A 288,358-nucleotide genomic window follows, 5' to 3' on the forward strand; every position below is an offset into this window, starting at 1 on the left:
TCAGTGTGAGTGTCTACTTTATACTCCTCATCCAACACCACGACTACCCACAGTGAGTATTCTGGTCCCCTGCACCCTGCCCTCCCAAATATCCCACCAAAACCCCAGAGACCGGGGCCTTCCCTACCTGCGGAGGGACTGACACCTTGCTGCTCCACACCATCTGCCTCGGTACTCCTTTCAGCAGCGGCGGTACTCCCATTACCGCAACCCGCAGGTGGCGTCACAAACTTCTCCCCTGTAAATAATCCCCTTTCAAGGATCGGAGTGTTTGCCGAGCCCGGGTCAGGACCTATGAGCCACGACCACCCCGGACCTGAGCACCCCGGTCTGCGCCGGGGCAGTACAAAAGCACCAGATATTACGCCGAGTCAGCACAGCGGAAATTTGCGGCTCAGATTCTATAGCTAAATATATATAAAAAAAGACTGACCCGCACATACAACAGGTGTGAACAGGTGCTAGCTAAAAACATTATAACGACAAAACATATACAGCTGCACTCTAGAATGCTAAGAATGAATAAGGGAACTCTGGTATTGCATTACTGCTAGAGGAATATATGAGAAAAGAGATATTTTGCTTATGTATTGGCCAATGCATGTGAGCCCGGTACCCCGACAAGGTGATCTCTTATAAACCAGGACCCTAACTTGAAATTCCTCTAGCTGGGTTAAAAACCTACGTGTCTGGGCAGAAAGGATCCTGCTATCAAAGAGGATGGACACAATGTTAGCATTTTAGAGTGCAGATGTATGTATTTTTGTATCTATAGCTAAATACACATGAAATTCTCATCTCCATTCATATACATCAGAGATTTTTCTCCAGGATATTTCCGTGCACAGCAAAAAGGAAAATCACAGCTGAATTAAGAGGCCTGTCACATGTATCAGTCAGAATCGTCCAGGACTCGACCTTTGACACTATAATGGTGCCAATCCTTTTTACATCTACCAATTCATCAAGACTAGCATTGTTCATTCAAAACTATGATTCTTTCATAAAAAAACAAGCTCTTATAGCTACAGTCATGGCCAAAAGTGTTGGCACCCTTAAAATTGTTCCAGAAAATGAAGTATTTATCCCAGAAAATTATCGCAATTACGTTTTATTATACAAATGTTTATTTCTTTTGTGTGTATTGGAAACACAAAAAAGGTAAAAAAAAAAGGCTAATTGGACTTAATTTACCACACAAAACCTCAAAATGGGACAGGCAAAATTGTTGCTATCGTTACAAAATTGTGGGTAAACAACTTTTTTTCAAGCATGTGATGCTTGTTTAAACTCACTTGTGGCAAATAACAGGTGTAGGCAATATGAAAATCACAACTGAAACCAGATAAAAAGGGGAGAAGTTGACTCAAACTTTGCATTGTGTCTGTATGTGCCACACTAAGGATGGAGAACGAAAAAAAAGAAGAGAACTGTATGAGGGCTTGAAAACCAAAATTGTTGCAAAATATCAATGTAATGTTCAGTGCAAAGGAGGATCCATGGGACAATGCACCGGACTCCCCCAGGGAGACTACCAGGAGCGAACCCCTATACAGGGGCTGTCTGGCGGCCACCCCAGAGGGCCTAAATGCACAGCAGCCGGGACACGACAGGAATACGGGTTAACATCCTTAAGATGTCTGTGCAGGATAGGGAGGCTTGTCCAAGGGTAGATGTAGGCTGAAGGAAATCAGGACGGATGAGCGGAACCGGGTACAGGTGAGGACTGGTAACAGACGGAGTCCGGGATCAGCGAGGGTGCAGACTGATGATACCGGGTGGAGTCCAGAACCGGCGACGGGTATAGGCTGACGGAAGGTGATGGGATCCACAGCAGATCATCACCGGCGAATCTCCTGGAAGACCGGTGGTCTGGACACACACAGGCTGGCAATCGGGATCTGTGGGCAGAGACAGGGTTAACCTGGGTACGTGACACAGGGACCTGAACACCTAGCATAAGAGACAAGGATACTAGTACACATTGAACAGGCACCGCCGGCATGGAAAAGGAAGTCTTATATACTCTGGACCTGTTATCAGGCATATCCTGTTTCAGAGACGCTGGCCCTTTAAGAAAAGGTGAGGGAGCGCTCCCGCACCCGAGTACGCATGTGCGAGGCCTGGGAGCCGGAGATCAGTGCAGGAGGAGGAGACGCAGGAGAGCTGGAGGCAGAGTCCCGGGCTGCAGCGAGACGGCGGGGACGAGGAGCAGGGAGTACGGAGGAGGCTGAGGAGGGGGAGCGGGAGCAGCAGCCGCGGTCAGAGCGCATGGGGACTGGGTCGGTGAGTGAAGAGCGGTGCTGTGACGAGAGGCACCAAGGCCCCGGGAGCGTGACAATCAACAATATCAAAGTTACAAGTCTATCTCTAGAGATCTTGATGTTCCTTTGCCCCCATGGTGCACAACATAATGAAGAAGTTTACAATCCATGGCACTGAAGCTAATCTCCCTGGACGTGGATGGTAGACAAAAATTAATGAAAGATTGCAGGGCAGGATAGTCTGGATTGTGGATAATCAACCCCAATTAAGCAGCAAAAAAAATCAAGCTGTCCTGCAGGCTCAGGGTGCATCAGTGTCAATGCAAACTATCTGTTGACATTTGAATGAAATTAGTCACTCCCCCACCTTATTACCCTAAACAATATCATTGTGCCTCAACCTCTTGCATGTTTTTTTTTTAGATTTGTTTCTCTAGGGTGACATACAAACAAACAAAATAAATTCCACCATATTTTATAAGCCAATTTTAGGTAACATTATTCTTGCAGCAGATAGCTACCATGCCAAACTGACTATAAACTTGATACTGTATAGAGAATATATTAGTGCTAAGTGGGTATGTTCTATCCCCAAATTATATAACAAAGAATGCCAAAATATCTCCACAAGACTGAGAGGTTATAAAAATGAAGCTCTCAATAATGCCATGCAGAAGGTTGAGAAATTATCATGGAGATCTTTACTACACAAATCAGGTTTTTTGCAATACTGACGACAAAACAATGTTGTCAGGACATTAGCTGTGTGCACACGTTGGATTCTTAGATGCATTTTTGAGTGCAAATTTGTCACAACTGAAAGAAATCCTGATGCCAGCAAAGTCAATGAAAATCCTGAAGTGTCATGCACACGTTGCTTATTTGTCACTTACAGATTTAGTACAGAAAATAATCTGCAGCATGTCAAGTCTTTCAGCAGTTTTGCAGCATTTTTCACCCATTGACTTTAATGGGCAGTTAAAAACGCAGGAGAAAATCTCATGCAAAAAATGCGGCAAAAAAACGCAATGTGTGCACACAGCTTTACACCTAAAAACAAAAGTCATTTTCAGTGCTACATATTTTCTTTTCCCTGTTAATACTGGAATGTTTGCAAGTACATAATTCATACCTCCCAACAGTCCCGGATACAGCGGGACAGCCCCAATTTTTATACTCCAGTCCCGTTCTCACGCCCGGGAGCTCTGTAATCCCGCAGCTGCCACGCCCCCACACTTTGCCGACCACGCCCCCTCCGGATACAGGCCACAATCTCTGGATGCCTTCCATGGCATCTATGCTGCTGGGCACGCCCATTTACTGTCGTCCACGCCCCCTCTGAATGCTGGACACATACACTCCTCGGGATGCCTTCCTTGTCCCCTCCTGCTGCTCGCTCTATGCTGGCCACGCCCCCTTTGCCTGCCTCTTCTGCCCAGGATCTCCACAGCGGCTGCTTCGTTTGTTCTGCAACTGAGGTAAGAGCAGCAGCAGGGAGAGAGCAGTGTGCCTACAGGAGGGGAGAGCAGTGTGAGTGCAGGAGGACAGTGCAGAGTGAGTGCAGGAGGGGGGAGCAGTGTGCCTGCAGGAGGACAGTGCAGAGTGAGTGCAGGAGGGGGGAGCAGTGTGCATGCAGGACAGTGCAGAGTGAGTGCAGGAGGGGGGAGCAGTGTGCCTACAGGAGGGGGGAGCAGTGTGAGTGCAGGAGGACAGTGCAGAGTGAGTGCAGGAGGGGGGAGCAGTGTGAGTGCAGGAGGACAGTGCAGAGTGAGTGCAGGAGGGGGGAGCAGTGTGCCTACAGGAGGGGGGAGCAGTGTGAGTGCAGGAGGACAGTGCAGAGTGAGTGCAGGAGGGGGGAGCAGTGTGCCTGCAGGAGGACAGTGCAGAGTGAGTGCAGGAGGACAGTGCAGAGTGAGTGCAGGAGGGGGAAGCAGTGTGCCTGCAGGAGGACAGTGCAGAGTGAGTGCAGGAGGGGGGATCAGTGTGCCTGCAGGAGGACAGTGCAGAGTGAGTGCAGGAGGGGGGAGCAGTGCGCCTGCAGGAGGACAGTGCAGAGTGAGTGCAGGAGGAGGGAGCAGTGTGCCTGCAGGAGGACAGTGCAGAGTGAGTGTAGGAGGGGGGAGCAGGGGAGAGTTCAGCACTTGTGTCTTCTAAGGTCCCCCTGTACCTGCAATAGAAAAAGCAGAAACAGAGGGGACTCAGAAAGCAGCCAGAGGAGCCCTCAGTGCCCCCAGTGCTGCCATCCTGTGCCCTCAGTGCTGCCATCCTGTGCCCTCAGTGCCCCCCAGTGCTGCCATCCTGTGCCCCCAGCGCCCCCCCCAGTGCTGTCAGCCAGTGCGCTCAGCACCCTCCCTCCAGTACTGCCAGCCTGTGCCCTCAGCGCCCCACCGCAGTGCTGCCAGCCTGTGCCCTCAGCGCCCCCCCGCAGTGCTGCCAGCTTATGCCCTCAGCACCCTCCAGTGCTGCTAGCTTGGGCCCTCAGCGTCTTCCAGCGCTGCCAGCCTGTGCCCTAAGCATCCCTAGGGCCAGTATGTATGCCCCACAGGCCACCACTGTCAGTATGTAGGCTCCACAGGCCCTAGTAATGTGTATGCCCACCCACTGACCCCAGTAATGTTTATGCCCCCAGTAATGTGTATGCCCCCCCAAAGACCCCAGTAATGTGTATGCCCACCCCACTGACCCCAGTAATGTGTATGCCCCCCCCACTGACCCCAGTAATGTGTATGCCACCCGAGTAACATGGATGCCCCCCCCAGTAATGTGTATACCCTCTGGTGACCCCAGTAACATATATGCCCCACCCAGTGCTGTCTATGCCCCCTGTGCTGTATGTGCCCCCAGCCATCACGCAGTGTGGCCTGCACAGTCACATACCCTAGAGGAGCTGGACGAAGACAAGCGGGGGAGGTGAGTAAGGCTGCTGCAGGCTTCCCCATATTAATACCTCTAATGTGTCTGTGTGTGTGATGTGTGTATGACTGTGTGTAGATTTACGTCTGTTTATGTGAATTTTGTGAATTTTTCTTCAAATATATGTGTGTACTAGCTGTACTATCGTCGGTCGGTCTCGCTCTCTCTCTGTCTGTCGGTCTCCCCCCTCTCTCATACTCACATGCTGAGTGAGAGCTGTCTCACTGCAACCAATTACAGCCGCCGGTGGGCAGGTCTATATTGTGGAGTAAAATAAATAAATAATTAAAAAGAACAACAGTCCCCCCCAATTTTGATACCAGCCAGGGTAAAGCCACACGGCTGAAGGCTGGAATTCTCAGGATAGGGAGCTCCACGTTATGGGGAGCCGCCAGCCTAACAATATCAGCCAGCAGCCGCGTGGAATTGCTGAATCCATTAGATTCGCCGGTCCCGGGACTCTACCCAGCTCATCCCGAATTGACCTGGTGCGATGGCAATCGGGGTAATAAGGAGTTAATGGCAGCCCATAGCTGCCACTAGGTCCTAGGTTAATCATGGCAGGCGTCTCCCCGAGATACCTTCCATGATTAACCTGTAAGTTAAAGAAAATAAACACACACACCTGAAAAAATCCTTTATTTGGAGTAAAAGACAAAAAAATCCACCCTCTTTCACCACTTTATTAATCCCCAAATACCCCTCCAGGTCCGACGTAATCCACATGAGGTTCCGCGACGCATCCAGCTCTGCTACATGAAGTTGACAGGAGCGGTCACAGACCAGACCATTCTCTATCAGCTCCACGCAGCAACTGAAGTGAGCCACACGATCAGCAATGACGTCACTCAGGTTACCTGCGGCCACCGCTGGATCCTCCAACTGATACAGCAAGTTGCCCGAGTGACTGAAGTGAGCAGCGCGATCAGCGATGACATCACAGGTGAGTTACGGTCTCAGATGGAGGACTCCAGCTGGCCGCGGGTAACCTGAGTGACGTCACCGCTGATCGCGCTGCTCACTTCAGTCACTCAGGGGATTTGCGGTCACCGATGAGTCCTTCACGGGTGACCGCTAACCAGGACGCGACAGACAGAGCCGCGGGGTGACAATGAAGTCGGGTGAAGTTCACCCGAGTTCATTCTCATCGCGCGACTCTGTCTGTGTCTGCTGTCAGTGGGCATGTAGCAGAGCTGAATTGACGGGGGAACGCACTGTCAAAAGTGCATCCAAAACGCATCCAAAACGCATGCAAAACACATGGAAAATGCATCCAAAATGCATGCGTTTTGGATGCATTTTTTTTTTTACAAACACAGTGTTTACATTTGTCCAGTCTGCCAGAGGGTGCGTTCTTTTCCGCACTGTGCACATACCAAGCTGAGGTCACACTGGAATATCACATGTGATGCGATATGCTAATAACCCTCGGCTCCTGCTGTGCTGTGAGCGTGAGCCATTACACTGTGATCTGATCCTGCAATCGGATCACAGCTGAGGAGGAGAGGGAGGGATTAAGGATGTCAGGCATTCAGTTGGGATGAGCCCTGGGCCACGCTGTCTTTTTAAAGGCGACTGGATCAGCGGACGAAAGCACCCACTGACCCCCGTGTCTCCACAATTGGAACAGTAAGTCGCCCGTATTCACTAATTCCTCCCATTAACCAAAAGCACAGTATTACAGATATTTTATCTAAAAGAGCGGTTCTGTCATGAAGTCTGCAGTTTTGTACATGGAGCAGATTTAGGGAAAAGATCTGCTTTAAAACAGAATTTTGTGGTCTAAAATATTCTAGTTTAAAAGTAACACGGCCAAGTTTGCATTTATATTTTAATTTACTACTTAGAAATAAATCTATGTACATTTTTTTAATTATTGTTTCTAAAATAATGATTGTCACTGCTGACTGGGTGTGGTTAGAGGCGTGGTCATGGGCATGGCCTAAAAATTTGTCGTGGCGCACGCCGCGCGCCGCAAACTTTGTCCCTCTTTCCATTCTTTCAAAGTTGGGAGGCATGATTATATGCCTAATTTAAAATGCGCAAGATGTGTGGTAAGGGCCGGGGAAGTGGACGTGCTGCAGATGGTACATGCAGAGGCCGAGGCCCAGGTGAAACTGAGACAGCTGCAGTCACAAAACAAACACGCTCATCCATGAGATCTATCTTCCTGCCCGACTTTTCAGGGGGTTGCGGGACACCACTCTTGAAGCCAGAATAGTATGAACAGGTGGTTGGTTGGATGGCAGATAATTGTTCCAGTATGTTTCCCAGCACCACCCTTTATTCCACACAGTGCAGTTTCACTAGCTAAGAGTCAGGACCACATAATCTTCACCCTGATCCTACTTCCACCCACCATGGTGAGTACCAGGAGAAACTCTTTACATTTCCATTTATTGACTCTGGCCTCTCGCCCTGCCCGTTTCAAAAGGGACATGAGATCATGTATAGTGATGCCCAATTGTTTGAGCAGCCACACAGTCAGATAAACCAAGTGGGGAATGGCAATTATTGTGTCAAGAGGTAGATAATGATGAGTGAAATACGATGCCAACAAGTGATGGTAAGACAACGTCAGGAGGACCAGAGTGCGGAGGTGGAAAACAAAGTGGGGAAGTCACTGACCCAACCTGGCAAGGTACCATTCAGAGCAAGGATCCGCAGCACTGCAGCAGGCAGGAAGGGGCAGTGGGATGGACAGAGGGAAAAGGTGCGCAACTGTTCCCCATAGAACCCACACCCTGCATATTCCCAGGCCAAGGGTTAGGTGTTCTCCAGTCTGGTGCTTTTTTTAAAGAAAGTGTGGATGATAATAGAACAGTCATTTTCAACCTGTGCCTAACCAAGATCAGCAGGGGCCTGATCACTACCAGCATGGTCAGGCAAATGCTGTATGTGTGTGCGATCTGATGTGTGATTGTGTGTGCGATCTGATGTGGGAGTGTGTGATCTGATGTGGCAACGTGTGTAATCTGATGTATGTGGATGTGCGATCTGCTGCGTGTGGGTATGCGATCTGCTGCGTGTGGGTGTGCCATCTGATGTGTATGGGTGTGCGATCTGATTTCTGTGAGTGTGCGATCTGATGTGTGTGGGTGTGCGATCTGATGTGTCTGTGTGTGATCTGATGTGTGTGTGTGTGAGATCTGATGTGTGTGGGTGGGCGTTCCACTTCAGGTCCTGCCATTCGACTGGTGAATCTTCTTTCTTTCTTGAGGGGTCTTCTTTCTTCTCTCTTTTGGGGGTTTTTGCTTTCTATAGTGAAGTGTCTAACAGTATTCTTTAACTTTTTTAGCTGCATAGACACTTCAATATTGAACCGCTAGTAGGGCTTATTTTCGGGGTAGGGCTTATATTTAAGGCTTATGCCAAAATGCCGAAAACTCCTGCTAGGGCTTATTTTTGGGGTAGGTCTTATGTTCATGGAAACACTATAATATAGGTAATATAAAATGGCAATATTGATTTTTTATAAGCAGCCTATGCACAAAGGGACCTAGGCAAACTAGAGTGGAAAGTAAATATGAATATAAAAAGAGTTATCCACAGAGACTGGAGAGTGCTAAATAAGAAAATTTGCAAAAATAATTATGACAAAGAATGCTTGTTAGGCCGGGGCCACATGGGGACTAATACCATCCTCGCATGACACTCGGCTCACGCTGGCAGCACAGCAGCAGCCGAGTGTCATATGAGTGTCACTGCGACTGAGGTCCGATCATGCCATTGGACCTCAGCTGCGGGGGGCGGGCCGGCTCTGAGGAGGGTCGGACTAGCGTGGAGGAGGGGCGGGCCGGCGCTGCGGAGGGGAGGGAGGGATTTATCTCCCTCTCTCCTCCGTAGCCGACTATTGCCATTCTCGCCCTGCACTCGCGGTACACCGGTGTACTACGAGTGCAGTGCGATCTTTCTCCCGCCCCATAGACTTGAATGGGTGCGAGAGAAAGAGACTCGCATTATAATCGCAGCATGCTGTGATTGTTTTCTCGGTCCTATTGGGGCTGAGAAAATAATTGCTCATGGGTGCTGGCACATAGGCTAATACACTCCCTGACAGAAGTTCTGTCCCTTATCCATGTTATGGATCTGGTCTTCAGCCTCCTGATAATCAAGGCTTTGGTCGCAGGGTGGAATTTTGGCATGTTATCAGAGGTCAAGTTGCAGTTCAAGTGAAGGTCTGGGGGTGATGGGTTTCTTTTTATACACACCCACTAATTAACCAATCATTAAGTGAGCACAGGTGAGGATGTAAACTAAGATTGGGTGCATTATATGACAAGGCGACAAAACTTTTGTCTTGCCAAAATCTGACCTTTCTGTGTTCATTAAATGATCAATATTTCAGCTTTGCAACAACTTTATTTTCATAACCTAAACCAAATTTGGGAGGGTTTTAGCTTTCAAAAGAGTAATTTATGAAACCAATGGATTAATTTAAAGTCAGCTTTTATTTACATAACATGGATAAGCGACAGAAATTCTGTCAGGGAGTGTATTGGTCTGAGTGGAATGCAATGTTTTATCGCATTCCACTTGGTTTGATTTTCATGTCGTGTGTCTTAGGCCTTAATGCATGTTAGTAATGCCCCTAGATTACAACCTTAAGGCTATGTGCGCACTGGGAAATAGAATTTTCTTGTGAAAATTCCGCATGCTCTCAAAGATTACCGCACCCGCGGTAAAAAAATGCGGGAAACCGCACCCGAAAACCGCATGCGGTTTGCCGCGGTTTGCTGCGGTTTTACCGCGGTATTATTTGCGGTATTGCCGCGGTTTTGCCGCGTGCGGGTTGGGATGTGCTTTATTGCATTCAATGCAATAAAGCACATTGAAAAAAAAAAAAAAAAGTCATTTAATTCTGAGATAGTAGATAGACAGAAGAATAGATAGAGGGATAGATAGATAGACAGACAGAGGGATAGATAGAGGACAGATCGCTGCATTTCCCACGGTCGGCAGTGAGTTCACATTACCGGCCGTGGGAAATGACCGGTAATTACCTCTGCTGTCTGCTGCATTCAGCCTATGTCTGTGACAGTCACGGCTGGATGGAAGCAGCGCAGGACGTCGGAGCTGTGGATTATGCCGGAGCTTTGTTTGGGGGGGTTAATAAAATGGTGAACGAGGCTTGTTTGTTTTATTTAAAATAAAGGATTTTTCGGTGTCTGTGTTTTTTTCACTTTACTTACGGGTTGATCATGTCAGCTGTCACATAGACGCTGCCATGATCAAGCCTGGAGTTAATGGCGGTGGTCCCCCACCATCATTAACCCCTTGTATTACCTTGCTACCACTGCTACACGATGGCAAGAAGAGCCGAGGACACTCCGGTAGTGCCGCATATTGCATGCGACAGTGCCGGGGCAGCTGCGGCTGATATTCTCGGCTGCGGGAGGGGGAGTGAGGCGGGGGACATTACCCCTGCCCCTCGCCCTCCCCAGCCTGAGAATACCGGGCCGCCGCAGTGTGCTTACCTCGGCTGGACGGTGAATATGCAGCGGAGCCCACGTTCTTTTTTTTCTATATTTCCGTTTTCTTTCTATGTGTGTTCTATGTGTCTGTGTCTGTGATCTATGTCTGTGATGTCTGTGTGTGTGTGTGATCTGTGTGTGTGTTTACTCTCTGCACGGCTTCCTCTTCCTGTAATGACATCACTTCCCTGCAAAACCGCAGACAACCGATGCACATTACCGGAGGTAAACCGCGAAATACTGCAGGGAATAACGCAGGAAAACGCAGTGAACCGCACAGAATTTGCTGCCTGCGTTATTCCCTGTGGGATTTCATGATTAACATTGAGTCAATGGAGTGAAATCCCGCAGCGATGTGCGGAAAAGAAGTGACATGCACTTGTTTTTGCTGCGGGATTCCCGCAGCAAAACATGCAGCTGTCAAATTCCGCCCAGTGCGCACAGGATTTTTTTTCTCCATAGGATTTGCTGGTGATTCACTGCAGAGATGTTATGAACATTTTCTGCAGCGAAACATGCAGCAAATCCGCGGAAAATCCGCGGCAAAATCCGGTAAGTGCGCACATAGCCTAAGTGCTCAAGACCAGTTGCAAAAAGCAAGAAAAGCTTACATGGTGGAATAGAATGCAAGAACCCTGCAGTTTGAGGACAAAGCAGAAGAAAGGGGGGGGGGGTGTCTTGGAGAGAAGGGGTAGAGAGCAGGGTAAAAGAAGATCATCTGAATTTTTTTATGTTGTTCCAATACACACAAAGAAAATAAATAGCTGTATAACAAAACATGTAGTTGCAATAATTTTCTGGGAGAAATACTTCATTTTCTGGAACAATTTCAGGGTGGCCAACACTTTTGGCCATGACTGTGTGTCAATGGAAAAGTAAAAGAAAATATGGCTAATGCAAGAAAGGGAGAAAAGAACGAAAGAGCAAAAATGCAAAATCAGCCATTTATGGTGTTATTACATAACAATGGCTTTAGAAGCAGTTGATTAAAGGGACCTGTCACCAGATTTTTACCTATTAAACTAAAAGAATCACCTTCTGCAGATCCTGGCTGCATTCTATGAAGGTGCACCTTGGCCCTGACTCCCCTTCCAGACCCCAAAAATAACATTAGGAAACTTGGCCCTTAGGTATGCTAATTACCTGTGTTGGCCAGATGGGCGTACTCATTTTCTGCTCCTTTCCCCCTCCTGCCGCTGATCGCCGTCCTCCTTTCTTGATTGACGGGATGACGTCCTTTGTCATCCTCCTCGTCGCATTTTCAAATCTCGCGCCTGTGCAGTTAGGACAGCTCGTGTAGGTGCAGTTCACTCTGCCATATCACGGGCAGAGCAGAAAACAACTGCCCTCGCTCGCACTGGTGAGTTAAATGCACAGGCTCGAGATTATGGGCGGGTACGAGAATGGTGCTGGTGAGGTCATGCATAACGCCGACCTTACCAGCGCCATGCTCGTCCCCGCCCATAATCCCGCGCCTGCGCATTTAGCTCACCGGCGCGAGCGAGGGCAGCTGTTTTCTGCTCTGCCACGATATGGTAGAGCGAACTTCACCTGCACGAGCTGACCTAACTGCACAGGCGCGAGATTTGAAAATGCGACGAGGAGGATGACAAAGGACGTCATCCCGTCAATCAAGAAAGGAGGACGGCGATCAGCGGCAGGAGGGGGGAAAGGAGCAGAAAATGAGCCCGCCCATCTGGCCAACACAGGTAATTAGCATACCTAAGGGCCAAGTTTCCTAAAGTTATTTTTAGGGTCTAGAAGGGAAGTCAGGGCCAAGGTGCACCTTCATAGAATGCAGCCCAGGAGCTGTAGAAGGTGATTCTTTTAGTTTAATAGGTAAAAATCTGGTGACAGGTCCCTTTAACATTGCATGCTGTAATTTTGTCCATAATCTATTGACACAGTGCCTTGAAAAAGTATTTATACCCAAGAAACGTTTCCTCAGTTTTTCATGTTGCATTCTTCATCTTAAATGTGTTTTATTGAGATTTTAGGTGATTTACCAACACTAAGAAGTAAGTATTTGTGAAATGTAAAGGAAATAATACATGTTTTTTTAAATGGTATCTTGGACCAGTGGACTCACTTCCTCCTTGTCTGGTTCGCCAGGCGTAGCACACGTTCATTTAAAGTAGAAAACTAAACAGAGCTATAAATAGGCAGATCAAGTAAAACCTTCTAGGGTTAGGCATGCCTTAATGCACACAAGGGAAGTAAAGTAAAATAAGATATAACTCAAAACTACTACACCAGACCCGCCTGGTTCTTGTACAAACCTGAGGTCCCAGTTTCACAGTCCCTAAAGATCTCTGCGCAGACTGAAATGACCCTAAGTGGATGACTAAGATGACCACGTGCACCTTGCTTCATATGCGATCATCGAGGGTGTCATGTACCTCTTTAAGCATCCGGGGGAAGGTGCATAATAAAAAATAATGTAAAGCAAAAGTAACAATCTGCCAGGAAAAACACTTGGCAGAAAGGCTGTAATTTCAAGCAGTGTCTACTTCAGAAATATCACCAGTGGGAAATGCAAGCCTGAGGAAGCTTTAAAAATGTACACCTGCTGGGTAATAGGGCAGGCTGAAATACAGCATGGAAGCACCTGTTGGCAGAAAGGCAATGAACACAAACACAGATGATCAGAACCTGGGCAGTGACCGAACCTGACTGTGGCTCAGTGGTGAGGGAAATGGATCAGAGCACAGAGGAGTGCCACTGCCGAATCAAATCCGAGGAATGGCAATCAGAAACTGTTAAGAGGTGAAACGAAAAGGTGCTGGGAAGGAAAACAAACTGACTCACTGCAGGAATTAAACTGGTGTTTATCCAATAAGAGAAATCCCTTAGCTGAAGGGCTGACACTCCTAAACACAAGTCCACCTAAAAGTATAGCCAGCAAGGAAGTGCAGTGAAAGGTGAGCATATGAAAGCCAAGCCAGAATGTGATAGGGCAGAACTAAAATGGGAAAATAAGAAATACCTGGAGAGGAGAGAACCAAGAGAGAACAGAGACAATTATAACCTCAGCATTTGGACAGGGGAAAGTCAATAGCTTAACAGACAGAGGAACTGAACAGGGAGCAACAGGTTACTGATCAGCTTCCTAACCAAGCCATGACAGATGGTTTCTCTTCTCATGGTTTGACTAAATCCTAACCTACGAACATGCTGAGAAAAAACAGAGGGCTTATGTTGTTTGACCCTTTTGATGCCTCTCAAGTAATTAAACATGAAAGTATTTTAAAGGGAACCTGTCAGGTCCCTTATGCCTTCTAACCTACAAGCAGGGTGCTGTGTGGCCTAGAAACCCCTTCCTACCCATCCCTGTGTTGTAATATTGTGTAATATGAATTAATAAAAAAACTTTTATAACTTACGTGTTCCCCATGTAAATGAGCAGAGGGTCTTGTGCTGCCCCCATGGAAGCAGCCGAGCTGCTCGGATCCGGGTTCGCTGTGGCTCGAGGGTCCCCGGACCCGGGGTTGTGGGGAAACTCAAATGAAGGTGTAGTATGTACAGGGGAATTTCGATATAGTTCGTGACGCCACACGTGGTGTACAATAATTGGGAGTACCACCGCTGCCTTTGGGAGTACCCGGGGTGATGAAGTGGGGCAGCAAGGTGTCGTAACCCTCCACGGGTAGGGGGGATGCTCCGGGACTGTGTGGGATGCCGTGGGATGCAGTGGTCACTCTCGAACTCACTCAGTCCATAAGCAGATGCTGACAACCGGGTAAACCAATTCTCTGGGTACTGCCGCCGCTGAGGGGAGCTCGTCCGGGTCATGTCCCCTACAGTGTTGCCTGGTGATCCATGACCTGCCTCCTGGCACTAAGTTTAACTTCAATGTGGTGGCCCAGTAGTCTGAAACTTTCCGGGCCCCACTCCCCACTATGGCTAAGTGTGGGAGCTTTCTCCCAGGGCTCACGCTTGGGATTTTCTGGACCGTTTTGGGATGGAAAGTCATATACCCCTCGTTGCGCTAATGCCCTGATTCTGGAGCGGGTGGGAACAGATCATAAAGGCTCCGTTCTCCTCAGGTGAATTGTCGGGTTGCCTGAAGCTTCTCCCCGACCTGGGTCCGTGTACCCCGTCGTGCCTTCGGACCCGGACCGGTGACAGTGCTAGGCTGCTGACCGTCCTCCTCGACAGGTCCAGGCACCTTGCCACAATTCCCTGCGACCTGGGGTCTGACTCCTCTAGGTCCAGACCACCGTCTGCAACCTAGACAGCTTATCTTGGGAGCCACTACTCCCAACCTCCTCTGAGCTCCTCACAGCTCGAGGGGTTCCTCACTCCTCAGTCACTAACCACTAACTGACTACACTCCTCACCTCCCCTCCCTGACCACCCAAGGTGGGCAACTCTATTCCACTCAAGCCATCCACTGGTGTGCCTGGTGGGTGTGGTGAAGGGTGTATCTAGGATTTGATTTGCTGTTGGAGGCAACACTATTTAGATAGGGACCCAGAACCAAGAGGTAGGTGGAATACTGCACAGAAGGATAGGTTGTGCAATATCCTGTGACAACCTGATAGTCCAGGGGCGTCACAGTCTGGTCCCCTGTGCGTCGCTTCGCCCTGTGGGTGTTTGCATGCTTTCCATGGTATAACACCCATGTGAGCGTGATACCATGGATTTATATGAGCAATGTCACCGTCAGCTCTGGGAGATCCCCCGCGTGAGCACTTCTCATTCGCGCACCCTTCTTATCTGGGTGTTTACTTGCCGGCTTTAGACACACTCTGCGCATGGTCGGAACCGCAGGAGTCCTCTGATCATGCGCAGTGCGCTTGTGAAACTGACAAGCAAACACCCAGATAAGAAGGCTGCGGGAATGGCAAGCGCGCACGCGCGGGATCTCCTGGAGTTGACTGTGATATCGCTCATGTAAATCTATGGTATCACGCCCACAGGAGCGTGATACCACGGAAAGCATGCAAACACCCACACATGCAAACACCCACATGGCGAAGCGACACCCAAGGGACTAGACCCTCTGCTTATTTACATAGGGAACACGTAAGTTATAAAACTTTTTTTATACATTCAAATTACACAATATTACAACACAGGGATGGGTAGGAAGGGATTTCTAGGCCACACATCACCATATTTGTAGGTTAGAACGCATATGGCTCGACAGGTTCCCTTTAAGTGCCCTTTCACACTGCATTCTTCTTCACGTCCAGTGGTCCAGTTGAGGCTTACGTCTGAACCCCCTCCCCCCACAAAGGAGGATTTGGACATATGCGTCGATGGGGCCATTGAATATAATGATACAGATGGAGTCACCGTGGGGTCTGTTGTGCACCATTTCGGATGTATATGCTTACTGAAGATGGACAACCAGGCATATGCATCTAGGTGTCCACCTGCAGTAGGGGAATATTCCTGAAAATGGTGCACTACAAACCACATGGTGACTCCATCTGAACGATTATAATCAATGACCTTGTTTGCGAATACATCTGAAACCAGTTTTGCGTGGGAATTTGGAAGTAAACCCCAATGGGACCACTGAGTGTGTATGTCGCGGGCAGAGGAGGGGACGCCGCGCTCTCCCACTGCTCGGGTCCGGCTGCCGCTGCGGCCTGCTGCTGCTCGGTGGCTCGAGCGATGGGCCGGATCCCGGGGACTCGAGCGGCGCTCCTCGCCCGTGAGTGAAAGGGGATTGGTTTTTGGGATAGTTTATTGTCCGTGACGCCACCCACGGTTGTGGTGATTGTATGGACACCACTGCTGCTCTGTATGGGGATCCCGGGAGCGGTGACAGGGAGCAGCAAAGTTGTTGGTTCTCCCCTCCGTGGGTAGGGGGTGGTTGTCCCGGGGCCCAGTGATGAGGTGGGTGATGAGGGATGGTGGGGCCTGTGCAGGGCTTGGTGGGGTGCAGGGACGCGGGGGCAGCGCTGTGCCTCACGGCACTGTGGTACTCACTCAGCCTGAGACGGGGACACAGTTCTCGGTAAAACACACGGCTGGAAAGACGGTTCCCACGGGCAGCTGCTGTTGCTTTTCCCCAGTAGTTGACGGTGACGGTCCCTTTTCCTGCACCTAAGATGATGTTGGTAGCGATGGGTTCCCACCGGTAACCCGCTCCCCGGCTTGGATATGGGCCGGAGGAGCCCCTCTTTGCCCGCAGGCGCTGGCCCTGAGAAACTGGTGCCTTGGCGGTGGCGGTGTCTCTAACGGTTGCCTTCAATCGGTACTTGGTTGTTGGGAGACCCAGAGGTCCCCTTCACTGACGGATTTGGCAAATTCACGGCGACTTCTAGCCTTGCCGGGATCCGAAAGGCCCCTGCCAATGGTGCTGGCTTCTCTTCGTATACCGCTCCGGTACCGCCGGGCCACCACCCGTCCACGGTCCTTTCGGCAACCTCCAAGCAGCCTCTCCTGCAGACGGTCACCGCCGTCTGCTAACCTTGCTGTTCTCAGTCCGGGGCACACACCCGGACCAACTTCAGGCTTCCTTAACTGTCACTGTCTCTTCCACCTTACTCCTCTCACTTGCTCCTTTTCCACTTCACTTCTACTTCACTCACTCTTCTCTCCTTCACTTCCCTAACTGTTCTGCCTGGTTTTCCCGCCTCCAGGGCTGTGAACTCCTCGGTGGGCGGAGCCAACCGCCTGGCCCACCCCCTGGTGTGGACATCAGCCCCTGGAGGAAGGCAACAAGGATTTTTGTGTAGCTTTGGTGTACCTATCTGGGGTGTATGGTGTGGTGGTGTTATGACCTGTGACCCCTGGCTTGCCCAGAGCGTCACATGTACTTCTATCATTTCTTCTAATTTTCCACCTAAAGAACATTCTCTAGCCTCAAAAGCACTCCTCTAGAAAGACTTTTCTTTGACTCAGTTTATCTTATATCTGGTCATCCAGGGTCTTAAATGAACTGTTGGACTCCATTCTTGTTTCTATTCGTGACTAAAATGAAAATAAGATGGCTAAGAATTTGTGGCATTTTATCCTTCAAACTGTCTTAGATGCCTCTCTGTCCTCATCAGCCTTTTCTTATACAAGAGCCATGGGTTGAGATTGCTATGTCTTTGTTTCATATCTTCCAGAGGCTTAATGGTCTAATACTCCTCCAGAGCTGACCCAAGTGTTTTTCAAATATATTTTCCAGTTCCACGTCTCCAAGCTTAAATAATGACAGACGATGGCATGCAATTTGTTTCCAGGTTCTGGAGTGTGATCTATAAAAATTGTAACACCACCTTTAGACAAAGTAATGAGAAAACTAAGAGAATCAATCTGTTCATTGATCAATAACTACATATTTTCACCAGTTCCCAATATGAAGAATCTGTTAGCAGGTTTTTGCTATGTAATCTATGAGCCATATAATGTAGGAGCATAGACCCTGTTTACATTGATATGTCACTTAATAGGCTGTATTTTTCTGTTTCCACACAATCACATTTTTTTTTGAGCAGGAGATTATCACTACAGGACATCTGGCCATGTGTCTCCTGGTCCAAGAACGCCCCCACCACTGCTTAGTAGCTCGCTCTCTCTCACTATACTATGTACACAGAAAATTGTGATGTGAGAACACTGAACTCTGCTAGATCTGCAAAAGAGAAAACTGTGACTCCATTAAATGCTGCACTCAGTAAACTAAGTGATACATCGCTGGAATGAGTATATCTGTTTCTACATCATACTGATGTCAGATTACATGGCAAAAACCCCTGATAGATTCCCTTTAATATAATTGGTCAGATTTGCTTTGTTGGACCAAATTAACTCGCAACAATTTAATCGTTATTTATCCTTTTTTTCGCAGTGTATGTTGAAAAACCTTGTCTTCCTCTGCCAATTACTTCTAAAAGTCAACTTCCAGCTTTAAACAGCACCTCTAAGGACATTCATAACATCTGGAGTGAGGTGCGGTTGATTTTGGCTGCAGCAACAGCTAAAGAGAAGAAGAGTGTTGACAGACACCACTGACCTGTTCCCAACATCTCTTGTCTTTCCTCCAAAAACATCCATTTGAAGACTTGTTGCAAGAAGCTGGCTCCTAAATCCATTGGTCCATTACAAATTATTCAGCAGATTAATCCGGTCACTTTCCTTCTGAGGCTACCTCCCATGTTACACATTCCAATACTTTTAATGTCTCCTTACTACATTTCTTTGGGCATAGTTTAATAGCATGTTTAAACAGACAGACGGTAATGGCTGCCTATCAGTAATGGTTGGTGGCCGCCATTTAGTCTATGTAAACATATTCCTATACAGTCAGTGTACAACGGAGATCAAAATTAGAGAACAATGTATGACCACTTGTTTTTTTTCCAGAAATAATGTAATCTACATTGATCAGTGTGACGCCCTAGCCTATCAGGTCGTCACAGGACATTGTGCAATCTCCCCTTCTACATGGTGTCCATCTCCTCCTTGGTTACAGGTCCCTGGCCTTTGGTGTTGCTAAGAACGAGCCACTCAAAAATCCTAGAGACACTCTGCACCACACCCACCAGACACACCAATGGGTAGCCTGAAGGGAATAGGGCTGCCCACTTGGGGGGTTGGTTGGGAGGGTCAGGAGTGTAAGGAGTAGTCAGTCAAGTGGTGACTCTCAAGAGGAGAGGTCACAAGTCGTTGGAGGAGGATAGGAGCTGGGGTCCTTAGTTACTAGGTGGCAGACATTAGTCTGGGCCTGGTAGGAGCTGGAACCCCGGTCGCAGGGGATCGTGTCAAGGGGCACAGAACTGCCGAGCAGGGCAGCCGGCAGCCTTGAGCCATCTCCGGGCAGGGGCCAGGGCACGGTGGGGTACGTGGACCCTAGGCCAGGAAGTAGCTTCAAGCGTCCTGGTAATTAACCCGACGAGGGCGAAGACTTCATGATTCGTCCTCCACCCGCTCCAAAATCGGGGTATTAGCACAACGAAGGGTATAGGACTTTCCCAATAGACAGTCCAGAAAATCCCAAGCGTGAACCATGGGAGCAAGCTCACTCCGTTATGAGTCGGGTGAGCAGGACCCGACTAATTTCACACTACAGGGGCCAACCAGTAAAGAAAGTGGTAAGGAAAAGGTCACAGGCGAAAAAGCAACACCATCGGGCACGGGATCCCAACGTGCTCCCTCCTTGCTACATAGGTGCGAAGAATTCTAGTTTACAAGTTGTTGGTGTCAGCGTTATTGGACTGAGTGAGTACGCAGTGACCCTTTCCTCCCCAACGGCGCTCCCCTATCTCCACCACCAAGCCCCGGGGCATTCTCCCCCAACCCACGGAGGGGTTAAACACCTAGCTGCCATACCATCGCCACCGGTCGCTCTTCACCGCAGTGGTGATACTACACTTTACCACGCACCGTGGGTGGCGTCACAAACTCTAATAACAAAACCCCTTGTAAATACCCCCCTTTTATTTCGGGTGTCCGCACGGCCCTTTCCGGGTCTGGAGATCCCTCTAGCCACCGGGGATCCGGATCTGAGCAGCATCCCGGCTGCTAGTGCTGAGGCGGTACAATCAGCATTTGAAGTTTTTTTTTGTAATGCCACTATAAGGCTATGTGCCCACGGGACTCTGTTCCCGTGGATTTTGCTGCGGAAAACCTGCGGATTTATCTGGATTTTCTAGATAAATCCGCAGGCTTTAGCAAGTACAGACACTCCCAATGTTATCCTGAGGGACATGGGGAGTGTCTGTGTCCATGCTGCGGTATGTGCGGCTACGGAATATGCTGCGGATGTTCTGCAGCCACATATAACTGCATGTCAATTATTCCTGCGGAAATACCTGCGGAAATCCTGGCCCTCCACTATGGAGATACAGGGCGGGACTTCGGCAGGTAAGTCGCACGAATGTCCGCAGGTTTACCGCAGCTATTTCGCTGGAATCCCGCAGCTATGTATAGCTTCGGATTCCGGGGAGCTGCTGCGGGAAACCTGCGGACGTACCTGCGGATATATCCGCAGGTACAAACTACCGTGGGCACATAGCCTAACAGTTGTTTAGTAAAGATCCAAAGTTTACCATGAAACCTTTGTTTTGCCCAAAACGTGATTATCATAATTAGAGAACAGCAATGACTATAGCACAGAGAAAGATTATGAGTAAATTTTCTGAAGGTAACAACAGTCACCAATCAGTAGGACATGTACAGGCCTTTGCTTTGAATGACTTCAGCACATTTGCGGCCACACAACATCACTAGTCTCTCACACTGCTCTGGTGTGATTTTGGTCCACTCTTCTTCCAGTCTCTTCCACAGTTCTTTGACTGTTGTTTGATTCATGGCCATAACTTTGTCACCAAGGATTTTCCAGAGGTTTTATATTGGGTTTAGATCAGGACCCTGGGCTAGCCATTAATTTGTTTCAATGTTTTCTGTATCAAGGAACTGCTTTACTTGTTTTGCTGTGTGACAGGGGACATTGTCCTCCATGAAAATTGCTGGCTGATTTGAGTGATGAATGCAAGTAAGGAACCACGTGTTGCAGAAGAAGGTTCTGATACACATTTGCATTCACTCTGCCATTTAGCTGTATGAGAGATCCAACTCCTGCTGCAGAAAACATTCCCCAAACCATGACACTTCTTCCACCACCTTTGACTAACTTCTTTACACATTTTGGGTTCAGTCTTTCCCCAGTTTATCTATGATCATAAGGTTTCCCATCAGACCCAAATAAATTAAATTTGCTGTCATAACTAAAATGAACTGTGAACCACTTCTCCTTTGTCCACAAAACATGCTCCTGACCAAAGGTGAGTCTAGCCTTTTGATTCTTTCCGCTAATGAGAGGTTGGGTCACTGCAGAGTGGGCTTTCAGTCCAAATGCTCTTAAACGTCGTGACACTGTATGACGAGACGAATCCTTACCCTGTTCAGTGCTGAACTGATGACCAATTCCAGCTGTAGTCTTGAAACAATTATCCTGTTCTCTCTTGCATTTGTCTTTTGAGGGCAACCAGCCTTCTTGGAGAACATTAAAGAGTTTTTGAAATTGTAAAGACACAATATTCTCGAAATGACAGACTTGAAACGACCAACTTCTCTTGCTGTGGCTGATAGAGTTACCCCTTTAGCCTTCATCTGGACAACCTGCTGCCAGAGCATTTCAGTTTCTTTGGAACAGCACACCATTTTTGCAAAGTCAGTGCAACGTGGAAAGTTCGGCTGCCAGTTAAATAGGGTTTATCAGATCATTAAGGAAATTAAGGAAATTAGCACCAGGTGCCAGATTAACACCAATAACTTGCAGGTATCTGAAAGTGTTCTCTAATTTTCGGGAGTGTTCTTTTTCATTTATCTCATTTACATTTTTATTATGTGCTTTTGAAAAAATTCAATTAATGAAATAAGCTTAAATACTGCTAGTTTACTCATGTTAAGATAGAATCACATAGGACTACACAATGACCTTAACATTTAGGAAATTGTGTGTTGTTAGCTAATTTTGATATTCAGTGTATGACCAGTGTAGATACAGAATAAATATTCACAGCCAGTAACTTACTGCTGACATTTTCTTTGATTGCAGTCTTTTTTCACTTAATTTTGTTGCCCCCTCACAGGAGCAGAATGGTTGCAGTCCCAGAAGTTGCGATTGTGACCGGGGGTGCAGGGGGCCCATCGACTCCAGGGCGTGCTTCACCTGGAAGTGCATCCGAGGGCGCACAGCTAGCTGAATTACATTACAGCACAGAGACCCGTTGGGTCCCTGCGCTGCAATAAAAGCTGACATGAAATCAGAAAACCTTTCCTGTTTTAGGTCAATTAGGATTACCAAAATTATTTATATTTGCCAAATGCCAGAATAATGAGAGAGTGAGAATGGTTGAAGTCATTTTTATTAGTTTCTGCAAAGTCAAAGTTAACATACATTTCATTAGTATGAGAGGACTTAGCAAAAGACCACAGCGCTCTGAACCCTGATCATGTGCACAGGCAGCTGCGATCTCCTGCAGTCTCCTGTGGTGAAGACTCGAGGCCCCGCAGGTCCTAATCGTGTGCACGTACCCTAAGAGTACTATGCCTTTAAACAATATGGGACAGCCCATGTGAGGATGTTAATGTCTTTGGAAGCTTCTGATAGGTTTATTGGCAAGATCTGAGTTAATTAGAGACACACCTGTGGATATTTTAATGCACACGTGAAACACACTGCCTATTTGTGTAACATCATGGGAAAGTCAAAAGAAATCAGCCAAGATCTCAGAAAGAGAATTGTGGACTTGCACAAGTCTGGTTCATCCTTAGGTACAATTTCCTGAAGGTGCGTCATTCATCTGTACAAACAATTATACGCAAGTACAACAAGATGGGAATGTCCAGCCATAATACTGCTCAGGAAGGAGACGAGTTCTGTGTACCAGAGATTAATGTGCTTTGGACAGATATGTAGATCTCAACCCAAGAACAAAAGCAAAAGACCTTATGAAGATGCTGGCGGCAGCTGGTAAGATTTTTTATCATTATCCACAGTGAAACGGGTATTGTATCTGGGCTGAAAGGCTACTCTGCCAGGAAGAAGTCATTACTCCAAAAGAAACATAAAAAAGACAGATTAATGTTTGCAAACACAGGAACAAAGACCTTAATTTTTGGAGACAGGTCCTGTGGCCTGATGAAACTAAAATTGAACTGTTTGGCCATAATGACTTTCGTTACATTTGGAGTAAAAAGAGAGAAGCTTTGATGCCTAAGAACACCATCCCAACTGTGAAATACAGGGGGTGGGGGGAGTTGGGTTTACAGCATCATGTGTGGGGTTGTTTTGCTGCGGGATGGACTGGGGCACTTCACAAAATAGATGGCATAATGAGGAAAGAAAATTATGTGGCAATACTGAAAAAAACATCTCAAGACATGTTTTGGAGTGGCCATCATAAAGCACTGATCTCAATCCTCTTTGAAAATTTATGGGAAAGCTGGAAAGGCAGCTGCGAGCAAGGTGACCTACAATATGGCTCAGTTACACCAGTTCTGTCAGGAGGAATGGGCCCAAATTCCTACCAACTATTGCGGCGAGAAGCTTGTGGAAGGATAGCTAAAAGGGTTGACCCAAGTCATACAGTTTAAGGGCAATGGTACCAAATAATAATGAAATGTGTGTAAACTTTTGACTTTGCAGAAAGTAAGAAAAATGCTTCAAAACTTTCTCTCATTCTATCTTTTGGGAATTATAAACAATTTTGGTTCCTAATTAACCTAAAATGAGAAAGGTTTATTCTGATTTCATGTCAGATAGTGAGAAAAACATGGATATGTGTCTTTTTAGATAATCTATGTAAACTTCTGGTTTTAACTGTATAAAAGGATGGATAACATATATAACAAGATGGGGAACATATATACCAGGATAAGGACATATCTACTAGAGTGGGGGACATATATACCAGGATGGGGAACATATATAACAGGATAAGGACACATATATCAGGATGGGGGACATACAGTGGGCACGGAAAGTATTCAGACCCCTTTAAATTTATTTTTCACTGTTTGTTTCATTGCAGCCATTTGGTAAATTCAAAAAAGTTAATTTTATTTCTCATTAATGTACACTCTGCACCACATCTTGACAGAAAGAAAACAGAAATTTAGAAATGTTTGCAAATTTATTAAACAAAAAAACTGAAATATCACATAATTATAAGTATTCAGACCCTTTGCTCAGTATTGAGTAGAAGCACCCTTTTGAGCTATTACAGCCATGAGTCTTCTTGGGAAATGATGCAAAAAGTTTTCCACATCTGGATTTGGGGATTCTCTGCCATTCTTCCTTGCAGATCCTCTCCAGTTCCATCAGGTTGGATGGTGAACGTTGGTGGACAGCCATTTTCAGGTCTCTCCAGAGATGCTCAATTGGGTTTAGGTCAGGGCTCTGGCTGGGCCAGTCAAGAATGGTCACATAAAATGGTTATTTTAGCTGTGTGCTTAGCGTCATTGTCTTGTTGGAAGGTGAACCTTTGGCCAAGTCTGAAGTCCAGAGCATTGTGTAAGACATTTTCTTCCAGGATATCTCTGTATGGCCGCATTCATGTTTCCTTCAAATGCAACCAGCTGTCCTGTCCCTGCAGCTGAAAAACACTCCCATAGCATGATGGTGCCACCCCCATTTTTCACTGTTGGGCAGTGCCTGGTTATCTCCACACATACCACTTAGAATTATCATCAGAAAGTTCTATCTTCGTATCATCAGACCAGAGAATCTTTTTTTTTTTTTAAATTCTTTATTTATACAGCAGACCCTTACAAACCATAAAGCAGTCCGTTGGCAAAATAGGCAAAAACAGATGAACAGAGATCAGGAGAATACATCTCAATACAAAATCACAAGCATCAGAGCCAACCCCACAAATTGTCGAACAGGTCCGTTCTTTTTCAATTTTTATCATAGATAAGAAAGAGAAGTACCAAAAAGGAGGCAAGAGTGCCTAAAGATCATTCAGACCTCTCTCAACAAGGAAGAGTTCCCACCAGCTGAGAGAAAAGAAAGGGGGAGGGATGTATAGAAAGAGTGGAAGGGGGGGGGATAGGGCAGAGCGGGGGAAGGTGAGAAAGAAGGAAGGGATAGGGAAAGGAGGGAAAGAAAGGGGGAAAAAGATGGGAGAAGAGGAGAAGAAGGGGAGAGAATGTGAAGAGGAGAGAGAGAATAGAAAGAGATGAGAAGAAAAAAAAAAAATAAAAAATAAGGAGGGAGGGGAGGGTTTGCCAGGGGGGAAAGGCCAATGACGGAGGCGAATTCGCTCCACCTACGCATCACGCAGAAGGAGGTCGTATTCATTGGAGAGCTTAAATTGCATCCAGGGAAGCCAGATCTCGTGGAAGCGCCCAAACCGATCATACAAGGAGGAGGTCAGTTCCTCCATCTGCAGAAGCTCATTGACCCTAGAGGCCCAGAGGGACAGAGCAGGGGGGGCGGCCGACTTCCACTTCAAGGGGATGCATGACCTGGCCGCCATCACCAGGAAGTGCAGAAGCGACTTTTGTATGCAGAGACAGACATCTCAGTCAGTTGGAGAAGGAACAACTCCGGACCCAAGGTCTGTGATGTTCCAGTCACATGTTTAATCACCTCCCCCACTCCGCTCCAGAACCCTCGGAGGGCCGGACACAACCAGAATATGTGTACAAAGTCCCCCTCCGCCGTCCCACATCTCCAACAGCAAGGGTCTACACCTGGAAACATCTTGTGTACTCTGGTTGGGACCCTATACCACCTCGACAGAAGTTTATAATTGGATTCCTGAAGTCTGGAGCTTATGGAGGTCTTGTGGGCGAGCGCCAAAATTTTATTCCTTTGCGTGTCTGTCAGGGAAAGACCCAAGTCATGTTCCCAGCGTACGAGGAATGTGGGGGGGGGGGGTCGCCAGGGTCCGTCAACATCCTGTACACCAGGGAAAGAGAGTGCCGTAACACTCCCTCCCGGGTACACAGCACTTCAAACTCCGTGGGGCGAGCTGTGTACTGTGAGTGGTCAGGGAGAGAACTGATGTAATGTCTAAGTTGCATAGACCTCCAGGTTCCCAACTGCCTCGGTGTCTCGCATGCTGTGAGTGCCCCGAGCGAGGGCCAGCCCCCGTCAGTTATTAGGTGACACGCCCTGAAGCGTCCCTCCTCTATCCAGCGGCGAAAGACGGGATCCGTCAGACTCGGGTAGAAGTCAGGGGAACCAATTATGGGTGAGAGAGGAGAGGGGACTGGGAGTAACAATCAGCGGACCTGTCCCAGGGAGCAGCACTCCAGGGTGGCGCCGATTGTAGGGTGATGCCTCAAGTTAGCGGGAAGAGGGCTCGATATCCACGGGGCTGCGTTAAGACTGATCGTAGAGAAACTTTGTTCCAGTGCCACCCAGGGTTTCGTCTTGGCGTGGCGACACCAGTCGATAACCCTGACCATGTTTGAGGCCCAGCTGTACACCTTCAAGTCAGGGATTCCCATCCCCCCCCTCCTCTTAGGTCTGCACAGTAAGGAGCGGGAGATTCGAGCTGGCTTGTTGTCCCAGATGAACTTGGTTTGTAGGGCGGCCAGTTCCTTAAAAAAGGAGCTGGGAATCCGTATTGGAAGAGCCTGGAGAAGGTAAAGGATGCGAGGGAGGACATTCATTTTAAAGATATCACATCTACCGAACCAGGTAAACCAGCCTTTCGCCCATCTCGTGCAATCCTCTCTGATAGTCCCAAGGAGGGGGAGAAAGTTTAGTTTGAAAAGCGAGTTAGAATCCGCCGCCAGCCGAACCCCCAAGTAACCAAGAGACCCGGATGCCCATTTAAAGCTAAATGATGATTGAAATGAGGCAACCATGCCCGGAGGCAGGTTCACATTCAGGGCTTCAGACTTGGCCATGTTTATTTTGAAATTGGATAGGCAAGAATAAATCTCGAATTCCCGGAGCAGATTGGGCAGGGAGACCAAGGGATTCGTGAGGAAAAATAAGAGGTCATCTGCGTAGGCTGCAATTTTGAATTCGTGAACCGTTGTGCGAGGACCCGTGATGTCACGATTTCTTCTAATATGGCACAATAGGGGCTCCAGGGTCAAGACAAATATCAAAGGAGACAGGGGGCAACCCTGCCTGGTCCCGTTAGTTATCGGGAACCTGTCGGAAAGAAGGCCATTCACCCTGACCGCTGCGGTAGGACCACTGTAGAGAGAGCCAATGCAGTTCAACATAGACCTTCCTAACCCAGTCGCTCTCAAGGCCTCCGTCATGAAAACCCAATTAACACGATCGAAGGCCTTTTCGGCGTCTGTGGAAAGAAGCATCAACGGCAACTTTTCCATACGGGCTTTATGAATCAGGTTTAGCACCTTGGTCGTGTTGTCCCTGGCCTCTCTCCCTCCCAGAAACCCAACCTGGTCCGAGTGAATAAGGCCTCCCATCAAAGGAGAAAGCCTGTCCGCCAGGATCTTCGCAAAAAGCTTTAAGTCAATGTTCAACAGGGAGATGGGTCGATAACTTGCGCACTGAGAAGGGTCCTTGCCCTCTTTAGGGATGACGACTATGGTAGCCGACAAAGTGTCTTTAGGGATGGGGGACGAGCCACTCATTGCAACGTTATTGAAGGCCTGAAGGAAGGGAGTATTTAGCATTGATCCCAACTTTTTGTAATAGGCTAGGGGGAGGCCGTCGGGGCCCGGGGCCTTTCCCGTTGGGGAGTTTTTGATAGCCTCGAGTAATTCTAATTCTGTAATAGGTCTCTCCAATCCTTCTGCATCCTCCGCGCGGAGCCCTTGCATTCCTGAATTACTAATATATTCCCTAATCCGCAGGCGTAAGTCGGCTTGGGCTGAATTGGTTTTATCTCCATCAATAGAGTAGAGGGAGGCGTAGAAGTTACCAACGGCCGTGGCAATATCCCTGGGCAGAGTCACCACCCTCCCACCCGGGTTCTGGATCCGCTGGACATAACCCCGCGTTCTTTGTAAGCGTAGCGCTCCGGCCAGGGTTCTGCCGCTCTTATTTCCGAACTCATAAAAATGTCTCCTGCATTTAACCATGGCACCCTTTGCCTTATGAGTCAATAGGGTGCGCAGCTCTTCCCTTTTTTGGGTCAGTCGAGATCTGGACGCTGGGTCACAGGATCTCTTATGGAGGGCCTCTACTTGATGAATTTCGGAAAGAAGAGCCGCTACCTTCGCTGGCCGTTCTTTTTTCAGACGCGAGCCATGCTTGATAAAAAGCCCCCGCACGACGCATTTGTGGGCTTCCCAGACCACATTTGGCGACACCTCCCCAGCTGTATTTTGCCCAAAGTATTCCGACAAAGCCGATTGGATCTCATCCATAACTATCGGGTCATTTAGTAGTGAGTTGTTCAAGATCCATTGGCACTGCCTGTCGACGGGATGGTCCAGGGCAGCGAGGTCGTAATCAACGCATGGTCAGAGAAATAGATGCTTTCAATTGTCGCTGCACGCAGGGCATGGAGGTCCCTATGACGGACGAAGATGTGATCGAGACGGGAGTAACTATCATGAACAGGAGAATAGAATGAATAGTCCTTGTCTGCAGGATGGAGAAGCCTCCAGGTATCTATCAGCTGAAATTCGCGCAGTCCCCGTTTGATACGCTGTGTTGCCCTTTGTGGTAAACAAGAAGCTCCCCCAGAATTGTCAATGTTAGGGTTTAAGGTGAAATTAAAGTCCCCTCCTAACACTAAAGTGCCTTCAGCAAAGTCGTCTATTATGTCCAAGAAGCGTAGAAACGTTGTGCACTGGCCTGTGTTTGGCAGGTATATGGCCGCAAATGTGTATAATTGGGAGGCGATACGCCCCTTCACCAGTAGAAGTCTCCCCTCCCCTTCAACCTTTGACTCCAGTGTCTCCCATTGTAGTGAACCTGCTATTAGTATACTGGTTCCCCTGGATCTGGGGTCGGGAGAGGGGGAGTGAAACACAACCGGGTACCTTTTGTCCGAAAGCTTATAAGGTTTCTCCAGGCTGTAGTGGGTCTCCTGCAAGAAAGCAACCTGTATGCTGCTCCTCCATAGGAGGTTCAGAAGAATTGAGCGCTTCCCGGGATCGTGCAATCCCCTCACATTCAGTGAGCCAATACGCAACTCAGAACACGTCTCCTTCATCACTGGCCAACCTTAGCCCCCGGGAGGAAGGGCTGGGGAAAAAAAAAAAAAAAAAAGGAGAAAAGAGAAGAGGGAGGGTGGGAGCAAGAGGGGGTGGTAGGGAGGAAGGGAGGAAAGGGAAAGAAAGAAATGAAGAAAGAGAGAAGAGGGGAGATAGGGGGGGAAAATGAAGAGTAGCTTTAGATAAAGGGAGAGTGAGCAGAGGTTTAGGGAGAGGATAGAAGGAGAGAGGGTGTCCACCCTGCTAGAGGGAGAGACGAGAACTAACAAGGAATCAGGGAACAGTTACAAACAGAGGTACAACCAAGACAAGGGAATAAGAGAGAAAAAAAAAGGGAAAAGAGAGTACACAGGGTATAGAAGCTCACGCAAAGCTCGCAGACCTAGGAACCAGCCGCGGGTCCACAGGGAAGATAGGAAAGCGGGTACGAGTATGGAGTCACGGAGGAGTCAAAGTCCGGGCCCAACTGTAGAGAAGCCGGACTTTATATCCCAGCACTCCAGCTGGGGCTAGGAAACGTTCCCCCCCACCGGCCGCGCGCGACACAACGAATATTACTTATGAGAGAAACGACCTTAAACTTTAAACCCTAAGGCACCTAGAAGGTAAACAATATACATATGTCATCATACAATGCTGTAGAAATATCAAGGGGCTCAATGATCAAGCGGGATCAGCCCCGCTCATCCGACGAGGAAGAAGGACCACCCCCCCCACCCCTCTCCCTCCGCCTCACAGGGGTCGGGGGGTCCCAGGCGAGCCAATCCGTAACCGACATCTCGTCAATCCCCAGGAATGTGAACAGTCCCGGTAGATCTGGGGGTCTCCTCAACAGATAGACAGCAGTTCCTCTGCGGGCTATAAGATGGAAGGGATGTCCCCAGCGGTAGGTGGCGCCCGCTTCTTTGATTCGGAGTAATAGCGGGTGGAGTAGCCTCCTCATATAAAGGGTACGACTGGAGACGTCTGGGAACAATGATACGAGTGCGCCGTCCATCTCTATTGGGCCGTGTGCCCATGCCCCTTGAAGGATCCGCTCCTTATCTCCATAATAATGGAGACGGCATAGGACGTCTCTGGTGTTGGAGGATGCCCTGGTGTTAGGGCGGGCCACCCTGTGGATCCTGTCGAAGAGTTAGGTTGCGTCCGGGGGTCTGCCTGTGACAATATTAAAGATAGCCAGAGCATTGGAGCGCAGGAGTTCAGGCGACCAGTCCTCCGGAATGCCTTTCAGTCTGACATTGTTTCTCCTGCTTCTGTTTTGTTGGTCATCCAGAAGCAGGGACATGTCTCTAATACGTGTGTTGGAAGCTTCCCAGCCTTTCTCCAGGCGCTCCAGCCTGCCCTCCATTGATCCCTGGGCCTGCTCAGAGGCCGTGATCCTGTCCTCCAGAACCCCCATCTCCTCCCTCACTGAGGACAGTGATGACAGCTGGGCCTGTTCTATTCTAGACGCCACTTCATCCAGATCCTTTTTGCTGGGGAGGGCGACGATAAGCTCCCTCAGGGCCTGGATATCCAGCATGTCAGAGGGGGAGGCCAGGGGGGCACCCATGTTCCCAGAGTCACCTTCTCTCAGGCTGAGGGCGCCAGAGGGCCCGGCGGCAGCCTGAGGCTCCCATGTGAGGGTACCTCCCGGGGTCTGCTCTCCATCTTTTCTCTGTGGGGGCCCCGCTAGTTTGGACGTGGCTGGGCTCCCTCCATGAGCAGCAGTGCCTCCAGCCGCCTCCTCCCCCCTCTCCCCTTCACTTAGCTGGAGCTGCAGCCGCGCTGCCTGCGGGGGCCTCCCCTCCACCACGCTCCCTGTTCCAGCCGACGCCATCTTGCTTCTGCTGGCGCTGTGGGGTGCCGCTGCCGGGGGGGGAGAGGAATCGTGCCAAACCTCCGGAGGATCCTCTGTCAGATGCCGGATCGTGTGCTGCAGGTGGCCGTTTCTTTGGGGGCATTGTATCTGCGCGCGGCCGGAGGAGAAGAGAGTGTAAAGCTCTGGGCCCGGGAGCTCCGGCAATGAGCGTCTTCACTCCTCCATGTCCAGGACACGCCCCCAGACCAGAGAATCTTATTTCTCATTGTCTGGGAGGCCTTCATGTGTTTTTTTTGCAAACTCTATGTGGGCTTTCATATGTCTTGCACTGATGAGGGGCTTCCGTTGGGCCACTATGCCATAAAGGCCCGACTGGTGGAGGACTGCAGTGATAGTTGACTACATCTCTGGAGCTCAGCCACAGTGATCTAGGGGTTCTTCTTTACCTCTCTCACCAAGGCTCTTCTCCCATGATTGCTCAGTTTGGCTGGATGGCCAGGTCTAGGAAGAGTTCTGGTGGTCCCAAACTTCTTCCATTTAAGGGTTTTTATAACTGTTCTCTTAGGAACCCTGAGTGCTGCAGAAATTCTTTTGTAACCTTGGTTAGATCTGTGGTTTGCTACAATTCTGTCTCTGAGCTCCTTGGGCAGTTCCTTTGACCTCATGATTCTCATTTGGTCTGACATGCACTGTGAGTTGTGAGGTCTTATATAGACAGGTCTGTGCCTTTCCAAATCAAGTCCTATCAGTTTAATTAAACATAGCTGGACTCCAATGAAGGAGTAGAACCATTTTAAGCAAGATCACAAGGAAATGGACAGCATGTGACTTAAATATGAGTGTCTGAGCAAAGGATCTTAATACTTATGACCATGTGATATTTCAGTTATTCTTGTTTAATAAATTTGCAAAAAGTCTATATTTCTGTTTTTTTCTGTCAAGATGAGGTGCAGAGTGTACATTAATGAGAAAAAAATATATACTTTTTTTATTTACCAAATGGCTGCAATGAAACAAAAAGGGAAAAATTTAAAGGGGTCTGAATACTTTCCGTACCCACTGTATATACCAGAATGGGGAACATATATACCAGGACAGCGCCTAGGATGGGAGACATATATATCAGGATGGGGAACATATATACCAGGATGGGGACATATTTACTAGGATGGGGCCTAGAATTGGGGACATATATATGTCACACAGAGATTTTTACAAACTTTGCTGACTGATATGGCGGGGCCGGGTTCTGTTCAGACTACAAATTTTGACACTCCGCCCATTGACTTCTCTGGTGTCTGGGATCAACAGAGGCAGACTCTGGTGTTAACCTGCAGAGTGGTAATTCATAGGCAGGCTAGCAAGTATTAAGTCTCTGCTAGTATACTTGTTAGTCTCCTTTGATCACATGTTGTAGGGAAGCCAATCACATCTGCTCCCCTCCTATATAAAATTTGCTGGCTAGAATCTTCCACCTCGGCTATCTCCTGTCTCCCATTCATCACCGCAGGCATCCTCCTATACCTGTGAAAGAAAGGGCTAGGCTTGAGCTCCCGGCTAATGCCGCCTGGACTCTGGGTCTTAATCGGCATGGATTGGGTCCTTAGGTCTCACTCAGGAACGTTGGGGCTCTGTACCTTGACCGGTGTGGATTGAGTCCTCAGGTCTCACTCATGGACATCAAGGCTTTGTACCTTGGCTGGCATAGTCTAGGTCTGTAGGTCTCACTAAGGAGCATCTGGGCTCTGTATCTTGACCGGTATGGCTTGAGTCCTCATTTCCCCTATGCGGCCCTTATATAGTAATAATGTTCCCCAACTCTTGCCCCATATAGTAATAATTTCCCTCAATTCTGGTAACATATAGTAATAATGTCCCCCATATTGTAATAAGGTAAGGTCCTCCAATTCTTGCTCTATACAGTAGTAATGTCCCACCATTCTGGCCATATAAACTAACCCCCTACCTTGCTCTTATATAGGACAACTCTATCCCTATTTTTGCTTACATTGTGCCCCTGCAGTGTGCTGCAATAGTGCTCCACCAGAAATAAAAAAAAAACCAAAAAACAATTTCTCACTTCTCTCCATAAAGCTCAATATTCCTCCTTCTCCCAGCTGGCTCCTGACCCACACTCACTTTACAGACACAAGCCTCTGGCCTATAACAGGCCCACAGTGACAGAGAACATTGGAATCATGTCACAGATGGCATAATGATCTACTGCCGGGTCAGGTCACAGTAGGGTCAGAGATAGTTAAGTGTAGTGACTAGCCCATAGTGGGAATGGCTAGAATACAGGGAAAGTGATGCTTTTTCGCAGAACATCAGATAGGACCCAGTGTGGGAGTTGAGCAGACTTAAGGTCTAGTTTGTTGACAAACAGCATGAAATAGCGGTCCCTGCAGCAAGAGGAGACTGGAGCAAGAGATAGTGTGATCTGGAATATAGAGTAAGAAAGAGGTGACTGGAACACGGAGTGATCCAACAGAGTTGGATCAGTGAACTGACCGAGAGAAAAAGTGACTGGGTGAGATGGGGCCTTAACTCCTTTCTGACTTATGATGTACTCGTACATCATGGTTGCGAAGGGGTTCCCATCTAATGATGTGTGCGGAACATCATAGTGATCGCATTGGCACAAACGCTGTGCCCATATAAGTGCTGCCAGGATTGCGGGTTACCTGACAGCTGAGCCACGGCTCTCATAGCCATGGATGATCCCCATATTGTCTCTGGCTTTTAAACCCCCTAAATGCTGAGATCAATAGCGATTGCATTATTTTGGGGTTGGGAGAGAGAGTGCGCTCCCTCTCCCAAGTGATCGAAACCTTCGCTATGTGATCATTGGATCCGGATCTTTGTCATAGCAAACTGATGACCTCTGGGTCACCAAGCTACGGCAAGCTTGGCAGGGTATCAGAGGCTTCTGTCAGTATACAGTAAACCTGACAGCTAATCCATTGCAATACTAGTGCACTGCAATAGATTATACCAGCAATCAATGTAATAAAAGTTAATGTCCCAAAAAGGATTAAATAAAAAAGTAGAAAAAAATGTTTTGTAAAAATATTTTTTTAAAAATCACAGATTTGATATCACCGCGTCTGGAATGACCGATCTATAAAACTATAAAACTGTAACACCGGTTTACTCCTTCAGTGAACATTGTAGTAAAAAAAACTATGCTTTTTCATCATATCAGCCAAAAAAGGGGAATAAAACACCATCAAAAAGTCACATGTAAATAAAAGTGATATTGCTGAAAACATCAACATATGCCATAAAAAACATGCCACCATACAGCTCCATCAGCAGAGAATTAAAAAAGCTATAGCTCTCAGAATACAGCAACGCAAAAATAATTTTTCCTATGAAAAATGTTTGTGCTGTAAAAGCGGCAAAATATAAAATATATAAATGCGGTATCGCTGCAATCTTACTGACCCAAGTAATAAAGCTGTCTTATCTTTGTTACAACATGGTAAATGGCGTAAAAAACACACAACAAAAAAACTCTCCAGAATTGCGGTTTCTTCTTGATCCTGTCTTACAAAAAGCGGAATAGCGATCAAAAAACAGTATGTGGTCCAAAATGGAACCAATAAAAACTCCTACTTATTCAGCAAAAAACAAGTCCTCGCATGACTCTGTTAGCAGAAAAATAAAAAACTAGCTTTCAAAATTCAGTGATGCAAGAAACCTATATTTTGTAAAAAAGTGTTTTTATTGTGATAATAGCCAAGCCTTAAAAAAACTATATATATCTGGTATCTCTGTTATCGTACTGACCTGAGGAATGAAGCCATTCTATCACTGATACTGTAAGGTGAATGGCGTAAAAAATAGTAATAAAGCCAATCATTCAATTGCTATTGGTTTGTTCATTCTGCCTCCAAAAGATCGAGTAAGGGGGTGGCTCATATTTATCCTGCTCTGTAGGCTGAGTGCTTACACCAGGGTTTCCGTTTAAATCTCTGAAAAACATGATTCAGACAAAATTCAAAACTTGAAATTCACTGTAATGAGGCAAATGGGAGTCACTTTGAACTCTTAGAAAGGCTTATTTGCAATTTTTAATTCTGCAAGATTCACACTGCAGTTGACTCCAAGGGTATACTCCAAAGACCAAATTGTTATTACAACCATAGATGAATTTCCACATATGTGTAATTTCCAACATGAGGCCACTTAAGAGAGTTTCTGCTGTTCTGGCACTTAAGGGCTCTGCAAATGGAGTCCGCAAACTAATCTAGGAAAATCTGTGCTTCATAAATCAAACGGCGCTTCTTCCCACCCGAGGCCCTGCAGTGCGGCCAAACACTACTGTACAGTTACATGGTATGTATTGCCACGATCAGGAGAAATTGTGTAGCGCATTATGAGGCTGTTTTTTACTTATTCCCCTTGTGAAATATGGAAATCTGGGGTTGAAACAACATTTTAGTGATAATAAATAAGAAAAATGTATTTTGTTTCACTGCCCAATAGTATAACTTTTTGTGACATACCTGTGGTTTCAATATACTCACTGCACCCCTAGATGAGTTCATAAAGGAGTGTAGTTTGTAAAATGGGGTCACTTGTGGGGGTCTGCATTTCTGGCATGTCAGGGGCTCTGCCAGTGTGATGTGGCACCCCAAAACCATTACAACTAAATCGGAACTCCAATATGGTGCCACTTCACTTCTGAATTTTTTTTTTTTTAAATTCTTTATTTAACTGAAGAACATGGAAACACATCAAGCAAGTTCAGTAGCATTACATTTCGCATCCATTGTATATTATCTCCTTTCTGGCTACCTGTAACATATGATAAATACAACACTTTGACTCCTCCATGTTTACCCGGGAGTTTTCAAATATAAAGATACTGAGGTGAGTTAAGAAAAAAGAAAAGAGAGAAACAAGTAAGGCAGAAGAGATTAGACCAGAAATGAGTAGGTGGGCACGAAATCTGTTTCGGGAGATCCAAAGACGAAACACCGAGTCGGAAAGACCCGGCGAGAAGCCCGGGGCACCGATAACCGGGGAAAGGGGAGAGGGTAAAGGCATTAGGGCCCTCCGGACCGCCCCCTGGGAGCAGCAAGATAACGTAGTGCCGATCATAGGATGGGATTTGAGTTCTCTACCCACAGGGGAAAGCGCCTAGGGGAGCCCCGCCAATGGCATTTCAGTGAAGCTCTGCTCCACCTGCACCCACGGTTTGGCTTTGGAGTGCCGACACCAGTCCACCACCCTGGCTACGTGAGTGGCAATGTAGTAAGTCCTGAGGTCTGGAAGACCCAGCCCCCCCGGGCTCTAGGTCTACATAACAGCGACCGCGCCAATCTCGCAGGCTTGTTTGCCCATAGGAACTTCATTTGTATGGATGCCACTTCTTTAAAGAAGGACTTTGGGATCCCGATGGGCAAGGTCTGAAGGAGGTATAACAGTCTCGGGAAGATGCTCATCTTAAAGATCGCGGACCGTCCGAACCACGTGAAAGTGCCTTCTGACCAAGTTTTACAGTCCTCTTTAATTTTTTGGAGAAGAGGGGTAAAGTTCAACGGGAATAAGGAGCTCACATCGGCCGACAATTTGAGTCCCAAGTATCGCAAGTACTGAGGGGCCCACTGAATATCAGAGGCTCCCCGTAGCCGCGAAACTACCTCCCCAGGGAGGTTGACGCCTAGTGCCTCCGATTTAGACAAGTTGATCTTAAAGTTAGAGAGTAGGGAGTAACGATTAAATTCCTGCATTAGCGCCGGGAGTGAATGGACAAGGTCAGTGATAAAAAATAATAAATCATCTGCAAAGGCTGCCAATTTGTGTGTCACGCCCCCGATCTCCGGTCCCTTAATGCTCGTCTTTTTCCATATGTGACGCAGCAGGGGCTCTAATGTGAGTATGAATATCACGGGGGAAAGTGGGCAGCCCTGCCGAATGCCATTGGCGATTGGAAATCCCTCTGAGAGCACTCCATTAACTCGAATGCGTGCCGACGGTGCACTGTATAGAGATCCTATCCAACTTAGCAGGTTTCCCCCCAGACCCAAGGAAGCGAGGACCCCGTCCAGAAACATCCAACCGACCCGGTTGAACGCCTTCTCGGCATCCGTCGATAACAACATAAGAGATCCGCCGTCTGTCTTGACCCTATGAATCAGGTTGATGGCCCTCGTGGTGTTATCCCTAGCCTCCCTACCCAACATGAACCCGGCCTGGTCAGAATGGACTATACCCCCTAGCAGGGGGGACAGCCGATCGGCCCGAATCTTGGCAAACAACTTTAGGTCCACATTGAGCAGGGAGATCAGGCGATAGTTGGCACAGCTGGTGGGATCCCTCCCCTCCTTAGGAATAACCACTATGTTGGCCGATAGGGCGTCCCTAGGTAAAGGTAGGTATGGACACGATGGGATGTTGTTGAAAACTGCTAGGAAGTGGGGGGACAAAATAGAACCTAGTTTCTTGTAGTAGGACACCGGGAGCCCATCCGGCCCCGGCGCCTTACCCGAAGGGGAGTTCTTTAGGACCGCGGCGAGTTCCGTCTCAGAAATCGGTGCCTCCAGTGACTCTATATCTTCCAATTTAAGCCTCGGGAGTCCTGAAGATCTTATATAGTCCTGAATTCTTTCCCTAGCTGTCTTCTTATCGTCCTCTGACAGATTGTCGTCAATCGAATATAGGGCAGAGTAAAAGTCCCTAAATGCGGAAGCAATGTCGGTCGGGAGAGAGGCTCTCTCCCCGGACTGCTTCTGTATGTCTGGTATGAACCCCTTCATCCTTTGAATCCACAACACCCTTGCCAGTGTCCTGCTATTTTTGTTTCCATACTCGTAGAAGTGCCTCCGGCATCTTGTTAATGAGGCTTTAGCTTTGTTGGAGAGTAGCGATTTCAGCTTTTCTCTTTTTTGAAAGAGGAGGGTTTTGGTCCCGTCATCTAACCGGTCTTTGTGAATCCTCTCCAGCGTGTGAATGTCGGCTAATAGTAGCTCGATTTCCTCGTTTCTCTCCCGCTTCAACTAAGCTCCATGCTTAATAAATAAGCCTCTCACTACACATTTATGAGCTTCCCACGTTACCGCGGGGGAGGTGTCTCCCCCGCCGCAAAGGTTGAAATACTCCTTTACCGCCTCCTGTATTTCCTGCATAGTCCCCTGGTCTCCCAGCAAGGAAGTATTCAGTGTCCACTGGCCTTGTTTGACTAACGGGCGCGTCAGGGAAACATTCAAGATTATTAAGGCGTGGTCGGAGAACACTATTTCATCTATTTCAGTGTCCAACAGACAATATATATATATGATAAAGAAGTGGTCAAGCCTTGAATACGAATCATGGACAGCGGAGAAGAAGTAGTAGTCTCTATCTGCCGGATGCTGCACCCTCCACGTGTCTACTAGCTGGTATTCGTGTAACCCCCATTTAATCCGACTATGGGCGGCCCTGGACATATTAGCTACTCCCCTTGAGGTGTCTACCTATGGATCCATTACAAAGTTAAAGTCCCCACCCAATATCAACGTGCCCTCTGAAAACTCGTCCAGGATGTTCAGATACTTTAGCAGAGCAGAGCATTGTCCCGCGTTAGGAAGGTAAAGGGCCGCGAAGGTGAAGACCTGGGACTGGACACGACCCTTTATCATGATCATTCTCCCTTCCCTGTCTGTGTGGGTCTCTATCAACTCCCATGTCAGAGAGCTCGCAACCAGAATGCTAGTCCCCCTGGATCGTGGATCAGGTGATGGCGAATGGTAGACCATTGAGTATCTCCGGTCAGACAGCTTATATGGTTTTTCTTGACAATAATGGGTTTCTTGTAGAAAGATTACCTGGATTCGCCTTCTCCATAGCAGATTCAAGAGGATTGAGCGTTTCTCTGGGCTGTGTAGGCCCTTGATGTTCAGGGACCCCACTCTAAGATCAGGTTTGGACATCAGCTTCATGACTTCAACAAGGACCTACCGGAAAACGACAAGGACAGGACACACAGACACACCACGAGGAAGGTTCTGAGAGGGGGGGAGGAAGAGAGAGGGGGGATTGGAGAAGTTTAGGAAGGGTTAAGAGGAAGAAAAGATAGAAAGAGGAAGGAGAAAGAAGAAAAAAGAAACGAAGATAAGCTGCTCACAAAGAGCTTGCAGACCTATGGACCCGCCCTAGGCCAACTAGGGCACTATCAACGAAAAAGGTTATGAACACCCGTATGAAGCCCACCCGCCCACCCTCCCCACGATAAACTGACTATCACCCCTGTAAACCCACAGGAGGCGATACTTATTATGAACTCTAACAGCCTCTCCTCCGCCGCCACCTTCAAACCATAAAGTCCACCTCCACACCCCCCCCCCCACACGATGGACCGGAAACCCTAGCAAATGCAAATGAGCACCATACACCAGTTCATCAATCAAAGGACGGAATCTTATGGACTGTTCAGCCACTACCACCACTTGGCGTGAATCCTGTATCCTTTCCCCTCCTCTGTATCTGGGGACTCATAGACTCCCAGGATAGCCAGTCTGGAATGGAGAGGTCGGGCAGATCCAGAAATTTGTATAGGTCCAGAAGCTCCACCGGATGTCTCAATAGAAAAGTAGACGACCCCTTACGGACAATGAGTTGGAACGGTTGGCCCCAGCGATACGAGGCATTTACTTCCTTGATTTTAACCAGAAGTGGATGGAGCTGGCGCCTCATGTAGAGTGTGCGGCTGGAGACATCAGAGAAAAACTTAATAACCGCACCGTCCAACTTTACCGGCTCGAACTCCCAGGCCCTCCTCAGGATCTGCTCCTTGTCCGTAAAATAATGCAAATGACAAAGAACGTCTCTTGCTGTGGATGAGTTGGCCCCTTGGTTGGCCCTGGCAACTCTGTGTACTCTGTCACATAGAAACGTGGCATCCAATGGTCTATTAGTGACCGTGTTGAATATTTCTTGTACCTTGGTACAGAGCGACTCAGTGGACCAGTCCTCTGGAATACCCTTTAACCTTATATTGTTGTGACGCCCTCTGTTCTCTTGATCGTCCATCAGCAATTCCATATACTTAAACCGATTATTATAGGCCGCACATTCTTTCTCCAGCCGTATGACTCTGCTTTCCATAGAATCTTGGGCATGTTCAGTGGCCGTGATCCTGTCTCCTCTCTCACAGCAGTGATGGCTTGTTGATGGGATTGCTCTATTCTGCAAACCAGTGCATCCAGGTCACTTTTACTTGGAAGGGCCAGGATTAACTCTCTCAATGCTTGCATATCTGGTGCACTATAAGCAGAGCTCGTATGTGAGGGGGAGAGAGCTGAGCTGCCCAGGGGAGGCCCCCCCACAGGGAGGAAGATAGCTGGAATGTCTCTGCCTGGGGATCCCTCTGGTGAGGGCAGGGCACAGCTCTCCTCTACAGGGCTTGAGCTAACCAAGTGCTGTGGGTCTGTCAGTGCCCCCACGTTCTGGCCCCCCCCCCCCCCGCTTCTCCGGGTCTCCTCACCTTCCTCCTTGTGGTGCTGTGCGCCTCTCATGGTGTCCCCGCTGTGGAGCTTTTCAGCTGGACTGTGTCTCCTCACCGGCTGGGTCCCCTTCTCTGCTGCCGCTCGTGTCCCTGCATCCTCCTGGGGCCGCACGCCGGCAGCCGCCGACTTCTGCAGTGTCCCAGTCTATGGGGATTCTCCTCCAGCAGGCCGCGGCGCGGGAGGCGGCGTCATCTTGCCACTGCTGCCCGCTTTCTTCAGCTCCGGTGACGGCCCACCAAAAAAATGCTCTATCCTTTCTCCTGGACGCACGGCTCCAGCCACCGCGGTGAGTGCTCCCTGGGGTTTCCTTTTAGGCGGCATTAGTTCGCGGAGAGGCTGCAGAATTGCCAATGTCGGGTGGTGGCTGCAGGAGCTCGGCTAGAATGCCTCCTCACACCGCCATATCCAAGCCACGCCCCCCCCCACTTCTGAATTTTGACCACATATGGGGTATCAGTGTCCTTAGAAAAATTCAATTTACTGTTCAATTTGTCTTGTTACCCTTGTGCAAATGACAAATATGGGACAAAAGCAACATGTTGGCCAGGAAAATGTATTTTTTTTTATTTTCACGGCTTAACAATATAAAATTCATTGATGCACCTGCTTGTTCAAGGTGCTCTCCACACATCTAGATAAATTCCTGGAGGTGGTTTAGTTTGCAAAATGGGGTCATGTGTGGGGGGTTTCCACTGTTTAGACACATCAGGTCTCTCCAAATGCAGCATGGCGTACGCTAACGATTACAGACAACTTTGCGTTCCAAAAGTCAAATGACGCTCCTTGCCTTTTCGAGACCTGCCGTGCTCCCAAACAGTAGTTTGCAGCACATGTGGGGTATTGGCATACTCAGAGAGATTGTACATAAAGTTTTATGATGCATTTTCTCCTGTTATAATTGTGAAAATTAAAACTTTGGGGTAAAAGCAACATGTTTGTGGGTAAAAGATATTGTTTTATTTTCATGGCCCAACATAAAATTATGTGAAGCACCTGGGATTTCAAGGTTATCACAACACAACTGGATGAAAAAAAAAATGAGAAATTGCTCTAATCTTTTAACCCTTGTAACTTCCTAACAAAAAGTATATGTTTTAAAAATTGTGCTGATGTAAAGTAGAAATTTGGTAAAATGTTATTAATTAACCATTTTGTGGGGCTTAACTCTCTGGTTTAACAGATTAAAAATTCAGTTTGAAAATTGCCAATTTTTCCATATTTTACAAATAAACGCAAAAGTCTCAGCCTAAATTTACCACTAACGTGAAGTACAATATGTCATGAAAAGACTCAGAATTTGGGATCCGTTGAAGCATTTGAGAGTTATTACTTGATAAAGTGATACTGGTCAGAACTGAAATAATGGCCTGGTCGGGAAGGTGAAAACCAGGCTGGGGGGTGAAAAGGTTAAATAGGACAATCAGTAGTAAGGCCCTGGGTAGTTTAGAACTCTTGAAGGCAATGGGCCCGGACAGCAAGGCTGTGGAGTGGGTAACCCAAACCTCCAACTCTGACTCCGACTCCTCAATTTCCCTGATTCTGACTCCAACTCCGACTCCATTCAGTTGAAAACACAAGTTTACATACACTATCTATAAAGACACATCTCCATGTTTTTCTCACTATCTGACATGAAATCAGAATAAACCTTTCCCGTTTTAGGTCTATTAGGATTACCAAAATTTTACCAAATGCCAGAATAGAGAGAATGTTTTCAGGCATTTTTATTACTTTCTGAAAACTCAAATGTTTCCATACATTTCATTAGTATTTGTAACATTGCCCATAAACTGTATGACTTGGGTCAAATGTTTTGGGTATTCTTCCACAAGCTTCTCACAATAGTTGGTAGGAATTTGGGCCCATTTCTCCTTACAGAACTGATGTAACTGAGCCATGTTTGTAGGTTGCCTTGCTCACACCAGCCTTTTCAGCTTTGCCCAAAAATTTTCAATAGGATTGAGAGCAGGACTTTGTGATGGCCGCTCCAAAACATTGACTTTGTTACCCTTAAGCCACTTTGTAACCAGTTTGGCAACATGCTTTGGATCATTGGCCATTTGGAAGACCCATTACCGCCCAAGCTTTAATTTCCTGTATGATGTCTTGAGATGTTGCTTCGGTTGCCACATAATCTTCTTTCCTAATGATGCCATCTATTTTGGGAAGTTCACCAGTCCCTCTTGCAGCAAAACAACCCCACAACATGATGCGGCCACCGCCGTGTTTCACAGTCGGGATGGTGTTCTTAGGCTTCAAAGCTTCTCCCTTTTTCCTCCAACTGTAACACTGATAATCATGGCCAAACAGTTCAATTTTAGTTTTGTCAGACCACAGGACATGTCTTAAAAAATTAAGGTCTTTGTTTCTGTGTGTATTTGCAAACATTATTCTGTTTTTTTATGCTTCTTTTGGAGTTATGGCCTCTTCCTGGCAGAGTGGCCTTTCAGCCCATGTTGATACAGTACTCGTTTCACTGTGGATAATGCCACAATCTTTCCTGCTTCTGCCAGCATCTTCACAAGGTCTTTTGATTTTGTTCTTGGGTTGATTTGCACATGACTGACCAAAGCACGTTCATCTCTGGTACACAGAACCAGTCTCCTTCCTGAGCAGTATGATGGCTGGACACTCCCATCTTGTTTTTACTTGCATATAATTCTTTGTACAAATGAACGAGGCACCTTCAGGTATCTGGAAATTGCACTCAAGGATGAACCAGACTTGTACAAGTCCACTATTCTCTTCCTGAGATCTTGGCTGATTTCTTTTGACTTTCCCATGATGCTACACAAAGAAGCAGTGTGTTTCAGGTGTGCATAAAATACATCCACAGGTGTGTCTCTTATTAACCCATATGTTGCCAATAAACCTATCAGAAGCTTCCAAAGACATGATATCATCATATGGGCTGTCCCATATTGTTTAAAGGCATAGTACTCTTAGCATATGTAAACTTTTGACTTTGCAGAAAGTAATAAAAATGCCTAAAAACATTCTCTTTCATTATTCTGGCATTTGGCAAATATACATAATTTTGGTAATCATACTGGTCCTAAAACTGGAAAGGTTTGTTCTGATTTCATGTAAGATAGTGAGAAAAACATGCAGATGTGTTTTTTTAGATAGTGTATGTAAACTTCTGGTTTCAGCTATACATGACTCTTGTTTGTGATAATTTACTGTAGTAAAATGGAAACATCATTACTTATATCATGAAGGTGAAGTGCAGTACAGATTTATCTCAACTAAAAGCATAGATTATTTGATCAGGAGTAGAACAGACATTTATATGACATTTCATAACTTTCCCAAATTCTTATGAAAAAATATTCCTCACAAACTGCATTGAACCACTGTACCCAATTTATTATATATTTTAGGAGTCGGAGTCCATTTTTATACCAACTCCAACTCCACCAAAATGGACACCAAGTCTGACTCCACGACTCTGACTCCACTGCCCTGCCGGACAGAATAGAAAGTGAAACAAGATGGTGCTCTGAGTTGAAGTTCCATAGGAGTCAGTAAGCATGAAGCTAGAGTCTGGCCATATTAGCAACCCATCTCCTTTATGAGGAGAACAAGTCGTGGAACCGCAGTAGAGAAAGATGATTCTCACAATCTGTACTGTGATGTTGAGCTGGGTGGTGGTGAAATGAACAGGACTAGTGAGGACAGGAACAATTGGAATGGAAGGAGTGGAGGGACTGTTTGTGGAGATACTTTGTGTTGAAGAAGAAATGTACGAGAAGACATGTGCCCAATATCTCCTGTGTACAGATGTTATGAAGTTAAGGGGGCTTTACACGAAATTGGTGACGCACATCCGGCCGCATTAGCGATGCCGTTGCGTGTGACACCGATGAGCGATTTTGCATCGTTGCAAAAACGTGCAAAATCGCTCATCGGTGACATGGGGGTCCATTCTCAAAAATCGTTACTGCAGCAGTAACGAGGTTGTTCCTCGTTCCTGCGGCAGCACACATCGCTCCGTGTGACACAGCAGGAACGAGGAACCTCTCCTTACCTGCCTCCCAGCCACTATGCGGAAGGAAGGAGGTGGGCAGGATGTCACGTCCCGCTCAGCTCCGCCCCTCCGCTGCTATTGGGTGGCCGCTCAGTGACGTCGCTGTGACGCCGCACGGACCGTCCCCTTAGAAAGGAGGCGGTTTGCCGGTCACAGCGATGTCGCCGGGCAGGTAAGTATGTGTGACGGGTCTGGGCGATGTTGTGCGGCACGGGCAGCGATTTGCCCGTGTCGCGCAACAGATGGGGGCGGGTACCCACACTAGCGATATCGGGACCGATATCGCAGTGTGTAAAGCCCGCTTTACTGTTAAGTCAAAAACTGGTTTTAAAGAACTGGTGGTCTCCTTTCATGAACTGGTTACCCTCTGGTCTGCCAAAGTTTACAGCAGCATGCGGCCTGCAAGGGCATACTGCCCTTGTAGGCAGAGCACTCACACCCAGCCAAGAACCAATCTTTTATGTAGTGTGTCATGGTGCAGAAGATGCAGACCTCACCCACAACTACAGCTCTGCGCTATGCTACAGCTGTTGTGGGCCTCTGTTGAGTCAGAGGCATGTGGCTGTAGAGTAAGTGAGGGGCAAGAAACCAGCAATACTCTCTGCCGTGCTATAGATTTTAATTGGAGGTGAGTCTGAAAAAGCCTCTCCAGTTGAAAATAATACTGTTACTGATGAGTCTCCCTCACCAATGGGCCCAGTTACAACCCCTGCGACTGTGATCATTATGCCCTTGCCTATTTGCCTATGATGACTTCCCTACACTGAAGATGGTAGTTTATCAGCAGGAGCAGGACGCTAACTAGTTTATTGCATCCCACATTCCAAACCTTGGGTAGTGCATGCTGTGGGTTAACAGAAGGAACCGTTTATACCAAAGGTCTCAAACACGCGGCCCACGGGCCCCATGCGGCCCCCAAGGCTGCTTGTTGCGGCCCGCAGACCCCGTGACGATTGCAGCTCTATGCCCGGGCCCGGTACCAGCAGGACTTTACTACAGTGCATCATTTGCGGTGCCGCGCAGAGCAGCTGTCTGCGTTATACTCATGGCTGCTGCCCGCCAATGAGATGCAAGGAAGTGACATCCCTGTATGACGTCACTTCCTTGCATCTCATTGGCCGGCGGTAGCCATTGGTATAACGCAGATAGCTCCTCTGCACAGCATCGCAAATGATTCCACTGTAGTAAAGTCCAGCCGGCGCCGGCCCCGGGCATAGAGCTGCGATTGTCATGAGCCACAACAAGCAGGTACATGCTCACGATCAGGACCCGCAGCATCCTTAGGAGACCGCAGCTGCCCGTGCCCGTGATCAGGGTTCGGAGCGCTGCGGTCTCATCCCTGTGTCCTCCCAGGGAGGGCATGCGACTCTGCAGCATAAATTCGCAAGCTTCGGCCTCTGCAAGCAGCACCGCAGGTTAGTTTTCACTGCTGGCCGCACAAGCATAGTGGGCATGGGATTTTTAGAAATCTCATCCACTCTGCTTGTACTGTACATCGCAGCGTTTTGGTCACAGCTAAAACATGCTGCACCCAAAATGCTGCAAACACTGATTGTGGGCACACAGGGAACGGAGGAAAGGTGAGAATTTGTTTTTTGCAGGATGGGCACAATACTACTAGGCAAAATACCACAAGGATAGGTACAATATTACTGGACACAATACTACAGGGCATAATACTACAAGGATGGGCACAATACTACTGGGTACAATATTACAAGGATGGGCACAATACCACAAGGATGAGAACAATACTACAGGGCACAAGGATGGGCACAATACTACTGGGCACAATATTACAAGGATGGGCACAATACTACTGGGCCCAATATTACAAGGATGGGCACAATACCACAAGGATGAGCACAATGCTATAGGGCACAAGGATGGGCACAATACTACAGGGCACAAGGATGGGCACAATACTACAAGGATGGGTACAATATTATAAAGATGAGCACAACACCACAAGGATGAGCACAAAACTACAGGGCACAATACGACAAGGATGGGCATAATACTACTGGGCACAATACCACAAGGATGAGCACAATACTACTGGGCACAATACTACAAGGATGAGCACAATACTACTGAGCACAATACTACAAGGATGAGAACAATACTACAAGGATGGGCACAATACTACTGAGCACAATACTACAAGGATGAGAACAATACTACAAGGATGGGCACAATATTACTGGGCACAATACTACAAGGATGAGCACAATACTACTGGGAACAATACCACAAGGATGAGCACAATACTACTGGGCACAATAATACAAGGATGAGCACAATAATACTTGAAAAAACCACATAGAACTATATATATATATATATATATATATATATATATATATATATAAAAAGACCATAGGAGCCAATTCAGATGATATACGCACACACAGAATGTGGCAAACCCCCCTAATAAAGATGGCTGCAGCCCAGGTGCACGATGCTGATGATACAACCACTCAAACCTCCACACTAAAGGGAAGGGGTGGTTGTTTAGCATAGGACATACACATTAATAAGGCTTGCATTGGGAGCCCGTCATATAGATGAGTGAGATGCACAGTGTCTGAACTGTAACCTATAAATGACGCCAGAAACCTAGGTCAGGTTAGCACTATATGAGTGCAAATGATGAGCACAATACTACTGGGCACAATACCACAAGGATGAGCACAATGCTACTGGGCACAATACCACAAGAATGAGCACAATACTACTGGGCACAATAGTACACAAATGAGCACAATACTACAAAGATGGGCACAATACTACTGGGCAGAATACTACAAGGATGAGCACAATACTACTGGGCACAATACTAAAAGGATGAGCACAATACTACTGGGCACAATACTACAAATATGAGCACAGTACTACTGAGCACAATACTACAAGGATGGGCACAATACTACAGGGCACAATACTACAAGGATGGACCCAATACTACTAGGCACAATACCACAAGGAAGGGCACAATACTACTGGGCACAATACTACAAGGATGATCACAATACTACTGGGAAGAATACTACAAGGATGATCACAATACTACTGGGCACAATACTACAAGGATGATCACAATACTACTGGGCACAATACTACAAGGATGGGCACAATACTACAGGGCACAATACTACAAGGATGGACCCAATACTACTAGGCACAATACCACAAGGAAGGGCACAATACTACTGGGCACAATACTACAAGGATGATCACAATACTACTGGGAAGAATACTACAAGGATGATCACAATACTACTGGGCAGAATACTACAAGGATGATCACAATACTACTGGGCACAATACTACAAGGATGATCACAATACTACTGGGAACAATACTACAAGGATGGGCACAATACTACTGGGCAGAATACTACAAGGATGATCACAATACAACTGGGCAGAATACTACAAGGATGAGCACCTTACTACAGGGCACACAGATGGGGACATTACTACAAGATGTTAGCTTAGATTACTATATGATGCTACTAATTTTAAAACAATATTACAAGAAGGTGATAAAATTCAAAATAAAGCATGATTTTTTTTGCCATTAAAAATGCTTTTTTATATATATATATAAACTTAACTAAACAAAAAAAGTGCAGGTTTGTTATAATAAACAAGCAAAAATGTTCAAAAAAGTGATCCAAAGATGTATAGAAAAAAAACATGAATTCATTAAAAAGGTCACTTTGTCCTGCAAAGAATGCGGCCCCTCTCAATTTTTTTTTTATATGCGGCTCATACACCCAGCTGCGTTTGAGACCCCTGGTTTATACAGTGATTTATAATAATGATTATACTGCACTATCATAATTTTTCTTTTGAAAAGGAGGTATGCTTTATAAGTATGAAAATTGAGGTATGCTTTACAGTTTAATTTGGTCTTTAGTGTGCAGAATTTAAATTGCATGAATACTTTCAAGTAGTTGTAACTATCTTTATTTTTTTTTTGCTATGCTGGATGATTGATTTGTATTTTTAATGATACTGCTTTTGGGGTACATAGTTGTATCTTTGTTTTTTGTCTTAACATTTTTGTTTTGGGGAGGGAGATAGGAGGTGGAATAATTCTGCTATTGTGTTTTGGGGTTTTTTTACGCAGTGTTTCACTATGTAGTATAAATGACATTTTTTATGACACTGAAGAAATAAAAACAACAATTGTGCTTTTCTGCTTTGTGTATATTTACATTAGATCTGCAATGACCTACAGAATCCACCAGAGGTCTCTCCACACAAAAAAAAAATAAATTATTTAAAATATGACTATTTATCCAGAGCAATAAAGAGGGTTCCTATTAAAGTGTGATGAAAGACCTGTATTCAAGTGTATAGTACATGCAACAGTGTTAAGTGAAAAAGGCAACCCTCAGAGGACAGATGCCGCATAACATGTCCCTAGCCAGCTGTAATAGTAGTGTACTGGTTCTCCAGGAAGAGTCTACCTCTTAGTACTAGACTTGCTGTGATGAGAGGTGCAAAGGTTTAACATGTAACACTAGAAAGAGAAAGCCTTTGTCTTTTTTGCTTGATCATTGTGGTATCTAAGGTCAACAAGCAGGTTCAGATAACAGATGAGAGGCAGCAGATCCTGTCTTCTTCATTCTGGAACTGTCACTGGTGATGGTTCCGCTGCTTCAAAATGGGTAATTCTGTGAAGAAAGGGAAGGTTGTCATTGCCAATGAGAACCAGGTGAAGAGCTTGCGCCTCTACAAAGCAGGTAAGATGATGTGTTAGTAATCAGATTTGGTTCGAATAGATAGATCCTCTATATTTTCTGTGATTAAATTGCTATTAACATCATGTGCCTTTGAAGTTGTAGCAGAACCAACCCAATAGCAGAGGGTAAAGCCCATTTCTAGAATATAAATGCATTTTACGGCTTGTTTGTGATTATCATTATGTTTGGGAATAGTCTTATAAGGTTTATATTTATGGTATTGTTAACCTTTCTATATGTGCCGACTGTTTTTTGTGAACAATAGATGACATTATGTAACACATTACTCGGTTTTACAGGGTGCTTATCATTAACATGTATTATTAGCCCTTAGGTTTAAAGAAACCATTGTTCCATGTACATGTGCTGTACACATACACATGAAGAAATAATGGTACATTGTAAAAACATGAGTAACATTTTCCCCAAACTAATGTTCCTTTCCTATCCAGTTGTTGTTTGCCTGTGTATATGCTCATTTGAATATAATACTAAAATATTTTAAAAACAAACAAAACATTGCTCTGTTGGAAAGATCAAACTCAAGCTTTAGCCTCCTCACAGAATGCATGATGATTTATCCTCAGATTTACTAATAATTGATTGAATCCATTTTATTCTTCAGTCGCCAAAGGTTTCCAGTGTCAGATAAAGCAAAATAACCACCCACCATTATTGAGACACCACTAAGCTTCACTGTAGGCAGGATATTCTTTTCAGTATTTGCTTTCTTCTTCTTCCTCCAGATTCATAGGCCCCAAATTTTCAAGCTTTGTTTCATCGCTAGATATACAGACAGATGGATAGAGATAGATGGATGGATAGATAGAGACAGATATAATAGATAAATAGATAGATACTATAGATAGAGACATACAGTGGCATACAAAAGTCTGGGCATAATTACTGTTAATGTGGACAGTTAAACAAGTTGAAAATGAAAGGATCTATAAAAGGCATAGAGTTAAAGATTACACATTTCCTTTGTACTTTAGGCATTTTTTTTTATTAGATCTTGCATTTTAAAATTAACAAAAGTGGAAAATAGGCTGATGCAAAACTTTGGGCACCCTGCATGGTTAGTACTTTTTGCTCCCCTTTGGCAAGTATCACAGCTTGTAACGTTTTTTGTAGCCAGGCAGGAGTCTTTCAATTATTGTCTGAGATTTTCATCCATTCTTCCTTGGACAAGTTTTCCAGTTCTGTGAGATTCCTGGGTCGTCTTGCATGCACTGCTCTTTTGAGGTCTACCCACAGTTTTCAATGATTGTCAGATGAGGGGACTGTGAGGGCCATTGTAAAAGCTTCAGATTGCGACTTTTGAGGTAGTCTATTGTGGATTTTGACATGTGTTTAGGATAATTATCCATTTCTGGAAGTCATTGTCTTTTCAACTTCAGCTTTTTTACAAATGGTGTTATGCTTGTGTGACGCTCCTGCGGTAACCAGGTGTCACAAAACAAGGTAACATCACTGTAACAGCTCAGGTTCTCCATAACTTTGCCTGTTAGTACACACACCAGCACACCAGGACACTTAGGCTATGTGCGCACTTACCGGATTTTGCCGCGGATTTTTCGCGGATTTGCTGCATGTTTCGCTGCAGAAAATGTTCATAACATCTCTGCAGTGAATCACCAGCAAATCCTATGGAGAAAAAAAATCCTGTGCGGACTGGGCGGAATTTGACAGCTGCATGTTTAGCTGCGGGAATCCCGCAGCAAAAACAAGTGCATGTCACTTCTTTTCCGCACATCGCTGCGGGATTTCACTCCATTGACTCCAATGTAATCGTGAAATCCCGCAGGGAATAATGCAGGCAGCAAATTCTGTGCGGTTCACTGCGTTTTCCTGCGTTATTCCCTGCGGTATTTCGCGGTTTACCTCCGGTAATGTACATCGCCTGTCTGCGGTTTTGCAGGGAAGTGATGTCATTACAGGAAGAGGAAGCGGAGGAGAGAGTAAACACACACAGATCACACACACACAGACATCACAGACACATAGAACACAGACACAGACATATAGAACACACATAGAAAGCAAACGGACATATAGAAAACAAAGAACGTGGGCTCCGCTGCATATTTACCGTCCAGCCGAGGTAAGCACACAGCGGCGGCCCGGTATTCTCAGGCTGGGGAGGGAGAGGGGCAGGGTTAATGTCCCCCGCCTCACTCCCCCTCCGGCAGCCGAGAATATCAGCCGCAGCTGCCCCGTCACTGTCGCATGCATTATGCGGCAGCACCGGGAGTGTCCTCGGCTCTTCCTGCCGCCGTGTAGCAGTGGCGGTCAGGGTAATATAACAAGGGGTTAATGGCAGTGGATCACCGCCATTAACCCCAGGCTTGATCATGGCAGCGTCTATGTGACAGCTGACATGATCAACCCGTAAGTAAAGTGAAAAAACACAGACACCGAAAAATCCTTTATTTTAAATAAAACCAACAAGCCTCGTTCACCCTTTTATTAACCCCCCCCAAGCAAAGCTCCGACATAATCCACAGCTCCGGCTCCGGCGTCCTGCACTGCTGACATCCAGCCGCGACTGTCACAGACACAGGCTGAATGCAGCAGACAGCAGAGGTAATTACCGGTCATTTCCCACGGCCGGTAATGTGAACTCACTGCCGACCGTGGGAAATGCAGCGATCTGTCCTCTATCTATCCCTCTATCTATTCTTCTGTCTATCTACTATCTCAGGATTAAATGACTTTTTTTTTTTTTTTTTCTTCAATGTGCTTTATTGCATTGAATGCAATAAAGCACATCCCAACCCGCACGCGGCAAAACCGCGGCAATACCGCGAATAATACCGCGGTAAAACCGCAGCAAACCGCGGCAAACCGCATGCGGTTTTCGGGTGCGGTTTCCCGCGGTTTTTTACAGCGGGTGCGGTAATCTTTGAGAGCATGCGGAATTTTCTCAAGAAAATTCCATTTCCCAGTGCGCACATAGCCTTAGGTCGGCTTTGCACACTACGACATCGCAGGTGCGATGTCGGTGGGGTCAAATCGAAAGTGACGCACATCCGGCGTCACTTGCGATGTCGTATGTGTAAATCCTAGATAATACGATGAACGAGCGCAAAAGCGTCGTTATCGTATCATCGTTGCAGGTGCCGACATTTCCATAATGCCGGTGCCGCGACAGGTACGATGTTGTTCCTCGTTCCTGCGGTAGCACACATCGCTGTGTGTGAAGCCGCAGGAGCGAGGAACATCTCCTTACCTGCCGCCACCGGCTATGGAAGGAAGGAGGTGGGTGGGATGTTTACATCCTCCTCATCTCCGCCCCTCCGCCGCTATTGGCTGCCTGCCGTGGGACGTCGCTATGACGCCGCACGACCCGCCCCCTTAGGAAGGAGGCAGGTCGCCGGCCAGAGCGACGGTCGCAGGGCAGGTGAGTGCATGTGAAGCTGGCGTAGCGATAATTTTCGCTACGCCAGCTATCACAAGATATCGTACCTGCGACTGGGGCGGGGACTGTCGCGTGCGACATCGCAGCATTGACTTGCGATGTCGCAATGTGCAAAGCCCGCCTTACACTTAGAACCAGGTTACAGGGCTGGGCACTGTTAGCGAACAGGCAGCCACCTGGGGGAGGAGCGAGTGGCCTGGGGGGGTGTGGGTAGACAGCAGAACGAGAGTAGGAAAAGAGGAGAGAAGAAGGAGGGTGGTTGAAAGGAGTCGGTAGTGAGCAGTCGTAAGGAAGAGAGAGAGTTGACAGAACAGGTGTCAAGACAGACAAAGGAATCTTGAGACACGGAGAAAGAGGAAGGAAACTGGAAAGAAAAGTGAGGAGTAAGAAAGCCGGCGGAGTAGTAGAAAAGACACTGCCAGGACCTGAGGAGAAACATCAGCTCCAGGGACAGTGAAATCCTGTGGGGGTGGAAATCCAGAGCTCCCAGTACTTTGCACACACGGGATGCAGATCCCAGAACAGACCAGGACTTCAAGCCATCTGTTAACTCTGCCAAGCGGGTGGGTTTCTAGGACTCATCTGCACCCACTAACGTCCGAGGCATCAGCAGCAAAGGGAGTACCGAGACATATTCCTTTAAATAGTCCAAGCTGCCCGAGGCAGGATCCAGACACCAGACGGACCTCCGGGTGCTTCAAGCCAGGGAGGACCCTCACACACACATGAGTACATTGGTGGGCAAGTGGCACCAGGTCGGCTGGCACAGTGACACAGGACTCGGGCACACCTGGGATCCAGCACGTCCCCAGGGTGCGAACCCAGCTGTGAGTAAAGCGACCAAACTGCATTCCCCTGTCTGGACTGAGTTATTTCCCTGCGCTTCCACGTTAACCTTTACCTACCCCTGGGGAAAAGCCCTACTCGCGGAGGGCTTCACCATCCACGCTGCCCCATCCATCATCCCCAGAGAGGAGCTGCAGCGGCGGCCATACCTTCCCTGGCCGTGCACCGCGGGTGGCATAGTCGGACTATATTTTTATTATTTTCCTTTTATTTAAAACTGATCGATGGTGCCCCCGGATCCGGGACCCCTCGAGCCACGGACCGCCTGGATCCAAGCAGCTCGGCTGCCCCGGGGCGCGACACTTGCATCAAGAATTTGTTGAAATTTCATTGAACTTATTCTTGCCTCTACTCATTAAATGTTTCCTGTGCCATTGGCTGCAACACAACCCCAAAACATGATTGATCCACCCCATGCTTAATGGTTGGCGATATGTTTTTCTCTTTCTCCCCACATACCTTTAATCATTGTAGCCAAAAAGTTCTATTTTAACCTTATCAGTCCACCGAACTTGTTTTCAAAATTCATCAGGCTTATTTAGATGTTATTTTGCATACTTCTAATGCTGAATTTTATGGTGAAGACGCAGGAGAGGTTTTCTTCTGATGACTCTTTCATGATGGCCATATTTGTTTGTGGCGCCCCGGAATACATCAGGGTGCCACAGGGAACTGCATCCTTACCCAGGGTGCAGGGCCCACCCCCTTGGTTCAAGGTACCCAAGAAACCGACGTCACTCGCATCTGCACCACAAAACCCAATCACCTCACATCAGACACTGCCAGACACACCAGGGGGGGTTGGACTTACTGGAAAATGGTCCAGCCACTTGGCGGGAAGTGGGCAGACTGTGAGAGGGAAGGAAGAAGAGAATTAGGCTCCAGAAAGAGAGGAGCTGGGAGAGAGAGCTCCTGGTGAGCTAGGGAAAATTGGTTTGGTCGCAAGCAGTGATTCGGGTCCAGAGGAGACGGGGAGCGGTAGCAGGGACATTGGACAATGGTGTGACGGACATAGTCTTGGAGGATTATTGGCACCAGAAGGGCCCAACAGAACTGACCGGTATCGAGCACGATGTGCTACAGGACCCTAGGTCAGGAGCCGATTAAACGTCCTGACAATTCACCTGAAAGGGAGAGGATCTTCAAGGACTTCCCTAGACGCTCAGAGGTTGAGGGCATCAGCACAATGAGGGGGACAGGGGTGTTTCCAGACACAGTAACCCACTGAAGTCCCAAGTGCCAGCCCCCAAGAGCACGGCTACACTACACATAGTGAGCAGGGCCCCCAACAGCTTCAAGCCACGGGGACCACCAACGGACAATAAATTGTGCACGGAGGCAGGCTCCGAATCACTAAGTGACACCGGTGGGACCGGGTACTTGGATGGGCTCCCGACAGCGGCAGCTGTACACAGAGACTTTGGTTTACCTACAGTGTGTGCGTCTCCTTTCTGAACCTCATCCAGCACCATGACTACCCGCAGTGAGTACCCTGGTCCCTGCACCCTGTCCTCCCAAATCTACCAATCCTCTGAGGCCGGGGCCTTCTCTACCTGTGGAGGGATTGACACCTTGCTGCTTCACAAGATCTGCCCTAGCACTACTTCCAGCAGCGGCGGTACTCCCATTACCGCAACCCGCAGGTGGCATCACAAACTTCTCCCCTGTAAATATCCCCTTTCACGGATCAAAGTGTCCGCCAAGCCGGGTCCGGACCCCTCGAGCCACAACGATCCTGGATCCGAGCAGCCCGACTAACACCGGGGTGGCACATGTGCAGGTGTCTCTGAAAAGTAGAACAATGTACCCATGTACCACAACTTCAGTGTCTGCTTAATCTTCCTGAAGGCCTTTTGAAGTCAAGCAGCTTTCTGATTTGCCTCTCTAGTAGGGCTGATCGAATCCGCCAAATTCCGAGACCGGCGGATCCCTGCCGGATTGAAAAAAGAATCCGGATTCGCTCCGGATTCCGGTGCCCATTTAAGTCTATGGGGACCAAAATCTGGAGATTAAAAACATGTGTGGAGGGGATAGGGGGGTACGAGCGCATGTGGTATACTCACTTGAGGCTGTGTCATGGCAGCAAACTACTTCCGGGTCACGCTTTTCCCTTCCGGAGCTGATAATTCAATATTCATTGTTTTTGCGCGTGTAATTGGTTGCAGCTATATGCGCCCCCACCCTGAGTGGCAGCGTGTTAGCTGACTGCAACCAATCACAGGCAGCAGGACGGCCGGTGTGCGGGGAAAGCAGTGCAAGTGTCTGCGGGTTAGTATGGTGAACGTGCATGTCTTTCAGAAACACATACATGTTCCTGTCAGAAGTGTGCGGCTGTGCCGGTGATGCGCTGTCAGACTCGTATAAGTCTGACATGACATCATCCGGCACAGCCTATGCTCTCTGAGCATGACCTTGCATGTACACAGAAACACATCTACGCTCCTGTCAGAAGTGTGCGGCTGTGTCGGTGATGCGGCTTTTTATTATTATTTAAATAAATAATGAAAGAAAAAAACGACGTGCGGTCCCCCCTAATTTTCATCCCCAGCCATGATAATGCCGACTGGGGGCTGGTATTCCAGCCCGCAGCCTCACAGTATTGCCGCATCTATTAGATGTGACAATCCCGGTGCAATACCGACTCTTCTCGATTGGCCTGGAGTGGTAGCCATCGGGGTAATAAGGGGTTAATAGCAGTGCACAGCTGCTACTAAGCCCTAGGTTAGTAATGGCACAGGTGTATGAAATACCTGCATCACACTAACCAGTAAGTGAATGTAAATAAACACAGACAGAGAGAAAAATCCTTTATTTGGAATATTTGGAATAAAGTACAAAACACACACCCTCCTTCACCTCTTTATTAACCCCCAACACCCTGCAGGTCCGGCGTAATCCACACAGGGTCCCACGCCGCTTCAGCTCTTCTACATAGCCAGCGGCCATAGAGCATGACCGCAGGCTGTGCAGACAATGACAGCAACGATGACTGCACGGCAGGCAGATACTGTCACAGTCTGGGGGTGCGTCCGCCTGCAACCAATAACAGACGAGAGGAAGGCCGGTGGGCGGGGAAAACACGGAAAGCTGTGTATATATGATGCACAGTACAGGAAGTGAATGCGCGCCCCGGAAGCAGTGTGCCGCCATGACACCAAGTCTTGGTAAGTATGAAATGCTGTTTTATTTCTCTTTTTCTTTATTTTTCAATTATTTTCCCCTGTGCAGGATCCGGATCATGCACCCGGAATTCCAGAAATCTTTGGATCAGGACTTTTACAGTTCGGATCCGCACAGTCCTACTCTCTAGCAATCCCAAGAGCCGCTCTCACAGAAATTTTGCTGTAACAAAAGCTGAAGTTGGAAAGAGAATAGCTTCTACAAATGGATAATGATCCTTAACATACTTCAAAATCCACAATAGACTACCTCAAAAGGCGCAAGCTGAAGGTTTACAATGGCCCTCACACAGGGCCAGATTAAGGTTGGTGGGGGCCCCTGGGCAGAAAATCTGGTGGGGGCCCCATAACGTTAACATTTTAAGCCATAACAGTAGAGCACGAACTGTAGCATTTAGATATAAATCCACTGAGCATGGATCGTATCCTGTTCTGCCACATTCAGATTTACACTTATACACAGAAAATAAAGTTACTCACATTTTTTTATTGATCCCAATGTTAAGACAGCCAAGTAATAGTAAAAATACAGAAAGGGAAAGTTCTCACTGGCAGCAATGGTTGCTGAAAATCACAATGTGCTCTCTATTGTATTGTCTCCGGAGTAGTACATAGCAGCTGATGTCTGTACACGGTATGCCATACACAGTATCAGAGGTGGATCTAGGTTTTCCTGTCCATGGAGCAGGAGTTCAGTTTGGCGCCCCCTTCTATACACGGCTTATGCGGTTTAAGTAGTTGTCATGTGACCGCTCATACGCCATTTTCACACGTGCCGATGAGCTGCTCTTCCTAATTCTCTCGATGTTCAGTGAAATACTACAGCCCATAAAGAGAAGCAGGAAGAGAAGCTAATTGTGACTCAAAGTATTAAAATGACCTGCAAGTGGTCATGTGACCACTTCTAAAATTAGCAAGCAGAGCCGAATCCTTACATTGAGTATATTACAGGTTGTTGGATTGGGCATGCTACGGGGCTTACTTTTATTATTAAAGGGGTTGTCCAGCTCGACAAGGAAAATTTGTAGTTATATGACTGCAGACTTCTGAATTCTCACAGCTTGCGGACTGCACACTGTCATGATTTTCCCGTGCCATGAGCAAGTAGTCATGGGACTGCAAGTATGCGATTTGCTTACTTCCGGCCACATTCAAATTAGACGTCTGCAGCCTCACTCAATAGTTACATGCCCTCAAGCTCTCACTGCTGGCATCGGAGAGTCCTGACAGTGTGCAGTGTGCACAATGAGGATTCAGAAGTCTGCAGTAACATAGAAACTTTCATCACAAACCTGGACAACCCCTTTAATGCTACTAACATAATGTAGAAACCCTTGCGGTCATGTAATTTTACAAATCATGGCTTGCTACATGTGTACAGGATCAGAATCAGTAAAATGTACATAAATACACTGTGTGCAGAATTATTAGACAAATGAGTATTTTGCTCACATGATACTTTTATACATGTTGTCCTACTCCAAGCTGTATAGGCTGAGAGCCAACTACCAATTAAGTAAATCCGGTGATGTGCATCTCTGTAATGAGTAGGGGTGCGGTGTAATGACATCAACACCCTATATAAGGTGTGCTTAATTATTAGGCAACTTCTTTTTCCTTTGGCAGAATGGGTCAAAAGAGAGATGTGACGGGCTCTGAAAAGTCCAAAACTGTGCGATGTCTTGCAGAGGGATGCAGCAGTCTTGAAATTGCCAAACTTTTGAAGCGTGATCACCGAACAATCAAGCGTTTCATGGCAAATAGCCAACAGGGTCGCAAGGAGTGTGTTGGGCAAAAAAGGCGCAAAATAACTGCCCATAAACTGAGAAAAATCAAGCATGAAGCTGCCAAGATGCCATTTGCCACCAGTTTGGCCATATTTCAGAGCTGCAACATTACTAGAGTATCAAAAAGCACAAGGTGTGCCATACTCAGGGACATGGCCAAGGTAAGGAAGGCAGAAAACCACCACCTCTGACCAAGAAACATAAGATAAAACCTCAAGACTGGGCCAAGAAATATCTGAAGACTGATGTTTCAAAGGTTTTATGGACTGATGAAATGAGTGTGACTCTTGATAGACCAGATGGATGGGCCGAGGCTGGATCAGTAAAGGGCAGAGAGCTCCACTCCGACTCAGACGCCAGCAAGGTGGAGGTGGGCACTGGTATGGGCTGGGATCAGCAAAGATCAACTTGTGGGACCTTTTCTGGTTGAGGATGGAGTGAAGCTCAACTCCCAGACCTACTGCCAGTTTCTGGAAGACAACTTCTTCAAGCAGTGGTACAGGAAGAAGTCGGTATCGTTCAAGAAAAACATGATTTTCATGCAGGACAATGCTCCATCACATTAATCCAACTACTCCACAGCGTGGCTGGCCAGTAAAGGTCTAAAAGATGAAAAAATAATGACATGGCCCCCTTGTTCACCTGATCTGAACCCCATAGAGAACCTGTGGTCCCTCATAAAATGTGAGATCTACAGGGAGGGAAAACAGTCCACCTCTGGGAGCAGTGTCTGGAGGCTGTGGTGGCTGCTGCACGCAATGTTGATCGTAAACAGATCAAGCACTGACAGAATCTATGGATGGTCGGCTGCTGAGTGTCATCAGAAAGAAAGGGGGCGATATTGGGCACTCATTTTTTGGGGTTTTGTTTTTGCATGTCAGAAATGTTTATTTCTAAATTTTGTGCAGTTATATTGGTTTACCTGGTGAAAATAAACAAGTGAGATGGGAATATATTTGCTTTTTATTAAGTTGCCTAATAATTCTGCACAGTAATAGTTACCTGCACAGACAGATATCCTCCTAAGATAGCCAAATCTAAAAAAAACCCACTCCAACTTCCAAAAATATTAAGATTTGATATTTATGAGTCTTTTGGGCTAATTGAGAACATAGTTGTTGATCAATAATAAAAAAAATCCTCTAAAATATAAAATGCCTAATAATTCTGCACACGGTGTACAGCACCAGAACCAAAAGTAATACCAAAATACATCACTAGCACCCTCATCAGTAAACGAATATATCACCAGAACCACCAATACATGACTACAGTACCAAATTTACTACAACAATATATTGTAATGTCACATCCCCATATACATTTGTATCACATGAATTAACAACTCCCAGTATGTCCTTAACAATTGTAAGAAAATGCTGGGAATTGTTATCAGTATTCATCAGACTTTGGACCATACAGGAACCACAGTTCTGATGAGGAGAAGCATTGAGTGTCACACACATACAGTCACATCCAGGTACCTTCTAGGTGACATCTTCCCTGATCGGAGTCATCCTATTCTTTCTTCTCCATCTTGTCCAGACGTCATGATGACTATTCACATCCACAGCTCCTCTCTGCAGACCTCCCGGGCCTTCTGCAGCACATCTCGACATTATGCCCTTAAAATAAATAGCAGAATGATTATAATGCTCCTAAATATAAATATATGACCTACGCTGTGCGCCTGAATAAATAATTGCCCCTCACTGTGCTCCCTGCACAAAATGACCCACACAATGTCATTCTTATGGTACATGGCCTCTTCTTTCAGTACTGGGCCCCCTCTTCACACCGTCCTCTACATTGTGTACCCACTATACTTCCAAATGTCTATACTGTGCCCCCTCCTCACACTCCCCCTCCTGAGCTGTGCCCTCACAATGTCCCCCATGCAATCCCCTCTCTATACTGCCCTCACCCTCAGTACCAAAATCACTGAAAGTGCAACTCAATCTCACATTCCCCCTCTTCAGCATACTGTGCCCTCCATACTGTGCCCTCACACTGGCCACCATGCTGCCCCTTCTCTATACTGCCTACCTCCTTCACTATACAGTCACTATACCGCACCTCAGTCTCACATTCCCCCTCCTCAGCATACTGTGCCCTCCATACTGTGCCCTCACACTGGCCACCATGCTGCCCCTTCTCTATACTGCCTACCTCCTTCACTATACAGTCACTATACCGCACCTCAGTCTCACATTCCCCCTCCTCAGCATACTGTGCCCTCACACTGGCTACCATGCTGCCCCTTCTCTATACTGCACCTCAGTCTCATATTCCCCTCCTCAGCATACTGTGCCCTCACACTGGCCACCATGCTGCCCCTTCTCTATACTGCCTACCTCCTTCACTATACAGTCACTATACCGCACCTCGGTCTCACATTCCCCCTCCTCAGCATACTGTGCCTCCATACTGTGCCCTCACACTGGCCACCATGCCGCCCCTTCTCTATACTGCCTACCTCCTTCACTATACAGTCACTATACTGTACCTCCGTCTCACATTCCCCCTCCTCAGCATACTGTGCCCTCCATACTGTGCCCTCACACTGGCCACCATGCTGACCCTTCTCTATACTGCCTACCTCCTTCACTATACAGTCACTATACCGCACCTCAGTCTCACATTCCCCCTCCTCAGCATACTGTGCCTCCATACTGTGCCCTCACACTGGCCACCATGCCGCCCCTTCTCTATACTGCCTACCTCCTTCACTATACAGTCACTATACTGTACCTCCGTCTCACATTCCCCCTCCTCAGCATACTGTGCCCTCCATACTGTGCCCTCACACTGGCCACCATGCTGACCCTTCTCTATACTGCCTACCTCCTTCACTATACAGTCACTATACCGCACCTCAGTCTCACATTCCCCCTCCTCAGCATACTGTGCCCTCCATACTGTGCCCTCACACTGGCCACCATGCTGACCCTTCTCTATACTGCCTACCTCCTTCACTATCCAGTCACTATACTGCACCTCAGTCTCACATTCCCCCAGCTCAGCATACTGTGTCCTCACACTGGCCACCATGCTGCTTCTCTATACTGCTTATGTTCCCCACTACCCAGGCTCTATACTATGCCCCTCACACTTTTCTCCACCAATACTCTCCACTTACAATTTTCTCCCACCATACTGCTGCCTCACACTTTTTAATGGTGCCCCCCTGATTGCCGTGCAGGGGAACATATGCCGCATGCCCCCCAAAGGTACGCCCCTGTACAGTGTACAGGAGAATACATGACTGGTACACAATATACTGTGATACAGACATCAGAGGTTATACAATATACACATTATTATATACCATCTGATGTGTGTACACAGTGTATCACACTACTCTCTCTGTACGCTGGATGTGGTATACCATGTGCACAGATATACAATCCCCTGCACTGATCACACCTGGGCCTACAGGACAGGATGTAACATATTCTATATGTAATATGGGCCATATAGTGTAATGTGTGCTGCAGGCTCAGATGTGATCAGTAGAAAACAAAACTGAATATTCCAGTCCATCCTAGTCATTAAAGACATAGAGTGTCACCAAATATAAACTGAAGAAACCTATATTGACCTCCATATATATAAAAATTATGCTCACTTATGAACAGACAATATTGTAAGATTTTGAAAAATTTATTCATATATTACAAAGGGATACAAAAAAGTGCAACACAAAGTGCAATGTGCATAAAACCAAGTGCTGACAGTCAGGGCAGCATGTCAGAATAAAACAGACCACAAAAATCAGGAAGCCTTGCAGGGCATGAGTATAACAGATAGTGTATATAGTTAAATTTCATATAATGTAAGCATGATAATACACACCCAGTTATAATGATAATAAGGCAGCAAATGGGCAACCTAGACAGACACGTACAGTGGTCACAGAGGACCTAACACAAGGCAGGAGTATATAGAAAATTTATAAGATCCAAGTTCATATATAGTAGGCAAGATAATGAACGGCTGAATACATCATGATTAAACTCCACACTTGACCTGAAATAGACATGCTTGTCAGAGAGCTACCAATAGATAAAGGCACATGCAATGAATGATGCAGTAGCCCATCAGAACCATTCATTCGTATGGCCAGCAAGATCATCCATAGTGTAACAAGGGTTAAACCGGGGAGGTATAATAGCCCACCAGGAAAAACGTAGTAGCCTGCCTGACACGCCGCCCTGCACCTCAGACGCGTTTCGCCACCAGCTTCATCGGTGAGGTCTGATTTTTGTGGTCTGTTTTATTCTGACATGCTGCCCTGACTGTCAGCACTTGGTTTTATGCACATTGCACTTTGTGTTGCACTTTTTTGTATCCCTTTGTAATATATGAATAAATTTTTCAAAATCTTACAATATTGTCTGTTCATAAGTGAGCATAATTTTTATATATATGGAGGTCAATATAGGTTTCTTCAGATGTGATCAGTGCAGGATTCTGTGTGTAGTGATGTCTCTGCTGGAGATCAGTGTGTGTTATTGCAGGGGAGGGATGAGGCCGATGACCCGGCACTGACAGCCCGACCTGGTCTGCAGCAGTTCAGACTCCTGCAATAACTCACACTGATAGCAGAGTGGCCGCTGACACTATGGAATCCCGTCTGAGTTATCAGCGGCGTCTGCTCCCTCCTCACTGCAGTCTCCTGCCCGGCCGGCACCATGATTAATGACCTCATACTTACCGGGATCCACTGAGACCTCCGGTCCTCCCACAAGCTCCTCTACGGCAGGAAGAAACAGCAGCGCGGTGACGTCATCCTGGCAGACGCAGCCCACACAGCGTGCAGTGGGCGTGTCTGCAGCACAGTGATGGCCGGGATTGAAATACCTTAAAGGTACAGTGCGGTCTTGAACCACTGCGACATTAATAAAATGGCGGACACACAGATGGTGGTGGGGGCCCCCTCAGAGGCTCTTGTGGTGGGGGCCCCTGGGCTGAAGCCCCGTCTGCCCCGCCTATAATCCGGCCCTGCCCTCACAGGCCACTGATCTGAACATCATTGAAAATCTGTAGCTAAACCTCAAATGCATGTAAGACGACCCAGGTATGTCACGGAACTGGAAGACTTTTCCAAAGAAGAATGGATGAAAATCCCTCAAACAAGAATTGAAAGACTCTTAGCTGTCTACAAAAAGCATTTACAAGCTGTAGTACTTCCTAAAGGCGATGCAACTAAGTACTAACCATTTAACCTTTTAATTTTTTTTTTTTATAATGGCCTAGAAATGTATCTTAAATCAAACCAACAAAAAAACATTGCACCTAAAAATTTCATTTAATTACAATATATTAAAAAACTCCTTTAAAAATATGTACACACAATGACATCAAATGTCAGGGATATGGACATCTGATTGAACAATCAATACATATATTAATTTATATTGTCCTTTTAGTCAATAATTGCAACAAAATAGTATTATCTCTATAAGGTGCACAGAAACAACAATGGTCTAAAAACCAGAAACCTAAGTAGGACTTACAGTGGGTGTGGAAAGTATTCAGACCCCTTTAAATTTTTCACTCTTTGTTTCATTGCAGCCAATTAGTAAATTCAAAACAGTTTATTTTTTTCTCATTAATGTACACTCTGACCCCATCTTGACAGAAGAAAAACTGAATTGTACACATTTTTGCAAATGTATTAAATAAGAAAAACTGAAATATCTTATGGTCATAAGTATTCAGACCCTTTGCTCAGTATTGAGTAGAAGCACCCTTTTGAGCTAGTACAGCCATTAGTCTTTTTGGGAATGATACAACAAGTTTTTCACACCTGGATTTGGGGATCCTCTGTCATTCCTCCTTTCAGATCTTCGCCATTTCCGTCAGGTTGGATGGTGAACGTTGGTGGACAGCCATTTTCAAGTCTCTCCAGAGATGTTCAATTAGGTTTCGGTCAGGGCTCTGGCTGGGCCAGTAAAGAATGGTCACAGAGTTGTCCTGAAGCCACTCCTTTGTTATTGTAGCTGTGTGCTTAGGGCCATTGTCTTGTTGGAAGGTGAACCTTCGGCCAAGTCTGAGGTCAAGAGCACTCTGGAAGAAGTTTTCTTTCAGGATATCTCTGTACTTGGCCGCATGCATCTTTCCTTCAGTTGCAACCAGTCGTCATGTCCATGCAGCTAAAAAACACCCCCATAGCATGATGCTACCACCACCATGTTTCACTGTTGGGATTGTATTGGGCAGGGGATGAGCAGTGCCTGGTTTTCTCCACACATACCGCTTAGAATTATCACCAAAAAGTTATATCTTCGTCTCACCAGACGAGAGAATCTTATTTCTCATAGTCTGGGAGTCCTTCATGTGTTTTTTGGCAAACTCTATGCAGGCTTTCATATGTCTTGCCCTAAGGAGAGGCTTCCGTCGGACCACTCTGCCATAAAGGTCAGACTGGTGGAGGGCTGCAGTGATAGTTGACTTTGGACAACTTTCTCCATCTCCCTAGTACATTTCTGGAGCTCAGCCACAGTGATCTTGAGGTTCTTCTTTCCCTCTCTCACCAAGGCTCTTCTCCCATGATTGCTCAGTTTGGCTGGACAGTGAGGTCTAGGAAGAGTTCTGGTGGTCCCAAACTTCTTCCATTTAAGGATTATGGAGGCCACTGTGCTCTTAGGAACCTTGAGTACTGCAGAAATTCTTTTGTAACCTAGGCCAGATCTGTGCCTTGCCACAATTCTGTCTCTGAGCTCCTTGGGCAGTTCCTTTGACCTTATGATACTCATTCGCTCTGATATGCACTGTGAGCTGTGACGTCTGTGCCTTTCCAAATCAAGTCTTATCGGTTTAATTCAAACACAGCTGGACTCCAATGCAGGAGTAGAACCATCTCAAGGAGGATCACAAGGAAATGGACAGCATGTGACTTAAATATGAGTGTCTGAGCAAAGGGTCTGAATACTTATGACCATGTGATATTTCAGTTTTTCTTGTTTACAAAATTTGCAAAAATTTCTACATTTCTGTTTTTTTTTTCTGTCAAGATGGTTTGCAGAGTGTACATTAATGAGAAAAAAAAGTGAACTTTTTTTGATTTACCAGATCGCTGCAATGAAACAAAGAGTGAAAAATTTAAAAGGGTTTGAATACTTTCCGCACCCACTCTATGTGGCCCAATATAGAATTTTATCAGATGTGCAATCTAATTCAGAGAACTTACATGAGAAAGTGAGGTCAGTCACACCTGTCCGTCCCTGCCTCCCCAACACACGTTTAGTTAGTACATCCTCATGTAATATATGTATTGATTGTTCAATGAGCTGTCCATATCCCTGATATTTAATGTCATTGTGTGTGTATATATTTTTATATGAGTTTTTTTAATAGTCTAGTAAAATGAAATTTTTAGGCCCAATACTTATATGCTATTTTAAAAATGAAAATGGGAAAGCTGAAAATAAAATTATTATTTTTAGCTAAAATAAAAAGGAATTTTGTCATCTTAACATTATGCCTTTAAGATATCATTTCATCTTCATTATTTAAATAAATAATTTAAAACAATATTGTGAGGTCCCTCACATTTTTCATAACCAGCCAAAGTACAGCAGACAACTGGGGCTTGTATTACTAGGGTGGGAAGGCCTATGGTTATTGGGCTCTTTCCAACCTAAAAATAGCAGCTCGCAGTCGCCACAGAAGTGGCACATCCATTAGATGTGCTAATTCTGGTGCTTTATCTGACTATTCTCAATTGCCCTGGTGCGGTGGCTATTGGGTTAAAACTTATGGGGTTGATGGCAGCTGTGAATTGACAGCCGGCATAAAGCCCCGATGTTAGTAATGAATAGGCGTCTATCAGACACCCTTATTACTAACCCAGTAGATGTAAAGAGAAAAAAACACACAAAAATTATTTTATTTTCTTTAAAAAACATCCCCTCGACTTTAAACCTCATTCACCAATTTATAAAATAAAACATTATAAGCTGTAACGATCCGACGTAATCCAACGAATCTAAAGTAGTCAACAAAAGCTAACCTCAAATACTTTAAAAAGATAGAATTAAAGAAATAAAGACAGGACACAGTCCCTCGTTCACCAATTTATTCTCAAAAGAACTTCTACACAGCTTCAACGTAGTCCACATGGAGGTGCCACAATGTTCCCCAACTCATTTGCCCAGCATATGAAGAATGTTCAGAGAACAAACCCCTTAGACTGTAACAGCAGCTATTGCTGCTGGGTCTCACATTGCGCTTGGCAAGAACCAGCTGTTGAGCCGAGCACTGGCATCATAAGGTTACCACAGTCACACAGACGGGAGCACGAGAGCCAGTGGCAGTGACGAGCGGTGACATCATAAGGTTACCGTAGCACACAGAAGCTGGATCACAAGGAGAGTACAGCGAGAGACAGCAGCAATGCACTACATCTTTTACACATAAAACCTGTCATTTTAGTATCATACGTTTTTTTTCCGGTATATGTCACAGGGATGCCATTCATGTACTGTATGCATTTCATCTTTGCTGCCTAAAAACAGACATGTCTCCTTGTGGATCACATGGACATACACGTGGTTTACAGGGACACATGGTCTATGTGAAAACACAGAGGTGCGAAGAACCCCATTGATTTTAATTGGTATGACAGTGGTCGTGTTTACGGTACCTGTGAAAACGGACACCACATGTACTAGAAACATGGACATGTGAAAAAGGTCTTATACGTAGGGGAGTGAGGTGGAACACGGAGGATATAGAGGCAGAGTGCCTCCTTTCTCCTCTTCCTTCTACATAGAATCTTATAAAAAACCTTCCTAAAAATGTAACATTCTTTCCTCACTGAATACTGATTTTACTCATTAATTGAGAATTTTGTGCATGAATGATGAGTCCTGATAGAGAAAGAAGCAGATTTCTATGACAAGATATATTACATATTACAAAGATTCTTATTTTATGTGTATTATTGATTTCTGAAAAATGACAGTTACTCTTTAAACCCTTATTGCTTTATGATATCATATACCGTATATACATACATATCTATTATGAGCACAGGTCACTAAGTTCTCTGTGACAGATATATCTATCATGCTGATCACACAGTACAGTATCTGTACCAATGTGATCAAATGCAAGAGTCCAACTGATATGTGCAGCCAGGCTACTGCTGTAACTCTTAAGGCTGCTTTACGCGCAGTGCCATTGCTAGCGATGTCGCTGGTGAAAGCACCCGCCCCCGTCGGTTGTGTGTCACACATACTTACCTGCCTAAGGGTGCGGTTCGTTCGGCATTACAGTGGCGTCACTAAGCAACCGCCCAATAGAAGCGGAGGGGCGGAGATGAGCGGGCCGAACATCCCGCCCACTTCCTTCCTTCCTCATTGTGGGCGGCCGCAGGTATGGTGATGTTCGTCGTTCCTGCGGTGTCACACATAGCGATGTGTGCTGCCGCAGGAACGACGACCAACTTGCGTCCTGCAACAGCAACAACATTTGGGATTAGAATGACATGTCAACGATCAACGATTAGGTGAGTAATTTAGATAGTTAACGGTCGTTCGTGCGTTTCACACACAACGACGTCGCTAACAAGAACGGATGTGCGTCACAAATTCTGTGACCCCAACGACATCTTGTTGGCGATATCGTTGCGTGTAAAGCCCCCTTTAGGACCATCATTTTCATTAATTGTATCAGTTTAATCCCTCACATGGTGCCATCATATGGGTATAATTGTGAAATGAACTCCGTAGGGAAACATGACCATACATTAAAGGAAGAGGCTATAAGTTAGTTTGTTTAGGCCTTTTGGTGTTTTTCGACTCCATCCGGAATATCCACTGGTATTCCTTCCCTAATAACCTACCATTACAAGTCTCCCTTTCTGTGACTCTGATGATTTGAATAGCCCTAAAACTAATGGTTTTCTTGTCACCATGGTGGAAGTCCCTGACATGTTGGGCAATGAGGGTATCCCTCTTGTGTTTGTTGACACCTAGATGTTCCACAAACCATCTTCTAAACTCATGTATCATCTTGCCTATGTAATCGCTAGGGCACGGGCATGTTGCTAACTAACAACTCCTGTGGTTTTGCAGTTTGCAAAGTCTCTCATTTAGTATCCCCTTCACATTGAGGCACTTGTACAGTACTTGGATGAACAAATCCAGCTTCAAATTTTGCAGTTATCACACCTAAAGGTGCCAAGAGGTTTCCTGTAAAGCCACATGCCTGTTTGAGTCAGTTGGGAGGTAGGGTGGAACAATTTCACAAAGGTGCAGGTTTGCTAGAACAAATCTTCAGTGTTTACAAACAATGCCGGAGACCCTGCCTTCCTAGCTATCAAAAGTACCAATCATTCTCATTGGGCCTCTTCTGTTATTTAATCTATTCTTTGGTACAAAGAGGGACTCCCTATCTTTTTCTGAAGCACATGAAAACGCATCCTGTAGGATGAAAAATCTTGATTCCTACATCAGTTTCTCCTCATCCTCAAATATTGTCCCCTAAGTATGAATTTTTTAAGGGGCATTGGGTGGAAACTGTCCAAATTTAAAGAAGTTTTCTGACATAAACTCCAAAATTTATTTTAAGCTAATCTGTGCTGTATTGTCATTTAAATCACCCCTACATTATTTTTTTTTTTGTTTTCTAACTTTTGTTCCTCTTGAATTATCACTTTATTCTCTGCAGCCACTTTATTTACATGCAGCTCAACCAAACTTGACTTTTTCCTTTCCTTGGTTGCCAAACCACACAGTCAGAGCTGGCACCCCCTGGCCTCACTGTCCAGCCCCGCCCTCTGCACACTCATTGGCTGTCAGTATTCTGCTTACCACTGATGGCTCCAGCATTGGAAATACAGACAATAGAACAAATCTCCATAACACCATTTTAGAAATATTGGTGAAAGGGTACCACTTCAAGGTCCCTTATGAACCAGCACAAACTCCATATTAAACATTGAAAAACAGGAGGAGAAGGGAGTTTTTGAATGCAAAGATATTTTATTATAGACAAAGGAGGGGTTTTGGCAAGGACATTAAAAACAGGTATGAAGGGCAGGAAAAACGGCACAAAAATATGAGTATCTTCACAAAAATGTATGCGTGATGGCATCAAGCATGGTATTAAAATGCAGACAACCAGTGGTCCCTCATGTCATTATGTAAGATGAAATATCAAACTATAAAGTGCTACAGTGCAAGTGAAGATCTGGTGGAATTACAGTCTTATAAAGATATTGACAAGGGGAGCAACATAGTGATCTGGGTTACTGAGAAATATGAGCGAGAAGCCCTAAGACAACTTAGGGACAAGGAAAGTTACTCTCGGCTCTCACATAGCCCTTTGGCTACCTTTTTAAAAGACCTAACACGGATTCTGGAGACGGCGCTTGAGGCGGGTATCATTAACAAAAAAATGTTTGATGGGCTTCTCAACAAATCCTCCAAAATACCAACATTATATTTTTTACCAAAAATACACAAAGCTGCCGTCAATCCACCGGGCCGTCCGATAGTGTCCGGCATAGAGGGGTTGTGTGAACCGATAGGTTTCAATAGCTGGTCAATGAAATGACATATCGTTGAGACACTCCCCTCTTATGTCAAGGATACTACGAATGTCCTCAATAGGATTGACGGTATTTTTGTGGAGGAGGATGTCTTGATTGTAACAGCTGACGTTGAGAGCCTGTATACAAGCATCAGACATGAGGATGGTCTGGCGGCAGTTCGCTTCTTCCTTGGGATGGACCGTCGGTTTGGCAAGATGGGGGATTTAGTTCTTGAGCTGCTCCACTTTGCCCTCACACACAATTTTTTTCTTTTCAAGGACCAATTTTATCTCCAGAGGCACGACACTGCGATGGGTGAGGCATGAGCGCCCTTGTACACCAACCTCTTCCTGGGCTTCTGGGAGAGGTTGGTTTTTGGTGACGAGGGTGCGGGTGCCAGCGCCCATGTGCAGTGCTGGCTGAGATATATTGATGACATGTTGTTCTTTTGGAAGGGCACGGTGGGGCAGCTCGAGAACTTTATGGGCTATTTAAATCGTAACGATTTCAATATAAATCTTACATATAAGCATAGCAGCAGTTGCGTTGACTTCCTGGACATCAAGATTGACGTGGGTTTTGACCGCATCATACAGACAGATGTCCATCGGAAGAGCACCTCAGTCAACACTCTGCTGCATGCTTCATCAGCCCATACCCCTCTACTATTCATGCCATACCGACTGGCGAATTCCTAAGGATGAGGAGGATCTGTTCGTCGGACCATTCTTTTGAAACACAGGCCTCTGACCTCAAGCGTCGATTCCGGGACCGTGGTTATAGCAATCGGGTCATTAAGAGGGGCTATGTGAGGGCCAAGAAGACACCTACATCTCGGCTTCTCTCTTACTCTCCTAGGACTGAGCCCTTTGAGCCTGAACTGGGATTTATCGGAACGTTCAATCATGAGTGTGGCACCTTGAGGGACATGTTGGCTAAACATTGGCCCATTCTATTATCAGATCCCATACTTTTGGGACTCCTGACTGATGCCCCACTCATGACTGCACGACGTTCCCGGAATCTAAGGGATATGTTGGTTAACAGCCATTACGTCCCCCCGTCCAGAACCCCTTCAGCTCTAGAGGTCCACTTTTTGGATGTTTTAAGTGTGGCCACTGTTTGGCTTGCAAAAATCTTGTTCGGACAAAGTCTTTTACCTCCGCAGATGGCCAGAGATCATATGACATCAGACGCTATATCACATGTGCTACCACACATGTGGTATACTACGCCACATGCCCATGCTCCCTGATCTACCTGAGACTCACCTCCCGTGAACTTCGAGTTAGGAATAGGATCAGGGAGCATGTGCATGATATTGAGGCAGCCAGAACAGTAGAGGACATAACACTCCTGAAGACTCTACCCCGACACTTTAGGACGCGTCACAATTGTGACTCGTCCTTATTAGTGATTCGGGGTTTGACGCAGTGAGTGGTGGATCCAGGGGGGGGTGGACTTAAAGAAAAAATTGGCTCAATGCAAACCGAGGTGGATCAGTACCTTTGACACCCTAGTTATTAGGGGTCTGAACGAGACCATCTCCTTCACATCTTTCTTATAAATTATTTCGTCATCACCATCTTTTAATGCATTTCTGGTGCATTTTTAACCTTTTTTGTTCTTTTTTTTACCTTCCTGGTTGTTTTTATCCATCTCTTATTTGTATGTATATGGCTGCCCCTTGTCATCTTATACATGGTTCTTGATTCTTCCGCTTCTTCTACATTTAGATTTGGACCCCTATTGTGCGGTAACCCCTCATGTACGGACATTCCTCCAAACTACTGATGAACTTTCATGAATGGACATATACCCTGTGAACATTATGAAGATGTGCCCTGAATATTACATCAAGGACCCATACATATCTGGATCCATTGGAAATACCTGTCGCTATGGCCTCTTATTTATATTTACTGTTTTCTTTCTTATACTTACACTTCTTGGGCCCTTCTCTTTTCAGGTTAATTTTACACCTATCTTTATACTGTGTCATCCTCTACACGCATGCGCGGTCTGCTTGGCCCCATCGCCGGCTGTTTGGCCATTCCCATGCGCATGCGCTGCCATCTGCCGTCACCAAAAGGGATAACACAAGCAGAACTGATTCAGTGTCCGCAGAAGTAGTCTTCGGCGGTCTATTTAAATACTCCTTGAGTCGGCTGATGGATACTTCTTCCCTCCCTGATGAAGCTGTGTGTCAGGGTGCACTTGCCCCCTTCAGGCGAAACACGTGTCGATGAGCTGGGGGGTATTTCCTGTACCTTGGGCACGAACGCGGCATTGGTGATTCCATCCTATCTTTATCTAACAGGTATTTACTATTTGTGATGCTTCTGACCTCCTTTAGGACAGGCTCTTATGCCTTTTTGTACATAGGATAGCCTATGCAGAAAACTGCTCATGTATGTAATTTGATGAATTTGTATTGATGACTTGATCTTCACTTGCACTGTAGCACTTTATAGTTTGATATTTCATCTTACATAATGACATGAGGGACCACTGGTTCTCTGCATTTTAATACCATGCTTGATGCCATCATGCATACATTTTTGTGAAGATACTCATATTTTCGTGCCGTTTTTCCTGCCCTTTAAACCTGTTTTTAATATCCTTGCCAAAACCCCTCCTTTGTCTATAATAAAATATCTTTGCATTCAAAAACTCCCTTCTCCTCCTGTTTTTCATTGAAAATACAGAGCCGTGATATTACCTCTCATCTATAACAGCACAATCACCTCACATCACATCCACCCCACATATAATGTAGTAATGTGCACATCCTTGTCCCCATAATATAGTAATGTGCCCATCCTTGTCCCCATAATATTGTAACGTGCCCATCCTGTAGTATTGTCCCCATCCTATAGTAATGTGCTCCATCCTTATGCCCATGCTATAGTATTGTGCCCATCCTGCTCATCTTACAGTAATGTCCCCTTTCCTGGTCCTCTTCTTGTAGTAATGTTCCCTTTGCTGGTCATCTTCTTGTAGTAATGTCCCCTTTCCTCGTCCTCTTCTTATAGTAATGTCCCCTTTCCTGAACCTCTTCTTATAGTAATGTCCCTTATTTTGGTCCTCTTCTTGTAGTAATATCCCTTTTCCTGGTCCTCTTCTTGTAGTAATGTCCCTTTTCCTGCTCTTCTTATAGTAATGTCCTCTTTCCTGGTCCTCTTCTTGTAGTAATGCTCCATCCTGTAGTACTGTCCCCTATTGTGCCATTCTTCACACACGCAAAAAAACAAAACAAAGACAAATTCTTCTCACCTGTCCTCATTCCTTTCCTGGCCTGTTTCCTGCTTCTTGAACGCTGCCGCTGCAGGGGCCACCACTGACAGAGCTTTATATCAGAGGACAGATTCCTAGGCGCTGTGCAAGATGAGCTCTCTGTACAGCTTCTCCAGTGATCTGCTGCTGACCTCTGATTGGCCGGCGGCTGATGCAGTAGCTATATACAGAGCTCATATCTGCGCAGCGACCGGGAATCTGTCCTCTGATATAAAGCACTGACTGTGCAGCCCCAGCACAGGCAGCAATCAGCAAGGGGCCTGCACGCTGCAAGCAGCATCAGGGGCCGCATGCACCTATGGGCAAAGTTTTTGAGAGCACTGCACTATGGGATATGTGGGAGGGTGCGGGGAAGGGGGTTGGGACTCCAGGAGCTGTACCGCTCAGCAGGGCAGCAACATGAAGTCTGCTGTGTTGCCCATCAACAAGGTCCTGCCCTTGTCGACGTGGCATCACAGGAAACAGCAAAATCACATGATCGCTCTGAGCCGGGGTAGAGGGCAGCAGGGCAGGTAGGTAGTTGCTATCTATTTACCTGCCCCTATGTAGCCCAATAGTAAAATGACAAAAAAAGGCAAAATAAGCCGGATAACCCCTTTATTACAAGAAGTGGTTTTTTTGAACGTGCAGGTTGATACAGCACCCGCAGGCTTTTATTTAATAGAATATATAAAAATGGCAAGGAAGAGTCATGTATCTCAATGGTGAATCTCAGACCAAGTTCATTCGTAATAAGGTTCTCCACAAAGAGTTTAAACTCATCCATGGACTCAGCCAAAGGCCGAAATTATTGTCTATAGACCTAACCCAAAAGAGGATTTTATTAGTACACCACGATAAATTCTCCTGAAACACAATGGATTACTCCCATCAACCCAGGAGGAGGTTTGTATATAATGGAGCACAAGAGCTCAAGACAGAACAAAGAAAGGAGGAAACACTGGCACCATTCAGCGAGCTAACCGCTCAATCTTCCTATTTCAGGTTTATACACACATTAAATGGCTTGTAAATTTCTTTGGACTCGTGGAAGCGTCGGTTGTAAAGACGCGAAACGGCCGTTGTCCGACGGATTGTGTGTACCCACCTCCCTCACGCCTTTCCCCCTGACCTGATGTTCGAATAAAACAGCTTTTTACTGCATATCTGGTGAGTGCCTTTCGTCTTTTTTCACATGGAGCACAAGAGCTCCCCATCACTGTTTTCATGAGTTGGCAAGGCATGCCAAGTAACTGTGGATGTGGTGCAAATTATTGGTCTCATGGACTCTGGAAATTTGGTGACCCTGGTAAAAGCCACACTCCCACATGTACTAGTCCATGGGAAAGTGGTGGACATTAGGTGTATAAATGGAGACACCAAGAACTTTCCTGTAGCCTGGATCAACATTGGTACAGACCGTGGATCCAAGTCCCACAAAGTGGGAGTTGTAAAAAAAATTGGTGCATCCTGCGATTATTGGACATCTTTCTTTATTTTGGGACATGTGGGGAAAATGTATTGGACACACGTAAGTATTTTTGAATGGAACGTGTGTCCGTTCCGTACTTACGTGTGTCCGTGAGTTTCTCACGCTGACATGTCCATTTTTCTCCGGCATCATGGGTGTCACACGGCCCACACCTGTACCACACGGATGTAGTGGGGATGTGGTCCTGTGTGACACGCGCCGGAGAAAAACGTGTCATTTTAAAATAAAAAAACAAATACTCACCTCCTTATTACCTGCAGAATCTTCCGCAGCAAACAGTTTCTGCCGTCCGGCGCTCCTTATGAGCGTGTTAAGGAGGTGGGCGTGATATCACGGGCGCTAATCTCCGCCCCTCCGCCGGAAGCAGCATCAGCTGGGAGTGCGTGTTGCTGGAGCCGAAGATCAGCACCCTGGACAGCAGCAAGGACCACGTGAGTATGTAAATTACCGGTTCTCCGTGTGTTATCGCGGATAGTACACAGAGAACACACGTGGCCCGCACGTACTGGAGACACGTACTTACCTCACGCAACACGCAAGGAAAAAAAATACGTGTCTCGCGGCACATGCGTGTGTGGCGCCCTGAACAAGCCAGGACGTCACAGGTACTGCAACAACACACCCCACACCCCGGTTAGGAACATCAAAGTCAGACACAAATCCTTGTTGCCTCCCTCCAGGGGCTGATGTCCACACCAGGTGGGGCGGAGCCAGGCGGTTGGCTCCTCCCACCGAGGAGTTCACAGTCCTGGAGGCGGGAAAAGGAAGGCAGTTGAGTTGAGTTTGGAGTGTAGAGAGTGAGAGTCAGGGAAGTGGTAGTGGAGGAACTGACTGGCCGTGTCCGGGTACGTGACCCGGGCACCTGACAGCAAGGTTGGCAGACGGTGGTGACCGTCTGCAGGAGAGGCCGATTGACACACAACCGTAAGGACCGGGGACGGGCGGTGGCCCGCCGGTACCGGATCGGGGAGCGAAGAGAAGCCAGCACCATCCGGCAGGGCCTACGGACCCCAACCAGGCTAGGAGTCGCCGTTAAACCGGTCAAATCTGTCAGCAACGGGAACCTCCGGGGTTTCCCAGCAGTAAAGACCCAACTGAAGGCAACCATCCAAACCGTGAGGGAGAGAAAGCTACCACCAGAGCTAGAGCTCCCAGGGCCAGAGCCTGCAGGCAAACAGGGGCTCCCTTAGCAAACCTACCGCTGGGGAGCGGGTTACCGGTGGGGAGCCATCGGGGACGAGAACATAACACCGGTGCAGGGAGAGACAGTTACCGCCAACCTACCGGGAGTGACCGTCGCAGCCGTCTGTGGGACTCGTCCATCCATGTGTTTGTTTTACCAGAGACTCCGTGTGCGTTACTGGCTGAGTAAGTACCACCGTGCCGTCTGGCACTGCGCTGCCCCGCGACTCTGCATCTGGCCAAGCCCCGCAATCCACCTTACAGACAACAACTCCGGGCCCCGGGACTACCAAAATCCCCCTACCCACGGAGGGGAGGAAAACATCCCAGCTGCTCCCTGTCATCGCTCCCGGGATCCCCGTACAGAGCAGCGGTGGTGCCCCAACCTCACCACACACCGTGGGTGGCGTCACAAACCGACATCCCAAACACCAACAAATCACCCCTTTCACTCATGGGCGAGGAGCGCCACTCGAGTCCCCGGATCCGGCCCACCGCTCGAGCCGCAGCAGCGCCGGACCCGAGCGTGGTGAGCGCAGTGCCCTCCCCGCCCGCGACACGTGATTTTCACGTGTGTGTGGCACAGGCCTTAATTGGAGTCATTCCCATCCTTATTGTCTCCATGTAGTACAAATATCATGATGAGATTTCACTATCACAGCTATACTCTGATACTCATATGAGGGTTTGTTTTTTGTGGGACAAGTTGTACTTTTGAATGACACCATTTATTTTGCCCCATATTGTAGAAAGGAAAAACTCCAAATGTGGTGAAGTTTCTAAAAAAAAATGCAATTGCATAATTGTTTTTTGGGTTTTTATTTACCATGTTCACTATATTGTAAACCTGACCTGACAATATGATTCTCCAGGTCAGTACAAGTTCATAGATAACAAAGATGTATACTTTTACTTTTAGCTAAGTGGTGAAAAAAAAAAAGAATTGCGCTTTTGGCAATATTTTTCAAGACCCGTAGTGTTCTCACTTTTTTGGATTTTGGGCTCAGTGATGACTTATTTTTTATCTATTGAGTTGATGTTTTTAATGATTCAATTTTTGGATATACGCAATGTTTTGATTGCCTGTTGTTGCATTTCAATGTAATGTTGCAGCAGCCCAAAAACTGTAATTCTGGTATTTTATTTTTTTTTCCTCACTCATTACCAATCAGTCATGAGGGTTCTTGTTTCTGCTATCTGAAGATACGCCAAATTTATCAAACTGCTTGAGCCACTGTGATAAATTTGATGCAGTCTTGTCACTGTCTAAACATTGTACAATTTAGATAAATTTGCCGTTATATTATTTTTTTAATATTATACCAAATTTAAGTTTATTTTAAAAAATTTCCTAGAGCATCCATATTAGAATTTTTTTTTTCTTTATTTGCCTATGTGTACAGAAGGATATACGGTATTTGCCTTTTAGCAGCTACAATTAGCTGGAGTTAGATCACACACATTACATGGAATCCAGGAAGTGATGGAGTAAAATCTTCTCCCCTGGTGACCAAGGAGTGAAACATGAGTGTATTATATGTGTAAAGAGCAAATTATATTATGAAAGAACATTATCTGTGTGCATCACTAAAATTAAGGACTGAGCCACTTTGTATGTTAATGACCGAAACTCATTATTTCAATTCTGACCAGTGTCATTTATGAATTAATAACTCTGTAACGTTTCAACGTATCCCAGTGATTCTGCGAACATTTTTTCATTACATGTTGTACTTCATGATAGTGGTAAATTCTGGTCAATATTATTTGTGTTTATTTATAAAAATATCAAAAATTTGGCAAACAAAATGGAAAATGTCACAATTTTCAAACTTTAAATTTGTATGCCCTTAAAAAAATATTCATACCACACAAAATAGATAATAAATAACATTTGCCAGATGCCTACTTTACATCGGCTCCATTTTTTAAACATTTTTTTGTTAGGAAGTTAGAGGGGCTTACAAAACCATTTTTTTGGGGACCACATCACACTGAAAGTGACTTTGAGAGGCTGAGGTGACAGAAAATACCCAAAAGTGACACCATTCTAAACACTGCACCTATCATCCTGCTCAAAACCACATCCAAGAAGTTTATTAACCCTTTAGGTGCTTCACAGGAGCTCAAACAATGTGGAAGGAAAAAAATGAAAAATGTACTTTTTCCCACAAAAATGTTCCTTCAGCCCCAATTTTGTATTTTCTCAAGGGTAACAGGAGAAATTGCACCACAAACTTTCTTGTACAATTTCTCCTGTGTAGGCCGATACAACCTATTGGGGTGGAAAACTATTGTTTGGACACATGACAGTGCTCGGAAGGGAAGGAAGCACCATTTGACTTATGGAATGGAAACTTGGCTAGAATCGATTTCGGATGCCATGTCGCATATGCAGAGCTCTTGATAAGCCTAAACAGGGGAAATCCCCAACAAGTAACCCCATTTTAGAAACTAGACCTCTTAAAGGGGTTATCCGGCTTATTTTGACTTTTTTTTATTATTACCCTATTGGGCTACATTGGGGCAGGTAAGTAGATAGTGACCACTTACCTGCTCTGCTGTCAGCCCTCCTCCCCAGGCTCAGAGTGATCATGTGACCGCTCTTGCTGCGATTTTGCTGCTTCCGGTCATTTCATGTCAACATGGGCAGGACCATGTTGACATGCAAATCTGGAAACAGCATGTTGCCGCCCTTCTGGGCGAGTACAGTGTGTGGAGTCCCCGCCCCCTTCCCTGCACCCTCCCACACATTCCCCCGCACCCCATACTCTCCCCGCAACCTCCCCCTGCACTGCTGTGGGGTCCGTGACCTGGGGGAGGGCCTGGCGGCAGCTGCCGTGGTGTCAGTGCCAGCATCGGGTCCCCAGCTCAGGATCGCACATTCAAATGTACCGGCATCACAGATCACAGATGCCGATATATTTGAAAGCCCTGATGAGAGGGAGCGCAGCGCTGCTTCTCATCACTGCCCGTGCAGTCTGTGTCTGACAGTTCAGGACAGCGGTGATGTCACTACTGTGCTGATATGGCTAGAGCACAGACAGCGTGCGAACTCGCAGGAGCGGCGGGGACCGAGGACGGGTGAGTATGTGCTCCCTACATGTGTTCCCTATGGTGGTAGGGGGGGGTCGGTACAGAGCGCTGTGTGTGTGTGTGTGTGCGGTGCAGAGCCTTGTGTGTGTGTGCGGTGCAGAGCCCTGTGTGTGTGTGCGGTGCAGAGCCCTATGTTTGTGTGTAGTGCAGAGCCATGTGTGTGTGTGTGTGGTGCAGAGCCATGTGTGTGTGTGTGGTGCAGAGCCATATGTGTGTGCGGTGCAGAGCCATGAGTGTGTGCGGTGCAGAGCCATGTGTGTGCGGTGCAGAGCCATATGTGTGTGTGGGGTGCAGAGCCCTATGTGTGTGTGGGGTGCAGAGCCCTATGTGTGTGTGCGGTGCAGAGCCATATGTGTGTGTGTGTGTGATGCAGAGCCCTATGTGTGTGTCATGCAGAGCCCTATGTGTGTGTGATGCAGAGCCCGATGTGGTGTGGGGTGCAGAGCCCGATGTGGTGTGGGGTGCAGAGCCCGATGTGGTGTGGGGTGCAGAGGCCGATGTGGGGCTGTTATTTGTAATGCTGTAGTAATAACAGGTCAGGTGCTGGGGCAGAATACTGACAGGGAATGTGTGTGCAGAGGGCGGGCAGGGGGTGGGGCTGTACAGTGAGGGTGGGCAGGGGGCGGGGCTGGACAGTGAGGTCGAGCAGTGGGCGGGGCTGGACAGTGAGGCCGGGCGGTGCCAGCTGTGACTGAGGTTTTGCACAGGAAGTGGTCAGTTTGCTTGTGCTGAATGTAAACAAAGAGCTGCAGAGAATAAAGGAATAATTCAAGAGGAACAAAAGTTAGAAAACAAAAAATAACAATGTAGGGGTGTTTTATATGACAATACAGCACAGATTAGCTTAACAAAAATTTTTGAGTTTATGTTGGACAACTCCTTTAAGGAATCTGTTTGGATGTATGGTGAGCATCTTGAACCCACATGTGCTTTACAGACTTTTATAAAATTGAGAGAAAACAAATAATCATATTTTTCACATAGAAATGTTGTTTTAGCCCTAAATTGTGCATAATAGAAAAGGTAACAAAAGAATATGCACCATACATTTTGTTCGCAGTGTATGACCCCTGGTCTTTAGTAATGTCTTTGGAAGAAATAAGTCATGTGCCAGTCCTTTGTATTGACCACACATGTATTTATACATATAAATGAGATCTCCTCTGAGACGTCTTTTTTCTAAGCTAAACAAATCAAACTTTTTCAATCTCTCATCATATGCGAGGCCTTCCATTCCTTGTAGTAGTCTAGTTAGCCGCCTTTAAACAGATTCTAACTTCTGAATGTCCTTTATAAAATGTGGAGCCCAAAACTGGATCCCGTATTCCAGATGTGGCCTTACAAGTGATGTATGGAGGGGTAACAATACGTTGGGATCATGGGATCTAATCTCTCTTTTTATACACCCTAAAATCTTGTTTGCTTTAGCAGCTGCTGCTTGACATTGAGTGCTGCTGCTCAGCTTATTTGTAACCAGAATCCCCAAGTCCTTCTCCTGTTCTGTAGTCCCGAGTTTACTTCCATTTAATGTATACACAGTTATAGGATTACTCCGTCCTAGGTGCATTACTTTACATTTATCAACATTAGATTTCATTTGCCAAGTGTCTGCCCATACCAACATCTTATCCAGATTGTTTTGTAATATTGTACTATCAAGGTCAGTTTTTAATATCCTACATAGCTTGGTGTCATCAGCAAAGACTGACACTTTGCTATCAATCCCATCTACAAGGTCAATAAAGGGAACCAATCACCAGGCTTTTCGTATATAAGCTAAAGGCAGTGCTATACTGGCACTATCAGGCTGATTCTATACATACCTGTAGTGGTTAGCTCCGATGTTTAGGTTTTGAAATAAAAGAAAGGGAAGTTTATAAAATAAGCAGCTTCTTGAGTGACAGTTGCACTGGAGCAGATCATCTATATATATAATTGCCTTATTCTGTCTGTCTGCCTGTCTTGCTCCAAAATTGTGTTGTTACAGTGACAGTGTCGTTACAGTGACAACTGTCGGATTGGCCGCTGGGCTCGGCCTGGCCCCGCCCCCCCATGGATTGGCCGCTCGCCTCGGCCTGGCCCCGCCCCCCGCATGGATTGCCCACTTGCCCCGGTCCGCCGCACGCATCGCCCGCTCCAGCATACATCGGCTCCCGGTACACATGTGCAGAGAGGCGGCATACGCTGGCTCAGTTCCAGCGAGCCACTACCCTGTCCTGGTCCCTTACGGTTCCTCTGGTCGTGTTCCCGGTCTCCTGCAGGCGGCCACTGCCGTCTGCCTGCCTGACTGTTGCACTCCACTACTCTCCATTCCACTGTACTCAACTGAACTGCCTACTGTTTTCCTGCCTCAGGCCAGCAGACTCCTCGAGGGGGGGTCTTTTTGCCTGACTCCGCCCACCTGGTGTGCCTGTCTAACACTGAAGGAGGCAATCAGGTCTTTGTGGTTGATTGATGGTACCTTTCTAGTGTGGGGGTGTATGTGGTGAGTGTTGTGACCTGTGACCCCTGGGGTCCAGGGCGTCACATTCCCTCTTGGTTTAATGCAGAGCATTGTAGCACTGATGGACTCTTACCAATTGAATACTGATACCTCTTTTCTTTTATAATTAGCCATAGGAGATCAAGATATGAGGAAACCAGAGATCAGATCCTACAAAATAGATGAGAAGGAAGAGCAGGAATTTGGAAACAACAAAGAAAAGTCATTTTTGGAGACTAAAATCCAGCAATACATCTGTAGTAGTGAAGTTGTGATCTTCAGCAAGACTACTTGTGAGAACTGCTCAAAAGTAATTATTTTCACTTTTCTTACTATGTATGCTATGTCATGGATTGTTGGTTTATATGTTCGTAAATTTTTTGTATCTACATGTGTGAATGCAGTATTTCTATGTGTATTTGTATTGTTATGTATTGCATATGTTTAGTTGGATTTGTATACAGTTCAAACCAGATGTTTACATCCACTATCTACAAAGACACCTATTCATGTTTTTCTCACTATCTGACATGAAATCAGAATAAACCTTTTCCATTTTAGATCAATTAGGAACCAAAATTATTTATTTTTGCCAAATGCCAGAATAATGAGAGAGAGAATGTTTTAAAGGCATTTTATAGCTTTCTGCAAAGTCAAACGTTTACATATGTTAAGGCGTACTTTGCACACTACGACATTGCAAGTCGATGCTTGCGATGCCGAGCGCGATAGTCCCCGCCCCCGTCGCAGCAGCGATATCTTGTGATTGCTGCCGCAGCGAACATTATCGCTACGGCAGCTTCACATGCACTCACCTGCCCTGTGACGTTGCTCTGGCCGGCGAACCGCCTCCTTACTAAGGGGGCGGGTCGTGCGGCGTCACAGCGACGTCACACGGCAGGCGGCCAATAGAAGTGGAGGGGCGGAGATGAGCGGGACGTAAACATCCCGCCCACCTTCGTCCTTCCGCATAGCCGGCGTGGGCCGCGGTAACACAGGTAGGAGATGTTCCTCACTCATGCGGCTTCTCACACAGCGATGTGTGCTGCCGCAGGGGAACAAGGAACAACATTGTACCGTCGCTGCAGCTACATTATAGAAATGTCGGACACTACACCGATGATACGATTATGACGCTTTTGCGCTCGTTAATCGTATCATAAAGGATTTACACACTACGATATCGACAGCGACGCCGGATGTGCGTCACTTTCGATTTGACCCCACCGACATCGCACCTGCGATATCGTAGTGTTCAAAGTACCCCTAAGAGTACTATGCCTTTAAACAATATGGGACAGCCCATATGATGATGTCATGTGTTTGGAAGCTTCTGATAGGTTTATTGGCAACATCTGAGTTAATTAGAGAATTAGAGACACAGGGGCTGTGGTTTCAGGTGTTTTATTCACAGTTCGTGTGCTGCGACCTCAGAGTATCGGTCATCGCCATGATGGGCCCCAGCCGATCCAGGATGAATCAGAAGTCACCACTGGTGTTGTGAAGCATGTAAGACCTTCCTCCTTGCGCCTTGTAATGTGGATCCCTGTGGCGTGAAGCTACTTGGGGACCCCAGTGTCCTTGGCTTTAGTTGCCATCCCGTATACAGGCAGCACGAAACTAGTTAAGGACCCGACCGTAGCCGTGGCTCCTGTCTCTCCATGCTGCTGGTGCCCCGGTACTTTGGGTGGTGGGCAATGAGACGTGAAATCCCCCTTCCCTGCAGATTCTGGTAGTCCAATGTGAAGCATGTTGTACCCTAGGGCTCTGCATCTTGTGCGGTGCCGGTCCCGAAGGAGCTGTTGGGGCTCACCCTCCAGCTACCATGTTGCTCTACTGTCTCACAGCTCCACCCGGTCGTCTCCTGATTCTCTCTCGGTCTGCCCGGTACCTGGTCAACCCTTCTGAGGGGAGCCTTGCAGCATCCTCTCAGAGGCCTTGCTCTTCTCTGTCTCAAGCTGTTCTCTCTTCTGTGTCACAGACTGATCTGAAGTGAAACTGTTTGTGTGTTCTTTACTCCCTCAGTGCAGCCCTCACCTTTCTGATGACTCACTAGTGGTTGTCCCAGCAAACCATGCGGATCTGGACTTTTACAGTCCAGATCCGCTCAGCCCTAATCAAGATCAGAATGCACAGTTTTGGTCTTGATGAGTTGGGACCTATGTCTGTTCTCATCTACTTCACCAATTCACTGAAAAGTAACTAAAAGAAAGCAGCACTGGAAATTTGAAAGACGAGGCACACGCCTCTATGGACTTTTGAGCTTTTTCTCTCTTGAATAAAAGCTCACTGGAGGTGAAACATTGCATGAGTTAATAAAAGATTCATTTCACTTGATGTGTTGCTTAAAGAGGACCAACCAGCAGGATTTTGATACATCAGGCAAAGGCAGTGCCATACAGACACTAAGATGCTGAATCCAGGCATACCTGTTATAGAAAGTCCCATGCTTGGTTGATGAAATATCTTTAATCAAAATTGCAGAAATGCACTGCACTTTGATTGACAGGTGCATCAGGGGCGGGCCTTTGTGGGTCGAGTTCTGGCGTTTATTCCTCCTCCATCCTCCTGGCTTGCCCCCTTTTCTTTATTTGAATATTGCGCCGTACTGCCATTCCTGCTGTTGGTGGCAAATGCGCATTGCCACAGTACTCAGGTCTTCATTAAAATGGTGCCGGAGTCTGCGGATGTGCATGCTGTGATCTGCAGCGCCATTTTATTACACACACTGGAATGAAGACTAGGAGAAGTATCGGCGTAAGCGCAGATTTTATTTTTTTAACATGTGGGCACACTTCAATGCATAGTCTTCATCGCATTCTAGGTGATTACCTGCCTATTTAGCCATCTGGTAATGGTCTGAGCATTGCCAGTCATAGCATTGCTCAGTGGTTTTTGTGCTGTGTGCTCTGTGTTTAGATATCTGTGTCGCCCTGGGCAAGCCAGGGGACACAGGTCACAACACCACCACACCCCACACTCCAGGTAGGCACACCATGCTAACCAGAAATCCTTGTTGCCTTCCTCCAGGAGTCTGTTGATGCACACCAGGGGGTGGGCCAGGCGGTTGGCTCCGCCCACCGAGGAGCTCACAACTCTGGAGGCAGGAAGGACCAGGCAGAACTGTCAGGGAGGAGGAAGTGGAAGGAGTGGAGGAGTAGCCCAGGCAGGGCTAAAGTAAACAGCAAGTGGAAAGTGAAGGAAGGAAAAGTGGAAAAGGAGGAGAGCAAGAAGTGGTGACAGAGCAGAGAGTGTGCAGAGCCTGAGAGCCCAGCTTTGTGTAGGGCCAGAACAGCAAGGTCAGCGACGGCGGTGACTGTCTGGAGGGGGACCGTTTGGAAGTTCCTGGAAGGACCCCGTTGGCTGTGTGCCCGGTGGTCTGGAGCAGTGTTCCGAAGGACAGTCAGCACCAGGGCAGGGGCCTCTCGGACCCCGGCAAGGCTAGGAGTCGCCAGATTTGCCAAATCCGTCAGTGACGGGGACGTAGATCCCCCAACAACCAAGTCCCGATTGACGGCAACAGCCCAACCATTACCGGGGAGACACCGCCACCGCCAGGGCACCAGTTTCCCCAGGGCCAGCGCCTGCGGGCAAAGTGTAGAGCTCCTCCGGCCCAGATTGCAGTCGGGGAGCGGGTAACCGGAGGGAATCCACCGCTACCATCAGACAACACAGGTGCAAGGAAGAGAGACGTCACCGTCACCTACCGGGAGTGCAGGTGCAGCCGTCTGTGGGACCGTCCTACCAGCCGTTGGTTTACCGTACAAACTGTGTCCGTGTCTCAGGCTGAGTGAGTACCACAGTGCCGCAAGGCACAGCGCTGCCCCCGCATCCCTGCGCCCACCGGGCCCTACACTTTACATCTCTTCACTGGGCCCCGGGATCACCAACCCCTACCCACGGAGGGGCAACACAACACCTGGCTGCTCCGCATCACCATCCCCGGGACCCCCATACTGAGCAGCGGTGGTGCAATCACCACAACCGTGGGTGGCGTCACGAACTAAAACAATCCCCACACCCAACCACAACCCCCCTTTCACTCACGGGCGAGGAGTGTCGCTCGAGAAACCCCGGGATCCGGCCCACAGCTCGAGCCACCAGGAGCAACTGCCGGACCCGAGCAGAAGGGGTGAGCGCGGTGTGCTGACACCCTCCTCCCCGCCCGCGACAACTTGGCGTCACGAACAGGATCTTACCGCTCTGCCGTCTGGTAGAGGTGCGCCTTGTTACCGCCGGAGGTATCCGGCAGAAAAATTTCAGAAGCCGCCATCTTTGGCGCGAAAAGTTCCCGCTCGAGCGTCTTCTCGAGCAGTAGAGGCGCGAAGGCCAAAACCCCGCCCCGAGAGAGGAGGGGCCGGAAAGAGCTAAGGGGGACGCGATGGCGGCTGGCGGCATGTAGTCGCCGCTATAAAAGCAGGGACGCCAGGACCTTGCCAGAAAACCGTTCCTGGAAGCAAACAGAAAAGACACCATGTGGATGCCGTCCCGAAACACCGTGGCCCCCGCACCGGGAACCGCAGCGTGGGTGGAGATCCGGACCGCGCAGCTCCACCTAAGGCTGCAGGTCAAGATGCAGCTCCTCTTGGAGGAGTGGGAGACCGACATGGCGGACGTTATAGCCACCGTGCGGAGACGCGAGGAGGAAGCGGAGGAAGGGAGGGTGAGTGACCCACGCCCCTATGTCCCGGAGGGACCGGTCGCTGCGGCTGAGGGACCCGGTCCAAGCCCTCTCCCCCCGTTGCCTCCCTCGCCACCCGTCTCGGGGGCCGTGACCCCGCCACTAGGCCCGCTACCACCGCAACCGGTAGCGATACCCAGCCCGTCCGCCCCAGCGGACCGACCTGTAGCCGGAGCCCGAAGCAAACCGGAGGCATTGCCTTGGAAGGCCCCGAAGATTGTGCCAGAGACAGTCCCCGAGCAGTTTCCCGAGCCGGAGCCGATGACCCGCTCCGAGCCGAAGGCCCAACCGCGGAAAGCCCCTGTGCCCATCCCCCACACCTCGGCTGAGGTGGCGCCGGGTTGTTGCTGCAAGGCAGCGCCCAAGGCCATGACACCGCGGGATACGCTACCCACCTTCCTGACAGTGGGTAACGTGCTGGATGTCCCGCGGGGCTCAACCCGTGCGCCGGAGCTGGCAGCAGCGCCATACTGGGACAGGGAGCCGACAAAGCTGGGCCTGGAGATCGCGGAGAGGGAGAGAAGGAAAGCCGAGCTGGTGGCCCGAGCCATTCGGGAAAAGGAAAACCTGCGGCAAGCGACCTTCCGTGTCCGGGGCCCGTTCTACGAGGGGCAGGTGAGGCGGTTTGATGTCCGCCGGGGCTACGGATTCATATACGAACCGGGCCTGGAGGCCGAGGTGTTTGTGGCCCGGCGGGACGTGAATGCCCATCTGCCCGAGGAGCATCCTGGCCGCAATCTCATACCGGGAGACATGGTGCGTTACACCCGGCACTGCGGAGAGAGGGGGTGGTTTGCCCCGGATGTAAAGCTGAAGGGCAGCCCGGAGAGCAAGGTGAGCTCTGCATCCCCTCCCTCGGATGAAGCAGCAAAAGGACCGGAGTAGGGCAGCGGATGCCCGTTGCACCGTCCCCGTAGGGACCACCAGTGAGTTTACAGTTTGTTTGTTTGAAAAGTTTTGAAAAATGAAAATGATAATTCACCAAAGTTTACCTGATTTGTTTGTTGATTTGCAACCGGCTGGAGCCGGCACCGTTGTCCCCGTGGGGACCGTTTAAAATGCATGGGAACTATCCATGGACAAGCCCGTGAACTTGCAGGGCACCACAAACGTTAAGTGGCTTGTAAATATGTTGGTTACCGTTACCGTTTCCGCAATGCCGCCTCCGGAGAGGCAGGTTGGAGGGAGGGCCCTGAGCGGAGCAGGCTGGGGCCCAGCCACCAAAGGAACCGGTGGCTACCCTCTGGAGGGGAAGGACAGATCCCGCTCGGGTAACTTGTGCTGGACTGTGGGTCAAGGGGTGCTGCCTGGGCTTTAGGGGCAGCATCAGGGCCAGGTTGCTTGGGTGGGAGAGAGCGGAAACCGTAGCCGTAAACCGTTGCAACGTTTAAGTAAATGTGCCTCCCGTCTTGGGAAGAGTTTTGATTAAAAATGTATTTATGTTTGCTTAACCCTGTTATCCCCTTTTTACAGAAAAATAAAACCGGTGTAGGACGGCAGCCCGCGGACGGTCTGCATTTTGCTAAGGGGGAATGTGTCGCCCTGGGCAAGCCAGGGGACACAGGTCACAACACCACCACACCCCACACTCCAGGTAGGCACACCATGCTAACCAGAAATCCTTGTTGCCTTCCTCCAGGAGTCTGTTGATGCACACCAGGGGGTGGGCCAGGCGGTTGGCTCCGCCCACCGAGGAGCTCACAACTCTGGAGGCAGGAAGGACCAGGCAGAACTGTCAGGGAGGAGGAAGTGGAAGGAGTGGAGGAGTAGCCCAGGCAGGGCTAAAGTAAACAGCAAGTGGAAAGTGAAGGAAGGAAAAGTGGAAAAGGAGGAGAGCAAGAAGTGGTGACAGAGCAGAGAGTGTGCAGAGCCTGAGAGCCCAGCTTTGTGTAGGGCCAGAACAGCAAGGTCAGCGACGGCGGTGACTGTCTGGAGGGGGACCGTTTGGAAGTTCCTGGAAGGACCCCGTTGGCTGTGTGCTCGGTGGTCTGGAGCAGTGTTCCGAAGGACAGTCAGCACCAGGGCAGGGGCCTCTCGGACCCCGGCAAGGCTAGGAGTCGCCAGATTTGCCAAATCCGTCAGTGACGGGGACGTAGATCCCCCAACAACCAAGTCCCGATTGACGGCAACAGCCCAACCATTACCGGGGAGACACCGCCACCGCCAGGGCACCAGTTTCCCCAGGGCCAGCGCCTGCGGGCAAAGTGTAGAGCTCCTCCGGCCCAGATTGCAGTCGGGGAGCGGGTAACCGGAGGGAATCCACCGCTACCATCAGACAACACAGGTGCAAGGAAGAGAGACGTCACCGTCACCTACCGGGAGTGCAGGTGCAGCCGTCTGTGGGACCGTCCTACCAGCCGTTGGTTTACCGTACAAACTGTGTCCGTGTCTCAGGCTGAGTGAGTACCACAGTGCCGCAAGGCACAGCGCTGCCCCCGCATCCCTGCGCCCACCGGGCCCTACACTTTACATCTCTTCACTGGGCCCCGGGATCACCAACCCCTACCCACGGAGGGGCAACACAACACCTGGCTGCTCCGCATCACCATCCCCGGGACCCCCATACTGAGCAGCGGTGGTGCAATCACCACAACCGTGGGTGGCGTCACGAACTAAAACAATCCCCACACCCAACCACAACCCCCCTTTCACTCACGGGCGAGGAGTGTCGCTCGAGAAACCCCGGGATCCGGCCCACAGCTCGAGCCACCAGGAGCAACTGCCGGACCCGAGCAGAAGGGGTGAGCGCGGTGTGCTGACACCCTCCTCCCCGCCCGCGACATATCTTGATCTTAGCTGCCAGTCCTCAGACTTCACCTTTGACCATTCACTTGTATTACCCCTTTTGCTGTTGGCGTACTCTGATCTTAGCTGCCTGACCTCGGGTTTCGCTTTTGACTATTCACTTGTCTGACCCCTTTGTGTTCTGGCTTTTGACCTCGGATCCCTTAACTTGCCATCTCGTGGCTTGTCCATGAGAAGTGACTACCAGAACCACATTTGCATTCTACAGTGCACATCGGAAGCTTCCTTGATGGCTTTTGTAAAACCACAGCATGACCTTTCTTAAGGAGTTAAGGCTTGGTGTATGTGGTGTGATATGCCGTCTTCATCTGATGATGCAGTCAGCCATGTACTTAGGCTGTTTCCTGCATGTCTTATGAGTGATCTATGAGGATGTAGATATATTAGCAATGAATAGAATTCACTAGTGCTTTACATAATGTCCTAAAGAAGCATAGATTCTATTAGGTGTGCATTGGAAGACTGTAATCTAAGGCTGCATACGTCTTGGATCTGGACCACACCTTTACAGAAGTACAGAATGGTATCAGTTTGTACATGTTAGACAACGCTAAAATAATGCTGGGTTGTCTCCTTACATAAACACCATGCCCTCAGCAATTCCTGGCACATATAATTAGCAAGTTAGTTCTTGCTTACACATTTTATTAAAATCAATAATGTTCGTTAAATGAATCAAAACACCATGTAAGCAGTAATGTGCTGTGAAATTACGCATTAATTCAGCATTAACAGCTTTCAAATAGCTTCTTACCACTGACAAAAATTGAATTAAAATTGAACAGACTTGTCTCCTGGTAGAAAAAGCTTTGTACGAAATTGTTCAAAAAGTCAGACAACAGATGGCACGGAAACAAAATGGAGTAATTCACTTCTTAAGAGAAATAAAAAGGCGCATTGTCTGCGCTGCTGTTCCCCTACATAATTGTTTTATTGACTGAAATGTAACTATGTTGTATTGTAACTTAAAAGTAATTAAAAAGTATTCTAAACTCTGTGAAATGTCATATGTTCATAGCAAGCATGATTTCTGAGCCCCTCTCATCATGTTAGGCTAGACATTGTTTTTGCTAACTTAATGAGGTTGTCCACTACTTACACTGATGGCCTATCCTTAGGAAAGGTCACCAATGTCTGCTCAGCCAGGGTCTGACACCCTTTACCCCTGCCGATCAGCAGGTCTCGGCGCAGGCGGCAACAATAGGTGGCCGGAAATGCTCAGTTCCAGAGCTTCTCGGTCTTCTGATAGTGGCCTGAGTGGCCTGAGTGGAACTGAACATTTCCGGCTGCCTGTTCCTGCCACCTGCACCGATGCCTGCTGATTTGCAAGTGTGTCAGGTGTCGGACCTTGGCCGATCAGACATTCATGACCTAGCCTAAGAAACACTTTGCACGCTGCGACATCGCACCTGCGATCTCGTTGGGGTCAAATTGAAAGTGACGCATATCCGGCGTCGGTAACGATGTCGCAGCGTATAAAGCCTAGATACACCGATCACCGATCGCAAAAACATCACAATCGGGTGATCGGTCTAGCGTTGCTCATTTTCATGAATTCGCTGCAGCGACAGGTATGATGTTGTTCCTCATTCCTGCGGCAGCACACATCGCTGTGTGTGAAGCCACAGGAGCGAGGAACATCTCCTACCTGCGTCTCGGCTGCAATGAGGAAGGAAGCAGCTGGGTGGGATGTTTACGTCCCGCTCATCTCCGCCCCTCCGCTTCAATTGGCCGCCTGCCATGTGACGTCCTGTGACGCTGCATGGCCCGCCCCCTTAGGAAGGAGGCGGGTCGCCGGTCAGAGCGACGTCGCAGGGCAGGTATGTGCCATGTGAAGCTGCCGTAGCGATAATGTTCGCTACGGCAGCTATCACTAGATATCGCACCTGCGACGGGGGCGAGGCCTATCACGCTCGGCATCGCAAGCATCGGCTTGCAATGTCGTAGTGTGCAAAGTGCCCCTAAGGATAAGCCATCAATGTTAAAGTAAGGGACAATCTCTTTAAATACACAGTGAAACTTCTTCAACAGTCCAGCCATATTGTGTGCTAAATTTTAAGTGCAATGTACCATAGCCCCTTCGAGAAGACCACCCATCTAGTAGAATACAATTTACTGTCATTTTCAATGGTCTTTTCAGTGAGATTTCAGTGTTCGTGGAGTGCTATTGATAAAAGCTTATTTTCTTTGTTTTCTAGGTGAAGGACCACTTTGATGAAATGGATATTTCATATTTCGTAGTGGAGCTAGACCAAATAAGTATGATGTTTTCAATTGTTTATAGTAAAACCTATTGCAATGATGAAACTTTCAGGATTATTTTAATCTTGTACTCAATCGCTAATAGAAGTGGAAAAAAAATAATAAAAAAAACATATATATTTTATTAGCTCAATTGAAATATTCAAGATTTATTTCACTGTAATAGAAAGTTTTGCCCTCTGTAGTCTAATATATCTCTTTGTGTTAAAGTGGTTGTCCACTACTCAGACAAAAGTTATACTCAAAGAACAATAATAACACTAATTCCCATCTTCGGTGCCGCCTCTGTTCCAGTGTCGGCAAAGGCTCTCTTAGGGATTGCGTGACATTATGTCACACGATCCCTGCGGACAATCAGCACTGGCTTCACTCTTCTTTCCTGTGGATCGAGGAAGTGAGAGAGCAGCCGCAGCTGGCACTACTTTAGGATGTTTGATTTGTCCAAAGAAGAGGAGAGTGAAGCCATCGCTGACTGGCCACAGGGATTGTGTGACATAACAATGTCATGCAATCCCTTATCTTACCCATTTTTTTTCTTTTTTTCTCTTGCAGAGCATTAGAGTATCACATTTTAATCTAATCCATAGATATGTTCCCTACTTTTTAGGGAGATTAGTTGAAACATCTAAACATTTTCTTCTGTTTCCTTGTTTGATTTAGTACATTGCATTCTTGAAAAACCTTTACACCAGGCATCATACGGTTATCTGATGTTTTATGGGAGCTCAGATTGTTTTTTTTTTACCTTTTCTTATGACTACCAGCAGAATTATGAATTCAGGTCTGAGGTATAATAACATGATGCACGCGTCGCAACTAGAATAGAATATCAAATTATATGATATAACATACTATTACAGAGCTGAAGTAAATAGCTAAATGCTTTTCATCTCCACCGTTTCCATTTTTAATGCTTGGAACAACACTGGCTAGTTTGTCTTGGTAACTGCACATGATGATGATATGTTTTGTTTCCTAATTAAAATGCTTGTAAGAATTACATCATGCCATATATAAAGTTGTAACTAAATGAATGGATAAAATTGAGCATAAAAAAACAAGGAACACAAATATCAAAGTCACATATAAACACCTCTGGTGTTAGATCACTGATAAATAAGACCTAATTTGTATAGCTCTACATGCTCTATCGCAGTCATGGCGAACCTTTTACAGGCCGAGTGCCCAAACTGTAGCCCTAAACCCAATTTTTTTCCGAAGTGCCAACCAACCCTATTATGTAAATAATAGATTTTAACCTTACCTTTGCCGTCTTTTCTTCTGCAGGGGGCATCAGACGCGTGCATCCTTACCTCACATTGAAGCTGAGCCCCTGCCCTTTCCAGACACAACAGTTGGATTGATCTTTCTGGAAAAAATTGCATATAAGACAGAGATTTTAGCCTGAACATCTTGAAATCCCCATAAAGATGTGCGAGTTGCTCCCCTCCCCTTTCATTGTGTAGTTATGTCCCCCTTCCTGGCCACTTCTTGGTAAACATGTCCCCCATCCTGATATATATTTCCTACATTCTGGTATATTTGTCCCCATCATGGCCCCATTCTGGTAAATATACCTCATCCTGGTAAATGGCCTCCATCCTGGTAAATGTACCTTATTCTGGCATGTTCCCCCATGCTGGTAAATGTACCCCATCCTGACATATTGCCCATCCTTGTAAATGTTCCCCCATCCCGGCATGTACCCCATTCCTGGTAAATGTCCTCCATCCTGGTAAATGTTCCCAATCCTGGTTAATTTACCCCCATCCAGGTAAATGTACCCCCATCCAGGTAAATGTCCCCCTTTCTAGCATTTACCCCTTCCTGGTAAATGTTCCCCTTTCCTGGTAAATGTTCCCCTTCCTGGTAAATGTAGTGGTGGAGGAAGGTTGAACTAGATGGACCTAGGTCTTTTTTCAACCTTAGTAACTATGTAACTATGTAAGCTATCGTGGCATGTTTCCTCCATCTTGGCATGCATGTTTTCCCCATGCTGCCATGCATGTTTCCCCCATCCTGGCATGCATGTTTCCTCCATCCTGTCGTGCATGTTTTCCCCATCCTGGCATGCATGTTTCCTCCATCCTGGCATGCATGTTTCCTCCATCCTGGCATGTATGTTTCCTCCATCCTGCCATGCATGTTTCCTCCATCCTGGCGTGCATGTTTCCTCCATCCTGCCATGCATGTTTCCTCCATCCTGGCGTGCATGTTTCCTCCATCCTGGCATGCATGTTTTCCCCATCCTGGCATGCATGTTTTCCCCATCCTGCCATGCATGTTTTTGCCATCCTGCCATGCATGTTTTCCCCATCCTGCCATGCATGTTTTCCCCATCCTGCCATGCATGTTTCCCCATCCTGCCATGCATGTTTCCCCATCTTGGCATGTATGTTTCCTCCATCCTGGCATGTATGTTTCCTCCATCCTGGCATGCATGTTTCCTCCATCCTGGCATCTTTGTTTCCCCATCCTGGCATGCATGTTTTTCCCATCCTGCCATGCATGTTTTCCCCATCCTGCCATGCATGTTTTCCCCATCCTGCCATGCATGTTTCCCCATCCTGCCATGCATGTTTCCCCATCTTGGCATGTATGTTTCCTCCATCCTGGCATGTATGTTTCCTCCATCCTGGCATGCATGTTTCCTCCATCCTGGCATCTTTGTTTCCCCATCCTGGCATGCATGTTTCCTCCGTCCTGGCATGTATGTTTCCTCCATCCTGGCATGCATGTTTCCCCATCCTTCCATGCATGTTTCCACATCCTGCCATGCATGTTTCCACATCCTGGCATGCATTGTTCCCCATCCTGGCATGCATGCCCCCCCCATGCTGGCAAGCATGTTTCTCCCCCATCCTGGCATGCGTGTCATCCCCCCCAAGCTGGCATGTGTGTCCCCCCCCCCATGCTGGCATGTGTGTTCCCCCCCATGCTGGCATGCGTGTCCCACCCCATGCTGGCATGCATGTCCCCCCCCATGCTGGCATGTGCGTTCCCCCTCCCCCACCCCATGCTGGCACGTGTGTTCCCCCTCCTGGCATGTGCGTTCCCCCACCCCATTCTGGCATGTGCATTCCATCTCCCCCACCCCATGCTGGCATGTGTGTTCCCCCTCCTGGCATGTGCGTTCCCCCACCCCATGCTGGCATGTGCGTTCCCCCACCCCCACCCCATGCTGGCATGTACGTTCCCCCACCCCCACCCCATGCTGGCATGTGCGTTTCCCCTCCCCCACCCCATGCTGGCATGTGCGTTCCCCCACCCCCACCCCATGCTGGTATGTGCGTTCCTCCACCGCCACCCCATGCTGGCATGTGCGTTCCCCCTCCCCCACCCCATGCTGTTATGTGCGTTCCCCCTCCCCCACCCCATGCTGGCATGTGCGTTCCCCCCCCACCCCATGCTGGCATGTGCGTTCCCCCTCCCCCACCGCATGCTGGCATGTGCGTTCCCCCACGACCACCCCATGCTGGCATGTGAGTTCCTCCACCGCCACCCCGTGCTGGCATGTGCGTTCCTCAACCGCCACCCCGTGCTGGCATGTGCGTTCGTCCACCGCCACCCCATGCTGTCGCTGCCCCCCACCTTGGCACAGCCGCACACTAGTTATATAAAAAAAAAAAAAAAAAAACCAACACACAACTTACCTTCCAGCACCCGCTCCCCCGCTGCGCGCGGCTGGGTCCTCAGTTCCCATGCATCCAGAAGACCTCATTATGCCGGCGCCGCTCGCTGACACTCCTCCGTCTCCTAGGCAACACACCTGCAGCCTGGGGGAGGAGGAGTGTCAGAGCGAGGAGAAATGTCTCCTCCGCTCCAACACAGTTTTGATCTGCCGGCGCCACCGCACCAGCAGATCAATGCGGCAGGATCAGGCGACAGCACGCGTGCCAGCAGAATGGGCTCTGCGTGCCCCTGGTGGCACGCGTGCTATAGGTTCGCCATCAGTGCTCTAAGGATTCCCGTCGGTGAATGGGGGCGCCACAGCTCTAGAGTGTCATACCCTCCATTGCTAGGTAGAGTGATTCTAGGGGTAAATTAGGGATAATTTCCCTCCATCCCTGTCTGGTATCTACCTATTTCGTTGTCCGTACACTATTAGGGTGAGTGTTACACTTTGATAAACTATTATTATTATTGTTATTATTATTATACCTTTTAAATGTTATATTAAAGGTTATTTTTTATGGGAATTTTTGTTCTTGGTCCTAATCCATGTGGTAAATTTGTCATGTGCACTGGCACACAAGATAAAATGGGTCAGTACGCTCTGCATGTGCAGAGTTACTACTGGTCCTCCGCTCTAGATACATTTCAACCATTTATAGTTTTATCTTTAAAAATGTTGACCATAGGTTTTGGTTCACCTTTGTTTTTCACTTTGTGTAACTGACCAAAAACACAATATAGCCCAATTCGTGAATCATGTTGCTTTATCTTTTTTGGTTGCTATTGACAAAGAGGCATGTAAATTCAAGTCACTAATTGCATTATATTTACTTTCAGTAACCATGTTATCATTGGAAATGTAGTTGTGTCATTCCCCATTTTAATCTTATATACGCTAAACAGCAAACATATCTGTAAGTATTTAACTGTTGGTCAATTTATAAAGGGCATGAATCAAGTAGTTTACCATTTCTCTGCATGGCACAGATTGAGCCAACTACCGTATTTTCCGGCGTATAAGACGACTTTTTAACCCCTAAAAATCTTCTCAAAAGTCGGGGGTCGTCTTATACGGGGGTGCACGGTGCCGTCATGGCTTTACACACAATAAAAGATATTCTCACTTGTCCTCCATTCCCGCGATGCCTCCAGCTGCTTCTTGCAGTCCGCAGGCACACAAACCCCTCCGTGATAGAGTCTGTTGCACGGAGAGGCCGTTGCAGGATGTTGTCATGGTTTTACTGTAGTTGAATGCTTTACGGCACCACAAAGCATTTAGCTACAGTAAAGTACTGTCAGCAACGGCGGCCCTGTGCATTGGATGCAATCATGGAGGGGTCTATGTACCTGCATTACACAAGAAACACTCCTCCATGATCGCGTCCAATACACAGGGCCACCGCTGCTGTCAGCGATTTACTACAGCTGAATGCTTTTTGGCGCCGTAAAGCATTCAACTGCAGTAAAGCCAAGACGACATCCTGCAGCGGTGGCTCCGTGCATAGATGCTACCACGGAGGGGTCTGAGTGCCTGCGGTCTGCAAGATGCAGCTGGAGGTACCGCGGGAACAGAGGACAGGTGAGAATATCTTTTATTGTGTGTAAACTACAGCATAATAGAGGACAAGGGGGGAACCAGCAGGAGGATATTATTAAACAATGGGCATATTACAGCAGGGGACATTACTAAACAATGGGGACATTACTGCAGGGGACATTACTAAACAATGGGGACATTACTGCAGGGGACATTACTAAACAATGGGGACATTACTGCAGGGAACATTACAAAACAATGGGGACATTACTAAACAATGGGGATTTCACTGCAGGGGACATTACTAAACAATGGGGACATTACTGGAAGAGGCATTACTAAACAATGGGGACATTACTGCAGGGGACTTTACTAAACAATGGGGACATTACTGCAGGGGACTTTACTAAAAAATGGGGACATTACTGCAAGGGACATTACAAAACAATGGGCACATTACTCGGGTCAGCTTTTACTCAAGTATATACGATATATCCCAAACTCTATATTTTAACTGGAAAAGTTGGGGATCGTCTTATGTGAAGCCCCTGACTCTATCACGGTGTCACAGGGAACTGCACTCCTTTCTCTTGTGCGGAATTCATCCTCCATGTTTCTGGAATCCTAACTCTGGTATTGCTCCCATCAGCACTCAAATCCTAACCGCATCTAACATCACACCCTGTCAGGCACACCAGTGGGTGGTCTAGCTGAAAAGGGCTTCCCAACTAGGGGTCAGGCAGACTGGTGGGAGGGAGGAAGTCAGTTTAGAGTAGCCCTCAGAGAGTGAGGAGCTGAGGGACTTGTAGCTCCCTGAGTGACGTTGGTTAGGTCGCAGATGGTGGTCTGGGACAGGAGGAGTCGGAGACCCGGTCGCAGGGTATTGGAGAGCGGTGCCCAGACTGAGTTTTGGAGAACGGTCGGCACCGGAAAGTCCAGTAACTGGACCGGTACCGAGCACGGCAGGATACAGGATCCTAGATCAGGGAGTAGCTTCACGCAACCTGGTAATTCACCTGTGTAGGATAGTCTCTTTATGAACTTTCCCCAAGAGCTCAGAGATTGAAGGCACCAACACAACGAGGGGGATAGGGCTTTCCAGCTTTTGTGGCCTACATAAATCCCAAGTGTCAGCCATCGAGAGCACAGCTCCACTATACCCTGACAGCTTCAGGCCGAAGGGTCACTTAGGAAAATCTACAAAATTGTGCATGGAGGCAGGCTCCGGACCACTAAGCAATACCAGCGGGGGCGGACTCCCGGATGAGCTCCCCAGAGTGGGAGCCGCACCCAGAGACTTGGTTTGCTTCTGTGTCAGAGTCTGCTTAATGATTGCACCAACATCCACACAATCTGAGTGAGTACACTGCTCTCCCTGCATCCTGCCTGCCCATACAGCCCGCACCACGCTATCCTTCACCTATCCTTCAGAGTCCCGGGGTCTCCCCTACATTAGAGTGACTTCATCCTCATCAGGGGAATCGCTTGTGTAAAAAATCTGGGGCTCCAGCCCCAAACTTCTTTCCCAGAGTCCTGGATTTCCTGCGATCACCGCATTGAACAGTGTCATCGGCAACTGGAATGCTGACATCATTCAGTTCCATGATAGAGCACAGAGCTTTTGCTTCATCATCTATCACTGCCAGTTTCCTAAGCCACCCGCGGCTCACCAGACGTCAGCGTGCCTACATAAGCTGCCCAATTACGTCATTGCATCATGCTGCCACTGCAGGTCTGCCATACCAGTCAGAAAAGGAGACGGAGGCTGTGGTGCCAGGAATCAGGATTAGGTGAGTATAAACTTTATTGTGGGGGCCATCACAGGGAGAACGCAGGCCATAATAAAGTATTTAAGAGGTTGTGGGGGCCATCTTATTATATATACAGTAGGAGAAAGTGGGGTTATAATAAAGTATATGAAAGGTTGTAAGGGCCATCATACTGTATAAAGAGGGATGTGGAAGTCATAATAAAGTATATAAGAGGTTGTGGGGGACATCATACTATATAAAGGGCTGTGTGGGGCCATTAACCCCTTCGCGACCTGTGAAGTACAATTACATCAAAAGTGTCTCTGCCTTTGATGCATATAAAAAAATAACCTCTCACACAGCACCATATCCCAAAAAATTAAAACAGGGGCGTTCTTACATGCAAAGAGGGCTGACTAGCAAAGGGAACTAATGCCCTTGCAACTATTTGCTTTCCTCATTAGCATCTGCTTCCACATACTTTATGTTATATTTAGTTCTTAATTACACCATTCAATAATTAGTTTAAGTGGATAAAGACACATTATTTATTTGAAACCGGGAGCAGAGTGAAATAAACCTTCTGCCATAAATCAGCTCAGGTCTACAATACCAAAGTCAAACCCAGAAAACAATCGAGGAGATGGTCTTTAGTACAGTACTGCTTCCGATAGAGCAGTGATGGCGAACCTATGGCACGCGTGCCACCAGGGGCACGCAAAACCCATTCTGCTAGCACGCGTGCTGTCGCCTGATCCTGCAGCTTTAATCTGCTTGTGCAGTCGCGTCGGCAGATCAAAACTGTGTTGGAGCGGAGGAGACATTTCTCCTCGCTCTGACACTCCTCCTCCCCCAGGCTGCAGGTGTGTTGCCTAGGAGACGGAGGAGCGTCAGTGAGCGGCGCCGGCGTAATGAGGTCTTCTGGACGCGTGGGAACTGAGGACCCAACGGTGCGCAGCGGAGGAGCGTGTGCAGGAAGGTAATGTGTGTTGCTTTTTTTTTTATTTTTTTATAACCCGTGTGCGGCTGTGCCAAGATGGGGATGGGGGGTGGCGGTGGGGGAACGCACATGCCAGCGTGGGGTGGGGGAGGGGGATCACATGCCAGCGTGGGGTGGGGGAACGCACATGCCAGCGTGGGGTGGGTGAAGGCACATGCCAGCGTGGGGTGGGGGAACGCACATGCCAGCGTGAAGTGGGGGAACGCACATGCCAGCGTGGGGTGGGGGAACGCACATGCCAGCGTGGGGGAGGGGGAACGCACATGCCAGCATGGGGTGGGGGAACACGCATGCCAGCATGGGGGGGAACACGCATGCCAGCATGGGGGGGACACGCATGCCAGCATGGGGGGAGGAACACACATGCCAGCATGGGGGAGGAACACACATTCCAGCATGGGGGGACACGCATGCCAGCATATGGGGGGGACACACATGCCAGCATGGAGGGGACACGCATGCCAGCATGGTGGGGGGGACACGCATGCCAGCATGGGGGGGGGCACGCATGCCAGCATGGGGGGGGGCACGCATGCCAGTGTGACGCCCTGGGCAAGCCAGGGGTCACAGGTCATCACACCACCACACCCTACATCCCAGTTAGGAACACCAAAGCTACCAAAATCCTTGTTGCCTTCCTCCAGGGGCTGATGTTCACACCAGGGGGTGGGCCAGGCGGTTGGCTCCACCCACCGAGGAGTTCACAGCTCTGGAGGCGGGAGGAACCAGGCAGTGCAGTGCAGTTCAGGGGAGCGAAGTAGAAGGAAGTGGTAAAGGAGCTAAGTGAAAGTGAAGTAGTAGTGGAGTAAAGAAGAAAAGGAACAAAAGGGAGCGTAGAAAGGCCTGAAGTGAGTCCAGCTAAGTGCAGGACAGGTCAGCAAGGTCAGCAACAGCGGTGAACGTCTGGAGGGGGACTGCTCGGAGGTTGCTGGAAGGACCGCGGTCGAGTAGTGGCCCGGCGGTCTGGAGCAGTATACGAAGGACAGTCAGCACCAGGGCAGGGGCCTCTCGGACCCCGGCAAGGCTAGGAGTCGCCATAATTGCAGGTCAGAGGGACATCACCGTTACCTGCTGGGAGAGCAAGTGCAGCCATTCGTGGGAACCGTCTTTCCAGCCGTGTGGTTTACCGTAAAACTGTGTCAACGTCTCAGGCTGAGTGAGTACCACAGTGCCCCAAGGCACAGCGCTGCCCCCGCGTCCCTGCGCCCACCAGGCCCTGCACCCTTCCACCCCATTACCGGGCCCCCGGATCACCAACCCCTACCCACGGAGGGGCAACACAACACCTGGCTGCTCCGCATCACCACTCCCGGGATCCCCATATTGAGCAGCGGTGGTGCTACAAATCACCACAACCGTGGGTGGCGTCACGGACAATCTCCCCAACAAAATACCCCTTTCACTCATGGGCGAGGAGTGCCGCTCGAGAACCCCCGGGATCCGGCCCACCGCTCGAGCCACCACTGAGCAGCAGCAGCCGGACCCGAGCAGAGGGGTGAGCGCGGTGCCGGCACCCTCCTCCCCGCCCGCGACAACTTGGCATCACGAACAGGATCTTACCGCTCTGCCGTTGGGTAGAGGTGCGCCTTGTAACCGCCGGAGGTATCCGTCTGAAAATTTCCAGAAGTCGCCATCTTTGGCGCGAAAGTTCCCGCTCGAGCGTCTTCTCGAGTAGCAGAGGCGCGAAGGCCAAAACTCCGCCCCAATAGAGGAGTGGCCGGAAAGAAGCGAAGGGGGACGCAGATGGAGAGATGGCGGCGTCCTCGAATTGGAGTGCGGGAATACCCACCACCGGAGTACCCAAGCTCTGGGGGAAACGAGGCGGAGTAGCTTTTGAGGACTGTGGCCCGGGTGAGCTCCCCGCCGGGACCGCTGCGTGGCTGGAGCGGGAGTTGGGCTGATTCTGTGTGAAGGTGAGGGCGCAGAGCCTGCAGCAGTTGATGGATTGGAAGGCAGAGATGCGAAGGATGGTTGCCGTAGTGGGGGCCCGTGAGCAAGGGGCCGCGGCAGCCGTGCCGCGTCGCGATCAGTCCACCCAAACCTCAGAACCGGCCCTGATTGAGTGGGAGACAGACATCAGCACCGCGGCTGGGGGTCCGGAGAGAATGTCGTTGATGGAGGAAGAGGTCCCAAGCATGCCGCCTCCGCCGCCATTCCTAACGGCTGTTAGTGGTTCGGGGTTGAACTGCCAGTGGGAAGAAAACCCCATGTACCGCTCGGTCCCGGAGTGGGCTGACCCCCTGCAGTGGTAGCCGCCTCAAGGGCAGCGGATGCCCACTGCAACAGTCCCCGTTGGGACCACCTTTGTGTTTGTTGAAAAAGTTTTGAGAATGATAAGAAAAATGATGATTACCGAGTACTTCACCTGATTCTTTGTGATTGACCCGGCCAGAGCCGGCACCGTTGTCCCCGTGGGGACCGTTAAAAAAAGTTTAGCATGGAAACTATCCATGGCCAAGCCCGTGAACTTGCAGGGCAACCACAAACGTTAAGTGGCTTGTAAATATGTTGTTTTACTGTACCGTTTTCCGAAGTTGCCGCCTCCGGAGAGGCAGGTTGGAGGGAGGGCCCTAAGCAGAGCAGGCTGGGGCCCAGCCACCAAAGGAACCGGTGGCTACCCTCTGGAGGGGAAGGACAGATCCCGCTTGGGTAACATGTGCTGGACTGTGGGTCAAGGGTTGCTGCCTAGGCTTTAGGGGCAGCATCAGGGCCAGGTTGCTTGGGTGGGAGAGAGCGGAAACCGTACCCGTAAAACCGTTTAGTAACGTTTAAGAAATGTGCCTCCCGTTGTGGGATGATGTTATGCTTTACATATGTTTACTTCTTACATTTTACAGAAAATAAAACCGGTGTTGGACGGGCAGCCCGCAGACGGTCTGCATTTTGCTAAGGGGGAATGTGACGCCCTGGGCAAGCCAGGGGTCACAGGTCATCACACCACCACACCCTACATCCCAGTTAGGAACACCAAAGCTACCAAAATCCTTGTTGCCTTCCTCCAGGGGCTGATGTTCACACCAGGGGGTGGGCCAGGCGGTTGGCTCCGCCCACCGAGGAGTTCACAGCTCTGGAGGCGGGAGGAACCAGGCAGTGCAGTGCAGTTCAGGGGAGCGAAGTAGAAGGAAGTGGTAAAAGAGCTAAGTGAAAGTGAAGTAGTAGTGGAGTAAAGAAGAAAAGGAACAAAAGGGAGCGTAGAAAGGCCTGAAGTGAGTCCAGCTAAGTGCAGGACAGGTCAGCAAGGTCAGCAACAGCGGTGAACGTCTGGAGGGGGACTGCTCGGAGGTTGCTGGAAGGACCGCGGTCGAGTAGTGGCCCGGCGGTCTGGAGCAGTATACGAAGGACAGTCAGCACCAGGGCAGGGGCCTCTCGGACCCCGGCAAGGCTAGGAGTCGCCATAATTTGCCGAATCCGTCAGTGGAGGGGACGTCGATCCCCCAACAACCAAGTCCCGATTGAAGACAACCGTCCAACCATTAGTGAGGAACACCGCCACCGCCAGGGCACCAGCTCCTCAGGGCCAGCGTCTGCGGGCAAAGTAGGGCTCCTCCGGCCCATATCCAAGCCGGGGAGCGGGTTACCGGTGGGAACCCATCGCTACCAACTTAGAAACATCAGGTGCAGGTCAGAGGGACATCACCGTTACCTGCTGGGAGAGCAAGTGCAGCCGTCCGTGGGAACCGTCTTTCCAGTCGTGTGGTTTACCGTAAAACTGTGTCAATGTCTCAGGCTGAGTGAGTACCACAGTGCCGCAAGGCACAGCGCTGCCCCCGCGTCCCTGCGCCCACCAGGCCCTGCACCCTTCCACCCCATTACCGGGCCCCGGGATCACCAACCCCTACCCACGGAGGGGCAACACAACACCTGGCTGCTCCGCATCACCACTCCCCCATATTGAGCAGCGGTGGTGCTACAAATCACCACAACCGTGGGTGGCGTCACGGACAATCTCCCCAACAAAATACCCCTTTCACTCACGGGCGAGGAGTGCCGCTCGAGAACCCCCGGGATCCGGCCCACCGCTCGAGCCACCACTGAGCAGCAGCAGCCGGACCCGAGCAGAGGGGTGAGCGCGGTGCCGGCACCCTCCTCCCCGCCCGCGACACCAGCATGGGGGGGGACACGCATGCCAGGATGGGGAACAATGCATGGCAGGATGGGGAAACATGCATGGCAGGATGGGGAAACATGCATGGTAGGATTGGGAAACATGCATGGCAGGATGGGGAAACATGCATGGCAGGATGGGGAAACATGCATGGCAGGATGGGGAAACATGCATGCCAGGATGGGGAAAACATGCCACGATAGGGTACATTTAGCAGGAAGGGGTACATGCTAGGAAGGGGGACATTTACCTGGATGGGGGTACATTTACCTGGATGGGGGTAAATTAACCAGGATTGGGAACATTTACCAGGATGGAGGACATTTACCAGGAATGGGGTACATGCCGGGATGGGGGAACATTTACAAGGATGGGCAATATGTCAGGATGGGGTACATTTACCAGCATGGGGGAACATGCCAGAATAAGGTACATTTACCAGGATGGAGGCCATTTACCAGGATGAGGTATATTTACCAGAATGGGGCCATGATGGGGACAAATATACCAGAATGTAGGAAATATATATCAGGATGGGGGACATGTTTACCAAGAAGTGGCCAGGAAGGGGGACATAACTACACAATGAAAGGGGAGGGGAGCAACTCGCACATCTTTATGGGGATTTCAAGATGTTCAGGCTAAAATCTCTGTCTTATATGCAATTTTTTCCAGAAAGATCAATCCAACTGTTGTGTCTGGAAAGGGCAGGGGCTCAGCTTCAATGTGAGGTAAGGATGCACGCGTCTGATGCCCCCTGCAGAAGAAAAGACGACAAAGGTAAGGTTAAAATCTATTATTTACATAATAGGATTGGTTGGCACTTCGGAAAAAAATTGGGTTTAGGGCTACAGTTTGGGCACTCGGCCTGTAAAAGGTTCGCCATGACTGCGATAGAGCATGTAGAGCTATACAAATTAGGTCTTATTTATCAGTGATCTAACACCAGAGGTGTTTATATGTGACTTTGATATTTGTGTTCCTTGTTTTTTTATGCTCAATTTTATCCATTCATTTAGTTACAACTTTATATATGGCATGAGGACATTTACCAGGAAGGGGGTACATGCCGGGATGGGGGAACATTTACAAGGATGGGCAATATGTCAGGATGGGGTACATTTACCAGGATGGAGGACATTTACCAGGATGAGGTATATTTACCAGAATGGGGCCATGATGGGGACAAATATACCAGAATGTAGGAAATATATATCAGGATGGGGGACATGTTTACCAGGAAGTGGCCCAGGAAGGGGGACATAACTACACAATGAAGGGGAGGGGAGCAACTCGTACGTCTTTATGGGATTTCAGGATGTTCAGACTTTGAAATGTAGATGTGGATTACAGGGTGACATCTGATTGCATTCCATGCTAAAATCTCTGTCTAATATACTGCAATTTTTCCAGAAAGATCAATCCAACTGCTGTGTCTGGAAAGGGCAGGGGCTCAGCTTCAATGTGTGGTAAGCATGCATGAGCGTGATGCCCCCTGCTGAAGAGAAGACGGCAAAGGTAAGGTTAAAATCAATTATTTACATAATAGGATTGGTTGGCACTTCGGAAAAAAAATTGGGTTTAGGGCTACAGTTTGGGCACTCGGCCTGTAAAAGGTTCGCCATGACTGCTCTAGGGTTTCCCGTCGGTGAATGGGGGCACCACAAGCCTAGGGCATCATACCCTTCATTGCTAGGTAGGGTGATTCTAGGGGTAAATTAGGGATAATTCACCCCCCCCATCTGGTATCTACCTATTTCGTTGTCCCTAGACTATTAGGGTGAGTGTTACACTTTGGTAAATTATTATTATTATTATTATTATTATTATTATTATTATTATTATTATTATACCTTTTAAATGTTATATTAAAGGCTCTTTTTTATGGGAATTTTTCATCTTGGTCCTAAACTACTGGTTGCCTTTAAAATTGGCTGCGGCCTTGTTTTTTTTTCAATTTACCACATGGACCAATGACCTGCATAGAAAGATTGCAGCATGTAGTATTCTCAACAGGTCCATACTAGTGCATTTAAATATCAGGTAGCTCCAGCATGTGTCCACTATGCAGTCCTTTGTGATGTATGTGCCCCCAGCATCTCCTGTGATGTATATGTCCTATTGTATCTTACGTGATATATGTGCTTCAGTCCCAGCATCTACTGTGCCATTGTGGTGCCCTGGACTAGCCAGGTAGCCACAGACAAAACACATACACACCCCCACCCCCGGACAGTTACATTAGTCAGACACAAAACCCTTGTTGCCTCCCTCCAGAGTCTGATGTCCACACCAGGTGGGGCGGTGCCAGGCGGTTGGCCCCACCCACCGAGGAGTTCACAGGCCTGGAGGCGGGAAAAGCACTCAGTGAGAGTTTGGAGTAGATCAGTTCAGGAGGTGCAAGTGAGAGGTCACGTACTGCGAGTGTCTGGGTTGGAACCCAGGCACTGAGAGCAAGGTTGGCAGACGGTGGTGGCCATCTGCAGGAGTTGGTGGAACTCCGCAGAGCCGTAAGGACCCGAGCTGGGCGGTGGCCCATCGGTACCGGACCGGGGAACGGAGTGAAGATAAGCACACTCAGGCAGGCCCATCGGACCCCGACCAGGCTTGGAGCCGCCGTCAATACTCAAATCCGAATGTGACGGAACCCCCGGGGTTCCCTAACAACCAAGTCCCGATTGAAGGCAACCGCTCACATCGTGAGGACATACAGCCACCGCCACCAGCTAGAGGTTCAAGGGCCAGCGCCTGCGGGCAAAACGGGCTCTTCCGGTATCTATACACCGGGGAGCGGACTACCGTTGGGAAGCCATTGGAGTCAACACAGTACACAAAGGTGCAGGGAGAGACAGCCACCATCACCTGTCCGGGGAGAGACACTGCAGCCGGCTGCGGGACCTGTCCATCCAGCCGTTTGGTTTACCGGAGACTTTGTGCCTCTTTTGCTGAGTGAGTACACCCGTGCCATCCGGCACCGCGCCGCGCTGTCCCTGCAACCCTGCACCTCACCGATCCTGCCTCCCCGTCTCACCACCGGGCCCCGGGACCACCAACCCCTACCCACGGAGGGGGGAAAACAACATCCCAGCTGCTCCTTACCATCGCTCCCGGGATCCCCGTCACCAGCAGCGGTGGTGCCCATCTTCACCACAACCTGTGGGTGACGTCACGGACTAAATCCCCAAACAAGCCACCCCCTTTCCACTCACGGGTGAGGAGCGCCGCTCGAGTCCCCGGATCCTGCCCACCGCTCGAGCCACCGAGCAGCAACAGCAGCGCCGGACCCGAGCATTAGCGTCACGAACAGGATCGAACCGATCTACTTACCAGTAGGAGTGCGCCTTGTGGTCTCCGCCGGCGGCAAGCCGGTCGAAAAATTTGAAGCGCCGCCATCTTTGGCGCGAAAATCTCCCGCTTGAGCGTCTTCCCCGAGCAGGGAAGGCGCGAAAGCAAAGCCCTGCCCCCAACAAGCGGAACTTTTAAAAAGAACCAAGGGGGGGCGGGTGAAAGCCTGCCTAATGTAACCCAGGCCATAAAAGCGGGGACGCCAGGACTCTGCAAGCCATTTGGTTCCTGGAACACTGCTGCACAAGATGTCCCGTCCGTCCGGCACTGCTAAAATCCCAGAGCCCACGCCAGGAACAGCGGTGTGGGTGGAGGTCCGGACCGCACGAATGTGCAGCCACCTGCAGGCCCAAGTGCAGTCCCTCGTGGAAGAATGGATGGCCGACATGGCGGAAGTGGCGGCGGCTGTGCGGAGACGCGAGGTGGAAGAGCGGGTAGGTGACCCACGCCCCTGTGTCCCTGAGGGACCGGTCGCTGAGGCTGAGGGGCCCGGTCTGCGCCCGCTCACCCTGCTGTCTCCCCCGCTAACCGCTTCGGTTGCTGCTGCCCCGCCACTAGGCCCGCTACCCCCACCACCGGTAGCGGAATTCCGGCCGTCCGCCCTGGAGGACCAGCCTGCAAGCGATGTCCGCAGACGACCCGCACCACTACCATGGAAGATCCAGCGGGAGGTACCCGTCCGCGAAGAAGAGCCGTCGGCAACGGAAGTGGCCGCACCTAAGCTTGTCCCGGCTCCGGTAGTCCGTCCGGTCCAGAAGGAGGCAGAGGTCCAGCCGGTGAGGATCCCTGTCCCTATATCCCAAACCTCGGCTGAGGCTGCGCCGGGTCGCCGCTGTGAGGCAGCACCCCTGGCCATGTCACCGCGGGACCTTCCAAAAAGGGCGCCAGTTGTGGGCAGCGTGAAGGAAGTCCCGCGGGGCCCGACCCGTGCGTGGGGGCAGGCAGAAGCTCCATACTGGGACAGGCAACCGAATCCGCTGGGTCGGGAAATTGCCGAGAGGGAGCGACAAAGAGCCGAAGTGGTGGCCCGCACCATCCGCGAAAAGGACAACCTCGCCATGCTACATTCCGGGTACGGGGCCCGGTGTATGAAGGTCAGGTCCGGAGATTTGTTCCCCATCGGGGGTACGGCTTCATTTACAAGCCAGGCCTGGAGGCCGAGGTGTTCGTGGCTCGCCGAGATGTGCATGCCTATCTGCCGACGGGCCACCCAGGCCGAGACCTGCTGCCAGGTGACCTTGTGTCCTACACTCTACACTGCGGGGAGAGGGGCTGGTTTGCCCTCGACGTGAAGGTGAGGGAAGGCTGTAGTTTCCAGGCGGAGTCCCAGTCCCCTCCTCCACCTTGCCATCAGGATGTCGAGGTAGAACAGGTCTATGATGAAGTCGACCTAAAATGAATGGCAGCGGTCCACCGTTGCAACCAAGCTGTCCCCGTTGGGACCCTCAGCAAAACTAATCAATCCGAAAAATCACCAGATTACCGTCCGAGAAGAGAACCGTCCCCGTTGGGACTGGAGTTGCCCTGTTGTTAAGTTCATTCCCATACCCACATGAGAAACTCCTCATGGACATGGCCGAGAACTAGCAGGCCACCCACGAACTTGTGGGCCTGTAAATAATGTTGTGGGATGGATACCGTTGCTGCCTCCGGAGAGGCAGATTGGAGGAAGGGCCCGCAGCAGAGCAGGCTGGGGCCCGGCCACCACCAGGATCGGTGGCCATCCTCTGGGGGTCAGGGGTCCCCCTTGGACGTGGGGCCCCCTGAAGTGACAGTCGGGTGCGAGTTACCGTACCCGTTCCCACTCGGGCAGCCTGAACCTGGACTGGGGTCAAGGGGTGCTGCCCACTTCTTAAGGGCAGCATCAGGGCTAGGTTGCTTGGGTGGGAGAGCGGAAGACATCCGTCCGTCCGTCAGTATTAAAAATGTTTATATGTGCAACGTTTAAAGTGACCTGAAAAAAATGCTTATGTTTTAAATGTTCACCGTTTTACCTGTTATTTATATTTTTACAGTTTTGAAAAATAAAACCAGAGATGGACGGGCAGCCCGCGGACGGTCTGCATTTTACCAAGGGAGAATGTGGCGCCCTGGACTAGTCAGGTAGCCACAGACAAAACACACACACACCCCCACCCCCGGACAGTTACATTAGTCAGACACAAAACCCTTGTTGCCTCCCTCCAGGGTCTGATGTCCACACCAGGTGGGACGGAGCCAGGCGGTTGGCCCCACCCACTGAGGAGTTCACAGGCAGTTAGTGAGAGTTTGGAGCAGATCAGTTCAGGAGGTGAAAGTGAGAGGTCACGTACTGCGAGTGTCTGGGTTGGAGCCCAGGCACTGAGAGCAAGGTTGGCAGACGGTGGTGGCCGTCTGCAGGAGTTGGTGGAACTCTGCAGGGCCGTAAGGACAGGGGCTGGGTGGTGGCCCACCGGTACCGGACCGGGGAACGGAGTGAAGCTAAGCACACCCAGGCAGGGCCATTGGACCCCGACCAGGCTTGGAGCCGCCGTCAATAGTCAAATCCGAATGTGACAGGAACCCCCGGGGTTCCCTAACAACCAAGTCCCGATTGAAGGCAACTGCTCACACCGTGAGGACATACAGCCACGGCCACCAGCTAGAGGTCCAAGGGCCAGCGGGCAAAACGGGCTCCTCCGGTATCTATACACCGGGGAGCGGACTACCATTGGGAAGCCATTGGAGTCAACACAATACACAAAGGTGCAGGGAGAGACAGCCACCATCACCTGTCCGGGGAGAGACACTGCAGCCGGCTGTGGGACCCGTCCATCCAGCCATTTGGTTTGGTGCCCATCTTCACCACAACCCGTGGGTGGCGTCATGGACTAAATCCCCAAACAAGCCACCCCCTTTTCACTCACTCACGAGGAACGCCGCTCGAGTCCCCAGATCCGAGCCACCGAGCAGCAGCAGCAGCGCCGGACCCGAGCATTAGCGAGCGCAGTGCCCCGCCGCCCGTGACACTATATATGCCCCAGAGTCTCCTTTGATGTATATGTGCCCAGCGTCTCCTGCAATGTACATATGCCCCAGTGTCTACTGCGATGTGTGTGCCCCAGCCTCTCCTGTAATGTATGTGCCCCCAGCCCCTCCTGGGAGGTATTTGCCCCCCAACCTCTCCAGGAATGGATGTGCCCCCAGCTCCTCCTGTGAGGTATGTGCCTCCAGACCCTCCTGTAATGGATGTGCCCTCAGCTTCTGCTGTGATATATGTGCCCCAGTGTCTCCTGTGATGTATATGCCCCCAGCGTCTCCTATAATGTGTGTGCCCCGGATTCTCCTGCGATGTACTGTATATGCCTCAGAGTCGAGTCTCCTGCAATGTATGTTCCCCAGTGTCTCCTGTGATATGTATACCCTCAGCGTATCCTGCGATTTATGTTCCCCCAGCATCTCCTGTGATGTATGTATCCTAAGTGTCTCCTGTGATGTATATGCCCTAGCCTCTGTGTATCTTATGTGATGTATATTCTCCAGTCCCAGCATCTCCTGTGTGACTTACAGCAGTAATAGCAGTGAAAGATGGTCCAACAAAGTATTGACTCAGGGACTAGCACCGCCCTCATAGGTGACGTTGCTGCAGAGGCGGCGCTGGTCTCTTAATTTTACTGGGCACTCTGACAGTGAGCACATCTCTGTGTTGTTGGAAACACAGGGTGTGCTGTTGTAACGCCAGTGTCGGCATCCCCGCACAATCCCGCTACCTCCTCCAGGCAGGGATGTTGGCACATTCACCTTTCTGGCTGCTCAGCTACAGGACACACTGAGGTTTATTAAAACTGCTCCTGTAAGGAGAAAAAGGGATAACATTTAAATGACAGTTTCTCATCCCACACAGGGGAGGCATATTCTTAAACGTTGCAAGAGAAAACTCACGGAGCCCACATTCTCCGTGTCCCGGATCCCTTCAACCCACCACCCAAACAACCTAAACGCTGCTCCCTACTTGGGTTCTGTGACGGAGTTAAAGTTCGGGCAGAAACAACAACAGTCAACAATATTAAGCAACAGCTGCTGGGGCAACCTCCTCTTGCAGCTTTCCTTCCCTCAACCCGCCACCCAAACCACCCGGATCCCCAGTGCCACCTTCACTCACGGTGCTACACTGTCCTGAGTTTCTTGGAGTTGTCCGTGGTGACGGGTGCAGCTGCTCTCAGTCTTTCAGACAAAGCGGGCAACCCCGTACAGCCGTTGCCCTTTGCACCATCCCCCACCAAGGGCCTCTGGTACCACCTCCTCATGGCACACCACTCCGGGCCCTGATGGCCTTTTTATTTTTAACAAAGCATTATAAAAAGGTTCAACAAGAATGGCGCCTCCTGAAACATTAACTCCTTTGCCACCCCCCACCTGGAGGTCCAGATGGCCTTCTCCAATTAACACGGACAGGTTTAACAAGAGTGATAAGTCCTGAAACAGTCATTTTTCAAACTTTCAACAAAACTGGTGGGTAGCCATCCTGGTTCAGCTACTGCTGCTGCATACAGATTCCTGTATGCAGATCTGTTAATCGCGGCCACCGCTGGATCCAGTGGCGGCCACTGGGTAACCTTAGTGACAGCTCAGCTGATCGCGCTACTCACCTCAGTTGCTGCGTGGAGGTGACAGGAGCGGCGGTGTCTGCTGCAGCTCTTGTCACCTTCATGCTGGAAGCGACGCTGGAGGTCCGTGGATTACGCCGGACATGGACGGCTTTTTGGGGCTTATTAAATTGGTAATGAGGGAATTTGTTTGTGTTTTTGATTTGTAATAAAGGATTTTTCAGGTGTGTGTGTGTTTATTTACTGTAATTTACAGATTAATCATGGAAGATTTCTCGGGGAGACGCCTGACATGATTAATCTAGGATTTAGTGGCAGCTATGGGCTGCCATTAACTCCATATTACCCCGATTTGCCAACGCACCAGGGCAAATCGGGAAGAGCCGGGTACAGCCCCAGAACTGTCGCATATAATGTATGCGGCAATTCTGGGCGGCTGCTGACTGATATTGTTAGGCTGGGGGGCTCCCCATAACGTGGAGCTCCCCATCCTGAGAATACCAGCCTTCAGCCGTATGGCTTTATTTGGCTGGTATTAAAATTGGGGGGGACCGCACGCCATTTTTTTTAATTATTTAATTATTTATTTCACTGCACAGTATAGACCCGCCCACCGGCTGCTGTGATTGGGTGCAGTGAGACACCTGTCACTTAGCGCGGGGGCGTGTCTCACTGCAACCAATCATAGGCGCCTGTGGGCGGGGAAAGCAGGGAATACGAGATTGTTTAATGAGCGGCCGGCTTTTTCAAAATAGTAAAAGCCGCTGCAGCAGTGTGAATGCCGTGCAGCGCCGCGCCGGGGATCAGGGAACGGTGAGTATGAGAGAGGGCTGCTAACTTCAGTCACTCCAGGGATTAGCGGTCACTGGTGAATCCTTCACAGGTGACCGCTAATCAGGTCGCGGCACAGACAGAGCCGCAGCATGACAATGAAGTCGGGGGAAGTTCACCCGAGTTCATTCTGATCGTGCGGCTCTGTCTGTGTCTGCTGTCATCTGCCATTCAGCTCTGCTACATGGCTGTCTGTGTCTGCTGTCAGCGGCCATGTAGCAGAGCTGAATGGCAGATGACATAGTAAAAAATACGCATTACACACGCATTACACACGCTAGTAAAATCATTAATTTATTCAGAAAAAGCATCGCACTTGCGTTGCTCTCGGACCTAACGTGAACTAAAATCAGCCGAGTTTTTTTCAGCCCAGTCGGACCGATTTTACTCGCATAGATGTGTTTCCACCCTTACACAAAGTCAGTGCAGAGGAAAAGAATAGAGACCACCAGCCCGGGTGGGAGATCCGAATGCAACCGGCCGGCCACCAGCACCTTGGTTTACCAAAGACTCGTGTGTTTCATTGACTGTGAGTAATCAAATATCCCCTTGCCGTCGCTATACCTTGCACAAAGACACCGGGCCCCGGGGCAACCATCCCTGCCCACGGAGGGGTTAACATCTTGCTGCCACTACATCTCCCCCGGGTGCCCCATAACAGCAGCGGTGGTGTCCCACCTCACTACACACCGTGGGTGGTGTCACGAACTTAATACAGCCTAGCCCGTACATATACGCCCCCCCCCATTTATTCGGCGTGTCCGCGAGACCCCCGGATCCGGAGACCCTCGAGCCACCCCCTTAGGAGTAGAGTTGAGCGCGGTTCGCGGTTCGAGGTTCTCCAGTTCTAGGCTCGAGTGATTTTGGGGCCTGTTCTAGATCGAACTAGAACTCGAGCTTTTTGCAAAAGCTCGATAGTTCTAGAAACGTTCGAGAACGGTTCTAGCAGCAAAAAAACAGCTAATTCCTAGCTGGCTTTCCGCTGTAATAGTGTAAGTCACTCTGTGACTCACACTATTATGACATTTCAGTGTATAGTGTGCGTGAAAAGCGCCTTCAGATCACTCCTGTTTGTATAATGGCCATTTTTTTTTTTTTTCCTTGTCTTCCTTCCCTAAGCGCGCGCGTCTTGTGGGGCGGGCCAGCATGTCAGCCAATCCCAGACACACACACAGCTAAGTGGACTTTTAGCCAGAGAAGCAACGGCATGTGTGATAGGATGTCCATGTCACATGTCCCTGCATTATAAAACCGGACATTTTCCTCCAGGACGCCATTATCTCTTCTGCGTCCTTGGTGTCAGACATCACTGGCGCAGCTCCGTCCTGAGTCCTATCGCTGATACAGCTGTATGCGCTCCATACACAGTGCTGGACAGCATAGGGATAGCACTTTCCATCAGTCCTTTTAAGGGCTCGTACCGGCAGGGTCAGAGCCATAGGTGACAGGTCCTGAAAACAGCGACAGCGTCTGTGTAGCTAAGGTCAGGGATTTCGGCGCTGCATTTCCCCATTAGGAGGGAATAGAAAGGCAGGCTTCCTTTCCTCTACCCAGAGCCCCACAATCCTGGCACTGTACCCTCCAGTCCTCTGCACACTCCAACTCATTATAACTAAGCCATTATACTAGCAAACACTCAGTGTACCTAGTGGCATCCTAAACGTGGCTATTGGACTTTTGTCTAGTCACACTAGTGCAAAGACATTTGCAGCACCTCTGCCTGCATTGCACACTCCAACTCATTATAACTAAGCCATTATACTAGCAAACACTCAGTGTACCTAGTGGCATCCTAAACGTGGCTATTGGACTTTGCTATAGTCCCACTAGTGCAAAGACATTTGCAGCACCTCTACCTGCATTGCACACTCCAACTCATTATAACTAAGCCATTATACTAGCAAACACTCAGTGTACCTAGTGGCATCCTAAACGTGGCTATTGGACTTTGCTATAGTCCCACTTGTGCAAAGACATTTGCAGCACCTCTGCCTGCATTGCACACTCCAACTCATTATAACTAAGCCATTATACTAGCAAACACTCAGTGTACCTAGTGGCATCCTAAACGTGGCTATTGGACTTTGCTATAGTCCCACTAGTGCAAAGACATTTGCAGCACCTCTACCTGCATTGCACACTCCAACTCATTATAACTAAGCCATTATACTAGCAAACACTCAGTGTACCTAGTGGCATCCTAAACGTGGCTATTGGACTTTTGTCTAGTCACACTAGTGCAAAGACATTTGCAGCACCTCTGCCTGCATTGCACACTCCAACTCATTATAACTAAGCCATTATACTAGCAAACACTCAGTGTACCTAGTGGCATCCTAAACGTGGCTATTGGACTTTTGTCTAGTCACACTAGTGCAAAGACATTTGCAGCACCTCTGCCTGCATTGCACACTCCAACTCATTATAACTAAGGCGGGCTTTGCACACTACGACATCGCAGGTGCGATGTCGGTGGGGTCAAATCGAAAGTGACGCACATCCGGCGTCACTTGCGATGTCGTAGTGTGTAAATCCTAGATGATACGATGAACGAGCGCAAAATCGTCGTCATCGTATCATCGCTGCAGCCTCCGACATTTCCATAATGCCGGGGGAGCGACAGGTACGATGTAGTTCCTCGTTCCTGCGGCCGCACACATCGCTGTGTGTGAAGCCGCAGGAGCGAGGAACTTCACCTTACCTGCATCCCGGCTGCAATGAGAAGGACGGAGGTGGGCGGGATGTTTACATCCTGCTCATCTCCGCCCCTCCACTTCAATTGGCCGCCTGCCGTGTGACGTCACTGTGACGCCGCACGACCCGCCCCCTAAGGAAGGAGGCGGGTCGCCGGCCAGAGGGACGTCGCACGGCAGGTATGTGCGTGTAAAGCTGCCGTAGCAATAATAATCGCTACGGCAGCTTTCACTATATATCGAACGTGCGACGGGGGCGGGACTATCGCTGCAGCATCGGTAACACATTGTTACCGATGTCGCAGCGTGCAAAGCCCGCCTTAGCCATTATACTAGCAAACACTCAGTGTACCTAGTGGCATCCTAAACGTGGCTATTGGACTTTTGTCTAGTCACACTAGTGCAAAGACATTTGCAGCACCTCTGCCTGCATTGCACACTCCAACTCATTATAACTAAGCCATTATACTAGCAAACACTCAGTGTACCTAGTGGCATCCTAAACGTGGCTATTGGACTTTGCTATAGTCCCACTAGTGCAAAGACATTTGCAGCACCTCTACCTGCATTGCACACTCCAACTCATTATAACTAAGCCATTATACTAGCAAACACTCAGTGTACCTAGTGGCATCCTAAACGTGGCTATTGGACTTTGCTATAGTCCCACTTGTGCAAAGACATTTGCAGCACCTCTGCCTGCATTGCACACTCCAACTCATTATAACTAAGCCATTATACTAGCAAACACTCAGTGTACCTAGTGGCATCCTAAACGTGGCTATTGGACTTTGCTATAGTCCCACTAGTGCAAAGACATTTGCAGCACCTGTACCTGCATTGCACACTCCAACTCATTATAACTAAGCCATTATACTAGCAAACACTCAGTGTACCTAGTGGCATCCTAAACGTGGCTATTGGACTTTTGTCTAGTCACACTAGTGCAAAGACATTTGCAGCACCTCTGCCTGCATTGCACACTCCAACTCATTATAACTAAGCCATTATACTAGCAATTGATGCTGCCAGTTTAAGGGCCGTAGTTGCATTGTCAGGGATATTTATTCTTTATTATTCTGCTGTTAATAAAGCTAGACCACCGCTGCAATCTACACCACCTCTCAATTTTTACTACCACATTTTCAGTGCACAATCTTGTCGCAATCAACATGAGTGGCAAAATGACAGATGCTGGTGGAAAGGGGAAGAGGCGTGGTGGAAAAGGAAAAAAAGGGTTTGTCCGTGGGGAAGGTGGCAAAGCTCCATTATCATCTGCTGAAGATAGACCATCTACCAGCAAAAGTAAGATGTCTACTACTTACCGTGGACAATCCGATGTGCTCCCTTTTTTACGGACACGAACAACAGGAACAAAGGTAGATGATGGCCAAAAAAGGAAAATGATTGAATGGATCTCAAGTGGTCCAACAAGTGCCCTCTCAGCCACTTCAAGTACTGCATCCAAAAAACACCAGTCCTCTGAGTTGTCATCCCAATCAAACTTGCTTTCTCCCAGCTCTGAAGTCTCCATCAGCCCTGCACAGTATGGTGGAACTGAGATGGCTGAGTCTGCAGAGCTGTTCAGTCACACTATAGCCTGGGAATCAGAGGTCTGCTCCCAAGCTACAGTGAGTACAGAACAGGAAATGGTCTGCAGTGATGCCCAGAACCTTTGTGACTCTGATTCATGCCGTGAGGACCAAGTTTCTGAGCATAATGTTGACCCTTTGTCACAAACTGTAACACCTGTGGTTATAGACAATGAGGAACATACTGATGAAGATGAGACGCAGATACCCGATTGGGATGACAACTTAAATATTCGGTCAGGGCAAGAAGAGGCTCGGTCTGAGGGGGAGGGGAGTGCAAACACAACAATTGATGATGAAGTTCTAGATCCCACCTACTGTCAACCCACAGTCAGGCACTCGAGGAGGTCAACAGAGGTGGTGGAGGAGGATGCAACTGATGACGAAGTTACCTTGCGCCTTCCTGGACACAGTCGGAGTACTGGTAGCACGTCTACAACTGCATCCTCAGCCACCACTCTGCCTCTGAGCATTATTCGGGGTGGATCAACAGGTCGCATGGCCTCTAAGCCTTGCCTAGCCTGGTCCTTTTTTGACATAGAAAAAGATCGCCCAAATTATGTGATCTGTAAAATTTGTCATGGTTCTCTTAGTAGAGGTCAAAACCTCAGCAGTTTGACAACTTCTTCCATGAATCGTCACATGAATAAATATCATATGGCCCGGTGGGAAGCTCACCGTGCTGCAATGCGGCCTAGCGGAGCGAACCATCCACCGCCTGCCCCTTCCAGTGCATCCGCGCGCTCGTCATCTTCTAGGACTGTGGGGACAGCTGTCACACCTGTTTTTCCACCCACAACTTCCACCACTGTAACCGCAACAGGCAGTTTGCTTGGTAGGTCGTCAGTTGGTTTGGAAGGGGAAACAAGTGAGTGTGTACAGCTCTCTCAGACATCGATAGCACCAACGTTGGATGAAGGCAACATCATGTCTCCGCCTGCACTTTCCTCACAAACCTGCATTTTTCCAGGGACACCCTACTCAACACCGTCTACACACAGCAGCCAGATCTCTGTCCCTCAGATGTGGTCAAATAAAAGGCCACTTCCTGCGACCCATGACAAAGCTAAGAGGTTGACTCTATCCCTCTGTAAGCTGTTGGCTACCGAAATGCTGCCTTTCCGCCTAGTGGACACACAGGATTTTAGAGACCTTATGTCTGTCGCTGTGCCCCAGTACCACATGCCTAGTCGCCACTACTTCTCTAAGAAAGGTGTGCCCGCGCTACACCAGCATGTCACACACAACATCACCGCTTCCTTGAGAAACTCTGTGTGTGAACGGGTGCATTTCACCACCGATACTTGGACCAGTAAGCATGGACAGGGACGTTACATGTCGCTGACTGGGCACTGGGTAACTATGGTGATAGATGGTGAAGGGTCTGCTGCACAAGTCTTGCCGTCCCCACGACTTGTGTGTCAATCCTCTGTCTGTCCAAGTTCCGCCACTGCTTCTGCATCCTCCACCTCATCTGGGTCCTCCACCTCCGCCCCAAGCCTGCCTGGTCAGGCCACCAGCGTTCTCACTGCGCAGAAGGAATCACGCACCCCTCATTACTATGCTGGCAGCAGAGCGCAACGGCATCAGGCGGTCTTTAGCTTGACATGTCTTGGGAATAAGAGTCACACAGCTGAGGAGTTGTGGTCAGCTCTGCGGTCCGAGTTTAATAAATGGTTGTCTCCACTCAACCTGCAGCCTGGTAAGGCCGTGTGCGACAATGCTGCAAACCTGGGTGCGGCCCTTCGCCTGGGCAAGGTGACACACGTACCTTGTATGGCTCACGTGTTGAACCTTGTCGTCCAGCAATTTTTAACACACTATCCCGGCCTAGATGGCCTTCTGAACAGGGCACGAAAACTGTCTGCTCACTTCCGCCGTTCAAGCGCCGCAGCTGAGCGACTTGCATCGCTCCAGAAGTCTTTCGGCCTGCCGGTTCATCGCCTGAAATGCGATGTGGCGACACGCTGGAATTCAACTCTCCACATGTTACAGCGACTGTGGCAGCACCGCCGAGCCCTGGTGCAATACGTCATGACGTATAGCCTGGGCCAACGAGATGCAGAGGTGGGGCAGATCACCCTGATGGAGTGGTCTCAGATCAAGGACCTATGCACCCTTCTGCACAGTTTCGACATGGCGACGAATATGTTTAGCGCTGACAATGCCATTATCAGCATGACGATTCCAGTCATTTACATGCTGGAGCACACGCTAAACACTATTCGGAGTCAGGGGGTGGGACAACAGGAAGGGGATGAACTACAGGAGGATTCATATGCGCAAGACACAACAACATCACCAAGGTCCAGACGTTCATCATCACCAAGGCGCCAGGCATGGGACCATGGGGGACAGGGATTATCAGCATGACGATTCCAGTCATTTACATGCTGGAGCACACGCTAAACACTATTCGGAGTCAGGGGGTGGGACAACAGGAAGGGGATGAACTACAGGAGGATTCATATGCGCAAGACACAACAACATCACCAAGGTCCAGACGTTCATCATCACCAAGGCGCCAGGCATGGGACCATGGGGGACAGGGATCAACAAGGGCGCATGGTAGCAGGCGAGATGTTGAGGAAGGTGCAGGAGAACATGAAGAAATGGAGGACGAACTGTCCATGGACATGGAAGACTCAGCAGATGAGGGAGACCTTGGTCAAATTTCAGTTGAAAGAGGTTGGGGGGAGATGTCAGAGGAAGAAAGAACGGTTAGCACCTCTATGCCACAAACACAGCGTGGACTTGGTCCGCATGGCTGCGCAAGACACATGAGTGCCTTCTTGTTGCACTACCTGCAACATGACCCTCGTATTGTCAAAATTAGAAGTGATGATGACTACTGGCTTGCCACACTATTAGATCCCCGGTACAAGTCCAAATTTTGTGACATAATTCCAGCCATACAAAGGGACGCATGTATGCAGGAGTATCAGCAGAAGCTGTTACTCGATCTTAGATCGGCTTTTCCACCACCAACCGTGCAGGTGCAGGGAGTGAATCTCCCAGTTGTAACTTGACAAACATGGGACGGTCTCGTCATCTTCAACAGTCTACCCGTACCAGTAGGACCGTATCTGGTGCTGGTAACAGCAATTTTATGGAATCTTTTCATAATTTTTTTAGACCCTCCTTTGCAAGGCCACCAGAGACAACAAGTCTGACACATAGTCAACGGCTGGAGAGGATGATACAGGAGTATCTACAAATGAACATCGATGCCATGACTTTGCAAATGGAGCCTTGCTCATTTTGGGCTTCAAATCTAGAAAAATGGCCAGAGCTATCCAGTTACGCCTTGGAGATTTTGTCGTGTCCAGCTGCCAGCGTTGTCTCTGAACGTGTCTTCAGTGCTGCTGGGTGTGTGCTGACAGATAAGCGCACGCGTCTGTCCAGTGACAATGTGGACAGACTGACGTTCATCAAAATGAACAAGTCATGGATCCAGAAGGAATTTACTACCCCTGTGTCATCCTGGGGAGAGTAAATGCTTGTGGATTTGGAATGTGCTTGATGCAAATCTAGCTGTGAAGTGTACAACTAGGGCACAAGTGCTGCCACTGAATGGGTGGGTGTGTGTGGGGCACAATTTTTGGAAAAAAGGGAGACTCCGCTTGGAGTAACCCTTGCTTACATTGTTTTTAAAAGGAGCGAAGATGAACAAGTCATGGTTCAGCAAAGACTTTGCTACCTACCCCGGTGTCATCCTGGGGACGGTTAAGAATGGCGTATTTTTGAATGTGCTTGATGCAAATCTAGCTGTGAAGTGTACAACTGGGGCACAACTGCTGCCACTGAAGGGGTGGGTGTGTGTGTGGCCCAATTTTTGGAAAAAAGGGAGACTCCGCCCGCTTGGAGTAACCCTTGCTTACATTGTTTTTAAAAGAAGCCAAGATGAACAGAGCTGGGATCAGGAAAGACTTTGCTACCTACCCTGGTGTCATCCTGGAGACGGTTAATTATGGCGTATTTTTGAATGTGCTTGATGCAAATCTAGCTGTGAAGTGTACAACTGGGGCACAACTGCTGCCACTGAAGGGGTGGGTGTGTGTGGGGCCCAATTTTTGGAAAAAAGGGAGACTCCGCTTGGAGTAACCCTTGCTTACATTGTTTTTAAAAGGAGCGAAGATGAACAAGTCATGGTTCAGCAAAGACTTTGCTACCTACCCCGGTGTCATCCTGGGGACGGTTAAGAATGGCGTATTTTTGAATGTGCTTGATGCAAATCTAGCTGTGAAGTGTACAACTGGGGCACAACTGCTGCCACTGAAGGGGTGGCTGTCTGTGGGGCCCAATTTTTGGAAAAAAGGGAGACTCCGCTTGGAGTAACCCTTGCTTACATTGTTTTTAAAAGGAGCGAAGATGAACAAGTCATGGTTCAGCAAAGACTTTGCTACCTACCCCGGTGTCATCCTGGGGACGGTTAAGAATGGCGTATTTTTGAATGTGCTTGATGCAAATCTAGCTGTGAAGTGTACAACTGGGGCACAACTGCTGCCACTGAAGGGGTGGGTGTGTGTGGGGCCCAATTTTTGGAAAAAAGGGAGACTCCGCTTGGAGTAACCCTTGCTTACATTGTTTTTAAAAGAAGCCAAGATGAACAGAGCTGGGATCAGGAAAGACTTTGCTACCTACCCTGGTGTCATCCTGGGGACGGTTAATTATGGCGTATTTTTGAATGTGCTTGATGCAAATCAAAACATCATGTTTGCAACTAGGGCACAAGTGCTGCCACTGATGGGGTGTCTGTGTGGCCCAATTTTTTGAAAAAAGGGAGACTCCGCTTGGAGTAACCCTTGCTTGCTGTGTTTTTTAAAAATGATCCAAGATGAACAGAGCTGGGGTCAGGAAAGACTTTGCTACCTACCCCGGTGTCATCCTGGGGACGGTTAAGAATGGCGTATTTTTGATTGTGCTTGATGCAAATCTAGCTGTGAAGTGTACAACTAGGGCACAAGTGCTGCCACTGAATGGGTGGGTGTGTGTGGGGCACAATTTTTGGAAAAAAAGGGAGACTCCGCTTGGCGTAACCCTTGCTTGCTGTGTTTTTTAAAAATGATCCAAGATGAACAGAGCTGGGGTCAGGAAAGACTTTGCTACCTACCCCGGTGTCATCCTGGGGACGGATAAGAATGGCGTATTTTTGATTGTGCTTGATGCAAATCTAGCTGTGAAGTGTACAACTAGGGCACAAGTGCTGCCACTGAATGGATGGGTGTGTGTGGGGCACAATTTTTGGAAAAAAAGGGAGACTCCGCTTGGAGTAACCTTTGCTTGCTGTGTTTTTTAAAAATGATCCAAGATGAACAGAGCTGGGGTCAGGAAAGACTTTGCTACCTACCCCGGTGTCATCCTGGGGACGGATAAGAATGGCGTATTTTTGAATGTGCTTGATGCAAATCTAGCTGTGAAGTGTACAACTAGGGCACAAGTGCTGCCACTGATGGGGTGTCTGTGTGGCCCAATTTTTTGAAAAAAGGGAGACTCCGCTTGGCGTAACCCTTGCTTGCTGTGTTTTTTAAAAATGATCCAAGATGAACAGAGCTGGGGTCAGGAAAGACTTTGCTACCTACCCCGGTGTCATCCTGGGGACGGTTAAGAATGGCGTATTTTTGAATGTGCTTGATGCAAATCTAGCTGTGAAGTGTACAACTGGGGCACAACTGCTGCCACTGAATGGGTGGGTGTGTGTGGGGCCCAATTTTTGGAAAAAAAGGGAGACTACGCTTGGAGTCACCTTGCCGTGTTTTACATGATTTTAGAAGGGAGTGCCATGCCTATATCTGTGTGTTCTCCTCTTTTTCCTTGTCCAGCTGTTTTGTTTTCGCATGAGTATATGTCCTTGTCACTTTCCCATGTGTTTGTGTTGTGTTGTGAGTTGTTTGTCACCTTTTGGACACCTTTGAGGGTGTTTTCTAGGTGTTTTTATGTGTTTGTGATTGCCTGCCATTGTTTCCTATGCAGTTCGAGTTCGGTTCGTCGAACGTTCGACGAGCCGAACTCGAACGGGACCTCCGTTCGGCGAACCGACCTCGAGCCGAACCGGGACCGGTTCGCTCATCTCTACTTAGGAGGTCTGGATCCGAGCAGCGGCGGCTGCTGGCACGGGAGCGGCATACCCCCATCTCGATAAATTAAAATATCCTCAAAAAGTTACAGGTGCATCTCAGTAAATTAGAATATCATCAAAAAGTTAATTTATTTCAGTAATTCAATACAAAAAGGGAAATGCATACAGTTAGGTCCAGAAATATTTGGACAGTGACACAATTTTCGCGAGTTGGGCTCTGCATGCCACCACATTGGATTTGAAATGAAACCTCTACAACAGAATTCAAGTGCAGATTGTAACGTTTAATTTGAAGGTTTGAACAAAAATATCTGATAGAAATTGTAGGAATTGTACACATTTCTTTACAAACACTCCACATTTTAGGAGGTCAAAAGTAATTGGACAAATAAACCAAACCCAAACAAAATATTTTTATTTTCAATATTTTGTTGCGAATCCTTTGGAGGCAATCACTGCCTTAAGTCTGGAACCCATGGACATCACCAAACGCTGGGTTTCCTCCTTCCTAATGCTTTGCCAGGCCTTTACAGCCGCAGCCTTCAGGTCTTGCTTGTTTGTGGGTCTTTCCGTCTTAAGTCTGGATTTGAGCAAGTGAAATGCATGCTCAATTGGGTTAAGATCTGGTGATTGACTTGGCCATTGCAGAATGTTCCACTTTTTTGCACTCATGAACTCCTGAGTAGCTTTGGCTGTATGCTTGGGGTTATTGTCCATCTGTACTATGAAGCGCCGTCCGATCAACTTTGCGGCATTTGGCTGAATCTGGGCTGAAAGTATATCCCGGTACACTTCAGAATTCATCCGGCTACTCTTGTCTGCTGTTATGTCATCAATAAACACAAGTGACCCAGTGCCATTGAAAGCCATGCATGGCCATGCCATCACGTTGCCACCACCATGTTTTACAGAGGATGTGGTGTGCCTTGGATCATGTGCCGTTCCCTTTCTTCTGCAAACTTTTTTCTTCCCATCATTCTGGTACAGGTTGATCTTTGTCTCATCTGTCCATAGAATACTTTTCCAGTACTGAGCTGGCTTCATGAGGTGTTTTTCAGCAAATTTAACTCTGGCCTGTCTATTTTTGGAATTGATGAATGGTTTGCATCTAGATGTGAACCCTTTGTATTTACTTTCATGGAGTCTTCTCTTTACTGTTGACTTAGAGACAGATACACCTACTTCACTGAGAGTGTTGTGGACTTCAGTTGATGTTGTGAACGGGTTCTTCTTCACCAAAGAAAGTATGCGGCGATCATCCACCACTGTTGTCATCCGTGGACGCCCAGGCCTTTTTGAGTTCCCAAACTCACCAGTCAATTCCTTTTTTCTCAGAATGTACCCGACTGTTGATTTTGCTACTCCAAGCATGTCTGCTATCTCTCTGATGGATTTTTTCTTTTTTTTCAGCCTCAGGATGTTCTGCTTCACCTCAATTGAGAGTTCCTTAGACCGCATGTTGTCTGGTCACAGCAACAGCTTCCAAATGCAAAACCACACACCTGTAATCAACCCCAGACCTTTTAACTACTTCATTGATTACAGGTTAATGAGGGAGACGCTTTCAGAGTTAATTGCAGCCCTTAGAGTCCCTTGTCCAATTACTTTTGGTCCCTTGAAAAAGAGGAGGCTATGCATTACAGAGCTATGATTCCTAAACCCTTTCTCCGATTTGGATGTGAAAACTCTCATATTGCAGCTGGGAGTGTGCACTTTCAGCCCATATTATATATATAATTGTATTTCTGAACATGTTTTTGTAAACAGCTAAAATAACAAAACTTGTGTCACTGTCCAAATATTTCTGGACCTAACTGTATATTATATAGAGTCATTACACACAGAGGGATCTATTTCAAGTGTTTATTTCTGTTAATGTGGATGATTATGGCAGCCAATGAAAACCCAAAAGTCATTATCTCAGAAAATTAGAATATTATATAAATTATATTCAAAAATTTGGGGGATATTCACAAGGAGTGGACTGTTGCTGGAGTCAGTGCTTCAAGAGCCATCACACACATACGTATCCAGGACATGGGCTTCAAGTGTTGCATTCCTTGTGTCAAGCCACTCATGACCAATAGACAATGCCAGAAGCGTCTTTCCTGGGAGAAAAAGAACTGGACTGTTGCTCAGTGGTCCAAAATGTTGTTTTCCGATGAAAGTAAATTTTGCATTTCATTCGGTCCCAGAGTCTTGAGGAAGAGTGGAAAGGCCACAATCCAAGCTGCTTGAGGTTTAGTGTGAAGTTTCCACAATCAGTGATAGTTTGGGGATCCATGTCATCTGCTGGTGTGTCACGGATGTGTCTGGACCTTCAGGTACTTCTACTGGGACCAGGTGCAGAAGGGCCCGGCGATCGTCCAGTCATTAATGAACACTGTCCCTTTAAGGAGCCTTTCCTCCAGCTGGTAATTAAGGGCCTTTATAAGGTTGAGCCTCTCACTCCTCCAGTGCGGGTTATACTCTTCACTTGGAGAAGTGGCTTGCTTTGATTGGCCGGCAAACTCTCTTGACCTAAACCACATAGAGAATCTATGTAATATTGTCAAGAGGAAGATGAGAGACACCAGACCCAACAATGCAGACGAGCTGAAGGCTGCTATCAAAGCAACCTGGGCTTCCCTAACACCTCAGCAGTGCTATAGGCTGATCGCCTCCATGCCACGCCGCATTGATGCAGTAATTAATGCAAAAAGGAGCCCCGACCAATTTCTGAGTTTAAAATCATTTTTTCAGTTGGTCTTATATAATATTCTAATTTTCTGAGATAATGGCTTTTGGGTTTTCATTGGCTGTAAGCCATAATCATCAACATTAACAGAATAAACACTTGAAATAGTACACTCTGTGTGTATAATGACTCTATATAATTTATGCATTTCTATTTTTGTATTGAATTACTGAAATAAATGAACTTTTTGAGTATATTGTAAGTTATTGAAATGCACTGAATGTGGTAGGTGTAATAATAATATTAATAGCAAATTTCTCCAATTAGAAATGTAGTATAGTTGTCCTGATTCACTATGTCGCTTACCTCCTGTTTAGGGTATTGCAGGACCTTAGGTATTCATGGTTATGACCAATAGCAACTAACTAATTAACTGTCACTACATGTGTGGTCATAACAGTAGCGCTGGTGTCCCTACACCCCTCGCTTCCTCCCCCCAAAAGGACATACACTAACTTATTGCTGTGGCCGGCTTTCACCACGCAACTAGGTGTTCCCGTGCTCCTCCACGTGGGTGGTCCCTGCTGCTCCACGTAAGTGCTCGTGGAACAGGGCCTCCGGGAGTGCTCCTAGAGCATGGACACGCACTGCTGCCCTTCTATTAAAGGGACAGCTTGTCATTTCCTAGAAGTGCCTCTCAGCCTATCGCTGAGAGGCACTGGGTACTTAAGGCACTCTCCCACTAGGGTAGGTGACTGATCAACGTGTTCAGTTAGTTAGTAGTGCTTTACCCTAGCCAGCTAGTTGTCAGGTCCCCTTGTCTGCTGTGCTACTGTTACAGTGTACAGCATCATTGCATGTCTTCCGGTCCTGTCGGTACCCTGTGTTTATCCTCCTTGGCTGTGCCACCAGCCTCAGCTACCCCAGAGATTCTTGCTATACCAAAGACTTTTTCCATCCTCTCTGGCTGTGTCACCAGCCTCAACTACCCAGGACTGAATAGGATAACTGAAGTGAGCATTAATATATATATATTATGAGTGCAAGCCAAAAAATACATACTATACAAGGATAAGGCTGCACATCAAACATAGATAATGGTATAATGCCTCAAGCATATGGGAAAATATTGGAATATACAATGAAAAATGCTACTTGCTAATTTGAACATGTGAATAATGAATTGCATACCTGCCATGAATATTAGGAAAAAGGAGATATTTAGCAATCGCATTGATCAATGTAACTGAGCCCCAAGACCTCGTCAAGGTATATCTCTATATTGGGGTCCCTAGCTCTGTGACCCTAACTGTGTGTCATCTCATTGCAATTAAAAACTGCTGTGGGTGGAGAGGGGTAACTAAGGACTTTCTTATATAGGAGATGGAAAAAACATGGCCGAAAGGGGCGGAGCTGTGTTCACATTCAGAAAAAAACTACATATAACTGAATAGGATAACTGAAGTGAGCACTAATATATATATATTATGAGTGCAAGCCAAAAAATACATACTATACAAGGATAAGGCTGCACATCAAACATAGATAATGGTATAATGCCTCAAGCATATGGAAAAATATTGGAATATACAATGAAAAATGCTACTTGCTAATTTGAACATGTGAATAATGAATTGCATACCTGCCATGAATATTAGGAAAAAGGAGATATTTAGCAATCGCATTGATCAATGTAACTGAGCCCCAAGAGCTCGTCAGGGTATATCTCTATATTGGGGTCCCTAGCTCAACTACCCAGGAGGCCCTCGCCATGTTAGAGACTGTATCTAGCCACCCTGGCTATGCCACCAGCCTCAGTTTCTTCGGAGGTTCTTGCTATACTAGAGAATGTGTCAGTTCACGGTGCCACCAGCCTCAACTACCATGAAGGCCCTAGCAATACTAGAGACTGTGTCCATCCTACCCGGCCATGCCACCAGCCTCAGCTTCCCTGGACATCCTTGCTATAATAGAGACTGTGCTAGTTCACCCCAACTGTGCCACCAGCCTCAGTTATCTCAGAGGTACTTGCTACACTAGTGACTGTGTCCTCGTGTCCGTCCATGCCCTAAGAGTCAGCTGCAACAGTCCTGGTCTCTGCCCTGGGAGTGGTACCTGGCTTCTGCTTCATGGTGGGAACTTAGTCAAGCCCCTCCCTTTAAGGGTAAGCCTAGGGTCCCCAGGTGGTTCAGTGGGTCCACTCCTGCTTGCCACTTTACCATCTCCTACGGCGAGCATTAGGCTATGTGCGCACGTTGCGTACATTCACTGCAGAAATTTCTGCAGCGATCTGAAGAGCACATGTGCGCTTTAAATCGCTGCAGAAATGTCCGTAGTGAAAAAAAAAAAAAAAGCCGATTCCATGCGCTCTGCCTGCAGCTCTTGCCATAGACAGAGCAGGGGCTGCCGGCAAAGCGCACGGAAGAAGTGACCGGTCACTTCTTAGAACGCAGCGCTTCGGCAGTAGCCGAAGCGCTGCGCTCTGAAACGCCACGTGCGCACGGCCCCTGCACAATCTCCATAGACTGTGCAGGGGACGCAGGACGCATGCAGTTACGCTGCGCTACAAAGCGCAGCGTAACTGCATGTATTTACGCAACGTGCGCACATAGCCTTACAGTTTTATCAGGCCATGGACTCCGCTGACTCTATCTCTCTGCCTCGGTTGGAAATATACCAAAAGATGTCTCAAATCCAGGAACAGCAAAATCAAATTTTGGTCCATTTACAGTGAGTGAGTGTCAGCCTGAACGCCCCAGCTCCTGCTCCGCTTGTATCCATACATTGTCTGTCTGCTCCACTTTGTATTGATGGTGACACCAAGCAATGCCATAGTTTAATCAACTAGTGCACCCTGCACTTTCAACTCCTGCCCCACCAGTTTTCTTCAGACTAGTCCAAAGTGGCATCCCTGATATTGCACCTTGGTGGGAAAGCTCTCGCTTGGATCAATCCTCTGTGGGAAAGAAATTACCTAATTACCACTGACATTCTGGAATTCCTGTAGGCCTTCCGAAGAGTCTTTGATTAGCCGGGCCATGTTGTGTCTATTGCATCTTCTCTTCTTGAGTGGCGAGACAGTGGCCCAATACGCGGTTCAATTCTGTACTCTCTCTTCTGAACTTGAATGGAATAATCAGGTTCTGGTGTCCACCTTTTTAGAAGCTTTATCTGGGAGAATCAATGGTGAAGCGGTCGTGAGATTCCTACAGTATTTCTCTTTATGATCTTATCTCCTTAGCCACACGGGTCGATCGTAGGTTCCAGGAACAAGCCAAGGATGTCTCCCGTGAAAGGAGATCTACATGTCTGGCTCCAGCCTTCCAGAAACCGCAGGCTCTGCAAGCTCCAGCTTCCCCTCAGTTCCCCAAACCATCCAAGTGGATGACATCAAGGTGTGTGAACAGTGACAAGGTCATCGCCGAGCCTTGGGGTTGTGCTTCTACTGTGGAGGATCAGAGCACTTCATCCAGCCCTGTCCTTTAAGACCAGAAACCTCTTACCAGAACCCCTCAGTAGGAGGGGTATCCTTCAGCGAGAGCAATTCCTCTTCTCCATTGGCCTTGTCTGTGTCCATATCTAAGGCCAGCGTCATCACGGGCAAGCGCCAGGGCACTGGACCCCCGCGGGGCCTACTCGCCATCTGCAGTGGCAATGATGTATTCTGTGGCCCCCAGGCCGAGTTTCGGAGACCGCAGTGCTCGGACCGGCAGCCGGGCCTTCAAATCCACACTTGCACCCAGCGGTCACAGGGGGTCGGGGCCTGGCTGCATCATAATATATAGGACATGCCTGCGTAGCACGTTGTGTGTGGCCACGTCCTATCACACAGCACACCTGTTTATAGAGGTTTCCTGACTCTTCATCCAGAACCTGAGCAGGACTCAGTGCCGGCTTCTGCTTCCTGCTGCACAAGGAGTTCCGGGCTGGTGCTAAGATGCAGATAGAATCTAAGATTGTGTACAGTGAGGGAGGGAAGAGAGGTACTGTAGTGGCAGGTGACAGTGTTCATTACTGTGCAGTGCAGGGGCTATATATTATAAGGGCCACATGCCCAAGAGGAGCTGGACAGAAGAAAAGTGAGGAGGAGAGTGAGGCTGCTGCCGGCTTCCCCATATTAATAATATCTCTAATATTTCTGTGTGTGCATGTTTGCTGTGTGTCTATGTATGTCGCTGTATATGACTGTGTATAGATTTATGTCTATTTATATATATTTTTGTGAATTTGTCTTTAAATACAGTATGTATATGTACCTATGCCTGTATGAATACGTATCTGTGTATGTTTGTGTGTGCATGGGGCCCACTGATACTCTTTCGCATAGGGCCCACAAAATCCTATAGCCAGCCCTGCTGCCATGTGTCCCTTATTTATTCATTTATTATTTCGGCTTTTGGGGTTTCCAGTTGAGTCATTAATTGGAACTTTTTAAAAAGTTCCAAAACTTTTATGTTTTTAAATGTACTTTAGTCTCCCTAGACTGTTTTTATGTGCTTTACTTCTGACATTTTTAGCAGGAACCTTGCTACATGGTGATCATGTCTGTAAAGCACTGTGGAGTTAATAGCACTATATAACAGAGCAATACAAATAATAATAAAAAAAAAATATAATAACAATCAATTTTTTTGCTCTAAAAATTCTCAGAAGAATATTAAAGACAAAACCAAATATTTTTTATTTTGTACAAAATTCATGCACAAGGTGCGCCATTTTTACAAATTTGGCACAAAAAAGTGCACGGTCTCCTGACCCTCACTATAATCTCTCTATATCTACACCTGCTGACCTCATCATCCAATCTGTAAGTGCTTTCATTAACCCCTTACATGTACATTTTCTAAAAAATAATCTTTCTCAGAACCCTTTAGGGTAAAACTAAAACAGCCTCCATAACTATAGTGACCTGCCGCGGATGGATGAAGCTTTTGTGACGCCCTGGCAAAACCAGGTAGTCACAGATAGGCCCCTGCACAACACCATCCCCCACTTAGGAAACACACAGCCAACCTAGAAACCCTAGTCACCCCCACGTAGGGAAAGATAGACACACCAGTGGGCGGGACGAGGTGGTTGGACACGCCCACCCAGGGGTCTAGACGGCCCAGGGCGGGAAAACAAGCAGTTCAGTTTGTAGTTCAGTTTGGAGAGGAGTGTGGGCTGGAGCTAAGTGTAGCTCCAGCAGAGGTAGTTCAAGTTGAACGGTGCCAGGGCAGGAGCCCTTGTGCCTTGGCTAGGAGGCAGACGGTGGTCTCCGTCAGCAGGAGATGGGAAGACGGCTCGGCAGAACCGAGGTGGACTGGGACAGGGTTGTAACCCGCCGGTACCAACACGGGGAACCGACCCGGAAACCGTAGCACCAAGGGGGGTACTCGGACCCTGAAGCCAGAACCGGAAACAAGCGGACTAGTTAATTCACTGATTGAGGCCAGAACTAGAGGTCCTGTCCCACCCAAAGTCCCTCATAGAAGAGAACAGCCCACCGATAGGAATAGGAGATCACTGCCAGGGCCCATAGATCCCACGGGCCAGCGTCTGCGGGCACGGTTCCTTAGGCCACATCTAGCCGGGAGTGGACTCCTGAGTTTCAGACTAGGAAGTCCGCCTTACACAAAACAGTGCAGAGGAAAAGGATAGAGACCACCAGCCGGGTGGGGGACCCAAATGCAACCGGCCAATGCACCGGCCACCAGCACCTTGGTTTACCAGAGACTTGTGTGATTTATTAATTGTGAGTAAACAAACACTCCCTGCGGTCGCTATACCCTGCATAGAGACACCAGGCCCCGGGGCAACCATCCCTACCCACGGAGGGGTTAACATCTTGCTGCCACTACATCTCCCCCGGGTGCCCCATAACAGCAGCGGTGGTGTCCCACCTCACCACACACTGTGGGTGGCGTCACAAACTTAATACAGCCTAGCCCGTACATCTATATCCCCCCTTTTATTCGGCGTGTCTGCGAGTCCCCGGGTCCGGAGACCCTCGATCCACCACCCCAGAAGGCCCGGATCCGAGCAGCACCGGTTGCTGGCATGGGGGTGTAGAGATGGGCCAGGGGCGCCTCTGACCTTGTAGTCGTGGCCCTGGAGGATTGGCTTACCCCTGGCTCCACCATTACTGGAAAATCAGGTTCTGTTCTTGTGGGGCAGTGTGTGACGGCGCCTTCGACGGATGGTGCACAAACAGTCCTCAGGCAAAAGCTGGTGATAATAAAAGATGACATTTATTGGCACAATACAATCCGGTCAGCAGAATTCGGCACTTTCTGTGGAGCTGGGGACAACCTGCCCAAACGCGCCCTCTAGTGGGGATATGCCCTGGGTACTCCGCTTCTCCGGGCTCCCACTCCTAGGTCAAGCACACACCGGACCCACACCAGCGGATTCAGACCTTGAGGTTACGTTCCCCTCCGTTGCTCCGGCGTCCCCTGATGTTCTGCTCACACACACTGCCACCGATGTTCACACACTGCTGTCCCGGATCTCTCTCCCCACACACACACAGACCTTCCCTAGACATCCAGCCGACTCCTCCTTCCCCGGTGGCAACAGCCGTCCCACCCGGCCACTAGGGGGTGCCCTAACACTACAACATATTACAATACACTTTTATTAAAACAACTTTAACAATTCCGGGTTAACTCTGTTGGTACTGGTAGGGGGTAGGCCCACCCACTACAGGGGCGGCACACTTTAGCTCCACCGTCTGACCATGGCCTTATGCTTCCTCAATATCTATAATTTGACCCTTGTCCCTAACATAATTGGAAAGTAGTTACTGGAACAGAAATGTTTTGAGATCTGAAGTATCCTCATTATTGCACCACACAGGACCCGCTGACTATTGGAGGGTGATTTTCTCTGATTAGACCTTTTGAGACCCTTTCTAGGTACATCCAGTAACTAACGGTTCACATACAGATATGTGACCTCCTGGAGGATGATTACCTGGAGAAGGAAGTGGAGCTGATCAAGAAACTGGGAGATCACATCACTAACCTGAAACGCGTGAAGACAGCAGAAGTTGGAATGGGAGAATATCTGATTGACAAGCTGACCTTAGATGTGGTGTGAAAATCAAACTGGTATGAGGGCACTATGGTAGGGGATTTGCTCTGAAAAGTCCGAAATAAAAATGATATGCAACAAATTTTGCCTCGTCTGATGTAACTTACTTGTAGCACATATGACACAACTTATTGGTGCATAGAAGGACACATTGGAAAGGGGTGTAATAAATCTCACTGGCCTTCTAATCCCCTGGTGGTAATTTATCCTCTTACCCCGTCGATGAGTTGCCCAATGATATGAGTGTTTTATTGAATTACACCTGCAGGTCATGCTCCACAAGTCACTTTTTACTAGTTTTTTTATATGGGTCTTCCATGATTTATACATTAGGGCAGGTCATTAGTATCAGATTAATTTGGACCTGACCACCCCTTCCCTCCCACGAATAAATCAGCTCTTTGCATCTTCTGTAGTGGCTGGAAATACAGTGTACGGAGCCAGGATACCACAGCACCTTTCATTGTGTAGTGGTCATTTCTAGGTACTGCAGCTCTGCTCCTAAGTAAGTAAATGGGATCTGGATTGCAGTAATGGGAACAACGTATGGCGGTGTAGTAGACAATCCTCCACAAGCTGAATAGTCTGAATTATATCTATTACTCAGCACCCAGCAAACCCTAACTGTGTATTACATAACATTCTTGACCAGTTCAGAAAAGCCAATTTCCTAATGTCATTTTATGGAAATCTCAACTAACAGGGGAGACCACGTTCTGTGTTCTAATCTGTTAACAAGAATGGAGAAGATCAAAAAATATTGTCTCCTGCTCTGGAGGAGCCAACACTCACATGATTTCCATGGACAGCCCAGTGATTACAGAAGACGATGTGTAATACTTCATTCCTTCTCTGAAGGCGCTGTGGAGAAATTCAGCACTTGCTGCTGGGTAAAGGATATTTGTGGAGAAGGGATCAATCTGATCACCTGGGACTCATCTAACAAAAGGAGATAATCAAGAGCAGGGGCGTAAGGTGAAGCTCATGGGCCTCAATAACAAAGAACCAATGGGGGCCCAAATTATTGCAAGTCTATAATAGGATTGGTCTCATCATAGAGGCTAAAGATACATTTAGGGCCCCCTAGACTCCAGGGCCTGGGTGCAATTGCAAAACCTTCACCTATTGTAGTTACACCCCTGATGAAGAGACAAAGACCTCTATGGGCTTTATTCCTAGCACAATTACCTACATGTATCATATGGGAATACTTTACATCCGACTGAATGACCCCATCAAGTTCCGTAGTGCTAGAGCATCAGACCATGGAGCTAAACCCACATTCACCAAATGGATGTCCAATGAAATAAAGACAACAACAAAGATGTAGGGGGTAAGAAGATTTAATTTATAGATGAAGGTTATTATTTATTATATTATTATGCATAAGTGTAATGTATACAACCAACAGATCAATAAACGTATTTATTGGCCGTGTTGATCCAGAGGAAGCCCCTGTGAGGAATGGGCCAATTGTCCTCATATCAGGGGGGAAATTTCTTCCTGACCCGAAAGAAAGTATGGTGGTCAGAATAAATCCCAGGATCAAGGGCTGATAACCTGTGTAATGAAAATAATTTCTAAAACATGTGTTAAACTATTTATATTTTTCATTTATTTTTGAACTGACCTAATGAATATTTACGTGTGCGTGTCAGCAATAAATTATTTATTTTTTAAAGGGAACCTGTCACCAGTTTTTTGCCCTATAAGCTGCGGCGACCACCAGTGGGCTCTTATATACAGCATTCTAACATGCTGTATATAAGGGCTGAGGCCGCTGTATACAACATAAAAAACACTTTATAATACTCACCTAAACCGGTCGCTGAGGTGGATGTGGCTCAGATGGGTGTGTTCGTCCTCCGGCGCTGCCTTTTTCGGCCATCTTTGTCGCTGCCTCTGTCGTCCTTCTGAAGCCGCTTTGCATGACCCGTCTGACGTCATACACACTCGCCGAAATTCAGGTCCTGAGCAGGCGCACTTTGATCTGCCCTGAGCAGGGCAGATCAAAGTATTGTAGTGTGCATGTGCGGGACCGGCGAGTGTGTATGACGTAGACGCGACATGTACACAGGCTTCAGAAGGAGGATGAAGATGGCCGAAAGAGGCGGCACTGGCACTGGAGGATGAGGATGCCCATCTGAGCAACATCCACCACAGCGATGGTTTAGGTGAGTATTATAAAGTGTTTTTATGTTCTACACAGTGGTCTGTACTCTTATATACAGCATGTTAGAATGCTATATACAAGAGCCCACTGGTGATGGCCGCAGCTTATAGGGTAAAAAACTGGTGACAGGTTCCCTTTAAGTGATTTTTTAAAATATATTTTTAATAAGCCATTAATGTGAGAATTACTTATACAACTTACGGCCCCCTTCACACGTCCGTGAAACACGTGCGTGTTTGGTCCGTTTCCGTATATACCGGAGACACGGCCAAACGTGCACCAATGTTAATCTATGATTGTGGTCACACGTGCGTTATTTCATTATGTCCGTGTGTGCGTGTCCGTGATCCGTATGTGTATGCGTTTTGCACGGATGCATGTCCATTATCTGCACGGAGCACGCACACGTGGACACAATGAAAGTCTATGGGTATGTGCACACACGTTAGTAAACACGTATGCATCTACCTATAGTCCGTGTCCGTTTGGTGTTTTTATTTCTAGTGATGTCGGCTATTCTTTCTATTTCTGTGTATGTCGGTCAATCTCCCTGAGTCCGTCGGTCGGTCTCTCTGTCTCTCTGTCGGTCTCTCTGTCTGTCTGTCCCTCTCTCACAGTCTGTCGGTCAGTTTCTCCCCCTCTCTCATACTTACCGTTCCCCGATCTCCGGCGCAGCGCTGCACGGCATTCACACTGCTGCGGCGGCTTTTACTATTTTGAAAAAGCCGGCCGCTCATTAAACAATCTCCTATTCCCTGCTTTCCCCGCCCACCGGCGGCTGTGATTGGTTGCAGTGAGACACGCCCACCACGCTGAGTGACAGCTGTCTCACTGCACCCAATCACAGCAGCCGGTGGGCGTGTCTATACTGTGCATTAAAATAAATAAATAAATAATTAAAAAAAACGGCGTGCGGTCCCCCCCCATTTTAATACCAGCCAGATAAAGCCATACGGCTGAAGGCTGGTATTCTCAGGATGGGGAGCTCCACGTTATGGGGAGCCCCCCACCCTAACAATATCAGTCAGCAGCCGCCCAGAATTGCCGCATACATTATATGCGACAGTTCTGGGGCTGTACCCGGCTCTTCCCGATTTACCCTGGTGCGTTGGCAAATCGGGGTAATAAGGAGTTATTGGCAGCCCATAGCTGCCAATAAGTCCTAGATTAATCATGTCAGGCGTCTATGAGACACCTTCCATGATTAATCTGTAAGTGACAGTAAAAAAACACACACACCCGAAAAATCCTTTATTAGAAATAAAAAACACACACAAATTCCCTCATTACCAATTTATTAACCCCGACAAACCCTCCTTGTCCGGCGTACTCCACGGACCTCCAGCGTCGCGTCCAGCTCTGCTGCATGCAGGTGACAGGAGCAGCAGAAGACACCGCCGCTCCGGTCACCTCCACGCAGCTAATGAGGTGAGTAGCGCGATCAGCTGCTGTCACTGAGGTTACCCGCGGCCACCGCTAGATACAGCGGTGGCCACGAGTTACCTGACTGACAGCAGCTGATCGCGCTACTCACCTCATTAGCTGCGTGGAGGTGACCGGAGCGGCGGTGTCTTCTGCAGCTCCTGTCACCTCCATGCAGCAGCGCTGGATGCGACGCTGGACCATCCTGGAGTACGCCGGACATGGAGGGTTTGTCGGGGTTAATAAATTGGTAATGAGGGAATTTGTGTGTGTTTTTTATTTCTAATAAAGGATTTTTTCGGGTGTGTGTGTTTTTTTACTGTCACTTACAGATTAATCATGGAAGGTGTCTCATAGACGCCTGACATGATTAATCTAGGACTTATTGGCAGCTATGGGCTGCCAATAACTCCTTATTACCCCGATTTGCCAAAGCACCAGGGCAAATCGGGAAGAGCCGGGTACAGCCCCAGAACTGTCGCATATAATGTATGCGGCAATTCTGGGCGGCTGCTGACTGATATTGTTAGGGTGGGGGGCTCCCCATAACGTGGAGCTCCCCATCCTGAGAATACCAGCCTTCAGCCGTATGGCTTTATCTGGCTGGCATTAAAATTGGGGGGGACCGCACGCCGTTTTTTTTTAATTATTTATTTATTTATTTTACTGCACAGTATAGACACGCCCACCGGCTGCTGTGATTGGGTGCAGTGTGACACCTGTCACTCAGTGTGGGGGCGTGTCTCACTGCAACCAATCATAGGCGCCGGTGGGCAGGGAAAGCAGGGAATAGGAGATTGTTTAATGAGCGGCTGGCTTTTTCAAAATAGTAAAAGCCGCCGCAGCAGTGTGAATGCCGTGCAGGGCCGCGCCGGGGATCGAGGAACGGTGAGTATGAGAGAGGGGGGGGACATTTCAGTCACTCGGGGGATTAGCGGTCACCGGTGAATCCTTCACAGGTGACCGCTAATCAGTACTAGACACAGACAGAGCCGCGGTATGAGGATGAAGTCGGGTGAAGTTCACCCGAGTTCATTCTCATCGCGCAACTCTGTCTGCTGTCAGCCGACATTTATAAACGACATTGTGCATCACACACACGGACATTCCACACGGACATTCCACGTACACATACACGTTAATTCCACACGCACACACGGACGTTCTGCACACAAACACGGCTAGCATACGCAATTCACACAGGTGCCACACGGACCATAAAAACGGACACAAAAACGGGACACGGACCCGAAAAACGGCCCGTAACACACGTGCGTGTTTTTCACGGACGTGTGAAGGGGGCCTAAGGCTGTGTTGATCCAGAGGAAGGTAAAAAACCCGTTCCTGATGCCAAAAATGGTGATCAGGATGAACCCCAGGATAAAGGGCTGATAGCTAATGTGTAATTGAAATTTTTTTAATATTTATATTTTATTTTCTTGGACTAATTTATGTTTATTTTTGTGTAAACTAAATTTTTTTAAAACAAAAAATATTGTATTATTATTATTATTTTATATAAATTGTATTCTGTTTTTAATTTTTCGCTGTAAATATGAGGTCCTAGTTATTTATTCTATTTTACTAAGCCTACTTATTGGTCGTGTTGATCCACAGGAAGTGTGGGGGTCTATATGTATAGTGTAGTGTGGATGATGTGGATATGTTGGATGATGGGTGAAATACTAACCCAGCCTGTGCGGAGCTGAGTTCAAGGATAATGGCCCATAATAGACTATTATTCCTGAACTCACCAGATGGACATCAAGCACAGGCCGCTCCTGGGGGGCAGAGTATCTTCCGGCTGCATGATGTCAGATGCCAGGCCAAGATTGGAGGATGCACAGTGAAGAGCATGGTGGAACACCATGATGGCGGTGGTTGGGCATGAAGATGTTATGGAGAGAGATGGTGTTCTATGTCAGCCGAGGTAACACACAGGAGCAGAGACATGAAGTATGGGTCAGGAGTCAAGACGTTTTGGGCAGTTAGCAGGGGCTCAGCCTGCAGGACATAAGAAGATTATTCAACAACTTCAAACTCCTAGATCTTCTGTTATCTTAGAGGAATGATCTTTATAATGAAGCATTCCACTATGTAACATCAGATATGATGAATGGAAATAATGACTGGTGTCCTGCGTGCGTCACTCACCAGATGGTCTTGGATTCTCTCACAGCCCTGATCTTTTCATCCACCTAAGAATAACAGAGTCATATTATAGTCAATGTCAAAGACAGTGGAACAAGACAAGGACAATAGAAATGACCACAAGGCGAGAAGAACACCTGATGGGAACTATTTTGAGACAACGCGGTTCTTACCGGGCCCAGTTTGGTGACGTAATTAAATCCAGCCATGGAATCTAGAGCTTTTTTTTCCCTCTGGCCACTGCATAAGATGGTTCTCCAGAACTGGCCTGTATGATGGTCTTCTTTCCTCCAGTTCCTCCCAGCTGATGGTGGTAAAGAATGGATGCGCTCTGATGTTCTCACACACACCCAATCGCTCCTAAGGATCTTTGTGCAGCAGTTTCTCTATAAGATGTTTCAGGTCAGCATCAAGCCAAAATGGAATTTGAGGCTCTTCTTTGGTAACATCTTTGTAAGCCATTTTGCTGACAGAGCCGATGTAAAATGGGGATTGCCATGTTGCCATCATGGATATTACAATCCCCCAGGCTCCAACAATCAACTGCTATGCCATATGCTTTTTTGCAAAGCACCTCAGGAGCCATGTAATGGTGACTGCCCGTCACTCCACAGATGGTATTGGAGGCGGTGACACCATCTCAGGCGAGTCCCAGGTCAATAATTTGGATGTGGCCATCTGCATCCAACATTATGTTTTGCGGCCTTAGATCTCTGCAATTAAATAAGAACATAAAATGAGAAATCTTCCCATTGACACTAGAAATGTGAAATATGTCACTGAAGTACTAGGTAGAGAAGCCAAGTGTTACGGTTGCTGTGGCTCTGGAGACTAAGTCCGGATTTCTTGCTACTGCACATGTGCAAGCGCTGGAGACTAAGTCCTATCTTGGAGCCATTGCACATGTGCGGGTGACATCATCGCTGACACGAGGTCACATGTCTCTGACACCTTCTAAGCTGATTGGCCTCTGGTCATGTGCTTGTGACACGTGGTCACATGTCTCTGACACCTTCCATGCCGATTGGTCGCTGGTCATGTGCTTGTGACGCTTTGCTCGGTGATAGGCCAGCGTGACGTCATTGCTGTCATTCTGGCAGCGGATTGGCTCTGGTGTCCTCCATCTTGGATGAGGCACAGAGTCTATATAAGACCCTGACGCACGCCACCCGGCGCTCAGTCCTCTTGGTTCATGCATGAGGGTAGACGCCCTGTGCACATCCCTCTAGGCATCTCTCTGTCTATGTTAGGTGAGCGCTACCGGCAGGGTAGCGTTCTTATACCTTACAGCTTCGGCTGCAGTCCGTATCCTTACCTCTTAGTGGAGCGGACATAGGCAGGTGCCTGAGGCACATGGTCCGGCTGGGCCTTGTGATTCTACTCATAGGTGGACGTTGCCGCTAGGGTAACGTTCCTTATACTGCGTCTGGCAGTTGTTCGTATCCTCGCACACTAGGGGAGCGAACAGAGGTAGGAGCTTTGTGCGGCTTATGCTGCTGTCTGTCTCTTTTGCACCACTAGAAGAGCGGACCTAGGCAGGTGCCATATCTAGTGGTTCGTGTCCTCGCACACTAGTGGAGCGAACGCAGGTAGGAGCTTTGTGCGGCTTACGCTGCTGTCCATCTCTTTTGCACCACTAGAAGAGCGGACCTAGGCAGGTGCCATATCTAGTGGTTCGTGTCCTCGCACACTAGTGGAGCGAACGCAGGTATGAGCTTTGTGTGGCTTACGCTGCTGTCCGTCTCCTGGCACCACTAGAGGAACGGACCTAGGTAGGTGCCATTTCACACTCACTGCTTTTGTCTCTGTGATCATTAACAGAGACCATTCCACACACCCTCCAAGTAAGGGAAGAATTGCCTTATTTACTAATTTTATTCCTCTGTGAGTTTAACAGAGGTATTGCACTCTGCCATAGTCTGCAGCAGAGTCTTTGCACGGTGGACCCTGACTGTCTGATATTCCTTTAGGTTTTATTATCAGACAGCCCCCCGTAACACCAAGAATATTAAGGGGACAAACAGAAGGAGGGAGAGTTCTGCTTACCGGTTGACGATGTTATGTCAAAAGAGGAACTGGAGGGGGGGCGTGTCCTGGCTATGGAGGAGTGAGGACGTGTTTGTCTCAGCTCCTGCCACCGGACTACATTACTGACAATTAAACCAGCCCAAGAGCCTGGAAGAAAAGGATATGCAGCGGAGGAGAAGGGAGAGCACCCAGGGGCCCAGCAGAGGAGCGTCACGGAGGAGAAGGGAATTAGAGGCTTCCTTACTGGGCCGAAGCAGAGGACAGCACTGCAGACATCTCCCAAGATGGAGAGGCAGGGGAAGCCCCAGCAGCAGCAGAGACAGAGGGAGGAAACCACCCGGGCAGTGGAGGAGAGGCAGCTGATAACCCCAGACAGCCAGCGTGTCCAGGTACAGGGGATCCCTGGAGCAGGGAGCATGGGTACAACCCCCACCATTGCTGATTGCAGACCTGCAGTAGGGAGGCCTCAGGAGGGGGGAGAGGTGTCCTTACCCCTGTCACAGAAGGAGGACAATAATAAATCTCAAGCAGAGGCTGTTAATGCTGCAAATGGGGAACAGGGCCCTGCTAGTGGAAATCTCCTATCTTCAGTGAGACACAGCCTGAGTCAAAGTGTGTATGATATGGAAATGCAAGCAGAGTTAGAGCCTGCCACAAGTACAATAAGATCACATGAACCAGGAGTGCTGACAGAACTTAATGAAATCCGAGCACACATCTCTTCTATGCCCACCAGAGAAGATATGGAGACATATATAGCAAGGCTGGAACAGGCATACCACACAGAGCTGTCGGCCCTGAGGGGGGAGGTGGAAAGAGTGGACACTCAGAACCAAATACAGGCAGCTAAAATACAGAATATAGAAGACACCACTCAGGCACAAGGGGCCATTTTGGATCAACACTCCTGCCAAATACAATATATGGTGGAAGCAATGGACGATGCTGAAAACAGGGGCCGGAGAAACAATTTAAGGGTCCGGGGTTTACCAGAGTCTGTTGAACCTAAGGATCTCCAGAGAGCCCTCCAAGTGATGTTTAATGAGATCCTGGGTGAACCATCAAGCCAACCCCTGGAGCTAGACAGAGTTCATAGAGCGCTTGGCCCTAGACCTACACAGAATGACAGACCTCGAGATGTGATTTGCAGGGTCCACCGTTATGTCCTTAAAGAGGCCATCCTGTTTAAGCTGCGCAGTGGAGTTTCACCAGCATACGAGGGGAGCCAAGTCCAGATTCTGCAGGACTTATCCCGTTTCACTTTACAAAGAAGGAGAGCACTGAAACCTCTCCTGGACATGCTCCGTTCGTATGAGTTTCAATACAGCTGGGGATTTCCTTTCCGCCTGCAGGTCCGACACGCGGGAAGAATGCATGTTCTTAGGAACCCGACTGATATGCCATCGTTTGCTGCAGCCCTGGACATTCCGTTGGTGCCTAAAGAGGAATGGCCGGTGTTTACAATGGGGGTATGGGGTGCTGCCCCAGACGGTGATCGGATGCGTGGCCCTCGAAGAGGAAGACCAGTCTGATGTTTAAGGAGTTATTGGTTTATAAACAAAAATTCATTGGGTTGTTTCTCAATAGAATGTACCTCCCAGTTTTGCTATAATTTTTTTGCCAGGGGGATTAAGTCTTTCTGATTGTGACGGGGGGGGGTTCCCTCCCGCCTTCCTGAAAGGGGGGGCGGGGGGGCACCCCCTGACGGTGTATAGCACAATATTCTCTCTAGACCTTGTGTCCTCACATTATATAGGGCTCTGGCTGACAAACTAAGTTGAATAATTGCTTATTGTTAGTCCGGGGCAGGGGGCTCCTTTGTAGAAAGTTCCCTCCCTGATTGGGATAACACGCCATAAAGGAGTGGCGTAGTCTCACCATCCCTAGGTTAGACAGTTTGGTATTCTCTTATACCTATACAGTTACTTTTAGTCTTTTTAGACCCGACGTTAGGGTCTTGTTGTGACCTTGCAGGCGGGAGGCACTCTGACCTCCTTGCCTTTGGTTTCTACTGCTTTGTTGGTAGTTTCTTTTGTATTCTCGACCTTCTTACCTCTTCTCTTTTATTTCCTCTTCTCTTTCCCTGCTCTTCCTATCCTACTTGCCTGCACATCTCTCTCTCTCCCTAATCCCCGAACCTATTCCTAGAGTCCCCACCGTTCCTCCGCATTGGAATGACGCAGATTAATTGGGGTTCACTAAATGTGAGGGGACTTAATGTCCCGCAAAAACGCTCCCAGATATTTTTTGACATGCACAAAAAAAGAGTCCATATACTATTGATCCAAGAAACACATTTTAAAACGGGCCACCTCCCCATCTTTAGAGACAGATATTACACTAACTGGGTCCACAGTTCCAACCCAGAGTCAAAATCCAAGGGAGTGTCCATAGGCATCCATAAGTCCCTAGTGCACACAGTTCTAGATACACGGGTGGACACGGAGGGAAGATTTATATTCCTGAAAATTAATGTTAACTCATCCATCTTTACCATTGTCAATTGGTATCTACCGAATAGAGATCCGGCGACGACCTGCTCCTCTCTCCTGTCATCACTGGATGAATTCGCAGAAGGGACCGTGATCGTGGGCGGTGATTTAAACTTCACTTTGGACCCTAAGGTAGACACAACGTCGGGACATAACTTTCTCTCAATAAGGAAGCTAACGAAGGTTAAACGTTGTATACAGGAACTCAGATTAGTGGATGCATGGAGAACACTACACCCAGTAGACCGTGACTACACATATTTTTCCCCGGCTCACTCTTCATACAGCCGCATAGACCTATTCCTTGTAAGTCAGAAGGCCCTGACATGGCAGATACAGGCCTCTATAGGCAGTATCTCTTGGTCAGATCATGCCCCCATATTTTTGAGCCTCACTATACCGGATGGGCCTGGGAGGCCGTGGTCTTGGCGGTTGAATGATAGTCTGCTGAGGGACCAGGGATGCTTGAAAGACCTGCAGAACACAATAGATGAATTCTTGGAGATACACTCAGGAGACACTACTACCCTACCTGTTCAATGGGAGACACTAAAGTGTGTGTTGAGAGGGATTCTGATCAAACATGGGGCTAGGATTAACAGGGAGAGAGCCCAAACCATTCTGTCTCTACTTCAGAATATTTCAGACCTAGAGAAGATCCATAAGCAGACATTATCCCCGGTGACACTGACAGAGCTAGTTAAAAACAGAGAGGAACTTAAATCCATTCTGGACCGACAATACGAGCGCCACAGGAATAGACTAAAAAGATTTATGTATGAATATGCGGACAAATGTGGCAGACCACTAGCTAGGTTATTACTAGAGTTGAGCGCGGTTCGTGGTTCGTGGTTCTCCAGTTCGCGGCTCGAGTGATTTTTGGGCTGTTCGAGATCGAACTAGAACTCGAGCTTTTTGCTAAAAGCTCGATAGTTCTAGATACGTTCGAGAACGGTTCTAGCAGCAAAAAGCAGGGCTTTTTACAGCTACAGTGAGCAGGAGCCATCGCTGGCAGCCTGCCACAAGCTGGTAACCAAGATAAACATCGGGTATCCAAGCAAAGCGCTTTGGTTAGTAACCCGATGTTTATCTTAGTTACGTGCAGGAAGCCCACACTTTCCCGCTCAGCTCGCTCCACCCCCTCCTGCCCGCGGCATGTACACATACATACACATACACAAACACACACACACACACACATCCACCCCCCGTCCCCCCCCCCCCCCCGCCCGCCCGCCCGCCCGCCCGCCCGCTCGCTCGCTCGGCTTACCTGCGGTGATGAAGTCCCGCCATCCCGACCTCAGCGCTGTCACTGTCCTCCATGGCCGCCGCTTGTCACATCACCTATCGCTTCCGACCCGAGACTGACTAGCGGTGACGTCACGGACCTCTCGCGATACTTGATGTGAAGGCGCCGGTCATTGACCTCAGTGACAGGGGCTTTCAGTGTGCTGGAGATCAGCGCAGGTAATGTACCTCACTGACAGCAGCACTTGTCACCCCCCTGCAGTGACCTGGGCTGACCCATTGATGTTAGCTCAGGTCACTGCATTGCTCTCCCAGCCAATGGGGAACATCCTGCTCTTCATTGACTGGGACAGTGTGCATCGTCATGGCAACCCCTTGGATTACACCAGACCTGGATTTGTTTTTCAATCTAATAAATTGGTTAAAGAGGGAATGTTTTGGGGAGTGTTTTTTCAAATAAAAATGTGTTTGTCGTGTATTTTTTTTTTATTACTGACTGGGTTGGTGATGTCGGGTATCTGATAGACGCCTGACCTCACCAACCCCAGGGCTTGATGCCAGGTGACATTACACATCTGGTATTAACCCCAAATATTACCCCGTTTGCCACCGCACCAGGGCGCGGGATGAGCTGGGGCGAAGCACCAGGATTGGCGCATCTAATGGATGCGCCACTTCTGGGGCGGCTGCGGCCTGCTATTTTTAGGCTGGGGAGATTCCAATAACCATGGACCTCCCTAGTCTGAGAATATCAGGCCCCAGCTGTCTGCTTTACCTTGGCTGGTGATCCAATTTTGGGGGACCCCTACGTGTTTTTTTTTTTAATTATTTATTTAATTTAAAATAACAGCGTGGGGTGCCCTCAGTTTTGGATTACCAGCCAAGGTGAGGTTGCCAGCTGTGGTCTGCAGGCTGCAGCCGTCTGCTTTACCCTAGCTGGCTACAAAACTAGGGGGAACCCTATGTCATTTTTTTTTCATTTTTTTGGCTAAATACAAAGCTAAGCACCCCTTAGTGCCACATGAAAGGTACCAAAGGGTGTTCCACTTTTTCTCCATTTTTTTCTCCACTTTCTCTCCACTTTTTCTCCACTTTTTCTCCATTTTTTTCTCCACTTATTCTCCACTTTTTCTCCTCTTATTCTCCACTTTTTCTCCACTTTTTCTCCACTTTTTCTCCTCTTATTCTCCACTTTTTCTCCACTTTTTCTCCACTTTTTCTCCATTTTTTTCTCCACTTTCTCCACTTTTTCTCCACTTTTTTCTCCACTTTTTCTCCTCTTATGCTCCACTTTTTCTCCACTTTTTTCTCCACTTTTTCTCCTCTTATGCTCCACTTTTTCTCCTCTTAATCTCCACTTTTTCTCCACTTTTTCTCCACTTTTTCTCCACTTTTTTCTCCACTTTTTCTCCTCTTATGCTCCACTTTTTCTCCACTTTTTCTCCACTTTTTCTCCACTTTTTCTCCTCTTAATCTCCACTTTTTCTCCTCTTATGCTCCAATTTTTCTCCACTTTTTCTCCACTTTTTCTCCACGTTTTCTCCACTTTTTTCTCCACTTTTTCTCCTCTTATGCTCCACTTTTTCTCCACTTTTTCTCCACTTTTTCTCCACTTTTTCTCCACGTTTTCTCCACTTTTTTCTCCACTTTTTCTCCTCTTATGCTCCACTTTTTCTCCACTTTTTCTCCACTTTTTCTCCTCTTAATCTCCACTTTTTCTCCACTTTTTCTCCACTTTTTCTCCACTTTTTCTCCACTTTTTCTCCACTTTTTTCTCCACTTTTTCTCCACTTTTTCTCCTCTTATGCTCCACTTTTTCTCCACTTTTTCTCCACGTTTTCTCCACGTTTTCTCCACTTTTTTCTCCACTTTTTCTCCTCTTATGCTCCACTTTTTCTCCACTTTTTCTCCACTTTTTCTCCTCTTAATCTCCACTTTTTCTCCACTTTTTCTCCACTTTTTCTCCACTTTTTCTCCACTTTTTTCTCCACTTTTTCTCCACTTTTTCTCCTCTTATGCTCCACTTTTTCTCCACTTTTTCTCCACTTTTTCTCCACTTTTTCTCCTCTTATGCTCCACTTTTTCTCCACTTTTTCTCCACTTTTTCTCCTCTTATGCTCCACTTTTTCTCCACTTTTTCTCCACGTTTTCTCCACGTTTTCTCCACTTTTTTCTCCACTTTTTCTCCTCTTATGCTCCACTTTTTCTCCACTTTTTCTCCACTTTTTCTCCTCTTTTTCTCCACTTTTTCTCCACTTTTTCTCCACTTTTTCTCCACTTTTTCTCCACTTTTTTCTCCACTTTTTCTCCACTTTTTCTCCTCTTATGCTCCACTTTTTCTCCACTTTTTCTCCACTTTTTCTCCACTTTTTTCTCCACTTTTTCTCCACTTTTTCTCCTCTTATGTTCCACTTATTCTCCACTTTTTCTCTACTTTTTCTATGGTCGGTCTACCCATTAGCTCTGCCATGCATAGTGTAGCTCTACACCTACTGCACATGTTACTTTATGATTGACATCTCTTTCGTACCAGAGCTGTCTAAGTCTACTCTGACCCCATATTTGTCATTACTATATTGTCCTTGTACTGTATTATGACATTTGTATCATGTGTTTCATTTCTTGCTGTGTTGCAATTTTTTTTGCTGCATTCCAATTGTACCTCTACATTGTTCGAGTTTATGTTATTGTTCTCTCACTCTTATGTGATACTGATTATTGTCATTTTTCATGATTACATGCAGATAAGTCCAATCTGACGAAGGCTTAGGCCGAAACGTCATTTGTAACTTGTTTTGGACAAAAACATATATGCTTATGAAAAAAAAAATTTCTTAATACGGACCAATAAAGAGTGATTTTGCATTACTATCCGTTGTGACTTACTGACTTAGTCTGGGAGATTTAGAGTGCCGAGGTTACTCACTAATTTTATCTATTATTACCTCTGAGCACCTATATACCAGTGAGCAGAGCTTCCTCTACAGTAGTTCTCCTGATTAGGCATGCCCTTACCTCATGAGCAGGGCATTGCAGCTTTGGTAGCAACCATTACGACATGGACTCTGCTGCTGTGGACCCGGGGAGAGTGAGTGCAGATTCATTGCACCCACACTCCTCACATGAAGGGTCCGCACTCCTAGAAAATGGGGGATACGTTCCCTGAGTGTCTCCCCCCCATATTCTAGACGGTCCAGAGTCGTCGTGGGACCCCTTTATTTTTTTTCTTACAATAAATTGGTGAAAGAGGAAATGTTTTGGGGACTGTTTTTTCAAATAAATTTCTTTTGTCGATTTTTTGTTTTTGTTAGTACTGACAGTTTATGATGTTGGGTATCTAATAGACGCCATGACATCACAAACTGCTGGGCTTGATCTCAGGTGACTTTACAGCTAGTATCAACCCGATTTATTACCCCGTTTGCCACTGCACCAGGGCACGGGATGAGCTGGGGTGAAGCGCCAGGATTGGCGCATCTAGTGGATGCGCCACGTCTGGGGTGCCTGCGGCCTGCTATTTTTAGGCTGTGAAGGCCCAATAACTATGGACCTTCCCACCCTGAGAATACCAGACCACAGCTGTCCGCTTTACCTTGGCTGGTGATCCAATTTGGGGGGTCCCCTACTTTTATTGTGTAATTATTAATATTTATAAAATAATTATAAAAAAGAGCCTGAGGGGACCTCCACATTGGATCCCCAACCACGGTAAAGCTGCCAGCTGTGGTTTTCAGGCTACAGCCGTCTGCTTTACCCTAGCTGGCTATCAAAAATGGGGGGACCCAACGTAATTTTTTTTTTTTAACTATTTTTTAAATAGAAAAAATTAATGGGCTTCCCTGTATTTTGATTGCCAACCAAGGTAACGGCAGGCAGATGGGGGTGGCAACCCATAGCTGTCTGCTTTATCTGCGCTGAGAATCAAAAATACCGCGGAGCGCTACGTCATTTTTTTAAAGATTTATTTTTACAGCACTGTGATGTCCAGCAATCAAAATACAGGGAAGCCCATTTTATTTTTAGTTATTTAAATAAATAATTAAAAAAAATATATGTTAGCTCCCACTGCATTTTTTGTATTGCTAGCTAAGGGTAATCCAAGCAGCTACTGGCTGCTAACCCCCACTGCTTGGTGTTACCTTCACTGGCAATGGAAAATCCAGGGAAGCATTTTTTTTTTTTTTTGCCAAAAAGCTACAAAAAAAGGACGTGAGCTTCGCCATATTTTTGTATGCTAGCCAGGTATAGCAGGCAGGTGCTGGAAGAGTTGGATACAGCGCCAGAAGATGGCGCTTCTATGAAAATGCCATTTTCTGAGGTGGCTGCAGACTGCAATTCGCAGCAGTGGGGCCCAGAAAGCTCAGGCCAACCGGTGGTGCGGATTCCAATCCCAGCTGCCTAGTTGTACCTGGCTGGACACAAAAATGGGGCAAAGCCTACGTCATTTGTTTTCTAATTATTTCATGAAATTCATGAAATAATAAAAAAAGGGCTTCCCTTTATTTTTGGTTCCCAGCCGGGTACAAATAGGCAACTGGGGGTTGGGGGCAGCCGTACCTGCCTGCTGTACCTGGCTAGCATACAAAAATATGGCGAAGCCACATAATTTTTTCAGGGGGCAAAAAACTTCTGCATACAGTCCTGGATGGAGTATGCTGAGCCTTGTAGTTCTGCAGCTGCTGTCTGTCTGTATGGAGAAGAGCAGACAGCAGCTGCAGAACTACAAGGCTCAGCATACTCCATCCAGGACTGTATGCAGAAGTTTTTTGCCCACCAAAAAAATGACGTGGGCTTCGCCATATTTTTGTATGCTAGCCAGGTACAGCTGGCAGCCACGGGCTGCCTCCAACCCCCAGTTGCCTATTTGTACCCGGCTGGGAACCAAAAATATAGGGAAGCCCGTTTTTTTTTAATTATTTCACTTATTTCATGAAATAATTAAAAAACAAATGACGTGGGCTTCGCCCTATTTTTGTGTCCAGCCGGGTACAACTAGGCAGCTGGGGATTGGAATCCGCAGCACAGGTTAGCCCGAGGTTTGTGGGCGCCTCTGCTGCGGATTTCAGTCCGCAGCCGTCCCAGAAAATGGCGCTCTCATAGAAGCGCCATCATCTGGCGCTGTATCCAACTCTTCCAACAGCCCTGGAGCCGGGTGGCTTGTTGGGTAATCATGAGTTAATACTGGCTTTGTTTTACCAGCCAGTATTAAGCCAGAGATTCTTAATGTCAGGCACGTTTGACCCGGCCATTAAGAATCTCCAATAAAGGGTTAAAAAAAGACACCACACAGAGAAAAAATACTTTAATAGAAATAAATACACAGACACATTAGAGACTCCATCTTTATTACCCCTGTCAGCCCTCCACGATCCTGCTCTTCTGTCTTCTTTCTTTCTAGTGTAGTAGTAGTGACGATTGTAGTGAGGGGCATCACTTGGGGCTGGGGAACCTCCATCCTAACTACAATGCTCACTACAATCGGGAAGCAGCGTGCAGTCTTCACTCTGTGAGTGATCAGTGCTGGCTGCTAGCGGTAACGCTGACAGACGCGTTACCATAGCAACGGTGCTCCCGGAGCCGCGGTTAGCGGTGACGTCACCGCTAACTGCGTTGCTATGGCAACGGTGATCTCCGTTAATGACCGGCTGTGTCAGCCGGTCCCTAACGGAACGGGGAGTCGACCGTGTGCTAGAGCATGTCGCCGGTACACGGCGATACACATATGTGCACCGTGTACCGGAGAGATGCACTCGCAGGTCCTACATGACGTGTCATAGTCATGTGACCAGTCTGTAGCCAATGAGATAATAGCCACGTGACTGGTCACATGGCTATTTTGACGTCACGATAGGTCCTGCTTCTCTGCTGGCAGTGCAGGTCACCGGGAGGATTCAGCGATCATCGGATGGAATAGCGGCAGGAGACAGAGTGCAGAAGGGATCGCGAGGACCGGTAAGTGTTATGGCAATGTTTATTAACTGTTTGTGTACATTTATAATGCATTTTTATGTGTTTGTGATTGCCTCCCATTCTAGCCTATACGTTCGAGTTCGGTTCGTCGAACGTTCGACGAACCGAACTCGAACGGGACCCCCGTTCGGCGAACCGGCCTCGAGCCGAACCGGGACCGGTTCGCTCATCTCTAGTTATTACATCCGAGGGGGGACCCCAGTCACATCCCTACGATCAAAAAATCAGACGGCCTTTTGACTCAGAACCCAATCCACATAGCGGAGCAGTTTCAAAAATATTATAGTGACCTTTACAACATAAGGGGCAAATTTGGGGATATGCCACAAGAAGCTTTGGAGACTAAAATAAATGATTACATACTTAAAACAGCCCTGCCGACTATACCCAATACTGAGGTTGAAAACCTAGAAGCAGACTTTACAGAGACAGAAGTGGCATCTATTATCAGGGATTCTCCCTCAGGCAAAAGCCCAGGTCCGGACGGGTTTACCCCCAAGTTCTATAAAATTTTTCAGACTCAGTTATCCCCGTTCATGACCAAAGTATTTAACTCCATATCTGAAAACTCCCAGTGGGTAGCACAGTCTCTTGAAGCACACATATGTGTTATCCCCAAACCGGGAAAGGACCACTTGCTGGTTACAAATTACAGACCCATCTCACTGATTAATTTAGATTTGAAATTTTTCTCTAAAGCACTTACCAACAGACTTGCCCTGTCCCTGCCTGGGATAATACATACGGACCAGGTGAGATTTGTAAAAGGCCGGGAGGCACGGGACAACACCAACAAATTGTTCCTCCTGATGGCTCGGTCGAGGGCTCAGTCTCTCCCCATGTGTTTACTTTCAGTGGACGCGGAGAAGGCCTTCGACCGGGTCAGTTGGAGCTTTATGATGGCAGCCTTGAGACAGGTGGGTTTGGGTCAGAAATTTTTGGGTAGAATTGCGTCCCTGTATACGAGACCCTCAGCAAAAGTCAGGACAAATGGGTTTCTATCATCATCCTTTCTGGTCCACAATGGAACGAGACAGGGATGTCCACTGTCGCCCCTCTTATACGTCATAGTCATGGAGCACCTTGCGGTCGCCCTGAGAAACAACACAAGCATCCACGGGATAGAGGCGGGGGGGGAGAGCCGTAAACTGGCTCTATTCGCGGATGACCTTCTCATGTTCATTTCCCAACCACACATATCCTTCCCGTCCTTGCTTAAGGAGTTCGAAGAGTTTGGCAACTTAAGCAACTTCAAAGTAAATTTTTCCAAATCAGAGGCCATGAACGTGACTTTATCGGCAGAAGACCTTGCGAGAGTATCACAAAACTTCCCTTTTAAGTGGCAACCGTCAGTTTTAAAATATCTGGGAGTTATGGTACCTAGGGATCCAGCAAAAATTGTACATCACAATTTTTTCCCCTTATTAGAAAGGACAATCAGGGACTTAAAGAAATATGACAAAAAGAGATTGACGTGGTTTGGGCGTATAAACGCGATAAAAATGGATGTGTTACCGAGGTTCCTGTTCCTGTTTCAGACAATACCCATACAGCTACCGCTAAGTTACTTCTCCAAGATCCGGAAAGCCTTGTCTGGGTTTGTCTGGGGGAACAGGAGACCCCGAACAGGAATTAAAACTCTGACCAGACACAAAAGTGACGGGGGGGCGGGGCTCCCAAATTTTCAGTTATATTACAAGGCAGCTATCCTAACGAGATTACTGGACTGGCATTTTCATGGTAATTCGAAACAATGGGTGGTGATTGAACAGGATGTGCTGGGAACTACCTTACATTTACTTCCATGGTTAGAGAAAGAAAGTAGGATCCAGATAGCGAAAGGAATGGAGTTCACGCGGACAGCGATGGGGATGTGGGATGGAGAGTAGAGATGAGCGAACCGGTCCCGGTTCGGCTCGAGGTCGGTTCGCCGAACGGAGGTCCCGTTCGAGTTCGGCTCGTCGAACGTTCGACGAACCGAACTCGAACTGCATAGGAAACAATGGCAGGCAGTCACAAACACAGTAAAACACCTAGAAAACACCCTCAAAGGTGTCCAAAAGGTGACAAACAACTCAAACACATGGGAAAGTGACAAGGACATATACTCATGCGAAAACAAAACAGCTGGACAAGGAAAAAGAGGAGGACACACAGATATAGGCATGGCACGCCATTCTAAAATCATGTAAAACACCGCAAGGTGACTCCAAGCGTAGTCTCCCTTTTTTTCCAAAAATTGGGCCCCACACACACCCACCCATTCAGTGGCAGCAGTTGGGCCCCAGTTGTACAATTCACAGCTAGATTTGCATCAAGCACATTCAAAAATACGCCATAATTAACCGTCCCCAGCATGACACCGGGGTAGGTAGCAAAGTCTTTCCTGATCCCAGCTCTGTTCATCTTAGCTTCTTTTAAAAACACAGCAAGCAAGGGTTACTCCAAGCGGAGTCTCCCTTTTTTCCAAAAATTGGGCCACACAGACACCCACCCCATCAGTGGCAGCACTTGGGCCCTAGTTGCAAACAGGATGTTTTGATTTGCATCAAGCACATTCAAAAATACGCCATTCTTATCCGTCCCCAGGATGACACCGGGGTAGGTAGCAAAGTCTTTCCTGATCCCAGCTCTGTTCATCTTGGCTTCTTTTAAAAACACAGCAAGCAAGGGTTACTCCAAGCGGAGTCTCCCTTTTTTTCCAAAAATTGTGCCCCACACACACCCACCCATTCAGTGGCAGCACTTGTGCCCTAGTTGTACACTTCACAGCTACATTTGCATCAAGCACATTCAAAAATACGCCATTCTTATCCGTCCCCAGGATGACACCGGGGTAGGTAGCAAAGTCTTTCCTGATCCCAGCTCTGTTCATCTTGGCTTCTTTTAAAAACACAGCAAGCAAGGGTTACTCCAAGCGGAGTCTCCCTTTTTTTCCAAAAATTGTGCCCCACACACACCCACCCATTCAGTGGCAGCACTTGTGCCCTAGTTGTACACTTCACAGCTACATTTGCATCAAGCACATTCAAAAATACGCCATTCTTATCCGTCCCCAGGATGACACCGGGGTAGGTAGCAAAGTCTTTCCTGATCCCAGCTCTGTTCATCTTGGCTTCTTTTAAAAACACAGCAAGCAAGGGTTACTCCAAGCGGAGTCTCCCTTTTTTTCCAAAAATTGTGCCCCACACACACCCACCCATTCAGTGGCAGCACTTGTGCCCTAGTTGTACACTTCACAGCTACATTTGCATCAAGCACATTCAAAAATACGCCATTCTTATCCGTCCCCAGGATGACACCGGTGTAGGTAGCAAAGTCTTTCCTGATCCCAGCTCTGTTCATCTTGGCTTCTTTTAAAAACACAGCAAGCAAGGGTTACTCCAAGCGGAGTCTCCCTTTTTTTCCAAAAATTGTGCCCCACACACACCCACCCATTCAGTGGCAGCACTTGTGCCCTAGTTGTACACTTCACAGCTACATTTGCATCAAGCACATTCAAAAATACGCCATTCTTATCCGTCCCCAGGATGACACCGGGGTAGGTAGCAAAGTCTTTCCTGATCCCAGCTCTGTTCATCTTGGCTTCTTTTAAAAACACAGCAAGCAAGGGTTACTCCAAGCGGAGTCTCCCATTTTTCCAAAAATTGGGCCACACAGACACCCACCCCATCAGTGGCAGCACTTGGGCCCTAGTTGCAAACAGGATGTTTTGATTTGCATCAAGCACATTCAAAAATACGCCATTCTTATCCGTCCCCAGGATGACACCGGGGTAGGTAGCAAAGTCTTTCCTGATCCCAGCTCTGTTCATCTTGGCTTCTTTTAAAAACACAGCAAGCAAGGGTTACTCCAAGCGGAGTCTCCCTTTTTATCCAAAAATTGTGCCCCACACACACCCACCCATTCAGTGGCAGCACTTGTGCCCTAGTTGTACACTTCACAGCTACATTTGCATCAAGCACATTCAAAAATACGCCATTCTTATCCGTCCCCAGGATGACACCGGGGTAGGTAGATAAAGTCTTTGCTGACCCATGACTTGTTCATCTTGGCTTCTTTTAAAAACAATGTAAGCAAGGGTTACTCCAAGCGGAGTCTCCCTTTTTTTCCAAAAATTGTGCCCCACACACACCCACCCATTCAGTGGCAGCACTTGTGCCCTAGTTGTACACTTCACAGCTACATTTGCATCAAGCACATTCAAAAATACGCCATTCTTATCCGTCCCCAGGATGACACCGGGGTAGGTAGATAAAGTCTTTGCTGACCCATGACTTGTTCATCTTGGCTTCTTTTAAAAACAATGTAAGCAAGGGTTACTCCAAGCGGAGTCTCCCTTTTTTCCAAAAATTGGGCCACACAGACACCCACCCCATCAGTGGCAGCACTTGGGCCCTAGTTGCAAACAGGATGTTTTGATTTGCATCAAGCACATTCAAAAATACGCCATTCTTATCCGTCCCCAGGATGACACCGGGGTAGGTAGCAAAGTCTTTCCTGATCCCAGCTCTGTTCATCTTGGCTTCTTTTAAAAACACAGCAAGCAAGGGTTACTCCAAGCGGAGTCTCCCTTTTTTTCCAAAAATTGTGCCCCACACACACCCACCCATTCAGTGGCAGCACTTGTGCCCTAGTTGTACACTTCACAGCTACATTTGCATCAAGCACATTCAAAAATATGCCATTCTTATCCGTCCCCAGGATGACACCGGGGTAGGTAGCAAAGTCTTTCCTGATCCCAGCTCTGTTCATCTTGGCTTCTTTTAAAAACACAGCAAGCAAGGGTTACTCCAAGCGGAGTCTCCCTTTTTTTCCAAAAATTGTGCCCCACACACACCCACCCATTCAGTGGCAGCACTTGTGCCCTAGTTGTACACTTCACAGCTACATTTGCATCAAGCACATTCAAAAATACGCCATTCTTATCCGTCCCCAGGATGACACCGGGGTAGGTAGATAAAGTCTTTGCTGACCCATGACTTGTTCATCTTGGCTTCTTTTAAAAACAATGTAAGCAAGGGTTACTCCAAGCGGAGTCTCCCTTTTTTCCAAAAATTGGGCCACACAGACACCCACCCCATCAGTGGCAGGACTTGGGCCCTAGTTGCAAACAGGATGTTTTGATTTGCATCAAGCACATTCAAAAATACGCCATTCTTATCCGTCCCCAGGATGACACCGGGGTAGGTAGCAAAGTCTTTCCTGATCCCAGCTCTGTTCATCTTGGCTTCTTTTAAAAACACAGCAAGCAAGGGTTACTCCAAGCGGAGTCTCCCTTTTTTTCCAAAAATTGTGCCCCACACACACCCACCCATTCAGTGGCAGCACTTGTGCCCTAGTTGTACACTTCACAGCTACATTTGCATCAAGCACATTAAAAAATACGCCATTCTTATCCGTCCCCAGGATGACACCGGGGTAGGTAGATAAAGTCTTTGCTGACCCATGACTTGTTCATCTTGGCTTCTTTTAAAAACAATGTAAGCAAGGGTTACTCCAAGCGGAGTCTCCCTTTTTTCCAAAAATTGGGCCACACAGACACCCACCCCATCAGTGGCAGGACTTGGGCCCTAGTTGCAAACAGGATGTTTTGATTTGCATCAAGCACATTCCAAATCAACAAGCATTTACTCTCCCCAGGATGACACAGGGGTAGTAAATTCCTTCTGGATCCATGACTTGTTCATTTTGATGAACGTCAGTCTGTCCACATTGTCACTGGACAGACGCGTGCGCTTATCTGTCAGCACACACCCAGCAGCACTGAATACACGTTCAGAGACAACGCTGGCAGCTGGACACGACAAAATCTCCAAGGCGTAAGTTGCGAGCTCTGGACATTTTTCTAGGTTTGAAGCCCAAAAGGAGCAAGGCTCCAGTTGCACAGTCATGGCATCGATGTTCATTTGGAGATACTCCTGTATCATCCTCTCCAGCCGTTGAGTATGTGTCAGACTTGTTGTCTCTGGTGGCCTTGCAAAAGAGGGTCTAAAAAAATTATGAAAAGATTCCATAAAATTGCTGTTACCGGCACCAGATACGGTCCTACTGGTACGGGTAGACTGTTGAAGATGACGAGACCGTCCCATGTTTGTCAAGTTACAACTGGGAGATTCCCTCCCTGCACCTGCACGGTTGTTTGGTGGAAAAGCCGAGCTAAGATCGAGTAACAGCTTCTGCTGATACTCCTGCATACGTGCGTCCCTTTCTATGGCTGGAATTATGTCACAAAATTTGGACTTGTACCGGGGATCTAATAGTGTGGCAATCCAGTAGTCATCATCACTTCTAATTTTGACAATACGACTGTCATGTTGGAGGTAGTGCAACAAAAAGGCACTCATGTGTCTTGCGCAGCCATGCGGACCAAGTCCACGCTGTGTTTGTGGCATAGAGGTGCTACCCGTTCTTTCTTCCTCTGACATCTCCCCCCAACCTCTTTCAACTAAAATTTGACCAAGGTCTCCCTCATCCGCTGAGTCTTCCATGTCCATGGACAGTTCGTACTCCATTTCTTCATGTTCTCCTGCACCTTGCTCAACATTTCGCCTGCTACTATGCGCCCTTGTCGATCCCTGTCCCCCATGGTCCCATGCCTGCTGCGTTGGTGATGATGAACGTCTGGACCTTGGTGATGTTGTTGTCCCTTGCGCATATGAATCCTCCTGTAGTTCCTCCCCTTCATTTTGTCCCACCCCCTGACTCCGAATAGTGTTTAGCGTGTGCTCCAGCATGTAAATGACTGGAATCGTCATGCTGATAATGGCATTGTCAGCGCTAAACATATTCGTCGCCATGTCGAAACTGTGCAGAAGGGTGCATAGGTCCTTGATCTGAGACCACTCCATCAGGGTGATCTGCCCCACCTCTGCATCTCGTTGTCCCAGGCTATACGTCATGACGTATTGCACCAGGGCTCTGCGGTGCTGCCACAGTCGCTGTAACATGTGGAGAGTTGAATTCCAGCGTGTCGCCACATCGCATTTCAGGCGATGAACCGGCAGGCCGAAAGACTTCTGGAGCGATGCAAGTCGCTCTGCTGCGGCGCTTGAACGGCGGAAGTGAGCTGACAGTTTTCGTGCCCTGTTCAGAAGGCCATCTAGGCCGGGATAGTGTGTTAAAAATTGCTGGACGACAAGGTTCAACACGTGAGCCATACAAGGTACGTGTGTCACCTTGCCCAGGCGAAGTGCCGCACCCAGGTTTGCAGCATTGTCGCACACGGCCTTACCAGGCTGCAGGTTGAGTGGAGACAACCATTTATTAAACTCGGACCGCAGAGCTGACCACAACTCCTCAGCTGTGTGACTCTTATTCCCAAGACATGTCAAGCTAAAGACCGCCTGATGCCGTTGCGCTCTGCTGCCAGCATAGTAATGAGGCGTGCGTGATTCCTTCTGCGCAGTGAGAACGCTGGTGGCCTGACCAGGCAGGCTTGGGGCGGAGGTGGAGGACCCAGATGAGGTGGAGGATGCAGAAGCTGTGGCGGAACTTGGACAGACAGAGGATTGACACACAAGTCGTGGGGACGGCAAGACTTGTGCAGCAGACCCTTCACCATCTATCACCATAGTTACCCAGTGCCCAGTCAGCGACATGTAACGTCCCTGTCCATGCTTACTGGTCCAAGTATCGGTGGTGAAATGCACCCGTTCACACACAGAGTTTCTCAAGGAAGCGGTGATGTTGTGTGCGACACGCTGGTGTAGCGCGGGCACACCTTTCTTAGAGAAGTAGTGGCGACTAGGCATCTGGTACTGGGGCACAGCGACAGACATAAGGTCTCTAAAATCCTGTGTGTCCACTAGGCGGAAAGGCAGCATTTCGGTAGCCAACAGCTTACAGAGGGATAGAGTCAACCTCTTAGCTTTGTCATGGGTCGGAGGAAGTGGCCTTTTATTTGACCACATCTGAGGGACAGAGATCTGGCTGCTGTGTGTAGACGGTGTTGAGTAGGGTGTCCCTGGAAAAATGCAGGTTTGTGAGGAAAGTGCAGGCGGAGACATGATGTTGCCTTCATCCAACGTTGGTGGTATCGATGTCTGAGAGAGCTGTACACACTCACTTGTTTCCCCTTCCAAACCAACTGACGACCTACCAAGCAAACTGCCTGTTGCGGTTACAGTGGTGGAAGTTGTGCGTGGAAAACCAGGTGTGACAGCTGTCCCCACAGTCCTAGAAGATGAAGAGCGCGCGGATGCACTGGAAGGGGCGGGCGGTGGATGGTTCGCTCCGCTAGGCCGCATTGCAGCACGGTGAGCTTCCCACCGGGACCTATGATATTTATTCATGTGACGATTCATGGAAGAAGTTGTCAAACTGCTGAGGTTTTGACCTCTACTAAGAGAATCATGACAAATTTTACATATCACATGATTTGGGCGATCTTTTTCTATGTCAAAAAAGGACCAGGCTAGGCAAGGCTTAGAGGCCATGCGACCTGTTGATCCACCCCGAATAATGCTCATAGGCAGAGTGGTGGCTGAGGATGCAGTTGTAGACGTGCTACCAGTGCTCCGACTCTGTCCAGGAAGGCGCAAGGTAACTTCGTCGTCGGTTGCATCCTCCTTCACCGCCTCTGTTGACCTCCTCGAGTGCCTGACTGGGGGTTGACAGTAGGTGGGATCTAGAACTTCATCATCAATTGTTGTGTTTGCACTCCCCTCCCCCTCAGACCGAGCCTCTTCTTGCCCTGACCGAATATGTAAGTTGTCATCCCAATCGGGTATCTGCGTCTCATCTTCATCAGTATGTTCCTCATTGTCTATAACCACAGGTGTTACAGTTTGTGACAAAGGGTCAACATTATGCTCAGAAACTTGGTCCTCACGGCCTGAATCAGAGTCACAAAGGTTCTGGGCATCACTGCAGACCATTTCCTGTTCTGTACTCACTGTAGCTTGGGAGCAGACCTCTGATTCCCAGGCTATAGTGTGACTGAACAGCTCTGCAGACTCAGCCATCTCAGTTCCACCATACTGTGCAGGGCTGATGGAGACTTCAGAGCTGGGAGAAATCAAGTGTGATTGGGATGACAACTCAGAGGACTGGTGTTTTTTGGATGCGGTACTTGAAGTGGCTGAGAGGGCACTTGTTGGACCACTTGAGATCCATTCAAGCATTTTCCTTTTTTGCCCATCATCTACCTTTCTTCCTGTTGTTCGTGTCCGTAAAAAAGGGAGCACATCGGATTGTCCACGGTAAGTAGTAGACATCTTACTTTTGCTGGTAGATGGTCTATCTTCAGCAGATGATAATGGAGCTTTGCCACCTTCCCCACAGACAAAACCTTTTTTGCCTTTTCCACCACGCCTCTTCCCCTTTCCACCAGCATCTGTCATTTTGCCACTCATGTTGATTGCGACAAGATTGTGGACTGAAAATGTGGTAGTAAAAATTGAGAGGTGGTGAAGATTGCAGTGGTGGTCTAGCTTTATTAACAGCAGAATAATAAAGAATAAATATCCCTGACAATGCAACTTAGTTATAATTAGTTGGAGTGTGCAACGCAGGCAGATGCGCTCTGCAAATGTCTTGGCACTAGTGGGACTATAGCAAAGTCCAATAGCCACGTATAGGATGCCACTAGGTACACTGAGTGTTTGCTAGTATAATGGCTTAGTTATAATTAGTTGGAGTGTGCAACGCAGGCAGATGCGCTCTGCAAATGTCTTGGCACTAGTGGGACTATAGCAAAGTCCAATAGCCACGTATAGGATGCCACTAGGTACACTGAGTGTTTGCTAGTATAATGGCTTAGTTATAATGAGTAGAGATGAGCGAACCGGTCGCGGTTCGGCTCGAGGTTGGTTCGCCGAACGGACCTCCCGTTCGAGTTCGGTTCGTCGAACGTTCGACGAACCGAACTCGAACTGCATAGGAAACAATGGCAGGCAATCACAAACACAGAAAAACACCTAGAAAACACCCTCAAAGGTGTCCTAAAGGTGACAAACAACTCAAACACATTGGAAAGTGACAAGGACATATACTCATGCGAAAACAAAACAGCTGGACAAGGAAAAAGAGGAGGACACACAGATATAGGCATGGCACGCCCTTCTAAAATCATGTAAAACACCGCAAGGTGACTCCAAGCGGAGTCTCCATTTTTTCCAAAAATTGGGCCACACACACACCCACCCCTTCAGTGGCAGCAGTTGTGCCCCAGTTGTACACTTCACAGCTACATTTGCATCAAGCACATTCAAAAATACGCCATTCTTATCCGTCCCCAGGATGACACCGGGGTAGGTAGCAAAGTCTTTCCTGATCCCAGCTCTGTTCATCTTGGCTTCTTTTAAAAACACATCAAGCAAGGGTTACTCCAAGCGGAGTCTCCCTTTTTTTCCAAAAATTGGGCCACACAGACACCCACCCCATCAGTGGCAGCACTTGGGCCCTAGTTGCAAACAGGATGTTTTGATTTGCATCAAGCACATTCAAAAATACGCCATTCTTATCCGTCCCCAGGATGACACCGGGGTAGGTAGCAAAGTCTTTGCTGATCCCAGCTCTGTTCATCTTGGCTTCTTTTAAAAACACATCAAGCAAGGGTTACTCCAAGCGGAGTCTCCCTTTTTTTCCAAAAATTGGGCCACACAGACACCCACCCCATCAGTGGCAGCACTTGGGCCCTAGTTGCAAACAGGATGTTTTGATTTGCATCAAGCACATTCAAAAATACGCCATTCTTATCCGTCCCCAGGATGACACCGGGGTAGGTAGCAAAGTCTTTGCTGATCCCAGCTCTGTTCATCTTGGCTTCTTTTAAAAACACATCAAGCAAGGGTTACTCCAAGCGGAGTCTCCCTTTTTTTCCAAAAATTGGGCCACACAGACACCCACCCCATCAGTGGCAGCACTTGGGCCCTAGTTGCAAACAGGATGTTTTGATTTGCATCAAGCACATTCAAAAATACGCCATTCTTATCCGTCCCCAGGATGACACCGGGGTAGGTAGCAAAGTCTTTGCTGATCCCAGCTCTGTTCATCTTGGCTTCTTTTAAAAACACATCAAGCAAGGGTTACTCCAAGCGGAGTCTCCCTTTTTTTCCAAAAATTGGGCCACACAGACACCCACCCCATCAGTGGCAGCACTTGGGCCCTAGTTGCAAACAGGATGTTTTGATTTGCATCAAGCACATTCAAAAATACGCCATTCTTATCCGTCCCCAGGATGACACCGGGGTAGGTAGCAAAGTCTTTCCTGATCCCAGCTCTGTTCATCTTGGCTTCTTTTAAAAACACATCAAGCAAGGGTTACTCCAAGCGGAGTCTCCCTTTTTTTCCAAAAATTGGGCCACACAGACACCCACCCCATCAGTGGCAGCACTTGGGCCCTAGTTGTACACTTCACAGCTACATTTGCATCAATCACATTCAAAAATACCCCATAATTAACCGTCCCCAGGATGACACCGGGGTAGGTAGCAAAGTCTTTGCTGACCCATGACTTGTTCATCTTGGCTTCTTTTAAAAACAATGTAAGCAAGGGTTACTCCAAGCGGAGTCTCCCTTTTTTCCAAAAATTGGGCCACACAGACACCCACCCCATCAGTGGCAGCACTTGGGCCCTAGTTGCAAACAGGATGTTTTGATTTGCATCAAGCACATTCCAAATCCACAAGCATTTACTCTCCCCAGGATGACACAGGGGTAGTAAATTCCTTCTGGATCCATGACTTGTTCATTTTGATGAACGTCAGTCTGTCCACATTGTCACTGGACAGACGCGTGCGCTTATCTGTCAGCACACACCCAGCAGCACTGAATACACGTTCAGAGACAACGCTGGCAGCTGGACACGACAAAATCTCCAAGGCGTAACTGGAGAGCTCTGGCCATTTTTCTATGTTTGAAGCCCAAAAGGAGCAAGGCTCCAGTTGCACAGTCATGGCATCGATGTTCATTTGGAGATACTCCTGTATCATCCTCTCCAGCCGTTGAGTATGTGTCAGACTTGTTGTCTCTGGTGGCCTTGCAAAAGAGGGTCTAAAAAAATTATGAAAAGATTCCATAAAATTGCTGTTACCGGCACCAGATACGGTCCTACTGGTACGGGTAGACTGGTGAAGATGACGAGACCGTCCCATGTTTGTCAAGTTACAACTGGGAGATTCCCTCCCTGCACCTGCACGGTTGTTTGGTGGAAAAGCCGAGCTAAGATCGAGTAACAGCTTCTGCTGATACTCCTGCATACGTGCGTCCCTTTCTATGGCTGGAATTATGTCACAAAATTTGGACTTGTACAGGGGATCTAATAGTGTGGCAATCCAGTAGTCATCATCACTTCTAATTTTGACAATACGACTGTCATGTTGGAGGTAGTGCAACAAAAAGGCACTCATGTGTCTTGCGCAGCCATGCGGACCAAGTCCACGCTGTGTTTGTGGCATAGAGGTGCTACCCGTTCTTTCTTCCTCTGACATCTCCCCCCAACCTCTTTCAACTGAAATTTGACCAAGGTCTCCCTCATCCGCTGAGTCTTCCATGTCCATGGACAGTTCGTCCTCCATTTCTTCATGTTCTCCTGCACCTTGCTCAACATTTCGCCTGCTACTATGCGCCCTTGTCGATCCCTGTTCCCCATGGTCCCATGCCTGCTGCGTTGGTGATGATGAACGTCTGGACCTTGGTGATGTTGTTGTCCCTTGCACATATGAATCCTCCTGTAGTTCCTCCCCTTCATGTTGTCCCACCCCCTGACTCCGAATAGTGTTTAGCGTGTGCTCCAGCATGTAAATGACTGGAATCGTCATGCTGATAATGGCATTGTCAGAGCTAAACATATTCGTCGCCATGTCGAAACTGTGCAGAAGGGTGCATAGGTCCTTGATCTGAGACCACTCCATCAGGGTGATCTGCCCCACCTCTGCATCTCGTTGGCCCAGGCTATACGTCATGACGTATTGCACCAGGGCTCTGCGGTGCTGCCACGGTCGCTGTAACATGTGGAGAGTTGAATTCCAGCGTGTCGCCACATCGCATTTCAGGCGATGAACCGGCAGGCCGAAAGACTTCTGTAGCGATGCAAGTCGCTCAGCTGCGGCGCTTGAACGCCGGAAGTGAGCAGACAGTTTTCGTGCCCTGTTCAGAAGGCCATCTAGGCCGGGATAGTGTGTTAAAAATTGCTGCACGACAAGGTTCAACACGTGAGCCATACAAGGTACGTGTGTCACCTTGCCCAGGCGAAGGGCCGCACCCAGGTTTGCAGCATTGTCGCACACGGCCTTACCAGGCTGCAGGTTGAGTGGAGACAACCATTTATTAAACTCGGACCGCAGAGCTGACCACAACTCCTCAGCTGTGTGACTCTTATTACCAAGACATGTCAAGCTAAAGACCGCCTGATGCCGTTGCGCTCGGCTGCCAGCATAGTAATGAGGCGTGCGTGATTCCTTCTGCGCAGTGAGAACGCTGGTGGCCTGACCAGGCAGGCTTGGGGCGGAGGTGGAGGACCCAGATGAGGTGGAGGATGCAGAAGCTGTGGCGGAACTTGGACAGACAGAGGATTGACACACAAGTCGTGGGGACGGCAAGACTTGTGCAGCAGACCCTTCACCATCTATCACCATAGTTACCCAGTGCCCAGTCAGCGACATGTAACGTCCCTGTCCATGCTTACTGGTCCAAGTATCGGTGGTGAAATGCACCCGTTCACACACAGAGTTTCTCAAGGAAGCGGTGATGTTGTGTGCGACATGCTGGTGTAGCGCGGGCACACCTTTCTTAGAGAAGTAGTGGCGACTAGGCATCTGGTACTGGGGCACAGCGACAGACATAAGGTCTCTAAAATCCTGTGTGTCCACTAGGCGGAAAGGCAGCATTTCGGTAGCCAACAGCTTACAGAGGGATAGAGTCAACCTCTTAGCTTTGTCATGGGTCGGAGGAAGTGGCCTTTTATTTGACCACATCTGAGGGACAGAGATCTGGCTGCTGTGTGTAGACGGTGTTGAGTAGGGTGTCCCTGGAAAAATGCAGGTTTGTGAGGAAAGTGCAGGCGGAGACATGATGTTGCCTTCATCCAACGTTGGTGCTATCGATGTCTGAGAGAGCTGTACACACTCACTTGTTTCCCCTTCCAAACCAACTGACGACCTTACAAGCAAACTGCCTGTTGCGGTTACAGTGGTGGAAGTTTTGCGTGGAAAAACAGGTGTGACAGCTGTCCCCACAGTCCTAGAAGATGAAGAGCGCGCGGATGCACTGGAAGGGGCGGGCGGTGGATGGTTCGCTCCGCTAGCCGGCATTGCAGCACGGTGAGCTTCCCACCGGGACTTATGATATTTATTCATGTGACGATTCATGGAAGAAGTTGTCAAACTGCTGAGGTTTTGACCTCTACTAACAGAATCATGACAAATGTTACATATCACATGAGTTGGGCGATCTTTTTCGATGTGAAAAAAGGCCCAGGCTAGGCAAGGCTTAGAGGCCATGCGACCTGTTGATCCACCCCGAATAATGCTCATAGGCAGAGTGGTGGCTGAGGATGCAGTTGTAGACGTGCTACCAGTGCTCCGACTCTGTCCAGGAAGGCGCAAGGTAACTTCGTCGTCGGTTGCATCCTCCTCCACCGCCTCTGTTGACCTCCTCGAGTGCCTGACTGGGGGTTGACAGTAGGTGGGATCTAGAACGTCATCATCAATTGTTGTGTTCGCACTCCCCTCCCCCTCAGACCGAGCCTCTTCTTGCCCTGACCGAATATTTAAGTTGTCATCCCAATCGGGTATCTGCGTCTCATCTTCATCAGTATGTTCCTCATTGTCTATAACCACAGGTGTTACAGTTTGTGACAAAGGGTCAACATTATGCTCAGAAACTTGGTCCTCACGGCCTGAATCTGAGTCACAAAGGTTCTGGGCATCACTGCAGACCATTTCCTGTTCTGTACTCACTGTAGCTTGGGAGCAGACCTCTGATTCCCAGGCTATAGTGTGACTGAACAGCTCTGCAGACTCAGCCATCTCAGTTCCACCATACTGTGCAGGGCTGATGGAGACTTCAGAGCTGGGAGAAATCAAGTGTGATTGGGATGACAACTCAGAGGAATGGTGTTTTTTGGATGCGGTACTTGAAGTGGCTGAGAGGGCACTTGTTGGACCACTTGAGATCCATTCAAGCATTTTCCTTTTTTGCCCATCATCTACCTTTGTTCCTCTTGTTCGTGTCCGTAAAAAAGGGAGCACATCAGATTGTCCACAATAAGTAGTAGACATCTTACTTTTGCTAGTAGATGGTCTATCTTCAGCAGATGATAATGGAGCTTTGGCACCTTCCCCACTGACAAAACCTTTTTTGCCTTTTCCACCACGCCTCTTCCCCTTTCCACCAGCATCTGTCATTTTGCCACTCATGTTGATTGCGACAAGATTGTGGACTGAAAATGTGGTAGTAAAAATTGAGAGGTGGTGAAGATTGCAGTGGTGGTCTAGCTTTATTAACAGCAGAATAATAAAGAATAAATATCCCTGACAATGTAACTTAGTTATAATTCGTTGGAGTGTGCAACGCAGGCAGATGCGCTCTGCAAATGTCTTGGCACTAGTAGGACTATAGCAAAGTCCAATAGCCACGTATAGGATGCCACTAGGTACACTGAGTGTGTGCTAGTATAATGGCTTAGTTATAATTCGTTGGAGTGTGCAACGCAGGCAGGTGCGCTCTGCAAATGTCTTGGCACTAGTGGGACTATAGCAAAGTCCAATAGCCACGTATAGGATGCCACTAGGTACACTGAGTGTTTGCTAGTAAAATTGCTTAGTTTAAAAAAGTTGTAGTGTGCAATGCAGGCAGACGTGCTCTGCAAATGTCTTGGCACTAGTAGGACTATAGCAAAGTCCAATAGCCACGTATAGGATGCCACTAAAAAACACTTAGTGTGTGCAAGTATAATGGCTTAGTTATAATTAGTTGGAGTGTGCAACGCAGGCAGATGCGCTCTGCAAATGTCTTGGCACTAGTGGGACTATAGCAAAGTCCAATAGCCACGTATAGGATGCCACTAGGTACACTGAGTGTTTGCTAGTAAAATTGCTTAGTTTAAAAAAGTTGTAGTGTGCAATGCAGGCAGACGTGCTCTGCAAATGTCTTTGCACTAGTGGGACTATAGCAAAGTCCAATAGCCACGTATAGGATGCCACTAGGTACACTGAGTGTGTGCTAGTATAATGGCTTAGTTATAATTAGTTGGAGTGTGCAACGCAGGCAGACGTGCTGCAAATGTCTTGGCACTAGTGGGACTATAGCAAAGTCCAATAGCCACGTATAGGATGCCACTAGGTACACTGAGTGTGTGCTAGTATAATGGCTTAGTTATAATTAGTTGGAGTGTGCAACGCAGGCAGACGTGCTGCAAATGTCTTGGCACTAGTGGGACTATAGCAAAGTCCAATAGCCACGTATAGGATGCCACTAGGTACACTGAGTGTGTGCTAGTATAATGGCTTAGTTATAATTAGTTGGAGTGTGCAACGCAGGCAGACGTGCTGCAAATGTCTTGGCACTAGTGGGACTATAGCAAAGTCCAATAGCCACGTATAGGATGCCACTAGGTACACTGAGTGTGTGCTAGTATAATGGCTTAGTTATAATTAGTTGGAGTGTGCAACGCAGGCAGACGTGCTGCAAATGTCTTGGCACTAGTGGGACTATAGCAAAGTCCAATAGCCACGTATAGGATGCCACTAGGTACACTGAGTGTGTGCTAGTATAATGGCTTAGTTATAATTAGTTGGAGTGTGCAACGCAGGCAGACGTGCTGCAAATGTCTTGGCACTAGTGGGACTATAGCAAAGTCCAATAGCCACGTATAGGATGCCACTAGGTACACTGAGTGTGTGCTAGTATAATGGCTTAGTTATAATTAGTTGGAGTGTGCAACGCAGGCAGACGTGCTGAAAATGTCTTGGCACTAGTGGGACTATAGCAAAGTCCAATAGCCACGTATAGGATGCCACTAGGTACACTGAGTGTGTGCTAGTATAATGGCTTAGTTATAATTAGTTGGAGTGTGCAACGCAGGCAGACGTGCTGCAAATGTCTTGGCACTAGTGGGACTATAGCAAAGTCCAATAGCCACGTATAGGATGCCACTAGGTTCACTGAGTGTGTGCTAGTATAATGGCTTAGTTATAATTAGTTGGAGTGTGCAACGCAGGCAGATGCGCTCTGCAAATGTCTTGGCACTAGTAGGACTATAGCAAAGTCCAATAGCCACGTATAGGATGCCACTAAAAAACACTTAGTGTGTGCAAGTATAATGGCTTAGTTATAATTAGTTGGAGTGTGCAACGCAGGCAGATGTGCTCTGCAAATGTCTTGGCACTAGTGGGACTATAGCAAAGTCCAATAGCCACGTATAGGATGCCACTAGGTACACTGAGTGTTTGCTAGTAAAATTGCTTAGTTTAAAAAAGTTGTAGTGTGCAATGCAGGCAGACGTGCTCTGCAAATGTCTTTGCACTAGTGGGACTATAGCAAAGTCCAATAGCCACGTATAGGATGCCACTAGGTACACTGAGTGTTTGCTAGTAAAATTGCTTAGTTTAAAAAACTTGGAGTGTGCAATGCAGGCAGATGTGCTCTGCTAATGTCTTTGCACTAGTGGGACTATAGCAAAGTCCAATAGCCACGTATAGGATGCCACTAGGTACACTGAGTGTGTGCTAGTATAATGGCTTAGTTATAATTCATTGGAGTGTGCAACGCAGGCAGATGCGCTCTGCAAATGTCTTGGCACTAGTGGGACTATAGCAAAGTCCAATAGCCACGTATAGGATGCCACTAGGTACACTGAGTGTTTGCTAGTAAAATTGCTTAGTTTAAAAAAGTTGTAGTGTGCAATGCAGGCAGACGTGCTCTGCAAATGTCTTTGCACTAGTGGGACTATAGCAAAGTCCAATAGCCACGTATAGGATGCCACTAGGTACACTGAGTGTGTGCTAGTATAATGGCTTAGTTATAATTAGTTGGAGTGTGCAACGCAGGCAGACGTGCTGCAAATGTCTTGGCACTAGTGGGACTATAGCAAAGTCCAATAGCCACGTATAGGATGCCACTAGGTACACTGAGTGTGTGCTAGTATAATGGCTTAGTTATAATTAGTTGGAGTGTGCAACGCAGGCAGACGTGCTGCAAATGTCTTGGCACTAGTGGGACTATAGCAAAGTCCAATATCCACGTATAGGATGCCACTAGGTTCACTGAGTGTGTGCTAGTATAATGGCTTAGTTATAATTAGTTGGAGTGTGCAGCGCAGGCAGATGCGCTCTGCAAATGTCTTGGCACTAGTAGGACTATAGCAAAGTCCAATAGCCACGTATAGGATGGCACTAAAAAACACTTAGTGTGTGCAAGTATAATGGCTTAGTTATAATTAGTTGGAGTGTGCAACGCAGGCAGTTGCGCTCTGCAAATGTCTTGGCACTAGTGGGACTATAGCAAAGTCCAATAGCCACGTATAGGATGCCACTAGGTACACTGAGTGTTTGCTAGTAAAATTGCTTAGTTTAAAAAAGTTGTAGTGTGCAATGCAGGCAGACGTGCTCTGCAAATGTCTTTGCACTAGTGGGACTATAGCAAAGTCCAATAGCCACGTATAGGATGCCACTAGGTACACTGAGTGTTTGCTAGTAAAATTGCTTAGTTTAAAAAACTTGGAGTGTGCAATGCAGGCAGATGTGCTCTGCTAATGTCTTTGCACTAGTGGGACTATAGCAAAGTCCAATAGCCACGTATAGGATGCCACTAGGTACACTGAGTGTGTGCTAGTATAATGGCTTAGTTATAATTCGTTGGAGTGTGCAACGCAGGCAGATGCGCTCTGCAAATGTCTTGGCACTAGTGGGACTATAGCAAAGTCCAATAGCCACGTATAGGATGCCACTAGGTACACTGAGTGTTTGCTAGTAAAATTGCTTAGTTTAAAAAAGTTGTAGTGTGCAATGCAGGCAGACGTGCTCTGCAAATGTCTTTGCACTAGTGGGACTATAGCAAAGTCCAATAGCCACGTATAGGATGCCACTAGGTACACTGAGTGTGTGCTAGTATAATGGCTTAGTTATAATTAGTTGGAGTGTGCAATGCAGGCAGACGTGCTGCAAATGTCTTGGCACTAGTGGGACTATAGCAAAGTCCAATAGCCACGTATAGGATGCCACTAGGTACACTGAGTGTGTGCTAGTATAATGGCTTAGTTATAATTAGTTGGAGTGTGCAACGCAGGCAGACGTGCTGCAAATGTCTTGGCACTAGTGGGACTATAGCAAAGTCCAATAGCCACGTATAGGATGCCACTAGGTACACTGAGTGTGTGCTAGTATAATGGCTTAGTTATAATTAGTTGGAGTGTGCAACGCAGGCAGACGTGCTGCAAATGTCTTGGCACTAGTGGGACTATAGCAAAGTCCAATAGCCACGTATAGGATGCCACTAGGTACACTGAGTGTGTGCTAGTATAATGGCTTAGTTATAATTAGTTGGAGTGTGCAACGCAGGCAGACGTGCTGCAAATGTCTTGGCACTAGTGGGACTATAGCAAAGTCCAATAGCCACGTATAGGATGCCACTAGGTACACTGAGTGTGTGCTAGTATAATGGCTTAGTTATAATTAGTTGGAGTGTGCAACGCAGGCAGACGTGCTGCAAATGTCTTGGCACTAGTGGGACTATAGCAAAGTCCAATAGCCACGTATAGGATGCCACTAGGTACACTGAATGTTTGCTAGTATAATGGCTTACTTAGAATGAGTTGGAGTGTGCAGAGGACAAGAGGGTACAGTGGCAGGATTGTGGTGCTCTGGGTAGAGGAATGGAAGCCTGCCTTTCTATTCCCTCCTAATGGTGAAATGCAGGGAGGAAATCCCTGACCTGGGCTGCACAGACGCTGTTGCTGTTTGCAGGACCTGTCACTTATGGCTCTCTGACCCTGCCGCTTTGAGCCCTTAAAAGGACTGCTAGAATGTGCTCTCCCTAAGCTGTCTAACGCTGTGTATGCAGCGCATACAGCTGTATCGGCTATAGGACTCAGGAGGACGGAGCTGCGACACTGATGTCTGACACCAAAGACGCAGAAGGCAGATAATGGCGTTCGTGAAGAAAATGTCCGGTTTTATAATGCAGGGACATGTGACATGCAGATCCTATCACACATGCCGTTGCTTCTCTGGCTCAAAGTCCACTTAGGTGTGTGTGTGTGTCTGTGATTGGCTGACATGCTGGCCCGCCCCACAAGACGCGCGCGCTTAGGGAAGGAAGACAAGAAAAAAAAAAAAAAAAAATGGCGATCGCCATTATAGAAACAGCAGTGATCTGAAGGCGCTGTTCACGCACACTATACACTGAAATGTGATAATAGTTTGATTCACAGAGTGACTTACACTATTACAGCAGAAACCAAGCTAGGATTTAGCTGTTTTTTGGCTGCTAGAACCGTTCTCGAACGTTTCTAGAACTATCGAGCTTTTGCAAAAAGCTCGAGTTCTAGTTCGATCTAGAACATGCCCCAAAATCACTCGAGCCGCGAACTGGAGAACCACGAACCACGAACCGCGCTCAACTCTAATAATGAGTTGGAGTGTGCAACGCAGGCAGATGCGCTCTGCAAATGTCTTGGCACTAGTGGGACTATAGCAAAGTCCAATAGCCACGTATAGGATGCCACTAGGTACACTGAGTGTTTGCTAGTATAATGGCTTAGTTATAATTAGTTGGAGTGTGCAACGCAGGCAGATGCGCTCTGCAAATGTCTTGGCACTAGTGGGACTATAGCAAAGTCCAATAGCCACGTATAGGATGCCACTAGGTACACTGAGTGTTTGCTAGTATAATGGCTTAGTTATAATTAGTTGGAGTGTGCAACGCAGGCAGATGCGCTCTGCAAATGTCTTGGCACTAGTGGGACTATAGCAAAGTCCAATAGCCACGTATAGGATGCCACTAGGTACACTGAGTGTTTGCTAGTATAATGGCTTAGTTATAATTAGTTGGAGTGTGCAACGCAGGCAGATGCGCTCTGCAAATGTCTTGGCACTCGTGGGACTATAGCAAAGTCCAATAGCCACGCATAGGATGCCACTAGGTACACTGAGTGTTTGCTAGTATAATGGCTTAGTTATAATTAGTTGGAGTGTGCAACGCAGGCAGATGCGCTCTGCAAATGTCTTGGCACTAGTGGGACTATAGCAAAGTCCAATAGCCACGTATAGGATGCCACTAGGTACACTGAGTGTTTGCTAGTATAATGGCTTAGTTATAATTAGTTGGAGTGTGCAACGCAGGCAGATGCGCTCTGCAAATGTCTTGGCACTAGTGGGACTATAGCAAAGTCCAATAGCCACGTATAGGATGCCACTAGGTACACTGAGTGTTTGCTAGTATAATGGCTTAGTTATAATTAGTTGGAGTGTGCAACGCAGGCAGATGCGCTCTGCAAATGTCTTGGCACTAGTGGGACTATAGCAAAGTCCAATAGCCACGTATAGGATGCCACTAGGTACACTGAGTGTTTGCTAGTATAATGGCTTAGTTATAATTAGTTGGAGTGTGCAACGCAGGCAGATGCGCTCTGCAAATGTCTTGGCACTAGTGGGACTATAGCAAAGTCCAATAGCCACGTATAGGATGCCACTAGGTACACTGAGTGTTTGCTAGTATAATGGCTTAGTTATAATTAGTTGGAGTGTGCAACGCAGGCAGATGCGCTCTGCAAATGTCTTGGCACTAGTGGGACTATAGCAAAGTCCAATAGCCACGTATAGGATGCCACTAGGTACACTGAGTGTTTGCTAGTATAATGGCTTAGTTATAATTAGTTGGAGTGTGCAACGCAGGCAGATGCGCTCTGCAAATGTCTTGGCACTAGTGGGACTATAGCAAAGTCCAATAGCCACGTATAGGATGCCACTAGGTACACTGAGTGTTTGCTAGTATAATGGCTTAGTTATAATTAGTTGGAGTGTGCAGAGGACAAGAGGGTACAGTGGCAGGATTGTGGTGCTCTGGGTAGAGGAATGGAAGCCTGCCTTTCTATTCCCTCCTAATGGTGAAATGCAGGGAGGAAATCCCTGACCTTGGCTGCACAGACGCTGGCGCTGTTTTCAGGACCTGTCACCTTAACTCTGACCCTGCCGGTTTGAGCCCTTAAAAGGACTGCTATAAAGTACTCTCCCTATGCTGTCTAACGCTGTGTATGCAGCGCATACAGCTGTATCGGCTATAGGACTCAGGAGGACGGAGCTGCGACAGTGATGTCTGACACCAAAGACGCAGAAGGCAGATAATGGCGTCCTGGAAGAAAATGTCCGGTTTTATAATGCAGGGACATGTGACATGGACATCCTATCACACATGCCGTTGCTTCTCTGGCTCAAAGTCCACTTAGCTGTGTGTGTGTCTGGGATTGGCTGACATGCTGGCCCGCCCCACAAGACGCGCGCGCTTAGGGAAGGAAGACAAGAAAAAAAAAAAAAAATGGCGATCGCCATTATACAAACAGCAGTGATCTGAAGGCGCTGTTCACGCACACTATACACTGAAATGTCATAATAGTGTGATTCACAGAGTGACTTACACTATTACAGCAGAAACCAAACTAGGATTTAGCTGTTTTTTTGCTGCTAGAACCGTTCTCGAACGTTTCTAGAACTATCGAGCTTTTGCAAAAAGCTCGAGTTCTAGTTCGATCTAGAACAGGCCCCAAAATCACTCGAGCCTAGAACTGGAGAACCACGAACCACGAACCGCGCTCAACTCTAATGGAGAGATAAAAAAGGGATCTCTCTCTCAGGAGCAGGGCCCACTTACCCCCGTATTCGATAATAAGAAGTTCCCCCCAGGACTCCACTCCCATAGATTCGGGGGATTTACTCGGGCGGATGATACCCGTTTTTGTCACGTGCTCCAGGGACACACCCTACCAACTTATACTTCCATGCAGGCCACAGGGAGAGAGATTTCCTGGATGGAATATATGCAGTTGAAATCTTTCCTCTCGTACCAGGACAGGGAGAAAAGGATGAAGACACCCCCTACTCCTTTTGAGAAAATATTTTTACAGGGGTCATCACCTGGACATGGCATCTCACTCATTTATAAAATGCTGAACCAGAGAAATAGGGTGGATAAACCTCACTTTGTCTGCAGGTGGGGAGAGGAACTGGGAGAGGATATTCCAGAGGACGACTGGAGCAGAGCGTACCTGTGGACCCACAAGCTTTCCTTGGCGTGCACCGCTCAAGAGAAAAGTTATAAAATTCTCACAAGGTGGTACCATTACCCGACTAAATTACATGCTATATTTCCCTCTGTGTCTGATGTGTGCTGGAGGTGTGGCACAGACACAGGTACAATGCTACACATATGGTGGAGCTGTACTAAGCTGCAACCCTTTTGGGACTCAGTGTTCTACCTGTACAAAAAGATGAGCGGAGGTGAAATAGAAAAATCCCCCCAGGTTGCTCTTCTTTCTATGCTCCCAGGAGCTATTAAAACACAAAAAAGGGACATGTTGCGATTTTGCCTGGCGGCTGCCCATATGATTATCCCACGATTTTGGAAACAGACTAGATGCCCTACGGTGCTGGATTGGTTGGAGGAGATGACAAACCTCCAGAGAATGGAGGAGCTGACAGCAGAACTAAATGGGAACACAGAAAAATTTACTACAGTTTGGAGACCATGGATTATGTTCATGGAGTCCCCAGAGTTTGTGGAGAGTTTGGCGAGCTTTTTGAACTGAGAAACGGTGGAGAGTCTCATTCCTCCCCCCCCCCTTTTTTTTTCTTTTCTTTTCTTGCTTCCCCCCCTCTCCCCCCTTTTCTCTAATTTCCTCTTCTTTATGCTTATATCTTTCCTCTTCTTTCTTTCTTTTCTCAACATTAATCTGCATTTTTCTAGTTTCATTTTTTATATGAAAAGATTTATCAATAATTCATAAGACAATAGACATACAAGGAGAATGAGTATATTAGGATACGGGAAGTCAAAAGAAGTGGGAATTCTGACCTATAATTTATAAGTGGGTGTATGGTAATAGCACAAAGATAATTTGAAGAATTCCAAGAAATTTAGTAATGTAACAATTTCTGGATGTTATCCCGGCATTGAGAAAATGATGTTTATGTATTGTAATTGCACAAATGATATGTTTGTATGTTGACAACAGTTTCATCAATAAAACAGATTTGAAATAAAAAGAGGAACTGGAGGCCACATACTATCTCTGCTGTGTAGAATGTGATGGAGAGAACAGAGTGTAGTATCAATGTCATCATCCCCCTTCCCTCTCACATGGACTACATACTCTTCCATTCCGGGCTCAGCTACATCCCAACCTCTACTTTTATTTTTTTGGTATAACTTCCTTTTTTCTCACCTTACATTGTCAGTGTTCAAGCAGCCGCACATGTTAATCAAAGCCTTCAGGCTGCCACTAGGCAGATACTCCATGACGAAATATGCATGTTTCAGAGACTGTTGTGCGGCATACCATGTGACATACGAATGGACAGCCTCTGGCCGCTAGGAGTATCCGCCGCTCTCTCATAATGATGTTTGTGTTGCCCTCTTTTTTGTTGAAGATCTTTACATGCATGTGAATGTTTCGGCCGGAGACTGATGCCAGGACCACCTGAAGAAATTAATAGAGAATGCTTAGAAAATGTACATGGAAGGTGGAAATCAGCTGGTTTATCTACTGCACAAGAAACCGGTGGATTAAGTGGATTGTGAAACTTTCAGTAACAAGGACCTTATAGTAGAGCAAAGCTAAGCAATCGGCATAATGAACTGTCTGATTCTTGGATCCTGTATGGAGAAATCTTAATGGGTTATTTGACTATTATTATATGGGTACAAATAGGACAAACACTGAATGAGTCTTTGAGCTGATTGGGGTCCATATTGATCTTTTATCAATGTGCAGCTGATAATGAAACATAGAGGTTAAAGTATATATGGTATCCTGATAATAGCTTATATAGACCAGTATAAGGAAATAAACCATGTCCCACCACTCCCCACAGATGTAATCCCAGAGATCAGTTCTTCAATTAATCAGAATACCCATTTATAGCAGCACTACACCTAACTATGGTGATAAGATATGCCGATATGTGAAATACAAAGTGTTCATGGGGCAGGGGAGTGTCTGGATTTTTTCAGTCATCCTCTAGAAGAACATTTCAATGAATATCTACCTACAGAGGAAAACTGATGGAGGTAAAGTGGAAAATCTAGTTTTACAAAGAAAAAATATATAATACTCACTTTGCCAAAGCTGCCCCTACCAAAGATGTTGTGGATGTTGAAGTGACTAATGTTAAGCTCAGGGTAGGAGCTGGATGTTCCGGGGTCTCCGCTGCATCCAGGTGTTGACTCTTTGTCCTCAAATCCAATGTCTTTGGCCTCCCTCCTCTTCTTTGAGATTTTCTTGGATCCAGTGGTATCGCTGTTCTTTTTTCTCTTCCTGTTCTCTTTTCTCTTCTTTTCTTCACTCTCTCCTCCATGTCCAGTGAATGTCATTCTCAGAAATGTCTTCCCGTTTGTAGACTTCAGTCCTATCACCTCCATCGACAGTTGAAAGTAAAAGGCAGTTGGCAGTGTGTAGGTGATTCAGAGGTGACGAAACCCTCAGGTGGCACCTGCCAGGCAGCAGTGCATGGACCTGCTCTGCCCTATACACTGTGATGTGGGTATCATGGCTGACAGTTTACTGTTCAGAGAATTGAAAAAAATCTTAATGGCGGCTTCTAGTATAGTATTTTTAAATTTCATAATGCATGCTTTTTATACAAATTTACAGAGTTGTAAAAATGTGCAAAATAATACATTAAGAAACCTAACATACTATAAAATCACAGCAATTCTGATCACTAATGTAATTCTTCTAGGGTTTCCATATTTAGCCCAAAAAATTATTACTTTTATCTTTTATGTTATAATACTATATCATATATCACAGTTACTCAAATCAATTTGGTGCAAATTGAATTAACATCCTATTAAAGGAAATTCTCTGGAACAGGTGAACTTTGTGAATTAAAGGGATATTGGGGACCTTTTTTTAATCTTACAATGTGCCTGAGCATGAATACTCAGGTAGTTGCTAACTACCTGCCTGTTCTGCCTAGTGCCGATCTTTGCCAGCAAGAAAATGGTCATAGATCGCTCCTGCCAGCCAGGGCTGTTGTCAGCACCCAGCACACCCAGGCTAGTGACAGGGCCCTGGACTGCTGGGGGGAGTGGAGTGGTGCAGTTGCCGAAAAAATTGAAAGCAATGATGAGAGAATGAGCAGTACACTCCCTCTCTCACTATTCTCCCGCTGTGGCTGCGACGCTCTGCAGTTCAACACAGCAGAGCGGAATGACATCACTACTGTGCGCTGCTGTGCTTAGATTTGCAGAGTGGCAGCTCAGTGGATATGCTGAGGAGGCTACATAATACTATATGAGGGCTGCATAATACTATTTGGGGACTGCATAATGCTATATGGGACTACATAATACTATATGGAGGAATATGAGGCTGCATTATATTATGTGGAGCAATATGGGGTACATTATATTATATGGAAGAATATTGGGTGCATTATACTATATGGAGGAATATGAGGCTGCATAACACTATATGGAGGAATATGGGGGCTGCATACTATTATATGGAGTAATATGAGGCTGCATTATATTATGTGGAGCAATATGGGTGCATTATATTATATGGAGGAATATTGAGTTCATTATACTATTATATGAAGGAATATAGGGACTGTATAACACTATATAGAGGACAATGGGAGTTTCATAACACTATATGGAGGAATATGAGGCTGCATTATATTATGTTGAGCAATATGGGGTGCATTATACAGGGTGGGCCATAAGTATGGATACACCCTGATACAATGGAAGTGGTTGCTGATATCACTTTACCATTTGAGTCATATTAGTACATGGGAGGGGCCAAACATTTCAGGTCGAGTAACGCCCATGGTGGCCATAAGCAAAGCCACCATTTTGAATTCAACTTTAATTTTTTCAACGGGAAGGGGGTCATGTGACACATCAAACACATAGAGAATTAAACAAGAAATGTAATAGTGTGCTCTTTTTTAAGGTAGCTTTATTCATTATCAAGTTATTGACACGTTTGTGACATGGAACAATGACAGTAACCCACTAAAGGAAGTGCTCAAAGTGCTGACCATTGTGTTGCATTGTCAATGCGATTCTCTTCTCCTACTCTTGACACACTGAGAGAAATACCACAGAAGAAATGCTACCACAGCCCTCCTGTATCCATTGTTTCAGGTGCCCCACATCCTGGATCCTGGATCTGTGGCCGTATTGCTCTTGGTGTGTGAAGTCTGAACCCGACGAATCGCCCGTGAGCACGAAACGGCCACCATAGTCTCTGACGCCCCCCGCATCCCTGCCTGCTTTTTGATGTCTATTTTTAAAGAATAAACGAAGATTTTTACTTGGTGAGTGCCACCTCCTTTCTTCTTCTATTCTGGAGTTACTACATGTGCCTTAATGAAGAGTGTTGTATCACAGGTGTTTTCTCAGTCTCTGTCATGACCTGTTTGTTGCACTGCGTTAATTAAAAATGAATGAGGAGCAGTGAATGTGGATTTAGTGCCGCACTGTCTTTTTTTTTGATACATTTTTGTCCCATTTAATAAGCACATGTAATCAAAATGGATGTCATTCATTTTTCAGATTGATGGCTTAAATTTTAATGTGTAGGTAAAGCTACAATCATACTGCTGGATCTGTGTCTTTATACTAAACTTCAATGTTCAATAGGAAAGAAATTGATCTTTTTTTTCAAAAACATGTAATTTAAAGCTGTCTTATTTTTATAGCTAAATAAGCAAAAAAATTCTGGGCAAACCCTTAAGGGGAACCTGTGAGCTACTTCTTGCTGTCCTGCATGTTGTATTTGTAGGCACTCTGTATTGAACAGTGTGTTATTTATTATTATTTATAATTATGGTGTAATTTGTATAGACTCATAGCAGTGCGGCAGGTTCTGCATAGAAAGTGTCTGATGTAGTGAGGATATGCGGGACTCTCCATCTGCTGATTAAATAGCATTCTAGTTCTAACTGACCCAGTAACATGGAGAAAGCTGCCTATCAGCGACTGGATGTCAGAGGGAACCTGCATAAAATGAATACTTTTAACTTTTCTTCTGCAGAGATAGCCATGTTGCTGAGGTCATTTGACTAAATGACATTAATTTATAAATAATGCATACTGTTCAAGTCAGCATCAAAGAATGTAGAAACAGGAGATGGCATTGCCAGATCAATGCTGCCATCACTAATTGAGCATATTGACTTGATATGCACAGGCTACAGCTGTATTCACATTGTGTGCTGTCCTTTTTTTCTCTGACAACATAGGTTCATTGAGTCATACACACATCACACACAGTTTTAGTGAAGGAGAGTAAAAGTAACACTGTAACAGAAGGGAGGCTGAAGTACAGCAAAGTAACTTCAGAAGGCAGTTCACAGGTGAACCACCAGGGGGCAATAGAGTAGTCAAGCAGTCAGGGTCTAGCTGGGAAGTCAAGTAAGTGCAGAGGGAAAATCAAGATAAGGTCAGAAAACAGAACCGAGGTCAGATGCTGGGAGATCAGGTATGCAGAGGGGAACACAAAGGGCACAAGGAACAGAAGGCAAGACCGGAGGGTGAGGAGACACAAACATGGGAAGAGGATGAACCAGGATGGGTAAACAAATGACAGGAGCGGGAAGTCAGAGAATGGGAGAGACGGACGAACGGGGGAGGGTACAAGTCAGGGCACGGTAACTAGGAGTCAGATCAAACAGGAAATCTCACCGGAGCCAGTCACAAGCTGCAGAACAAAACTATAACCAGCATTGGAATGCTGGTTCAGTGCCCAGATATAGTGTCTCCTGAAACCAGAACAAGGCCGATGGCAGTTAACACCTGACATGACCAGGCCGGGTGTGAGAAACTTTGGAATGGGGAATACCGGTCCTGGTTCATGACAGAATCATTTTGGTGGAAAAATATTATTTATTTTCACAGCGCAATGTTATACAAATCCGTAAATTACTTGAGGGTTAAAATTGCTCACTTCACCCCTAGATGAATTCTTTGAGAGGTGTAGTTTCCAGAAAGGGTACACTTATGGGGGAAGTTTCTGTTTTAGCATGTCAGGGGATATTTAAATGCGACATAACATCAGCAATCTTTTCTAGTCAAAATGACGCTCCAAAATTGAAATAGCGCTCTTTCCCCTTCAGGCTATCCCATGCGCCTAAACAGTAGCTTTCCACCATAAATAGGGTATCTTTCTACTCAGGAGATATTGCACAATAAGTTCACTGTCAATTTTCTCCTGCTATTCTCATGAAAATGAAAAAATGTGGGGTTAAAGTAACATTTTTGTGGTAAAACAGTATTTTTTCCTTTTCATGTTATAACATTCTGGTGATTACCATACCTGTAGATAAATTCCTTAAGAGGAATAATTTCAAACATTGGTTAACTTGGGTTTTTTTTTTTTTACTATTTAGGCACATCAGGCACTCTACAAATGCAAAACGAAGTCTGCTATCTACTTCAGCCAATTTTACACTCCAAAATTCAAATAGCGCTCCTTCCCTTATGAGCCTTGCTGTGTGCCCAAACAGTAGTTTTCCAACACATATGGGGTATCGGTGGTAATATACTTCTTAAAAGTGGTTTTGAGCACTTTGAGGGGTGCAGTTTTTTAAATGGTGTCACTTTTGAGTATTTTCTGTCACATAGGCCCTTCAAAGTAATTTCCAATGTAATTTATTCATAGTCCCTTAAAAAAATTGGTTTTGTAAATTTTGTTGGAAAAGTGAGAAATTGCTGATAAACTTTTAAGCCTTTAAGTTTCTTAACAAAGAAAAAATAATATTTAAAAAATCATGCTTATGTTATATAGACATTTTGTAAATGTTATTTATTAACGATTTTGTGTGATATAACTATCTGGTTTAAGGGCATAAAAATGAAAAGTTAAAGAGTTGCAAAATTTACCCATTTTTTTGTAAAATTTTCAATACTTTCATAAACATATATTATAGCGACCATAATTTCCCACTACCATAAAATAGAAACATCAAACAACAATTTCAGATTCACTGGGATTCATCGAAGCGTTCCAGAGCTATTATAACATGAAATGATACTGTCAAAATTGTAAAATTTGGCCTTGATAGGAAGGTGAAAACAGGCTTGGAGCTGAGGGGTTTAAAAATGAATCCATGTCTCCGGTACATGAGATTAAGAGCGTATCTTATGATCATTCTTTTTGAGGATCAGACCCGAACATTAAAATTTATGGATGTCCGTAAAAAACGGATGACACACTGGAAACATTATTTGTACTTCAGAGCTCCACTAGAACTTCATGTGTTTTTAAATGATTCATTCCTAAGTAAATAGATAAAAAGAAGATCAGACAGTCTATCTGTTTAGTTTAAAAACAGGCAGATCGCAGAGGCACCCTATGACAATACATGGAGATCCCATTAGCACAGTGCCACAGGGACTATGTGTTGGTGTCTGTGTGCATATGGTGTGCACATGGATTTTAGAAAGCACAAAGAGAACTTTCCTGACAGAAGTACTTCTTTATATTGAACACTCTCTGGCTTTATTGTTGATTGGCTCCTCATGTTACATATAAATTTGATACCTGCTTTATGTTGGACTAATTCAGTGGCCACCAACCTTTCTTACTTTGAGAGCCACATTCAACTTTTTGAGATGATTTCGAAACACATCCACCACTCCCACCCACCACTGTTGCAGCAATTAGAATCCACCATTTCCAGTGGTGTGATGACAGGCAAAGCTTCCTCACAAGCAGCACACTGAGATTTAGTCCCTCTTCCTCCTTAAGGCTATGTGCCGGATTTTGCTGCGCATTTTTTGCGGATTTGCTGCATGTTTCGCTGCAGAAAATGTTCATAACATCTCTGCAGTGAATCATCAGCAAAACCTATGGGAAAAAAAAATCCTGTGCGCACTAGGCGGATTTTGACAGCTGCATGTTTTGCTGCGGGATTCCCGCAGCAAAAACAATTGCATGTCAATTCTTTTCCGCACGTCGCTGCGGGATTTCACTCCATTGACGCCAATGTAATCGTGAAATCTCGCAGGGAATAACGCAGGCAGCAAATTCTGTGCGGTTCACTGCGTTTTCCTGCGTTATTCCCTGCGGTATTTCGCGGTTTACCTCCGGTAATGTACATCGCTTGCTTGCGGTTTTGCAGGGAAGTGATGTCATTACAGGAAGAGGAAGCCGTGCAGAGAGTAAACACACACAGATCACAGACACACACACACACAGACATCACAGACATAGAACACATAGACACAGACACATAGAACACACATAGAAAGAAAACGGAAATATAGAAAACAAAACACGTGGGCTCCACTGTATATTTACCGTCCAGCCGAGGTAAGCACACAGTGGCGGCCCGGTATTCTCAGGCTGGGGAGGGAGAGGGGCAGGGTTAATGTCCCCCGCCTCACTCCCCCTCCCGCAGCCGAGAATATCAGCCGCAGCTGCCCCGGCACTGTCGCATGCATTATGCGGCAGTACCGGCGTGTCCCCGGCTCTTCCTGCCGCTGTGTAGCAGTGGCAGTCAGGGTAATACAAGGGGTTAATGGTGGTGGATCACCGCCATTAACTCCAGGCTTGATCATGGCAGCGTCTATGTGACAGCTGACATGATCAACCCGTAAGTAAAGTGAAAAAAACACACAGAAAAATCCTTTATTTTAAATAAAACACAAACAAGCCTCGTTCACCCTTTTATTAACCCCTCCCGCAACAAAGCTCCGGCGTAATCCACAGCTCCAGCATAATCCACAGGTCCTGCACTGCTTACATCCAGCCGTGACTGACACAGCGCTGAATGAATGCAGCCTCGCAGCAGACAGCAGAGGTAATTACCGGTCATTTCCCACGGCCGGTAATGTGAACTCACTGCCGACCGTGGGAAATGCAGCGATCTGTCCTCTATCTATCCCTCTATCTATTCATCTGTCTATCTATCTATCCCTCTATCTATCTATCTATCTATCTATCTATCCCTCTATCTATCTATCCCTCTATCTATTCTTCTGTCTCTTTATCTATCTATCTACTATCTAAGAAGGAAATTATTTTTTTTTTCTTTTTTTTCAATGTGCTTTATTGCATTGAATGCAATAAGCACATGTACCAACCCGCACGCGGCAAAACCGCGGCAATACCGCGAACAATACCGCGGTAAAACCGCAGCAAACCGCGGCAAACCGCATGCGGTTTTCGGGTGCGGTTTGCCGCGGTTTTTTACCGCAGGTGCGGTAATCTTTGAGAGCATGCGGAATTTTCTCAAGAAAATTCCATTTCCCAGTGCGCACGTAGCCTTAGGCAGTAATCTTACATCTGAGGAACTTGCAACCACCTTACCCCTAGTTGGCTTTCTGTATCAGGCACTCTCACCACACTCTTCTATCCAGCTTCAAGCTCCCCTCTGTCTAACAGTATCATCTTATCTCCAACTTACAATATTTATTTGTCCTCCTGTAACCATTGTCAGTATATGTGCATCCAGATCAGCTCTATTGGGCAAAGCTAGTCATAAAATTCACCATCTGGAGACCTTGTTGTCATAACTGGTTGGTAGACCTGGTGCGAATGTGTGACGCCCCTGGACTATCGGGTAGTCACAGTGAATTGCACAATCTGCCCTCCCATGCAATATCCGCCTCCTCCTTGGTTGTGGGTCCCCAACTACATGGTGTTGCCTACATCAGCTGATTAAAGTCCAAAGGTACACTCTGCACCACACCCACCAGACACAACAGTGGACGGCCTGAGTGGAATAGGGTCCCCCACTTGGGGGGTTGGTAAGCGGAGGTCAGAAGTGTCCGTGAGTGGAGAGTTGAGTGTGGGAAGTGAAGGAGAGAGGAGGTAAGGAGCCCTTGGAGACACCTAGGTAGCAGGCGGTGGTCTGGACCTGGTAGGAGCTGGACCCCCGGTCACAGGGGATCATGACAAGGGGCATGGAACTGTCAAGGTGGACAGCCGGTGGCCTTGTACTATCACCGGGCTGGGACCAGGGCACGACGGAGTATGTGGACCCTAGATCAGGGAGTAGCTTTAGGCAACCTGACAATTTACCCGACGAGAACGGAGCCTTCAAGATCCGCTCTCCACCCGCTCCAAAATCGGGGTACTAGTGCAACGAGGGGGATAGGACTTTCCACAAAAACGGTCCAGAAAATCCCAAGCGTGAACCCTGAGAGCAAGCTCCCACAGTTAGCCATACTGGGGAGCGGGACCTGACTAGTTCCATACTACCGGGACCAACAGAGAAGTGAACTTAGTGCCAGGAGGAAGGTCACAGACCACCAGGCAGCACCATTGGGGACGGGACCCAAACTATCTCCCCTCAGCGGCAGCGGTATCCAAAACTTTGGTTGATCCAGTTGTCAGTGTCAGTTTACTGCACTCAGTGAGTACGAAAGTAACCCCCTATGCACCCAACGGCACTCCCCAGACACCATTACCGAGTCCCGGGGCATTCCTCCTACCCGAGGAGGGCTCTAACACCTGGCTGCCCCATTCCATCGCCCCCGGGTACTCCCAACTGCAGCGGTGGTACTCCACATTACCACATACCATGGGTCACGTCACGAACTTTAACACAATCCCCTGTAAATACCCCCTTCATTTGAGTGGCCGCACGACCCCCGGGTCCAGACACCCCTCGAACCATCGTGGATCCGGATCCAAGCAGCCCGACTGCTGGCACGGGGGCGGCACAAATGCAACAAAACCACAAGCAGCCGCGAGCCACACATCACAGGGCTGTGAGCCACATGTGGTTCCCGAGTGAAACACTGGGACCCCTGGTGTAAATCCTGCCTATATAGAAATGATTTGTAATTTTAGGACAAAGTAGGGTTTTAGTTAATGACTGTTAATAGCACTTATCACGAAAACAAACAGCTAAGGAAGTTTTAAATTTGTTTATTTAGTTCCCTTAGAAATAGTTTTTGGCTTTCCGCAATACATCACCTGGAATGTCCTTGTTTCCCTTCCGGTACCTGTGAAGTTTGCAAGTCATGGTTACTCACACGTTTGGAATAGTAAGGAGACAGAGGAAGCATTAGAAATGGTGTGGTTGTGAAATAACTGGTCCCTCCCTTTTTGCTCATCTTGAAAGTACACCTTATAAATGAACATGTCACATATGATTTCTTTTCACAGAGAACGGACAGAGCCTTGAAAAGGAGCTGTATAAATATACCATGGAGACAGCGTTACCCAATGTTTTTGTGAAGGAGAAGCTCATTGGCGATTACACTGATGTTATACAGGTACATTGCATTTAACGATGGGATGTATTTATATTATGGATTATGTTTAATTTTTTTTATTGATTTTATGAATAAGAGATTTACATGCCAAGAAAGTGTGATAATAGAGTCTCCGGAGAGGGAAGGCATCTCCGTAGACTAGAAAAACAATATATTGAGATATAGGATAATATTAAAAACAATTTTACAATATAACTGACTTGTCATGAAGCATCAATTAGGAGTGGCAAAAACTCGCCTTTCACTCCTGGCATCTCTGTAAAAGGAAATGAGATGAAAAGGAGCAATGAGAGCAAACAGAAAAGAAAGATAGAAGATGAGTAAGAAAAGAAAAAATAAATAAAATCACATGAATATGACTCTCAGTAAGAAAGTCTAGGAAATCCAGGGAATCTTGAAACGATACCCACAGATACAAAGTAACTCAAAATTTATTGTCAGATTATTACAATATCGTATTTTTATTTTTAATTCAATTAATACTTTTCTTAGACAAAATGTTTTTTGATTTCCATTATTCATACCGGTATGCTTAATAGTAAGGAAAACAGAGCCCCTAAACCTACAAGACCAATATGTTAATATTGATTGTTAGGATTCATAGGGATCCTTTAAAAATGGATCCAGCGCATCTGGTACGATAGAAGCCATGATGTTAGTATGACCAGAGGCTAAAAAGTTCCCTTTTTTTGTTGCATCAGTATGTACTATACTTGTCAAGAAGACTAGTTAATGGTATAGACTGTGGTTACACAAGGTGAAGTGCGAATACTCAAAGCTATAAAAAATGGTAACTGTTAATTTTACATTCAAAAGATATTTTTCTAAAACATTTGCACTGAAAGCGGTGTCACTTGCATTGTACTGTATAATGGATTCTAGAGACAAAATCTATAATAGGTTACAGTCGATGGGCAGAAAGAGACAAAAGAGGGTCCTGTGCATGAACAGTATATGAGCGCTCTACAATCCAACGTGTCTGGGACAGAAACTGTTTGCTGCTTTGGAGATGGTAGTGAACCTTTTACCCTTTGGTTCCTTGTGTGGCTGCAAAGGATGCCGCAATGGTATATCTGCCCCTGCGTGGGCCCCTTTACCCTTTGGGCCCCCATTTGGCTGCACAGGATGCCCCAATGGTATGTCTGTCCCTTTAAGGACCTCTTTACCCTTTAGGCTCTTGTGTGGCTTCACCCGATGCCCAAATGGTATGTCCACCCCTACACCTATCTGAAGTGGACATAAACAGAAGTGGAACCATGGATCTTCCAAGCCTGATACAGCAGTCAGCTTTACCTTTGCTGACTATCAAACACGGGGGGACCCCACTTGTTTTTGGTTTTTTTTTATTTGGCTAAGTAGCTGTACAATCAATCTATCTATTTATCTTGTATCTATATATCATCTGTCTCTCTATTTATCCATTATCTTTGCTTTGCTCATCTTTAACACATAAAATGTGTGAGAACTGTATATAGACCTTGAATATTTCAATAGCTGTTCATAACGTGCCAGTTTATGTGTCTGTGATAGAAGCTACTTACTGCTTTAGAGGAGAAAATGGGCCCCCTTATCTCCTGGGCCCATGTGTGGTTGCATAGGTTGTACCAATTGTATCTTTGCCCCTGGTTTAGACCCACTAAATGTTACCCTAAAAGAAAACTCTGTTAAACAGTTTTCAACATATTGCACTTAAATTTTATATAAAAGGTTGAGTAATTCTTACTTAAAGAGGTTGGCCACTACAATAACATTGATGGCCTAGCTTTATGATTAGTTCCAGAGCTATCCCGTCTTCTGATAGTTGCTGCACTCTGTACTGCACATCTACCTCCCATTTAAATCAATGGGAGGCGGATGTGCAGCACCTGGCCGTGGGCACTATCAGTTGATGTGCAGCTCCGGAACTGAGCATTTCCAGCCGCCTGTTGCTGCCGGTGGCACCACGAGCAGCTGATCGGCGGGGGGTCCCGGTTGTCAAAACTCCAGCTGATCAGACATTGATGACCTATCCTAAAGGCAGCGTTACATGCTACGATTTATCTGACGATATGTCGTCGGGGTCACGGATTCCGTGACGCACATCCGGCATCGTTAGTGACGTCGTTGCGTGTGACACCTACATGCGACTCTGAACGATCGCAAATAGGTTGAAAATCGTTGATCATTGACACGTGGTTCACTTTCAAAATATTGTTCATTGTTTGGAACGCAGCAGACATATTGGTACGTTTGACACCCTGCAAACGACGAACAACATCCACACGACCGCCTTGGTCAAACAATATATCGCTGAACGATTTTGCGTCGCTTGTGAGATCGTTACGTGTGACCACTAATAAACGACCTATGTGCGATCTCGGCAAATCGTAACTACGATCTGGACGTGTCACATCGCTAATGAGATCGTCAGATAAATCGTAGCGTGTAACGGGACTTTAGGATAGCCCATCAATGTTAAAGTACTGGCCAACCTCTTTAATCCTGTGGCGGCTTTGAAGTACTTAGTTTTTCATTCATCTCTAGATTTCTATTAGTTTCCTGTTAACAGAGGGCAGTGGATTGTGGGAACTAAGGTGACAGATAAAGGTGATGTTCAATCAGCACAGATGCTCTGTTCTTGGATTTGGCAAAATAAAATTCACAGCATTTTATATTAGCCACAAACGTTAAAAATTCTCATTCATACTCTGCACATAAAATGACATACTATGCGGATTTTAAACTCCCAGCATGCATTTTTTTTGCCATTCAGATTTGGTTTTCTTTTAGATTTTTCCCATAGAGTTCAATGGGAAAATCATAATCCAGAATATACCCCAATTGTTTGGCATTTTACTTCTGAGTTACAAGCCCTTACTAAAACCTCTGCATTCTGTAAAGTTAAAAAACCCATACCATCCTTACCTCCCTTGATGCTTACATAGCTTTCTTACAAGGTCCCTAGTCGATCTCTGCCCCATTTGAACACTGCAGCCAATCACAGGCTTCAGTGGTTTCATGGGACAAGACATAACCACAGAAGACTAGCTTGTACTGAAATCGGCAGGTGGCCAGCCACAAAGACAACAGGGAAGGACAGGATAGTATGTTTTTTTAAATACAAATTAAATCTTTCTTTAAAGCACCATTCCAGCATTTTTATCAGCACTGGAGTGGTGCTTTAAACTTGAGTCTGGTCTTATTCTGATCCTCCAGCATTTTCACCTTTTTTCTGTGTTGTTTTTTGCCCTGGCACCATCTTATTATTATAATTTCTGACTGACTGGAAGTCAGAAGTTACATCACCAGCTCTCAATACAAGTCTATGAGAGCAAGAATGAGGCTGTCATAGACTTGTATTGAGTTGTGATCTCTGGTTCACAACATAAACACTGGAGCTGCCGGCAGGTCACAAATAACAGGAGATCAACTGGAGGGGTAGTAATAGAAGATGAAGAAGCCGACAGGTGAGTATCAGACAGTGGGGCAGGGGACATATAATTAAAGCATCACTCCAGCACTGAAATAAAAAAACCTAAAAAAACACTGATGCAGGGCTTCATTCTCCGTGCACACTTTGAGTATTTAGTGATTTTTTTACACCTCAGTATTTGTAAGCCAAAACCAAAAGTGGGTAATAAATACAGAATTGGTGCCAGTGTTTCTATTATACTTTTCCTTATTGTTCCACTCCTGGTTTTGGCTTACAAATACTGAGGTAAAAACCTCACCAAACACTCAAAGTATGCACGAGGCCTACTAGAAACATGGACACTAGTGTTGAGCGAGTATTTAATTGTTCATACTCATGATGCTGTTAGCGAGTACTGTCCACTACTCGCATATTCGTTACGAGTAGCACGTGGAATGTAAGTCAATGGGAAATACTAGCTAAGTAGCGAGTAGCCCTGAAAGCCATACTATTTGCTACTTGCACGAAAAGTACAGCTTTCAGGTTATTTAGCGAGTATTTCCCATTGGCTTACATTGTGCCCGCTATTCATAACAAATATGCAAGTAGCGGACAGTACTCGCTAACAGCATAGCGAGTACGAATAGTTAACTACTCGCTCAACAGTAACAGGCATCACTTCTGCATTTATTACCGACTCCTGGTTTTGGCTTATAATTACTGAGGTAAAAAACTCTACAAAAAGTCAACGTGTGCACAAGGCCTACTAGAAACATACTGTATGCACCACTTCTGTATTTATTACCCACTCCTAGTATTGCGTTACAAATATTGAGGTAAAAAACTCACCAAATACTCAACGTGTGCATGAGGCCTACTACGGTAGAAACACGGGCACCACTTCTATATTTATTACGCACTCCTAGTATTAGGTTACAAATACTGAGGTAAAAAACTCACCAAATACTCAACATGTGCATGAGGCTTACTAGAAACACGAGCACCACTTCTATATTTATTACCCACTCCTGGTTCCAGCCTACATATACTGAGGTAAAAAACTCACCAAATACTCAATATATGCATGTGGCCTAATGTGTTTTTAGCAGGTAAGTAAACTGAATAAATGCATGTGTGAATTGCAGGTACAATTTTTTCAAGATTGCAAACATAAGGAAGAATTCATTATTTATATTTCTAAGTACAAATGAAAGTGGATGACGCTAATGAGGATGATATACAAAATTCTACAAACTGGTTTTATGGGAACAGCTTATGTAGGTAAGGTGAGCTTAGGGAAATCTAGTCACCTGGCTGACACACCCAAATGTACAATCACAAGTTTCTCAATTCTCCTTAAAGGAAATTTTTGTAATTGACACGCTCAGGAAGACAGTATAACCGGAAGCCGTATGAGTCAGCACAGCACCTCGTGTTTCAGGATTGCTATTGTCATCCCTTGTTTCTGCATTCATAATATATTTAATTATTGGACACTTGTTACTACGTGAGGGGGGATGGGCAAGCTACCATATAATAATAGACATACAATTGAGACAGAAGATAATGTATAATGAGGAGGGTATATTAATAGTACAACACTATGGGAGCGGTGTGCACTGTGTGCCTGATTCATCATGTGGATAAGCATGGACTAAAAACAAACCAAAGTCAGATCTAATAAAAAAGGTTATAAATATGTCAAGAATAGTGACTAAATATAATTATTGTTGATCTGAAAGCCTTATGGTTCATAGCAGAAAATGGCCATAAATACATTGATAGCTTTGCCTCTGTTCTTGTGATCATCAGACATCCATCATTTTATTATAGTTCCCAGTAGGGCAATGTTTTCGAGAAATCCTGCATCTGCTTATTTACAGTATTCATTTATACATTTCCACTTCTGCAAAGCATGTATAATATAGCCTAACTTGCCACTGAAGACTCTGATTATTTGCAGCTGTACATACCACTTGTCACTCAGTTTTCCCAAAAACAATAATGGAAAACCACAAAAATGGTCACAGTCATGATGGCCAAATCATAAGAGTTTTTACTGTATCTCTTTCTCCAATCTAAACGATGCACACCTCGGAGGAACCCCACAAAGCCATTATTAGACACTAACATCAACTGGACATCGAACCTCTTATAATGGAAACCAATGCACAGATGGGAGCAGAGCCTATTAGTTAACGTTGTATACCAGCCACACCTATGCACTGTACATTATACATCTTATCTGTAATTTGTCATTGATTGTGGACCATGGCAGGGACAGATTTAATTCAGTAGTTATATTCTTTTTTTCCTAGTTATCTAAGGATGGTTTGTTCCAGAAATTGTTAGAAAGCAAAAATGATAAACCCAAGGAGGCTGGCTATGAATATGACTTGATTGTCATCGGGGGAGGATCCGGAGGTCTTGCAGCTTCTAAGGTATGACAATTTTGATGATGATGATCTGGACACTGGAATGATCACAATCAATAATGTTCCCCATGGTGTATGGAAATATGTATGTGATGCATCTTGTTATATTTTACAGGAAGCTGCACAGTATGGGAAGAAAGTGCTTGTATTAGATTATGTCCCCCCCTCACCTTTAGGAACCACATGGGGTAAGTAGGAGACTATAGCTTGATACCACACTGGATATCATTACAGGTTGATAAACCCATTACAACGCTATAAAGGATAAGAGTTCTGGATCCAAGCATTACATTGTACAGAACATGTAACTATTTCATACACTGGCAGACACAGACGGAAAGGGACCCTGTGCAAGAACAGAATATGGGCACATTGCTGTCCAATAACTCATCAAAGTGCACAATTTCACCGACTTTGCAGGTAGTAGAGGCCCTTTTACCTCTTTGACCCTTGTGCGGTTGCACCAAAGATACTGTATGTCCGCCCCCTGGTGAATGAAACATACTGTACCTGTGTTATTCACCAAACTGCCAAAGGCCTCACATCCACCATATAATCACTTACGGAATATATCAATCACATATATATATATTTTGCATACTGTAAAAAGTTACGTGCAAAAGAAAAAGTCCTTGGTGGACTGTGCACAAGTTGCCATATTTATAATTGCAATCTCTATCTTAATGATGTCTGTAGCTGCTTTGTTCACACTTTTTAATGAATACTCCATTAATGGATTAATGCAGAGTCTCTGGACAATTACTATTGTTCTGGATGCATTACTTTTTAAGCCGCTTCTCCATTGAGTCTCATGATGATATTAACAGAACAACCACAACAGAGAGTAATCAACGCCATCTGGTAACATTTGCAATCAAAAAAAATATTTTGAGACTGATAGAAATGTTTCTGTATTTTACACTGTTAAACAGGGAACAAATGAGCAAAGAGAAAAACAAAGTGAACAGAACTCCATAATTGCACATCTGTATGTAACCTTTGTCTAGTTTTTATTTGCTGGAATAGTATTAACTATAGCCTATTTGTTTTTATTGTTTTTACATGTATTATGACCAAGAGAATGCCATTTTTATTTCCAACTATTAATTTTTTGCATACATTTTTAATACAGACTCACTTTGTGCACACACACTTATATATGTAATGTTAATTTATTACACAATGTGCTAATTCTGTATTTATTTATATGGAATACTTTTCCTTTAAATAGGGCTCGGAGGAACATGCGTGAATGTAGGCTGCATACCTAAAAAATTGATGCATCAGGCAGCACTACTGAGGCAAGCCTTAAAAGACTCTAGAACATATGGATGGCAGTTTGATGACGGTATATATGATAAATGTGATTTTTAGTCTCTCAAATGTTACTGAGTACGGTGGCTTCATATGTCACACATCTGCCTCACTAAAACCTATTGGATCAGTAAAGTATATATCTGGATTGTAACAGGCATAGATTATGACAACATCCAGAGTAAAAAGATTCCTTTATTCTTCATTGCCAAAAACATGGAAAGACAGCAATTGTCACCTTGTTTTTATGATTTAAGAATAAAGGAATCTAAACTCTGGATACTGCTACCACAATGTTTCACTGTAGAAACTGCTGAAAGGGGGGAGAAAAGGCGCAAATAGGGTTTTACCCGGTATTAACCGTGTAAGGATGTAGAAAGATACACTCACCTGGAGCGGTTGTGCCAGTCACAACCCCTTGTAAAGCATATGAGTGTCCGCGTGGTTCCAGCAGCAGCCCCGTGAAGACTTAGTGAAAAAAAGGACATATATATATATATATATATGTGAGAATCGGGTTTTAGCCGCGCTAAGAAACCACTGTTGCCAGGATGTAGTTTATATTGAAAAACTCTTTCTTTATTACAGCATCCAACGCGTTTCAGAGACATAAGCCGTCTCCTTCTTCAGGGAAAAAGAGAATTCTCTTTTTCCCTGAAGAAGGAGACGGCTTATGTCTCTGAAACGCGTTGGATGCTGTAATAAAGAAAGAGTTTTTCAATATAAACTACATCCTGGCAACAGTGGTTTCTTAGCGCGGCTAAAACCCGATTCTCACATATATATATATATATGTCCTTTTTTTCACTAAATGTTTCACTGTAGGCATCATACATTTTGTTGGTACTCTTCACTTTTGCGACACTATCCAGTTTTGAAGCCATCAGTTCCAAAAATATTTATCTTGGTCTCATCACTCAGAGTATAGGATCCAAGTAGCAGAAATTATATATATAACCGTGCCTCATCGTGTCTTATTTGAATGATGTAGTCCGCTTTGTTTGTCTGGGTCTCCAGCCACAGCTTAGACTCCGAAGCTTCTCATGAAAAAGGATCAAGTGGCGAGTCCCATAATTAAAATCTTCATCATAATTAAGATGAAGATTTTAATTAAGGGACTCACCACTATATCCTTTTTTATTGGATCCAAGTAGTCTTCATATTTTTCAACACGGGCACTGCCTAATTGTAGGCTAACTTTTTGTGCATGGGCTTTAGGGGAAACTTCTTCTGTGGAACTTGCATGTCCATTTTTTTCAACCCTTCTTATAAAGTAGGTGCTCCTGTCTACATGTTAAAAGGCACCTATCACATCCCTATACACTATTAACCCAAAGATATGGGGTTGATTTGCAGGCTAGTAGTATTCCAAAGCTGTGCAGCTGCTGGATTGAGAGCCCAGCTACTGAGAGGTATTGAAGTGTTTTCCTCGCAGGAGTTTTAGGCTTTCAGTTATGGAGGCATGGTAGGAGCAGCGCTCAATACATTGAGAGCAGCTACTGTAACCACGCCCCAGCATTGACTGACAGCCTGCTCTGTACTCATGCGCTGCTGAGCAGTCTGTCAGTCAATGACAAGGTGAGGTTTCGGGCTTTCCATGTGATGGCAGCGTAGCTTTAGAACACTATTAATCTGCAGATTAAACCCATATCTACAGGTTAATAGCGCTTGGGGACATGATAGCTTTATTTTAACTCCCATACTGGAATGTCTCTGTGAGATGGTTATAGTTCCATTCTTGTTACAGTTTGTATCATTCTTGCTAAAGTATTCTACTGATCTTCTTGTGGCCTTGACTTTTCTTGTATAAAGAAATGATTTGCTTTCTCAGGTCTTGTGACATTTCTCCTTCATGTGGTGCTATTGCTGACAGCATGAAATAGGAAAGGTTTTTCTGCTGGACACCTGTTTAATTAATAATTAGACTTACTTGTGGTTGAAGTCTTGTTATAAGAATTTTGTAGTCTAAACTTTAGCTTTGTGCCTAAGACTTTCATTGTGGTGAGTCACTTTTGCAATATGGTCTTGAATGAATTTGTTAGGAAAATTACTTTTTTTGGGTGTGCAAAACAACAAATCTTATTTGCAATCAATGGCTTGCATGTGTGGGAGTATTTTGTAGTATGGTATACCTTATAAAATGTTGTTTCTAATAAGAGACTAAAGGTTTTGTGACAAATCTGTTGACGGTGTACTTATTTATGTTAATATAAACAGATCAACAGCATAAAACTAAACCTTTGATGATAGCTATCAAAATGTTACACAGTCATTTTCCAGGAGCTGATTAGTTATGCATTATTGCTTGTACACCAGTGTGAGCTGGATTAATAATAGTAAGTACGCATGCAAATTATATATAACTGAAATAAGTATGCCGCTAAATTGTACAAATTACTGAGTGAACTCTGGGGAAATGATCACAAATTTGCCTTTTTCTGGATTTGTTCACTTTAATTGCTATGTCACACATGTGGTAATAATTTCAGTTGACATAATTGGGCACTTTCCAGGAGTATAGTAGCTATAATAAGCATAAAAATTATACAAGCCTTGACTACTAAATTACAAAAACATATCCTTCTTATAAAATGTGCATGAAGCTGCATAGACTAAAGACTGCTGTTTTATTGGCTAAATGTATATATACTTGGAACTAGTGACTTCATGTTTCAGTGGGGAAAGCAAACCCTATGAAAGTTATTCCCCATTAATAACGTATAGATGACACGCAGCCAAGTGCTCATAACTGTAGTCTATATTCGAGACTAGTTACAATATACCCTTATATAATTTCATCTCATAAATATTATTTCTAATTATTTGACTATATAAATGTGTCTTTAATATTTTATTTTTTTTTGAATAGTGAAACACAGCTGGGACATTATGACAGAATCTATCCAGAATTACATTGGCTCCTTGAATTGGAACTACAGGGTATCTCTAATGGAAAATAAAGTGAAATATGAAAATGGCTATGGAGAATTTGTGGAACCACACAAGATAAAAGTAAGGCCATGTTCTAATACATGGGTGAATGTTGGTGTTCTACCTTAAGTGTACATTGTGAAAAAAAAAACACTTATTGGTAACAAGCATTGCAGAGGTAGTCATTGGTGGTTAGGTGGAGGGCTTATTGTCACATCTCCACCAGAGTCTGCTCCTGCGACCTCTGCTTTGGTCACCAGGCGCCGCCGTATTCCCACTGTTGGCAGTGCTGGTGATAGGGGAGGAGTTAGTACCAATAGCTCTGGTGGGCATAGGCTCCGCCCATCCACAGATGCTGGGTTTCGCTGGGACCTGCAGTACCACTGGATGACTGTGGTGGCATGTATCTTCCAGCTGAAGTTACCACCTTTCAGCCATGGCCAATGGGAAGGCACCACACCCTTCTTATTCCTCCTCTTGTATGCTGGTCGCCACCAGATAGTCTTGCAGTATACTGCTGTGCCTCTGGTTCACACCCTGCTCTTGAACTTTTGGTCCCTGTGTTATTGATCTCTGCCCGTTTACTGACTACTCTCCTGCCTGCAGTGTTTGTACTTCGCTGCTATCTCCGGTTTGACCTTAGCCTGATATCTTGACTATGCTCTTGCCTATCGATTTTGTCCATTTTTGTACCTTCTAGTTTTGATCCTGCCTGACGACTATTCCTCTCTGGATTGCAGCCTTCCGTAGCCAGTGACCCTGTAGTAATTCCAGATCCCTGTATAGGGGGTTAAAGGATTTTGGGGTTCTCAGGATCCTGCTGAGTGGCCGGCTTACCTCTAGTCTGTCCCGTAACAGCCATCCTGAGTCTGTGGTCCCGGGCAGACGTCACATTTATATATTGATTTCCAAAAGGTTCCAATATATCAAGGCTACATAATATTGTGAAGTTCTGACTGCCCCCACATACAAACATGAACAGCAAAGTGATGGGGGCACAGCAACATACAGTATATAATGCTTTCCAGGCACAACAGCATTCTGGACTTGTACTTTGAGCCAGTTAGACAGATTAGGTGGTTATCATCTGAATGATGCTTCAGTCCATCGAATGTCTGACAGCTGTCTCTCCCATACACAGGTGTAGTGATGAGCGAGCACTACCATGCTTGGATGCTCTGTACTCGTAACGAGCAGTTGGACACTCAGATGGGCTCAGCTCATGTACCAAGTATAATGGAAGATCTTCTTTAAAAATGCTCAAGTTTCCAATTGAATTCCATTATACCCAGTACCCAGTACACGAGTCAAGACCATCCGAGCATCTGACTGCTCGTTAAGAAGACTGAGCACCTGAGCATGGTAGTGCTCACTCATCATTATATAGGAGATATGAGTTTTCTACATCTCCAAGGGAACAATGCGATTGGAAGTCCAAAATCAGACATGCCCAATAGACATTTTCCCTGACGATCAATTGGCTGGTGCTACCTTACACATTAGAGTGTCAGTCAAACCCAATGATTTCAGCAGTTTCAACCGACATTTAGTCTAAGATGTATGGGGGCCTTAAGACTGGTACTATAGCTTAGCCAACTTAAAACTACAATGATTCCCTGTTTTCTGGCCACAATTACCATTATGTTTCTCTTGAAAATTTTCGGCATAGTACTCATAGTATATAACTATACAGGTAATATGTAGGTGTCATTAATATATATCACTATGTGTACCACCATCAATATATTCTAGTTGGAGGTAAGCACATATACATTTCAAGAGGTGAAGTAGTTTCAACAAGAGCATATGGAAATTAAAATTTGTATAAGTTTGAATTTCAGCTCTCAAAAGTATAGAAATATGTACATTGGTACAGGGACATTTTTTATGGTTACAGTAGAAAACTGATTTATTTCTTACCTGTTGCTCTAGTCAACCAACTCAAGAGGAAAAGTGAAGTTTTTTACCGCAGAAAAATTTCTCATAGCCACAGGAGAGCGACCACGTTACCTTGGTATACCTGGTGACAAGGAATACTGCATTACAAGGTATTAATAATAATTGTCTGCTGTACAGAGTTGTCTTCATGTGTCGCAATGTCTTAGAGTATGCGAGAGCAATAAAATTTCAGGGTGGCACTGGCAGAAGACAGAGGTGCTCTGTATTTGGGGAAGCCCCTCCAAACAATAGATCAAATAACCACAGCACTCTTTTAAAAATGGAAATAAAGTTTAATTGACAAGTCAATATGTGGAAATAGAAAGGTCGGCCAACGTTTCGGTTTGTCCCAGACCCTGATAACAGGCCTATGTCCTTTGGTTCATAGCAGATGCAGGGGTTGACTGCCAATTGTCAGTCTAAAGCTAGCCATATACATTACATGGCTGTTGGTCGAAGCAATGTTCAATCAACTATAAGACCGATAGCCATCTCAGCTGACACACCAGAACAGAGGAGCGCTTGACCAGAGGTTGGCCGGCGGCTTGTCTCAGGGAGAACAATGTGATCGGCATTCTGAAACTGGAAAAGTGCAGGGGCGGATTAAGAGTTGCCAGTGCCCTGGGCAGTTTAGAAAGCGAGGACCCCCCAGCCCAATGGATCCCGTGATAAGTATTCACATAATAGGTCACGTGATTTATGCACAAGTGCGAACAGGTTTTTTAATTTGCATGGCAATATACATAACAAATTAATTTCCCGAGAGGCCACAATAGTTGGTAGGAATTTGAGCCCATTCCTCCTGACAGAACTGGCAAATTTGTAAAAATACGATAATAACTGAAAACTGAACTAATACCAAAGCCACACATCGGGCTATGGCTTATGTGTTTCACATTTTATATTAACAATGTATTCTCTGTTTTATTTTAGTGATGACCTCTTCTCCCTGCCCTACTGCCCAGGAAAAACTCTGGTGGTCGGTGCCTCCTATGTTGCACTTGAGTGTGCCGGTTTCCTGGCAGGTCTAGGGCTAGATGTAACTGTTATGGTGCGCTCAATCCTTTTGAGAGGTTTTGACCAGCAAATGGCTGAAAAGATTGGTGAACACATGGATGAGCATGGAGTGAAGTTTATCAAACACTTTGTGCCGACTAAGGTACAATAAAATTTAATATTGATTATTTTTATATATATTATTCTTTACAAATTAAAAGGGTTGTCAAGCTAGGTTTAAATTTATTTTGACCTGTTTTTTTTAAGTGAAAATTGATAACATTTAGTAATATTTTTAAAGCACCATTGCAACTTTTTTTAAAATTTTACCGCTGGAGTGGTGCTTTAAATGTAAGTTCCCTGATTCTTTTCCCATAATTACCTGCTGCTGTCTTCATCTTCTATCCATGCTGCTCTGGTCAGTCTTCTGTGACCTGCCAGCTGCTCCAGAATTTCAAGGACGTAAATCTTCAATGCAAGTCTATGAGACCCTCAATTTTGTCTCATTCTGGCTCTCATAGAATTGAATTGAAACCTACTGACATTACTTCTGACATCCGGCTAGTCGCAAGATAGCGCGGTGGGACCAAAGCAGCGTCTGTAAAAGATGAAAACGTTGGAGTGTGAATATATTACTTGGGGCATGGACCTTAGATTTAAAGCGCCACTCCAGCATTGAAAAAATAAACACTGGAGTGGTGCTTTAAATTAAGAAAGCTGCCCTGATGTAGAGATTTCAGCACTTCTACATTGGTTTAACACAGGAGAGAACTTCCTTTCTCTGGTTTACCCATTTCGAAGATTTCCCTGCACAGCTACTCAATTCTATAGGGAACTGCAGCACAGCTCTATTCACTTATATAGGACTACACTGCTGTACCCTAAAAAGTGGGTACTGATGTGCAGACAAAATACAAAAGGCTGCAGCTATACGTTTTCTTAATTGCCAGGATCAGTAGGATTTTTAGAGGTCGGATCTCCAAATATCCAAACAACATGCTATCACTTTATAAAATAGGAATACTCCTTTAATCTCATTTAATCTACTAGGGAGGGAATAATACATGATTTTTCAAAGAATAAGGTTTGCATGGATTTGTCTGAAAGTATGTTGTGCTACTATCTTGACGGAATGCAATTATGTTATGTAAAATTCAATGTTCCCTGATTCATTTGGTGCCTGTAAACAGCCTATATCCTTTATAATGTACTGTCCAAATAAAAAATGTTCTTCATAATTAAAACACTATGAGCATAATTCCCAACTAAAACCACAAAGTGGTCGTAATTGTAATATTTAAGCATCAGGGCATAAAATTTCTACATCGAACTGCGGCTCTGCACATTTAGAGAATTAGCTGTAGATATAATCTGTCTGCCTGCCTGAGTAATTAGATTAATTCCCCAATTCATTCTAGTGTTACGGATTAAGATGTGTTTAGCTGTGTTTAGATTGGATTGTGCCTAACATGTATTATATTTTCTCGGCAGATAGAGCAGATAGAAGCTGGATCACCTGGGAAATTGAAAGTTACATCTCAGTCAACTGCCGGTGCGGAGATTACGGAAGAATATAACACTGTGAGTATATTATCTCATCCAGAAGTGAAGAAAATACATTTACTAAGTCAATAAGAATTAATGCGTATATTAGTTTGGGCAGAACGCCAATGTTAAACAAAGATCTGACACCCCATGGTTTACGGTAATTTTGTGCATTGCCTTAATCTTTAATACAACGGTCAGCTAAAGCCACATATTACAATGTTTTGCAGGTTTTACTAGCTATTGGAAGAGATGCCTGCACAAGAACAATAGGTCTGGACATACCAGGAGTAAAGATCAATGAAAAGTATGTATACAAGCCCATGATTAATATATGATTTTATTTTTAAAGAGAATCTGTCACCAGTGACCAGTTTTAGCTATTCTTATTGTATTCCTACGGCTCCCTTGAGAATGCCATTTTTTTATTTTCAGTGGATATTTTTATTTAGAGCTCATTTTTTTTATGGTCTTTAACAAAGTGGTGGTGATAAAGCAGAGCATCCTAAAGAAACTTCCAAAAATAATCCTTCTAGGTAGAGTCCATAATAATCACTAGTGATGAGCGAATACTAAAATATAAGGGTTCGGGAGATTTGTACAGAATATCTAGTACTATTCCAGTACTCGTCTCAAGAATAACGAACCTAATGCAAGTCAATGGGGAACCCAAGCATTTTTCTTGTAGATTTCCCAGAAAAATGCTCTGGTTCTCCATTGACTTGCATTAGGTTCGTTATTTGGGACGAATACTGGAACAGTATTGGGTATTCGGTACGAATATTTAGTATTCGCTCATCACTAATTCTCACCAAATAAAATTGTCTATATATCCCTGAAACTGTATGGTGGATTATTATTATTATTTTTTTTTTAAAGCAGCTTATTCAGCGGAGCAGCAGGAATAATATGAGTGCAGAAGATGTCTGCTTTAGATTTGGTGGCAGGCCCTCTTTATATAGCAGTCAAGTACACGTTTTCAAAGTAAAAATTCCTTCTCTAATATTTGCTGTATGTATAGGTACTTTGCATTCTCCAAGATTCTGTGAGAAACAGACTACAATTTATACGATTTTTTTGTTAATGTTGATCATGAACTCTTTCATAGTAATACGCCTTAAAGGCAGGAGACTGCTTTCCAAAAATAAAATATGAACAATGTTCCAATTCGTTTACTGCAAGCAAAGAATCTACAAAGGCCTGCGACTTATAGGATCTTAGAAAGTTGTAGAACTTTTCACTACACAGTAATTATGCTTTACATATGGGAAATCTTGTTGCTTACATATCAAATATTTGAGAAGGTAAAAGTTCTCTTTAGGTTAGGGCTACATGGTATGTGTCACACGAGGGCAATTCTCAATCATGCAACCAAAAACATATGTGCAATTTGTCCGTGACTTGCAGTTGCAGGGCTATATTATAGCTGCAAAACATGCCACAGAAAAAACACCAAATAACAGACAATTCGCATGCAAGTCACAGTCACATGTCGCCGTGTGGCCCTGGCCTTAATCTAACTTTCCTACAGATAGTTTAGATTCATGCTGCCCAAACCACTGGCAGCATCAATCAGAGACTTACTGCACGACTGCAGCCAAGTACCGTATTTTTTGGTTTATAAGACACCCCGGATTATAACACGCACCCCAAATTTAGAGGACAATATGAAAAAATATTTTTTAATGTTAAAATAAGGGTCCGTTTTATAGTCCCAGTGTGTCTTAATCCTAATGCTTACCAGGGGGGAGTGGCGGTGAAGGAGCAGCTAAGGAAGGTCATGGGAGGCAAGGTCAGTGATGTTGCGGGCTCAGAGGAGGAGGTGTTGCATCTCATGAGGGTCCGTGGACTGAGGGTCAGCGATACTGCGGGCTCGAGGGTGTCGCAGCGGCAGGCGCCATTGATCTGCTGGGATGCTGCGGGGGTGTCACTGCAGTGGACTGACTTAGGAGGGTCCCATTAAATCGCCCATGGGTGACGTGATGGACTTCAACAAAATGGCCGCGGAGGCGGCGCGTGCACAGAAAGGCCTCCGCTGCCATTTTCTTGAAGGCCATCGTGTCAATCTGCACACACACCGCCTCTGCAGCTAGTTAATTGAAGTTCATTACGTCAACCACGGGCGATTCTATAAAGCGTGACACACTCAGTATCGCCGACCCTGCCTCATATGACCCCGCTACACCACCGCCGCTCCGGTAAGCCATATCGACATTGCAAGGCGCACTTCCATTTTACTCCCAGTTTTGGGGGAAAAAGTGCGTCTTACTATCCAGAAAATACAGTATGTTTTTTCTCAAATGCTCCAACATTTGAAGAGTCCATTGTCTCCACACCTGCTCCAGTTAATTGACAAATCTCAGTATACATACACATGGGAGAAACCTGACAATCAACTGGAGACGGGCAGCTAGGAGCTGGCCGGAGATGACATCGGACTAATCACTTCTCACCCTTTAGGCACTTCCAATGCCAGAGCATTTCAGATAAAAACATATCGGCTCAATCACATAGCCAGTCTCATTTACAATGCCCATGATTTGGGCAGCATGAATCAAGTGATAGGTTCCCTTTGGAAAAAAAGCAGTTTCCTTTGAAAAAAAAAATATACTGTACCTATTTTGTGATATGTTATCTCTTTCAGGACAGGAAAAATTCCAGTTAATGATGAGGAGCAGACAAATATACCTTACATTTATGCGATTGGAGATGTGTTGGAAGACAAATTAGAACTTACCCCAGTAGCTATCCAGGCAGGTCGCTTATTGGCCAGAAGACTGTATGGAAGTTCAACACTGAAGGTCAGTTATTTCAGTCATGCACACAACTAGATATCAAACTAATGCTTCCAGAAAGAGAATTACCATATCATGGATATTGTATATGTTATCCAATTTAAAAATCTGTCACCAGGTTTTTGCTACCTGATCAGAAAGTAGCATAATGTAGGATTAGACATCCTGATTCTAGGGATGTTTCACTTAATTTACTGGGTGCAGCAGTTGTGACACAATCAGAGTTATTAGATGTAATATATAGCAGAGCTCAGAAAGCTAACCTCACCCACACCATAGCTTTCTGGGTAAATTGTCTAATGGCAGTGGACTGCTTAGCAGAGGAGGGATCATGGGGGACATGAGCTGTAGTATTAATCACCTAAAACCTTCGTTGTAAGTAAACAACAGCACACAGCCTGATAAGAGACATATAGCTAAATTCAGTGTTTTAACCCATACACCTTGCTGTCCTCAGATTGCATAGCAAAAGCATGCTGACAGATTCCCTTTAAGATTTTTAACTTCTTTCACAAATTACAATTTCAAAAGAGTTAAATGATGGGGATCATTGTGCTCTAGTCTTTAGGTGATTAGAAGTTGCTTTGAGCCTCAGAATATACTAAGCTCCTTACTAGTTGGAATCCAATGAATTTTGTAGATAAGTCCTAAAAACATTTAATTTAGTGTGAAGATATTGAAAACTACTGTATATAATGTGTGGAAGGTTAGATATCTATGTTTTGTAATTCTGGTAGTAATTAGTTTTCTACCCACCTCTTAGCAGAAAAGCAAAATCATTGTGCCTTTATAATTTGAGCTTGTTATTAATGCAAGCAATTCTTCTCATACCCAGTGTGACTATATAAATGTTCCAACAACAGTATTTACACCCCTGGAATATGGAGCCTGTGGTTTATCTGAGGAAAATGCCATATCCAAGTATGGAGAGGATAATATTGAGGTAAGAAATCACATCCAGATATTATATATGTATTTATATATATAATAGCAAAACGAGTTACAGCCACACACTGAAATGCCAAAGCTTTCAACTACCAAACAAGACAGAATACAATTTTGAGATGTTTTGCATATCAAAATGGCAATTTCCATACCTGCCCAGTAGCCACGTCATGGCAATCTTATTATACTGGGTCCTACTCTTCCTTTCTGCCACATAAAGGGATCAGAAGCAGCATTGGATGCCGTTTTTGCATTAGGCTGAACATAAATGCATTAATGCTTTGTTTTCATATGTGAAAATAAAGTGACTCCAAAATAATGTTAATGTTACATAGGCTCAGTTAGTTTTTCCTGGAATTGTTAAAGGGAACCAGTCACCAGATTTTTGAGGTATAAACCAAAACTGGCACCTTAAGCACCCCTGACTCCCCTTGTACACCCCACAAATACCTTTTGAAAATCTACCGCACTATATGTAAATGTTTGGGTCCAGTCCGTTGGGCGTCCTTGGCTGTGGCTCCTGTCTTTCCTCTCTGCGCTGATCGCCGTCCTCCTGTGATGATTGACGTGGATGACATCTGCTGCATCATACACATACCCAGGCAAAAACCGTGCCTGGGCAGAGACTATACTTGTCCGTGCATACACACCTATGTATTCGGCTCTTCCCGTAGCAGAGCAGAGCTAAGTACGCTTGTGCAAACCGGCAATGTCTTTGGGCAGACTTGAGATTTTGCCTGACGACGTGGATGGTGCAGGAAGTGTCATTCATATCAATCATCACAAAAGGATGGCAATCAGCAAGGAGGGGAGGGACAGGAGCCACAACCAAGGACGCCAATCGAACTGAACCCAAAGATTTACAAAAGGTATTTGAGCGGTGTACAGGGGGAAACAGGGGATAACATTCACCGTTAAGCAGCGCCAGTGCTGCATTCTACAAAGTGCTAATTTTGGTTTATACCTCAAAAATCTGGTGACAGGTTCCCTTTAAATATTAACATTTAATATTACAACTCTGGTGCTGCTACAATGTACACTGCTACAGAATTCAGGAAATATAACTCACTTATTACATGTACCCTACACAGTTTTTGGGTTTTATATAGTTTTCCTTCATCCAAAGTTTATGATTTTTTTTAGGTTTACCACAGTTATTTCTGGCCTTTGGAGTGGACGGTTCCAGCAAGAGACAACAACAAGTGTTACGCAAAGGTCATCTGCAACATAAAAGATAATGTAAGTGATATACTACAGAAGTCATCATTAACCAATATCAAGGCCTAGCAATGTATACATTTCGACAAAAAATTACCGAAAAGATAATTGAGACTTATTTAAAATTGTAAAGTTTTTATTCAAGAAAATATCATTAAAAACATAGAAAATGGGACAAAGAGGTGCTACAACATAAATACAGATGATTCGGCAAGGCTGGATAAACAAATAAAGTTCAATGACTCATCGGTAATCATAGACAGCACATAAATAGGAGGTCCAGAAATACAGAGATTGCCTTATGATGATAAACATAGTGGGCTCAATATACAGATGTGTAAGATATAATGACATAAAATTAGAGTAGTCAAATAACACAATAAAGTGCCAGGTACAGCAGACAGTTTTTGCACGAGATGGCGTCTACCTGAAGAAAAACAAGAATTCTAATAATTCAAAACAGGTGAAGACTGGACTCAATGGGTCAAATGAGAGATCTCAAGCACTGTATTAAAATGGAAATGGCTGAAAAAAGTGCTTATTGCATAAAGAAATAATTATGTGATGAAAAGATAATACATGTATACTTTGTATCAATTTACTTGTACAAAATTACTTAATGGAATTCCCGGTATTTTCAAAAAAGTAAAAAAAATGGAGTTCAAACATCAAATGTGTGAGAATGGTAACATAAGTTACATCTCACCTGTGTGATGTCACATACTAATCACTGTGAATGAGGAGCACATACATATGACCATTCAATAAAGGATGGCAATTATAAAGTGAGTGGTGCAGTTATAAAAAGCTAAATAAGGATTAAGTAACCTATCAGTATGTGCACAGCACAGTACCAATGAGTCTATGTATCAGTTGACGATTTAGTAAAAGTGCTTAATATAAGGTATAATGTCCAATACAGCTATTAGTCAAGGGGAGGTATATTAGGAAAAGGGTTAAATCCATACTCATAAATCCTGCATGTCCCTGAAGAAGCAGGGTGAAACGCGCATCGGGGTGCGACCTCCTACTAGGTTGCCTACTAACAGATCAGTGCGCTATACTTACCTTACATGTTATTATCAATCACAAAAGTTAATCTTATGCAGCAATTGGGAATAATGGGAACTTAACAGTTCCTTCTATATGGGTATGTTATACAAAATCCAAGAAGGTGTCATTTTGCTATCAGCATACTTTACTAACATGTTACTTTAATCATTTATTTAATCTAAACCCTGATATTAGTATAGGTTACTGCCACCATTCCCTACTATAGGATTTGCTTCTCTAATCATTTAGTTACTAGTAATTTTAATACAAGCCAATTAGTGTCTTTACTTTTACACTGGCACATGCTTACAATCAGAAACCTATTTATTTACAACCTAAACCTTATTTATGGAGCCTAAATGTATGGCACAAGATTGGCTGCAACAGTCACTTGTGCATTGTTGGCGGGATGACTGCAGTTGGGGGATTTTCTAGGCAAGAAAAAGTTTTGTTTTATTTTACCACATAATCACTTTTCTTCTGTCTGAAAAGTAGTTGCCTTCTCCTAACCTAAAGGATGTGCAACACAAACTTTTTTAATTAATTGAATCTGTAAGCATACTATATCGGGTGTGTCGCTTCCCCGCTGAGACCTCGGGGGGATCGGGGATCTGACGGTCTCAGCTTTTGGTTGAATACAGATCCATTTTAGGATCTGCTCATCGCTTATCCTGAGTAGGAGTGTATTTAATTCAATTCGGTGCTGAAGGGGTTAAGGTCCCTTTTCTATCTTGCTAAGATTGATTTGCAGATGTTTAACTCAGCTGCAGCAATGCCCTTCTGCTATATAAACCCACTCCTTACTTTCGCCTATGCTGGCTATACCGCATTCTGTATCTGACCACTTTGAAGGAGCCAGGCTCTGGAGAAGCTGAGGTGTTGTGTCTGCTGCAGCTGAGAAGCTTCCTACTTGAGTGGGTGGGGAGAACTGGTTGTTGTTCTTTCCCCTGTTTGTCTTACCTTCCTCATGTTGTTTTATTATAGTGGCTAGCTGGCCTTCACCCTAGTCAGGGTGAGTTCAAGGCCAGCAAGGGCCTAGGCATGTGACGGTGTACAGGGGGAACGACCTGTTTAGGGATGTTAGGGAGTGTAGGGATTAGCCTCAGGTGAGTGTTACTAGGTGACCCCGCTTCCCCCTCCCTAATGCCAGGACCATCTATTGTATTGTTTCCCTGGTGTACTCTTTCTGTTGCATCGCTCGCTAGCGGTTCCTCATCCCCGGTGTGACACTTCTAAAGCCTCTTAGACTCTACAAATATCAAGCATTTTTTTAGCTACCTTTAAGGCATTTTTTTGAGCATACCTGCTTCTAAAGACTCCTCAAAAACGCCATGTGTACATATCCTAACGGTTGATTTCCACAAGTAGAGAACGAACATGCTTTTTCAGGTGATCAGATCATTTATGTCATAAAAAAATATCATTGATATCGGCAGCGTATCATCCAGTGTAAACAGGGAATGTGCTGCCAATAATATTACACTACAGTATATGAGGACAGAATGATTGTATTAGTGATTGTTCTGTCCCCATCACTGTGTGTGGGCTTGTGTAAACATGCAATTCTTTATCACCAATAGAAGTCTATATAATACAATAAAAACTTTTTTTTCCCACAAATCTACATTTAAATTTGTAAAATCTAACTTAAATCATGGTTAGTATTATATTACGTTGCAACAACATTAATTGTCCTTTCATATTCATTAAATTAATAGCCTGAAAAAAGTATAAGTGAATTTATCAACCTAAGAAGTTATGTTCTGACCAAGACTTGTTTCATTAATTTTATAAAAGCCCTTGAAATAATAATGACTACACCGTTTCAATAAAAAATTAAATTTATAGTGATAAAGATATCATTAAAGTTAATGTATAGGCAGGATTAACAGAACCAGTAGAGCGTTGTATGTCTGATGTAAATTCTAAAAATTAGCCTTTTGATAGCAAACCCCCAGGCAAGAAACTTTGAATAAACCACTCTATATGAGTGGTTTATTCAAAGTTTCTTGCCTGGGGGTTTGCTATCAAAAGGCTAATTTTTAGAATGTCCATCAGACATACATAGTTAGTTGTAAATTTAACTAATGTAACTAAATAAATATTAGGTTTAGTATGCTCAATGACAAATCCAGTCAAACAACATAAAAATCACTCGGTGATAAAAAAAAGTATATATATATTATAAAAAAAAACAAAAAACTATTATAAAAGTTTTGTATGTAGCTTATACTTGAGGGGTTGAGTAGTTGGGCCCCTGAAGACATCTTAGTCCAAGATTATGTTATCACTTTTGTTGCAAATAGTATTCCACAATACAGTATATGCATGGATTTCTGCCTTACTACCTAGGTAAGGGTTCAGTTTGTTTGTGCATTCTGTTTTGTGTTTTTCAGCATTTGGACAGCTCAGTAAGAGATGTTTATTAGTCAGAACAATAGGTATTTACTTCTCCCCATTAGAAGCATGGTAATACTCTAATCATCTATGGGTATGTTCATAAGTATGTTTATAAGACACACCCCAAATTTAGAGCAAAATAAAAGGTAAAAAAAAGGGGGTCCATCTTCTAATCCATTGGTGTCTTACGAGAGGGGTGGCAGCGACGGTGGAGCAGGGGTGACAGGAGACAAGGGCAGTTGTGGAGAAGGGAGATGCTGCGAGCGGTGCAGCGAGTATCGCAGATGCTCGGCGGCACTTTGAGGCAGAGAAAACATCCAGGAATGTAGCTTACCGGAGGGTGAGAATGGTGGAGAATGGTGACAGGAGGCAGAAGCAATGCTGCAGGCATTGCAGGCTGTGTGCTGCTTTGTCCTGCAGGCTGTGCGCTGCTCTGTTCTGTGGGCACTGTGGGCTGTGTACTGCTTTGTGCTGCAGGCTGTGTGCTGCTCTGTGCTGTGTGCTGCAGGTAGTGAGGCAGGGGACATTCTAAAGATGTCTGCGGTGCGGGCTTCAAAGAAATGGCGCCCGAAGTCAGCGCATATTCAGAGATTGAGCTATCGGCTCAATGACCAGCTGAGATCTCATCTGTGCATGCGCCAGCTCCCAGTGCCATTTTCCTTAAGACCACTGCTGGGACATTAATGTCCCGCAAGCAGCGCATGCGCAGATGAGATCTTTAGCTGAGAGCTCCATCTGCGCATGCACCGACTCCAGGCGCCATTATTTGAAGACCGCACCGCCGACATCTTCACAGGATGTCCACTGCCTCACCACCGTCAGCCAGCAGCAGCACAGAGCAGCACAAAACCCACAGCAGCACCTAACCCGCAGCCCGCAGCATCGCCCCTACCTCCTGTCACAATTCTCCACCACCCCCTGGTAAGCTACATTCGGATTCTAAAATGCAACCCTCATTTTCCTTCCAAATTTTTGGGAGGAAAAGTGTGTCTTATAATCCGAAAAATACGGTAATTCTTTCGACCTTTTTGCAGCATTTTTCACTAATTCTAATCAATGGGGGGGAAAAAAACACATAAAAATTCACACACAAAATGTGTTTTTATACGGCATTTTTTATGCTAAGAAAATGTCTGCAGCAAATTCTTAACCTTTGCACCTACCCTTAAGAACGCACCTAGAGCCATTGTATAAGCAATTAGTGCAGTCTATGGGGATTTAATTGCCTTTCCTGTAGGATGATGATTGCATTGTCATCCATTCATTCTCTCTCAGCGTCTCAGCTAACATTTCATTCTATCTGCCCTTGATGATGACTAAATTATGTTATAAGAATTACCTTAAAACCGCAATTTTTGTACATAAGGTAGATATGTCAGGCTGTAACGAAATTCTCTTCCATAGGATTTCATTAATACGTGTGCTGGTGTTTTATGATAAGCAGAAATTATTACTTATTCCCCTGATCTGACACATCACATGTATTAAAATAATAAAGGACTGGGCTAAGTTATGACTTTTAAGTGTAGAATTGATAAGACTTAATAAAGTCTGTACTGGAGTAATACAGGCTGTGATGAGGATAATAAAATGACTTATCCATCACCGTCACTTCTAGCCTCTAGTTTTGTGTCACATCAGATATCCATGGGATGAATTTCTAAGTTAAATCAAGAAAAAAAAGAAATCAAATTACCATTCTCCTTGGAAGGTGGCTGTCACCTTGCACCACTCACCTGTGTTGTGCTGCCTATGGTAATGTGACAGGCCATAATCATAAAGATGATGAATTGAATGCAGGAGAACAGCATCAATTCTCCTAACCTGACTGATGAAGGCTGTTGACCCTCATAAAACACGCTGACTTATGTGCCGCATGTTCGGGGCAGTGATTGCCTTAGAGATTGGAGGCTTTGCACATACTGACTGTTCCTCGGTGATCTAGTACCATCAGCACAAAATGGCAATAATTGTCACACTGAAAACTAATTGAGGTTTTTGGAGAAAATGCTGACATTTCAATATCATTCCCAGCAGTATAATTCCCCTCTATCTAAATGTGTGTGTTTCAAGCGACACAATATCATTTTTTATTTTTATTTTTATTTTTTTTCTAAAATATTAGAAGGTTAACATTATGCCTAGTGTCATTTTTCTTCCTATACTTTAAAGCAAAAGCCTATTCCATGTTTATTAACACTTAAAGGGAACATGTTAAGTCTCTTATGCCATCTAAGCCAGCAGAAATCACATTTTCACATCAAAATTCCCTTTCTAACCAACCCTGTATGAGATCATTCTGTAAAATCAATGTGTAAAAAAACCCCATGTATTATCTCAGTTTTCATATGGAAATTAGGGCCTTGACTAGTCGATTAGGTCTTTTTTCCCCAGACTAGTCTGCCCTCTTTCCATGTTATCACACCCCTGTGGGTGTGATAACATGATTTCCATGAGCAAGCGTCACTGCATGCTCCTGGAAATCTTGCGCAAGAGAGCGGCTCATTTCAGCAGTGTCCATGCGCCTCTCACTTATACTTGTCCCGTCTTCAGAAAGGTGCATTGCCCATGATCGGAGATGCAAAAGCGTTTTTTCAATCTTACGCAGTGCGCCTCTCTGAAGCCGGGACGAGAACTAGTGAGAGGCGCATGGACGCTGCTGAAATGAGCCGTGCGCGTGCGCAAGATTTCCAGGCGCTGCAGTGACGCTGGCTCACGGAAATCATGTTATCACGCTCACAGGGGGGTGATAGCATGGAAAGAGGGCTGACTAGTCTTAGGACACAATGCCCCTTTTACTAGTCAAGGCTCTAATTTGTATATGAAAAACGGAGGTAATAAATGTATTTTTTGCACATTGATTTTACAGCATGATGTTATACGTGGGTGGTTAGGAAGGGAACTTTAGTGTGCAAATGTGAATGCTACTGGGTTGGATGGCATAAGGGATCTGACTGGTTCCCTTTAATTTGTACTGAATGTCTCACATTTTGTTCTCATGAATTTCTTTCTATACCTTTACAGTGGTCGGAGCTACATTTTTCTAATACATTGCATCAAATCCACTGCCTAAAGTTAAATAATACAATTTGGATTGAAATCAGACATTGGGAAAGCGAATGACCTAACTGTAGACTTGAGCTCCGACTCCTATTATGATATTTTAAGAAATTGTTAATTAATTTATTATTTAAAAGTATTATTATTACCTTATATTTATTGTGTCTGTCTGATATTTCTACTTTTTTTTTAATTATATTTTTACAACAGGAAAGAGTGGTGGGTTTCCATCTACTTGCCCCGAATGCTGGAGAAATTACACAAGGATTTGCAGTTGCCATAAAATGTGGTGTCAACAAAGAACAACTGGACAATACGATAGGAATACATCCAGTATGTGCAGAGGTAAGTGCTGGAAATGTGATATTTCATCTAGACGGTCAAGAGACTCCGTTTAGAAGGTACAGTTTGTACATAAGAGATGCAAAAACCAAAAACGCTTCCACGTTTTAAATTTTATGTAAAAACTGAATAAAAATAAAAGTAGCAACCATGCTATACAGTAAAGAAATATTAACTTTTCATATACCTTGTATAGCACATTAATCATCAAGCAGTTTTTACTACTTTTCTAACGTAAAACTGCTTGAAGTGTTGCGTAATATTTGCACAACTCAGGAGTTTTGCAAACAATGTTGAAACTTTTGGCATTTTTATGGCAGTCTCCGCCAGCTCTGGCAACTTATTCAAAAGTATGCTGAGCTTGGGTAGGTTGGAGTGTTGCAAAGTGCCCCCAATAAATTCATCATAACTTACGTTAAAAAAGTCATGTAAATTACAACAGATCCTAGACAGGAGTATACTTCTGGCAGTGGCACCCAACAATTGAAAGATCAACAAATTCATTAAAGAGGCACAAGCCTGTTCATGAATTTGGCTCATCTTACGCTGGTGCTCTCCTCATTAAGACTGAGGTATAAAACGCCAGTCTTAAGGAATCGGGTCCATAGTTCATTTCTCCATTATTGAGGTAATGATATCTGTATTTCTAGATTTAGTCCACAAGTAGCTCTGGTGTGTAAATACACTAATTCGGGACCGGTGCTTCAGCCGTTAGCGTTCTCTGTATGTGCACAGTTCCTTGCAGATTGGTTGTGTTGTCATATATTGTGGTGCTACGGCAGACCCAACCACAGTTCCTACATGATTCGGAAATTACTATTCCCTCTGCTGTTGAATGCGGTTGCTACTTTTATTTGTATTTCGGTATGCATGTCACATCACAGTAACCAGCAATAAAGATAGAGCTTAAAATAGAACTGCAGCGCATGTTCTTTTCCAAGACAAGCAGGACAAACCTTAGAAATTATAGCCGTTACTCGTCTCATTAGAAGTCAGTGCAAAGTCTGTGCTTAGAAAAAAAAGATTCTAAATTAGAAAGTGCGACCAATTTCAGGAAAATGAAAACTGATTTCAGAAATATATGGATCTTATGGATGATGTCTCTTAAACATTAAGAATCTTCCAAGGTCAGAGTTATCCATTGCCTCAATCAACGCCACCCATATTAAGAGTTTAGAGAAAAAGGCCTAAATATCAAGCCATGTAACCCAGCATTACTATGAGCTACAACAGTGTTAAAGCCGTACTCCCAGTGTGACAGAAGGGTGTAACATTTGGGCAGTGTGTATATATATATATATATATATATATATATATTATGATGATTGAGAGTGCACCCATATGTTGGTGACTACGTGGATGATTCATAGTGCACCCATATGTTAGTGACTACGTGGATGATTCATAGTGCACCCATATATGTTAGTGACTACGTGGATGATTCATAGTGCACCCATATATGTTAGTGACTACGTGGATGATTCATAGTGCACCCATATTTTAGTAACTATATGGATAATTCATAGTGCAGCCATATATGTTAGTGACTACGTGGATGATTCATACTGCATCCATATGTTAGTGACTACGTGTATGATTCATAGTGCACCCATATATAGTAGTGTCTACATGGATGATTCATAGTGCACCCATATATGTTAGTGACTACATGGATGATTCATAGTGCACCCATATATTAGTGACTACGTGGATGATTCAGAGTGCACCCATATATGTTTGTGACTACATGGATGATTCATACTGCACCCATATATTAGTGACTACATGGATGATTCATAGTGCACCCATAAAATAGTGACTACGTGGATATTTCATAGTGCACCCATATATTAGTGACTACGTGGATATTTCATAGTGCACCCATATATTAGTGACTACGTGGATGATTCATAGTGCACCCATATATGTTAGTGACTACATGGATGATTCATAGTGCACCCATATATGTTAGTGACTACATGGATGATTCATACTGCACCCATATATTAGTGACTACATGGATGATTCATAGTGCACCCATATATGTTAGTGACTACATGGATGATTCATACTGCACCCATATATTAGTGACTACGTGGATGATTCAGAGTGCACCCATATATGTTAGTGAGTACGTGGATGATTCATAGTGCACCCATATATGTTAGTGACTACGTGGATGATTCATAGTGCACCCATATATAAATATTAGTGACTACCTGGATGATTCATAGTTCACGCACGTGTATTAGTGACAATGTAGTTGATTCATAGTGTACCCATATATGTTAGTGATTACGTGGATGATTCTAGTGCACCCATATATACAATGCATTAGTCACTACCATATGTATGATACATGGTACACCCATATAGTATCTATCTAGCTATATATATCACTAACTAGATCATTCACAGTGTTCTCACATACATAGTTTAGCATCTGGATAACTCAAAGTGTGCTTATATATATTATTCAGCACCTGGATGAATTATACTGCTCCCATATATAAATTATATTCTGAATTTTACAACTTTTTAAACAAAAGCATATGGATAGATGTCTTTAAATGTTGTTCCATTTTAAACCAATTTGTTGTGGGAAAGGAATCGGCCACTGTCGTTGTTCTGACACAGAAGCACATATGTAGTTGTTTAGATACTAAAAGCTGCCATGTGCCTCATGAGGACACTTACATAAAAACACATCAAATAAGCTTGGCGGAAAAACTCAACATCGTGTTTGTCAAAGCAGCGCATTGATGCTCCCACAAAAGACGTCTTTGATACAGTTAATTAGGGCCTTTGAACAACCCCAGGCAGACACATTGCAATTTTCTCTAATTATTTTGTGACAATTCCTATCGGTTAATACCATGCAGCATGACACATTGCAGAAAAGCATTTTTGAAAAGAGATATCAGATGTATAACCCAGTCAGAATTTACATTAACATTTAACACTTCTTGGGCCTGGTTCATGCATTGCACTTTAGTGGCAGTTTTCTTAGAAGCAGCTGGAATGCTGGATTTACAGTTATGACCAAAAGTGTTGGCACCCTTGAAATTGTTTCAGAAAATGAAGTGTTTCTCCCAGAATATTATTGCAATTACACATGATTTTGTTATACATATGTTTATTTCCTTTGTATGTATTGGAACAACAGAAAAAAAAACACAGAGAAAAAAAAGGCAAATTGGACATAATTTCACACAAAACTCCAAAATTGGGCCAGAGAAAATTGTTAGCACCTTTCCAAAATTGTGGGTAAACAACTTGGTTTCAGGCATAGGATGCTCTTTCAAACTTACCTGTGGCAAGAAACAAGTGTGGGTAATAGGAAAAGCATACCTGAAACCAGATAAAAAAGGGGAGAAGTTATCTCAATCTTTGCATTGTGGGTCTGTGTGCCACACTACACATAGAGAACAGAAAGAGGAGAAGATAACTGTCTGAGGACTTGAGAACCAAAATTGTTGAAAAATATCAACGATCTCCAGGTTACAAATCCGTTTCTAGAGCTCTTAATATTCCTTTGTCTTTGGTTCGTAACATAATCTAGAAGTTTACAACCCATTGCACTGTAGATAATCTCGCTCGACTGGATAATAAAAAAATATTGATAAAAGGTTGCAACACAGAATATTCCAGATGGTGGATAAGCAGTCCCAATCAAGTTCCAAAGAAATACCAGCTGTCCTGCAGACTCAGGGTGCTTTACTGTCTGCGCGAACTATACTTAGACATTTGAATGAAATTAAACACTATGGCAGGAGACCCAGGAGGACCCCACTGCTGACACAAAGACATAAAAAGGCTAGCCTGCAGTTTGCCAAAATGTATGTGAGAAAGCCAAACTCCTTATGGGAAAGAGTCTTGTGGACAGATGAGACCAAGATATAACTTTTTGGTAAAGCACATCATTCTACAGAATGAAGCCTACATAGAAAAGAACACAGTACCTACAGTCAAATATGGTGAAGGTTCAATGATGTTTCGGGGTTGTTTTTGCTGCCTCTGGCACTGACTGCCTTAACTGTGTGCAAGGCATTATAAGATCTGAAGATTATCAATTTGGGGCACAATGTAGTACCCAGTGTCAGAAAGCTGGGTTTGCATCCTAGATAATGGCTTTTCCAGCAAAACTATGACCCGAAACATACAGTACTTCAAGAAGCAACAAGAAATGGATGGAAACAAAGTGCTGGAGAGTTCTGAAATAGCAGCAATGAGTTTGGATCAAAATCCCATTGAACACCTGTGGAGAGAACTTAAAATTGCTGTTGGGAGATGACACCCTTCAAATATGAGAGATCTGGAGTAGTTTGGAAAAGAGTGGTCCAAAATTCCAGTTGAGAGGTGGAAGAAGCTTGTAGCTGGTTATAGGAAGTGATTGATTGCAGTTTGTTCCAAAGAGGGTGCACCAAATATTTTGTTCAGCCCATTTTGGACTTTTGTGTGAAATTATGTCCAATTTGCTGTGTGTTGTTCCAAGACACACAAAGGAGATAAACATGTGTATAACAAAACATGTGTAATTGCAATAATTTCCTGAGAGAAAAACTTCAATTTCTTGAACAATTTCAAGAGTGCCAACACGTTTGGATACAACTGTATACATTGCAGGATAATAGGACAGGATTTGTGACCTATACTCTTGATATTTTGGACAGCCTCAGGGACTACTATAAGGGATTCCATGATAAATCTGATATAACTCACTTCCTAGCTTCCCACATTTATAGAAGAGCAGTCATTTCATGCTACATTAGCTTTAGAAGAGCTGACCTTAGCTATTGATAGTATATCTAACCATCAGAGAAGAATCATAAAGGGAACCTATTGCCAACAAAACCCTATTTCCATGCAGATATAATGAGAATAATTTCCAGACAAACAGTATTGAGACTCTGTGTAGCCAAAGTACATTTTTTTAGTACTGGAGTGGCGCTGTAAATATAAGCCCCCTTGCCCTCTGTATTATACTCACCCTCTAGCATTTTCATGCTTTTTCGGTGCCACTCCTGTTTCAATGTGCCATCCTGTGACTGCAACCTCTGATTGGACAGAAGTCAGAAGTTACATCACAAGCGCTCAATACAACTCTATGGGAGTCAGCATGAGGCCAGAACGAGGCTCTCCTAGATTTGCATTGAGTTGTGACCTCCAGTGCACTCCAGCAAACTATGGAGCTTCCGGCAGGTCACATATTGCTGGAGATTGACAGGCATGGTAGTAATAGAAAGTGTTAATGAATTTTTTTTTTCAAAGACCTGCATGCCCATAAATGCAGTTAATGGGGGTTGATCTTACTGACAGATTCCCTTTAAACAAGATTTCCCATATATCGTTATAAAAGATGCTTCTATCATCATGGCAGAAGAGGGAAATAAGCTTCCAATTACTGATGCTTTAAGACATTTTCCTCTCAGAGTAGAGACTTTCATATTCACTTGTTGGAGACATTTCAGTAATTGTCATTCATCTTTGATCGGTGAGAAAGGAAACACGACGTGATTTCTCCCAATCATGCAATATGCCTTCTTTTGATTGCAAACACAAAATTATCCAGAAATATTCACTTTTGTATTTATTGCTGCATTTAGGACTAATCATAGACCCTTGCTGGGAAAAAAAATCAGAGAAGTGCTCTAAATGGTTCCATCATCTTTCCTTTCAGATATTCACCACTCTAAGCGTGACGAAGCGGTCTGGAGGAAACATTATGCAGGCTGGATGCTGAGGTTAAACCCGCTGTTTGTTGCTGTTGCCATTGTCTTATAAAGCAAGTGGGCTAAAGTATGAGACAGAAGACAGGCCAAGAGAAAAGAATAAGGAACATCAACACCAACGGAGAAGAAGAAGCTCATTGGCTTTAAGAATGGCAGCGAACAATACAGCTAGGTGACTGGACGTAAACTACTGCAGTGCACTCTTGGTGCTTTTGTGATGTTGCAACCCAAAGCCATTCCTGGTGGGCTGTGACTGAAGAACTGCAAGCTTAGTTTATGGACAATAGGGATGAGTCTCTAAATATTCAGAGGTGGTATCAGAACATTTTAACATCATTTAAAGAAAAATAATCTATATAGAAGCACAACTAAAAAATATTCACAAAAGTTGTAAGTAGTAGAAGGTTAGCGGGGTTGTTAGCTTTGGACAATGCAATTCCGATAAATCGGTTCCTCAAAAATAAACTGATCTCAAGCGATCAGCTGTATTCTTCAGAGAAACCAAGCATAAAGTCCACAAATACCATGCTGCCCCCAGAGGCAAAATGATGTATTACATGACACCCATTGACATCAATGAATGATGGACTTTTGTGCATCTGAGAGATGCTCTTTGTAGACGTTCACTTTTGGTTGATCCCTCAGAAGGACACCTTTCTAATAAATCAAAATGTCCGTTTAGGATATATTAAAATGAGCTCTGTAAATAACGCCACCTCTTATGTCATATGTAGGCTAGGGTGAGGCTACATGGTAATATTTTTAGCCATTTATTTCCACTTATTTTTTTAATAGATAATATTAAACATTCCCCAAAAGAAATTGACCTCTACTGATGTCATCTATGTAGCTCTCTCCTATGGAAAGTAATAAAAAATAACTAAATTAGATGATTTCATGCAATGCGTTGTAGCAATGACAAATACGCCTGTGTAGCTCGGTGCAGTGTCTGAACTACTACTTAGGGCACATGTATTAAACCTAATGAGAAAAGTTGCTGCACTTATTGCATTATATGCCATTTCCTTTCATCTTCTAATTGATATACAGTGGGGAAAATAAGTATTTGATACACTATCGATTTTGCAAGTTTCCACCTACAAAGAATGGGGAGGTCTGTAATTTTTATCGTAGGTACACTTCATCTGTGACAGACAGAATAAAAAAAATCCATAAAATCACATTGTATGATTTTTAAATAATTAATTAGCATTTTATTGCATGATATAAGTATTTGATTACCTACCAACCAGGAAAAATTCTGGCTCTCACAGACCTGATATTTTTTCTTTAAGAAGCCCTCCTACTCTGCACTCATTACCTGTATTATTTGCACCTGTTTGAACTCGTTACCTGTATAAAGGACATCTGTCCACACACTCAATCATACTTCAACCTCTCCATCATGGCCAAGACCGAAGAGCTGTCTATGGATACCAGGGGCAAGATTTTAGACCTGCACAAGGCTGGTGGAGTGGGTTATAAGACAATAGGCAAGCAGCTTGGTGAGAAGGCAACAACTATTGGCGCAATTATTAGAAAATGGAAGAAACACAAGATGACTGTCCATCTTACTCGGTTTGGGACTCCATGCACAATCTTGCCTTGAAGGAAAAGGATGATTGTGAGAAAGGTCAGGAATCAACCCAGAACTACACAGGCGGACCCGATCAATGACCTGAAGAGAGCTGGGATCACAGTCTGAAACCTTACCATTAGTAACACACTATGTCGTAATGGATTAAAATCCTGCACAGCATGTAAGGTCCTCTTGCTCATGCAAACATATGTTCAGGTGCATTTGAAGTTCGCCAATGACTACCTGGGTGATTCAGAGGAGGCATGGGAGAAGGTTATGTGGTCAGATGAGACCAAAATAGAACTTTTTGCTATCAACTCCACTCGCCGTGTTTGGAGGAAGATGAAAGATGAGTACAACCTCAAGGACACCGTCCGAACCGTGAACCATGGAGGTGGAAACATCATACTTTGAGGGTGCTTTTCAGCAAAGGGGACAGGACGACTGCACCATATTGAAGGGAGGATGGATGGGGTTATCGATTGCAAGATTTTGGCCAACAACTTCCTTCCCTCAGTAAGAGAGCATTAAAGATGGATTGTGGCTGAGTCTTCCAGATGACAATAACCCGAAACACACAGCCAGGGCAACTAAGGAGTGACTCAGTAAGAAGCATTTCAAGGCCCTGGAGTGGCCTAGCCAGTCTCCAGACCTGAACCCAATAGAAAATCCTTGTAGGGAGCTGAAACTCAATGTTGTCCAGCAACAGCTCCGAGACCTAAAAGATCTGGAGAAGATGTATGGAGGAGTGGGCCAAAATCCCTGCTGCAGTGTGTGCAAACTTGGTCAAGAACTACAAGAACATCTGACCCCTGTAATTGCAAACAAAGGTTTCTGTACCAAATATTAAGTTCTGATTTTTTCTTGTATCAAATACTTGTTTCATGCACTAAAATGCAAATTAATTATTTAAAAAAAAAATCATACAATGATTTTCTGGAGTTTCTTTTTATTCTCTGTACCTATAATAAAAATTACAGACCTCTCCATTCTTTGTAGGTGGGAAAACTTGCAAAATCGACAGCGTATCAAATACTTATTTTCCCCACGATCAGTAAATCAGACCTCATTCAGACATTCATTTTTTTCTTGTATATGAAACAAACAATGATTTTCATTAGTATTTGGTCAGTGTGTCCTTGTTTATCATCAATCATTTTCTCATAAGCCAAAAAAAAAGAAGAGAAATTGCAAACCTTCTCCTACAATGTTAAAAATACAGCTCACAGATTACACAAGGATGACATTTGTGTATTCCCTGTGATTTTCACAAACCCATACACTTGTATGGCTATGTTCAGATGGAGATATTTTTGTCCATGTGCTGTCCACATAGGCTAATTTTTGCATGGACATTGGATCCTTGTAAAAAGAAGTTGTAGCATGCACTAGTTTGGCCCAATTTATGGACCCGACTAGTGCCTCCTGTGCCCATCCACTATCATGGATGTGGATGGGCACTATGGTCATGTCCCGCAATTTGAGAATGTGGCTGGGCCTATAAATTTAGTTGGCAATGTGGTATGTAGCCCATGGGTCATTTTGATCGGTGACCGATGAAAAACGGACATGTGAACATCACTTTAGATGGAAAAATGGATGAATGAATGAGGCCTTTTAGTTAGCACATCACTCGTAAGGGTTACACAAACATCTATTTAAGGTATAATCCTCCTTCTTAAAGATTAATTAAACTTTACCCGGTCACTGTGGAATTGTATTGATGTAGCAATACCTTTTTGTACTAGACAGGGCAATCTGTCACACTGTGTATGTGTTTTATGTATTTAGTACCACAAGAAAATTGTATATTACATATCTACTTTGTTAAATGGTAATCTTGTTTAGAAAATGATTTGAAATAAAATGTATTATTTTTTGATAAATGGTGACTACTTGACTTTATACAGAAGCATGACATAACACAAGGTTAATGGGCTGCAGAATCCCTTAGCTTCTAAAAGCATTGTGCTGATATTTTGCAAAATAACTCACCAAGGGAATGTTTTTCATTACAGTCGAGCCACATGCACAGTGCTATTTATTTGTAGCTATTCCATTCCCTTGAAGGTTTTTGCACAATTTGCTCAGAGGACAGTTGCGAAGGCAAAAAGAGAAGAAATTGAAAGTGTAACATACTGTCTAGTAATATTTAGTGCTGAAAAGCGATAGATCAGTGTCAGGTGGATATACAGATGTCTCCAAATTTAAATAAAATAATACACTAGCTTACAGGCTGCAGACTTAAAACATACAGTTCCCAAGACATGTGTCTCAATTATAAGAGCTATATCATACATGGGAGCAAGGCTATCATATGTGAAGAAATATATCTCTTCCATGCTGAGCACAAGGGGAGTTATCTTCAGGATCTCCAGCTTCATCCTCCTGAATGTTTGTTTTCCAGCTGGTCTCTGTGCACCATTATAAAGCTGCCAGACTGACACATGAGTAGGAGGATAAAGCTGGAGATCTCTTCACTAAGCACAACATGAGAAAAAGATATTTCTTCTCATATGAAAGCTGTGTTCTTGGTCCCCGACTGAGGTATGTGTGATACAGCTCTTACCTGTGGAAACAAAGGTCACGTGACCTGTTAGTCTACAATATGTGGCCCATACTGACACATGACAAGAACGGGCTGCAGACTTCATTTTATTCATTCAACCCCCTATAATACCTTTTTTCAGTACGTCATCTTACATAAATGGGAGGAAGATAACTTAATAATGTAAAAGCCATTGACTTATCTCAATGATGTTAGATTACACTTTTCTGCACTATTATCTGTGTTCTTTTAGCCATGGCTAAATCTGTACTGAAAATGCACAGATAAAGGCCTATGTTAAGAATTTGATCTTAAAATTGTGTGATTTTTGTAGTTGCTATGACAACTATTTGAAAAGTGTCAGGAGCTTAGTGGTAAGGATGTGTGGCCAAGATTTTTTTTTGGAATCATTCATTAAGTTATGCTACAAATGTGGTGTAAATTGTGTTAAACATGTATTGCTGGCCATGACTGGAGTACGTTTTTTATGCTGGCCCATAGAAGGTGAAAGATGCGTGAAATTCATTAAGAGGCACACTCCAACATGCCAGTCTTCATAAATATGTGCCATAGCAGTAACATTTTGTGATACTAGCATTTTTTTCATTCAGGGTCAACAAAAGAATGGCAATGTCCGTCATATTCTGCAATATTTTGCAATTAATTGATGTTAACCCCCTCTCTACATATGAAATATTATTACATCATATGTCAAATCCCCTTCTTTGAAGCAAGCTCAGGAGTTGAGATGGCATCATTCCCAGCAGACACTGACTGTTATTCATCTACTATATACCTCTAACAGCAAATCGTGGAGATGCGCTTTAAACACCTTGCGACTATCGTCCCCCACCACTTGAACGTGGAGTGCAAATGGGTTGCTTTGGCAACTAAGGGTCTGTTGAACACCCCACTGCATGCCATTATAATACTTAAATGAAGACCAGCCTGTGACTGGTGTTCATAGGAGACCATGATTTTTACACGACAACACAGATCGGTTGATTGCTGTTTCAAATCCTTTAAGGGGACTATAAAGAGGACTATAAAGCAAAGTAAAAAGCAATGTTTTTTAAAAAAATATATAGAAAAAAATAAACAAATATCAAAATTTGAATCATCACCATTGTTCCCACATAAAAAGGAAATAACAGATAAACATATGGGAGTCCATAAATGTTCACTCAATAAAAATATAAAATTTATTAACCCAATTAGTAAATGCTATGAAGAAAAAAATTGAAATGCCAGAATTGTTTTTTGATTACCATAATACGGCAAAGAAAATGCCATTAGATGTAATTAAAATGTCAGATCTACCCCAAAATGGTTGCAATAAAAATGTCAGCTTACCATATAAAAAATAAGTTATCACAACTCCACTGAGGGAAAAATGAAAATCTTATGAGTTGAAAAATGGTAACACAAGCAGTTTCTCTATCCATTAATTTTCCCCATTTTTTTCACCACTTAAGTAAGAAAAAAAAACATTTGTTATTATCGTAATTGTACTGACTTGGAGAATCATGTTGTCTGTTCATTTTTACCACTTTACGCCTTGACGAGCTTTAAAATACCCATATATCATGGTTGGGAAGGGGTTCTTGACCTCTGACATATGGATACATCATGGTGATCGTGTGGAGCACAGGGGAGCTGGGTTTACATGACAGCTGAGTCCTGGCTCCCACAACCAGTAGCATTGCCTGTACCACCCCCTAAATGCCATTATCGATTGCAACATTTAGGAGGCTGGGAGACAGGATAATGACCTTGGGTTGCCATTGCAACAATTGGGCCCTCATTGCTAAGGCCTGATTGTTGCTATGCAACCAGAAGTCATAATGATGACCTCCAGGTTTGCTGGCTATGGCAAGCCTGTTAGACCATGCCTTTGAGCATGGTCTAAGAGGCTTCTGTCACTGCAACACTGACAGGTAAATTGCAGTGCCATTACCAGCCAATTTTGCGTTCCAAATGTCAAATAGTGCTCCTTCACTTCTGAGCCCTGACATGCGAATAAACAGTTGTTTTCCAGCATATATGGGGCATTGGCGTACTCAGGAGAAATTACAAAACAAATACTATGATTCATTTTATCCTGTTACCTTTGTAAAAATAAAAACTTGGAGCTAAAGTAACATTTTTGTTGGGAAAATGTGATTTTTTTTTATTTTTACGGCTCAATGTTATACAATTCTGTGAAGCACCTGGGGGTTCAAGGTGCTCACCACACATCTAGAAATTCCTTGAAGGGTATAGTTTCCAAAATGGGGTCACTTATGAGGGGTTTCCACCGATTAGGCACATGAGGGGCTCTGCAAACACGACATGGCATCCGCTCTTTATTCCATCCAATTTTGCATTCAAAACTACTGGGTCGCGGGCCATATATTTATGGTGAACAGTTCACTGGGTGGCCGTTGCCTGCTTCCATGATCCTGGGGGTCGCTTGAAAGAGGTTATGTACATGGGAATGATAATAAAGTTTTTGTCGTGACGCCACTTGCGGGTTGCAGCTATATGGATGGAGCTGGCGCTGCACAGTCTCTCTGGGGCTGGTGTTAATGGCAGCCTGGATGTTGGGCCCTAAGCAACTGGGGCCAGGACCCAGGGGGTAGGTGATGGACTTAGGCACGGAAAGAAGGTAGGCCACACAAGGGATTGCAGTGCAACTAGTTTCTTTACTCACAGCGTTGTTGTGGCTGGCAACCCGAAGAAGGCTGGTCCAGACCACTGGTCCCCTTAGTCCCAGTGCCGGTGTGGTAACCTGGTGGCTTCTTTACCCTGCACCTGTCTCTGGTTGGTGGGTCCCCATAGCCTGGAGCATCTGGGGTCTCCTTTTGGTAGTCTTTTAGTCTCTGGTTCGTACGATGGGCAGTTTGAACCCTGTAGGGTCGGTGTTCCGCTCCGGTCCCTGGTTCTCCCATCACTGCTGATGCCCCTGGACTTTACAGTCAGTGAGGTCCTGGATGGTCCCCCCACTGTGCAGATTTTATCAGGTCTGCCTGGAGCGTTTGCCTGATCTAGGGCTCTGTATCCCATCGATACTATGGTTCCGGGAGTACTTCACGGTACTCCACCGGCAACCACACGCCTGGGCCTACAGGTCACCGCTACACTCTCCCGTCAGTGCGGTTACGTCCGTTTTCTCTCACTTCCATTTACTGATTGTCTGACCCCTCCTCCCTGGCTGTCGTCTAGTAGACTAGATCAGTTCCACCCCTAGGTGGCCATCCATTGGGTCCAACCTAGTCTGTCACCAGTCCTTGGGGAAGGGAAAAACAGGGATTATAATGTGTTTTGGTGTTACCGGCACTGGTCTTCTTGGTCCCTGGAGGTAGGCCCTGCATCTTTGACAGGATGCAGTACCTTGTAGGTCCTGGCGACTTCAGGGGCGCTACACCTGCATACTCAGGAGAAGTTGTACAACAAATTGTATGGTGCACATTCTCCTGTTACCTTTGTAAAAATAAATTAAAGAAATAAATTTGGGGCTAAAGCAACTTTTTTGTATCAAAAAGTTACATTTTATTTATTTTCCTTCAACATTAGTTCCTGTGAAGCACATAAATTTTAATAAACTTCTTTAATGTGTTTTTGAGCACTATGAGTGGTGTAGCTTTTAAAACAGTATCACATTTGGGTATTTTCTGTCATATAGGCTCCTCAAAGTCGCTTCAAATGTGGTCTCTGAAAATTGTTTTTGTAAATCTTATAGGAAAAATGAGAAATTGCTGATAAATTTTAACCCTTCTAACTTCCTTACAATAAAAATTAAGTTTCAAAAATTGTGCTAATGTAAAGTAGACATGTAGGAAATGTTATTTATTAATTACTTTGTGTGACATAATTCTCTGGTTTAAAGTAAATCTGTCAGCAGGTTTTTTGTGGGCGGGGTCGCTCACTCAGCTCTGCTAGATGACCAAATCTAAAAATTCTGATTGTGTCAGTATGGCTGCACCCAGTAATCTAAGTGATACATCGTTGGATTCAGTATCTCTTTGCCTACATCATGCTGCTCTCAAATGAGGTAGCAAGAACTGGTGATAGATTCTCTTGAAGGGCATAAAAATTGAAAGTTTGAAATTACTACATTTTTGCCAAATTTCCAATATTTTAAAAAATAAAGGCAAAAAATATCATCCTAAATTTACCACTAACAAAGTACAATGTTTTTACCATTTTACTGTACATTGAATGTTAAAATTAATAGTGTCATTCACAATTACAACTTGTCTCGCAAAAAACAAGTCTTCACATGTTTGTATGAATGAAGAAATAAAAAAGTAGAGGGCCCGTTACACACTACGATATATCAAATGATATGTCGTTGGGGTCACGTCGTTAGTGACGCACATCTGGCATCGCTTGACATATCGTAGCGTGTGACAGCTACGAGCGATTAAACGAGCAAAAATACTCACCTTATCGTTGCTCGTTGATACGTCGCTCATTTTCAAAAAAATCGATCGTCCTTCTGTGCTCCGGTTGTTCATCGGTCACGAGGCAGCACACGTCGCTCCGTGTGACACCTCGGGAACGATGAACTGCAGCTTACCTGCGGCCACCGGCAATGCGGAAGGAAGGAGATGGGCAGGATGTTACATCCCGCTCATCTCCGCCCCTCCGCTTCAATTCGGCGGCCGCTGTGTGACGTCGCAGTGACGCCAAACGTCCCTCACCCTTAAGGAAGAGAATGTTCGCACAGCGAGGTCGCTTAGAAGGTAAGTATGTGTGATGGGGGTTACCGACTTTGTGCAACACGGGCAACAAATTGCCAGTGTTGCACAAACGATGGGGGCGGGTGAGCTCGCAACATGCGATCGCATGATAAATCGCCGTGTGTAAAGCGGCCTTAAGGCTACGTGCACGCGTTGAGTATTTGTTTAATTGAAACATGTGCACCACCTCTGAAAAAAATATTTAAAAAAACTGACCACCTCTTAAAAAAATGTTTTAAAAACCTGAGAGTCGTCAGTGGTTGATACCTTTTAATGGCTAACTGAAAAGATGGTAATAATAGCAGCTTTCGAGACTACTCAGGTCTCTTCATCAGGCATGGTATAACACAAAATCTGAAGAGTCACATATTTATACACAACAGGACATAGAATAATGCAAAAAAGAAAAACACTGAGGTAAAAATTCACAAAATGCTCAACGTGTGGCGTAAGTATATAGTCACTCCATGTGTTACTTTAAATCACTGCAGATTTGTGAATCCTCACATCATGCACACTATGCACCTTGTGGATTCTCTAGTTTCAGAGCTGGGAAAAGTGGTCACACGGCCGCGAGAATACGATATGCATACTCCCAACCACGGCAGACTTGTGGATTTAGAGTAGACAACCCCTTTAAAGTTATTGGAAGAACGAGAGGAAAAAACAAAAGTGCAAAAACATAGCAAACACCTGATTTCTGATTCACTAGAGGAGCTATGAACTTCACAAATAGTAGGTTATATCACAATGAGGAGGTAGTCTAAAAAGGTATGTAATATAATCACCACTGTAACAGGGTTGTCAACTTGATTTTTCTTTTTTTACGGGTTCTAAAAATATCATTGACAGACAACTTTTTATGACCTCATTAGATGACTATAATAAATCATCAGGATTATAAATGATATATGTCTACAGACCATAAATCCCATATGAACACATTAACTGCATTCACTGTTAACGGTAAAAGGGTGATATATATACAGTCATAAAAATCGGTACAAGTCACTCCAGCTTAAAAAAAATCAGACACACAGGGGAAAAAATTTCCGGAGGGTTGGCAATCCTGAGCAGTAGTGTTTCAAAGGGGGCCACGGACAGTAGTGTGAATATACTAAAACTACACCTACTAAGAATAGGGTAGGAGAGATAAAAAGGATCATGTCTCTGGCAAAGGAAAGTATAGGGATATGGCAACATGGGAAACATGGGCTGTGGGTAGGGCAGGGGCAAGCTATTTGGTGCCCTAGACCAGTGTTCCCCAACTATAGTCCTCATGGCCCACCAACAATGCATGTTTTTAGGATTTCTTTGGATTGCACAGGGTATAATCTAATTACCTGTACAGATGATTATTCCAATAGCAGTGCAATGCTAAGGAAATCCTGAAAATATGCACCATTGGTGGGCCTTGAGGACTGGAGTTGGGGAACCCTGCCCTAGACAGATGAAGTCAATGGTTTTACTCAACCTTCCCACCAAAAGCAAAGGAATGGGTCAGAAACTAAAGTAACAGGACGCCTAATGCACACCTTCTGAGGGGTCAAGTAATAAGCTCAATCCAAAGCCCAAACTAGAACTAGACATTTTTAGTAATGGGTATTTACATTAATTCATCTGCAGAACCAGGTTGTGAGTATTTGAGAAGGATTTTGAGAGTTTCTGCTCCAAAAAATCAATGTGAATACACCCAAACTTAAACTGAGTTTTTGGAGTAAAAACTCAATAAAATCCTCTTCATTATCTCAAAATGAAACTTTGAGGATTTTTCAGTTTTAACATGAAGCACGGTATATGGATTGCGACATGAGCAGAACCACCATCATTACTTGAATGGTTCACCAGACTTAGTTTCAGGTCAGCTCCATATAAACTTGTATCATGTAAACCTGCAACTACCAGTATGCCCTTAACAATAGTATGGAAATACTGGGAGTTGTTGTTACCAGCCATCATCAGACGGTGGCCCATACAGGAACCACAGTACTGATGAGATGCAAGAAAGATCACAAATAAACATTTACATCCAGGTTCCTTTTAGGTAACATCTTCTCTGATCATTCCCATCCTTTTTGTCTCCATATAGTATAGTTCTCAAGAACTCATGATGATGAGATTTCCTGCCCAGAGCTCATCACTGCAAACTTTCCTCTTCTCCACTTTCAGCAGAAGTATGGGGATACATCAAGCTATCTCTCACGCTGCACCTCTGAATAAATAATGCCCCTTACTTTGTTCTTGCACAAACTTACTTCCTCACACTGCCTCTGCCCATAATATCCCTCCCACACAGCCCCTCTCTGTAATTTCCCCAAACACTGTCTGTCTCCATAACGTCCCCCCACACAACTGCTCTCTGTAATATTAACCCCACACAGCTCCTCTCCATAATGTTTCCTCACACAACTCCTCTTTGTAATATTCCACCCACACAGATCCTTTCCACATTATTACCCCCCACACAACTCCTCTCCATAATATTCCCCCAACAGCTCCTCTCCATAATGTACCTGTGATGAAACCCGTATCTCTGCCCCACCATGATGTCTGTAATATGTTGGGGTCAAACGATATGGTCTCATCACTTATGCCAACATGTGATGTTACGTACCCCCTGGGGATACACAAGGTCAGCTTGGCGCAGTCTTCCACAGACACCTCCTGTGCACACGGGCACACAGGGAGGCACAGGAGGGAGAGAAAGTGATCAACACAACCTCTGTCATGTCACCGCATTCACTCACAACCCTGGCAGGCTGGGAAACCCTTTTCACTAGCTCCAGTCCTGCCAGCCTGGTAGTACTGTCAACAGTTCCTATTAGTTACTATTAGATATATATGCCTGATCCGTTAACAGGATTATATAGGGCCACAAACCAGCCCAGGTAGCATGTAATATTAAACTGAGCAATCAAGGATTAAATTAAAACAGCTCACTGTTATCGTCATCCACCTTCTGTTTAGATTCCAGACATAGGCTTTGCCATGGCCTGATTATTAAATGAGTAAAACAAGGTAGTCCAGCTCAAATGAACAACTCATGATTAAGGGTGAATGCATATCAGAAACGCTACTATAACGTGACATGATCTGCTTGACAGTGAACAACAGACAAATATTATGAGTGCCTTTTAGCCCCTTGGTCAGTCACTCCCTTCCCGTCCCATGGCTATCCCTGATTCCCCTCCCCTTGTTCCTGGGTTGAAAGATTCCCAAAAGCTATGATTAGTCATAACTCCGCACTGGGAGGTCCGAGGGAGATAGTTCTGGTGCCGTTGGATCTGGCTGGGTCCCCTTTTCGTTTGGAGACCAAACATGAATTCCCTACCAGGCTTCTACTAGCAATTATCCATATGTTCGCACCTCAGGGTGTTGGGACATATTCTGACCCAGGTGTGTGTCCACTTTGCTCTCTCAATTCCAGGGATATGATTTGTATAGGGATCAGTTATGTGGTACTTCCATAATTCTACATCACCTCAATGTGCCATTCTGTCTAAGAATATTCTTTAAGACTCAGCAACCAGCAGGGGTTAAATCCGGTCAGAACTAAGTTGTCCCAATTAATTAATTTTGTCACATCACCATTTGTTAGTGAGGGAGAAACAACCTATTTCAGGCTGCTATTTTGAACAATAGGTGAGGGTATAAGTGAAGTGACATCTATGATTACAGCTGTAGCAGTATCTTGGGATTTATAATTGATTGGCCTGTCCAGATACCTCCCATATTCTTCACAGTCCCCACACATAGATCCTCTCTATAATATTTCTGCCCACACAGCTCCGCAATATCTCACCCCATAGTGCCTCTACTTAATGACCCACACACAGTTCCTCTCCATAATATCCCCCCACAGGTCCTCTCCAAAATGTCCCCCAACAGCTGCTCTCCGTAATATTCCCTCCACACTTGCCATACTACCCTCTCACCCTGCCCTAAACCTGCCGTTCCATCTACCCTCTCACAACTTTACTCGCTCCTCACACTGTCCCTCAACACGGCATGGCGATTACCACAGCTGCCCATGTGACGCCCTGACGAAATCAGGTTGTCACAGAAGACTGATCCATCTTCCAGATGCAGGATTCCCTCCTCCTTGGCCTTCCAACACAACCCCACGCACATATACAAACACCAGCCACAAAAGCCTAGTCACCCCCCCCAAGGACAATAGGGACACACCAGTGGGCGGGACCAGGCAGATGGTGACGCCCACCTAGGGGTTCTGAGGTGTCAGGGGAGGGAACACGTCAATAGAGTGGATGAGTTAGTCTAGTGCTGATGTGACGCCCTGGCAAATCCAGGTAGTCACACATAGGCCCCCGCATAACACCTTCCCTCACCTAGGTCACATTTAGCCGACCTGAAACCCTTGTCACCCCTCCTTAGGGCAGGACAGGCACACCAGTGCCCGGGACCAGGCGGTTGGGAAACGCCCACCTAGGGGTGTAGACAGCCCGGGGCGGGAAAAACAGACAGATGAAGTTGTAGTTCAAGTTGAGAGGAGTGTGGGCTGGAGCTAGGTGTAGCTCCAGCAGAGGAAGTTCAAGTTGAACGGTGCCAGGGTCAAAGCCCTGGTACCTTGGCTAGGTGGCAGACGGTGGTCTCCGTCAGCAGGAGACAGAAAGACGGCTCGGCAGATCCAAGGAGGACCGGAGAAGGGTTGGAACCCGCCGGTACCGACACCGGAGACCCGACCGGAAACCGTGCACAGAGGGGGTACTCGAACCCTGAAGCCAGGACCGAAACCAGCGGCCTAGCTAATTAACCAATTGAGGGCAGGATTACAGGTCTTGTCCCAACCAAAGTCCCAAAGTCCCAAAAGCAGACAACCACGCACACAGAGGGATAGGGCAACCGCCACGGCCCATATATCCCACGGGTCAGCGGGCACAGCTCCTTAGGCACACAGAAAGCCGGGAGCGGACTCCTGAGTTCCAAACCAGGCAGCCCACAATACACAAAAACATTGCAGAGGAAAGGACAGCGACCACCAGCCCGGGTGGGCGGACCACAGTACAACCGGCCATGGCGGCCAGCCACCAGCACCTTGGTTTACCAAAGGACTTGTGTGATTCATTCAATTGTGAGTAACCAACTATCCCCTGGTCAACCTGGGCGTGCAAGCCCCTTCCGTCGCCATACCCTGCACAGAGACACTGGGCCCCGGGGCAACCATCCCTACCCACGGAGGGGTTAACATCTGGCTGCCATTACATCTCCCCCGGGTATTGGGTTAACATCTGGCAGCCATTACATCTCCCCCGGGTATCCCACGACAGCATCGGTGGTGTCCCACTTCACCACACACCGTGAGTAGCGTCACAGACATTCTACAATCAATCCCGTACAAATACGTCCCCCTTTTATTTGGAGTGTCCGCGCGACTCCTGGGTCCGGGGAACCCCTCGAGCCGTACCATAAGCCCCGGATCCGAGCAGCACTGGCTGCTGGCTCGGTGGCAGCACACTGACAGTTGAAGAGAGAGGAGGGAGATGGTAGTTGGGGGTTGTAGCTCCCGGACTAACGGACTACCTGAGCTGACTAGGTGGCAGACGGCAGAGCAGGGCCACAGGCGACGGAGATGAGGTCGCAGGAGACCTTAAGTGGACCGGGCAGGGTTGTAGCCTGCTGGTGCCGACAGCGGGAATCCGGTCCGGAGGCCGTGCACAGTCGGGGTACCTGTACCCCAGGGCGAGGACAGCTTCAAGCAGCTTTCCGATTAACCAGTAGGGGACAAGATTCCAAGTCTTCTCACACTAGTAGCCTAGATAGAGCAAGACGGAAGCCCAACGCGGGGGATAGGGCGTCTGCAAGTGCCTGCAAAAATCCCAAGGGTCAGATCTCGCGGGCGACAGCTCCCACAGCAAAGACACCGGGAGTGGACTTTTCCCGTTCCATGCAGACTAGTCAACACATGAGACACCAAACTAGAGTGCAGGAGGAAGGGCCCCTGTTCTGTTCACCGGTGTGCAGGACCCGAGCACACCCCTCCGGAGGCTACCGGCATCCGGCACTTGGTTTACTATCTGGACTCTGTATGATTCATTCAAAAACAGTGAGTACACTGGTATCATCCGGTCCAGCCTGCAGACTGCATCCCAGCACTCCACTCCACCTACACCTGGGCCCCGGGACAACACCTCCTCTACCCATGGAGGGGATACCATCCTGCTGCTCCTCTCCATCAGCCCCAGGTGCCCCATACCAAGGCAGCGGCAGTGTCACCAATTATCACCGCAACCCATGGGTGGCGTCACTGACAAACTCTCCCCTGTAAATAACCCCTTTATTGAGTTGTGGGCGACAGGCTGCTGCGCGAGCCCCGGATCCGGCTGCCACTCGAGCCACAGCCACGATCCCGGATCCGAGCGTCTCAAGTAGCTCCCCTTGTCATCGTCTGCACCCCGCCCGCGACACCCATATGGTTTGTTATCTTTAACAACTCCTGATATGATGACCCCCACAGCCTGCCATATATATAGTATGATGGCAGCATCCCATAAACTAATATACCACCACAGTTACCAACACAATATAATGGCCCCCACAGCTCCTCATTTGATGTCCCCCACAGCTCCTCACAGCTAATGTTAATAATGCCATGTGATGTTGGCATGCATTACCATAGCAGGCATTCTAATGTCAGATGCCAACCTCTGTGTCATCTACAGAGGAGGACACCATGCATCGTAGGGTCGGAGGAAGGGGAATAGAATGTTTCTTTTAATATGTTGAAGTACAGCAGCAAAAGGGGACATATATACCATGGATGGGCGACTCATATACTAGGTTGGGGAAAATATATACCAGGATTGGCCAAGCATGGGGCACATATATACCTGGAAGGCGCCCAAGTTGTAGGACATATATACCAGGATTGGGTACCAGGATGGGGGACTTTAGTACAGGATGGAGGACATTACTACAAAATGGATGGAGAGCAACACATATGTATTTATAGGATATGGAATGCTACAAGGATCCATACAGCTTACCAACATGTGTGTGGGGGTGGGGAGGGAGGGGGCAGGTCCAAATGCTGCTGTATCTGGGCCAAATAATAAAATGATATAAGAATAATAAATGATGTGAGCCCGCCATCACCTGACATCCCCTGCGTGCAATTCAGTTCCTGGCAGAGCAGGGAGCTGATTCCTTTGACTTGAGACAGCTAAGTCCCATAGAGAGGTCCATTTATTATTATTTATTTATTTTTAGAATATCATTTGTTCCAAAAAAAGCCGCACGCGATTCCACCTATTTTGATACACAGCCAAGATAAGCACAGAGCTGGGGGCTGCAACCTGTAGCCATCTACTTTATCTGTGCTGGGTATCATAATGTGGGGGGACCCTACGCCAGTTTTTTAATTTATTTATTTATTTTTATTGTACGCTATAGACCTGCAGACCGAGTCACACAGTCTGTGGGCTCTATCTGACTGCAACCAATCACAGATACCTGTGGGCAGGGGAAGCAGTGAATATGCATAAGTCTAATGAGTGGCCCCGGAAGAAGAATGAGTGGCCGCAGGAGCAGTTACAGCCGTGCCGGAGTCTCGGTAAGTTTAGCGAGCTTACTTTATTATTTTTTTCTTTATTTTACTGTATTTTTTTTTTATTTCCCGATCAGTACCTAGAATTCCCTGAGAATTCCAGCTCAGGCCCAGCACTCAGGTGCCTTTGATCCTGCGGGGGTCGGACTTTACAGTCCGGTCCGCCCATCACTATTTTTAACAAAAAATGCATCAAATGAGAATTGACAAAAATGCACCATCATTGCAAGCGGGGTTTTTTTTTTACTTTTCCAGGCTGTCTGGGACAAGTTGCAATTTTGATGTCTCAACGGTGCAGTTTTTTTGTGACAACAAAACTGCAGCGTGCGCATGTAATAATGAGGAAAGAGACAGTAGATTGGGGGATTGCAGCAGCACGGGTGGTGGTGAAGTGACAGAGGGGTCATTGCACTCGCTAAGCTTTCTTGAAGAGATGGGTTTTCAGGTTCTGCCTGAAAGTTCAGAATTTGGTGGACAAACAGTCGTGTTGGTCTTGGAAGGATCAGAGATTACATGTGCTAATAAACCAGCAGATTAGTTTGGAGATATATGGAGGAGACAGCTTATGTAGGTCACTGTAGGTGAATTTATAATAGCAGCTTGGCTATTAGGAGGGAAGGAGGACTGCTTCACACTCCCCCTCCTCATCTCTCCTCCTTGGGTAATTGTAATACTGGCCCCAGCCTCTGTGTGATATCACCAGCAGGGGGCAGCATAGTGATGCTGCAGTTTACTGGACACAATTATCTCTCCTGCAAAACAGAAAAGAGATCATTATAATTACTAATGCTGCTTTATCAGCCTGTGCACCTCTTCTCTCCATGCTGATGTGTGGCTGATGTAACCCTGCTGCTATGAGCTGGCAAACCTCAGGTACAGCATCTTCATTCCCCTTTTACAGCTATTACCTTGCTGCTCCTCAGAGCAGTGCACCATGTGGTCCATAAACATATAGAGTCCTGTCAAGGGATTACATCATTCCCTATATCCCCCATCCCATCCATGCATCCAGTATTAGATCAGAATACTGGCAACAACTGGGGTGTACATAGAAAGTATGGGGCACCATAACAGAAGTTCTAATTGGCACCCCCAAAGAAATAGAAAAATAAATTACAATCAACGGGGGGTCACAGAGGGGCTTACCACACAACTTCACAAAATAAGTTTCCTCCTGTTGAAGCCCCTAGATTCCTCTTTCATGGCACCCAAAAAGTATGATGCCAACAAAATTGCCCCCTTTCCCTCCAAACACAATATGATACTCCACAGTGAATTCCTCCACAATACTCTCCACACGTACAGTATGATGACCCTACTGAACCCCCTTCCCCCTAAATTCACCCCAACACAGTATGGTTCCCCACACAGCCCTTCATACAATATAATGGCCCCTTTACCACTCCATACAGTATGATGGCTTCAATTCAACAGCCCACACTGTATAATGGCCACCTCTAGCCCTCCAAGCAGTATAATTGGCACTACATTGCCTTAAGCCAGCTTTACACCTTACAATTAGGTGTGCGATCTCGTATGCGATGTGACACGCCCAGGTCGCATATGCGATTGAATGAGATTGCAGGTAGGTCGTTCATTTGCTGTCACACGAGCGTTAGTAGTCTATGTTAAATTGATCAATTTTGTGTGCGATCCTTTAGATCATGTGTTCTGTGACGTATGCATTGGGCACCCTTTTTTTTTTTTTTTATTTATTGACTTGACAAGCGTGTGTAATGTGTAGGGATGCGTTTTTACTATGTCATCTGCCATTCAGCTCTGCTACATGGCCGCTGACAGCAGACACAGACAGCCATGTAGCAGAGCTGAATGGCAGATGACAGCAGACACAGACAGAGCCGCACTGTCAGAATGAACTCGGGTGAACCTCACCCGACTTTATTGTCATGCTGCGGCTCTGTCTGTGCCGCGCCCTGATTAGCGGTCACCTGTGAAGGGCTCACCGGTGACCGCTAAACTCCTGAGTAAGTGAATTGAGCAGCCCTCTCACATATACTCACCGATCCCCGATCTCCGGCGCTGCACGGCATTCACACTGCTCCGGCGGCTTTTACTGTTTTGAAAAATTTTAAAACCAGCCAGATAAAGCCATACGGCTGAAGGCTGGTATTCTCAGGATGGGGAGCTCCACGTTATGGGGAGCCCCCCAGCCTAACAATATCAGCCAACAGCCGCCCAGAATTGCCGCATACATTAGATGCGACAGTTCTGGGACTGTACCCGGCTCTTCCCGATTTGCCCTGGTGCGTTGGCAAATCGGGGTAATAAGGAGTTATTGGCAGCCCATAGCTGACAATAAGTCCTAGATTAATCATGTCAGGCGTCTATGAGACACCTTCCATGATTAATCTGTAAATTACAGTAAATAAACACACACACCCGAAAAAATCCTTTATTATAAATAAAAAACACAAACATATACCCTGGTTAACCACTTTAATCAGCCCCAAAAAGCCCTCCTTGTCCGGCGTACTCCAGGATGATGCAGCGTCGCTTCCAGCGCTGCTGCATGGAGGTGACCGGAGCTGCAGCAGACACAGCCGCTCCTGTCACCTCCACACAGCTAATGAAGACAGCCGCGCGATCAGCTGAGCTGTCACTGAGGTTACCCGCTGTCACTGGATCCAGCGGTGGATGCAGCGGTGGCCGCGGGTAACCTCAGTGACAGCTCAGCTGATCGCGCTACTCACCGCCGCTCCTCTCACCTCCACGCAGCAACTGAGGTGAGTAGCGCGATCAGCTGAGCTGTCACTGAGGTTACCTGCGGCCACCGCTGCATCCACCGCTGGATCCAGTGACAGCGGGTAACCTCAGTGACAGCTCAGCTGATCGCGCGGCTGTCTTCATTTGCTGTGTGGAGGTGACCGGAGCGGCTGTGTCTGCTGCAGCTCCGGGCACCTCCATGCAGCAGCGCTGGAAGCGACGCTGGACCATCCTGGAGTATGCCGGACATGGAGGGCTTTTTGGGGCTGATTAAAGTGGTTAACCAGGGTATATGTTTGTGTTTTTTATATATAATAAAGGATTTTTTCGGGCGTGTGTTTATTTACTGTAATTTACAGATTAATCATGGAAGGTATCTCGGGGAGACGCCTGACATGATTAATCTAGGACTTATTGGCAGCTATGGGCTGCCATTAACTCCTTATTACCCCGATTTGCCAACGCACCAGGGCAAATCGGGAAGAGCCGGGTACAGTCCCAGAACTGTCGCATCTAATGTATGCGGCAATTCTGGGCGGCTGTTGGCTGATATTGTTAGGCTGGGGGGCTCCCCATAACGTGGAGCTCCCCATCCTGAGAATACCAGCCTTCAGCCGTATGGCTTTATCTGGCTGGTTTTAAAATTGGGGGGACCGCACGCAGTTTTTTTTAATTATTTAATTATTTATTTCACTGCACAGTATAGACACGCCCACCAACTGCTGTGATTGGGTGCAGTGTGACACCTGTCACTCAGCGTGGGGGCGTGTCTCACTGTAACCAATCATAGGCGCCGGTGGGCGGGGAAAGCAGGGAATACGAGATTGTTTAATGGGCGGCCGGCTTTTTCAAAACAGTAAAAGCCGCCGGAGCAGTGTGAATGCCGTGCAGAGCCGGGCCGGGGATCGGGGATCGGTGAGTATGAGAGAGGGGGTAAGAGGGATAGACTGACATGGACAGAGAGAGAGGGACAGAGATAGTGACGGACTGACAGACATTAGTGAATGACAGACATTGTGAGGTGCTTCAGAATGCAGCTTTTCAGCTGCGCTCTGAAGCAGACCTTTTTTAAGCTGCGGTGCAGAGCGCACACCTGCGCACATAGCCACAGACACCAAAATCGTATGAGGGATGTCACACATTACAATTGCCTAGGTTCATACAACAAAACGTCCAATGTATGAGGAATAAACGACGTGTATGCGATCACCGTATTTTCGTTCAATCTTGATTGCACATAGGTGTCACACGCAAATACGTCACGAACGATGCAGGATGTGCGTCACTTACAACTTGACCCCGACGACGGATTGAAAGATTTATTGAAGCGTGTAAAGCAGGCATTACCCTCCATATTGTATACTGCATCCCCATAGCCTTTCATATAGTATAATGGGACCCATATAGTCCTCCATATAGCATAATGGATCCCACATAGTTCTCCATTTAGTATATTGGGACCCACATTATCTTCCATGTAGTATAATGGGCCTCACATTGCCTTCCATACAATATATTGGAGCCACATAGCCTTCCATATACAATAAAGCTCCAACATCACCTTCCATATAGTATAATGGGCCCCACATAATCTCACATATAGTATAATGCCCTCACATTGCTTTCCATATAGTATAATGAGCCTCATATTGCCTTCAATATAGTATAACGGGCCCCACATTGCCTTCCATGTATAGTATAATGGGCTGCACTTTGCTTTCCATGTAGTATGATGACTCCACATTGCCTTCCATGTACTATAATGCCCTCACTTTGCCTTTCATATGGTATAATGGCCCCACATTGACTTCAATATGGTATAATTCCCACACATTGCCTTCCATATAGTATAATGGACCTCACATTGCCTTTCACCTAGTATAATGGGCTCCACATTACCTTCCATATGATATAATGGGCCCTACATAGTCCTCTATAAAGCATAATGTTCTGCATACAGTATAATGTGCCCCACATAGTCCTCCATATAGTATAATGTGCCCCACATAATCCTCTATGTGATATAATGTGCTCCATATATTATAATGTGCACAACATACGGTAGTCCTCCATATGCTATAATGTTATCCATATAATATAATGTGCCCCACATAGTTCTCATATAGTATAATGTGCCCACATAATTCTCCATAAAGTATAATGTTCTTCATGTATAATGTGCCCCACATAGTCCTCCATATGTAGTATAATATTCTTCATGTAGTATAATGTGCCTCACATAGTCCTCCATATATCTCTGACTTCCTCCTGATGGAACTTAAGTCCAAAAGAAGTGAGAGGGAAGTGGCTGCTGATTGGCTGTGAAATGTTCGGAACGCATACCTCCCAACCAGCCCGGATTCAGCGGGACTGTCCCAATTTGAGGGCTCTCTCTCGCACTCCTGCTGTTCACGCCTCTTGTCCTGGTACAGCCCCTCTCAGTGCAGTGAATAAATTAAATCCTCATCTGCAATGGTTTCCCAGACAGGATTAGAACTCATGAGTTTGTGACCTCTGTGTCCATAGGTAGCAGCTCTACCATTGACTTACTGCCTGTATTGTACTGTAGGTAGAGAAACCAGAAGTAAATTATTCAGTTACATAGAGATATAGATAGATATATACTGTATGTCTATGTAGCTGAAGGAAAAGTCAGATTCTTTTGTTCCTATAAACTACTATAAAGAAAAGATAAAAAAATATTTAAAAAAAAATTCTTTCTCCCCCCCTTAGAACCAAACCAGCAACTTTCAAACATATATCCAGCAGGACTAGCTGTTGAGCTACAAGTGTACCTCCCATCTTTTGAAGAACAGAAAGAGGGGCAAATTTTGGCCAGGCCCCTAGCCACACCACAAGCCACACCCATTTGGTAGTAAGTGATGTTCAGCAGATACCCTGGACTGTTCGTTAATTCATAGCAGACAGAACGTTCTCATATTTGTGTAGCCTCACTATATTGTAGCACCCCAGGGTTGCCACAGTAACAACACAAAGGGTTAACTCCCCACACTACACTAGCACCTCCTGGCCAGAAGGGGGAGACCAAGCTGCTTCCCTATATATTCTGGTGTGGAGAGGAAGTGGTCAGTTCAGTCAGTGAAGTTCAGTTCCAGGGAGGACTGAGGAAGAAGGATCTGTAGGTTGGAGCTGGTTCAAGCTCACCACAGGGTCCGCTGACAAATTCCAAGCCTAAGCCAAGGGTCTGAGGAATGGAGACAGATTAAACAGAGGAACATACCTGGGAGAAAGAGTATTGCTGAACTCACCCCAGTGGAGCACACAGAACGGATGCCAGATCCGAGGCTGTGCAGATTACACACTGCACAGTTAACACCGGAGAAGTGAAGATTCCACATTCTTCATCTGTACCACAGACACAGCAACACTGCAGAGTTCAGGAACACTACAAGGAAGGACTCGAGTTGCCTGTCAGGTCAGTACCCGGGAGGAAAACAGGGCCGGCTGCCTAGTTTACACAGCAGCACACGCAGTTCAGATAAGGGAGCCAAAACGGCCCGGCTGGGTGGGAGAAACCCTGAACCCTGAACAGACTCTGTGGACAGTACTCTGCTGAATGCTATCTTCAGTAAAGGCTAAGGAACTGAAAAACTGTGAGTCTGCTTGTTTAATGTGCTCGTGTCTTGCACTCCCCCATAGACTATCACACTGCCCCGGGGAGAAGGCTCTACCCGTGGGGTGCCGTCCCATCTCAAGCTGCCATCCATCACCTCCGGAGGTTCTGCAGCAGCGGTGGTCACCTCTGGTCACATTCCACGGGTGGTGTCACATACATAACCCCCTTTTTATTGTGGAACCAGGGATCACAGAACGGGTCACGACACCGTGATCCCCTTTCCAGAAGCGACCCCTTGGCTCGGTTCTGAGTATCCCTTTAACCCCTGGCGACACAATATGACATGTTGCTTTTTTGTGTCTGTAAGGCCATGTTCACACGTTGCATAAATCCGGTGTCTTTTTGTTTTCTGCAGGTGTCTGCACCAAATTATACAATAACAATCTTCTCTGATTATTGCATTTATGCTACATGTGAACACGGACTAAATGTCCAAGCAAGGAGGATGTGATTTCATGAAATCTCCACCCGCCGAGAGTTTAAAGATGTTGCTGAACGGTGCAGTTTTGGTGTTATTTTTCTTTACAGGCTTCTTTGTGCAGCCTGAAAAAAAAAACAAAGCGAAAAAAGTGCAGTTACATTTTTAAACACAGAATCAAAGCTTTTCTGTAGTATTAAAACAACATTAAAAACCTGGATTCACATCTGCAACAAACGTATCAAATATCTGGTAAATTGCATAAAAAAATGCAGCAAACACGCAATAAGCAGAGAAAATTGTTATTGCGCTTGTGGTGCGGACAACTGCAGGAAAATGCAGCATTTACTCTACATGTGAACATGTCCTCAGTGTTACATTATTACATTTTTTTGGGGTTTAATAGAGAAAAATAATCAATTGTGCCATGCTTTTACGTCATTTATCGATTGCCATAAATAATCTGATCGAAGTGTTGTTCGGGTCATTACAATTATACGGGCACCAACTATGTCCATGTTATTTGCTGAATTGTGATGTTTATTATTTTATAAAAAAAAAACGCAATAAAAATTACGTAATTCGAATTTTTTTAAATTATTTTTAGGAATTTTATTAGAAGAATTAAAAAAATCTCTTTTCCTCTCCCACTAGAATACAGAACACAGAGACGGGGCTCATTACAATGCATCTACTGTATATGTCCAGTGTAATCTGCTGTGGCGTCAGAGGCAGCAATGCAGGTTCATCTATACAAAATCCTTCCTCAGAATTTGTCCCTCTTTCTGTTCTTCAAAAGCTGGAAGGTATGGTAGCATAATGAAATGAGAGCAGGCGCTGACATCGGTGGAACAGCACCCACAACGAAGTTGAGCATAGCTGTTATTATTTTACATGGGAAAACTATGGTCATTCAAAAGGGCTTGTGTACCGCCCTGAGAGGGGCCCGGCCGCTTCTCCGCTGCTCGGGCCGAGCCGCTCGAGGTCCGGGCGCGGGTTGTCGATGGCACGAGCGCCTCCGGACCGGGGGCCACGTCGCTCTGTTAAGGGGAGGCAGTGGGGTGGTGGTAGTGGTGTGGGACGAGGTCCGCAGCCGGGGGCCGCGTTGTCGTCGGACGGGTCGTGACGCCACCCACGGGTCGTGGTGACGGGATGCACCACCGCTGCGGCTGGAGTGGAGGGTATTCCCGGGATTGGTGTTGCGGCCGCAGCCCAGATGTTAGCCCCTCCATGGGTAGGGGCGGTGTGTCCCGGGTCCCGATTGGAAGGGACTGGCGACGGTGTTGTTGTCGGGGTGCAGGGTGCCGTGCTGCGGTGCAGTGTCGTGCCCGGATGGCACTGGTGTACTCACGATTAATTCACACTCAGAGTCACTGGTAAACCAAAGTTTGGATCTGGTCGGGTCCTGCAGCCGGCTGCTTGTGTCCCTTGTGAGGCTGATGGTGGCCCCTTTCCCTTGCACCTCTTGTTTGACTGTTGGCTTCCCTGCCTGGACAGTGGTAACCCACTCCCTGACGTTGAGCTGCCGGAGGAGCCCTCAGTTGCCCGCAGGCGCTGGCCCGTCGGATGTTTGGCCCTTGGCGGTGGCTCTCACCTGGTATCGGTGGGCTTTTGCCTTCTTTCGGGACGTTGGGTGAGGATGAACCCGTGAGGTCCAGACTGCAATCAGTTAATTTGCCTATACTCAGTGGCTTCTAAGGTAGGACGGCGTCTGAGTACCCAGTTTCTGGTGCTCCGGTAAACGGCGGCTCCAACCCTGGTCCGGTCCCTACGGTTCCGCCGGTTGCTGTACCGGTACTCCTGCAGGCGGCCACCACCATCTGCCTGCCTGACATTATGGGGATCCCAGGCTCCAACCCGGGTCCCTGTCTGCTCCTCTACACCTCCTGACACTGTCACTGTACACTCTGTTCTGCTTGTATTTCCTGCCTCAGGGCAGTAGTCTCGTCGGTGGGCGTGTCTTTCCACCTGACTCCGCCCACCTGGTGTGCCCTACTCGCCCTGAGGAAGGCATCAGGTCTCCCCTTCGGGTGACTGATGTGTCCTCACAAGGGATGGAGGTGTGTGTGTGTAATGTGGTAGGTGTTGTTACCTGTGACCCAGGGCCTCACACTTGTCTGAGATGTTAATAACACCTTAAACAAGCTTGCAGTATGCATCTTGGCCAGTACTGTAAGGGCTCATGCGCACGTAACTGCTGATTCTTCTGCAGTGATTTGACAGCACATGTGCGCTTCAAATCGCTGCAGAATGAATACAGTATATTTGTTAAAAAAAGCCGATTTCATGCGCTATAACTGCTGCTCCCACCATAGACAGAGTGTGAGCTGCATCCAGAACGCACAAATAATTGACATGCTGCTTTTATCAACGCATGGATTTTGATCAAAATTTTAGTATCCAAATCTCTTCGTTCAAAAAAGCATCATGCGCACGAATCATGCACAATCTACATAGATTATGCAGGGGACGCAGGACGCATGCAATTACGCTACAGTGCTAGACGCAGCGTAAATGCATGAAATTTGGCAATGAACCCTTAGACTACATGCCCATATTGAGTTTTGCTTGCATTTTTGAAGCTGCATATTTTTGCTGCATCAAAAACCACAGCGTTTTACAGTACAAGTAAAGTAGATTGGGTTAATAGAAATGTCGTGTCCACTGTGCTTTTTTACGCTGAAAATGGCTGAAACATTGAAATCCAGCCATGATCAGTGCAGCTATAGCACCAATCATTGTCTGGAGCTGGGTGACCTTTGTTTCACCCGCCCCCAGCTGTGATTGGAGAGACCAGCCTTGTGACCGATCTCTCCAATCACGGTGGATCTGGGGCCAGAGACCGCCCCCTCAGCTTCACTCCGGTGCCTGTTGAAGCTGAGAGCGATCGGTAAGTTATAGTGCTCCTGCCCCCTTTCAGCCGCCACCACTGCCCCCCCCCCATTACTACAGGATGGGGACATTACTATAGAATAGGGACAAGGTGGGCACATGACTACAGGATGGAGACAAGTTGGGCACATGACTATAGGATGGGGACAAGGTGGGCACATGACTATAGGATGGGGACAAGGTGGGCACATGACTATAGAATAGGGACAAGGTGGACACATGACTATAGAATAGGAACAAGGTGGGCACATGACTATAGGATGGGGACAAGGTGGGCACATGACTATAGGATGGGAACAAGGTGGGCACATGACTATAGAATAGGGACAAGGTGGGCACATGACTATAGGATGGGGACAAGAGGGGCATATGACTATAGAATAGGGACAAGGTGGGCACATGACTATAGGATGGGGACAAGGTGGGCACATGACTATAGGATGGGGACAAGGTGGACACATGACTATAGAATAGGGACAAGGTGAGCACATGACTATAGGATGGGGACAAGGTTCGGGACATTACTAAAGGATGGGGACATTACAAGGATGGGCATAATACTATTGGATGGGGACATTACTATAGGATGGGGACTAGGATGGGCACAGTACTACAGGATAGGGACTAGAGATGAGCGAACCGGTTGCGGTTCGGCTCGAGGTCGGTTCGCCGAACGGGGGTCCCGTTCGAGTTCGGTTCGTCGAACGTTCGACGAACCGAACTCGAACCAATAGGCTATAATGGGAGGCAATCACAAACACATAAAAATGCATTATAAATGTACACAAACAGTTAATAAACATTGCCATAACACTTACCGGTCCCCGCGATCCCTTCTGCACTCTGTCTCCTGCCGCTATTCCATCCGATGATCGCTTAATCCTCCCGGTGACCGGCACTGCCAGCAGAGATGCAGGACCTATCGTGACGTCAAAATAGCCATGTGACCAGTCACGTGGCTATTATCTCATTGGCTACAGACTGGTCACATGACTATGACGCGTCATGTAGGACCTGCGAGTGCATCTCTCCGGTACACGGTGCACATATGTGTATCGCCGTGTACCGGCGACATGCTCTAGCACACGGTCGACTCCCCGTTCCGTTAGGGACCGGCTGACACAGCCGGTCATTAACGGAGATCACCGTTGCCATAGCAACGCAGTTAGCGGTGACGTCACCGCTAACCGCGGCTCCGAGAGCACCATTGCTATGGTAACGCGTCTGTCAGCGTTACCGCTGTTACCGCTAGCAGCCAGCACTGATCACTCACGGAGTGAAGGCTGCACGCTGCTTCACGATTGTAGTGAGGATTGTAGTGAGGATGAGGTTCCCCAGTCCCAAGTGATGAGCTGGTGAACCTCATCCTTCCTCACTACAATCGTCACTACTACTACACTAGAAAGAAAGAAGACAGAAGAGCAGGATCGTGGAGGGCTGACAGGGGGTAATAAAGATGGAGTCTCTAATGTGTCTGTGTATTTATTTCTATTAAAGTATTTTTTCTCTGTGTGGTGTGTTTTTTTAACCCTTTATTGGAGATTCTTAATGGCCGGATCAAACGTGCCTGACATTAAGAATCTCTGGCTTAATACTGGCTAGTAAAACAAAGCCAGTATTAACTCATGATTACCCAACAAGCCACCCGGCTCCAGGGCTGTTGGAAGAGTTGGATACAGCGCCAGATGATGGCGCTTCTATGAGAGCGCCATTTTCTGGGACGGCTGCGGACTGAAATCCGCAGCAGAGGCGCCCAGAAACCTCGGGCTAACCTGTGCTGCGGATTCCAATCCCCAGCTGCCTAGTTGTACCTGGCTGGACACAAAAATGGGGCGAAGCCCACGTCATTTGTTTTTTAATTATTTCATGAAATAAGTGAAATAATTAAAAAAAACGGGCTTCCCTATATTTTTGGTTCCCAGCCGGGTACAAATAGGCAACTGGGGGTTGGAGGCAGCCCGTGGCTGCCTGCTGTACCTGGCTAGCATACAAAAATATGGCGAAGCCCACGTCATTTTTTTGGTGGGCAAAAAACTTCTGCATACAGTCCTGGATGGAGTATGCTGAGCCTTGTAGTTCTGCAGCTGCTGTCTGCTCTTCTCCATACAGACAGACAGCAGCTGCAGAACTACAAGGCTCAGCATACTCCATCCAGGACTGATTGTAGAAGTTTTTTGCCCCCTGAAAAAATTATGTGGGCTTCGCCATATTTTTGTATGCTAGCCAGGTACAGCAGGCAGGTACGGCTGCCCCCAACCCCCAGTTGCCTATTTGTACCCGGCTGTGAACCAAAAATAAAGGGAAGCCCTTTTTTTATTATTTCATGAATTTCATGAAATAATTAGAAAACAAATGACATAGGCTTCGCCCCATTTTTGTGTCCAGCCAGGTACAACTAGGCAGCTGGGGATTGGAATCCGCAGCACAGGTTGGCCTGAGCTTTCTGGGCCCCACTGTTGCGAATTGCAGTCTGCAGCCGCCTCAGAAAATGGCATTTTCATAGAAGCGCCATATTCTGGCGCTGTATCCAACTCTTCCAGCACCTGCCTGCTATACCTGGCTAGCATACAAAAATATGGCGAAGCTCATGTCCTTTTTTTGTAGTTTTTTGGCAAAAAAAATAAAAAATGCTTCCCTGGATTTTCCATTGCCAGTGAAGGTAACACCAAGCAGTGGGGGTTAGCAGCCAGTAGCTGCTTGGATTACCCTTAGCTAGCAATACAAAAAATGCAGCGGGAGCCCATATATATTTTTTTTAATTATTTATTTAAATAACTAAAAATAAAATGGGCTTCCCTGTATTTTGATTGCTGGACATCACAGTGCTGTAAAAATAAATCTTTAAAAAAATGACGTAGCGCTCCGCGGTATTTTTGATTCTCAGCGCAGATAAAGCAGACAGCTATGGGTTGCCACCCCCATCTGCCTGCCGTTACCTTGGTTGGCAATCAAAATACAGGGAAGCCCATTAATTTTTTCTATTTAAAAAATAATTTAAAAAAAAAATGACGTTGGGTCCCCCCATTTTTGATAGCCAGCTAGGGTAAAGCAGACGGCTGTAGCCTGAAAACCACAGCTGGCAGCTTTACCGTGGTTGGGGATCCAATGTGGAGGTCCCCTCAGGCTCTTTTTTATAATTATTTTATAAATATTAATAATTACACAATAAAAGTAGGGTCCCCCCCAAATTGGATCACCAGCCAAGGTAAAGCGGACAGCTGTGGTCTGGTATTCTCAGGGTGGGAAGGTCCATAGTTATTGGGCCTTCACAGCCTAAAAATAGCAGGCCGCAGGCACCCCAGACGTGGCGCATACACTAGATGCGCCAATCCTGGCGCTTCACCCCAGCTCATCCCGTGCCCTGGTGCAGTGGCAAACGGGGTAATAAATCGGGTTGATACTAGCTGTAAAGTCACCTGAGATCAAGCCCAGCAGTTTGTGATGTCATGGCGTCTATTAGATACCCAACATCATAAACTGTCAGTACTAACAAAAAAAAAAAAAAATCGACAAAAGAAATTTATTTGAAAAAACAGTCCCCAAAACATTTCCTCTTTCACCAATTTATTGTAAGAAAAAAAATAAAGGGGTCCCACGACGACTCTGGACCGTCTAGAATATGGGGGGGAGACACTCAGGGAACGTATCCCCCATTTTCTAGGAGTGCGGACCCTTCATGTGAGGAGTGTGGGTGCAATGAATCTGCACTCACTCTCCTCGGGTCCACAGCAGCAGAGTCCATGTCGTAATGGTTGCTACCAAAGCTGCAATGCCCTGCTCATGAGGTAAGGGCATGCCTAATCAGGAGAACTACTGTAGAGGAAGCTCTGCTCACTGGTATATAGGTGCTCAGAGGTAATAATAGATAAAATTAGTGAGTAACCTCGGCACTCTAAATCTCCCAGACTAAGTCAGTAAGTCACAACGGATAGTAATGCAAAATCACTCTTTATTGGTCCGTATTAAGAAAAAAAAAAATTTCATAAGCATATATGTTTTTGTCCAAAACAAGTTACAAATGACGTTTCGGCCTGAGCCTTCGTCAGATTGGACTTATCTGCATGTAATCATGAAAAATGACAATAATCAGTATCACATAAGAGTGAGAGAACAATAACATAAACTCGAACAATGTAGAGGTACAATTGGGATGCAGCAAAAAAATTGCAACACAGCAAGAAATGAAACACATGATACAAATGTCATAATACAGTACAAGGACAATATAGTAATGACAAATATGGGGTCAGAGTAGGCTTAGACAGCTCTGGTACGAAAGAGATGTCAATCATAAAGTAACATGTGCAGTAGGTGTAGAGCTACAGTATGCATGGCAGAGCTAATGGGTAGACCGACCATAGAAAAAGAACGGAGAAAAAGTGGAGAAAAAGTGGAGAAAAAGTGAAGAAAAAAATGGATAAAAAATGGAGAAAAAGTGGAGAAAAAGTGGAGAAAAAAATGGAGAAAAAGTGGAGAAAAAGTGGAGAAAAAAATGGATAAAATGTGGAGAAAAAGTGGAGAGAAAAAGTGGAGAAAAAGTGGAGAGAAAAAGTGGAGAAAAAGTGGAGAAAAAGTGGAGAAAAAGTGGAGAAAAAAATGGATAAAAAGTGTAGAAAAAGTGGATAAAAAGTGGAGAAAAAGTGGAGAAAAAAATGGCGAAAAAGTGGAGAAAAAGTGGAGAAAAAATGGAGAAAAAGTGGAGAAAAAAATGGATAAAAAGTGGAGAAAAAGTGGAGAGAAAAAGTGGAGAAAAAGTGGAGAAAAAGTGGAGAAAAAGTGGAGAAAAAGTGGAGAAAAAGTGGAGAAAAAATGGAGAAAAAGTGGAGAAAAAGTGGAGAAAAAGTGGAGAAAAAATAGAGAAAAAAATGGAGAAAAAGTGGAGAAAAAGTGGAGAAAAAGTGGAGAAGAAAATGGAGAAAAAGTGGAGAAGAAAATGGAGAAAAAGTGGAGAAAAAATGGAGAAAAAGTGGAGAAAAAAATGGATAAAAAGTGGAGAAAAAGTGGAGAGAAAAAGTGGAGAAAAAGTGGAGAAAAAAATGGATAAAAAGTGGAGAAAAAGTGGAGAAAAAGTGAAGAAAAAGTGGAGAAAAAGTGGAGAAAAAGTGGATAAAAAGTGGAGAAAAAGTGGAGAAAAAGTGGAGAAAAAGTGGAGAAAAAGTGAAGAAAAAGTGGAGAAAAAGTGGAGAAAAAAATGTAGAAAAAGTGGAGAGAAAATGTAGAAAAAGTGGAGAAAAAGTGGAGACAAAGTGGAGAAAAAAATGGATAAAAAGTGGAGAAAAAGTGGAGAAAAAAAGTGGAAAAAAAGTGGAGAAAAAGTGGAGAAAAAAGTGGAGAAAAAAGTGGAGAAAAAAGTGGAGAAAAAAGTGGAGAAAAAAGTGGAGAAAAAGTGGAGAAAAAAAGTGGAGAAAAAAAGTGGAGAAAAAATGGATAAAAAGTGGAGAAAAAAATGGATAAAAAGTGGAGAAAAAAGTGGAGAAAAAAGTGGAGAAAAAAGTGGAGAAAAAGTGGAGAAAAAGTGGAGAAAAAGTGGAGAAAAAAAGTGGAGAAAAAAATGTAGAAAAAGTGTAGAAAAAATGGATAAAAAGTGGAGAAAAAAATGGATAAAAAGTGGAGAAAAAGTGGAGAAAAAGTGGAGAAAAAGTGAAGAAAAAGTGGAGAAAAAAATGTAGAAAAAGTGGAGAAAAAATGGAGAAAAAGTGGAGAAAAAAATGGATAAAAAGTGGAGAAAAAGTGGAGAAAAAAAGTGGAGAAAAAAATGTAGAAAAAGTGGAGAAAAAACGGAGAAAAAGTGGAGAAAAAGTGAAGACAAAAAATGGATAAAAAGTGGAGAAAAAGTGGCGAAAAAGTGGAGAAAAAAATGGAGAAAAAGTGGAGAAAAAGTGGAGAAAAAGTGGAGAAAAAGTGGAGAAAAAGTGGAGGAAAAAATGGAGAAAAAAATGGAGAAAAAGTGGAGAAAAAGTGGAGAAAAAGTGGAGAGAAAGTGGAGAGAAAGTGGAGAGAAAGTGGAGAAAAAGTGGAGAAAAAGTGGAGAAAAAGTGGAGAAAAAGTGGAGAAAAAGTGGAGAAAAAGTGGAGAAAAGGTGGAGAAAAGGTGGAGAAAAGGTGGAGAAAAAGTGGAGAAAAAGTGGAGAAAAAGTGGAGAAAAAAATGTAGAAAAAGTGGAGAGAAAATGTAGAAAAAGTGGAGACAAAGTGGAGAAAAAGTGGAGAAAAAAAATGGATAAAAAGTGGAGAAAAAAAGTGGAGAAAAAAGTGGAGAAAAAAGTGGAGAAAAAAGTGGAGAAAAAAGTGGAGAAAAGGTGGAGAAAAAGTGGATAAAAAGTGGAGAAAAAGTGGAGAAAAAAAGTGGAGAAAAAAAGTGGAGAAAAAAATGTAGAAAAAGTGTAGAAAAAATGGATAAAAAGTGGAGAAAAAAATGGATAAAAAGTGGAGAAAAAGTGGAGAAAAAGTGGAGAAAAAGTGAAGAAAAAGTGGAGAAAAAAATGTAGAAAAAGTGGAGAAAAAATGTAGAAAAAGTGGAGAAAAAAATGGATAAAAAGTGGAGAAAAAGTGGAGAAAAAAAGTGGAGAAAAAACTGTAGAAAAAGTGGAGAAAAAACGGAGAAAAAGTGGAGAAAAAGTGAAGAAAAAAATGGATAAAAAGTGGAGAAAAAGTGGAGAAAAAGTGGCGAAAAAGTGGAGAAAAAAATGGAGAAAAAGTGGAGAAAAAGTGGAGAAAAAGTGGAGAAAAAATGGAGGAAAAAATGGAGAAAAAAAATGGAGAAAAAGTGGAGAGAAAGTGGAGAGAAAGTGGAGAAAAAGTGGAGAAAAAATGGAGAAAAAATGGAGAAAAAGTGGAGAAAAAGTGGAGCACCCTTTGTTGCCTTTCATGTGGCACTAAGGGGTGCTTAGCTTTGTATTTAGCCAAAAAAATGAAAAAAAAATGACGTAGGGTTCCCCCTAGTTTTGTAGCCAGCTAGGGTAAAGCAGACGGCTGCAGCCTGCAGATCACAGCTGGCAACCTCACCTTGGCTGGTAATCCAAAACTGAGGGCACCCCACGCTGTTATTTTAAATTAAATAAATAATTTTAAAAAAAAACACGTAGGGGTCCCCCAAAATTGGATCACCAGCCAAGGTAAAGCAGACAGCTGGGGCCTGATATTCTCAGACTAGGGAGGTCCATGGTTATTGGACTCCCCCCAGCCTAAAAATAGCAGGCCGCAGCCGCCCCAGAAGTGGCGCATCCATTAGATGCGCCAATCCTGGTGCTTCGCCCCAGCTCATCCCGCGCCCTGGTGCGGTGGCAAACGGGGTAATATATGGGGTTAATACCAGATGTGTAATGTCACCTGGCATCAAGCCCTGGGGTTGGTGAGGTCAGGCGTCTATCAGATACCCGACATCACCAACCCAGTCAGTAATAAAAAAAAATAGACGACAAACACATTTTTATTTGAAAAAACACTCCCCAAAACATTCCCTCTTTAACCAATTTATTAGAATGAAAAACAAATCCAGGTCTGCTGTAATCCAAGGGGTTGCCATGACGATCCACACTGTCCCAGTCAATGAAGAGCAGGATGTTCCCCATTGGCTGGGAGAGCAATGCAGTGACCTGAGCTAACATCAATGGGTCAGCCCAGGTCACTGCAGGGGATGACAAGTGCTGCTGTCAGCAAGGTACATTACCTGCGCTGATCTCCTGCACACTGACAGCCCCTGTCACTGAGTTCAATGACCGCCGCCTTCACAGCCAAATATCGCGAGAGGCCCGTGACGTCACCGCTAGTCAGTCTCGGGTCGGAAGCGAGAGGTGATGTGACAAGCGGCGGCCATGGAGGACAGTGACAGCGCTGAGGTCGGGATGGCGGGACTTCATCACCGCAGGTAAGCCGAGCGGGACCATGTGTGTGTGTGTGTGTGTGTGTGTGTATATGTGTACATGCCGCGGGCAGGAGGGGGCGGAGTGAGCTGAGCGGGGAAGTGTGGGCTTCCTGCACGTAACTAAGATAAACATCGGGTTACTAACCAAAGCGCTTTGCTTGGATACCCGATGTTTATCTTGGTTACCAGCTTCTGGCAGGCTGCCAGCGATGGCTCCTGCACACTGTAGCTGTAAAAAGCCCTGCTTTTTGCTGCTAGAACCGTTCTCGAACGTATCTAGAACTATCGAGCTTTTGCAAAAAGCTCGAGTTCTAGTTCGATCTCGAACAGCCCCCAAAATCACTCGAGCCTAGAACTGGAAAACCACGAACCGCGAACCGCGCTCAACTCTAATAGGGACATTACTACAAGGGGACAAGGATGAGAAACTTTACTATAGGATAGGGATAAGGCTTTGGACATTACTATAAGATGGGGACAAGGATGGACACATTACTACAGGATAGGGACATTACTGTAGGATGGGCACATTACTATAGAATGGAACAACTATATGATGGGGACAGTACTACAGGATGGGGAGATTGCTACAAGGGGACAAAGATGGGGAACATTACTATAAGATGGGGACAAGGCTGGACACATTACTACAGGATGGGCACATTACGATAAGATGGGGACAAAGCTGGGGACATTACTATAGGATAGGGACAAGGCTGGGGCACAATACTACAAGGGGACAAGGATGGGCACATTACAACAAGATGGGGAATATTATTAAAAGATGTTGGCCAAAATTTCTATATAGTGATAATTGTAACACTATTAGTTACAAGAAAGGGATAAAATGTAAAAAAAAAATAAAACAAAATAAGGCATGACTTTTTTTACCATCAATTTTTTTTTTATATATATTTAAACAAAGAATGTGCACATTTATTATAATAAACAGGTGAAAAATGTTCAAAATCAGTGATCCAAAGGTGTGTGAAACAAAATATATGGTACCAATAAAAATGTCACTTTGTGCTGTAAAGAATGCGGCCCCCCCCAAATTATTTTTTTCCTCTGTGCGGCCCATACACCCAGCCGAGTTTGAGACCCCTGCAGTAAACGATAATAACAGTTCAGTTAAAAACAGATCGCAAACAGACAGCATTTTACTGCATTCGTTAGCATTAAATACAGATTCTTTGTAAAAAGTGGATTGCCTTTTGCTGTCCATTTCAATCTTTTTTAAACAGATCAGCCTTAACCAAATCGTATAAAAAGTGACAGTAAACAATTGAATGTATGAGCCATCATTTGGACTCCTGCAACTGAAGAGTCTAGTACTGATTTGTACAGCTCATAAAATATTAATAGCAGCAACAAAGTTTAGCTTGAACTTGATATTACTGAAGGAGAAATGGAGAAGGGAGACTAGAGAGCGCTGTAGACAAAGACGAATATGGTTTAAGGAGATACACCAGAGGATTTATGGCTGCGATTATTGATAGTAAATTTGGCGAGAGGAAGGAACGAGGACCACTCCTCCTAATTATCTCAAACAAAACAACACAAATACTGCTCCAAATTTTGATTCATGCATTTTGTTTGTCCATTAGACTGAGGATGGAATGCTGATGAATGAGATAGTTTAATCCCTAACCAAGAGCAGAATGTCCTCCAAAAGTTGGCAATAAACTGATTTCCTCTATTAGAATCAGTATTAGGGACTCCATGGAGTCTGATAATCTCATGTACAAACACCTGGTCTGAAGTCTTAGCATCAGGTAATGACGGTAAGGCGACAAAATGTGTCATTTTAGAAAACATATCCACCTGTAAAAAAATGAGCATATTACCAGCAGTAGAAAGTTAATCCATAATAAAGTCCATGGAAATGTCTGTCCAGGGTTGACTAGGAACACTCAAAGGCTGCAAATATCCTGAGGGACAAGACTGAGATGTCTTTGAGCAGGCACAGGTAGCACACATAGGCAAAAGTGATTCAATATGAGATCCAGAGTACTTTTCACCTCAATTTGACCAGCCAAAACAGAATTATGATGCAATGCTCTCACAAAACCTTAAAACAAAGATTCAGGGGAACAAAAGACTTGTTCACCGGAACCCCAGAAGGCGCCCCACCTTGAGCCTCAGTAATCCCAGATTCCACCTCAGTACTGAGTGCCAAAACCACTACTCCCTTCTAAAGGATGGAGACCACATAAAGTTTCCCCCGCTCACCTGGAAAACTCCAGGACAGAGCACTGGCTTTAATTTAATTAGAACAGGACGATAAGTAATAAAAATATGAAACGTATTGAAAAACAATGACCACCAAGCTTATCTTGGTGTAAGTTGCTTAGCCAGCTCACAGTAAAGAAGATTTTTATGGTCAATAATTAATTACTTTAATCGGATTAATGGCTGCTTCCAAAAATTGTCGCCATTCCTCAAACGCTACTTTGATCACCAGTAATCCCGTTTCCAATATCATAATTACGTTCCGCCGGAGAGAATTTCTGAGAAAAGAAGGCGCAACGACACAGTTTACCAAGCGACCGATCCTGAGACAATACAGCCCCCACTCCCATTTCTGATGCATCCATCTCCATAGTAAAAGGTTGAGACACGTCAGGCTGTACCAATACAGGTGCTGGTGAAAAGCACTTCTTAAGACAGTCAAAGGCAAAAAGCATCCTGAGTCCATTTAGAGAAGACCGTACCCTTCTTAGTCATGTCAGTAAGTGGTCTTGCTATGGCAGAGAATTGCCTGAGAAACTCCCTGCAATAATTATCAAACCCTAAAAAGTGTTGCAGAGCTTTAAGGTTCCTGGATGGTGCCATTTCAAAATGGGCTGTAATTTAGAGGGATGCATATGAAAAGCAGCAGCAGAAACAATGTACCCCAAAAAAAGAAGTCCCTGAACAGCGAACATACATTTTCCTAATTTAGTGTATAATTTATTCTTTGTGAGGATTTGTAAAACTTGTCTGACATGTTCCAAATGAGACCCAAAATTCCATGAATATATCAGAAAGTTGTCAAAAATGTGTACAGTACAGACCAAAAGTTTGGACACACCTTATCATTCAAAGAGTTTTCTTTATTTTCATGACTCTGAAAACTGTAGATTCACATTGAAGGCATCAAAACTATGAATTAACACATGTGGAATGAAATACTTAACAAAAAAGTGTGAAAGAACTGAAAATATGTCTTATATTCTAGGCTCTTCAGTAGCCACCTTTTGCTTTGATTACTGCTTTGCACTCTCTTGGCATTCTCTTGATGAACTTCAAGAGGTAGTCACCGGAAATTGTCTTCCAACAGTCTTGAAGGCATTTCCAGAGATGCTTAGCACTTGTTGGCCCTTTTGCCTTCACTCTGTGGTCCAGCTCACCCCAAACCATCTCGATTGGGTTCACTTCTAGTGACTGTGGAGTCCAGGTCATCTAGCGTAGCACCCCATCACTCTCCTTCTTAGTCAAATAGCCCTTACACAGCCTGGAGGAGTGTTTGGGATCATTGTCCTGTTGAAAAATAAATGATGGTCCAACTAAATGCAAACCGGATGGAATAGCATGCCGCTGCAAGATTCTGTGGCAGCCATGCTGGTTCAGTATGCTTTTTTTTTTAATAAATCCCCAACAGTGTCACCAGCAAAGCACCCCCACACCATCACACCTCCTCCTCCATGCTTCACGGTGGGAACCAGGCATGTAGAGTCCATCCGTTCACCTTTTCTGCGTCGCACAAAGACACGGTGGTTGGATCCAAAGATCTCAAATATGGACTCATCAGACCAAATCATAGATTTCCACTGGTCTAATGTCCATTCCTTGTATTCTTTAGCCCAAACAGAAAGCTTGGGCCACCCTGTGCCGCGGATTCCAGTCCCCAGCTGCCTAGTTGTACCTGGCTGGATACAAAAATTGGGCGAAGCCCACATCGTTTTTTTTTTAATTATTTCATGAAATTCATGAAATAATAAAAAAAAGGGATTCCCTATATTTTTGGTTCCCAGCTGGGTACAAATAGGCAGCTGGGGGTTGGGGGCAGCCTGTACCTGATTGCTGTACCTGGCTAGCATACACAAATATGGCGAAGCCCACATCATTTTCTTATTATTTTTTAAATTCATTAAAAAAAAATGCGTGGGCTCCTGCTGTATTTTCTATTGCTAGCTAAGGGTAACCCAAGCAGCTACTGGCTGCTAACCCCCACTGCTTGGTGTTACATTCACTGGCAATGGAAAATCCAGGGAAACCCTTTTTTTATCTTTTTAAAAAAATTTTGACCATAAACTAAAAAAAGAAAAAGACGTAGGCTTCGCCATATTTTTCTATGCTAGCCAGGTACAGCAGGCAGGTACGGGCTGCCCCCATCTCCCAGCTGCCTATTTGTACCTGGCTGGGAAACAAAAATATAGGGAAGCCCTTTTTTTAATTATTTCATAAATTTCATGAAATAATTAAAAAAAACGACGTGGGCTTTGCCCAATTTTTGTATCCAGCCAGGTACAGCTAGGCAGCTGGGGACTGGAATCCACAGCGCAGGGTGGCCCAAGCTTTCTGTCCCCCCCACTGCGAATTGCAGTCCACAGCCGCCCCAGAAAACGATGCTTTCATGGAGGCGCCATCTTCTGGCACTGTGTCCAACTCTTCCAGCGGCCCTGGTGGCGGGTGACATGCTAGGTAATAAGGGGTTAATACCAGCTTTGTATTACCAGCTGATATAAAGCCCAAGATTCTTAATGTCAGGCCAAGTTTGACCCGTCCATTAAGAATCTCCTATAAAGGGTTAAAAAAAGACACCACACAGAGAAAAAATACTTTATTAGCAATAAATACACAGACACACTTAGGTACTCCATTTTGTTTACTCCCTCTCACCCCTCCACAATCCTTGTCTTCTGTCTTCTTCAACCTGGCGCTGGCACGGTGTCTTGGGGCTGCACAGTTTCATCTGGTCAGCTGTTCTCCTCTTCTGTTGTGACTGCGCATGCTCCCATGGTCACAAGAGAGCAGAGGATGTGAGGGGGCATGTGCCGCCCTCTCAGTCGGAATATTAGAACAGCAGGGAGTAAGAGGCGGGCTTCAAAAGGATGGTGCCGGAGATAAGCGCTAAACGCAAGTGCCACCTCCGATGCCATGTTACTGAAAAGAAAAATTAGCATAGAGCCAGAGAGAGGGAGGAACAGGCACTGGGGGGGGGGGTAATTATGTGCATAACCCACCCGGATATTATCTGCTTAGTGCAACTGTCAATCAAAAAGCTGCCGAATTTTTAAACTTCACTTTCTTGGATTTGAAAGCCTAAACATCCAAGTTGACCATTAATGGTATGTAGATAATCTGCCTGATAGTGCCAGTACTGAACTGGCTTCAGTTTATATATGAAAATCCTGATGTTTGGTTCCCTTTAAGAGCTAATCTCTCAGGGCCCGACAAGTTATACAGTCTGCACTTGGGCTACTTTGCCCTTGGTTTCAACCTTTTTGTGCAGTCATTAGGTCTATGCGGTGGCAGCTCCTGACAACTCTTCTCAGAACACATTACCCAAATCTAAAAGACGATCTGAAAGACTAAGGGTAGTGTTTTAGGTTTGACAACAAAACTGCACCCTCTGGCAGACTTTGACAACTGTAAACACTGCGTTTGACAAAAAACGCGGTAAAAACGCATGCATTTTTACCGTGTTTTTGTTAATGCGCTTTCTAAAGGGGGAAAATAAATTTGATAGGATAGAGGATATTTGATAGATAGCTAGAATAGATGGATAGATAGAAAATTAGATAGAAAGAATAGATAGGTAGATAGAAAGAACACATAGAATAGATAAAAAGAAATAACAGAATAGCTCGATAGAGGGATAGTTAGCTTGGCCAGCTGTTTTTTAATTTTTTGGGTGGATAATAAAATGAAGTAGGGTCCCCCCATTTTTCATATCCAGCACAGGAAGAGTAGCAGCTGCAAGCAGTAACCCTCAGCTGTCTGCTGTATCTTGGCTGGTTATGAAAAATAGAGGGGATGCCATGCGCTTTTTTAAATTATTTGATTAAAAAAAAAAAAAATGACGTGGGGCCCCCCCATTTATCTAAAACCAGCCAAGGAACAGCAGACAACTGGGGGCTGATATTATTAGGGTGGGAAGGGCCATCGTTATTTGGCCTTTCCAGCCTAACAATAGCAGCCCACAGCCGCCCCAGAAGTGGCGCATCCATGAGATGGGCCAGTTCTGGTGCTGGGTCCGGCTCTTCCTGTTGCCCTGGTGCAGTGGTAATTGGGGTAATAAGGAGTTAATAACAATCCACAGCTGCTACTAAGCCCTAGCTTAGTGATGGCAGTCATCTATGAGACACCCACCATCAATAATCTGTAAGTGAAAGTAAATAAACACAAACTCCCAAAAAATCCTTTATTTGAAATAAAAGATAAAAAAGCACCCTCTTTTACCACTTTGTTAACTCCCCCAAACACCCCTCCAGGTCTGATGTAATCCACACGAGGTCCCACAACGCTTCCTGCTACATCTGATGCTCACATTGAGCATGATAGAACAAGAATGCCAGCTGTGAGCTCCATGCAGCAACTAAAGTGAGCCGCGCTATCAGCGGTGACATCACTCAGGTTAGCCGCAGCAACAGGAGAGCCCTCCACCTGTGACAGCAAATCACCTGAGTGACTGAAGTGAGCTGCGCGATCAGCAGTGCTGTTACTCAGGTGATTTGCGGTCACAGGTGAGTCCTCCCACTGTGACCACAAATCAAACCGCGACTGAAATGATCCGCAGGTGGAGGACTCACCTGAGTGATATCACCGCTGATGGTGCGGGTCATTTCAGTAGAGGCCTGACCTTCACAGCGGTGAACCCGTGATGTCACTGCCACAACACACGTCATACTGCGGGGCCCGCAGCTGAGATGTCAGGGGTTCACCCGAGTTCATTCTGATGGCGCGGATCTGTCTCCACTCACAGCTGGCAGTCATGTTCTATGACGCTCGCTGTGACAGCACAGAGATGTAGCAAAGCTGAATCGCCATGGGACCTCGTGTGAATTACTTTGGGCCTCTAGGGGTGTTTGGAGGTTAATAAAGTGGTGAAAGAGGGTGCTTTTTTTTGTATTTCAAATAAAGGATTTTTCGGCTGTTTGTGGTTATTTACTTTCAGTTACGGAGTAGTGATGTGGGGTGTCTCATAGACGCCTACCATTACTAACCTAGGGTTTAGTGGCAGCTAAGGGCTGCCATTAACCTCTTATTACCCCAATTGCCACCAAACCAGGGTAATCAGGACGAGCCAGGAAACGTCCCGGGACTGTCGCATCTAATGGGGCGGCTGCTGGCTGATATTTTTAGGCTGGGAGGGCTCCCAATAACTTGGGTCTTCTCAGCCCGAGAATACCAGCCCTCATCTGTGAGCCTTTATCTTGGCTGGTATCAAAATTAGGGGGACGGCATGCCGTTTTTAAATTATTTATTTATTTATTTTCCTGTATGATATAGACCTGCCCACCGGCGGCTGTGATTGGTTCTAGTCAGACAGCTGTCACTCAGCGTGGGGGGCGTGCCTGATGCAAACAACCACAGACCAGGGAAGTAGTGAATATGTATGAGCCTAATGAGCGGGTGCAGGGAATATGTAATGAGGCTAATGAGCGGGTCAGGTGGAAGAATGAGAGGCAGAGTGACAGCCGCGCAGGTGATCGGTGAGTATGAAGGCAGAGCGAGAGAAAAACAGAGAGCGAGAGAGATTTTCACTCCTGCAATGTTTTTTTATCCTGGAACAAAATGTTTGACCAGCATTTTTTGTGACAAGAACGCAGGTACATACGAAACGCAACCCATTTTGTTACCATGCGTTTTGCCATCCATTTTTCATTCACTCATTGAGTTACATGGGTGACAAAAAAATGACCAAAACACAAAAAGAATGAACATGCTATTTTTTTTTTGTCAAAGATTTTGACAAATATTTGCCAAATAAAACGCTGGCAAAAAAACTGCAAAGTGCGCATGGAAATTCTGATTTCTTATAGACTTTGCTGGGGAAGCAGAAGCATGCAGTTTGTCATTGACAGTGTAGTTTAAAATGCGACAAAAATGTGGAAAAAAACCCGCAACGTGCGCACATAGTCTAAAGGTTATCGCCAAAATACAGAATCCTAGACAGTGATCCTTACAATAACTTCTCCATTTAATTATGTCTTGGGTTTTCCAGTCAATAATGGGTTTATGTAATACAAACAAGTGGAAGCCTTATATGATTTTTGCAGATTTAAGCACATAACATGATATGAGCTCCAAATGGAGCAACCCTATGTGGAGTTCCAACCCTTGTACATGTAGCTCCCCTGAGACCATCAGGGTGCTACAAGTTTCTGCCTCCCCACCAGAATGAGGGGCCAACCCCCTTAGGTACCCAGAACCCCAGTGTCGGTAACCAAAAACCCAGGTAATCCCAGTTTTCCCCAACAATCCCACATATAATGCTGATTACCTAGGGTGGGACCATGGATGGCCGCCTAGAGGTGGAGCCACTCCAGTCCACTAGTTGACCAGGTGGGAGGGGCAGACTGTGGATAGTAGTCGGGAACACAGGAAGTCAGTAGTCAGTTGAAGTCTAACTAAGTCAGTGACAAGAGTTGACAGCAGAGGAGTAAAGATGGAAGTGAAGTGACTCCCTGACTCGGGTTGACGGTGACCTGGTACCCAGGTGAGGTGGTTGCCGGTGGAGTACGGTGAAGTACTCCCGGAACTACACACTGACGGGGTACAGGACCCTAGGACAGGAAAGAGCTTCAAGCTGACCTGTTAACACCTGCACAGCAAAGGGGACCATCAAGGACCTTGTTGACCCTAAAGAATCCAAAGACTCAGTAGCAAACACCGAGCCGGGGACAGGACCAGACACTCCATCCCCACAGGGTTCACGCTACTGTCAGGCGGACAGAGGTGGACAAACCACAAACCGTGGACCCCCAGTGTTCCATACCATGGGGACCCACTTACCAGAGACAGAAGCAGGGGAAGAAGGTACCAGAGAACCAGACTGGCACTGGGACGACGGGGACCAGGAGGCGAAACCAGCCGGCCTCGGGCAACCAGTTAACACCCGAAAAGTGAGTAAACCAGTTGCACTGAATACCCGTCTGGACTCCTTCTTCCGACGTCCATCACACCATACACCCGCTGGGGCAATACCCTACTTGCGGAGGGATTATGTGGCGCCCTGGACTAGCCAGGTCGTCACAGGTAACACACAAACACCCTCACCCCCCATTAGACAGTAACATTAGCCAAACACAAAACCCTAGTTGTCTCCCTCCAGGGTCTGATGTCCACACCAGGTGGGGCGGAGCCAAGCGGTTGGCCCCACCCACCGAGGAGTTCACAGGCCTGGAGGCGGGAAAAGCTGACAGTTGGAGTTTGGAGGTGAAAGTGAGAGGTCGAAGTGAAGAGTGTCTGGGTTTGGGGCCCAGGCACTGACAACAAGGTTGGCAGACGGTGGTGGCCGTCTGCAGGAGTGGTGAATCGACGCGGAACTGTAGGACCGGGGTCGGCCATCGGACCCCGATTAGGCTTGGAGTCGCCGTCAACAGTCAAATCCGAGTGTGACAGGAACCCCAGGGGTTTCCTAACAGCCAAAGACCCGATAGAAGGCAACCGCCCACACCGTGAAGGTATACAGCTACCGCCTAAGGCTAGAGACCCAAGGGCCAGCGCCTGCGGGCAAACGGGCTCCTCCGGCATCCATACACCGGGGAGCGGACTACCGTTGGGGATCCACCGTAGTCAAACAAGTACACAAAGGTGCAGGGAAAGACAGCCACCATCACCTGTCCGGGGAGAGACACTGCAGCCGGCTGCGGGACCCGTCCATCCAGCCGTTTGGTTTACCGAGGACTTTGTGCCTCTCTTACTGAGTGAGTACACCCGTGCCATCCGGCACCGCGCCGCGCTGTCCCTGCAACCCTGCACCTCACCAACCCTGCCTCCCCGTCACACCACCGGGCCCCGGGACCACTGACCCCTACCCACGGAGGGGGAAAACAACATCCCAGCTACTCCCTACCATCGCTCCTGGGATCCCCGTCACCAGCAGCGGTGGTGCCTACCTTCACCACAACCCGTGGGTGGCGTCACGGAGTAAATCCCCCAAACCAACCACCCCTTTCACTCACGGGCGAGGAGCGCCGCTCGAGTCCCCGGATCCGGCCCACCGCTCGAGCCACCGAGCAGCAGCAGCCGCAGCAGCGCTGGACCCGAGCGTTAGCAAGCGCGGCAGCGGCGTCCTCCCCGCCCGCGACAACTACCATACTAGCTACCATACCATCAACCCCAGCAGAGACACTGCAGCGGTGGCTACTTATACTTAGCCGCAACACCGCAAGTGGCATCACGAATAACTTATTCACAAATCCCCTGTAAATATCCCCATTACAAAAAGGGCCCAGGGCACGGAACTGGGTAACGGCCACCATCGTGACATTCCCAATAGAGACACTGCCCGGAACCGAGTACCCCATATCCCTGGGTGCTACACACACACTCAGCAAAACCACCCTGAGAAAGATATGAGGAGCCAATGGCAAAAATCGGTACCAGACTAGATAACTCCTTCTCCTCTAACCCAGAACGAGCAAACTGTTGTGACACCTGAATTGGGAGCTAACTATAGAGTTCCACCCACATTCACCTCTACAGATGCTGTTACTTTGGTTGAACTGCAGGAAACTACAATTTCTAAGGTGCCTTTCAAATCTGGGGGAGGTGGGAACAGGACTGTGGGGGGGAGGGAGGTTCAGCCATCTTGGGAAGCTGAAGCTACCACTCCTTCTGAGAGGAGACTGAGTTCTACATCTCCAGGAGATACTACAAATAGGAATTGCCGTCCTCCGGGACTCTCACCCAGATGAAGGATTTTGCCTGACATTCCCATCTATTTCAAAGAGTTGAATCCAGAAGCTCCAGTGTGGCATAGTCTGAGAGAACAGACCGGCTGCAGTCAAAAGTGAGTAGGACATTGCCGGGACTTGTAGTTCTACAGTCTGAGAAGGGTGCTGGAGCAAATTACAAGGGCATTGCTGGGACTTATTGTACTACTGGAGAAGTGTACCGGAGCTATTCATAAGGGAGCGTACCTGGGACTTCTGGTTCAACAGTCTGAGAAGTGTGCTGAAGCTAATTACAAAGCCGTGCTAAAGGGGACTCTTGTTTGCACTAATTGGGAGTTTGTGTAGAACCAGCTCTGGGAAAATATTGCCTTCATTATTTTACGTGCACCAACGTACAGCAAGCGCGCCAACATCTGCGGCAACTGGGGCCCAAATTTGGGACTGTGTCATTTGCGAGGCTGCAGCTGTTAGTTGGTAGATTGTAATTAGTCAGCAGAGTGTGTGGTGTAGGTTAAAGAGGCAGTGTGCCGCCCCGGTGTTAGTTGGGCTGCTCGGATCCGGGATCGTGGCTCGAAGGGGTCCTCCGGACCCAGCATGGCGGACACTTTGATCCGTATAAAGAGGGTATTTACAGGGGATAAGTTTGTGACACGACCTGTGGGTTGCAGTAATGGGAGTACCGCCGCTACTGTAAGGAGTACCGGGGCAGATGGATTTAAGCAGCCAGATGTTAGTCCCTTCACAGGTAGTGAAGGCCCCGGGCTCAGGGTGTTGGTAGTTATTTGGGAGAGCAGGGTGCGGGGGACCAGGGTACTCACTGTGGGTATTCGCGGTGCTGGATGAGGTTTATAAAGGAGACTAACACACTGTAGGTAAACCAAAGTCTCTGTGCGCCGCTGCGGGGAGCCTGTCCTAGTACTTAGTCCCACCAGTGTTACATAGTAATCCGGAGCCTGCATCTGTGGACAGTTTCATGTCCGTGTGGGTCCCTATAGCTTGAAGCTGTAAGGTCCCATTCTTCAGTTTTTAAGTGAAGTCTTGCTCCTAAGGGCTGGCACTTGGGACTTCAGTGTATTGCTTTTTCTGGAAAACCCTGCCCCCCCCCCCCCCCCGGTGTGCTGATGCCTCAGTCTCTGAGCTCTCTGGGAAGGTCACTGAAGGTCCCCTTCCTCTGCAGGTCAATTGTCAGGATGTTGAATTGGCTCCTGACCTAGGGTCCTGTACCCCATCATGCTCGGTACCGGTCAGTTATTTTGGGCTTTCTGGTGCCGACAGTCCTACAAGACTATGTCCGTCACATCATTGTCCAATGTCACTGCTACCGATCCCTGACTCTTCTGGTCCCGGACCACTGTCTGCAACCCAACCTAGGTCTTTCTAGCTCCCCAGGAGCTAACATTCCAACTCCTCTCACTTTGAGGGCTCTCTATCGACTCACTACACCCTTCCTACCAGTCTGCCTGACCCCTAGGTGGGTGGCCCTGTTCCAGCTAGACCAACCCACTGGTGTGTCTGACAAGTCATGATGGTGTTGGTTGGGATTTGTGGTGCTGATGGAGGTGACACCGGTTTCTGGGAACTTGTATCCATGGGGGGTAGGTCCTGCACCCTGGGAAAAGGATGCAGTTCCCTGTAGCACCCTGATGTATTCAGGGGCACTACAGAACCATTACCCCTGACCTTCAGGTCTATTGCAAAGAGCCCGTCTTGCATTTTTGTAGAATTGTAGAATATTGCATAACATTACCTATTTTTCACTGTCATTTGCTTTTCCCCTGCAATTGCCAGTTTTAATCCTCTTGCAAATAAACCTAAGATTTAGCTCTAATCACTACTGAGGGGACATTGGAAAAAGGGTACTTTCCATCTGTCATAGCTGTGCCATTAAAACATGGACCGCATTGGAAGATCAGCTGGCCTGTGAAGCCTGAAGCCGGGCATCATCTTTGGGTGCAAGTTCACAGCCTAAGAGGTCTAGTCGATGTTTACCTTCCACTCCTACTCGGGACAAATCTGAAGAAACAACAACTATAGTTGACGTGGTAGTGGCAGCCATGGAGAAGTTAGTCACCCAGTTTACAAAACTGCAACCTGAAGGGGCTTACCGTTGTCTGAGAACCTTCTCGGGTGTCACTCCAGTCCCAGCTGGTGAAGAAGGGTATGTCACGTGAAGGGATGTTACTCTGCAATATCTAGAAGAATGACAGTGTACTGATGCAGTGAAGAAGCAGAGAATTGTGGAGAGTCTGAAGGGGCCCGCTATGGAAGTGGTGCAGACTGCTTGGAGAAGTCAGTCAGAGAAAACTTCTAAAGATTACATGACTGCCCTTGAAGATGCTACCGATCTCCTTTATCGACTCCGCACCACCTATCAGAACTCCGGTGAGAAGATGTCAGATTATCTTTATCGATTGGACAAAGTGCTGGATAAGGTCGTATCCAAGGGGCATTTAGGCCCAAACAAGTTGATCAGTGTCTTCTAGAACAAGTGCTCCGAGGAGCTCTGACTCACGATCCCGTTGCTCAATGACTGAGGTGTTGTGATAAAGAGCAGGTTCCACGTTCTTTACATCAGTTGCTTAAAGAAGTCAGACAAGAGGAAGCTCTCCTGGCCGCCAGAGAACAAATGACCTAGCGAGTGGCTGCTGCCCCTGTACATCTTGAACCCAGCCATCAAGAGGAAGAGTTCTTGAAGGTCATTAAGAAGCAAGGGGAACAGATTGCCCAACTTCTAGCTGCCCTGACTCTGAAGGTTGAGCAGCTAAAGCAAATTGTTGAGACAGCTTTCAAGATTCAAAGACCGCCTTTGCAAGTGGCAAGTGATGACCACAGTCTGGTAGAAGATACAAAGCCAGAAGAATGTTTTGTCTGTCGGAGCACCCATCATATGGCTCGCCGCACTAGCTATATATGATTTCAGCCTGAAGTACCAACCTGGTGCCACCAACATCGATGCAGATGCTCTATCCCGCCTGCCCAGGCAGATGGTGAATGGAGAAGAAGATGCCTGGATTGAGGTTAAAGCCCAGAGGTGGGAAGCTATGTGTCATCAACATCAAGGAAAGATCGCTCAATCAAGGGGCTGTGCAACCTTCTTAGAGGCTTCAGAGGAAGCTTTCCACTATTGTTCTGTCAATTGACCAATGTTGATGCTGGCTCCCTGCCTCAACTGACTCAAAACCAGATTGAAAAGACTCAACAGGAAGATCGTTGCTCGTGCTGGACGTAGGTTGTTCGTCGTTCCTGAGGCAGCACACATCGCTACGTGTGACACCCTGGGAACGACGAAGAACAGCTTTCCTGCATCCTCCAGCAACGAGGTGGGAGTGACGTGAATGTGGCTGCTCTTTGCCCCTCCGCTTCTATTGGTGGCCCGCTGATTGACGTCACTGTGACGCTGCACGAACCGCCCACTTAAAATAGAGGTTGTTCGCCGCCCACAGCGACATCGCTAGGAAGGTAAATACGTGTGACATGTCCTAGCGATATTGTTCGCCACGGGAAGCGATTTGCACAAACGATGAGGGAGGGTGCGATCGCTAGCAACATCGCTAGCGATGTCACAGCGTGTAAAGCGTCCTTTAGACTTTCTGGTCATGAAAAATGGGTTGCTGCACCACGAGGTCACACGCCAAAATCGAGAAGTTCGTGTCCAGTTAGTGCTTCCTGCTCAGTTCCGTGAGATGGTCACAAGGGTGTTGCATGACGATCACGGACACCTTGGGGTGGAAAAGACCACCAGCCTCATAGCAGATCAGTTCTATTGGCCAAAGATGGAAGCTGACATTGAACAATACTGTAAATCTTGTAAGCGGTGTATCATAAGGAAAACCTTACCTTCTCGGTCCGCCCCCCTTGTCAACTTCACCAGTGATGGCCCCCTTGATTTATTGCGTATCGACTTCCTTTCCATTGAGCCTGATGAAGTAAACGTCAGCAACGTTCTAGTGGTCACTGATCACTTCACAAGATATGCTCAAGCTTACACCACCAGAGATCAGAAGGCAACCACTGTGGTTAAAACCTTGTGGGAGAAATTCTTTGTGCATTATGGGCTGCCAGCACGCATCCATTCTGACTAAGAGAGAGATTTTGAGAGTTGGCTAATTAAGGAGTTGTGTGAGGTTTGCGGGGTCAAGAAATCCAGGACCACACCATTTCATCCGCAAGGAGACCCCCAGCCTGAAAGATTCAACCGTACCCTTCTTAACATGCTGGGCACTTTGGATTCAAAACAGACAGGAAGGGGGAGTCGACACATAAGTCAATTAGTTCACGCCTACAACTGCACCAAAAATGAGTCAACAGGGTACTCGCCCTACTTCCTCATGTTTGGAAGGGAAGCCAGACAACCAGTGGATATTAGTTTTGGAGTGTCCCCTAGCCATTCATCTGGGAAGAACTACCTGAAGTATATGTCACAGCTGAAGGAACAATTAAAGGAGGCCTACAGAGTTGATGAGGCCTCTGGTCGATCGGGGAGGCGAAAAAAAATGTACTACGACTGCAGAGTTCAGGACCACGTCCTGCAACCTGGAGATAGGGACCTCATCCGTCAGTTGGGCCTCCATGGAAAACACAAACTTGCTGATCGATGGCTTTCAGAACCTTATGTGGTGGTAGAGAAGTTGCATGGCGTCCCAGTCTACAGAGTGAAGCCTAAGAAAGGCGGGGGGAGGGGGGTTAAGACCTATCATCGTCAGCATTTGCTACCTATAGGACAGAATTAACAACAAAAGCAAGGGAAAAATGGAAATTCATTGTCAGATGAACGGGTCACTACCCATATATATATACTCGATCCCATTAACTCAAACACCTGGGAATTGTGTGACCCAAAATATATTAAACCACCATTCAGTAAAGTTACTGAAAAACTGTTTATAATTTATCATAAATTTTTATTTGGAAAAGACTACAAAACAGTTTATTGCATTAAAAATTACAATATGGGGTTACATTTATGAACATATTATTCCCAATATTAGTTACATTAAAGTCCATAAAGAACAAAGCAAGAAGTGAGGACGCCAATAAAAAGCCCTATAGGATGCGACTCAACATCTGAGCCTGCACAAACCAAATAACTAATGACTGGGTGGGTGATGGAGTAAACATTAAATACGTACTGGAGCACGGATAGATAGATATATATATATATATATATATATATATATATATATATATATATAAACAAGATCCGTTTAGATATGCCTGAGCTATCCAAGAACGGTCACTAGATGGCGCTCAAATAGCATGCTTAAACGTATATAAACTTGTATGTAAGTGCTCGTTCCAGCGATAGATTACAGACACCATCCTCCAGACTCACCCATATCGCATAAGTGTGTGGCTCAGACGCCGGGTCCCATCCCACGCCCGATGCACGTTTCGATATGTTTTCATCGGGGGCCACAGAATGTCCGATTCCAGTCACCACAATGCACTCTAGCCCATCCAACTACCCGATCTCACCGAAGAAGTCTTCGGCTACCACAAGCGACCCATCCTGTGGTCCCTCCTGAAGGTAGTGAGAGTGATTCCAGTGATGAATGTGGACCATGCTTCAGATGGACAAGTGACCCAGGCTCTGTATTTCCAGATTATACAGACCAACCAGCTGAAGAAGTGTTCAAAGACGAGTGTGGTCTGGCACTAAGCCCATGTTGCCATCAGTCGGGGGAGAGTTTAAAAAATGCAGAGCTACCAAGTGAAGAGGTTGCTGTTATAGAGCCTGAAAGTCAAGAGCTAGGGGTCGATAAGGGGTCCCTGTCCCTGCCGTGCACACTCGTCAAAACGGGACATTAGGCCCCCCATGGTGCTGACATATGACCAGATGGGGCAAGTCACTGAGGTTCCTAGAGTAGTACACCCCCATTCTAACTATGCGTGGCCCTATTTCCCCCCTACAGCTATGTGGCTTGTGAGTGCTTTGGGTGTAACTGGTTGTGGTGTTAGTCAGGATGCATTATCACAAAATTTACTTCCAGGTGGTAAGTCTTCATTTTGTGCTTGGGAGCCTACAGCGACTCACCAGGGGGAGAGTGTGACACCTGAATTCGGAGCTATCTATAGAGTTCCACCCACATTCACATCTACAGATGCTGTTACTTTGGTTGAACTTCAGGAAACCTCAATTCCCAAGGTGCCTTGCAAATCTGGGGGAGGTAGAACAGGACTGGGGGGGGGGGGAGGTTTAGCCATCTTGGGAAGCTAACCATTGAACTGGCTTCTAGTGCTGATAATCTTCCCTGGCAGCAACACAGGAGAGCTCCGCTGCCACAAGCTCCTGATCGTTATGATGCTGATGGACAACTGATCTGTCGGCGCTGCAATAAAATTGGGCACTTTGCCTGTGGGTGTGCATTGAATGAAGAAACCTCACAAAGATACATCAAGGGGTAATGTAGATAAAAACACCAAGAAGAAAACCCCCATAAAAAGATAAACTTAATTAAACCAAAAAATAATAAATTGTGTAAGTAAAACCAGGTTGCTTTAGCATACACGTCAAGGAAGGGGCCCCCGGGCAAAATTCCCTGACGTCTCCCTTCCTGACAGTCCAGTCCTTCCAGTCAGGAAGGGAGACATCAGGGAATTTTGCCCGGGGCCCCTTCCTTGACGTGTATGTTAAAGCAACCTGGTTTTACTTACACAATTTATTATTTTTTGGTTTAATAAAGTTTATCTTTTTATGGGGGTTTTCTTCTTGGTGTTTTTCTGTGCATTGAATGCCCAGAGCAAGGGGGTTGTGACTACTAGACCTCTGGCACCACCAGAAGCCAAGCAAGAATAACTGTTTTTCTTTACCATATGCGAATGTTGATATTAATTACATGATGATACTGCTGACTGGTAACTGTTGAAAATGTTTGAAACTTTACTAATGGTGCCTCCAATAAAGGGAAGAATGTTACTTGTTATATTGCATATTGAAAAATTGCAGAGTACTAATTTTGTTTAGTTGCAGCCCGGGAGTGCTGCCATTTGCTGTGGGGGAATGTGGCGCCCCTTAGGCTCCAGTCTCCACAGAGTATTGCACCTTTATTTAAGGTGCGATATTCGTCTTGGGTAAGGAGGGGGTTAATCACCGGTGTTCTACATTCACACTTTACATACAGCTTAGGAGCCTTCTCACAGGGGGGATGGCTCAGGGCAGGCAGGGGGGTGGACATCACGAGTCATGGGACTTCCTCGGTCACTGAAGCCAGCCACCTGGGGAGTGGGTTCCACTTGGGGTAGAAGTAGGAGCAAACACACAATCTTCAGTCAGCATACCCAAGACACCAGTTCTTGGACACGACACCATCACCTCTTTCTTCTCTTCTCTTCACGGGCCTGCGGCTTGGAGCAGAGTGCTCAGCCGAGTTCTCCACGGCTGGAAGGGCAACTCTGTCAAAGGTCTTTCTTCTTTCAAACACCGGTGACTGCTTCTAACTTATCCGAGGTCGACGGGGCACACCACAATGGGTGACTAGTACTACCCGGGCGAGCGGCACAAAGAGTGAGTAAAGACACCTGGAACCGCAGCATCTGACTCGCACTCTTATTACCAGCGCCGGTGCCCCGCGCCATGGCGCCAAAGGCCTTCGTCATCACTACTCCCCTAATCATTCTCCCCGGGGCCCGCTCCACCTGTGGGGAGCAATACCATCTCTGCTGCTATTACCATCCATCCCGTAGGACAGCGACAGCAGTGGTGGCTAATCCCTGGCCGTGTACAACAGGTGGCATCACGACAGTCTTCCTAGTACAACCCCCATCATCCTGCCTCCTTATTGGTGTACACCACGGGGCACGAAGTCGGGAAGGCCACCGCGACATCCCAGACCATCACACCGGCCCGGTGACTAGTAACTCAGGTACGAGACCCCGTGCCTGATTCCCCCTGCCCCCCTGGGTGCTACATAACAACAAGACATACTGTTTACAGACATGTATGGTGGGCAAGGAAGATAGGTAGGGGAAGGTAGGTACAGGTAACGGACACAGGAACTACGGGACCTGACTAGTAGCTAGAAGACTGTAAGACTAACTAACTAGGAGCGTTGCGCAGGCACCTCCCAAATGGGAGAGTGCCTTAAATACATAGTGCTTCTCAGTCTATGGCTGAGAGGCATTTCCAGGAAATTTCAGAAGAGGGCCGCTGTGTGCCTGTGCGCCCTAAACACATTCCCAGAGAGCCTGTGAGGCGTGCACAGGCACCAGGGGGGGAAAGGGAGGCAGAGGAGCATATGGGCAACCATGGAGCTGCAGGGGAGGACTCAACTCGGCGATGGCGGTAAGTCTGCATCCCTGCAGGGATGCCAGTACTACAGTAGCCTCCAGTTTACACCCTCTCTATACCAGGCTTAAAGGACACTTCTTCTCCAGCAACTTGTCTTCAGAGATGGTGGGTGAAGACATGGCCATTGGTCGGGGAGGACTGGAAGGCGACTGCTGGAGGGACTCCTTCCTGGACCAAGAAAGGAAGACTGCACTGACTTCCAGGGTAGGCATCACTGGAGCTTCAGGAACCAAACGTTTTTCTTGCCTTATGGGACATGCATGAATGAAGTGCACTGCCGCAGAAGAAACACTGTACCAGACTCGACGGTAGTGTTGATGTTGATCTGACATTCTGACATGGTCAATCTGCATGGGTTCAGAAGCAGGAGTGGCAACTGAAAACTGGGACATTGGAGGCCTCTGAAGAGATGGAGCCATATGTATAGATCCCCTATCACATTTATCCTCCATGGATCACTCCTGGAATCTAAGGTCGACCCGGGTAGCCAGGAAACTCAGGTCATCCAAAGTAGCAGGAATATCATGGCCAGGCAGTTCATCTTTAATTTTCCTGGATAAGCCTTCCCAAAAGGCAGCCACCAGTGTCTGATTATTACAGCCTAACTCTGAGTAAAAAAGGTACGAAACTGAACTGCATATTGGCCGACAGTCTGTACACCTTGACGTAACTGCAGGAGAGAGGATGCAGCCAGAGCAAAACCACCTTGTTCATCTAAAAACGTTCCATAAGGCATCCAGAAAGTCTAGGACGTCAGAGATGACCGGATCTATTCTCTCCCACAGGGTGTTGATCCAAGCAAGAGCCTCCCCGCCGAGGTGCGACATCAGGAAAGCCACTTTGGCCCACTCTGAAGTGAACCAATGTGGCAAAGCCAAAGTGAAAGGAGCACTGGTTAATGAACCCTTGGGATTGCTTGGGATCGCGTCAAAATGTGGTGGAGCAGACAAACAGGGCCAGGATTCTGCCGGGGCCGGAGTTGCAGGCTGAACGGTTGCCGAAGAACCAGCCGGACCCAGATCGTTCAGACGGGTGTTGACGGTCCGCAGAAAGGACAGTATTTGTTCTTGCTGTTCTCACATCTGCGACATCTCTAGGTACAGCTCTGGCAGCGAAAGGGTAGCGGAGTCAGTGTAGTCCATGGCATACGGAAACTGTATCACCACCGGTGTTGCTGAGGCAGTGAGCGAGAGTGGACCCAGTGAATCACAGGGGGGACCCGGGCTTACCCTTTTTATTGGAGGGGCTTAACTAAGCGCCTACCGCCAGACAGAAGCCAGGTACCACTCCCAGGGCAGTGACCGGAACTGTGGAAGCTGACCCCCAGGACAGGAGATGGATTCAGTTGTGGACACAGGCACAGGCAGGTACAGGCGGGATGGCTAAGGCAGACAGACAGGTGGGTACAGACAGGTATGATGGGTAAGGCAAGGTAGATAGGTTTCGGAAGGCAGGTACAAGTAACGGACACAGTAACTACAGGACCTGACAACTAGCTAGCAGACTATGAAACTAACTACGAGCATTGCGCAGGCAGCTGCCCCAATGGGAAGGTGTTTAAATGCCTAGTGGCTCTCAGCCATAGCCTCTGGGAGAGTTGACTCCTATTTTGAGGTTTTTGAGTTATTTTAATATTCTTGATCTAAATCTACCATGTTAGATATAGCTATATATCCACTGCTTACAACAAGAAATAGTACATGGTAGTTCAATTCGGCTGGTTCAGCAGGACCTTCGATAAAGTTCAGTTTGGAACTTGGCCTGAACTCCAATGGAAGTCACTGAGTAGTTCGGGTCTCCACCCACATGCAGCTAGCCATAAACAGATCACTTTTGGGGAAGGTTGGGCAGGGTTTTTCCTTTCTCTTTTTTTTTTGCAGCACATGTTTGATAATGCTGTCATTACCCCCAGTGCGAGCTGTTCAAACACTGCACGTGGCTCTCAATGGGTTGAACAACGAGTGTACCTGAGCACAGCATTGCTCGCGCGAGTGGTTTACATATTTAATGCTTCCAAACTCCGAACCTGAACTCTGCTGTTTTTTTTAAAGACTGTATTTGGTATGGACACTGAACACCAAACCTTAGGTTCACTCATCCCTAGTTACAACAACAAATCCACTGATATTCATTAACAGACTTTTTTGGGGGGTCAACAGTTATGATCATGTTTGTGTTGTAATGATGTAAAGAACATTTACCAGTTATGCCACTCTGTATATATTATATATATTATAGACATTGTATAAAACTTGTATACTTTACATCCTTTTACATTTTATTTTGACAATTATTGTTTTTTTGTCTCTCCTTTCATGGCCATACTTGTGAACAAGACCTAGATGGATCGAAACATTAGTTTCAAATTGTCACAATGTTTCCTGCACTTTGGTTTCATGTCCACACACTATGAAGACATTGCATCTTCTGCATCTCTCAACTGGCGTGTACGGTCTAATTTTTTATTTGTATTCATGGGTTTCCACATACCATCCACCAGCACCTTACCATAGTGACCGAGTGCACGACGATCACTGTTCTCTCCATATTAAGCAGTTTAGGCATTAGTGAGTTAGGGCGAGTTTTCTAATATTGTATAGCTCTCATATATCTGTTGTCTACTGCATAGAGATATTTAAACCATAGAGTGCAAACAATTATTCTAAAATCGTGGATTAGTCTTAAAACACTTTAAAAGTGTATTAATAAACATTTAAAGAGTTAATATAATTGTTTTTCACTTTTATCAACAATAGCGCCCAATTATATAGTGGATATACATCTTTACAGTAGTTTTCCAGTTTCAGTGATATGTAGCTGCTCCTAAACAAATTGATATTTGATATTTGCGATTTAGCACAGTTTACAAAGAGTATAATTTCATTTTACTTGCAGTGTAATGCCTTATGAACCAGGCTAAGGACGAACATTTCAATTGCAAATAGCCTATAAAGTCTTATTAATGATAGAAACACATAATGTTGTCCCTCTCCCTTCAGCAATATTAACTTTTATCTCAGGAATAGATTGTTGATGCGTTGAATATATTTATGTTCAAAATGATTTTTATAGAGAATGCTTGTGGATGATAAAATAGCTAATTACCAAGCTCTGCTGATATCGGCAGGCATGCCCATCTTTAAGAATGTAATCAATTTACTAAGCATAGATTTTAGTTTAATCACTTAATATTTCACCTTCAATAATTGTAATATACGGACTGTCAAGTTTGGTGGAGGAAGCCTGATGTTTTGGGGTTGTTTCACAGCCAAAGGCCTTGTATTCTTGACCAGGATCAATGGTGGTCTCAATGCTGAGCTAAATGTGAGTATCCTACAAGATAAGTTACTTAATACACTTGAGTATTATGGGTTTGAAAACAACGACATAGTGTTCAAACAGGATAACGACCCAAAGCATATGTCAAGATTGATGAGAAAATGCTTCACTAACAATGAAGTAGGGGTGCTGGATTGTCCTCCACAGTCCCTAGACCTGAACTCAATTGAACACTTGTGGGTAGAGTTGAAAAAAAGCTTTATACATACCCAAGTGAGTCGACCAGTATGCACCTGTGCTGCCCCCGTGCCAGCAGCCGGTTCTGCTCGGACCCGGACCCGCTGTGTGGCTCGAGGGATCCTCCGGACAGGGCGAATGAAAAGGGGGACGTAATTGTACGGCCTTGACCGTATTCGGTTTGTGACGCCACACACGGTGTGTGGTGAAGTGGGACACAACCACTACTGTTGTGGAATACCCGGGGGAGATGTAATGGCAGCCGGATGTTAACCCCTCCGTGAGTAGAAATGGTTGCCCTGGGGCTCAATGTCTCTGTGTAGGGTATGGCGGTGGCAGGGGCCTGCGCACCCGGACGTACCAGGGGATGTTTGGTTACTCACAAATAAATGAATTCAACGAGTCTTTTGGTAAACCAAGGTGCTGGTGGCTGGCCGCCGCGGCTGGTTGTACTCTGGTCCACCACCCGGGCTGGTGGTCGCCGTCTCTTCCTCTGGACTAGTTGTGGTTGTGTGTTTGGACTTCCCGGTATGGAACACTGGAGTCCGCTCCCGGCTTTCTGTGTGCCCAAGGAGCCGTGCCCGCTGACGCTGACCCGTGGGATCTATGGGTCCTGGCGGTTGCCCTATCCCTCTCTGTGGGTGGTTGTCTGCTTTTGGGACTTTGGTTGGGACAGGACCTGTAATTCCGACTTCAATCGGTTGATTAGCTAGGCCGTTGGTTCCGGTCCTGGCTTCAGGGTCCGAGTACCCCCTCTGTGCACAGTTTCCGGTTGGGTGTCGGTACCGGCGGGCTCCAACCCTGTCCCGGTTCTCCTCGGATCTGCCGAGCCATCTTCCCGTCTCCTGCTGACGGTGACCACCGTCTGCCACCTAGCCAAGGTACCAGGGTTCCGACACTGGCACCGTTCAACTTGAATTTCTCCTCCTCTGGAGCTACACCTAGCTCCAGCCTCCACTCCTCTCAACTTGAACTACAACTTCATCTGTTTGTTTTCCCGCCCCGGGCTGTCTAGACCCCTAGGTGGGCGTTTCCTAACCGCTTGGTCCCGCCCACTGGTGTGGCTGTCTTGCCCTGAGGGGGGAGACTAGGGTTTCAGGTCGCCTGTATGTGACCTAGGTGAGGGAAGGTGTTATGCGGGGGCCTATTGTGTGACTACCTGGTTTTGCCAGGGCGTCACACACCAACAATGGGAATGTATAGAAGAGACCTGGGATCACATTTCGGTTGAGACATGCTTGAATCTAATAGAGAACATGTCCAGAAGGATTCAGACAGTGTTAAAAACCAAAGGTGGGTTTACAAAATACTAACAAAATAACAAGAATTTAAATTTAGATTTTTAGGAACAAAACAGTAACAATACAGTAACATAACAAGATTCTACATGACTAACCATATGCTAAATAGGTGCAAGTCAAATTTATGTATGAGATTGTCAAGATGATTGTCTATGAAATGAATGTAGTCTCAAGCTCAAAGCTGTAGCGGATGATGAGATATAGAACCTGAAAGTCCAAAGATCAAAACATTGTTACCCTTTTGTTTGTCACTTTATGTGTAACGGCCCTCCCAAATGTATGAGTTCGGGTCCTCACAAATTTGTGAGTGAGGTTCTTTTCAAATATATGAGAAGGCCCTCACAAATGTTTGGTAGAGGGCGGTCTTAGGGCTCTCCCAAATGTATGAATGGGGCCACCTAATGGCGCTCCAAAAGTATGGTTGTTGGCTGCCTTTTGGCCCTCTAAAAATTAGTTGTAAGGGTAAGGGCAGCATGATGATGATGATGATTACTGTAAATATGGTGGTGGAGGAGGATGAGGAGATCCCCCCAAAAAATAAGATCCCCAGACTCCATCTTGTGCAAAGTGTGTCTGGAGTTAGTGATAGAGACCTTGTGTCAATGAATGGAGGGATTTTTGGGCTGCATTTTTATACCTGCTGGTACAATGATCAACCAAACAGTACTAACTACAACCAAGTCTAGCGTGGATGAATACAGTTATTCATAAATTAAACAGGAGGTGTCTGACCATGTCACACACACCACATGCCTAGATAAGGTTGTAAAATGTTAGGTGAAATTTTTGTTCAGGATTAAAAGCAATGAGAAAAACTAAAGCAAAAACACTACACGTGAACATGAGCTAAAGGGGAGGAGGGCTTTTTTCGCTTTTTTTTATTTTGCCCTATATACAAGTCACTATACAGGTAAAAATGTTTCTGAACATTTTTTCCTGTAAAATCCAATTTAGCTTTGCTTTTGTAGCTTTTATTGTCACTCAGTAAAAGTGGCATAATACTCTGACAACATTATTGCCAGAAACCAGCTGTGAGTGAGAAATACATCCAGACTAGAGATGAGCGAACCGGTCCCGGTTCGGCTCGAGTTCGGTTCGCCGAACGGAGGTCTCGTTCGAGTTCGGTTCATCGAACGTTCGACGAACCGAACTCGAACTGCATAGGAAACTATGGCAGGCAATCACAAACACATAAAAACACCTAGAAAACACCCTCAAAGGTGTCCAAAAGGTGACAAACAACTCACAACACAACACAAACACATGGGGAAGTGACAAGGACATATACTCATGCGAAAACAAAAGAGCTGGACAAGGAAAAAGAGGAGGAAACACAGATATATGAGTATATGCAAGGAAACGTCGATGCCATTATTGTGCAACTTGAGCCCTGCTCATTTTAGGCTTCCAATCTGGATAAATTGCCTGAGCTTGCCACGTACGCCTTGGGGATCTTGTCGTGTCCTGCAGCCAGCATTCTCTCGGAACCTGTCTTCAGTGCTGCTGGGGATCTGCTGGCAGATAAGCACACGTGTCTGTCCACTGACAATGTGGACATGGCTCTCAGAGGACTTTTCTTCCCCTGGGTCAGCCAGGGGAGGCGAAAGGCACGCGTATTTTTGAGAGTGCTTCATGCAAAGCATCTGTTTCATTTTAAAAAGGGGAATCAAGTGATGCCAGTCAAGTGGGGTGTGTGTGGCCCAATTAGTGGAAACGAGGGAGACTGTGGTTGGAGTCCCCTCGCTTTTGAAAAAAGAACCAAGATGAACAAGTCATGGCTCTCAGAGGACTTTTCTTCCCCTGGGTCATCCAGGGGAGGTGAAAGGCACGCGTATTTTTGAGAGTGCTTCATGCAAAGCGTCTGTTTCATTTTGAAAAGGGGGATCAAGTGATGCCAGTCAAGTGGGGTGTGTGTGGCCCAATTAGTGGAAACGAGGGAGACTGTGGTTGGAGTCCCCTCGCTTTTGAAAAAAGAACCAAGATGAATAAGTCATGGCTCTCAGAGGACTTTTCTTCCCCTGGGTCATCCAGGGGAGGTGAAAGGCACGCGTATTTTTGAGAGTGCTTCATGCAAAGCATCTGTTTCATTTTGAAAAGAGGTATCAAGTGATGCCAGTCAAGTGGGGTGTGTGTGGCCCAATTAGTGGAAACGAGGGAGACTGTGGTTGGAGTCCCCTCACTTTTGAAAAAAGAACCAAGATGAACAAGTCATGGCTCTCAGAGGACTTTTCTTCCCCTGGGTCATCCAGGGGACATGAAAGGCACGCATATTTTTGAGAGTGCTTCATGCAAAGCATCTGTTTCATTTTGAAAAGGGGGATCAAGTGATGCCAGTCAAGTGGGGTGTGTGTGGCCCAATTAGTGGAAACGAGGGAGACTGTGGTTGGAGTCCCCTCGCTGTGTTTTACATGATTTTCGAAGGGCATGACATGCCTAAGAGGTTGAGTTTCATCATCTGCAACTTGTTGGCAACAGAAAGGCTGCCTTTACACCCTTTTGAGACCGAGGATTTTCAAAACCTTATGCCCATTGCAGTGCCCCAAGAGCCGATGGCCAGTCGTCATTCCTTCTCCAAGAAAGGCGTGCCCGCGCTACTACAGCAGGTCGCACACAACCTCACCGATTCCTTGAGAAACTCTGTGTGTGACAGGGTGCATTTCACCACAGATACTTGGACCAGTAAGCATGGACAGGGGAGTTACATGTTGCTGACTGGGCACTGGGTAACTATGGTGAGAGATGGAGAAGGGTTTGCTGTACAAGTCTTGCCGTCCCCACGACTTGTGTGTCAATCCTTCCTCTGTATGTACAAGTTCCTCCACTGCTTCTGCCTCCTGAACCTCGTGTGGGTCCTCCACCTCGGCCCAAACCCTGTGTGGTCAGGCCACCCTTCCTTGTAACTGCGCCCAAGGAATCCCACACACCTCCTTACTATGCTGGCAGCAGAGCTCAAGGCCATCAGGCGGTCAAATGTTTACTTTGAAATGTAGGGGAAATGTGAGACATCCCTGAGGAATTGTGGACGGTTATCTCTGGAGAGTGAGACCGAGTTTCATCAATGGTTGTCTCCACTCAACCAGCAGTCAGGGAAGGTCAGGTGCGACAATGATGCAAACCAGTCTGCGACCCTTCTTCAGGGCAATGTGACACACGTGCCTTGTGCACATGTGCTCACGTGTTGAACCTGGTTGTCCAGCAATTTTTAAAACACTATCCTGGCCTACATGGCCTTCTGCAAGGGCACGGTGTAACGCCTGCCTGGATCGACAAACTCAGATGGGCTGTAAAGGATAGGCTAGAGGCAAGCCACTCACCAAGCTGGACACCCAGAACCCTGAAACCTTTTAACAGTGATTTGGAATTACACAGGGCCCAAGTTGATCAATACCTGTGGAAGGCTACAGTTCCAGAGAATAGTAGTCATGCAGGGTCAAAAACATTAATTGAGGAAGAGGAACAGAATGGGATGGCCAGGACTTAATCAGAAAACAAGCAGAGGTGAAATGCGGATCGGCCAATGAGGTACATAAACAGCAAGCAGGAAAAGTAGTCAGGTAACAAGCACACAAACTCATAAAACTGAACTGGGGGTAACAGTAACAAGAGGTTCATAGCTTTGTCTGGCAGTGGTCTGCAGACAGGAGGGGCCTAAAAAAGGGTGTGGTATCTTCCCATTGGTTGTAGCTGAATGATGGTACTTCATCTGTGAGATACCCACCACCTACATTCAGCCTGTGGTTCTGTATCTGTCAAGGAAACGCAACCCAGTGGGTGACCATAACCTGCGTCCACCTGCGCCGCAGGCATCGACTCCTTTCCCATCATCAGCACTATGTACAAAAGGAACACTTCACCTGGCGACCGGAGTACAAATTGATTGAGTGGACTACGTTGGTGACTTAACAGCCGTGTGCGGCAATGATGCAAACCTGTCTGCGACCCTTCGTCAGGGCAATGTGACACACGTGCCTTGTATGGCTCACGTGTTGAATCTGATTCTCCAGCAATTTTTAAAATACCATCCCGGCCTACATGGCCTTGTGCAGCGGGCACGCTGCTATGTGCTCATTTTCATCCTTCGCACCCAGTAGCTCAACAACTTTCATCGCTCCTGAAGTCTTAGGGTCTGGCGGTTAAACACCGGAAATGCGATGTTCCGACACGCAGGAATTGGAATCTGCACATGTTGCAGCGTGTGTGGCAGCACCGCAGAGCCCTGCTGAAATACGGTATGACGTATACCCTGGGCTAACTTGATCCAGAGGGGGTGCAGATCACGCTGCTGGAGTGGTGTCAGATCAAGGACCTATGCACCCTTCTACACAGTTTACAAATGTCGACGAAGATGTTTAGCACTGGCGATGCCATTCTCAGCGTGACAATTCTGGTCATCTACAAGATGGAGCACACTGTAAGCATTATTCGGAGTCAGGTGTTGGTCCAAGAGGAAGGTGAGGAAGTACAGGAGGAGTCATATGCAGAAGGGATAATAAGATCTACAAGGTCCATACGGTGAGCGGCACCTAGGCGGCAGTCATGGTGGGGGATAGGGATTAACAAGGGCGAATAGTATCAGCAAAAATTGTTGAGGAAGGTGCAGGAGCCCATGAAGAAATGGAGGACGAACTTGCGATGGGCATGGAGGACTCAGCAGATGAGTGAGAGCTTGCTCACATTTCGGTTGTGCGAGGTTGGGGGGAGAGGGCAGAGGAAGGAGGCACGATTCTCACCTCTCTGCCACCAACACACCAAGGACTTGGTCCTCCTGGATGCACAAGACACATGAGCGCCTTCTTGCTGCACTACCTACAACATGACCCTCGGATTGTATGAATTCGAAGTAATGCTAACTACTGGGTTGCCACACTGTTAGATCCCCGGTACAAGACAAAATTTGGCGAAATAATTCCTGCCATAGAAAGGGACGCACGTATACAGGAGTATCTGCAGAAGGTGGTACGGATTCTTAGATCTGCTTTTCCAGATGGGCAATGAGCCCCATAGGGGTGAATGAGCCCCATGACTATCGGGAGGGTATAGGGTAGGAAGGGGTTAACCTTGGTGGGTAATAGGGCTGTGTAAGGGATTAGGGGATTGGTGGTTTTGGTGAGCGTCGAGGATTGGGCCAGAGGTCATGAGGGGTGGGGGAAAAGGGGGGGTCTATAAGGGGGCAGTTAGGTTTGGTACCTCCTCTTTGCCGTTGGTGCCATCGCAGTGTGGTCAGCATCGCCGGTTCCAGAATGGCTGACCTAGCTGCGCTGCTGGAATGGGTCCGTGGAGCCTCTGAAGTCCTGGGAGTGGATGTGGAGCGGGAGCAGCTGCGTGCGGCCTGTGGAGATGGAGCGATGGTGCCTGCTGCTGTGGCTGCTGCTGCAGCACCCGGACCTGTGCTGCGCGCTCGGCGGTCGCGGCCGCCGGAGCGTTACTCCCCCGGCGGGGGGATGGAAGTGAGATCCAGGAGCCCCTTAGGGGACCCTCCGGGGCAGGGGAGCCCTCATCAGCCATCAGGAGCTTCACCGGCCTCCGGGAGGAATCCGCATCGGAGATCCCGTGGGTCGGAGGTGGGCGGAGCTTACGTGAGGCCTACTTCCGGTCCGCGGCCTGCTAGGCCCCGGACCAGATTAACAGCAGCCCCCATTGATGTGCCGGCCGGGGGCAGAGCTCTGCAGGATGGTATGGCAGTGGGGACTCCCTGCAGACGGCAGGGGAGGCGCCCGGATAGTGCAGCATGGGAGCTACGGATCGCAAGACAAGGGGCTGCGGAGGATGGGTCCGGCAACCGGCAGGGCCACAGAGGGCAGGCAGTGATGACGGTCCCTCCCAGCGTGGATCGTGCTGGGGGGAGGACTCAGCATCCATCAGAGGGCGGACGGCCTTCCTGCAGTCGGCAGGGAGGGAGACCAGTGGGGATGGCAGGTGGAGCCGCAGTGCAGCAGTCGGCCTCGAGATCATCGTCGGTGGATGGCGGCAGGACGCCGCGTCGGGCGACACGGAAAAGGTCCAGCAGGAGGCGTTTGGAGGAGCAGGGTGTGGTGACCGTGGGGGTCGACGGCCGCCAATTGCAGGCTGTCCCCTTGCTGGTCCCCCCTGAGGTCCTCAGTGGCGATTCGGACTCCGGCGACGAGGATGGAGGCGACATCGCGGCAGGACGGATGGAGCGTCGGGGGAATCGTGATACGGCTGTTCCGGATCCAATTCAGAGGCAGCCTGGTGAGCGACCGACGAGTATGTTTAATGTTGTGGGTAGTGCAGGGGGGGCGTCTTTTGTGTCTGTGAGTGGGTAGGGCTCGGGGGTTGGTGAGCCGTCGGTGTTACCGGGGTCGGAGTTTTGGGGCCAGTTATTGGGGGTGCTGCGGGGACTGTCGGCTGAGCGAGCAGGTACGAGTGGGTCTGGTTCTCCGGGGGGGGGCTTGGGTGGGTCCCTCGGGTGTCATGCAGCCGGTGGTGGCGGCGCAGAGGGTTGCTACACAGGGAGCTACAGTGACGGCGGAAGCAGGGCAGGCGGCAGGAGTTGCGGCCGGGTCGGATGCGGTAAAGGACGGGGAAAAGGAAAAGGAGAAAGAGGATGAGGTGGTGCAGCTAGATGATAGGGCGCAGAGCGAGGTATACGTTTGCTTCGCGAGTCCGTTGGGGGTGCATTTGAAAAAGGAGGTGAGGGAGAAAATATGTAAGGGGGAGTATGTGGAAATTTTTTCCCTGCTTCCCCTGGAGAAGTTTAACTTGGACAAGGTGAAGCCAAGCGATTCAAAAAAGGAGAAGGAGGATGAGGAGAAGAGGAGGTATAGGCTTATTCCCAGGACATTTACCAACTGGTTGCAGGCCTTTGCGATCCTAGCCAGTGTCATTGGGGAAAAGGAGCCGGAACATTGTTCCGCCCTTTTCGGCTACATGGATTCTATTAGGGAGGCGTATAGAGTGTACGGGGGTTTAGGGTGGCTGAGGTACGACGAGCAGTTTCGGCAACGGAAGGCTCTGCGGGCCGGAATTAGATGGGACCACAAGGACATCTCCTTGTGGATGAGGTTAATGACAGCCCCGGCCCAGCCCTTTCGGGGGGCTGCCGGGGGTTCGAGTACAAGCAGCGGGTCCTCGGCGGGTCAGAGAAAAGGAGCCTGCTGGCAATTCAATGAGGGACAGTGTAAATTCGGGGCCTCGTGCCGTTTCAAGCACGAGTGTTCCGGATGTGGTGGTTCCCATCCTTTGTCCCGGTGCTTTAAGAAAGGAAAGGGTAAGCCTGGGGAGGGGGCTGGAAAAAGGCAGGACGCCGGTGAAGGTAGAGGCGATGCTTCCCTATTTAAATAGGTATCCAGACGTTCGGGCGGCCGAGTTATTGAGGAAAGGTTTTTCTGAGGGTTTTCGGATTCCGTTCGAATCTGGGGCCCCAGTGTTTCGCCCGGGTAACTTGAGGTCCGCAAGGGAACGCCCAGAGGTGGTGAAAGAGAAGCTTGACAAGGAGGTAGAATTAGGGAGGATGGCGGGCCCATTTCAGGATCCACCTTTTAAAGGAAAGAAAAAAAGAAGAGAACAACGGGGCGCCAAATCTAAGTGTAGATGTAAGGATCCACCTTTTTACAATCTTCGGATTTCGCCATTGGGGGTGGTTCCCAAGAAAGAGCCGAAGAAATTTCGGCTCATACATCATTTATCTTACCCGGCCGGGTTGTCGGTGAATGATGGGATATCACCAGAGTTGTCAGCGGTTTGTTATGTTTCTTTTGACAGAGCTTTGGATTTGGTGCGGGCGGCCGGGCGTGGGGCCCTGATGGCAAAAGCGGATGTGGAAGCAGCTTTTCGCTTGCTCCCAGTGCATCCAGACAGTCAGCATCTGTTGGGATGTATGTGGGAGGGGGAGTATTATGTGGATCGTTGCCTGCCCATGGGATGTTCTATTTCTTGTGCTTATTTCGAGGCATTTAGTTCTTTTGTGGAATGGGTAGTCCGGGACATGGCAGGGGTTCACTCCGTGATCCATTACTTGGACGATTTTCTTTGTGTTGGGCCAGCAAGGTCTTCGGTTTGTTCATTGTTGTTGTTTACGTTACAGAGGATAGCGCAGAGTTTGGGAATTCCTTTGGCAAAAGAGAAAACTGAAGGGCCAGTGACGGCCTTATGTTTTTTAGGCATAGAAATTGACACGATGGCAATGGAATGCCGCTTGCCGGAAGGGAAGTTGGTGGATTTAAAAGCGTCAGTGCGTTCATTATACCAGGCTAAAAAGGTGAGGCTGAGAGAGTTGCAGTCAGTTTTGGGTAAATTGAATTTCGCCTGTCGCATCATGCCGATGGGGCACATATTTAATAGGAGATTGGCGAGTGCGACTGCTGGGGTGACAGCGCCGAATCATTTTGTCAGAGTGACGAAGGTGATGAAAGGGGATCTGCTGGTTTGGGATTCCTTTTTAGACAGGTATAATGGTAGGACACTGTGGATGAGCAAGGCAATGTCCAATAGTCAGATTGAGCTGTTTACGGATGCGGCAGGGGCGACGGGTTTTGGAGCGATTTTCCAGACCCATTGGTGTGTGGAACAGTGACCACAAGCATGGAAGGAGAAGGGGCTGGTAAAGAATTTGGCGTTGCTCGAATTGTTCCCGATCATAGTGGCGCTCGAGCTGTGGGGCTCTGAATTTTCAGGAAAAAAGGTGTGCATGCATTGTGATAATATGGCGGTGGTTCATTCTATCAATTCGTTGTCAGCAAAATCTCCCCCGGTGGTGGGGTATTTGAGGCATCTGGTGCTCCGTTGCTTGGCATTGAACATTTGTGTTGTAGCGAGGCATGTGCCGGGGGTTCAAAATGAGGTGGCTGATGCGCTGTCTCGGTTTCAGTTTCGCAGGTTCAGAAGGTTGGTGCCAGGAGCAGACGACGATGGAGCACAATGTCCGGGATGGTTATGGGATCTAGCATTGGTGTAGCTTTGGAGGGCATTAGGAGATCGGTGTCTGAGGCTACTTGGTGCCGATACCAGGCTGTGTGGAACGAGTGGGAAGAGTTAGGCAAGTTGGACTTCATGGAGCCGGGTTATAATGGCCGAGTGGTGGGGGTTTTGGCGGTGATTAGTGGCGATTTTTCAGCGGGACGGTCCGTATCGGTAATGAGTTACCGGTTGTCAGCCTTGGCCTTTTTATTCAAGCTGCAAGGAGTACGGGATGCCACGAAGGATTTTCTGGTGCGGCAGGCTATGAGGGGTTTTAGAAGAGGGGTGCGGTCGCGGGACACTAGACGGCCTTTATCGCTTCCATTGTTAGTGCGTTTAGTGGGGTGCTTGGGGGAAGTGTGTGCGTCCCTTTATGAACAGAGGTTGTTTGCGGTGGCATTTGTATTGGCCTTTTTCGGGGCCTTTCGGATTGGAGAGTTGGTTAGTCCGGCGAAGCATGTAGTAGGTGGGCTGTTATTGGGAGACGTAACGCTTGGAGTAGACCGAGTGGAATGTCGATTGCGTTTTTCCAAAACGGATCAGGTGGGACATGGGTGCCTGGTGGTTTTGTACGGGATACCTGGCCACCAATTGTGCCCAGTGGTGCAGGTAACAGAGTTTTTGAGGATACGGGGAGGTTATCCTGGGGTTTTCTTGAGGCACGTGGATGGATCTGCACTGTCTAGATTCCAGTTGATTGCGGTTTTAAAAATTGTGTTGGCACGAGTGGGGGAGGTGCCAGGTGATTATGGGTTACACTTCTTTCGGATTGGGGCAGCAACAGAGGCGGCCAGGTGGGGTTTGAGCGATGATTGTATCCGGCGCATTGGGAGATGGGAGTCGTCCAGGTTCCGTTTGTACATAAGGCCGCACCTGGTGAGGGGTGACGGGGAGTGATTCGGCTGGTTTGGAAGTACGCAGGTTAATAGGTGTTTACTTTGAGAACTGTTTTTCCTCGTTCAGTTGCTGTTTATTCTTGGTTTTATATTTTTAGATGCGTGCCTGGTGTGGATTCTCGGGCGTTCTTGTGTTAACTGGGGAGCGTTGCGGGCAGATGTGCGTCCCGACGGTCGGCAACTTGGAGTGGCGAGAACGGATGCACGGGTCAAATGGATCGAGATTCGGGGCATGACCTGGGGGAGAGTTCGGCCAGAGGTGGCTTACTATAGCAGGATCGACCAGGATCCCAATGTTCTCATTTTGCATGTGGGTGGAAATGATCTAGGGGTGAGAACAGCGAGGGAATTGAAAAGGGACATTAAGCTGGATCTTCTTCACCTGTGGAGAGCATTCCCAGGTATTATCATAGTATGGTCGGATATTGTAGCTAGGGAGAACTGGCGTTTTGGGAGGTCAGTCGACCGTATTAACAGGGCACGTATTAAATTGAATAGGGCGATTGGCCGGTTTGTGGCGCGGAACGGGGGTTTGGTGGTGCGACATAGGGAATTGGAGGAGTCGGCAGGACAATATTTGCGGAGAGATGGGGTGCATCTCACAGATATCGGCTTGGACTTGTGGATGCTTGGTTTGCGGGATGGTCTGGAGCAAGCCATGGGGGTTGTGGGGGGCCCGGGCCACGTAAGGGGTCACGTGGCCGGTCTGTGGCGGGGGATAGGTCCATTCCTAGAGGCCGGGAGTACCGATAGTCGGTTGGGAGTATGAAGTAACTCAGGGGTAGTGGCTTCAGACAGGATTGGGAACTTGTGGGCGTAGGTCCTGCAGGTTCTGGGGAGGGGTATTTTAACGATGGAACATTATTACCCCACACCTTGGGTCGGTTGGTCACGGCCGAGGTGGTCCTCTGGGCCGGTTGTGGGTTACGGCCGGGGGATAAGGATGATTGTTGGCTTCTTGGACGGACCTATCGGTTGATTGTCGGTTGGGAGGGTATACATGTATCGGTTATGTTAAAAGAGGGTGGCATGTTGAGCCACAAGTTTGGTACATGTATACTGTTTAAATAAAAGCTGTGGCCATTCGCCCATAAAAGTTGTTATGTCTTTATTTCAAGTAGAGTGGTTAAGAGGTGTGTTGTACATTGGAGACCCAATTATCCCTTTTAGATACGTCAAGATGGGCAGTGAGCCCCATAGGGGTGAATGAGCCCCATGACTATCGGGAGGGTATAGGGTAGGGAGGGGTTAACCTTGGTGGGTAATAGGGCTGTGTAAGGGATTAGGGGATTGGTGGTTTTGGTGAGCGGCGAGGATTGGGCCAGAGGTCATGAGGGGTGGGGGAAAAGGGGGGCTTTATAAGGGGGCAGTTAGGTTTGGTACCTCCTCTTTGCTGTTGGTGCCATCGCAGTGTGGCCCGCCCACCCGCCCGTAATATATATAAAAAAATATATATATATATAATAAAATTTAAAAAAAAAAAAAAAAGTTTGTAAAAAAAAAAACAACAACAAATGGTTTTATATGGTGGCTCTCTGTTCGTCACAGCGGGGGGATAGGTCCGTTCCTAGAGTCCGGGAGTACCGATAGTCGGTTGGGAGTATGAAGTTACTCAGGGGTAGTGGCTTCAGACAGGATTGGGAACTTGTGGGCGTAGGTCCTGCAGGTTCTGGGGAGGGGTATTTTAACGATGGAACAATATTACCCCACACCTTGGGTCGGTTGGTCACGGCCAAGGTGGTCCTCTGGGCCGGTTGTGGGTTACGGCCGGGGGATAAGGATGATTGTTGGCTTCTTGGACGGACCTATCGGTTGATTGTCGGTTGGGAGGGTATACATGTATCGGTTATGTTAAAAGAGGGTGGCATGTTGAGTCACAAGTTTGGTACATGTATACTGTTTAAATAAAAGCTGTGGCCATTCGCCCATAAAAGTTGTTATGTCTTTATTTCAAGTAGAGTGGTTAAGAGGTGTGTTGTACATTGGAGACCCAATTATCCCTTTTAGATACGTCAAGTAAACACCAGTGCTGCACAGAGTGAATCTCAACGCTTTGTCATGGATAGGAGGAAATGGTCTTTTACTTGTTCACATCTGAGGGACCGAGGGCTGGCTGCTGTGCTGAGATGGCATTGAGTACGGTGTCCCTGCAGAGTTGCACTTTTGGTCATATACCAAATGAGTTGAAAAAGGACAAATGCTGGTGGAAAGGGGAACAGGTGTGTTGGAAAGGGGAAAAAAGTTTTTGTCCGTGGGTTTGTTGGTTAAGCAAAGGTAACATTTGATGAAGAAACACCATCTGTTACGGTGGGACTGGCAGATTTGGATAAGGTGGTATATACTATGTTACCGCTATATAACGAAAATTAATAAGAAAAGAAAGAGAAAGGTATATATCCCCATCAGCAGTCAATGTCCACCGTGCTCCCAGATGGAAAAGGAGAGGTTGGCAACTGGAAGGTTAGGTGGAGGATACAGATCTGTGTGGCTATGAAACTAATAGTTGCCTGAACCGAGTTAGACGCCACTCGGATCTTGAGACTGGGAGCCCTGTTAGCGTCACAGGGTCCACACGCCCAACCAGCCCAGGAACTCCCTGTTAACATCACAGGGGCCATTCAGTACGCTGACCGTGTGCATTGGGGCCACACCTGTGGACAGCAGGCGCATCAGCAGCAGCAGGCCTGTTAATGCCACTGGGCTGCACAAGCAGGACTTGTAGGACAGGAGCTGGTCTTAACCGTTCTGCGTTACCAACTGTGGTGGCAGCCTGCATCGACGCCCTATCCCTGCCTACCTCTGGCCTAAAGCCGCAATGGGTTCAACACATGGAGGTGTGCTCTTTCGGAGCATAATAGAAGACTGCGCACCTCCTTGTTGGCTCCAGCCCGTTTTATAACCTGGGTCCGCCCCAAACCAGGGTGGACCACAATGCACCTCCTGGAGACAAAAGCAGAGTGACACGTCATGAGTGGCATAACTAGCGTCCTATTTGGAACCGCAACTTCAATAATGACCTAATGGCTGCCACGACACAAACACCTCACCAGTCATCATCTGACCATCAATAATGAGGTGACAAGTCATAGGGGCGGGCCTCTGCAAGCCATTTGGGAGTGTCCAGGCCACATCGTCAGGACACCTGATGCCCTGGGGTCTATATGGGCCCCCCACATCAGGGGCAGGGCCAAAGAGTTCATTACCGGACCTAGTCTCTGATGCAGTAAGTGCCTGAGCATGATCAGTTGCATGAAATACAGTCTCTGAAAAAAGACTATCAGCTTTAGCATGGTGTCTAGGCACAAAACAGGACTTAGACCTGGCACGGAATGCAAGTACCTGTGCAAAGAGGCTTTTCGCACTAAAGGCTACTTTACACACTGCGATATCGGTCCCGATATCGCTAGTGTGGGTACCCGCCCCCATCTGTTGCGCGACACGGTCAAATCGCTGCCTGTGTCGCACAACAGCCGTCACACATACTTACCTGTCCGGCGACGTCGCTGTGACGGGCGAACCGCCTCCTTTCTAAGGGGGCGGTCCGTGCGGCGTCACAGCGACGTCACTGAAGCGTCACTGAACCGCCGCCCAATAGCAGCGGAGGGGAGGAGCTGAGCGGGATGTAAAATCCCGCCCACCTCCTTCCTTCCGCATAGCGGCCGGGAGGCAGGTAAGGAGAGCTTCCTCGTTCCTGCGGCGTCACACGCAGCGATGTGTGCTGCCGCAGGAACGAGGAACAACTTCGTTACTGCTGCAGTAACGATTTTTAAGAATGGACCCCCATGTCGCCGATTAGCGATTTTGCACGTTTTTGCAACGATGCAAAATCGCTTATCGGTGTCACACGCAACGGCATCGCTAATGCGGCCGGATGTGCATCACAAATTCCGTGACCCCAACGACTCCGCATTAGCGATGTCGCAGCGTGTAAAGTCCGCTTAAGTGTGGGAGCATGCGCTGTATCCCGAAATGAAGACTTAGCCTCAGGAATGGCACAGTCAGGCTGAGCATACTCACTAGGCGAAACACTGTAGTTAGGCTGCAGCTGGGGTAAATCGGCACACGCATGCGCACTAGCTGCCTCTCCACACTTACACGTGGAGGAGAAATTGCTCTTCGGGTGTGGACTTGGAGATGCTGTCTATGAACAGAAGGAAAAGCTAAAGGAAGCCTCACTTTCTATCCCTCCGAATTATCAAATGCAGCAATGAATTCCCTGAGTTTGCTATAACATTAGCGTAGCAAAATGTGCATGAGGGTGTCATGCAGAGGTGCTAGAAATAGCTTGGCACCAGTGGGACAATAATGAAATACAACAGCCAGTTCTTGTATGCCACTAAATGGCAGCATTTTTTGCTAT

General features: G+C 46.4%; 1 protein-coding gene across 1 annotated transcript; it reads left to right on the plus strand.

Annotated features, from left to right (window-relative positions):
* The first annotated feature begins 49,010 nt into the window (after window positions 1-49,010).
* TXNRD1 (thioredoxin reductase 1) lies at window positions 49,011-217,211 on the plus strand. Its single transcript, XM_075344732.1, has 17 exons — window positions 49,011-49,290; window positions 81,728-81,906; window positions 91,281-91,341; window positions 184,041-184,150; window positions 189,860-189,982; window positions 190,092-190,164; window positions 191,208-191,324; window positions 194,160-194,302; window positions 196,154-196,269; window positions 197,093-197,318; window positions 198,647-198,736; window positions 198,931-199,007; window positions 201,345-201,501; window positions 202,331-202,438; window positions 203,584-203,679; window positions 210,382-210,516; window positions 216,194-217,211. Exons 1-17 carry the CDS (start codon window positions 49,212-49,214, stop codon window positions 216,254-216,256), a joined length of 1,953 nt encoding a protein of 650 aa, XP_075200847.1. The 5' UTR covers window positions 49,011-49,211; the 3' UTR covers window positions 216,257-217,211.
* Window positions 217,212-288,358: the final 71,147 nt, after the last annotated feature.

Source organism: Anomaloglossus baeobatrachus, chromosome 4, assembly GCF_048569485.1.
Source record: "Anomaloglossus baeobatrachus isolate aAnoBae1 chromosome 4, aAnoBae1.hap1, whole genome shotgun sequence".
In the NCBI taxonomy this organism is placed as follows: Eukaryota; Metazoa; Chordata; class Amphibia; order Anura; family Aromobatidae; genus Anomaloglossus; species Anomaloglossus baeobatrachus.

Coding starts and splice junctions, on each gene's coding strand:
- TXNRD1 (XM_075344732.1), top strand. CDS start 49,212: ATGGGTAATTCTGTGAAGAAAGGGAAGGTTGTCATTGCCAATGAGAAC. Junction 198,737..198,930: donor TTACGGAAGAATATAACACT/GTGAGTATATTA, acceptor AATGTTTTGCAG/GTTTTACTAGCTATTGGAAG. Junction 203,680..210,381: donor TCTGCAACATAAAAGATAAT/GTAAGTGATATA, acceptor TTTTTACAACAG/GAAAGAGTGGTGGGTTTCCA.